Source organism: Labeo rohita, chromosome 3, assembly GCF_022985175.1.
Source record: "Labeo rohita strain BAU-BD-2019 chromosome 3, IGBB_LRoh.1.0, whole genome shotgun sequence".
Lineage (NCBI taxonomy): Eukaryota > Metazoa > Chordata > Actinopteri > Cypriniformes > Cyprinidae > Labeo > Labeo rohita.
In genome coordinates this window covers 19366221-19592286 of record NC_066871.1, presented here as the reverse complement: position 1 = coordinate 19592286, position 226066 = coordinate 19366221, and the positions used below count along the sequence as shown (strand labels likewise).

Below are 226066 nucleotides of genomic sequence, written 5' to 3'. Positions count from 1 at the left end.
TTGTGGAAAATGGGCATCCGATGACCCCTTTAATATAAGCCTGCTAATACTCTGTAGAGTAGAGTGAGTTGACATGTATTTGCAAAGTTGCTTATAGTCAACTATAGTCAGTAAACTAATGGGAGCATCAAAATAAAATGTAACCTAACCTAACATATAAACATTGCAATTTTTTCAGTTGAAATTATTAACTAGCTCACATCAAAATTAATATTAGCCTCACAGGGAACACTCAAATAACACTCCACACCTAACCATTTGAAAGATGTAGTAAGATACTGTGCAGATCTTAAACAATGTCAAGATATACAGCCCATTATAAATGTAAAATAAGATTTCATATGGTGTTCATTGTGTGTTATAAATCATAATCTTAAAAGTTATAACCACAAATGCGTAATCAGTATAATTGTATCATAATTGTTGTTGAAGCTGCATTGAAACTGCAATTTGGCCCGTTAACCCATTGATCCCCATTGAAGTCCACTATATGGACAAAAATCCTGGAATGTTTTTCTCAAAAACCTTAATTTCTTTTCAACTGAAGAAAGAAAGACATGAACATCTTGGATGACATGGGGGCATAGGCGGGGGGACAGGACCCCCTATCTGAGGGTTGTCCCCCCCTAAAAATATCATTACAAACGACTCTTTGTATTGTAAGGTAATGTAATGGACATATACTTAAAATATTTTGTAAGTAGTAAAACAATATAAACGCAAAGAAGCGTTTTAAGTTCAGAAATATTTTGAGTCCCCCCCTCCCTTGCCTCACAGTGCTTTGGTCCACCGCCTGCTTTCCCCCTTTACCGATACACACGAGAGTGTAGTGGGAGACAGCAAAGTTCTTCAGAAGTTGTAAGTAACTTAGGCTGTCAAGGCTATTTTATTCACTTTAAATGTCAGGCGAAGTGATTATTTCTCTTTAATACAGATGATGCTGGATCATTAATAAATTAGTCATGACAAAAAATTATGATATCCGATGTATTTTTTTCTATGAGCAATTATAAGGTCACCAAGTTTAGCTTGTTTAATAGCTTGTCACCCACTACAACTAACACAGCGATAAGCCTGCGTGTGAACTGCTATTAGGCTAATATTGTAGACTTACCGATGTGTTGGGTTTTGCTCAATATGTTAAGTGGCAGGTCAGTAGGCTTGCTGCGGTTGAATATCTAAATAAGAGATGTCCTCAGTCCCAGACGAAACCTACAATAGGCATGTGGAGGACGCAAAATAATTCAATAATTACAATATGACCGTGTGGTGAACCTATGCTTAAGTGAATGAACCACTTTATTTAAAGACGGTCTCTATGCTATGTACATATATCTATCCTTTCAAGTACAATTTTGGCTGTATTATTTGTGTCCCCTTCAAAAATTGCTAAGAAATTTTATGTTTATTGCCCCTCCCCCTACTGTTTATGCCCTTGCATGGGGGTGAGTAAATTATCAGGAAATTTTTATTCAGGAATTTAACTTATCCTAATGATTTTTCCTGTACCTTCATAGGGGAAGGGTTTTATTTAATGCAGGCCTTTGTATTGGGCTTTGTTTATCTACATTATTGCGAAAGTCAAAAATTTGATTCTAAATATAACAATGTCATTTTTGTACATCATATTTCTAGTACACTTTCTGTCTAGTTAGAGAGTTGTTTATAAAGCACTGTTTTTATGCACTGACCCACAACAAATCCATTTTGCTTAGGCTCGAATGAGATCAGATTTTGTTTTATTGAAAGAGTTGGTTTGACAACAGAATACATAGAGTTAAAACAATTGCACTAATGAAAATGAGGACGAGGTTAATAACAGTGTCACTAAAAATACAGTGAACAGTCCTCTTGGCACAATATGTACGATGTTTCAAATCTTGCTGGTTATTGCTACACTGTACATCCCATTCTGGAGGTGATGAAAAGTGACAGCATTCCCAAGTAGCCCTCTCCTATATTTGGTCACCAAATTATCTTTTGTTTTTGGTCTATAGCATTTGTAAATCCCAGCATTCCTCCTTTTCTCACCACATCAGTCCTCCACTGACCCTCCTCATGCACCTTTCTGTAGTCTCCAGATGATAAAGCCACCCACCAGTGCTCCACTGATAAAGAAGACTCCAGAGGAGAGAGAGATTGGGCTGGATGAGGAACCAAATTCTCGCTCAAAAGAGTAACGAGCCAAGGAAGAGATACTGTTGACCTGCAAGTATTTAAAAGGGTTAATCAGTGACTATTACTGATGTCTTTTTAATGCTATGCTGTGGTAATACAAGTGCTGTCATGTTTGTCCAATCTTACCCAACCTCCCCTACTGCAGATCCAGTTCTGTAGCTTATCCTTGAAGTAATTTAGTGTCCATAAGACAATGCTTGGGAGAGAATTACCAATAATCTATCCATGAACAACAAAAACCAAGCGCACATACATCAAAGTGCAACCTCAAATAAATAATTTTGGTTTGGGCACTGAAACACATGTATCCAGTACCTTCATAACTTTATACTGTGTTTTTGACTCAAAGAAAGTAAGTACTGCATACCTTTGCAACTGTTTTCCCAATAACACAGATCAGAGTAATAATTTTCCCCCAGGTGATGTCATCAACAAGCATTTTTTCTACAAGGCTCTGGAAATGCTGTGGATCCACCACACTTGCAAACCCATCAACCATGCTGAAATTACAACAAAACATTATCCTGACATCGCTTCCATTTAAGTATTTTTAAAAGTATTGCATCTTTGTCGCATTTTAACTTTTGTTTATTATATTTGCCAGGTTCGATTTTAACTTTACGTTATGTAATTTCCCCCTTAGTTCTCATAATCGCAAATGCATGTCTCACAACTTAAACTACTTCATATTCATAGGCCTATATTTGTCATTGTATATTGGTCGTAAAGGTATTTCCATAATTGCTACATACAGCAATACAGTCGGATAGGCTAACAAAAAGACCGTTACAAACTTTTTGAAATTCGAATCCTGATCGAGAATGTCGCCGATCTCTCTGGAGAAGTTAATCAGCTGTTCCAGAACCAGCTGCTCCCGCTCATCAATCTTTGTCTGCGGTTCAGGAAAAGACGGTGCACATATTCCCGCCCTCTCTATGTGGTCTTTCACTGACCTAAGAAAATAATCATGAAAGCATCCCCGATTTCATCTCTAAAGAAACAACACTATAATAGAATCCCAAACCTTTATTCAGTAATTTAAAATTTATGAATGTACATGAAATAGCACAACGAATAACACTTAAAATATGACAATCCAGGTAAATGGGCTTATCTGTTGTAAATTGATATTAGCTATTTCAGAATGAAAACATTTTGATTTTTAAACTTTATAAAAAATGTATTTTAGTCGTTTTAAGCACGACGTAGGCAAATATGTGAAACTTACCTAAGTACAACATTTTCTGAAAACTCGTAATCTTAAAAAAAAAAAAAAAAAAGACAGTGACTATACTAGATTTTATGAATAGCTTAAGTTGAGAAACAATTGCAAATGCCGGTTTCCTAATTAAAGTCTAAATACCTGATGTCTTGATTTCTTTTTTTCCTGTCTTCATTCTTGGTCCTACGCTAGGCTTTGACTATCACTAAATAAACCAAAAAAATGAAATATGCGCAACAGACTTCTGTAAAACCGTGTTATGTAAAACATGGACACGTTCAAGCTCAAACCTGTGCCCAACCTTTTGCAACGGTATCGGGTTGAACGACATGTTTCCTGGAAACGGTGTGTAACAGGGTTTGAGATACGTTCTCTCTTGTTTGGTGGGTGTGTCAAAAATGACAGCCCGATCAGCTGCAACATGTATACAAACCACGTGGTATTAAAGTGAGACCGCTCGCACAATGCATGCATTTATTGTAGAATTTTCGACATCCCCTATGGTGCTGTAAATAAGCTGACACAAATCTTTCTAAGGCTGTTGTTTACACACTGATGCACATACTGCTATATACAGTGGGAAATTGTAAGTAAATGTAATTAACATCAAAATAAATTCACAAGAGCAAGTATATTGTTTGCACATTATTTACATTAAAGGCAAAATAACTAAAATAATAAGAGCACAAGAATAGATCTGGGACTTCTTTACATCTGTCTAATATCAAAGTAATTGCAATGTCTTCTGGTCCATATCCTGTCCTTAGGAAGGTGTGCTAGACACTGATTAATGTAACATAAAAATATTTTACATCTTTATATATTTTGCTATTGTATTCATAAACTTTTTATACTCCTCTAATTGGGCTATATAATAGTAAATATTACAGTATCATAGCAGGACAACAGTGATCAGCAATAATGATAAGCCTAACACTCACTATAGAAATAATAAGGTCATATAGATCGTAACACAGTCTCGGGTATAAGAAGTTGATTATCCTTCACCTGAAATGTTTGTCTTTTCATCCTGAAATGCAAGGCAAATGTTGGCTAACAATAATTAGGAACCACAGTTTCCACAATTCCCTTCACTCGACTGGGAAGTTCTCTTTTATTCTGGACGGCAAGGGCAGTGCCTATAACATCGAGCGTATTTTGCAGTATTAAACACGTATTTATACCGATTTCATCAGGCTCCGAAAATTCTTCAGAAAACCCCCACAAAGAATGGCCTTCTCAGCTGTCATAGTTGCAATAGTCTTGCGTCATCAGAACAAGGTGTTCAACGCACCACCGTTTCCGTTTTAAAAACATTTTGCATCGTTTTGTCGGCCCAGGTCTTGTTGCTTCCGGTGTTCCAATGTTTTGTATGTGCTCCGTTAAGTATGGAGCTGTTTTACTCAATATACCTTCAAAGGAGATGCCAAAGATGATCAAAATCGATTTCCATCACATATGCAGTTTGATATCTAAAAGTTTATTTTTTATACTTTTCACTAACATTTGGATATTAAATCTGAATAAAACGCCAGCAATGTCTGTACTTTCTTCTGCACTGGAACCTCCTGTCGCCAAGTCAAATTCCTTGTGTGTAAACATACTTGGTAATAAAGCTCTTTCTATATCTTTTATATAGCAGATTTCATACGCAATGGTAATTCAAAGTGTTTTACATAAAATTAATTAAAACAATCATAAAAAAAATCATAATCTCAACAATAAAAACAAGGGATTTAAAAGAACAGACACAATAGATATGTATAGATATATATAGATATATATAAGATATGTATTATTATAACATTTATTATTAGTAGTTCATTCTCAGATTCTCTAAACTGTTAAGTAATGCTCTGTGTTTAACTGTTAACTAAATACAATTAAGGAAAACATGACATGCGTAGTTCATTCTCAGATTCTCTAAACTGTTAAGTAATGCTCTGTGTTTAACTGTTAACTAAATACAATTAAGGAAAACATGACATGCTTTTGTACGTCCATCTTAAAGGGACAGTTCGTTCAAAAATAAAAATGTACTCACTCTCATGTTGTTTCAAGTTCGTGTGACTCATTCTTCTGTAGAAGATGCTTTGAAAAATGTGCCAATGTTGCTTTGTTCACACTGGTTTCAAACACGTAAGTAAATGATAACAAGAGTTTTCATTTTTGGGTGGACTTATACCTTTATTATATTATAATCTATTAGTACTTGGAGGTCGGTGATTCCCAAAGGTGTGTGCATTTCGATGGGTTAAATGCAGAGGACAAATCTGAGTATGGGTTACCATACTTGGCCACATGTCATGTCACATCATTACTACATCTGATTCAACATCTGAGTGGTCATTAAGTAGGCTATAGAATCAATGTACTGTATATATTATTTAATTTTGAATTGGCATATTTTTAAGAAATGAATGCACTTAAATGTAAATATACCACTATTTTAAACATATTTCAAATTTCAACTCAGTTCTTATCTCTGCAATCTGCCTTTATTCTGAATAAACATGTCTTTTTTATTGACTCACTTGCCATGTGAAATGTTTACTTGCAAAATAATATAAGTACATAAAACAAGGCATATTACTATAAAAATGAGATTGCAAATCATGTTGCAGACAAAGTAATGTCATGTCCTTTATGAAAGATCAACTTTACGGACTATCTACATTTACCCCGCTATTGTAAAGTCGAGATGATGAAGCTAGCTAGCAGTAGACTATAGTTTAGTAGACTATAGGTTTTAAAAAACCAGGATACATCCCTATGGAGAAACAGGCCAGTGCAGGGATACTGCCATTCTGCATTAGGGGGTACAAACAAAGATGTTACAGATGTGATATTATGATCAGTACTGTTCGATACATATTTTAAGAACATGGTAAAAAAAAGAAGAAGCCCAAAGCCTCTTCATATTCCAGTTTTTGAGACAATGAAAAAAAATGTTTCTTACCCATCCTCCCATTTTGCAAATCCATTGTAACAGATGTTTCCTAAAGTAATCCAGACTTGTGTTCAGAATAGCTGAAACAATAGCTGAGTGTGTGTGTACTAGAACCATCTATTGAGAGGAAAGAGGGGCTTAGAAGTTACAAAAAAATGCACATCTATAAACAACAGACATATTAACATTAAAAAAAGGACTAGGCAACAAAAAAAATGCAGAAATCAGGATCTAACCAATACCTTTGCAGACAGTTTTCCAACCAAATAGAACAGCACTATAATTCTCCCCCAGGTGATCTGTCCGTTTGTGAAAACCTTTTCCACAAGTTTCAAAAAACTGCTCATGTCAGCCACCTTTGCTAAGTCATCAATCATGCTGTGAGATCGGAAGAACAGAAAGTAAAATGGTGTTTTAAAACCGCTATAGACAACAACACTGATGTTCAGTAAAAAAGGCAACGATTCAAATCTCAGACTGACTCATTAAATGCTTCATCCTGATCAATGTTGTCACCATACACTTTGATGATCTCCGTCAACTGCTGAACAAGCATCTGGTCCTGACTGTTGCTTATTAGCGGAGATTCAGGAAGGGCTGGAAGGGCTTGAAAGGCTGTCCTTACTTTGAATGTCACATTTTTCACCTTACCTGTTACCATGCTAAAAGACAGACAAATATTATGTTAACTACATAGGAGTCAAATGTTAAGAGGTACTGATGATATGAAAGATCTTTCAGATTATGACTAAAGCCATCATTACATTACAGTCTAGTCAGTGTGACATTTATATTTTCCAAAATGCCCTATGTACCATTCTTGTAGCATAAACTTGACTTGTTCAGATCATGTCTCAGTCAGGGAATCTTTTTAATATTCATATAAATATTTACATAATAAAGGTACACTAACTTCTAACAAATGCTTCGGCTCTGAGTGGGCAAGTCTTATGCTGTTGTTCTGATTAATTGGAGACCTTTTTGAAATGATAGAATTTTTTAAATTATATAATCACAAAAATTTACAGCTGGTGTCAGCGAGCCTCTTCGGATTAAACACACCAAAACACAGGCATAATAGCCAGTTTAGATGGAAAGGGTTGCAAGATGACTATTTACACATTAAGATGTTTTAAAAACAAGAAAACAGGACAATAATTGTTTATTTGGCAACTTGTTAGGTTACTTTACGAGCAAGTTTTCATTCAAACTTATATACATCTATATATAGATATACAATCCTTACATATTTTAAGTGTTTTGCTAACCCTCAGTTTTAAAAACTCTTAAACTGGAAAAACAAGAAATTACAAATATCTGAATGCAACTAAGGAAATGTGTAGCTTCACCCTTAAAATGATAGATGGTGGATCGCTTTTGTAAGGCTAGAAGAACTGCACTAAAACTGTTAAATGTGTCTGTCTGTGTGTGTATACACACAAACACACACGTTTGTTTTTGTGAATTGTGGGGAGTTTCCATAGACTTCTATAGTTTTTATCCTGACCAAACGATATTGTCTGTCCCTAACCCAACCCTAACCCTAAACCTACCCCTTACAGAAAACCTGTTTGCATTGTTACATTTTCAGATAAACATAATTTACTATTTTTATTAATTAAGCAGGCCGGTCCCCACAATGTCAAAAATTTCAGGTTTACTATCCTTGTGGGCACATTTGGTCCCCACAATGTAGCAAGAACAAGTACATACACACACACACACACACATTTAACAATTTATTAATTATATATTTGACAATTAAGTCCTGATAACTAAAAAAGCGACATCAAACTATAAATAAATAAATAAATAAATAAAGTCCTGTATCCGATAATAGGTTTAAGAAGTTCAACTCACTCGATTAAGAGTTTTTCTCCAATCAGTTCTTCTGCAAGAAGAGAAATATTATTAACAAACATCGAACACCGTTTGATGAGCACAAACAGAGACTGACACTTACCTCGGGAGCCTTTGCAAGCCATATTAAACACAATATATTTGTTTACTGTCACTAAAACGGGATGTATGAGGGAATTCCACTCCAGTTCAGTAATCTACTTGCAACTTTTGCTTGTACAGAGATGAGTACAAGATGCTTTTGATAAAATCACAAAACATCCGATCGGTGTATGACATCAAGGTCTGCTTCTCTCGCGGTACTTTGATGTCAAACACCTGTCGGTCTGCGCAGCACCGCTTCAAGTCGAGCACACCTAGACCCTGTTGTGTGGAGGAGTTTGCGCTTCACTGGTTTGGAGCGTAATCAGGCGTTTCATGTTACCAAGTTAGAACAACGAAATCTTATTTTTCATCCATGTTGTTGTTATGTTGTTCACAAGCCATGCAGTTAGTTTAAATTAGTAGTTTTGTGAATGATTAGTTCCTCAATTCAATAGTACGAAAGGAGCTGCGTTTATGTTATGTCGTAAAAACCGTGATTCTGAGACAACATGTAACGGAGAAGTTGTTGTTCCACTTGTAATCTGGTTATAGTTGCATTCACACTCTGTCGAGTTTGCCGTAGACTCAAGGTGACAACATGTGACGTTTTACTCAGAGATGTTCACGCTCTCGGACTCTGAATTATGCATTTCTGTGGCAACAGTAGGCTCGCCTGAGCGCCTGCCCAATGCGGATATCGCATTACTCACATTCATGCGCTGTGTGTTGCTGATAAATAAGATATAATTCCACTTCTGTTGCTTTAATATGAAAACAAATATGATTAAGAAGACAATCAAAGTACTTGCTATTTAATTAAATTCGAAAGACATATTTATCATTCATTTTTTTGCCATCTGGGTTAGTTTGCCCACACAAACTCTTTGCTAACAACTTCCTCACATGTATGGTTTTAGCTGAAAGATTTGGCAAAATCATATGCAGAACCCCCTTCTTCTCACTAGAGGGCTTTTCTTTAAGTAGGATCTGGCTCCATTCCTTTTGCAGACAGTGTATCACCTTTGTATGTTATCTCTGTGACTCCAAACTGACAGTTTTTCTTGTTTAAAGGTTTGCTGTTGAGAGGTGTAGACCCCTACACCACCAGATCGCCAACATAGACACAAACACCCTGTAAACCGTCAGCTGATAACACTTTCTCTGTGAATGCTTCCCATGAGAGCTTGTCTTAATGTGAATGAGACCACAACGATGGCTGACCGCTCAACATACCTCTACTTGAAACCCAAATGCAAAACATATCAGAGATGAGCAGAACAAAGCCAGAATCTTCACAGAGTCTTCACACTTTCTCAACTTCCTGTTTGCATCCTCTCCCCCTCTCATCTGTTCCCTCTCCTTTTCTGTTTTTGAGGAAGAAGCTTTTTTGCAACCCTTGTTCTTATGATTCTCTATATTATATATTTTTTTTAGTTGAATTATAATGTATGCATGGAATACTATGAGGATGCTTAATGGTGCAGGAATACACTAGTGCAGTTTTCAAGTTAACACACATTTATGTAAGCATAAACTCATCTCAAAGGGTTTGTAGGAGATCTATGTTACCAGAACTTGTTTTACATGTGGTACTCAGTTCCAAATTACATCTCACAGCTGACTGGTTAAGACGGTATGCACCTGTTCATTCATAAAGTCCAACTGGATGGTGTTTTGGAGCAATAATAATTGCAAAATTAAGTGTGCCTTTTTTAATACTTCTGTTTTTACTGTAAGACTTGAAGAACCTCAGACACTTTGATCTTCTGAGATACATTACAGAATCATTTTGTTTAAATGTAGAATAAATGTCATTCCTTTGCATGCTGCTTAAATATCTAAATTATTTTTAATAATGATATTCCTGTACATGTCCCTTACCTTCATGGGTTTGGGGAAAGGACTTTATTTATTGCAAGTCTTTTTCATTAACCTTTATTAATCTACATTATTGAGAATTAATTTAACAAATAACATAACATTTTACACCCTTTCTCACTGTGCATAAAACTCCCAAGCAGCCTTCTCTTCTCCTATATTTGGTCACCAAACTTGGTCCATAGCATTTGTAAATTCCAACATTCCTCGTTTTGTCACTTTATCAGTCCTCCACTGACCCTCCTCAGGAACCTCTGTTCAGTCTCCAGATGATGAGGCCACCCAGCAGTAATCCACTGATGAAGATGACTCCACAGGAGAGGGAAATCAGGCGTGATGAGGAACCAAAATTTTGCTCAATGGTATAATTAACCAAGAAACTGATACTGCTGATCTGCAGGTATTTAAAAGGGGTTAATTAGTCATCATTACTTATGTGTATTCTCAGTGCTAAACTGTTAATGCAAATGCTGGCATGTTTATCAAATCATACCCATCCTCCACTACTGCAGATCCATTTCAGTAGGTTATCCCTGAAGTAATCCTGTGTCCAAGACACAATGCTTGGGATTGAATTAGGATGAATCTATCCATGAACAACAAAAAACAAGCACAGATACATCAAAGTGCAACCCCAGAGCATTAACACATTGGTTTGGGCAGGACATTTATAATTTTGTAATTATATAACTAAAGTACTGCATACCTTTGCAATTCTCCCAGCTAAACAGATCACAGCCAAAATACGCCCCCAGTTGATGTTATCAGCAAACATATTGTCCAGAATCATCTGGAAATTCTGTCTATCTGCCACATGTGCAAACATATCAACCATTCTGAAATCAAACACATGATTGATAAAAACAAATCTCTTCTTTCATTGCCTTGTTACCCCTTCCATACAAGTATTTCCAAAATTATCGCAACTTGGTCACAATTTTATATTTATTTATCCAGAATTGTGATGTTCACTTTTGAATTTATATTATGAAATTGGCACTTTAGTTCTCACAATTGTGAAGTATTTCTCACAACTCACTAACTCGTTAAATTCCGGATTTTGATCGAGTGAGTTGTTTATGTCTCTGATGATGTCAGCCGCCTGTTCCAGGAGCTGTTCCTGCTCAGCACTTATTGGCTGCGGTTCAGGAAGAGACGGTATACGTATTCCCTCATTCTGGAGCTGGTCCTTCACTAATCTGAGAACATTATGAAAGCATTTGATTTTAATTACAGAGAAAAGAAAAATAATGGCAAGCTAAAACTTTATTCCGCTAATAGAAACCAGGTATGGTTGTAACATGGAGAAAGTTGTAACAACACCAATTCCACCATTTAGGGATAAGCTAGTTTTAATTATTCACCCACTTCCTCCCAGATAATATATGAATGGTTGTCAAGGCTATAAATACATTGACCAAAATTATAAACGCAACACTTTTGTTTTTGCCCCCATTTTTCATGAGCTGAACTCAAAGATCTATAACTTTTTCTATGTACACAAAAGGCCTATTTTGCTCAAATATTGTTCACAAATCTGTCTAAATCTGTGTTAGTGAGCACTTCTTCTTTGCTGAGATAATCCATCCACCTCACAGGTGTGACATATCAAGATGCTGATTAGACAGCATGATTATTGCACAGGTGTGCCTTAGGCTGGCCACAATAAAAGGCCACTCTGAAATGTGCAGTTTAACTGTATTGGGGGGTCTGGGGGGTCCGAAAACCAATCAGTATCTGGTGTGACCACCATTTGCCTCATGCAGTGCAACACATCTCCTTCGCATAGAGTTGATCAGGTTGTTGATTGTGGCCTGTGGAATGTTGGTCCACTCCTCTTCAATGGCTGTGCGAAGTTGCTGAATATTGGCAGGAACTGGAACACGCTGTCGTATACGCCGATCCAGAGCATCCCAAACATGCTCAATGGGTGACATGTGCAGTGAGTATGCTGGCCATGCAAGAACTGGGATGTTTTCAGCTTCCAGGAATTGTGTACAGATCCTTGCAACCTGAGGCCATGCATTATCATGCTGCAACATGAGGTGATGGTCATGGCTGAATGGCACAAAAATTGGCCTCGGGATCTCGTCACAGTATCTCTGTGCATTCAAAATGCCATCAATAAAATGCACCTGTGTTCGTTGTCCATAACATACGCCTGCCCATACCATAACCCCACCACCATCATGGGCCACTCGATCCACAACGTTGACATCAGCAAACCGCTCACCCACACGACGCCATACACGCTGTCTGCCATCTGCCCTGTACAGTGAAAACCGGGATTCATCCGTCAAGAGAACACCTCTCCAAAGTGCCAGACACCATCGAATGTGAGCATTTGCCCACTAAAGTCGGTTACGATGACGAACTGCAGTCAGGTCGAGACCCTGATGAGGATGACAAGCATGCAGATGAGCTTCCCTGAGACTGTTTCTGCAGAAATTCTTTGGTTATGCAAACCGATTGTTGCAGCAGCTGTCTGGGTGGCTGGTCTCAGATGATCTTGGAGGTGAAGATGCTGGATGTGGAGGTCCTGGGCTGGTGTGGTTACACGTGGTCTGCAGTTGTGAGGCTGGTTTGATGTACTGCCAAATTTTCTGAAACACCTTTGGAGACGGCTTATGGTAGAGAAATGAACATTCAATTCACGGGCAACAGCTCTGGTGGACATTCCTGCAGTCAGCATGCCAATTGCACGCTCCCTCAAAACTTGCGACATCTGTGGCATTGTGCTGTGTGATAAAACTGCACATTTCAGAGTGGCCTTTTATTGTGGCCAGCCTAAGGCACACCTGTGCAATAATCAGTGTTGGGAAGGTTACTTTGGAAATGTAATAGGTTACAGACTACAAGTTACCTGATTTAAAATGTAATAAGTAGTGTAACTTTTCGATTACTTTATAAATGTAACTTATTACTTTTAATTACTTTTTGATTACTTTTCTAAATTTCTAATATTTTCAACTGTTAATCATTTTGAAACATTTAAACCAGGCAGAGTTAACCTTACAGTAGCGTTCAACACTGATTACTGTCAGACTTTTAAAATCCTTTATCACTTGAATTAAGATTATAATAAGTAAGGGATAATATTCATCTTTATTTTGCAATAACAACTGGCTAAATGTACATTATCTCACTTATTACACAGCTGCTTGATAGATTATTTAGATGTTTTGTGTCAAAATACTTAATACGAAATACTGATCTGAGTTGAAATATTTGAACGCAAAGCTTCCATGAAGAAATCAGTTGCTAGCAAACGGCAAGTTCAAACTAGACATTTTAGGGATACAGTGCAGTCATACCAGTTTTCTTACACAACATTTCACCACATAAATAATTAAGTAGTAGTACTAGTTTGTTAGTTATCTTATAATCCATTACAATGTACAAAAAATGGCAGCAGCTGCGTTTATATGAAACAATAGAGCAAGTCCACGATACCAGGATGACAGAATTAAGAAATTGTACACATAATATTGAATTAAGCTTTAATATTTTATTAGCTAATCAAACGCAAAGCTTCTGCCAAGAAAAATTAGCAAGCATATAGCACTGACTTAAGTTGCCCCGAAAGAGTCTGAGCTGTGTAATAATTTAATTTAAAGCACAGCCACCACAAATTCAGACTTTTTTTTTTTTTTTTTTTTTTGTACTTATATTTTTGGGCTTTTTATGCCTTTTATTGTGATTTCGCAGTAGAGAGATGACAGGAAAGAGCTGGGAGGAGAGAGGGTAGCGGGATCGGCAAAGGACCTCAAGACGGGAATCGAACTCGGGTCACTGCACAATATGTCATAACAAGATCATAACATAAATAACATCATAACAAGAAACAGTTTAATAGCTATGATACCGGGTTTGAAATCAAATGTTTGCATAGTTAAGACAGAAAACACTAGCATCTAACAATGCCTTGGAAAAAACAATCTTAAAAAATAAAGTTTATGCATAAGCCCAAATAAGAAATAAAACAGTTATCGAATAAGCATGTGTCCTATTCTGTGTCCTAAACTCCTGAAACATTGGTGTCTCATTTTAGAGCAGTCAATGCAATTTAAGAAGTCAATTAAATTTGTAAGTGGGGGTGGGTGTGTGAAAAAATTCAGATGTAATCCCCTTTGTAATCACTGGCATTTTCAAAAGTAACTGTAATTTAATTACATATTTTTTCTCAGTAACTGTAACTAATTACAATTACATTTATTTTGTAATTAAATTACGTAATTCCGTTACATGTAACTAGTTACTCCCCAACTCTGGCAATAATCATGCTGTCCAATCAGCATCTTGATATGCCACACTTGTGAGGTGGATGGATTATCTCGGCAAAGGAGAAGTGCTCACTAACACAGATTTAGACAGATTTGTGAACAATATTTGAGAGAAATAGGCCTTTTGTGTACATAAAAAAAAAGTCTTAGATCTTTGAGTTCAGCTCATGAAAAATAGGGGCAAAAACAAAAGTGCTGGATTTATAATTTTGGTCAGTGTAGGTACATACAGATTTTATAAAGAAAAAAGAATGATTTTGATTGAAGAATGTAATTTTTTTTGACCAAAACTAGTGTTTAGTTGTGACACATCTTAGCATACCCTTACATACAACTGAGAACTTTTGGCAGCTCAAAGAGGAAGAGGAAGTGTGTGTAAAATGTGCCCTTTATGCAGTTTCTGGATTCACCAAGCTTGCACTTTAGGGTTAAAAACATTGATTTGTCACTATTGTGACTCCGTTTGAGAACATTTATACGTAAACACAATTTCACAAACAAATTTAAAGTTTTTTGTTAGATCTGTTACTTTGGTACACTGGAGCTAAGTGTTCATTAAGCATAAACACCATTAAGGAAGTTTGTTCTATTAGTTTACTTTGCACACACACAAACACACTCCTGTGTCAAACAGAAAGTGGCTTTCACAGAAAGTGAGACAATGTTTTGTATTGTTCTTTTAGATTGTTTTTTGAATTTTGAATTTTTTGAAGCATATTTCATGAGGTGGCTGCTGTTTTTGCTTATTCTGTCTAATTGTTACAACATACCCCAACAGTGGGGTTTATAACAATGGCACTCCATGTATTTTACATCAACTTATAAGGGCTGTGATATTCTTGCAGAGGTTTGAGTTGGTGCCTTTAGTAGTAAACAAATGTGGGTGCTTTGTATAAAAGTTTAAGCGCTCTAGCACAAAAATTCAGGAAGTTACAGATACTAAAACAAAAAGCATTACAAACATACCAGGTCAACCATACCCCTGCTTAAAATAAATGCACATGAAAATGGTACAACAAATAACACTGGAAAAATGACATTCAGGTAAATATCTATTAGTTGTAAAGTGACATTTTTGGTTATTTGGATAAATTATTTATTTTTAAACATTATAAAAACTATCTATTTATCATGTTTCAAGCACAACGTAGACAAATATATGAAACTTACCTAAGTACAAGATTGTTTAAAAATGGGTCGTCTAAAAGATACAAAAGCAAATGTCACTTTGCTGGATTTTATGATTACGTTAGGAAATAATGGTGTAGGCCAGTTTCCTAATGTCCGAGTACCTGATGCCATCAGCGCTTCTCTTTTTTCTGTCTTTGTCCTTGGTCCTACAATAAGTTTTGATGGCTATATAAACCAATGAAGCTGTGTAGGCTATGCCTTTAAGCTAATGTCACACAAACTGGTTTAGTAAGTTTTGCTGTCTAAATCAAAGAGGTACTGTAATAACATTCCCGTCAGTTCCGCATATTTACTGCTAGAGCCATGGTAGAGCACACACTCCCTCACACACACTCACACACACACAGTTCACCCCACTGATTTTTGACGGTTCTGGTCAGGGAACTGAGACAGCCATGACAGAAACTTCATTTTGTGCTGAGTGACACATCTTTGTGTTGATTTTGATGTTTGTTTTGGATCATTGTCCTAATGGAAGATCCAACCACAACCCATTATAAGATTTCTAATAGAGGCAGTCAGGTTTAGATTCTTCATCTGTTGGTATTTGATCATTTGGTAAAATTTTCAACATGTGTCCTGTGTGATTCTTCAGTTGTTTGTTGTGATTACTCCATGTTACTCTGGGATTCTAGATTTTTTTCTTCTATTTTTGCTTATTTTTTAGCATTTCATAACAAATGTGATTTCTGTACATGCTGCTTAAACATCTAAATATATTTTCTAAATAATTTTCCTGTACAGACCATCATAGGTTTGTGGGAAGGACTGTATTTAATGTAGGTGTTTGCATTGGTCTTTCATAATCTACATTTTTGGAAAAGTTTAAACAAATACATTTCAAATGCAACAATACAATTTTTGTACATCATATTTATAGCGCATATTCATTTAGTCTATAATTACAGGATTATTTATTTAAAAAATGTAATAAAAATTATAAAGATGAGGTAGAGGTTAGTTACAGTGGGCATAGAAATTACAGTGAACAGTTGTCTTGGCATAGCACCTATGACATTTCAAGTCTTGCTAGTTATTGCTATACTACCCGTTTCGGATTAATTTTATCCCTCCTCACTCACAAGAACAATAAAAAAAAAAAAAAAAAAAATCACAGTCTGCAATTCCTGTCTGATCATACACTGTACATTATGCGATTTTACACTTTCTTACGCTGCATGATATTGTCAATCAGTCTTTTCTCTTACTCCGTTGCATGTGTAAAGCATTCCTCCTTTTCTCATTTCATCAGTCCTCCACTGACCCTCCTCAGGCACTTCTGTTTAGCCTCCAGACGATGAGGCCACCCAGCAGTAATCCACTGATGAAGAAGACTCCACAGGAAAGAGAAGTCAAGCTGGATGACGTACCGAAATCTCGCTCAAAGGAGTAACGAGCCAAGGAAGAGATGCTGTTGATCTGCAGGTATTTAAAAGTGACTATTACTGATTTGTCCTATCAATGATATGCTATGTTAGTACAAGTGTTGTCATGTTTATCAAATCATACCCATCCTCCCCTATTGCAGATCCATCTCAGTAGGTTATTCCTGAAGTAATCCAGTGTCCAAGACACAAAGCCTGAGACAAAATCAGCAAGAATCTATCCATGCAAAACCAAAAAAACAAGCACAGAAATAAAGTCCAATCTTAGAGCATTAACACTTGGGTTTGGGCACTGAAACCTTACAAATGAATGCTGGCATTACAAATTTATTGTGAAATTGAGTTGGAATGATTGTGTACCTTCATTATTGAAATTTGCACTGTATTTTTGACTCTTATACCCTCTTAAAAATAATGGTGCAATGCCATAGAAGAAACATTTTGGGTTCCACAAAGAACCATTCAGTCAAAGGTTATTTAAAGAACCATCTCTTTCTTGCTTTTTTAAAATCTGAAAACCATCCTTTATGGAACCATTTTGACAAAAAAGGTTCTTCTATGGCATCGTGAAGCACCTTTATTTGTATAGTAACACACACACACACACACACAAACAAATGAAAGTAGGTAAAACAAAGAAAGCACTGCATACCTTTGCAATGGATTTCCCAACAACACAGATCAGAGTAACAATTTTTCCCCAGGTGATGTCATCAACAAACACTTTGTTTACCAGCATTTGGAAACTCTGTCTATCCGCCACACGTGCAAACCCATCAACCATGCTGAAATTAAACACATCTTTAATAAAACAGACTTGCTCTTTAATTTTACTGGTGGTATTTTAATTTTATTTCATTTCTCATAATTGCAACTTTCAGTTGTGACTTTAGGCCTATATCTCAAAATTGGCAAGTTCACTTCTAATAACTGTGACTTAAACATGGTGTACAGTTCACCCAAAAATGAAAATTGTCATCTACCATTATCATTTACCTATTCACTTGTTCCAAAACTATTTTTTCCCTGTTGAGCACAAAATTGGATATTTTGAAGAATGTTGGCTACCAAAAAATAGTGTTTTCACGACGTGTCATCAATTGGCCATAATGGCGGCACAGAATTTGCTGATTATTGCTGCTGAAAATGGTCAATTATTGTCATGTTTTGTGCTGTAGTACTATAGACTGCTAAAAGTTATAACAAATCAAGGAGAAGAGTGCAAAAAACTGTCTGAGGAAAGAACGCATTTGTGGTTTGCCAAACTGAACTAGGATTTCCAGGGCAAGAATCTTGACAACATTTGAGTTTGTTCTTATCATTTCCGATCAGGTAGGTGATATATTAGGCTAATATCTTAAAGGAGAAGTTCACTTCCAGAACAAAAATGTACAGATAATGTACTCACCCCCTCACCCCCAAGTTTTTACCAAAGGTTTTTACTATACTTGAGAGCACAGATGTCAATATTTGGTGGTTCAAAAACCCATGTGATGTCTCTCTTAAACTTTTTAAAACTTTTTTTTGCATAGTCTGGTAAGTGTTATTTTCAGGCTTGTCACATCCATAACAGTACATATTCCACATAAATAGACAAATCAAAATGAAAATAAAGTAACAATTACATGTTCTGTGAAGAGTCGTCCCTTCTCTATTTATTAGGTATTATTGCATCTGGTTTGTGCATTTTAATTTGCAGAAATCCTAAAGGTATGTTGTCTCTCAAAAACAGTGTCCTTTTTTGTCACATCCATAACACATGATTATGTCCCTTTTTAAACATAGAAAACTTGTGCATAGACAAATTTTTTTCTGATGTTTAGACTCTATCAACAAGGGTTTATTAAAATATAAACAGATGGTTCTGTATATTAGTAACACATACATTCTCTTTTATATGTCTTATTTATATATCACATCCATAATGCAAAATGTCACATTCATAATGCTAAGTTTGCCCTCATGTCTTTCTATCTTCAGTCGTAACAACGTTTCAGGATTTCTCTACATATAATGGACTTCTATGGTGCCCATGAGTTTGAACTTCTAAAATGCAGTTTAAATGCAGCTTCAAAGGGCTCTAAACGATCCCAGCCGAGGAAAGAAGGGTCTTATCTAGTGAAAAAAAAATTGACAATTTATATACTTTTTAACCTCAGATGCTTGTCTTGTCTAGCTCTGCGTGAATTCTGTGTATTCCGGTTCAAGACAGTTAGGGGTAGGTTGAAAAAGTCCCATCTCATTTTCTCCGACTTCAAAATCGTCCTACATCACTGAAGTACCATCCCAGTGTTTACAAAGTGAACATGCAAAGAAGATCAAATGCCTTTTACAAAAAAAAGGTAAAACAGCGACGTAAATACGAGAAGAAAATGAGATGGGAGTTTTTCGACATACCCTAACTGTACTGAACCGAAATACACAGAGTTCACACAGAGCTAGACAAGACAAGCATTTGAGGTGAAAATGTATATAAATAATATTTTTTAGAAAATGACCAATCGTTTCATTAGAAAAGACCCCTTTTCCTTGGCTGGGATCATTTAGAGCCCTTTGAAGCCGCATTTAAACTGCATTTTGGAAGTTCAAAATCGCAGGCACCATTGAAGTCCACTATATGGAGAGGAAATCCTGAAATGTTTCTTTACGACAGAAGAAAGAAAGACATGGACATCTTGGATGACAAGAGGGTGAGTACATTATCTGTACATTTTTGTTCTGGAAGTGACTTCTCCTTTAATTAATACTGCTTGTTTACCACCTATTAACTTTAGTTTGTCAAAATATTGTGCCCTTTCCTGCTTACTAAATCCTTCTCTATTTAATTCAGCAGCTTCCACACTTTTTTCTGTGGTTTAGACAGCATAAATTAGCAGAACAAAGCATTCAGTAACTGTGCAGTCAATGTTGTTTACATCCGAGTATCGCCAATATTGCCGTGCATCCAGGTAACTGACCAAATCGTGATGTGAGTGCAAACCCTCTACTGACGTTAGCCATTGACTTCCATAGTATGGAAAAAATTTATACTACCTAGTGAAAGGTAATAGGAAATTTTTATGTTCAGGTGAACTACCTTTAATTCTCACAATTTTATTTTTTAAGCTATCATACATTAACTTTAACATAATTATTTTTACTCAAAGGCAGAAGGTGACTTCCATAATTATTACATACAGTAATAGGCTACCCTCTCGCATACCATAAAGACATTTCGAAATCGATACTAACTCATTGAATTCCGGCTTTTGATCGAGAGAGTCACCGATGACTCTGATGACGTTAGCCACCTGGTCCAGGAGCTGCTCCCGCTCAGCACTCATTGGCTGCGGTTCAGGAAGTGACGGTACACATGTTCCCGCTCTCTGTACCTGGTCCTTCACTGATCTGAGAACATTATTTAAAAGATAAAGAAACGAAAAAAACGACATGTACTGATACGTTATGTAGTGCTACATAAAATGTATAGCAACGAAAATGCCACAACGAATAAGACGGAAAAAATGGCATCCAGGTAAACGGCCTCTGTCGGTTAAGTTACTTTATTGGATATCTTGGTATTCTTTGTTAAATATTATATTTATTAGTATTAATTAATTAATTTAAATATGTGAAACTCACCGAAGTACAAGATTCTCTGAAAACTGGTAATCTAAAAGATTGATACAGAAGTAAAATTACCACACTAGATTTCATGTCATTATACTAGAGCTCACTTTAAGAAATAAAGCCCTGTTTCGTAAAGTCATACCTAATTCCATGACCGCTTTTTCGGTTTTCTTCCTCCTTGGTCCTGCGATAGGATTTGATGACCACTTCACAAACCACAGTAAAAACCGTACCTATGTGGCCTGTGTCTTTACGTCGACGTCATAGTATAAACATTTCGCAAACATCTAAATAGTTTAATTAGCCTTGTTCTCCAAATCAGATACAATAAAACTGTTGTCAGTTCCGCATCTTCACTGCTAGCGTCACACAAGGCTAGTGAAAGTAAAAGCGAAACAAACGAGCGGTTTGTCTAATTTCCTTGTATTTCTCCATCCAAAACAATTCTATATTTAGCAGACATCCTCAAGCTATAATGTAGCTCATAAAAAACTCTCTCTGTACAACAGCCTATATATTTCTGTTTTTTTTTATTACAGAATCATCAGGCACACAAAACTGCCTATACACCTTAATATATATATATATATATATATGAAGAGTTCAGATGCGAAAGCCTCTAAATCCATCTGACCTATTTCTTTAAAATGAGCATTTCTTTCTGCCTACTTTGTATTGGTTTCTATGTAAGTACTGGTACTTCTGATTGGGCTGAGGCTGGAATTTAGCGAGTCTGAAGTAAAAGTATTTGATGGACTTATGCTATGTGTCAGGAGTATTCACTCAGTATCATCTCATTTTTGACCGAGATGGCTTTTAGCTGGTTTTGCATCTGAACTCTTCATATATATATATTAAAAAAACAAACAAAAAACAAACAAACATACAAATCATCAGGACTTTAAGCACATTCAATGCACAAAAGCACAATGCTTAAATGTACACTAGAGAGGACAAGCCACCTTCTACAAAACCATTATTGTATATCATGTGACTGTTTAAATAAAAAGCTTATAGGCTCAGTTTTATTCTTACAATTTGTCCTGATCCTGAATAAACATGTACCTTTTTAGTTCTTTAACATGACAATATTCAATATGTTTTCTACAAAAGTATAAATACATATAAAATACAGGTGTTTTACAATAAAAAGGGGGCAAATTACAAAAGGCAGATGTAAGATACATGGTTTCTCTCAAGTTCAACATTATGGACACTTCTGTTGCAACATCTTCATTTTCTTCCTCTTAGCTATTTCTTGGAAATTTTCGAGACGATAAAGCCACCTAGCAGTAGGCCACCGGTGAAGGCCAATGCAGCTCTAAAATAGGAAGAATTTTTACACAGTGCAGAGCCAGAAAATTGCTCAAAGGAGAAACAGGCCAGCGCAGGGATACTGTGCATCTGTATTAAGGGGTACAAACAAACGAAATGTCATATTCCAGTATTTGGGACAATAATATAAAAATGTGTCTTCATTGTTTCTTACCCATCCTCCCATTTTGCGAATCCATTCCAACAGAGTCCTCCTGAAGTAATCCAGACATAAGGTCAAAATGTCTGAAACAATTGTGGGTAAGCTTGCAAGGACCATCTGTTGACAGGAAAGAGATATATATGTACAGATATAAACACAAAGATGCATGTCAACAGATATACTAACATAAATTTTAAAAAGACAACAGAAACATGCAGAATCTAACTAATCCAATACCTTTGCAGACAGTTTTCCAACTGAATAGAACAGCACTATAATTCTCCCCCAGTTGATCTGGCCATCTGTGAAAACTTTTTCCACAAGTTCCCAGAAACTCTTTTTATCAGCCACTTTTACTAAGCCATCAATCATGCTGTGAGTTCAGAAGAACAGAAAGTGAAACCTGGTGTTTTAAAACCAGTATTGACAGCAACACTGATGTTTAGTAAAGATTCAAATCTCAAACTGACTCATTGAATGCTTTATCCTGATCGAGCCTATCGCCGATCACTTTGATGGTCTCCGCCAGCTGTTCAACAAGCTTCTGGTCCTGGCTGTTGCTTATTGGTCGAGCTTCGGGAAGAGCTGGTGGGGCAGCATGTACTTCAGCTGTTACGCTCATCACCTCATTTCTTACCACCCTGAAAGACATTTAATTTGTTAACTGCATGTGAGTCAAATGTTTATAGGTATACTATCACAGATTCACAATTACCTCCAATAAACATGATAATACTTAATTTAACACTAATAATTTCGTTATTACTTTCCTCAAATGACATTAACGATGGCATGAAATGACAATCTAGTCAGTATTTACATTTTCCAAATTTATGTAATTTATGTATTTTATTGCTATCAAGTATAGCATAGGTGTTTTCTTCTAATCATATCAAAGGATGATAGTTTTATATTTTTTAACAATATTCTTTAGGAAAATAAAATTTAATAGTAGGTATATTATAATCTCACACAAATCTCACAATAATTTTTTTTTTTTTCTGTGTTTTTACAATGAGTGGGTCTCAAGTTTAAAATAATGAATAAAAATGTTATAGTCAACATTATTTTTTATAATCAAAATACATTTTTTTAATTGAGTTAAAATTTTCTTTAAATTACAAAAAAATTACATTTTTCTTATGTTGTCAAAACTTCTATCAACAATTTTACTTGGACTTTTAACTGGACAACCCTAGCAACTAAAAATGGTTTATCACAACAACATGGGAAGAGCATCATATGTTATTTTCTTCTGGGGTGGTCATTTTTATCACATTATTGTAAGTGTCCTCTCTTTTTTTCCAAATAAACTAATGTCAAGGAGAACTGACTGTCAATCTGTTAAGGTTTGCAATCATTTTATGATTTCAGTTCAAATATATATTCAAAACTGACATCAAGCTGATGAAAAAATAACATGCATTTGGGCAGATAAGGCCTGCCACTGGAATTATGAGTCAAAATGGTGAATATTTTAATTATTGTATGGTACCTGCCAATTATTGGATAATAGTTGTCATGGTGTCATGGCCTGTGTGACTGTGGCCACTGATGAGAATTAATTGCTTACCACAAATTCTTTTCTCATCATTTAACCTTTTTTGTGCCAGAGGACATTGAGTATGTGTGCATGAGTATGTATCAACTTGTTACTTGTTTTTGTTTGTTTTTTTTAGATGCTATATAGCTGTTTTTTGTACATGTTGGAGTTTTGTATAACATCTCTTAAAATGTATTTGATTTGAAATGTACCCACAATTATGGAATGAGCAAGAGATATGCTAGATTTGACATTGTAATAGCATTCTAATTGCTCATTGTTAGCTTTGTTACTTACATGTGAGATATCTGAATCAACAATCATATTTAAAAAGTGGTAAAACAGTTACTGGACTTTTACTATTCAGTTTACTTGTTGACAACAACAACAACTTCGTTTTTGGTTTTTTTTTACAGTGGTCCTTATTATGTGGTTCTTTCTCTATATATCTTCTATGTAGGCCTTTATGTGTGTCATTTGTACGTGTATCTACTTTCCTCGTTTCCATATCCATGCAAATCTCTCAATTTGTTTTTGTTTCTAAAGCTGTAGGTTATATTTTTTAAAATACTAAATATTTAAACAGACTAGCAATTAGCGGAAACATTAACTTATAATAAAGTTAAAATACGACATACAACAACATAATAAGTATAAAAAGTGTAACATACCCAATCAAGAGTGCTTCTCCAATCTGGTCATCTGTAGAGCAAAGAGAAACATCAGTAACAAACATCTAACATCGCTTAAGAGCACAAACAAACACTTACCCTGCGAGACTTCGCAAGCCATTTCAGTAAAATATAGGCTATCTGTATATAATGTTGCTGCTGTTATTTAGTGTTTCAGGTAAGGTTTTCCGATGGGTGTAGCTTTGGGGAATACCACTCTATTTCAGTAGACTACCACAACTTTTGTGGAGATGAGTGACAATTTCTGAGCGTGTTTCATTTGGGAGGCTGCACCCTCAGGAGGTCGCCTATGTCGGCCGCCTACGTCACCGAAGCTGCCTCATTTCAGGAAAGTAACCAAAATTCCAAAATAATAAGTTACAGCAATTTATGCCTTACAATGAACAACAATTAATGTCATAATTGTTTACTTTTCTGAACTGGGACAACATCGAAGACGTATGCGGCTGAAGGGCGCATCTTTCGAAATGAGACACAGCCTAGATGGCAAGTATGGACGCCTTCCTTTGAGTCGTCCATCTGATATATATGACATATAACGACTATGGTCTACTTTAAAGTCCTGTGTCGTAAAGTTCTAACAAATTACTTATTAAAGTGACAGCTCAGTCTTATTTTGTGAATGATGTGTTTCTCTGCTTTCTTAGTCCAATAGTATGATCAGGAGGGGTTTAGTTTGACGTAGGCTACAATCAGTGTTGCCATGTCCACTCACTATAAGCGTCTCTGGGATTGTTTGTTCTAAAGTTTACTTATAAATACTGGTAATAGTGAGTTGTGTGTTTTCCATATGATGAGTATCTAATTTTTTGTAAGTATATTGCATTGTTTTAAAATTATATTGGAATTAAAAAGTATTACTGAAAACTATTTTGCAACTTGCAATCTTTATAAATCTATGTTTATGTAATCTTTAATTAAAAAAGATAAATACAATTTTAATTCGTTTTGTATGGTGTTCCATCCAGGCATTTTGTCAAATCAGAAAAAAACAAGGTTTGGTCATTTTCGCTTTTTTGGCGTTTTATTTTATACCACATTGCTTGATTATTTTGCGCGATCTGGCAACACGGTATAACCCAGGAAGAAATAACCAGCGTGGACGTGAGAGCCCAAGTTGAGTGCTCTTTTGAATTGTGTTTAATATTTACGTGTTTTCTTGCGATCGAGAATTCAGGTCCTGTTTTTTGTATTTAGTAGTGGACAGCTTTGCACATTTGATCGCTGTTATTAAGTGATAGATTCACTGCACACTCAGTATATTATTTTATTTTGAATTAGCATATTTTTCAGAAGTCTGCAACAATTATTATTTCTATAGGCTAAATTGTTATGGCAGGTATTTCTACAAAGACTGTGCACGACATTTTTCAAAATATGGAGTACGGACCATCCAGCACGAGCACTGCAACTGCACAGGTAATTCGCTGATTCCTCGGGGTAAATTAACTTTGTATCTTCAATGCATTTTAATACTTAGAATAATCAGTTTGATACTTATTTATCATTTAGAACGTAACAGAACACTGTCACTTTTTCCCCTAATGTGAAAATTGTTTACATGTGACCGTACAACAGGATGCATGAGAAAAGCATGTGACAATGCTGGTGGTCCTCTTGCTGTAAATTCGCATTAAAAACAATGAATGTTTCACGAGTTCACTTTAAAATGAAAATTCGGTCATTACACATCCTCATCGTACTAAATCCATATGATGTTTGTCTTCTCACGAGAAACACAAAATGACATCATGGGCAGGTTATGACCTTACAGCTTCAGTCACTAATCACATTATTTGCTTCTTTTTGCCATCACACTTTATAAAAAGTCAGTGGAATGTCATAGAGGTTGTAATATCATTAGTATGAAGAATGTAAATTAAGTTTTATTGTAAACTACCCCTGTGCTGTGAGCAAAGTTCAAACTTGTTAACTGTTTTATGTAATTTGTAAGAGAGCCATGTTCTATGAATGATCCACTGCAACCTTCACCCTGTATTCACAAAGCCACTCTATTGGTTCCCTAAGAGAGGTGGAACAACAGTGTGTTTACTCAAATCACACATGCTTGTTTGAACTATCAGTGAATTTTCAGCATAATTTGAACCTAATATTCAAGTGCGATGTGATCATTGCTGTCCACTTGTGTGAGATATTCATTTCCCTAAAATACAAACTCCCAAGAAAGTGTCATTCTGTCTCCTCAGTCATGGCTGGAGAAACACTCTCGCATTCTTGGCCTCTTCATTGATGGGAAATTTTCCAGCCCTGCAGACAGACAGACTCAGGATGTGACTGATTCCAAAGGTAAGCATTATTTGATCTCTTCCTTAAGTTTATATCTGTTATATAATCTTCCATGCAGTGATAAGATAACTTCTCCTGCCCTCCTCCTCCTCTTGTGTTTGTACAGCAGCGGTGGTCTGCAGCACTGTTTGTGCTAAAGATGAGGATGTTGCGTCTGCTGCTTCATCTGCAGCCCGAGGCTTTAAAACCTGGAGTGATCTGAGCTGTTACCAAAGAGCCAAAGTGTTACTCAAGTACTAGAGTTTTATTCAAAATAATTGACCTATCGCAGTAATAGTCATTTTTCATCATTGTTAATACATGCCTGTGCCCCAGGTTGGCAGGTGTGGTGCAGAGACACAGTCAGTGTGTGTCTGAGCTGTGTGAGCTCTCTCAGTCGTCCACCTCTCCTGCTGTGCTCGTTAGACTGGCCCAATACTATGCCAGCTGGGCTCAACTACGAGACACGCTCATGCCTGAGTGGATCCCGCAAGGTATGTGAGTCTGAGAGACAGAACTTGATAAAATGTGGAAGTAGGAGGCATGAATGTACGTGTCATATCATGTTTTTTCTGTCCACTAGGTGTCGTGGCAGTGGCTGTTTCAGATGACTGCTCTGTTTATTTTCTCATGCTTAAGGTTTTGCCAGCTCTAGCTATGGGTGAGTCTTTCTATTAAAACATGATGTGATACATAATATATGAATAATAATATGTGCAAAATTCACTTTTACATGGTGTTAGCATATAAATGGTGGACTCAACCACCCTACAATCTTAAAAATCCATTTCCTACTTTTTTTTTTAGTCCCCAAAAACCTTAAATGGTCTCAATTGTCAAGCCGTTTTGATTTTCTGAGCAGTATGACATCATACTGTTCAGGCCCCGCCCACAACCACCGACGGACCTCCATTATTAGCATATTTCTGCCCTCAGCCAGTTGTATGCTATCCACCATTTTCTCCACACTCGAGAAGCTGTAGCGACAACAGTGCCTTGTAAGCAATGCAGGTGTTTTGTAGTTGGATTTAGAAGTGGACATAAGGGCCTTCATTTTCTCCCAACATCAGAGCCACTGAGGACACAGTGGATTAGTTTTGTTTTTGATGGTAATGTGCCACCAAATACACAAAAAAAACAGAATAGAGGGGTGGAGTGAGCAGTAGCTCATTATAATTTAAAGAGACATGCACTGAAATGGGTCGCTATGAGCAGAGCTGTTTTTGACAAGGTAGAAAGGGTGTTTTACATGACCATTGAGGAATTTTAACCAAAGTATGTTGCAGACATTTCATGAAGACCCTAAAGAATCATACCAAATTGTGGAAAATGAGCATCCGATGTTCCTTTAACCATTAACATGTCTATTTATTTTCTAGGCAATGCTGTTATTGTGGTGCCTGGCAAGACGACCACTCTTCCTGCCCTTCTGTTGGCTCAGCTGTTTATGGAGGCTGGACTCCCTGCTGGAGTGCTGAATGTGGTCACAGGCAGTGAAGCATCGCTGGCTGCCAAAGTGGCTCAAAATTCACAAGTGAACCACCTGACCTACAGTGGAAGCCAACAGACTGGAGAAGCCCTGGCTAAAGCGGTGGCTGGTTGGGGAGTCCCCATGTCTTTCTCTCTGTCACTCAGTTCTGTGTGTCCTTTTATCATCTTTGACTCAGCAGACCTCGACAGTGCTGTGGATGGAGTGATAGAGCTGGCCTTCAAGAAGAAAAGAGATGTAAGAAGAAAAAATACAGCTATGTCACAATATTGCTGTTTGGAGAGCATAAGCAGTTCATATCAAGAATATTCCAGTGTGCACTACCAGTCAAGTTTTTGAAGAGTGATATTTTTATTGTTTTTAAAGAAGTCTCTTGTGCTCATTAAGTCTGCATTTATTTGATCCAAAGTACAGCAAAAAATGTACAATTGTGACATTTTTACTATTTAAAATAACTGTTTTCTAATAACTGTTTGAATACATGTTAAAATATAATTTATTTCTGTGATTTTAAAGCTGAATTTTTACCATCATTACTCCAGTCACATGATCCTTCAGAAATCATTCTAATATTCTGATTTGCTGCTCAAAAAAACATTTATGTTGAAAACAGCTGAGTAGATTTTTTTCAGGTTTCTTTGATAAATATAACATTCATAAGAACAGCATTTATCTGAAATAGAAATGTTATCACCTTTGATCAGTTTAAAGCATCCTTCCTTGCTTTGCTTTTTGTTAGATAAATGTTAGATAAATGCTGATCTTTGGATCTTTCTATTCTTCAAAGAACCCTAAAAATGTACTCAGCTGTTTAAATTATTGATAATAATAATAATAATGTTTTTTGAACAGCAAATCGGCATATTAGAATGATTTTTGACGGATCATGTGACACTGAAGACTGGAGTGATGATGCTAAAAATTTAACTTTGATCACAGGAATAAATTACATTTTAAAATGTATTCAAATAGAAAACAGTTATTTTAAATAGTAAAAAAAAAAATCTAAATTTCACAGTTTTTGCTGTAATTTGGATCAAATAAACACAGGCTTGGTGAGCAGAAGAGACTTTAAAAACATTAAAAAACTTTTGACTGGTAGTGTATACAGTAACTATTTTACTGTTTCCAATGTTTTCAGCAAAGAAAATAGGAAAATGTAGTATTTATGTATGTATTTAATATTTAGGCATCAAATATTTAATATATACCTGCTTATTTATTTCAGTGCTTATTTAAAAAAAACAAAACAAAAAAAACAGTTGACAGTGCTCCTGCAGTACCACCATAGTCTGCTGGGGTGCTCATTGATTGAAAGCTACTGCAGTAGTGTCATGTATAGAACAAATGTATCATTTTGCCTGCTTCTCTCTTTCTCTTGTCCAGTTCCAGTGGGTGCTCTGTGTGCAGGAATCAGTGCTGGACAGTGTTGTGGCCAGGCTGAAGTTAAGAATGACTGGGATGAAATGTGTTGCTCTTGCCACTGAGACTGACAGGAACCTTATAGATGCTGCAGTTCAGGAGACCCAGCAGCAGGGGGGGACGGTGTGTAGATATTTAAGTTGAGATGTCACTAAATATTTTAGAATGAAGCATTTAATGGATGAATGCTTTCATCTTTTTGTTTTCTTGTTGTTTTGTATCTTGTAGCTGATCCAGTCATGTTCACCTGTATCTACTGGTGGTCTCTATCCCCCTACCATACTGTGTGGACTGGCTCCTTCCTGCGAGGCTGTGATTTCTCCTCCTCCAGGCCCTGTGCTGCCTCTCATATCCTTCAGGAGCTCCGCTGAGGGAGTTACACTCGGTGAGGCTGAAACTAAAAGAACTGTTTTATATGAAGCTAAAAATCTTGCTATACTTAACTATTTCCAGTGGTAAGCGCTGTTGTCTGAGTGCAGTGAAAATCCTTTTATTTAGCAGTTTTTAATTGAATATCTTTACAAACGTACATATTATATTAATCTAAGTGAAAAGTTAAATGTTTTGTGCTCTGTGGTTGTGTTTAGGAAACCACAGTCCTCATGGTCAGGCGGCCTCCATCTGGACTGAAGATTTGACTCTGGCTTTGGAGTCTGCAAAGAGGTGCATCCATGTTTGGTCAAATGTTTGGGCAACCATCTATTGTCTTGTTTTATTTTTATCTTTATCTCTTCCCTTTTTCTGTTTTTGTCTCACACCCTCTCTTTTTCTTTCTCGATAGTCTGTGTGTAGGTTCGGTGTGGGTGAACTGTCATTCTGTAATGGATCCTGCATTGCCTTTCTGTGGACGAAGGGAGAGCGGGAACTGCACCGATGGAGGCAGAGAGGTATATTATAAAAACAGTCACACAGTCACATTGTTTCTGTTCCTTTGGGTTTTTGTACTGTATTTCTGAGTGGTTGTATGGTCTTGGTTGGTGACCGGTTCTGAATGTCTGGCTCAGCGCTTTCTGTTCCTTTGTAGGGTCTGTATCAGTTCCTTCGGCCGTCACATTCACCCTCCTTCCCTCGCTCCAGTCCCAGCTCTATCAACTATGCTGATTTTGGCTCTGCAGCTTCCAAATTCGTGATACCTGAAGGATTTGATCCTTCCAGGTGGGTGTGTTGTGGCTCATAGTTTATTTGTGAACTGCAAATTACATACACAGTTGAAGTCAAAAGTTTACATACACCTTACAGAATTTGAAAAAATGTTTATTATTTTACCAAAATAAGAGGGATCATACAAAATGCATGTTAATTTTTATTTAGCACTGACCTGAATAAGATATTGCACATAAAAGACAGAGAAATTGCACATCCAGAGAAAATAATAGTTGAATTTATTTAAAATTTTACATACACTTGATTCTTAATACTGTGTTGTTGAATGATCCACAGCTGTGTTTTTTTTTTTTTTTTTTTTTGTTTGTTTAGTGATAGTTGTTCATGAGTCCCTGCTGTTCTTCAGAAAAATCCTTCAGGTCTCACAAATTCTTTGTTTTTTCAGCATTTTTGTATATTTGAACCCTTTCCAACAATGACTGTATGATTTTGAGATCCACTTTTCACACTGAGGGACTCATAAGCAACTATTACAGAAGGTTCAAATACTCACTGATGTTTCAGAAGAAAATGCAATGCATTAGGAGCTGGGGGTGAAAACTTTTTGAATTTGAAGATCAGGGTAAATTTCATTTATTTTGTCTTTGGGGAAGCACAGAAGTATCTTCTGCAGCCTCTGAAGGGCAGTACTAAATGAAAAAAAAATATTATGTTTAGGCAAATGAAGAACAATCTACACATCTTCATTTTGTTCAAAAGTTTTCAGCCCTGGGTCTTAATGCATCGTGTTTCCTTCAGAAGCATCAGTTAGCGTTTTAGCTCAACCAGAGTTTTGATTGTAGTCTTTTCTTTTTTTTCCTGGTGAAATATTTAATGTCATGGATGAATATTTATTGATTATTCCACTATTTTGTAGAAAGTTTTTAGAACTGTAGAGGGGGTCAAAATTACAATTTATGTAAGATTCGAAGCCAAAGTAAGGGGGGGAAATGACTTTACAATGATGGCATAGAGCAAAATAGGTCTGTTAGTAAAATGTGTTGACTTTATCAGTCTTTGTTGCTTTGTATGGTGACAGTTCAAAAATAGGAAAATTTGCACTCACACTCACAGTCTGCTGAGTTCTGGGCACAGTGTCCACATGCAAGCCCCCACACTTTTTTTTTTTTTTTACTTTTTACAGACCTTTAATAAATGGTTAGCTCACCTAAAAATGAAAATTCTGTCATTAAACACTCAATTAACCTCTAACATTGTTCATCGTCAGAACACAAATTAGGATATTTTTTTGATGGAATCCGAGAGTTTTCTGACCTTGCATAGACAGAAACGCAACTACCAGGTTCAAGGCCCAGAAAGTATTCTCGTAGCTTCGTAAAATTACTGTTGAACCACTGATGCCACGTGGCATTGATGTCCTTACTACCTTTCTGCGCCTTAAACTTGTTAGTTGTGTTGCTGTCTGTGCAGATTCAGAAATCTCTAATTTGTGTTACAAAGATGAACGAATGTCTTATGGATTTGGAATGACATGAGGGTGAGTAATTAATAACAGAATTTTCATTTGGGTAAACTATCCCTTTAATAGTAAAAAACACACTTCTATAAAATCAGTTGTGTAACATCAGCTATATTATTTAATAGTATTAATATATCAATAGTTAATAACCTTTAGTGTATAAAATGTGGCTAAATGGCCACTACTGCTGTCTTCTAAACTCTCTCTCTCTCTCTCTCTCTCTCTCTCTCTCTCTCTCTCACTCACAGTGTCCCTCGCTTTTACTCCCAGTATTTGGGTGGTCAGCTGCGTAAAGCTGACTCGGGGTGCAGTAGGTCAGTGTTGGCCCCTGGGGGCGCTGTACTGGCTCACTGCCCTGACGGAGGCAGGAAGGATGTCCGGAATGCAGTAGAGGCTGCCATTAAGGTCCAACCAGGGTAGGAGCATATGTAAAAAAAAAAGTTACTGTGAGGATAAAACATATTGACCCAAATCCAGGTCGACCTTTTTTGACAAAATAGTGACCGAGCTACTGTGATGCTCCTTGTGTCGTTGCAGGTGGATGAAGAAAAGCCCTGCTGCACGCTCTCAGGCCCTTTATTCACTTGCTGACAGTCTAGATAAGAGGAGGCAGGACTTAGCTGTATCGATCCGGACTCAAACAGGCATCCCATTAGACGAGGCAGAGAAAGAGGTGGAGCTTAGCATCTCGAGGCTCTCTGATTGGGCTGCACGCTGTGATAAAGAGCAGGCTGGAACTCCAGTAAGAACCCATGTTATTTATTAACGAGTATCGGAATGTTTGCACAATTGACCCTTCACAGAGAGTTTGATTGACAGGCAATCTGACCAATCATAATTCTGAATCTGCCTTTTTGTCTAACAAACAAACCAGACAGGAGAGTAGATTAACGTTGGTAGACTTGGAACTTGAAACATTGTGTGTATTGACACTTGAAACTTGACAGTTGAAACGAGATAGCTTCTGATTCATGTTCACTTTGTATTACAACTAGTAAAAAGAAAGAGATGTTCGGTTCACGTGCTGATTGAACTGAGGCACTACAATGATCCATCACATTAAAGAGCCACAAAACGGAGGTCACTTAACCCAAGATTTTATTTGCCTGCTTTCTAATTGTGTGTCCATCTCATGAAAGTTCCCACCCCAGTCTGGTACCGCCCTGTCAACTCCTGAGGCGTTAGGGGTCCTGGGAGTGATTCTTCCCAACTCCAAACCGCTGCTCTCTCTGGTGTCCTTGCTAGGGGCAGCTATTGCCATGGGTAATGCTGTTGTCATGGTGCCAAGTGAAAAATACCCTCTTCCAGCTCTCGAATTTATACAGGTTTGTTACTTTTCAAATAAATACATGTCTGTATATGTGTATGTTTAAAGTGGTAGACACTTCACGCTCACACTGTAATCTTCAGACTGCATCCATTAACGTTCAGGTTTTACCATTAATCTTCATGTTGCTATTTTTATGTTTGTAATAAATTCACCTTCTGTTTTTTGCTCAAAGGTCCTGCAGGCCTCTGATATCCCTGGAGGTCTGGTCAGTATAATAACAGGGGGCAGGGATCAGCTGACCCATTCACTTGCCAACCACAGTGTGATTCAAAGCATTTGGTATTGGGGAAGTAAAGAGGTGAGGGAATTATTTTTTTAATTGTTAGAAGACAAATAGGCATTGAGATTTAGGGAATAGAAACACAATGTATTTGACCTTGACAGGGGCATTAATTTACAAAGATGCTGTTCTATGTACACTACCTGTCAAAAGTTTTTGAACAGTAAGATTTTTTTTTAAGGTGTTTTTTTTTTTTTTTTTTTTTTTTTTTTAAGAATTCTCTTCTGCTTACCAAGCCTACATTTATTTGATCCAAAATACAACAAAAGCAGTAATACTGTGAAATATTTTTACTGTTTAAAATAACTACTTCTTATGTAAATATAGTTTAAAATGTAATTTATTCATTTTTTCAGGATTATTTGATGAATAGAAGGCAAATGAGCAGCAAATCAGCATATTATATTCGTTTGACTGGAGTATTGATGCTAAAAATTCAGCTTTGAAATCACAGGAATAAATTACATTTTAAAATATATTCAAAGTTATTTTAAATAGTAAAAATATTTCTAAATGTTACTGTTTTTGCTGTACTTTGGGTCAAATTAATGCAGGATGGTGAGCAGAAAAGACATCTTTAAGAAACATAAAAAATCTTACTGTTCAAAAACTTTTGACTGGTAGTGTAACTGTATATGTAACTGAAAATGTTGTCAGCTCTGATCTTCTTGTATGTATGGAACTTCTTTTTATCAGGGCTGTCAGTTTCTTCAGTACTCCTGTGTCAGTCCCCTTAAACATCTGTGGCTACACTGTGAAGAGGAAGAGGAGAAGGAAGCAGGACAAAACTGGACCAGCTCAAATCCCTCTCTTCAAGAAGAGCTTTGGAGGAAGGCGGTGGTCTGGAAAAGTATTTGGATCCCTACTGCATAAAGCACTTATTATTAAAGTTTTCCACAAGCCATCTGGACATCAGAAATTGAGCAGGCGTATTAGGAGAACCTCTAACGTTTGTTTCACTTTCACAAAGTCGTGTGAAATAAGGAAGATTACTTTTAATATTGTTCCCCATGATAGACGGTTGTATTCTGACAAATAAAGAACTGGTAACAAGTCTTAACTTGTTTATTGCAATAATAGTTGTCAGATTATATTACAAATGTAAAAAATGAAAACTGTGATTAAAAAGATACTAAATGATCACCTGTCCCAAAATAAGGGGTACTCCGTTTTATTTAATAAAAAATAAAAAATAAATACACCCTTGATAGCACCATGCACATGACAGAAACCTCTATTTGAAGTTTTCATTTACATCTCCAAGATGTATTTAATTTTTGCTCCAATCAGAAGACACTTCCTATCTGATATTAAATAGACATTTAGACAATGTCTTGAAGATGTTTATGATTTAGTATGTATGTAAAACTGTCCTAATACATTTATCAGATGTTTTTACACAGCAGATGTTTCCCAGATCAAGCACTCTGCAGCAGATATCTATCTTAAAAACATACCTGTCCTATCTGGGAAGACTTAAAAATAGCATAGAGTATTACACAGATTATAAATTTACATAGGTCACGTCCAGTGTTGGGGAGTAACTTGCATGTAATGGTAATAGATAATTTAATTACAAAATAAATGTAACTGTACTCAGTTACAGTTACTGAGAAAAAATAAATGTAATTAAATTACAGTTATATTATTTTTTATAACCATATATGGTTTATTTTTTAAGGTTAGCTTTTTTCCCAGGATATTGTTAAATACCAATGTTTCCTGTCATAGCTATGCAACAGTTTGATTTCAAAAACAGTATCATAGCTATTAAATTATATCTAGTTATGGTTTTAAATCTATATTTTACCTAAGAATGATCTCAAAGTAAAAGGAGGTGCTAAAGTCTGATTTTGTGGTAGCAGTGCTTCAATACGTGTGGCATTCTACTTACTCTGATTACTACGAAGGTGAAATGGAGACTAGTACACACCCTAAGAGTTCATTCAAGTTTCAATCGTAAGCAATGCATAAGGAAGTGAAATGGCGAAATGCTGCTGAGTCACGGTGACACAGCACAATGCCGAGTCTTGTGAGTGTAGCCCACATGTTTTATTGCTGACAATAGTGAGGTTTCGTGTGCAAATTATGTCAAAATGCTTAGTCACTGTCACCTGATGGATAATCTTTACACCCGAAGGCAGGTGAAAAACAGTGCTACACACGGCTGTTATTGAAAGACTGTCCCATGATGTTTATATGGCTTCTGTTACAGTGCAACATAGGCAGCAAAGCAAATTATCATCGTGTTGATAAAAAATTACCTATTTTTAAGCCTTTAACTATTTATTTTCATTTCATTTCATTTTCATTTCATTCTTTCTGTAAATAGTTTAAGGTTCAACCTTAAATGTTTGCAGTGAAAATACAATGTGGCACAGGTTGATTAAAAACAAACATGCTGAATTATACCTTTTTTTTTTTTTTTTTTTTTTAAAAAAAAAAAAAAAAAAAACATTCGTTCTAATATCAGTTAATGCGAATCTTAGAATCAGGTTTACTGTTCTTTATCACTTGCATTACACCCCTGTAATTTAAATATGTCGTATGCTTGTTTAATAACAAAAACATCGAATTTACTGCTACATTGTCTACATATTACCCACACAAAATCTAGCATGTATCGATTTCTGTTGAATTTAGCTGGGCATTAATTATTAAAAAAGGTAAAATATCTTATCTCCTTTGTCTACTGACGGTCAGCTGACTGTTTACCACTTCCTCATTCAGTTCGTTTTTTGATTGGCTGGTTTCAGTTCCACTTACGCGTCATGTTGTGAGAGTATATAAGACGAGCGCGCACCTTCCGTTTCACAGCTTCAGGACGACTTGAAGAGGTTCTTGCTTCAACAGTGTTTGAACGGAACTTCGATCTCGCTGGACTCTCCCTTGGAAAACAACTCATTTCGTATTTATTATTTTTTACCAACATTTTGATAATAAAACGACAAAAAAATCCGCCGAAATGGATTCTCAGATTCGTCAGAACTACGACCGCGACTGCGAGGCTTTGATCAACAAGATGGTGAATTTGGAGCTTTATGCAGGCTACACTTACACTTCCATGGTAGGTATCCACTTCTTCCCCCAAATTCATATGCTAAACCATGTCTTTCGGTTTTTTTCTCTGGGACAATATTGGAATTGTTGATTATTCTTCGTCATTTACGTCATTTTCACGACGCTGCATAATGTTTTAATCGCTTTTGTTCCTTCCAGGCTCACTACTTCAAACGGGATGATGTCGCCCTTAATGGATTTGCCAAGTTCTTCAAGAAGAACAGTGAGGAGGAGCGAGAACATGCCGAGAAGTTCATGGAGTTCCAGAACAAGAGAGGAGGACGCATCGTCCTTCAGGACGTCAAGGTGATTGCATTAGAAATATACATATCAGTGTTGAACGATTTGATAAAACTGGATCTGGATCTATGCATGTTTGAAAGAGCCTGTTGAATTGAAGGGGGAGGGGGTATCACGTGCTCACTGACGTGTTTGTGTCTCTGTCTCCTCAGAAACCTGAGCGTGATGAGTGGGACAATGGACTGACTGCTATGCAGTGCGCTCTTCAGCTAGAGAAGAACGTCAACCAGGCTCTGCTGGACCTGCATAAGGTCGCCTCAGAGAAGGGAGACCCTCATGTGAGTTATGAAGTCAATTTTAATTTTTAATGTACATTTAATGCCCCTATCCCACCTTAATCTACTGAATTAAATGTCCTTACGTCTCTTCTATTGTCTTGTCCAACAGCTGTGTGACTTCCTGGAGACTCACTACCTGAATGAGCAGGTTGAGGCCATCAAGAAGCTTGGTGACCACATCACCAACCTTTCCAAGATGGATGCTGGCAAAAACAGGATGGCGGAGTACCTGTTTGACAAGCACACCCTGGATGGCGACAGCAGCTAAATATGAATGTGGCAAAGCCACCAGCTCTACTGCATGCACAAATCATCAAGCAATGTTGTCAAGCAGCTCTAGTGCAAATGTTTAGACGTTAAAAGGCTGAAAGGTTAACATTTAGAAGCTACATCTATAAGATAACGGCTCTTTTAATTTGTCATCTTGTGGTTTTTAGTCACCAAGCTGATGCTTTTGCGTTTAATGTACACTAATTGGTTTTAACCAAGTGAATTTGATGAATAAACATTTTTGGCTGGATTGACTGGTCTTGTTTGTTTTTTTTTTTTTTTTGCCAAACATGTGTTGGAGCTTATAGCAAATACAAAAGTGATGTTTGAACCAGTGTTTATCTTTCAGCAGTTAATGATCTACTTTCTCTGTCCTACAAAAAGGTAATAATTAAACTTTATGCAATTCATTTCAGTGAACTGATATTGACCGATAACAATGCTTCTACTTCTACAAGAGCATATGCAGGAAATAAAATGCAATCTGGTTAATCTAATTAACATTAGGTATATTAGGTAGATATATTAGATATGTTGCCAAGTGTTTAACAATCTATAATGGTATTAAACACTACTTTTCTAGTAGTCTGAAAGCAGTGAATGGGAAATCACCCTGTCCCTTCCTGGTCTTTTGAGTACATACCTGTATAGTTCATACAGGGATAAAAGTCAAGTACATTTTTTTTTTTTTATTACATTGTACACAAAGTCAAAGTCATATTGGCTTTAGTGTTATCATCACTATTCTGGAGCATTAAGATCTGCACTGACAACAGGATGAGCGCCTCCTGCTGGCTTCTAACACCAAGTTGAGTTTCCCCCAGGAATTCAGTTATACAGGTACTGACCAGACTCAACCAAGCTGAGATTCAGTCAGTGGGCAGCTGATAGCTGGTGTTGCTGAAGTTTTCCAAAAATACAGTATAGACTTCCGGTATAATTTAAGTATTTCAAATAATCAATATGGATACATTGGCTTTAAGTTGCTCATCTCAGCTATTCCTGAGTGAACTGGAATTCTATATACAGTATATATGAGAAGTCAAACACCTGGAGCCATTTGTTCAAAAGTACTCTGATCAGATTTTGGTTGTTGGATTGGATCAAATCTTGAAGATGGCTTGTTCAAAAAAAAAAAAAAAAAAAAAAAAAAAGGATTCTAAATTCAGATTAGTTCACAAAATCCAAACTTGGTTTTGATCTGGATTAAATCCTCACTTTGTGTTGTTTAAAACATTTTAGTAAGATTCAGATTCAGCAGAAATTTCAGGAAGGATTTCAGGAACAAAAACGTACTAAAACTTTAAAACTGGTCCAAAAATACAACATTTTAACATGTAATATATAATATATCCCCAAATCCCCAAAGAGCTGTCAATATCAAACTAAAATTTTATATTTAATTAATTAATTAATTAATTAAGATTTTTTTTTAAATCACTGATTGTAAACTACATTGGCACAATCATCAGAGATGGACCAGTCAGAAGTAGTTATTTGTCTAAATGCAGTGCAAAACTAGAATGCAAAACATTGGCTTTTTTTTTCCCCATCTCAGTTTTTTTTTTTTTTTTTTTTTTTTTTCATTACCATATCCCTTTAGGGGCTTCGTAGGGCACTAGTAATCCAGTTTTGGAAATCTGAAAATGTGTGTATGTGGATCAGGGTGATCCAATCCAATTTTGCTTTGAAAAAACCAGCACAAAAGTAAGATGGGTTACTTGATCCTGGATAGCAAAACATTGGATTTCCAATTCCAGATCTTTCTGATCCAGAATAAACAACTGGCTCCTGAAATTTCAGGGCACTAAAATAAAATAATGTTAAAGAGCCATATATTCTAAACAGCATAAGTTAACTAAAATATTTAAAATGAATAAACTTTTTTCACACACTTAAAGTTCATACTAGGACTTAAATAAGAACATTTCACCAATTTCAACCTTTACCCTCCCAATCCCACACAAAGCAAACTGGGAACTATAAATCCAGTTTAGTTATGTACCTTTTTTTTTTTTTTTTTTTTTTTTGAAATAAATTGTATGTGGTGTTTTGCTCAATTTTTTAATTGGTGGAATTGGTTAGTGTGCAATGCCTACTTATTCCTGTTAAACTGCCTGTGGTTTTGTGTTTCTTGATGTATCAGTTTCAGTGCCCTTAATGCTCCCAGTTCTGTGACGCTCTCACAGAATGACAATTACGTTTGACGTTGTTCTACAGCATCCACATTCTTGATGCCTTTGTTTCTGCCATCTGGGTTTATTATGTGTCATGTAATGTTCAGAGGGAGAAGTCTGTTGCTATATATTTCCTCTACAAAATCAACTTTCAAAGTTATTGGCAAAATGGATGGCTATTGGAAAGTCATACAAAATGTTGTTTTTTCATTGTTTGTAAATATGTAATGACATAATTTCCATTTTTTTTAGGTGAACTGTGTCTTTAAGATAAAACTGCACTGTAAATTTGTGTTCCATCATGTTTTGTAAAGCATTTAAGTATTCTTTATTTTAATGTTAAAAATAGTTATAATATATGGAAAGGAAAGGAAAGGAAAGGATGTGACGTGTGGCTAAGTATGGTGACCCATACTCGAAATTTGTGGTCTGCATTTCACCCATCCAAGTGCACACACACACACACAGTGTGAACACACACCCAGAGCAGGGGGCAACCATACTGTTGCAGCACCTGCAAGGGGAACAGTTGGGGGTTCGGTGCCTTCCTCAAGGGACCACGACTGCCCCTTAAATATTTAGTGTTTGTTGGTAATTTTTTTTAAGAACAAAATGTAATGAAAGATAATGGTGGATATTCGGTTTAAATGAGAGCAATAAAATGGAATTAGATGAAATTTTGGTTACCTGGTGTTACTAAACTAAAAAAGGTTATGGCAGATGTAAAAGTGAAGGTTACACACCTGGACTCTGGAGAGCTGATCAAATAACAAACACTCAAATGTTTCATTATATGACATAAATGAGAAATTGCTGAGTCACAGCTCAGTGTCATGTGTTTGTTCATTTACATCTGCTGCGGACAGACTGAGAGTTCATACTGGTATAAACATGCTTTGTCACTGTCACCCCATTGATTTCCTTTGTTATTTCAATGCAGTTACCAGGTGAAGTACAGTGATGACATCACTGTTACGTGATATTGCAGAACTGTCTCATGATATTTGCCACATCACACAGACTGTTGCTGTATATCACATACATCCTTGAAATCCAGATATTCTGTAATTCAAAAAATCAACAAATAAAAAATTGCTTAGTTCTTCCGTAAAATGTTTGAACCTATAAAATTCAAATGAATGTAAACTGTTTTAAAACTGTGCTGACAAGTGTTGCACAAAGATATTCATAATAAGTATTAAATGCACAACTTGGTTTTATTGATTTGTTTTTTCTTTATTGATGTTGATAAAAAATTACCTATTTTTAAGCCTTTTAACTATTTATTTTCACTGTTTGAAAACTTTGATCCTTTGACCAGAAGTCAAGTGTGCCAAGGAAGGCAAGGGTCATTTCATGCTTTCTGTAAATAGTTTACGGTTCAACCTTAAATGTTTGCAGTGAAAATACAATGTGGCACAGGTTGATTAAAAGCAAACATGCTGAATTATATCTTTTTTAAAAATCCATTCGTTGCAATATACTTCGAGCAGTTAATGCGAATCTTAGAATCAGGTTTACTGTTCTTTATCACTTGCATTACACCCCTGTAATTTAAACATGTCGTATGCTTGTTTAATAACAAAAACATCGAATTTACTGCTACATTGTCTACATATTACTTAATTATTAAAAATGGGAAAATATCTTACCGCCTTTGTCTACTGACTCTCAGCTGACTGTTTACCACTTCTTCTTCTTTGGAGTTTGATGTTCTCGTCCGATGTTTCTCCGCTCTATTTCCAGATTATTTTCTACACAGTTTATATTCTACACATCAAACCAGTATTAACTAAGAAATTAATTTTTTTTTTCTCGCCATCCCCCAATCACCCCACTATTCAGTACATCTTTTATCTCTGCCCCTACTAATCCATATTTTCTTAATTCTTCCATCATTTTTCTCCTTTGTTCTTCATATCTTCCGCAGTTTAGAAGTACGTGTTCTATGGTTTCTAATGTCTGACAAACCTCACAAAAACCAGTAGGATGCTTCCCTATAATGTATAATGTACTATTCAGGTTACTGTGTCCAATTCTTAATCTTGTCATCACTGTTTCCTCTCTTCTAGTCCCTCCCCAGTTCTTCTCAGTACCAACTTTGTTTTGAATACCATACAAATGTCTCCCTTTGATTTCCCTATCCCACTGCTGTTGCCATTCTCTCACAGCTTCTTTCCAAACTATACTTTTCCGTTCAGCCTTTGACATCTTCATATTTACTTCAATCTTTTTTAATTGCTTGTTTAGCTAACTTATCCACCCTCTCATTTCCCAAAATACCTTTGTGAGCTGGAGTCCAAATAAGTTGAATCTCTTTACCTTTTTCTTTTATTCTCATATATGTTTTCAATATGGTATACAACAGATCCTGACGGCTATTGGACACACCTGACCTGAGACTGTACAGTGCTGACAATGAATCACTTCTGCTTAAGATTTTACTAATTTTATCCTCCTTTCCAATCCATAATGGCATCATGATAGCATATAGTTCAACTGTATACACACTCAGATCATTCAAGGTTCGTTTGCTTTCCTCATTTCCTTGATTAACTATAAAAAATTGCTGATCCAGTCCTTCCAGTTTCAGGTTTCTTTGATCCGTCTGTATAAATCTGAATATAGTCTCTATATTCATCTTCCACGTATCTATAATATTTATTTACAAGGTCTATATTACTGTTTATTGATTTGATTTGATGCAATTTAAAATCAACTTCCATGGTTTCAATCTTCCATATTGGAAAGTCAGGCCATACCACAGTTGGGCAGAACTCTTTTCCACTCACCCCCAAATCTGTAGCTGACTCATCTCCTACCCACCCAAAACTATTCTTTTGTACCCTTTCCTTTTCTCAACAAGCTTGTAACACTGTCTTAGTAGGATGACTGTCTCTATGTCCCTTCAAATTGATCCAATAATTTACAAGCAATTGTTTACGTCGAATGTTCAATGGCATTTCTCCCACTTTCCACTTGTAGTGCACATACTGGTGATGTTTTTACTGCACCTAAGCATAGCCTCAATGCTTTAGCCTGTATTTTATCAAGTCTTGCAAGTACAGATACGGCTGCTGACCCATACACCACACTCCCATAATCTATCCTTGACCTTATTAAACTTCCATATATACAGTCATGTGAAAAAGTTAGGACACCCTATTGAATTTTTATTGTTTTCTGTATCAGGACATGATAAAAATTATCTGGTCCTTGGCAGGTCTTAAAATTTGGAAAATAAATCCTCAGATAAACATCATCACATGACATATCACACAGTGTAATTATTTATTTAAGAAAAATACAGCCAAGAGGGAAAGGCAATGTGTGACAAAGTTAGGACACCCTATGAGTCAGTTGCCTGTAGATCCACTTTTAGCAGCAATAACTTGAAGCATTCATTTTCTGTGACTTTATTAGTCTCTCACATCGTTCTGGAGGAATTTGGACCACTCTTCTTTTCAACGTTGCTTCAGTTTATTGAGGTTTGTGGGCATTTGCTTATGCACAGCTCTCACCACAGCATTTGAGTCAGGATGAGCTCTGGACTTTGACTGGGCTGTTGCAACACCTTGATTCTTTTCTTTTCAGCTACTCTGTTGTAGATTTGCTGGTGTGCTTGGGATCATTGTCCTGTTGCAAGACCCAGTTTTGGCCCAACTTTAGATGTCAGACAGATGCCCTCGACTCTAGAATATTTTGACATACAGAGGAGTTCATGGCCAACTAGTTCAAGCCCAAAATGATCAGCCCTCCTCCAGCATGTTTGTCTTTTGGTATGAGGTGTTTGTGCTGATATGCTCTTTAGGTTTTCACCAAACTTGGCGACATGCATTATGGCCAAACATCTCCACTTCAGTCTCGTCTGTTCAGAGGACATTATTCTAGAAGACTTGTGTTTTGTTCAGATGTAACTTTGCAGACCTAAACTGTGCTGAAATGTTTTTTTTTAAGATAGAAGAGGCTTTCTTCTGCCAAGCCTTCCAAACATGCCATTTTGTCCCATATTTTTCTAATGCCATCGTCATGAACTTTATCATTTAACATGTTAACTGAGGCCTGTAGAGTCTGAGGTGTAGTTCTTGGGTTGTCTGCCATTTCTCTGAGCTTTACACAGTCTGATCTTGGAGTGAATTTTCTGGAAGATCCACTCCTGGAAGGAGAGGTGTCTGTTTTAAACGTCTTCCACTTGTGAATAAACTTCAAATTGTTTGGAAATGGCCGTATTACTCTTTTCAGATTGATGGCAGCAACAGTTGCTTCTCTAAGATGATTGCTGATGTCTTACCTCCTTGGCATTGTGTTAACACACACCTAAAGTCTCCAGACCAGCAAACTGCCAAAGCTTATGCTTTTATAGAGGCGCTCAGACTTGCTGATGATCAGTTAATCAAAGGTATTTGATTAACAGTGTCTGACTATTATTACCCTCTTAATTCCAATGTTAACAGTAAAGGTGTCCTAACTTTGTCATACATGGATTTTCCATTCTGGCTTTATTTTTGTTCAGTAAATAATGACACGGTGCAATTTGTAATGTGTTGTTGTTCATGTGAGGTTTTATTTTTGAAATTTTAAAAAATTTATTTTATTTCATTTTATTTTAAATAATGTCCTGATACGGAAAACCATGGAATTCAATAGGGTGTCCTAACTTTTTCACATGACTGTATGTTTCAGTGACTGATAATCCGCTCCCCATTCCAGTCCTGTTAAACATCTCATTGTATTTATTACTTTTTTACAATTATCCTCCACCTTCCTTACATGTTCTACCCAGGTTAACCTTGGATCAAAATGTACTCGTAGAAAGCAAAATGTATTAACTTTCTCAAAATTATTTCCGTATAATTTTAAATTAATACCCTCATTAATTTTCTTCCTAGTAAAAAACATTACTTTAGATTTTTCAACAGAAAATGTATAGCCCCATTTTATTCCCCACTTCTCAACCTGCCGGATACTAACTTGCACTTTCGTAACTATATGCTCTATATTTCTTTCTCTTTTCCATATTGCGTTTACCACTTCCTCATTCAGTTCGTTTTTTGATTGGCTGGTTTCAGTTCCACTTACGCGTCATGTTGTGAGAGTATATAAGACGAGCGCGCACCTTCCGTTTCACAGCTTCAGGACGACTTGAAGAGGTTCTTGCTTCAACAGTGTTTGAACGGAACTTCGATCTCGCTGGACTCTCCCTTGGAAAACAACTCATTTCGTATTTATTATTTTTTACCAACATTTTGATAATAAAACGACCAGAAAACCCGCCGAAATGGATTCTCAGATTCGTCAGAACTACGACCGCGACTGCGAGGCTTTGATCAACAAGATGGTGAATTTGGAGCTTTATGCAGGCTACACTTACACTTCCATGGTAGGTATCCACTTCTTCCCCCAAATTCATATGCTAAACCATGTCTTTCGGTTTTTTTCTCTGGTGAGCAGTAGCTACAGTGCGACAATATTGGAATTGTTGATTATTCTTCGTCATTTACGTCATTTTCACGACGCCGCATAATGTTTTAATCGCTTTTGTTCCTTCCAGGCTCACTACTTCAAACGGGATGATGTCGCCCTTAATGGATTTGCCAAGTTCTTCAAGAAGAACAGTGAGGAGGAGCGAGAACATGCCGAGAAGTTCATGGAGTTCCAGAACAAGAGAGGAGGACGCATCGTCCTTCAGGACGTCAAGGTGATTGCATTAGAAATATACATATCAGTGTTGAACGATTTGATAAAACTGGATCTGGATCTATGCATGTTTGAAAGAGCCTGTTGAATTGAAGGGGGAGGGGGCTCACGTGCTCACTGACGTGTTTGTGTCTCTGTCTCCTCAGAAACCTGAGCGTGATGAGTGGGACAATGGACTGACTGCTATGCAGTGCGCTCTTCAGCTGGAGAAGAACGTCAACCAGGCTCTGCTGGACCTGCATAAGGTCGCCTCAGAGAAGGGAGACCCTCATGTGAGTTATGAAGTCAATTTTAATTTTTAATGTACATTTAATGCCCCTATCCCACCTTAATCTACTGAATTAAATGTCCTTACGTCTCTTCTATTGTCTTGTCCAACAGCTGTGTGACTTCCTGGAGACTCACTACCTGAATGAGCAGGTTGAGGCCATCAAGAAGATTGGTGACCACATCACCAACCTTTCCAAGATGGATGCTGGCAACAACAGGATGGCAGAGTACCTGTTTGACAAGCACACCCTGGATGGCGACAGCAGTTAAATGCAGCACTCCGATGATATGCATGTTGCAAAGCCTCCAGCTATACTGTATGCACAAATCATCAAGCAATGTTGTCAATCAGCTCTAGTGCAAATGTTTAGACGTTAAAAGGCTGAAAGGTTAACATTTAGAAGCTACATCTATAAGATAACGGCTCTTTTAATTTGTCATCTTGTGGTTTTTAGTCACCAAGCTGATGCTTTTGCGTTTAATGTACACTAATTGGTTTTAACCAAGTGAATTTGGTAAATAAACATTTTTGGCTGGATTGACTGGTCTATTTGTTTTCAGCAAACAGTGTTGGAGCTTATAGCAAATACAAAAGTGATGTTTGAACCAGTGTTTATCTTTTAGCAGTTAATGATCTACTTTCTCTGTCCTACAAAAAGGTAATAATTAAACTTTGTGCAATTCATTCCAGTGAACTGATATTGACTGATAACAATGCTTCTACTTCTACAAGAGCATATGCAGGAAATAAAATGCAATCTTTTAATCTAATTAACATTAGGTATATTAGGTAGATATATTAGATATGTTGCCAAGTGTTTAACAATCTATAATGGTATTAAACACTACTTTTCTAGTAGTCTGAAAGCAGTGAATGGGAAATCACCCTGTCCCTTCCTGGTCTTTTGAATACATACCTGTGTAGCTCATACAGGGATAAAAGTCAAGTACATTATTAGATTATTAAAACCCTAAAGTTTACATTGTACTCAAAGTCACATTGGCTTTAATGTTATCACTATTCTGGAGCATTAAGATCTGCACTGACAACAGGATGAGCGCCTCCTGCTGGCTTCTAACACCAAGTTGAGTTTCCCCACAGTTATACATAAGTTCTCAACCAAGCTGAGATTCAAATTGAAATGGTGTTGCTGAAGTTTTCAAAAATAAAATAGACTTCCGGTATAAGTATTTCAAATAATCAATATGGATACATTGGCAGTTGCTCATCTCAGCTATTCCTGAGTGAACTGGAATTCTATATACAGTATATATGAGAAGTCAAACACCTGGGGCCAGTTGTTCAAAAGTACTCTGATCAGATTTTGGTCGTCGAATTGGATCAAATCTTGAAGATGGCTTGTTTAAAAGAAAAGAAGGATTTTAAATTTGGATTAGTTCACAAAATCCAAATTTGGTTTTGATCTGGATTAAATCCTCATTTTGTGTTGTTCAAAACACTTTAGTAAGATTGGGATACTTTTGATCCAAAAAAAAAGATGGATTATTCTGATCTCAGCAGAAAGGTGAATTTCAGGGACAAAAATGTACTAAAACTTTAAAACTTGTCCAAAAAATACAACATTTTAACATGTAATATATAATATATCCCCAAATCCCCAAACAGCTGTCAATATCAAACAAAAATATTATATTTAATTAAAAGGTTTTTTTTAATCATATTTTTTAAATCTCTGATTGTAAACTACATTGACCCAATCATCAGAGATGGACCAGTCAGAAGTAGTTATTTGTCCAAAAAATGCAATTAAAACTAGAATGCAAAACACTGGCAGCTGTTTTTTTCCATCTCGGAATTTGTGGTCTGCATTTCATATTTTTATAAGTGACACACAAACACACTGTGATCACACACACCCAGAGCAGGGGCAACCATGCAAAACTGTTTTTCCATCTCATGAATTTGGGGAACAGTTGGGGGTTTGGTGTCCTTTTCTCAAGGGACCACGACTTTTTAAATATTTAGTGCTGGTAATTTTTTAAGAACAAAATGTAATGAAAGATAAATGGTGGATATTCGGTTTAAATGAGAACAATAAATCAGAATTAGATGAAATTTTGTGTTAAATTTTTTGTTACTAAACTGAAAAAGGTTATGGCAGATGTAAAAGTGAAGGTAATAAACCTGGACTCTGGAGAGCAATAAAATATGAATTACAAAAACACTCAAATGTTTACATTATATAAAAAGGTTATGGCAGATGTAAAAATTGTTACACAGACTCTGGAGAGCTCATCAAATAACAAAGTGTCATGTTTCATTTATGACATAAATGAGAATTTGAGAGTCACAACAGAGCTCAGTGTCATTTGTTCATACTGGACATAAACATGTTCATACTGGTATAAACATGTCACCCCAATGATTTCCTTTGTTATTACAATGCAGTTACCAGGTGAAGTACAGTGATGACATCACTGTTACGTGATATTGCAGAACTGTCTCATGATATTTGCCACATCACACAGTCTGTTGCTGTATATCACATACATCCTTGAAATCCAGATATTGTGTAATTCAAAAAATCAACAAATAAAAAATTGCTTAGTTCTCCCGTAAAATGTTTGAACCTATAAAATTCAAATGAATGTAAACTGTTTTAAAACTGTGCTGACAAGTGTTTTTTTTTTTTTTTTACAAATCATGGAAGCAGCCTTCTAGATTTCTGACACAGCACTGTTTAGATCAACCATACCATAAAAGCTGAGTTTGCAAAGTCTTATCGGTTTTGTAACTGCTGCCGACTGCATATTATGTGACATGAAAAGTATCATCATAAGGAGATTAAGTACTTATATCAAACATATTGCACAAAGATATCAATAATAAGTATTAAATGCACAACTTGGTTTATTGATTTGTTGTCTCTAAACAAAGAAAAAATTAAAAACAGATTATTAGCTGCCTACCAGATTAATTGTTTGCCTATATTTTTGATTGCTCCAGCATTCCCATGACCCAGAACAGGTGATTTGGAAAATGGATGTTTGTTTGTTTGTTTGTTTGTTTGTTTGTTTCTCTCTCTCCCATGTGACCTTGATGAAACAATGTAAATACACAATATACATTAGGCTAATTTTAGATTATATACATTGCTTAGATTTAGATCAAATTCATGCTTTCTTTTAAGTACCCAGGAGTACCATACCATCCACCAGTTCAATGTTTAAAATACCACATCAATTCAGTTGGGTATGAAGAAGAAAAAATGTAACTTGTGAACCTTGATCCTGTTCTTGTTATCAGAATGACACAGCAGTGTCTCGTCACTTATTCAGCAGGTTCATTGATTGGCTGGTTTCAGTTCCACTGACTCAGCGTCATCATGATCGTATATAAGATGAACGCACACCTTCGTTTACTCACAGCTTCAGGACGATCTGAAGAGGTTCTTGCTTCAACAGTGATTGAACGGAACTTCGATCTCGTCGAAATTTAATTTTTTGTACGTTTTTGATAATAAAACGATAAAAGCCGCCGAAATGGAGACTTCTCAGATTCGCCAGAACTACGACCGCGACTGCGAGGCTTTGATCAACAAGATGATCAATTTGGAGCTTTACGCTGGATACACCTACACCTCCATGGTAAGTGTTTCTTTCTTTCTTTTGTTTACCTCTCTTCCAAATCTCATATTTTCATTAATAATCAAATTGTCTATCTCTGGATTAGAGTTGATCGGAAACTTTATGGGGCACCAGTGTCCAGTGTTTATAGTCATTTTCATTAATAATGAAATGCTATCTCTGATTATTATCGGTGGGGCACCAGTGTTTACATAGTCAATAAAATATGCTATGCTTAGTGTCTCTCATGCTGCATATCTAGACTTGTATAAATATTGTATACTTATGTTTAACTCTTTTTCATAACTTGATTTTGTTGCCAACAGGCTCACTACTTCAAACGGGATGATGTCGCTCTTGCTGGTTTTGCCAAGTTCTTCAAGAAGAACAGTGAGGAGGAGCGAGAACATGCAGAGAAGTTCATGGAGTTCCAGAACAAGAGAGGAGGACGCATCGTCCTTCAGGATGTCAAGGTGTGTTGACAGTGTTTTAAAAAGTCTTTTGTTATGGAATGACCTTATGCCTATATGTAATTTGCTCATTGCTCTGATTGTGTCTCTCCTCAGAAACCTGAGCGTGATGAGTGGGACAATGGACTGACTGCTATGCAGTGCGCTCTTCAGCTGGAGAAGAACGTCAACCAGGCTCTGTTGGATCTGCATAAGGTCGCCTCTCAAAAAGGAGACCCCCATGTGAGTTCTGAAAATTTACCTTAAGACATACAAAAGACACATCTCTGAAATAGCATTAAGAAAAGTGCAAGTCATAGTTATATGTTACTAGTAAGGTAGTTGGTGTTGAAACTGTAATTTATTCTAGGCCTTCATATACATGGCTTTGTAAAGTAGTGTCATCCTTTTTTGGTAGTTTAATTTTTTTTCTTTCTTTTTTACTTAAATTCTGTTCTGATGTCTTGTCCAACAGCTGTGTGACTTCCTGGAGACTCACTACTTGAATGAGCAGGTTGAGGCCATCAAGAAGCTTTGGCGACCACATCACCAACCTTTCCAAGATGGATGCTGGCAACAACAGGATGGCGGAGTACCTGTTTGACAAGCACACCCTGGATGGCGACAGCAGCTAAATGCAGCCCTGAGATCATTTGCGTGCTCCAAAATGTTCCTCTGTAATAACTTTGTTTTAAATCAGGTTTTTTAAATCATGTTTTATCACACAGCTTATATGCAGAACTGCACATTTTAAACAGCTGAAAGGTTTAAATCAAGTAAAAGTTGATGCAAATCTGGTTACAGCAAAGCCATGATTTTCCCGTTAAATGTACTTTAATTGGTCTTAACCTGGTGAATTTGATGAATAAACATTTTGGACTGGATCGACTTGTCTTTTTATTCAAAATTGTGGGACTTGGTTTTAGACCATTTAACTATTTATTTACTTACATGTAAATTTAAATACGCATTAAATGGTTTTTATCAGATAATTTTATTGTAATTTTAGACTTATAGTAAACTAATTATTTGATTGATTGTTTAAAGCAAATGCATTAAACTTTTTTAAAAGCTAGGTTACAGGTTAAAACAGGCTTTTTAATATGTTAGCTTAAATGAACACTGATTGATGAGTTTTGTTGAGGTTTTGGTTTGTAACTTTCTTTTTATTTAAAATTGTGGGATTTCAAATGAAAAGTGAGTATTATCATCATGAATAGATTAAGTACTGATATCAAACATATTGCACAAATATATTTCACCTCAATATTAAGTATTAAAAGCACAGCTGGGTTTTATTAATTTGTTTAATCTAAAATGATTCATATTAAACTGTTATATTAGCTAACATAATATACTTGTAACCTGTAACATTTTATGTAATGAATGGAAGTAAAAAAAAATAGTAAAAAAAAAAAAAAAAACCTGCTAGTTGCTTTTATGTTTTTGTGGTTACCATAGTTTTTAAAAGTAGTGCTTGTGGTTAAATTGTGGGTGACTGTCTATAGGTAAACACATTGACTTTATGAGCAATGACTGTGTTAATGCCAGTAACAAATATCTTACTTGTTCATTACATTTACATGTTAAATAAGTTATATTTAACATCTATGATGCCAAATGTCTATTTCAACTGAAATATATAAAGTAACTGTTTCTAGGGCTATAACTCAATTATTTTTTTTTTTTTTTTTTTGAGTAATCAGTTAAAAAAATATTTATGCTACATCATTTAATTATGTGGTCATTACTCAAAATATTTTGATGTTTTCTTTCATTACTGTTTAAATACTACTGAAACAAAGTTCAGGTTTGAACTTTTTTTGTATGAATGCAGTAACCATAAATACATTTTATTCATTTTATTAAAACTGTTATAAGGTTAAATATTCAGTTACATCAAATTACAATTTAGAAGTAATTACAGCTACTGTCAGCAGAAGGCTACTGTACATAAACATACTGGGTGACTGTCTATAAGGTGCAACAACCACACTGAAAAATGAACAGTAACAACATTTTTACTTGTCTCTTTCATGTTTACAGCAAAAAAGTTAATTATATGCAAATAGGCTACACTGCATCTTTCTAGATACAATATATTTACACCACATTCCATATTTCTAAACCCACCTAGATTTTCCCACATGACAAATTGACAGTTGCTGAAACCTATATCAGTAAGTAACTCTTCATTATGTTATCTACACATCAGCAGTCTGTCACATAAAAAGACCACAAGATGATCTCCTGTGCTGGCCTCTTTAATACCTCTTCCAACAACAACCTGAGTTTATCCAGGTACTGATCAGACTCAACTCTGCTTTGCTTCAGTGTGTATGCAGGTGTACAGAGTACACAGCCTGGTACATTGTTTTTTAGTCTTAAACCTAAAAAATAAATAAATAAATAAAAACATTACAAAATCAGTATTACAGTACTTAAATGCTGTTAACCTCAGCTATGTTGTGCACAAAGGGATATCCAGCATTGTTTATCAGTTTGTGCAGCACTCAGCAATGTTACACTGAACAGTCACTGAAAAAACACTGTAAAATTAAGGTCACTTGATTACAAGCATTACATGATTCAGTAAAACTAACAACAGCGCAAGTTTTTCAGTGAGCAGAAAAACAACAGATTCTAAGAGCTCACAAATACAGGAGCATATAATAGTCTTGTTTCTTATATGTGACCCTGGACCACAAAACCAGTCTTAAGTAGCACAAGTATATTTTCCTAACAAACCATACATAGATGGAAAGCTTATTTATACAGCTTTCATTTCATGAATAAATCTTAATTTAAACAAATTGACCCATATTATATATTGCAATGGCAGTTTAAACTGGTAACCTAGCAAGCTGATCAGGTTACAAATACATGCATCTTCCATGAGAGGAAAATTTGAGTCACAGAGATGCAGCTCCATTTTGGCTCTTGGGAGTTTGAAGTTGTTGCTGACACAGAATGAGCTTTCATTGTCAATCTACAAGGTCACAAGAAAAAAACAGCTTTTTTTCAAATCAGTCTAAAGTATCTAAAGACAGTTACCAAGAGCAAAATGACATGATCTTCATAGTGGAATAGTATGTTATTGCAGCAGGATTGTCCCATGATATTTGCCATATTATACACAGGCTCCTATTATAGTGTTACCAGCTTCTCACACATCATAGATGCAACCTGGTACTTTTAAATGTAGTTTTCCATCCATGGAAAATTAGAAAATTGCTCCTGAAAAATGAATTGGCTTACTTGTTCTAGAAAAAAGTATTTACATTTCAGAGTACAAAACATGCTTGTAATTGTGACTAGTGAACCTTACTATGCTATTAATAATGAAAAAGAATAGTCTGCTCATCTTGTTACTCAGCTCGTTCTTTGATTGGCTGGTTTTTAGTTTCAATGACGCATCATTGTATATAAGATGAACGTGCACCTTCATTTCACTCACAGCTTCAGGAAGATCTGAAGAGGTTCTTGCTTCAACAGTGATTGAACGGAACTTCGATCTCACTGGAAATTATATAAAAATCTGTTAAAAATTCTTATTTATTTTGTACCAACATTTTGATAATAAAAGCCGAAATGGAGACTTCTCAGGTTCGCCAGAACTACGATCGCGACTGCGAGGCTTTGATCAACAAGATGATCAATTTGGAGCTTTACGCTGGATACACCTACACCTCCATGGTAAGTGTTTCTTATTGGCTTTATCACTTTGCTAAACTGATTGATTATATGTTTATTCTTGACAAAACGTATTCGCTTCTATCAAATGTTCAATAAAACAATGATTTAGAAAATAAAAAATACAATAAAATTGTATAAATGTAGTATAAAACAGTAGGCTATGAAATGCCATGAGCAGTAGCTACAGTGCGCACCAGTCTTATGGGACCATCCAAGGCTGTTTACAGTTGTTGTCTTGTTGATGTGTGAGTTAGTCTGACTTTAAAGCTTTGTTCCTTAAGACATAATTGCAGCCATTCTCATTCCCATCTTTGGTTTTGTTCAGGCTTTCTACTTCAAACGGGATGATGTCGCCCTTCCAGGATTTGCCAAGTTCTTCAAGAAGAACAGTGAGGAGGAGCGAGAACATGCCGAGAAGTTCATGGAGTTCCAGAACAAGAGAGGAGGACGCATCGTCCTTCAGGACGTCAAGGTGTTTTGATATTTTGAATTAAGTCTTTTGATTTTGAACATTGTAACAAGACCTCTAGACCTTTTTCTTATGGAATGACTGTATGCCATGCTCACTACTCACTGTTTGCATCTCTCTTCAGAAACCAGAGCGTGATGTGTGGGGCAATGGACTGATTGCTATGCAGTGCGCTCTTCAGCTGGAGAAGAACGTCAACCAGGCTCTGCTGGACCTGCATAAGGTTCGCTTCTGAGAAGGGAGACCCTCATGTGAGTGACTCTAAATTATCCTCCATATATTTGTCTCTTTAAAGCAATTTCAGTCAGCGCTGGGAATTTTGCATCCTAAATTCTGTCTCTTTAAAGCTGTGTGACTTTCACTCAGTGCTGAATGAGCATTTTTGCATCCTTACCACATTCTTTTCTGATTTCTTGTCCAACAGCTGTGTGACTTCCTGGAGACTCACTACCTGAATGAGCAGGTTGAGACCATCAAGAAGATTGGTGACCACATCACCAACCTTTCCAAGATGGATGCTGGCAACAACAGGATGGCAGAGTACCTGTTTGACAAGCACACCCTGGATTCTCTTAAATATGTTCCTATCACACAGCTCTTGTGCTAAATTTTGAAGTCTTATAGGTTGAAAGGTTAAGATCAAGAACAGGTTCTTTTAACTGGTAAAACACTGTTTTAAAAAGCCATTTTGCAACTGTCATCAAGCAATGCTTTCCTGGTGAATTAAATAAAACGTCTGAGCTGAACACATTGTCTTTTTTTATTTAAAATTGTGGGATGCATTGAGTGGGCTGTAATGACCATTGGACTATATATGGATTTGTCTGCCTGCAGAAAAAGGTGTAAATGCAGGACTGTTGGACTATGAAAAGTGGTCACAATAGCGTAACAGCGACAACAAACCTTAGAAAATAGAATAAAGTAAAACAGAAGAGGCATATCATTTTTCTCTCCATCCTCATGCCACTGACACATCTGCACATTAGTATTTAGTATAAAATGTGATGAACAACTTAATATTATATACAGAGATACTAACAATCTTTTCGTGGTCTGCTAAATGAATAAACCTAAATATTAACATGAATTTGCACTGCACTAATGTAGTATTTCATTTCACCACATGATGGTGGTGTTTCCCTTTGTAAACCTAATAATCGCACATCAATCATAAACACTGAAGGACCAAGGCCTGTTGTGGTTCAGATCATTTTTTCAGTAGGTAAATCTCATTAATCGTCAACAATGTGACGCCTTGTCCTCATTTCATATCCAATTCACAAAGTTTACAGCCTCATTATGCCCTTTCAAGCATGCCTATTAGCAGCAGTGAGCCACCGACTATAATCCGATTCTGAGGGGTCACTGAACGAAAATTATATTGGAAATTAGAATCGGATAAACAGCATGCAGGAGATTATATGGGATACTAGCAAACTGATAAACGGGCGTACGAGATGGATGAAGTAAAATTGTCACATGAGAAAACCCAGGGCACGTAACTGCGAACAGAAGGGAGGCACGATTAATCCAAGTGAAAGCGGGTTTGGCGCTTCAAATGCGCTTTGGGGAGAGAGAGGGACAGATGATAAGGTCCACGATAAGAGTAAGTTAAAGCAGTGTGTGAGAGGGCTGCTGCGTGACTGTCCTCTCTAAACAAAGCACAGGTTTCTATCTAGGCCTATATTAGAGATTTGGACCAGTAGCACACCATCAGGTAAGTTTGAAATGTTTGCTTATCGGCTCCACTTTACTCATGTAATTAGGCTGTACTATTTTGGTGTTGACTGACATGTCAAGTAGTGTCATTTAAAATGATTGTAAACAATATTTGTAGTTATTTCATGATTATTATACAATTAAGATACTACATGGAATTTGTGTAACTACTTAAAAATGTGTCACGATGTAGTTTGAGTGAGCGGCAAAAGGATGAATGCATTTCAAAATATTTAAAGAATAAATTGTCACCACCAGTTAAAATCATATGGAGACTATATAGGCTACAACACAACCCACAGACCATTCAATTTCACACTCATTAAATTTAACGTAAAAATAAGTGAAAACTATTTAGAAATATATAGCGCAGTGGCGTTAATAAATAACACGCGATGTGTTTTTCGTTTTCTTTTTTCTTTTTGACATTTTGTACAACAGCAAATCTTTTCTATAAGCTCTCGCAATAGGTTAGATTAGTTTTGCTCGACTAAATTGATGCTTAGCCATTGTGCGTAGATGCTCTTCAGTCTTGGACAACTGTGTCTAGTACTAAATACCCTTTTTTTTTTTTTTTTTTTTACTTTTTTTTTAACGGAAGAGGACTGGATGAGATTTAGGTAATCCGAAAATACAGCAGTTCTGCCCGCTGGTGGACAAAGTAGCGATGAAGGAAAAAAAAAAAAAAAAAAAAAAACACAAGGCCGTGTGACGCCTGATGGCCTGTGACGCAGTGAGAGACGGGCAGTCTTTAGCCAGATTAGTGCAGTCGCGTCTGTAAATGACACAAATGATGGTTTCTGAACTCTCAGATTACGCACTTTGAAGGTATCTGTTCTCTATGGAAAAGACGAGAAAAGAGAAGAAATCACTTCGTCGTCTCTGTTGCACACGTTATAAAATGTTATGTATGTAATATAATTATGTAATATAAATGTTAAAATAATACTAAATATGAAAAATAGCAAAAAAAAACAAAAAAAAAAAAACAGCAACATTAATCAAATATACGTGTGCCCTAGCTTTTTCTCTAAATTTAAATGAATGAATGAATATATAAATAAATAAATGAATAAATAAGCATATACCGTTGAGGCCAAAAGTTGACATACACCTTGCAAAATCTGCAAAATATTAATTATTTTACCAAAATAAGAGGGATCATACAAGCTGCATGTTATTTTTTGTTTAGTACTGACCTGAAAAAGACTAACGAGGGACTCCTTTCTGTCAGGTAACAACACAGTATTAAGAATCAACAGGGTCATTTTTATAAATTCAGCTATTATTTTCTCTTGTGTACTATATGTAAACGTCTTTTATGTGGAATATATTCAGCTCAGTACTAAGTAAAAAATAAATAATGCATTTTATATGATCCCTCTTATTTCAGTAAAATAATTAACATTTTGCATATTCTACAAGATGTATGTAATTCTTTTTTACCTCATCTATATTATATATCTAAATAAATATATCTAAATAAAAATAAAATATTTCAGATTTAATTTATATTTACAATTTTCTCTGAGTGGTTGAGGCACAGGTGAGCTATACTGTACATTAATTCAGCTGTATAAATGATGCTTCTAAACAACAAACACATTTACGCAATTCTTTATATACACCTAATAATTATATATACACATAATGTAACTGACTTTGCATGTTTAAAGAAGTTCACACATTAACACATTTAAATCATATTTTTAATGGATGAAAAACCAATTACAGTAAATGAAATTATATATATATAATATTATACATATTATATGTATGTATATATATATATATATATATATATATATATATATATAATATGTATAATATATTGTATTAAAGTTTTAACCATTTTATTGGTGTGGTATCATGTGCATAAAAATAGAAAAAAAATGGGTTAATTATGATAACCCAGCAAGGTCAATAAAATGAAGAATTTCTTTTTTTTTACTGTGACTAGCAAAAACATTTGTTTTTTTCACTGTGACTAGCAAAAAAACATGTTTATGTGGCAGATGGGTAAACAAGATTGGAAGGGAAATTCCTGCCCTCATAAATCCAACCATGACTTTTCTGCTCAATATATTCTTGCCTGCAGCTTTTAGTCTTACATGGCGTCTGGTGACAAGATGTCGTTGGCTGTGTAGGCTCAAGTGTGAAAGTGAGGTGGCTCAGGGAGGGCCCTGTTCCTAATTTACTTAAACCCAAGGATTTTTGGATTAGCTTTGGCAATTAATCTCGTTACGCACCTGCTGAGAGTGACGAGGTCAGTTCAGCAGAGTAGGGCAGATGGAAACATAACCATTGTGTGTCAATATCTATAACACATATCAGAGTTTATGAGCACATTATATTGTTTGAACACATGGGCATTACATGTGCACGGATGTTTTGACCTGCTACAATTCCAGGATTAATAATGGACATGCTGACAGTGTTGGGGAAACTTACTTTTGAAAGTAATGCATTACAATATTGAGTTACTCCCTAAAAACGTAACGAATTACGTTAGTTACTTTTAATGGAAAGTAATGCGTTACTTTACTTTTTGCGTTACTTTTTAAATCTGGGCGGGGCTTGCTTGTTTGTTTTTAATATAAAAAATTCTATTTTTGGCAAATGTAAAAGCCTTTTCACATCAAAAGCCTCAGGCTTTGAGAAAAGTAAATTCATGTCTGTACAGCAGACTGCAGAAGAAAAACATGTCAAATCTTCAGCAATAAAAAAAGGAAAACAAATGTTAGATTATCTTGAGTAATCTTTGCTCATTAGTATGGCTGAACTGGATCATCGAAGGTCGGTAGCAAAGACATCGGTTAATACAATGGGATTAAAAGCATAAAGGATATTTGTATTGTTTAACATGTTTAATTATTGCAGGTTTGCGTCATATTCTGAGTTGAATTTCACAGCTTTTATTCATTTTGAGGAATACTGAATCTGTTTTTTGTGAGTGAGATGAATTAATTCATGTTCACATTTATTCTAAAATTAACATCTTACTCCTGATTTCTCTCAACATGACTTTTAATCAATAAATGGGGGGAAAGTAACTGGCGTTACTTATTTGAAAAAAGTAACTCAGATATTTTCTTGTCAATTAAAAAGTAATGCGTTACTTTACTAGTTACTTGGAAAACGCAATAATATTACGTAACTTGTGTTACTTGTAGTGCGTTACCCCCAACACTGCATGCTGAGCTCTAGCATCAGAGATCATGCCATCAAAAGTTAAGCCAGACACAAACAGGACAGAGGTGGGGAGGGAAAGAAAGAGAGTGTGGGCTTGACAGAAGGAAAAGAAAGTAGCACATTATTTAAAAAAAAAAATAGGCACATTAAATTAATTTTTCAGAGGATTTATGGGAAATTTACTTTATGTAGGTCATGTTACGACAGTAACAGTCTGTTTTATGTTTCTAGCTGATCAGCCATGCGATTGGTCAGCATGCAGCATCGTGTGAGGAGGGCAGCAGAATCAGAGGAGGAGCCTAAAGCTGCTCCACCCCCTCCGCCCCCTCCCTCTCACCACTCCCACAACTTCATGAACATGAAGAACAAGTTTTTCAATGAGCTTAACCATCTACCTAGTAAGTACTAATTGTATGTCAATGCCCTAAACTTGACTAATCATATTCCAGCAGGCCACCATCTCTGTAAAACAGAAATATTAAATTGAAAGGTTCTGATGTCGGTGATGAAGTCAGGATGACATGGCAATGTCAGCGTGACGCAGAATACTGACACTGATATTTTGATGCTTTTAAGTTATGGTATCGTCTCATGCCAATATCATATTGATGTCCAACATTGACTTTTAGTCGTGAAGTATGATACCCAATCCAACATCTGTTAAATATGATAATCTTAAAGGTAATAGTTCACCCAAAAATGAAAATCCTGTCATCATCTACTCACCCTCAAACTAGTCTTGCATAGGCAGATCTTCAGACTGATGGCAAAAGGTCTGGGAACCTTGGCCACTTTGAATGGCCAAGGACTGCCCAACAGGCCATGCTACTGGCAGGTAAAGCAACCAATCACGTTATGTCTTGTGCCGCGTCATGTTGAGGCGCACTAAAAAATCTATTGTGTCCCTACAATAACAGACCAATACTTTTGAAAATCTAGTGTTTGGTTGAATTTGATAAGCGCTCATTGCCACAGTTGTAAACACAATAGCTTTTTGCATTCAATGATGGGGTTTGGCATCACGGCATCTTTGTTTCCATGCGGAACATTAAAGAATATGACACACACATCTCCTAGAAATTCTGTATGTTTCAACCAATTCCTGAAGTGTTTGTTATGTTGTGTGCCATATGCACGGTCCAATGGCGTAATGTCTGAGGCTGAGACTACCCTCAAACCTGTATGACTTCCTTTCTTCTGCTGAGAGGATATCAAAAGATATCTTGAAGAATGTGGGTTACCAAACAGTTGTTGGTCCACTTTTGTCCAGTATGGACAAAAAAACTATATAAGTCAATGGGGACCAGAAGCTGTTTGGTTACCCACATTCTTCAAAGTATCTTCTTTTGTGTTTAACAGAAGAAAGAAAGGTTTGGAACAACTTAGAAGTGAGTAAATCATGACAGAATTTTCATGTTTGGGTGCGCTGTCCCTTTAACATCCACAGCGTTAAAATATAACCTCGTTAGACATTGATATTTTGTTGGTTTGGTGGTATTAAGTAACCAAAATTCATCGGCTCTCCAATATTGTCTTTTCACATCAACCCAATTTTCATCTACAGCCAAAGTTTATGTCTACTGATATTTGGTGCCAGCTGGGATCATTCATATTTCATCATATTATCATTACAAAACACATTCCCATCATACTGTATATATCTGTGAATGTGATCAATTAATTCCTTTTTTTTTTTTTTCCATTTCCATCTACACCCTTCATGTTTTTATTTATTCCATCAACAGACCCCAAAATCAAATGTAAGTTCCTCCATCCACCTATCCATCATTTAGCAGAAAATCTGCGATTGGTTAATGTTTGTCTTTTTACTAACAGAAATGAAATGTTGATCATTGTTTCCTTTCTCAACTGTACAGTGCCCATGTGGGCCATTGGTGCCATAGTTGTGGTCGTGCTTGCCCTGGTTGGCTGCTTTGCTTTCTGTATCTATAAGAAGTGCTTGGGAGGGAAGAAAAAAACGAAGAAAGTCAGAGAGAGGAAGGGAGGACGAAGAAGGATGAAAAAGGAAGGAGATGAAGAAGGAGGCGAGGTAAAAGAGTGAAGGGCATAGTGAATGAAGCTCTTTCAGAGCTTGATCTGTCAAATGATTCATTTATTGAGAACAAATGAGTCAAGTTTGGCTTTAAGTTTTGCTGAAGTATACTTCCCATACTTAGGAACAAGCAAAAGAAGGAGAGGGCGAGGGAGAGAAAGAATTTTATGGCAAACTGGAGTACACTCTGGACTACAACTTCACTGACAATCAGGTTGGTCAACAGAAGATGTTCTTAACATGCATGCTGATTGTGATGACTAGCTACTTGATTTTGAACACCTGACCTACAACCTTTTCTTCAACAACCTTCAGCTTATTGTCGGTATCTTGCAAGCCCAAGACCTTCCTGCCATGGATATGGGAGGAACCTCTGACCCATATGTCAAAGTTTATATGCTACCAGACAAGAAGAAAAAGTTCGAAACCAAGGTCCAGCGCAAGAATCTGTGTCCTGTATTTAACGAGACATTCATATTTAAGGTATTGCAGCACTGTCCTTATACACATTGGGAATGTTTTTAGCCTAAAATCAATTTGTCGTACACGTTATCTGTCCTGTTTAATTTCACGGTAGAATAAGTGCAACATACCTTTTTTTCTAAAAACAGCAAATACATGCAACTCGACTTATTTCTGTTTCTAGATCCCCTTTAATGATCTAGCAGGACAAACCCTGGTCCTGCAGGTGTTTGACTTTGACCGCTTTGGTAAACATGATGTAATTGGAGAGATCAAAATCCCTATGAACAGCATTGACCTGGGCCAGCCCATACATGAATGGAAAGATCTGGTCGGAGGAGAGAAAGAGGAAGTAAGGCTTTCCTTCAGGCTGTTTTAACTTATTTTTGTTAGATGCCACAGCCTGTTTAAATTAAACGCTTTGCTCTTTTTCCCCAACAGCAAGAAAAACTGGGAGACATCTGTATCTCCCTGCGCTATGTGCCCACCTCTGGTAAGCTGACCGTGTGTATCATGGAGGCCAAGAACCTGAAGAAGATGGATGTGGGTGGTTTATCAGGTTAGTGTGGTAGTGTTATGATGTTAAAATTACATCTCCTTTGTGTGTTGTACTTGATATTAAAATGAAATCATTATCTACACATCAAATGTGACTTTAATTTAAGTTGATTTTTATATGGTGCTAAGCTGCATTTCTTGGCTTTTTCCATATAACAGTGCCTCTCTCTTATTTTTTTATTTCATTTTCTGTCTTAGATCCTTTTGTAAAAGTGGTTTTGCAACACAATGGAAAGCGCATCAAGAAGAAGAAGACGACAGTTAAGCAAAACACACTGAACCCCTACTTCAACGAAAGCTTCAGCTTTGAAATCCCCTTTGCTCAGATTCAGGTAAACATGTTTGAAACACATTTCCGTGACTACTTGCATATCTAATACACTGACAGATTTATATTTTGGGCCTTTTGACGCATTAAAATTTTCACTGTATAGTATGTTTAATGTGCTAATGTTACTGCACTGTAAAAATTATTTTTTAAAGTTGTAAATACACACAGATTATTGCAGTATATTTAAGTCTTTCTACTTGAGAATTTGACATATAATTCAATGTTACTTACTTTTCAATTATTTGCTAATTTTACTATCAAAATCGGAGTGAATTTTGAATATTTCTGATACCTGTTTCAGAGTATCACACTGAGTCTGAAAATTTTGTATGTGTTTTTCTATTTTTTTTGTATTTGCTTTCCTTTTCTATCAAAATGCTTAATATGGATGCGAAAACACAAAAAATCGAACCTGATCCAAACTTTTTTATGACGGACGAAAGTTTCGGAGACAGTGGGTAAACGTGATTGACACAACGCAAGGTCATATTTATTTTTTAACATGCAAAATTTTTGGACGGAAATTTCAGACTCAGTGCGCAATGACCTTAAATCCTAGCCAAACATTTTTCAGTCAAGTAGAATCATGTGTGTTTACAGGATTGATGAGAAAGAACAAAGCAGATTAAATGTGTGTTGACTTATATCTCTGTTCCTCTGTCTTCCTGTAGAAGATTCAGGTGCTGATCACTGTCTACGACTATGATAAACTGGGAAGCAATGATCCAATTGGGAAGTGCTGGATTGGGTTTGGTGCTAGTGGAGTGGGTTTGCGCCACTGGTCAGACATGCTGGCCAATCCCAGACGACCTGTGGCTCAGTGGCACACCCTTCTGCCTGAAGAGGAAGTGGATGCTGCCCTTAAAGCACCTATCCGCTAAATATCTCATCCACCTGTCAACACACATCTGGCAAAATATCATTTAAATTGAATCCATCCTTTCACTAAAGAGTTTCTGTCTGTTAAGTTATTAACATCATTATTTCCTGTACTCTTCTTTACTGTGAAACAAAGGGAGGAGTAACTTTTGTAAATGTTATTATGTACATTATGTTCATCTGGCTTGTGTTTCTTATTTATATGTGTCTGTATGTGGATGATAAGTGTGTGTGTGTTTTGTTTTTAAAAGTGTATGTATGTATCAGTCCATAACTCTATGAGAACTATCCTGATTTGCCTCATCTTTTTTCTGTGAACCAAGATGACGATAAAACACAACAACTGGATACCTTATTACAGATTTTAAGATGTGTTTTCATTTCATATGCAAATAGACACAATAATTGTAAAATATCAGGGGTAAAAATAATTACTTGTTATTGTCATTAATTGTTGATAAATATTCCATCATAATAGAAAAGGATTTAATAATATGGCAGCCATTATTATATGTAAACGTCTATCTAAAGCAATAGTCTGGTTGGGTTCAGTAGTATTTAGAGCTGTCCAGTTGTAGGTGGAATCCTGGATTAATCTTGTGCCGTTTTCGGCTGTGTTCCAAGTGCAGTGGTGGACTAAGCCATACATGTGAGCAGGGAATTAGAGCCAGTGTAGGGCGGGAGTGCGGAGAGGATGAAGGAGACCAGAAAGGACACAGACAAAGTCATACAGAGTAAATGGGAGAGATTGGGGAATGCTGGACAGATAGAGAGACTGCATTTTAAAGAAAAGTAAGTTAATTTGATTTAAGAGTACAAACTAGATTAACACAAACTGAGATGCTAGTCAGCCCTGATGAAGAAAAAAAAAAAAAAAACTCAGAATTTGTAATAATTTTACTGGTTATAATGAGAATTGTGTTGGGTCCTGTGGGTTTTACTGGTAATCTGCCACCTTCTATCGGTGGCTTGTTAAAACCACAAACTCAGTGGAAAATGTCCCAAAACACACTACAGAAAACAATTTCTAAATGTTTTTATTGGTTAATAGTTAAAATAGGTTTTTAATGTTTATAATAGTATCTGCAGTGGAAACCGTTAAAATCTCTGTATATATATATATATATATGTTTTTTTTTTTTTTTCAGCGAGGAGAGCTAGCTAAAATGATAGCAAACGACCATGACTGCATCCCATGTAGGCCTATAGGACATTCACCTAATAGTATATTTTTAGAATATTGTCATAAATTTTGCTTTTAGATTAATACTCTCCCGAAAAATCTTCTTAAAGGGGTCATCGGATGCTAAGTTCACTTTTACGTTGTTTGAACATTAATGTGTGTTTGCAGTGTATGTACAAATCTACCCTGTAATGATAAAAAATCCATGCAGTGGTAATTTGTAAAAATAATATCCATCGAGCCGTTCTCAGATGCCTGTCGTTGTTGCTTTACAACGACAGAGGCCGCTCCCACGATAGTTGATTGACATGAGCGTCTTACCTCAGATCAGTTGTAACAGTCCAGCCTCCATGTTTCGATGCCGGAGCAGGGATGTAAGTTAGACAAGAACTGAGCAATTGAGGTGTTGTGTTGCTGGATGTAACAATGAACATAGTGGTCGTCATTTACTCCAGACATCTGAGCCGCTCAAGATGCTGTGGATTACATTTGTTTGTGAAGGGAATGCGCCTCCCGATCTACATATATCCGTCTATGTTCGCGCAAATCATTTGTGATCCAGCTTCACTTACAGCAGAAGGAAGTATAAGGGTTTTTTTATGAATCTTTGTGATCGCCTTTCCTAATAATATGCTAGTTAGCAAGTTTAGCGGCTAAATGCGGCTAAAGTAAACAGGCTCGTCACTCCACAGAGAGAAGAGAGGGGTGGGGCGAACAGAGCTCATTTGCATTTAAAGCAGCCTCAACCAGAATAAGATGATTTTTGCAAAGCTGGTTTTGGCAAGGTAAAAAAAGGTGTTGTTTTACACTACCATTGGGAATTTTTAACCAAAGTATATTATAGACTTTTCATTAAGACCCTAAAGAATCATATCAACTTGAAATGGGCATCCGATGACCCCTTTAACAATGCTAATCTATATTAGCATGGCATCTGTGAGGAAGCGAATGTGTTAATGTGAAACGTGTATACAATAGTCAACATTTTAAGTGGATTAAAACCTTTCATCACAGTTGTCCTAAAACCAAAACAATACCCGTTCTTGTTTTAGGACAACTTTGATTAACTTTTTTGATCCACTTCAAATGTTGACCACTGTACATTAGCATACTTGTTAACACAGCAAGAACTTTGTAGATTAAGATTTAAGCCTCTACTTACCAGCAGTAGGCGTAGTGTTTACATTAAGTAACATGAACAAACACACGCTAATGGCCACCAGATGGTGATTGCAGATCAACGATAGGTTAAAAATGCCAGTAATTCTAATGGTATTTATTTTCTCCAAAAATACGTAAACATATATAAATTTGTCTTTACATAAATTTAATGGAACCATTTCATATTAAGTGTCTTTAACTATGTACTAATTTTTACAGCAGGGTAAACTGAGTACAGTGCAGTCACTTTCATTTTCATCACTACACTAGTGATACAAAACACTAGAAGCTGAAATAAAGTGATTTTTCACATGGTATTTCTTTTGCTTAAGTACTAAAATGTCATAAATTGATAATAGCCATAAGTAGTTTATGTTCCACAATTAGTCATAAACATAAGGTGCATTTTTGTCTCAACAAAAATGTATCCATATAGTGTACAGTTAAAACAATACCATGGTACTGTTGAGACACCCATTCTTAATGCTCTAAAGCTGGCTAACCATTTGTTGCAAATGTAATAAATTACAAAATTACAGTTGTGCATTTTTTTTTTTTAAATATTTATATATTTTCTTTATTTAATTCAGATTTAGTTAAAGTAGGAACAAATATTTAACACCAGAAAATATATGGCAAACAGTACAAATGTAAACATAACAGTAGAAATAACAATTTACATACCTGTGTATTATGTACCCTAACCCCTAACCTATGCATCACTCAAAACATTTGGGGACATTTGGTCCCATTTACCAGTACATAAACACAAACAGCCTCTAAATATGCATTTTATACTCAATGATTGAACTGTTATTGTATACACAGCAACCTATCCACAAGTTTTCTTACGGCCCATGAGGCCTTGCGTCAAAAGTAGCACCTAGACTTTCTTCTGACTGTTTTGGGAAAAGATTCAAAGCTTTGAGAGTGTCGAAAACAGTGCAATCTGGTGGTTAGTAAAAAATAAAGCAGCCAAAAGTCTGTGAAGCTCCATCGGAAGAAGCATTTACCACAATTTCCATAGATTGATCCATGTTATATACACAAATAAAAGCCTAACCTTGTGTGTGTTTGTTTGTTGAATTTCTGACTCTGATAAATTAATTTATCCATTGAACAGTGCCATTAAATGCCAGTACAAATATCAATATGATGTAATAGAAGAATAATGTACACATATAATAATTGCATATGGCATATATTTAATTTTCCTGAAATCATTTGTATTCTTTTTATTACTTGTATGACTGGGTATTAAAAATGTAATCATTAAATGGGTCCCAATGAAAATGTACTTGCAAATCTGGAGGTCAAACATTTAAACATCAAAAACATTTAGCCTCTTCGCTAATTAGCACACAAAATACCATTGGTATACTACGGCTGCCGCCTCACCGGAAGTTGTACCCACGTTCTTTTTTACAGTAGCGCCCTTCTTAAAATGCTATGCTATCTTATTAACATTCATGTTAGAAAATATGTCCATTAATAACAGACAGTTGAAATATCACAAATATCATTTTTTTTTTAACATAATTTGCGTAGCATGTGTGTAAATATGACTTCTAACCTATTGTCATAACACTTTACAATTAAGCATGTAACAGATAGGGCACCATTGCAGGTAAAGTTGCAAGTTGATACACTGTCTAAACCTATACTCGCACATTTATCTAGATTATGAAAAGTCCTTGCATGGCACAATGTTATAAAATGTCTATTTTTAGAGCACAGGGTAATGTTTGCAATGATATATGTTAAGTTTAACAATCATATAAGAATAATAAGTTATTCATTGTGGAAGGGACATGGTGAAATGAAAATCTCACCTTGCTGATATCTTCGGAACAGAAAGACACATTTCAAATTTCAGACAATCAAAGAGAACAACTAATACACGTGTGGAGCAAACATCGAGGCTAGGGGTTCCCGTGTATGCATGCAAGGTATTTAAGGTGTTTGAACTGTATACATGTCTCAAATGTACTCAGTCTGCTTTACATATTTCAAAATGCCTGCATGCAATTACATCTATAATTCATTTCTGTAGGATCTGTAATTTCACTGTTGACCCTGACCCTTTCCCTTAACCCATCCACCTAAAACTTTACCTTAACTCTCCTCAATGTAGCAGAAAAAGTGTTTTGCAATACAACATGAACACAATAAAAACATTGTGCTTTACTTAAACCTAATATGAAGTGGGACCAATTTCATTACATTTAGAAAAAATGTATTGCTATATAAATTCAGACCACTGGATGAAATAATGTAAAAAATGTGTTAACTCATAGCCTAGCCTTGTGTAAAGACGTAATGTAGTGTTAATAAGGGCGTGTCTATTGCCTTCAGCAAGTCTTAACAATTATAGTACACACCTTTTGACAGTTACACTTGTAATTTCAACACAGATATTTGCTGGGAGCTACAGCGTGATGGTATTTTGAATAAGAGAGGAAAACCCTCATCACTGAATCCTCCCTCATGCTGTAACGAATCTGGCCTCTGTGGTTCCCCCCAAACGCCACCAGAGGTCACCATCTCCTGAGTACTGACTCTACCATTCACGAACTCCGCCGAGTCCTCCCATTGCCAGCCCCCGCTTAGCCTATCCGGAGAAGTTTGACGGCACTCCAGCTAAATGTAAGGGGTTTTTGCTTCAATGCGCTTTGTTTGTCTCTCAACAACTGGCCTTATATCCCACGGAGGAGAGTTGCATCGTATTTGTTTGCTCTCTTTTGACTGGCAAGGCTTTGGATTGGGCCACTGCTATATGGAATTAAATCGACCAACCTTTCCCTCATTTGAAGTTTTTCTCCAATGCTTTAAAGAGGTGTTCGATTTCCCCAAGGGAGGTGAAAGCACGGGGGAGCAGATTCTCAGAAGGCGATGAGTGAAAAACCGCCTTTTCAACCACATCTTGTCACTACGAATACCAGGTTATGCCCTTCGGGCTAGTCAACAGTCCTTCCGTGTTTCAAGCCTTTATTAATGACGTGTTCCAGGACATGCTTGGAAGATGGGTCATCGTCTACATGGATGACATTCTTGTTTATTCAGATTCCTTAGAAACTCACGTTAAGCACGTCAGTGCAGTACTTCAACGTCTGATCTCCCACAGTCTGTACGCTAAGGCTGAAAAATGTGAGTTTCACCAGACTTCCACCTGAAGGGGTGGCTATGGATGATCACAAGGTTCATGCAGTTCTGAATTGGCCTCGACCTACTACCATCAAGGAATTGCAGAGGTTTTTAGGATTTGCCAATTTTTACAGACGTTTTATCAGAGACTTCAGCTCCATTGCAGCTCCTCTAACCTCGATGACCAAGGAAGGAGTGAACTGCCTAACCTGGTCACATGCAGCTAACAAAGCCTTCCACAGTCTTGAAGAATGGCTCCCATTCTTCATCATCCCAACCCAGAGCTAGAGTTTATTGTTGAGATCGATGCTTCTAGTACAGGCATAGGGGCAGTCCTTTCGCAACATCATGGCAACCCACCTACGCTTATTCCATGTGCATACTTTTTTCGCAAGCTCAATCAGGCTGAACGAATTACAATGTCGACAACAGTGAACTACTGGCCATGAAAGCAGCATTTGAAGAGTGGCGACACTGACTTGAGGGAGCCAAACTTCCCTTCACAGTTCTCACAGATCACCGCAACCTGGAATATCTTTGCTCAGCAAAGAGACTCAACCACAGGCAGGCCAGGTGGACTCTATTCTTTACACGATTTCAGTTTACAGTAACTTTGCTGTCCTGGGTCTAAGAATACCAAAGCAGAAGCTCTCTCTCGTTAGTTTGAGTCCTCCACCCAATTTCTCTCTCCCAACCCCATCCTGCAATCCACACTCATTGTCGAGCCAGTCCTGTGGGACATCATGACCAAAATCGCTGAATCACAAGGTACAGATCCAACACCCCCCGAATGTCCACCCAACAGGACCTTTGTTCCCCTTTCCATGAGGAAATCCTACTTCTCATCAACAACTTCTAGTGGCCGTCACTTCGTCCTGACACCATCGCCTACATTAAGAATTGTGTGATCTGTAACATTTCCAAACCCTCCAAACAGTTACCCGCAGGCTTGCTTCAACCTCTGCCCATTCCCCAAAGGCCCTGGTCCCACATTGCCATTGATTTCATCACGGATTTAGCCATCTCCAACAGCTTCACCACCATCCTAACAGTCATTGACCGCTTCTCTATGTCCTGCCGCTTGATTCTGCTGACTAAGTTACCCACTGCCCCAGAGACTGCTGAGGCATTGTGTGAATACGTATTCCGTTTCTATGGGCATCGTGTCCGACCGAGGGCCCCAGTTCACCTCCCATCTCTGGTCAGCTTTCTTCAAATCTCTCAACGTCAACATTAGCCTCACGTCTGGTTACCATCCAGAATCCAATGGACAGACAGAACGACCTTAACCAGGAGGTCACTCGTTTCCTACGGTCTTACTGTCACCACAACCAGGCAGACTGGAGTAGATTTCTTTTTTGGGCTGAATATGCACAGAACTCCCTACGCAAATGGTCCACTGGACTTACACCCTTCCAATGTGTACTCTGATTTCAGCCACCCCTCTTCCCTTGGTCTGGTGAACCATCTGCTCTGCCTGCTGTCAACGAGTGGCTAAGGAGGAGTGAAGCCACCTGGGATGTAGCCCATACTCACCTACAACATGCCATTTGCAGACAAAAGTAACAGGCCAATCGTCACCGTCGTTCCAACTCAGAATTCCCTCCTGGATCATGGGCCTGGCTCTCCACCAGAGATCTTCGGCTCAGACTACCCTGCCGCAAACTCAGTCCCAGGTACGTGGGTCCATTTAAAGTCATAAAACAAATAACTCCTGTTTCTTATCATTTGGCTCTACCTTCCGACTCCTTGTCCTCGTGGAAGATCTCGGTGCCATCAGCTCACTCACATCAGGAGCCGTTCGCAGGGAGGGGGCTCTGTAACGAATCCGGCCTCTGTGGTTGCCCCCAATCGCCACCAGAGGTCACCATCTCCTGAGTATTGACTCTACCATTCACAAACTCCATTTCCTACAACGCTGTACCTGGCACTGCCCTCATGGACAATCATTTCCTGTTCCCGTCCTATATATACATCCGGTTTTCATTCACACATTGCGAAGTCTTGTTTTGCCCTGGCTGACATTTCTGAGCGCTCTTTATTACTCTGTTGGATTACTGTGTATTGACCCCAGGACTGTTTCTCTCATTTACAATTCTGCTCTGCCTGCCTTTTCAACCCTTTGCTCTGTTTTTTGGAGTACTGTTTATTCAGGCTGCAGCCTGCCCCGACCACTCGCCTGTCTCATTACTCTGCCTTTGTCTCGCCTCTGATATACCTGTTCGCTGTTTATCGACCTTGCCTGTTTTACTGTGATTATTCTATTAAAACGCTGCAAATGGATCCCAACTCTGCCGAACCCTTCATTACACATGTGTAGCGTCTGGACCAATCAGACATACATTAATTGTTACATTTAACAAATAGTCTTTAAACACAACAGGCCAGCTACATGCTGGAGCTCTGGAGACAAACCCCCCCCAAAGCAACTAACACCCCAAAAGGGCTCAGTTGCCAGGACAACGATCTGATACCACAGGTTTTATTGCTTCAAGGAATGCACATCTGCCCATGCTACATTTGCCATAGGAAAGACACAGTGCCTATAGAGATAGACTCCTTCCTATTCATTCACAGACAAACCTTTCTTTGACCTTCCTATCACACATAGCCCAGGTTATTGTGTACAGTATTACTGCAATGTATTTTAATTTTGTCTGTTGTATTTGTATTTGTCTTTCTACTGTTTTATGCATGTATTATGATAGATGACTAGTAGTATAACCCACCTATGTCATGCTTGGACTCTTTGAGTTCGTATTTTAATGATCTAAAAGATGGTGTAAATTAGATGTTGATACCTTTGCAACATGTTAGTGTTTTAAGAAACCTTAGTAGTTTTTGCATCAACACCCAATCGAATTACATATGCAAATTACCATGCTCACAGACAAAGAGTCGTAAACTTTCTCTCCAAAGGTGAAAGTTACCATTGGTTCATGGACCTCCTGGAGGCACAGCCTCCAGAGAGTTTAAAGGCATCGACCCCTCTCTCTTCTCTCTCTCTTCACTTTCTCACTCGTCTGCAACATCTTCCGATTGCTGCCCGTGTGGAGGAACCCACGGGGAGCCGGAGCCGGCATAGGGCGTGCCCGGCGGGCCCGACAGGCCCAACATACAGAGCTGTGGCTCTCGATCACAAAGAGCCAGACAGTTCGACCTAACCCTGGAATTCATCTTCATGACTCGCCTCAGTCAGTCAGTGGTTCTTGGAGAACCTAAGAAGATGAGCTAGAACTCTTCAGGACTTCCCTAAGCATGCGCCAGGCCTTGCGGCCTTGTCTTTCCATTCCTCAAAGATCACAGGACTTCAGCTGGGCCCCTCTCAGCTCTTGGTTCTTCTTCACTTTTCACATGGGAAGAAACTCCCAGTCACCAACGAGTCAGGACATCTTTGGAATTCATCACTCTTCAGACCCGGAAGAACGTGATTGCAATTCCAAAACCACCACTGCTTCAAACCACCAAGACTTTCAGAGACTGCATTTGGACCCTTGTTCGACGACCAAGGCAATGCAAGTATCGTACACTTAACTAAACATACAGAGGTTTAGTATAAGCTGTAGACAGCACTGATGGTTTCACAGCAGGTGGTTAACTGACTTTTTTTTTCATAGCTTCATTTCCTTGTCTCTCTCTCTAACTGCTTCTCACTGACCATTCCCCCATGTATGAGTGATTTCATGTTTGTTCGTTTAGATTAGTTATGTGTTAGTCCTTCGTTAATAAACTATTGTGCACAAATTACATGAGTTTTGATTCTGATTCTGCCTTGCAAATTAATGTCCCTTTACGATTCCGATTCGAGCTACATGCTCTAATGCAATGGTACTTTAAGAAAGTTATTTTCTGTGGCCAAGAAAATATCATTTCTTAGAGTTGATATAAAGATTATACTGAATGTTCGCTGAGCGAACAGATTAGTTGATGGAAAATTGATTCTGCTACAGTTACTACTGGCAGCTGATATAAGTAATTGTAATTAATCATAATTAATTGTAATTATTTATATACATTTCCCTTTGAGCTAAAATTCGCTACACATGCAAGCTGTTCTTTACTATTATGTCACTACAGCACAAGAGTTTTCATGTTTAACCCTTTGAGCGGTAAGGTCCCACATATGGGATTCTATTTTCTGTGCCCCTGGGAGTACGGTCCCACATATGGGATTTCGAACGTTCGGTGACATCACGCAACTGCCAAATTCAAACTGTTTTCTTGCGCGTTGGCTGGCGCTGAGCCAGAGAGAGATGCGCGCTGCGCTTGTCATATAATCACAATTGAGCAGTGTTTTCAACGACTTAACGTTTATTTTAGGTTTCAGGAATTTAAATACACATAATTACTAGTAAAACAATACATTTACAGTTTGTAAAGTACACACGGATGTCTATGGAAGCAGCAATAACAATCCATTCAAGTATAATTTGCCGACGTGTTTGATTTATATCAGATACACATAACGTAAGTAATGATATAATTCACTCCATTCCTTTCCCACTTCACCAGCTACTTACTTGCATGTATTTCGGGAGAAACTGGTGAATTTACGTGCTGTAAATCCGGCTGACAGGACCCTCTGAACGGCAGCGCGAACAAACATGGCGGCGCCCATCACACGATCTCCCACAGATCACGATCCAGATCATTTATAAAGGTTTTAAAACGGCAAAATACACTCACTTACACGTATTCGTGAATCGGAATATCAGATAGTTGAAAACATGGTAAGCAAGTGTGTGAATATTTTGAATAAAAAAGGAAAAACTAAATAAAAGCGATACATCTGTCATACAGCGCTATAGTGGCTGCGGTCGCCATGGAAACAATAAAGTGAACGTTCTAAAATAAGGGTCGCCTAAAAAAAACTCACTCTGGGGGGTCAGATAGAATATTTTAAACTCACCAGTGAAAGGGTTAATGTACTGAACAGTTTCAACTTTTGGATTCCTTGATAACATCCCATTTTACTTAAGCAAACCTAATAAAAAAACTGACCAAAAGTCATGTAGGAAAGTACATTTAAGGAAATGACTTAAGCTATTAATAGAGGAAGCGGAGACCACATTTTTTGTGCAGCATAATGAAAATAGGATTCTCAGGCCAACATTATGAATGAAGACAAGCGTCTTGAAATGATGTCAAAGCCACTTCTCTCTGACACAACTTGTTTTCATTTCCTCAACATACATTCCTCTTCCCTTTGCAAGTGGATTAGTTTCTGTTGCATGACCAGTCTGCTTTGCAAAGAATAAATGATGATTCAGATGCATTTTTCATAAATGATGATTCAGATGCATTTTTCATTGACATTTATTAATTAAGCAGATACTTTTATTCAAAGTGCCTTACGATTGAAAATAATACAGAAGCGAGTAATCTAATCCAAGCACATAAGGTCAGAGAGGAGCTTCAAATCCATTCAGAAATGTTATTTCTTTTGCAGAGGCTGTGAAATTGTCAGAAGAGTCAAAAGCAAAAGCATCCATGGTGTCTTTTCATTATTTTCCCAGTTTCTTATTTCCAGCGACCTCCAACCTTTCCTTTACCATGGCCTTTTTTGCTGTGATAAAGAGAGGTAAAACATGAGCATAACTGAGACCAATTTTTAATGGATTTTTTATGCTTAAGACATATGGGTAGGTTCACCCAAAATGGAAAATTCTGTCATCATTAACTCATACTAACCTACATGTCTTTCTTTCTTCTGTGAAACACATAAGAAGATATGTTGGTAATGAAACAGTTTCCGTTCCCACTGACTTCCAATGAATGTACAAATACAATAGCAGTCAACAGGAACCAAAACTGTTTGGTTTTCAATAATCTTTGAAATATCATTTGTGTTCAGCAGAAAAAAAGAAATGCATCAAAGTTTACGGAACAAAATGAGGGTGAGTTAATGACAGATTTTTCATTTTTGCTGGGACTACCCCTTAAAGTCTGAAATACACCACACAACTTTTGCCTAGATTTTTGCACTGATTTGCATGAAAGCCTATTTCCACCACTGAGTCAAAAATAAAAAAGGTAATAGTTTTTATCTTTTTATCTCACAATTCTGACTTTTTTTTCCACGCAGTTTTGAGTTACATCTCTCAATTTGGACTTTTTTTCTCAGAACTGTGAGATATAAACGCACAATTGCGAGTTATAAATTCAGAATTGTGGGATTTCTTGGGAAATAATTTCTCGCAATTGCTAATTTGTATCTCGCAATTCTGACTTTTTTTCTCAGAGTTGTGAGTTATAAAGTCCAGTTATGAGGAGAAAAAAAAAAGACTGATAAGTTCACAGAATTACGAGTTTATATCTCAGAATTCTGACTTTATAACTTGCAATTGAGACTTTATTGCTATTGCGAAAAAAGTCAGAGTTGCGAGTTTGTATCACGCAATTCTGGGAAAAAAAAAAGTCAGAATTGTGAGATAAGTCGCAATAATCTTTTTTACATATTTTATTCAGTGGTGGAGACGGGCTTCCATAGATTTGCCATCTGGAGAGGTAGACAGTAGTTGCCGAAAGTCAGAGCTAGTCCGCAGAATTTGAGCAGTCAAATGTGACAGATTTCACAGAACACTGTGTAGTCTATAGCCCCTTTCACACGGCAATCTCTGTAAATGAACTAAAATTACCATTATGACTAAATACACAAATAAGCATTCTGGCTTTTTACCATTAAGAGACCATTCACACATCAGCACCAAAATGCTAGTAAATTCAGTGATGTCAGTCACCTGAGAATTGTTGCAGCCCTAAGTAGAAGAACATTAGTTTCACTGTTTCACTCTCAATTTGACAACATTTTTGAAGTCTGAGTGACATGCGTAAGGGGGTGAAAAAGAATGTGTTTTTGCTATTATAAACATGAGACATGAATAATAGTATCCAACTGCAGTGCTGCAGCGCTAATAAATGTAAGAGACGGCTGGGTCTCGAATGTGACATGTTGAAAAAGCTGCGAGAAGGGACACAATGGTTCAAGATGTCCATCTAGCGCATATTTACATAGAAAAACTAATAAAAAACCAGCAGAGCTTTGTAAATAGCTCAGACTAATCACATCATCTCTATAAGAACGCTACGGATGTCCAATCTGGACCAACGCAGACTTTATGCATCATCACGTTCTACACGCTCATACTGGTAATCTTCATTCTGCATTCACACAGAGCACATACCGGTAATCTACTGGTAATTTGCCAGAACGAATTTACAGGTATTTTTGAAAAGGTCCTATTCACACATGATCTCCTAATGGTAATTTACCAGTAAAGACTGTATATGTGAAAGGGGCTTATGATGACTCCGACTTTTTAGCTTCACACTATGATTTTTTTCCAGTCTGAGATTATCAAACATGTGTGATACGAGCTGATTTTAAAACTCATTTTGTTTTAATTTGTCTTCTAGCAATAAGGTGCATGCTTTCCTGTTTGCCGTGTTTCGGATGCGTTTCGAATGTCTGATCGCGTATGATTGATCCTTAGTCATTTAGTGTTTGTAAATGGTTCTCAAGAAAAACTGGAAATCAAAGTTGGCAAGTGAATGATATCTAGTGTGATAATCATGTAGGGTATTTCAACGTTCTGTTAATTAACTTAACGTCACTTACAACTTTTGAGCATGAGAAATCCTGTTCAGCAGAACAACAATCTGTTGAGAGGGAAGCAAAGTTCAGATAAGTGCACTGTTTTCCTTGTTCCTTTACATTCTATCTTACAGCTTGATCTGGTTTTCTCTAATCCAGCCAAACACATTAGTCTTTGGAAAAACAAACACAGAGATTTAATACCGTGTAATCCTTCATTGTTTGCCAACACCTAGATTTTTCAAACCTCAATTCTGTGTAAGTAAATTAAATCACCACACCTCATACTTCTGCCTCTTCATTTGATCCAAGAGGTCAAACTTTTCTGACTCCAGCTGGTAAATCCAGTTCCACATCTCCTGAGCTCGTTGCCTGTTTTGTGAAAGCAAGGCACAGACACCATGCAAAATGTTCACATTTGAATAGACATCCATTCATGGAGCATGGGGAAAAAACTGTCTAAAAAAAAAGGAACACACTCTTTATCCTTTGGACATCTTGCATAACGGTAAACAGATGTTTGTATCTGTCTATTTGGCTACATGATCTCATGACAAAAACATACCTGTGGGAATTTTTTTGCAAGACGGGAAGTACGTACCAATTAGTACATATCACTGCAGTTCCCTGGTGAAAAAAACAGCATATGCTGGTAGGTATGTTTTGATGCTGGTTTAAGCTGATCCTTTGCTGGTTTATGCTGGTCCTTTGCTGGTTTTTGCTAGTCCTTTACTGGTTTATGATGGTCATGCTGCTGGTCAAGGACCAGCATGAACCAGCAAAGGACCAGACGTAAAATGCAATTACAAGCATGCCGTTTTAGCTTGTTTTTGAATTCAAAACTTTTGTGAGTAAATTTCGAAACAGTGGTTCGGAGCATGTGTCAAACTGCCAAAGTCTCATGTAAACATGTGATTTACTTAAAAGGATGAGAAGCAGTTAATAGTCTCTTACTGGCCTCTATATACAAGCTCCCCATAAAACAAAACAAGCCATGCAAATTAATATTTTAAAAACCACATATTACACAGACACTTCATATTTAATGGTATTTTATTATTTTTATTGCATTTAATGTATTATCTTTCAATAAAACATTTGCAATGACAAAAGCTGTTTTTATGCATGTTTTAGCCTGAGCTAAAAGTTTTGAGTTTTTTTGCACTTACAGTTTTGACCAGAAGGCGTCACTAGCATGTGGTGTTTCAAGCGTTTCAAAACAGTGAATCCTTTTGCGAAGCTTGGTTTAGTTGATTCGAAGCTTCGAAAAGCTTTGTTTCTCCTATTAGTGCAGGTGGTATGTTATTTCAAAACATCACCATTAGAGTTATAGCGCCACTCAACGGACATTTCATGTCAGAACTGCAGTGACATATACGAAAACATCACATAAAACGTACCATATGTACGTTCATCTGTTCCGAAAAAAATATAAAAAACACTCTTTTAATGCCACTCAGTGGATATTTTGCATTGAATATGTCACAAAACATGTATGCCAGTATGCATTTCTTGCAAAAAGGTTCCCACAGAAATGTTTTCGTCATGAGATCAGATTGCTATTTTGGCACAGATGCAACATATTATATAAATTTATATTATAGGCTGTTTGTAATAACATGGATGTGCATGTGTGTGGTCACCTCAAACCATCCTCGCGCATATTTTCGATGCCAAGAGGTGAGCGCCTCTCTGAAAGAGTCTTTCTCTTGATCTCTCGTCCAGTCAGACGCTTCCCCCGTTTCTGCTCTGCCTAAAACACAAACACAAAAATACATGTATTGTTCATATTCAGAACACAAATTAAGATATTTATTACGAAATCCGAGAGCTTTCTGACCCTACATAGACAACAACACAACTATGTTCAAGGCCCAGAAAGGTAGTATGGACATTGTTAAAATAGTCCATGTTAAAACCAAAATAACGTCCATCTCAGAAAGCTCTCGGATTTCATCAAAAACATCTTAATTTGTGTTCCAAAGACGAACAGAGGGAACGACATGAGGTTGAGTATTTAATGATGGAATTTTCATTTTTGGGTAGACTAACCCTTTAAGACACATGCACACAAGCATAACTTACCTTGGCTAAGAAGCCACCAAAGTTTGCCCCCATATTGGACAAAACCTTCTTCTTCTTGGCCTCATCGTCTGCTCTCTTCTTAGCTTCCTCATCCTCTTTCCTCTGGCGCTCTTCCTGATGAGAGAGCATAGATAATACATCTCACATCGATTTTTATATAAGGATAGTATATCAAATTCCATTTGAGTATTTGCCAAGTTTTACATTTCATTTCTGAATTACCGCAATCCTTGTTTGTCTGTCTCTTTCTTTCTCTGCTCTAACACGCTGCTGCTCTGCTCTTTCAGCACGCCGTCGCTCCTGATGGACCGAATGGCCACCGTAGAGAAAATTAGTGCAAAGCAAAGAAAAAAGTGAGTACAGAATTTTTTTATGGCAAATAAAAGAGAGGAAAAAATTAAGTGATCAAGACTGGGAATTACAATTCTCTCCTTGAGACCGATCAGTTCTTCCTCCTCTTTCTTCCTCTGCTCAAAGTGGACGTCAATTAAAGTCTGTAACTCCAGAAGGTCCTTCTCCATCCTTTTTCGGTGAATATCCTGAGAGAGAAAATGATATAGATTTTAAATGGTAAACTAATTTTCATTTTCAAAAGTCCAAACAGCTTACAACACACCCAGCTGTAGTATATGTTTTCATGTCTTTGCTGAACAAACATTAACCCTGCATAGTCTCAGTTTGCAGTTTATTTTAAGCAGATGAACTGAAGTGGGTTGAAATACTGAACTGGATTGGTACTTACATCGAAATCAACTCGCTCACCCTCTGGAATCTTTGGAGGGGCAAGTTGTGGAACCATGGGCCTGTGTGAGAGAGGGGATTTAGCAAGAGATTTATGGAAATAAGTGCATGAAGGCATTAGGAAAATACAAAGCGTGCTGGTGGTTTGATGAAAGGAGTGTCTGAACACTTACTTGGGCCGGGGTCTTTCCTCCTCTGCAAAAAGGGAGGCAAAGAACAGATAAAAAAGAAACAAGAAAGTTCTTGTCAAATGTAACCACAATGCCCTTTCTATTCGCATACAACTGTACAATAACCCACTAGTCTTGCTGTCTTTTGTGGTGTGCCATACTGAATTACACTGGTTGTATGAACCTTGTTTTTCTGCCTCCTTTTGACATTTTCACAGTTTAAAAATATCTGGGATTTTTTTCAATTATTCGGGTCCCTCTGAAGCAACACAAGACTAAAGGGCACAGCTGCCAAAGGGTTCTTTCATGAACTCTTCAGTTCTCAGGCCAATTTTTTTTCAAGTCCACAATGTATTACAGTTAATATATCATTCTGTATTTGGGGAGAAAAAAAGCAAAAAGAGTCTGTTCCTACTTCCTACGTGGATAAAAAAAAAAACATTATTTATTCTCTATCTATCTATCTGTCTGTCTATCTAAACCTGTCATTGGAACCTGGCAGTTTTATAAGTTTTTATAGTTTAATACAAAAAATGTGTGAACTGACTGAAAACAAAAACAGTTCATAAAAATGTACAAAGAAAATGTTTACAAAAACATTGTAATAAAATAAAATTAAATCTTTTAACTAGTAATCCTGTAACATTAGTTCAGGGCATAAAAACTATTATTGATTAATTTCAGTTTCACACTTGTGACAAAAATTCCATAATCAGTGATAGTCAGCAGTTTTACAGTATATACCATGCATGTCACATGCAAGCCACAGATGTTTGAAAATGCAATTTCCAACACTGAACTCAGGGATCAGGATAAGGATAAGGAGTTAAAGGAAATATTTTCAACGAATATCCCTCACCTTCTTCCTGAGTCTCATCTATTGAATATAGCAGTGAAAAAATACAGGAACACATTAACAACAGAAAACAATGGGTGATGTGGAAATAAAATGGTGAAAAAATTAGTAGATAAGCAGACATTTGATAAATAGTGATGACGTGTGAAAAAAAATTACTGTTCAGGCATAATGCGCATCTCCAATCCAATTTCTGGTTATGTAACTAAAGATCTAGACCTAAATTGTACTCTTATACCTTTCATTTGGGGAAAAAAACACTGTCACAGTGTTTACAAAGAACCCACCATATTTACAAATACCCACAGGTGCAACACACCTGTCTAAAATCAAGAGTATTATTTCAAATGACTGACTACATGATTTATTAATTACACAGCCCGAACAAACTACTTAAACATACTAAAAATGCATGTTACATTACAAATCAGTCTTTCATAAGGTTTATATTTTACATGCCATTCTAATGGTGCATGTCTTTGATTTAAGAAGACCAACAAAGTACCTTGGTATTCTGTATACTCCTGCTGTTCTGTAAAATAGATTTAGCAAATAAACATGAAATTTAAACATGAAAACAAATCAGGCTTTTCAAAATCTTTAACAGATAGAGCATCTTGGCATTCAGTCCTCAGTAAGCTTTATCTGTCCTTATTTGTCTTTCTCCTGCTCTGGTGACGACATTTCTTTTAACAGGATAAAGTAGTATGAGTTTTGAATGACTGTGGTTTTTGACTTGTGAAGTAATAATGCCTTTTTTATTAACATTATTACATTACTCAAAAATATTGTGGAAAGTTTATTCAGTTTTTTCCAATCATTACTTACTTGCTTACTTCAGCAATCCACTTCTCTTCTATTTCTATTCCTATGCATTTTAGGTTTTAAGTGCTTTGTCTATCATGGACATCAAGCCACATATGTTTATGTTCATCTCACTCGAGAATTGCATGAAAATGTCAACTGGAGAACTGTTGCTTATTTTTCATGCCTTTTTGGACCATACATTTTCAGTGATGGGTACTGATACAGAGATGCAGCTTTAATTTTTCAGATTATTTCAAGCTCATTTTGATTCAGATGTGACTAACTGTCAGTGAGTTGTTTAACTTAGTGTTAATTTAGTTAAAAAAAAATTTTTATATATATTATGGAAATATATTTTATATTATGGAAATATATTTTTCCATATGGATTTTTTGTAATTCTTTGTTAAGACATTTTAAGCCAAGACCAAACCAAACAGTTATGAGGTGAATCAAAACATTACAACCTTTAGAACAAAAAACTAAGCTAAAACACTGCCCTAGTGAGGAAAAACTACTAAAATCTATTTGAAATATGTTTATTTGGTGCCAAGTATACTACATATTGTACATTTTACAAGTATACAATATAATATTTACATATTTATATGCTAAATAAAAATACTTAAAGTCTGCTAAATTTCATTTTGTACTTAATGCACTTCTTTGTGCAGAAATAGTGCAGAGTTTTAACTAAGGATATATTTGATTGTGTGAAGTGGAAATATTGCAAATATAGTTAAGGTACACTTGAAATATCTTGCATTTAAAGACTGATATTACACAGAGATCTTACAATCCTTATTAATAGTGATTTAAAAACACATTTTAGAAATAATATTAAAAATGTGCATTGTGTAAATAAAGATTACTTTTAATTTTAAATTCGTAAGTCTTATGTCAGTGATAAGTGATATGTCAATAAATATGTTCATGGATTTCAAGTATACTTAGTACGAAATAAATATATTTTAAATACATTTTGGCATAGGTTTTTTACTCGACAATTAAAAAAAATGGATAGACAAAAAATTATTGATTTAATTACTGAATTATTGCCAATTATTAATTTAACTGACCCTTCGCAGGAAGTTTATTGACAGGTGATCTGACCAATCATAACGCCAAAACCACCATTTTGTCTGACAAACAAATCAGACAGGAGAGTAGATTAACTTCGGTGGACAAAGGTAGTGTGGAAGGTGTGTGGGGGGGTCTACATTTTAATATTAAAAACAATATTAATATTATAGTTATTAGTTAAAAATGTTTTATTTAACTTTATAAATGAGTCCATTTATACAAGTTGCCGATCCCGACTCACCATCTCCTCTTTGGAGGCGCCTTTAGAGAAATGCATCTTTACAGATTACATATTGAAAGAATTTTTTGTTTTTGTGAAAGAGTATTTGTTTTATTTCGTTAAGTAATAATTTAAATCTTTCTATAGATATATGTATTATCCCAACAAACACGAGACGTCTACCCGACGTGCAGATCATGTCTATATTACGACAAAGACGTTGAAATGACGTCGTCTGGAGGTCGTTTGCTCAGTGGGATGTCTGTGACGTATGTATTCGCTGAGTTTACGTTAATTTTTGTGAAGCTCCTGTTGAGGCAACAGAAAGCGCATCATGTTTGTTTTCTTTATTTAATAAAAGCACCGTTTGCAACGTTTTGTTGATATTGTGAGTGCACACAAATAAAAGTAGACCCTTAACAGTTCCGAATGATGCATTACTCTTGCCTTTATGAGCAAAAATGACGGAACATTTTAAATTGTTTCCACTGAAAAAAATGCAAGTACGCCTCCATTTCCTGCAAGACTGTGCGTGTTTGATCAATGTGTCGGATCAGTCTTTCGCTGACCACTTGGTCGTTACTTTGAAAAACAAAAACGTATCCTATATTTAATGAACAAAAACGCTCCCAACGTTTTTCTAAATTAACTTAACAAAAGAATGAAACGAAATATAATCACTTTGCCATTAAAACTGAAACGTTGGGTAAAGGGGGGCTGTCTGACAAGAGCCGGGTTAGGGCATATATATGAGCGGTATGTATTGTTTGAATTTTTTTTTTAAAATGACAAAATTTGAAAGCTGACACTTTCATACCAGAAGTCACCTGCTTTGTCTTGTCTGTCAAGTTTCCTCTTTGCTTTGTGATGTCTTTCACCGCGTCCTTACAACATGCGATGCCGCGACACGATAAAAGGTATCTTTTCCATGTTAACCTAAGTTTTTGTCCTAACTAGCCAGGGCGGCAACAGGCGAAATTTCTATTTTAGAAACGGTTTAAATTTCCGCGACATAACGGCTGGAACAACAACATAAACTATATGACAGTGATAATCCCTGGTAATGATTATGTGCTTTATTAAAAGTTAAATGTGACTAATGTGAGTTTGCATATCATTTTGTGTGACCTAATAGCCATACTGAAAGCAACAACTGATAGTTTACCTCAAATCTTGAAAATGAATTAAAGGGGTCATCCGACACAAAACTCACTTTTACATGTTGTTTGAACATAAACGTGTGTTGGCAGTGTGTGTACACAACCACCCTATCATGATAAAATTATGATAAAAATCCACCCCTCAGATTGAGCAATTGGGCAATTGTTGTTGGATGTAATAATGAACACAGCAGTTGTCATTTACTCCGGACATCTGAGCTGCCGAAGATGCAGAGGATTATTGCTACTTTCATTTTTGAAGGAAATGCGCCCGGCGATCTACACAAATGCGTCTATGTCCGCGCGATCCACCTTCACCTGCAGCAGAAGTGAGTATAAGGTTTTTTTATGCATCTTTGCAAATCACCTTTCTTAATAATGTGCTGGTTAGCAAGTTTCGCTGCTAAATGCAGCTAAAGTAAACAGAACTGCTTGTTAGCTCACAGAACAGAGGGGCGGGGTGAGCAGAGCTCATTAGCATTTAAAGGAACATGCAACAAAACCGGCTGATGTCTGCAGAGCTGATTTTAACAAGGTAAAAAGGGTGTTTTTTACACTACCACTGAGAAATTTTAACCAAAGTATGTTACAGGCTTGTAAGACCCTAACGAATCATATCAACTTGTGGAAAATGGGCATCCGATGACCCCTTTAAAGCAAAGATGTGCGTTAAAACTGTGAACTCCAACAAGCCAACCAACAAGCATATATTATAACAAAGATGGTATCAGTCACTCAGTATGTACATTTAATAATCTTAAAATTATGTAATATTTGCAAATTAGTAATTATAAAAATACACATTTTGTTGCAAGTCCGTCCACACACGCTTTTGACTGGCTGTGATATTTGATTGATCGCATCACTGTGTTGCATCACATCTGGTGTGGACACCTAAATTGCTTGTCATGTTGTGTGTAGTTAGGACACTGTTTTTTTTTCTGTGTGGGAACATGATGTGTAGCATGAGCACGTCATGGCTTGTTGGACGTAGCAACAGTAACTAAGGTAGGCGGGTCTTTGTGAAGGATCAGTCAGAGCAACGGCTCTGGTGTCAATTAGGAGAATCACCAGGAAATCCACAGTTAAACAAGAATATGTAAAATTAAGTAATGCAGGTTCATAGCTTTTTTTTTCTTTTGTGATAGGACAGTTGAGATATGACAGGAAGCAAGTGGGAGAGAGGAAGAGAGAGAGAGAGAGGGGCGGCGGGGGGGCATGGGAAAGGTCCACGAGGTGGGATTTGGCACCGACCAATTTTTGAACTTTTAAGCATTTGTCTGTTTTTACCACCTCAGTGGATTCTTGGACTAGTTATGAACATAATTGGTGGAAATAATCCCAAAACAGTGTAATCAGTGAGTCAGCATGTGATTGAGGCCCTACTTCCTGCTATGTGACTATGTGCTGAATTTTACATTTATTGTTTTATTTTTATATGGCATATTATTTTCTTATCAACTTACGAACAGAGACATTGTGTCAAACTCTCCACTAAGTATAATATTTTACCTGCTTCTGCATCCTCTGCAGCCTCTTCCTCCTCTGCTTCACACAAGTTCACAAGCCACAATGATAAGATGATAAAGAAAAGGAAGACATGAGTGAATATCAACTCTGTGCCCAAGAGAGCACGTGAGGACAGTCAAGCAAAGAATATGAGTGTGTGTATATAAATAAGCGTGCGCAAAGGATTATGTAAGTGTACACCATTTGTTAGAGTTGTATGCTAACAGCAACATGAGCTCAGCCTGTAATAATAACCCTTCCAGGAAAAGGCACTGTGACAAGTCTAAGCACCCAATCATATTCATGCATAGCTTTGTGAAACCAAGTGAAGCTCACCAGGGCCTCCAGAGGCATCTATAACTGGCCTCTGGGTACACATTATGCCAAAGATAATCACTAAAGCTAAAGGTTAAGAGGCTAGAATAAAATAATACAGGGAAAAAAAAAAAAAAAAAGAAAGAAGAAGAAGAAGAAGAATTCTACTCACCCTCTGCTTGTTCTCTAATGGAAAGCAATTGAAAAGGAATGAAACATCAGATTAATTGCAATGGTTTAATAGCTCAATAATCAGTAATGATGGAAAAAAACATTACTCACTCATATTCCTCCTCTACATCAGACATGGTGAAACTGGAAGAGAGAAGGAGGAAGGGAAAGCAGAGGAGTCAGACAGCACAAGGAGAAATAGCAGACCCACATAGCTTAACATTTCGTAATAGCTTTAGAAAGAGGATGAGAGAGAAAAGGAAAGAGAGAGTGATAATGCCAAAGCAACATCAGCCCTAAATTGTTCCATTGTCCCAAAGTGCTGACATCCGACTGAATGCTTCATATGAAGACTGATGGGGTGCGAACAGGTGGGAATGTGCAGACAAAGACAGGCTCAGATACAATTTCTGACACTTTCTACATTTGCCTCTTCCATTTCTCACGCACTTTAGCATGGGTTTCTTTTCTCATTTTGTCCTCTGAGAACAAGTACCACCTAGTTCTGTTAAGTAACTGGACAAGGCAGCATGTAGACTGCTGTGTTCCCAGCCTTGCTTGTTTTCGCTAACAGGAACCTCTAGATTGGTTTGTAGGAATTGCAGTTAATGACTGTCATTTACATTCCGCCAACTGATTCCTCTCCCTCTGCCTCATCAGTCACATCAGTGTCATATCGTAACTGCTATCTGAAACAATTTTATAGCTACAGTGTCAGCGCCAGAGAGAATTTATGAGGCATGTAGCTGTCACCACCCCTCTTGTGCTTTACTGGCTCTTGACAAAGGCACATGCAGTGCCCATCTAAAACCAGCGTCCTTTCAACAGTTCGCCCTGCTGTTACATTGCTAATGAGATTCTCAGCATCTGAAGGGCATGAGTCTGGCAAATTCTGAACGAAACGATCAAATTCCGAACAGAAGATGCCCCTCGCTTTGGATCGACCCAAGTAGGGATAGAGGCAACAGGATGAAGTGGCAGACAAAGAGGGCGTTTGAGGGGCGTGTAAGGTCATGGGAGGTCATTGCGGCATTAACCACAGGATTCTGATGGGTTAATTTTAGCCAAGGACGTGGAGGAGATTATGAGAGTTAAGGCGAATCTTCATTGCTCTGAAAGTGAATTTTATTCATAGTCCCTTTAGTCAGTTTGGTCTAGGACACCATCAAAATCTGCATAAATCAGACTACTACAGGCAATTATGCCAGGGTTATGATGACCATCATTGGTAAATTACACACTGTTTTGCCCTTAGTTACTTAATTACATACATTTTTGAGTCCTGAATTAGCACACAAGTCTGGTCCAGGATGCTAAAACACAATAATGGATGAAACTAACATAATTGCACACGAGAACTTCAAAATCAACAGACTTTATGCTTACATAAAAAAAACAACAACTATCTAATAGTTCAATCACCTTTGTCCAGATGGAAAGAAATGACTGAAAATGAAGTAAATTTTTACCTTTTGGAGATGGTAGGATGAGTTCACAGTGGATGAAACACAGGCAGACAAAGGATGAGAGGAGAGTCCCCGTGAATTATGAGAGTTTAGTAATGCGGGACAATGGGTTGGTTTTATATGAGGACAGGGACAGATGGAGGGTGTTAGCAGCTACGGCATAGGACCATGGATGGATTAGAAATGAACGCTGGAACAGAAAGATGACCACCATGAGGGATTAGGGGGAGACAGCAGGAGTGACCTCACACAACAAACACAGGGATATAAAAAGAGATAGAAAAAACAAAGGGACAGTTGGGAGCAAAAATAGCACAGGGGATTTAGACACAATTCTTCCCAGAAGACATATTTTTCTATTTGACACGATGTAAAATAAGGTAATGGCTAAGACAACTTTAAGGTAAATGGATGGGCTCACATTTCTTATAGTTGAGGTCAAAAGTTTACATACACCTTGTAGAACCTGCAAAATAATTATTTTACCCAAATAATAGGGATCATGCAAAATGCATGTTATTTTGACCTGAATAAGACATTGTTTACATATGGTCCACAAGTGAAAATAATAGTTGAAATTATAAAAATGACCTTGTTCTTAATACTGTGTTGTTACCTGAATGATCCACAGCTGTTTTTTTTTTTTTGTTTGTTTAGTGATGGTTGCTCATGAGTCTCTTGTTTGTCCTGAACAGTTAAATCCTTCAGGTCCCACAAATTCTTTGGTTTTTCAGCAATTTTATGTATTTGAACGATTTCCAACAATGACTGTATGATTTTGAGATCCATCTTTTCACACTGAGGACAACTGAGGGACTCATATGTAACTATTACAGAAGGTTCAAACGCTCACTGATGCTTCAGAAGGAAAAACTATGAATTAAGAGTGGGTGAAAACTTTTGAACAGAATGTGTGTATTTTTCTTATTTTGCCTCAGTGAGCGTTTAAACGTTCTGTAATAGTTACATATGAGACCCTCAGTTGTCCTCAGTGTGAAAAGATGGATCTCAAAATCATACATTCACTTTTGTAATAGGTTCAAATACACAAAAATGCTGAAAAACCGAAGAACAGTGGGCAGTTTAACTGTTCAGGACAAACAAGGGACACATGAACAATCACTGAAAAAAAAAACAGTTGTGGATCATTCATGCATAACATGCATTTTGTATGATCCCTCTTATTTTGGTAAAATAATTAACATTTTGCAGATTCTGCAACATGTATGCAAAATTTTGACCTCAACTATAGGTATTGGACAGGAACATAAAAAAATCTTTATTCAGATAACTAGCCAAAATACTAACCTTGCAGACAGTTGATTAGAAAGTTGACTGAAATTGCAGTAGATGTGAAAGATACTGCTACAAGCGGCGAGGTCACAAGGCAACATGTTCAGCTTGCATCATTGTTGCTGTGTTTAAAAAAAAATTGTTGGCTGGATGGCAGTACAACAGACTAATATATTACGATTCAGTTATTTTGTTGTAAAAGGAAACCAAATCATCTTTTACCAGCAGATTACAATAGCTTTGAGTTTAAGTCACTTTATTTTCTTCATGTGGACATAAATCACTATGGTTATGTAATTTGTCTTCGTCAAACAGAGTTTTATTGAAGAACTTTTATTTATTTATTTAGAATGAGACACTTCTCCTTGAATCAATATTTGGTTTACAGTCTAACCGGAGACTGTTGGTCACTCACAGATTTGTACAAATACATAGTAAAACTTTATTACAATCAATGCCATTTAAGTGGTTCTCCAGTTCTTATTAAAAGTCGTTTCTATAGTTTATATGGCTTTTCAAGCCTTTTCTGTGGGTCTGCACCAAATATTGAGTGTTAATTTTTAATCAGAGCACAGATTGTCCTTCCAGAGATTTCAATCAGTTTTGCCACACGACTTTAACAAACTCTCAACATAATATTCTTTCTAAAAATGTCACTATTTGCTGTTTGAAGCACATAGTTCTAGAATATTTCCTAGCAGAAGATAGCAGGCAACATAGGACACATCTAAAAAGAATAACATCTATCTATCTATCTATCTATCTATCATTCACATAATTAGTTATCATAAACTATTTAAAAAGAACATATATATGAAGAGTTCAGATGCAAAACCAGCTAAAAGCCACCTCGGTCAAAAATGAGACTGAGTGAATGCTTTTGACACATAGTATACGTCCATCAAATACTTTTTTTTCAAACTCGCTAAATCCCAGCCTCAGCCCAATTAGAAGTGCCAGTACTTACATACAAACCCATTCATAGGAGCCTGATAAAAATGCTTATTTTAAAGAAAAATGTCAGATGGATTTAGAGGCTTTTGCATCCGAACTATTCATATATATTCATATATATATATATATACACTACCGTTCAGAAGTTTGGGGTCAGTAAGACTTGTAATAGTCTTTAAAGAAGTCTCTTATGCTCATCAAGGCTGCATTTATTTGATTAAAAATATAGAAAAAAAACAGTAATATTGCAAAATGTTTTTACAATATAAAATAATGTTTTTTATTTTAACATACTTTAAAATAGAATTTATTCCTGTGAGGAAAAGCTGAATTTTTATCAGCTGTTACTCCAGTCTTAAGTGTCACATGATCCTTCAGAAATCATTCTAATATGCAGATTTATTATTAGAATGATCAATGTTGGATAATATCAACAGTTGTGCTGCCAAATATTTTTTGGAACCTGTGATTTTTTTTTTTTTTTCAGGATTCTTTCATGAATAATAAGTTTAAAAAGTGCAGTGTTTATTCAAAATATAAATATTTTATAACAATGTAAATTATTTATTATTAACTTTTAATAAACTTTTAATTATTAACTTATTACATCCTTGGTGAATAAAAGTATTAATTTCTAAAAAAAAAAAAAAAAAAAAAATGTACTGACCCCAAACTTTTGAACGGTAGTGTATATATATATATATATATATATATATATATATTATATACATATATTATATACATTTATATAATTTGCCGAATACATCTTATTGAGCAACACGCATAACACTTTCTGTAAACAAAATGAAAAAGTTTATTATGAAATAACAGCCTTGCAATAGTTTTTATGAAGACACTACTGGCATGGTCACTGTAAGAGTCTGGAAAAAGAAAAACAGAAAAGACTTTTTAAGACACCAGCACAATCTGCACCAGCACAAATAATGGATCAAAGAGCAGTAGTTGAGTAGAGTTTAAAGGCTTCATGAACTGAGAAACCAAAATTCCTTTGATGATAAAAACTTCCTGTAAGTTTCAGAACTAAAAACTTCCTCAGTAATCTAAGAACAGCTTATAAAGAAGACAGTCTGCCAAAACAACAGCTTTTGGAATATTCCTGTCATATTATATAATAGAGTGGATAAGCACCCCCTCTGCAGAAGAAGAGACACATCGCTGCCTGGTTAGCCCCGCCCACCGATTCACGAATTACCAGAGAGGCAAAGATGCAAGTCTACACAGAAACCAAACGATAAAGATGGCTCTGAAAACAACAGGATGCTCTGCAGCAGTGTTGGGGGTAACGCATTACATGTAATGCGAGTTACATAGTATTATTATTTTTCAAGTAACTAGTAAAGTAACACATTACTTTTTAATTGACAAGAAAATATCTGAGTTACTTTTTTCAAATAAGTAATCCAGTTACTTTCCCCCCCATTAACTGACTAAAAGCTCTCCTGTCCCCATGTTGAGAGAAATCGGAAGTAAGATGTTCTAGAATAAATGTGAACATGCATCTCACTCACCAAAAACACATTAAGTATTCCTCAAAACAAGGAATACAAAACTGTGAAATTCAACTCAGAATATGATGCAAACCTGCAATAATTAAATGTTTAATAATACTAATATCCTTTATGCATTTAATACCATTTTATTAACCAGTGTCTTTGCTGCCGACCTTCGATGATCCAATTCAACCATACTAATAAGTACAAATTACTCAAGATAATCTAATAATTTTTCCTTTTTTTTTTATTGCTGAAGAGTTTACATTTTTTTTCTTCTGTGGTCTACTGTACAGACGTGAATTTACTTTTCTGAAAGCCTGAGGCTTTTGGTGTGAAAAGGCTTTTACATTTGCCAAAAATAGAACTTTTTATATTAAAAACAAACAAGCAAGCCCTGCCCAGATTTAAAAAGTAACGCAAAAGTAAAGTAACACATTACTTTCCATAAAAAGTAACTAAGTAACGTAATTAGTTACTTTTTTAGGGAGTTACTCAATATTGTAATGCATTACTTTTAAAAGTAACTTTCCCCAACACTGCTCTGCCGTGCCAATTTGTCGAAAAAACAGTCTTTGCATTGCCTTCCTTCTGATCCCAACATTAGAAAAGAGTGGATGACCTTAATTTTTAATGTTCCAGATGGCGTCAGTAAGAATTTCATGCTTTGTTTACTTTATTTTACAGAGGATTTGTTTACGATCTATCATGCCTACTCAAACAGAGTGTTCTGCTGAGGGGGGTTAAAAACAGGACACAAAATAGTCTTCTAAATTATGATGTTTTTTGATGTAAAAATTTTCATAACAATAATAATAATATAAGTGGACCTTATATTTAGTACAAAGACAACAGTACAAAATAAAAAAAACAAAAGGCAGTTCATGACCCCTTTAAAAAAGACAATACAAAAAAGCCTTAAATGGCCAAAGTATGCTATCCTGACAATAACTTACCTGTGTGTTTGTGTTGAATTGGGCAACACTGTTTTCTTGGTCGATAAGCAGGGGAAAGAAAATATCCAGGTGGAAAAGAGAAGGTCGAGCAATCAGCACTAGTCTGTCTTCTCCCAAATCCAGAAGAAGAGAGCGAGCAGATATCTAGTGAGGAAGACAGTAAAGCCTAGAATCCCATACTTTGTGTTAACATGTGATTGAACATAATCCATAAGCAGGCCTGTATTACTTACCACTCCAGGAAGCATGATCTCAGCGATCAGATGCTCTGCATTTCCACTTGGGGGCTCCACTAATAAACTAAACTCTGGACTGGAATCAATGAAGCACAATAAAGGCATAAATGATCAAACAATCAAATAATCAATGACATATCGCACTGAGCATAACAAATGGGGCAAAACTAAGTCTTCGCACACCAAATGCATTTAAAAAAAAAACTCCAAATAAACGTACCATTTGGTTGATGAAAGAACAGATGCAGATTCCCTGTCCACAGAGAACAAAGTGTTTAGAGGAATTCCAGTTATAGCTATAAAGCAAATCATTGGGATCAGGTGCAGAAAAGGGCAATGAGCCACAGACGCATATGTTAACAATGGACTGCACACACTGACAACTCAGTTACATGACACATATCCAGTAACAGAAAGGCAAAGTGCCAGTAATAACAAAGAACAGATCCAGACAGAATGAACAAAACATGAACATTAATTGAACAAAAATTTGCAGCATTTTGTGAAATGACTTCAGTAAAATGTGCTGAACAGTGAGTTTTAAAAGCATACTGGTAGCTGGCAGCATGATCATTAGACAATGATTATGCTTTCAGCTAATTATTATGTGTGACAATTATTATCTATAATGTGTTTGTGTGATTTTGTGGAATTCTTCAGTGGGTGAATATACTACTTAAATATAAATATACTAAATCTAAATATACCGCTTATGCATTCAAACTGTTGTTGTAGACAATGTTGATTATCTCATAAATTAATGAACCTCATAGTAAAGTACAGAAATCCCACCCATCCTTTAGTCACACCTAGCTGATGTCAAGTATGAACAACTATCCATTGTGTTACAATGCTGTATAATCCAACCTGTTTGAACACTGCCAGAGGGCCTTCTGTTGTAAGAAAGTTACAACTGAAAATGTGATTTTTCAGATGTCTTAAAGACACAAACACAAGCATTTAAAGAATGAATATATGAATAAATAAATGAATAAGAAACAGTTAAGGCTAGAAAGAATACAGCTCTAGCTACTGGGCATGCACACATCAATTTAACATTATTTTTGTCACACTGTACAACAATAAAACTCTTTTTGTATTATAGTAGGGGCTAAGTTTAGAGTTGGGGTAGGTGTAGACATTAAAAAAAAAACAACACAATAGGTAAAACACTTCATTGGCAATTTCCCTAAAGCATACACAGTCGGAGTAAATTGTTCTGTAGTCCTTATAATAAATAAAATGTGAATGACAATAGACAACAAAGGAAATTGCTATCACAGTGGATTCCATTTAAAACTTCTTTAAACATCCGTGACTTGTTATGGATTTCTGTGGAATCAGGCACAAGCAGATAACTATGCCTGAGAAAATTTGACCGCTGAACCCGATTGAAATAAGGAAAACAAAAGTGATTAGGCCCATTGTTTTATGTGACTCGGTGGTGTCTCTCGTTTAGAGAAATCATTTCACAGCTCATCACCGCATAACTGACATGCTGCGAGGATAAAAGATTAGGCTAGCTTACTCCTCATTGAAAATATTTTTTTAAAAAGTCTTTCAAAACAGGTTTATTATACAATGAATTATAGACCTATAATTAAAATGATTAACACTGCAGTCATCAATGAAAACGCTTATTTCAAGCACCGGCTTTCTAAAAAAGAAAAAAAAAAATCATGATTCAATCAAATCAGCAAACACCGTAGAACCAAATAAATAAGAAATGAATGTTCAAAAAAAATTGGTAGAAAAATGAACAATGAACTGGCAAAGTGGAAAAAAAGAAGTGCCCAATTAACACACTGGCGCTTTGACTCAGAGTACTGGCAACATGTCAGAATGTCAGCGCCAGCGAGTTGGAGTGTGGAAATCGGCACGTCTTTTTTTCCACTTTAATCACTGCAAACAAAGAACAATTCAACGCAGAATTTATTAAGAAAGACTGAAACTAAAAGACTATGCTGTGCCAACTATATTGAATCCGACAGTAATGTTGCACCACACAAGTGTGAGTAACTGTTATTCTTATGTAGTCACTATTGTTTTGTCTGTTATTACAGATCGTTTGATATGTAGTTATTATGCATCCATCTGTGAAGGATGTAGGCCATCAAACATACACAGCTGTTAGCCAATCATAGCAGTGGTGGGCGTTAACTTCCAAGTCTACAATCCTCTATGCCTATTCAAACTTCTAAATTATGTTTTTTGATGTAAAAATCTTGATTATATTATAAGTGGACCTCAGAGAACAGTACAAAATAATAAGAAAAGCAGTTCATGATCCCTTCAACTGTTAACTGTTTAAATAGCTGTTTTTACTGTCATTTTACAGTTTAGGATGTTAACATAGATATTGGCGTTATGTAGTTCTATTGTAACATCTGAATTTTCTGAAATAATTAAACTGCTTATAATAAATGAGTAGGCTTCTTTATGAGTATTACATGTATTATTAGAGTTTATCTCCCCCTGCTTTTCACAGCCTGGTTGAGCACCAACCCCCACTCACCCCAAAGAGATCAAGAACTCACTTTGAGTCGATTTCCTGTATAGTTGGCTTGCTCTTTGTACGAATGTTTTGTTCTCCTATACAGCCCATGAACTTCCTGTTCTTCAAAATCTTAATGTCTGAAAAATGGAAAAGATAGGATCAATGGACATGGCATGGAAGAGGCAGTTTCTGAACTAGGCACATGCAGAGTAGGGTAGGGAATTAATGGTGGCTTAGGGGGAAAATCCCACCAAAATTAAGAGCAGTATTAAACAGCCTGTGTAGATAAATGTCATGCCAGATGCAGCTTCTGCTCCAACTTTGCAGTGTAAAGACAGCTTTTGTTGATGTTGAAAATATGTCACTGATAACAGTTTACAGTACTGTGACAAGGAACTGGTTACATTTAAGTAGGTGACAACTTCAAGTGAACTGAGAATATTAGTTCATTTCTGACCCTCAGTGACACGTGCTGTATTTAGTCTGACCTCTGCTCAACTCAAGGTTGTATTTGTTTTCCAGTCCCTCCAAAGAAACTGCAATAAGAAACTGCTGGAACAGGGTATCTTTCTGTTGAATACAAACATACACAGTGATAGCCATGAAGGCAGCTGCATATTTCTGAGGGTTTTTTTAAGTGTGTATATTCACATACAAGACACACACCTGACATTTCTGGAAGAACTCGTCATTGATCACGACATCATACACAGTACAGCCTTGTGAGCCTGACAAACATAAGAAGATCTTGAATGCAAATCTACTTCCTTATCATATATGGAAGTTATTATCCACCCTTTTCTTCAATGTGGAAGTAAGCCTATGGGTGAGACTTCTGGTTCATTGTCCACTATAGGGAAATAACAAGAAGAACAACAGCGTGCAGTAAACGGTAAAACTGTTTGCACTACAAACCAGTGTGCTCATAATTCAGATAATACATTAAAATAATATGGTGACACAGACCGATTTGCAATGTCAAGCAGAAAAACTAGCTGTTTTGTACAGCTAAAAATAGATGTGACCAGAAGCCACACCCATAAAATTTACAATGTAAGGTGGCTGTTTTGCCATGGAATTATGAAAAATGATAATAAAAGGAGAATGGAGTAAATTTGAAAATGTGAATGTCTCTCACTGTTGTCCACTTCTGTATGCGGCTCGCCGAGACTCATGGGCACTCTGTAACTGGTCGGGTCCTCTGACTCCAGGAGTTCCACAAGTGCTTCCTGAGACAGATGAGGAGGGGGCGGTACCGCCTGAGACTGACAGATATTCAGAAAGACCTTCTTTTTGTCCGACATTGAGGAAGACTTCACACACATGCCTGGCATGAAGCAGAAAACAAATTCAGACATGTCTCCAAATATGACATGTCCTCACCAGTCCTGGAAAAAAGGTTTGTAAAATATCAGACTGACCTGATTGCGGACGGATGACTTTGGAAGGGGGACTTTCGCTTTGCACTTCTCCCATGGTCTGTAACGTTGACAAAACGAATCATGTTTTTGTCTCAGACTAGCTCTCCAATTGGGTTAACCACAACCACAGGACATGAAATTTAATTAACAGTTTTAGAGACATACATTTGCATTTGACACATACAGGGTGGGAAAAGAAAGAAAATAAAACAATAAATAATAAAGAAAAACAAATAATTAAAACAGAAGGTATAATATGTGAAGATAAAGCACTAAAATGTACAAATATAGATAAAGTGGATGCACCCAAAATTGCCTGCGAGTTTGAACGTCCAAAGTGCAGCTGAAATGCAGCTTCAAAAGGCTCAATGATCTCAGCCAAGAAATAAGGGTCTTATCTAGCGAAAATTGTCCTACATCGCTTTTTTTACTTTTTTTTGTAAAAGGCATTTGACTTTCTTTGCATGTTCACTTTGTAAACACTGGGTCGGTAATTCTGCAGCGATGTAGGACGATTTTAAAGTTGGAGGAGAAAATGAGATGGGAGTTTTTCAGCATACCCTAACTGTACTGACCCGGATTACGCAGAGTACACATGTGCATGGCAGAGCTACACAAGACGAGCATATGAGGTTAAAAAATATATCAATTTATATTTATTCTTTTTTAGAAAATGACTGATCATTTCACTAGATAAGACCCTTATTCCTCAGCTGGGATCATTTAGAGCCCTCTTAAGCTGCATTTAAATTAAATTTTGGACGTTCAAACTCACAGGCACCATTTAAGTCAATTATATGGAGATAATTCCTAAAATGTTCTCCTCAAAAACCTTTTTTCTTTACAGCTGAAGAAAGAAAGGCATGAACATCTTGGATGACAATGGGGTGAGTAGATTATCTGTACATTTTTGTTCTAGAAATAACCTTCTCCTTTAAGATACAAATATAATTCAGCTCACTCGCTGCTCTGCCCTAAATCCAAGTCTGATATAGGAGATTATATCATTGCATATGGAACTGTCACATGATCCAGGCTTACAGGTCCAGAGTTGTTGCTCAATTAAACTACATCTTCGGTCTGACCCTGGAGTTGAATCCTTGGTCACTCCGTTGTAACTAGTTTTGGGTTGTCCCTTTAAGCTTATCCTTAATAAATACAAAAGATGCCTTGTTAGCTTTTGCTGCCAGGAAGAATCTATTGATCCCATGGATTAGCGATAAGCCTCCCTCTATCAAAGGTTGGCATTCAGATATTAGAGAGATTGTTCCTCTGGAACTTTTGGCCTGTAGTGTACATTCTACAGCTGATGCTTGTAATCGTATATGGACACCATACACTGACTGCATAAATGCCTTTACCTGTGACATTCTGTGGTTTAGTATGACATAGTGTTCCTAAAGATGTATAGACAACTCTTGCATTTTCCCCAGTTTTTCACTGACTCAACTATCCATTTTAATCTGTGATACGGTTCTGTGTTTGTCATCGTATGTATATTTTTGTTTTGTATTTCCTTTTGTTGTATATCAGGAAGTGTGTCTCTGTCGCCGTTCTGTAATGTGTTGAAAGTTAATAAAAAAAAATTAACCATCTATTCAATATCCTTTGAATTTTATTAAAGGAGAATAATTAAGATCTTTCTTTTTGATATGTACATACAGCATCTTAATTAATAAATAAAAAATTTGATCTTTAATTAAAACATCATAAAATTCTGACAAGTTACTGAATTTTTCTTTTAATGCAAATAATCCACTTTTTTATATTTTTGTATAAATCTGATTATCTAATATCTCAGGAACATTTAATTATCAGTAAACTGAGTACCTTGAAATGGTTTGACTTTAACATGGAGATATTACCTGCATGACTAATAAAAATAACAACTGAGATATTGGATCTCATCGTTTGACACCTATGATACCTAAAATCTGCAAAAGTCATGTAGTATATTCCCGCCTTTATTCAGACTGCAGAATCTATAACTTTTTTTCTCTGGGATAATTCACAGCATTTTCTATTTACAATCTGGACCTCACACATCTATTGCATGATGCCAGAAGAGTACATATACAGTACTATATAAGTCATATGGACTACTGTTCTGGTAATGTTTGGGTGAAAATGGTTATTAGGCAGAAAGTCTTTCATTCAATGCACTTTCATTCATTTCCATACAACAAATGTGAGTCCGACAGTCCCTAACCTCTAACCTCTTAACCTCCTTTTGTGTTTTGCAGTAGACAGTCAATAATATAGGTTTGTAACAAAATAAGGATGAATAAATGACGACATCATTTTCATTTTAGCACGGACTATCCCTTTAAATGTGCATTTTTGTTGCCCTTGAAGAATGAAACGTTTACCGTGACATTGACTTTGAAAGTGTAACAATGTCTAGGAACTAGCTTCGAAATACAGTAGTAATATAACGTATATATACACGAATATATATGTTAGCTGAGTTGTGAAAGCAGTTACCTGAAGCAAAAGTTGTTGATACAGCTCTTCTTGCTGTTTCTCCTCTAATTCAACGCCAAGGAGAGACGCGTCTGTTTCCATGACTACACAGGCGGAGGTACAGGACAAATCAGCACATTTCATAAGAACACACGCATTTCACATATGTAATTTGAACAGCTAACGTTATCTATCCACAGACACAACCGCACTGCTAAACTGCTAACGTATGAGGATAAACTAAAAGCCCGCGTTGCACGAAGGCTTACGAATGCAGAACACGCGGATTTGAAACCAAACGCATGTTTACAGAATGATATACTCACCGAGCGACTTAGACTTGCATTTAAAAATATGTAATAATTATATCAGTGTGTGCTGTTTAGCATGAGGCTACACAGCCTTCCTTGTACATGTCAAAATAAAAGTACCTTGCTTAGACTGAAAGCTTTACTCCTCAGGAGGAAGAAAATTGCGTAAGCAAATGTGTGCCGCGCTGGATGCGACACTAATAAATTATATGAGCTTTTTTGATAACGGGTTTGTTTTCTGTTTGGGTTTATGTATGTTTATTTTTTAAGATTAAATGTTGTTTTTTCACTGAATGTTTTTTTTTCCCCAAGGCATGGATAGATTCCAGAGTTTTCTGTCATAGCTATGCAAAAACTTAATTTTAAAAAATGTCAAACTATATCTAGTTATGATCTTATATAGATCTTATATAGTTTTTTTTTTTAAACCTCAGAATGATATCAAAGTAAAAGTGCTAAAGTCTGATTTTGTGGTGACTGTGCTTTGAAATTATATTTTTAAAAGCCTAATTAAAGTAATGAAGGGTTTTGAAAGTTTGACAGAAATCAGTGTTGAGCAAAAACAAAAAAAAACAAACAAACAAAAAAACAGCTAAAACCAGGTCATAGCTGGTCGGCAGGCTGGTTTACAGGAATTTTGACCTCTTCCTTAGCTGGTCAGACCACCCTTTTTTTCAGCAGGGATGTTAAACCTGCCTGGCCTACAGTGCCTTGCGAAAGTATTCTTACTAATTAATTTTTTTTCACGTTTTATGTTGCAGCCTTATGTTAAACTGCTTTAAAATAATTTTTTCCACATCAGCACACTTACATCATCATAGCAAAGCAAAAAAAAAAAATTAAATGATTCCATTGCATAAGTATTTGGAACACTTGAAATTTAGCTCAGGAGCATTCGTATTGCTTGCAGATGTTAGTACGCTTCGGGTGGAGTTAACCATTGAACGGATATGATTTGGAAAAGCATACACATGTTAATAAGTGGTCTGACAGCTGAAAATGCATACCCGAGCCCTGAGGTCAAAATAACTGCATGTAGCGCTCAGGGACAGGACTGCACCAAGCCACACATTTGGGGAAGAGCTCTGAAAAATTTCTGCTGCACTGAAGGTTCACAGAAGCATGTACTCTTTATTACCCTTAATGGAAGAAGCTTGAAACAACCCGGACTTTTTCTAGAGCTGGCCTCCTAGCCAAACTGAGCAATTGATGGAGAAGGACTTTGGTTAGGGTGGTGACCAAGAACCTGATGGTCACTCTAGTTGAGCTCCACGATCATATGTAGAGACAAGACAAACATCATGGCAACACTCCACCGATCTGGGCCTTATGGTGGTGTGGCCAAACGCAATCCTCTCCTCAGTGAAGACACACTTGGAATTTGCAAAAAAGCACCTAAAGCACCCTCAGACTGTGAGAAACAACATTCTCTAGTATGAAAATCAATTCCAAGCATCACGTTTGAAGGAAACAAGGCACTGCTTTATCACCAGCAGAGTACTATCCCAAAAGTAAAATGTGGTGGTAGTAGCCTCGGCTGTTTTTCAGTGCTAGGGACTGAGAGACCAAAATATTGAGATAGCCTTAATGAAAACCCAGTACAGCAGAGCATTCAGAATCTCAGACTGGGCAGAAGGTTCACCTTCCACCCGTACAATGACCCTAAGCACACAGCATGAATACTTTCGCAAGGCACTATATTACATTTCCAAAGTAACCTTCTCAACACTAATGACAGGTGCCTGATTTGCATAAAATAAAGTAATACAAAAGAATCAGAAAAACTTTTCAACACAAGTGATTTTACATGAGAATATGGATATAACAGGGAACACAAATTACTTTTTGGTAATGAAGACAAAGATTATAATGAAAACGTCATTAATTTTTTTAATGAGAACTTTTTAGTGCCATTTAATGAGGTCTAATATACCCATGATGATGTCTCCTGTTTTATTGGGTGCGATATACAACAAACAATTGTCAATTTTACAAAAAAAGCACAAAGATCAATAACATAAACTTTACATTCTGAGATACCCAGAAATAAATTCTCCATGTTCTCTTATACACGCAAACATATTTAGCAAAATATAAACATAGTAAGATACTGTATAAAATAAACAATATAATAAAATACAAACTGCTGAAAACAACAGAATATATTACTTTTTTGCAGCGGTATATGTAAATACTTTTCGTTCCCCTTGTTCCTTTCAAAAGAATCTGGCACAACCATTCAGGACCTAAATGCTAAAGGGGACAGATTTTTTTCCCAATAATTTCCGTACTGGCTGTGATATTTTTGTGTAAACAAAAATAGGGTACTTGATAGATTAAGAATAACAGTTACAAAGCCACATTCAAGACAATCACAATTAGACACTGAAAAATACACAAACACATGTCTGAGGACATGTCGGAGTATATTAATATAAGCGTGCTGCATCTGTTAGGATGGTTGCCAGTCATAGATTCAAAGACAGCACTGTGCCATGCATGGAGAGTGTGGTAGCAGTAACAGATGACTGGTGAGTGATTATGTAGCGGCAATCATCCGCAAACGACCAACTTGAACAAGAAAAAGAAAACAAATTAGATATATACAGAAACTCTCTGATTAAAAATCAGATGAGTGACAAAAAGATCAGCTTACCGAAGTGCTAGAATTATTCTCCATGTCCTGCAAAGAAAAAAAAGGGGAAAAAACAAGAATTACGTGATTACTCTAACATGTAATCTAATGTCTAGAACAGCTGTAAAAACTTTTACAAGCTTAATATACAGGTGCATCTCAATAAATTAAAATGTCATGGAAAAGTTAATTTATTTCAGTAATTCAACTCAAATTGTGACTGAAGTAGTTTAAGTCTTTGGTTCTTTTAATTGTGATGGTCTTGGCTCACATTTAACAAAAACCCACCAATTCAGTCTCAACAAATTAGAATACTTCATAAGACCAAAAAAAAAAAAAAAAGCAGCTTTAGGGAATTGTTGGCCTTCTGGAATATATATGTTCTTTTACTGTATATGTGCTCAATACTTGGTAGGTGCTCCTTTTGCTTTAGTTAATTTGGCAGTGTAGGCAGGTGCCAAATCCTGCTGGAAAATGAAAAAAAAAAGCTGGTCAGCAGAAGGAAGCATGAAGTGCTCAAAAATGTCTTGGTAAACGGTGCAGTGACTTTGGTTTTCAAAAAACACAGTGGACCAACATCAGCAGATGACACTGCACCCCAAATCATCACAGACCGTGGAAACTTAACACTGGACTTCTAAAACTGGACATCTAAAAAGGACATCTAAAAGAGGACTTTGGATCACTGGACAACAGTCCATTTCTTCTTCTCCTTAGCCCGGGTAAGATGCCTCTGACGTTGTCTGTGGTTGAAGAGTGGCTTAACAAGAGGAATACGACAACTGTAGCCAAATTCCTTGACACGTCTGTGTGTGGTGGCTCTTGATGCCTTGACTCCAGCCTCAGTCCATTCCTTGTGAAGTTCACCCAAATTCTTGAATCGATTTTGCTTGAAAAGCCTCTCAAGGCTGCGGTTCTCTCGGTTGGTTGTGCATCGTTTTCCTCCACTCAACTTTCTGTTAACATGCTTGGATACAGCACTCTGTGAACAGTCAGCTTCTTTGACAATGAATGTTTGTGGTTTACCCTCCTTGTGAAGAGTGTCTTCTGGACAACTGTCAGATCAGCAGTCTTCCCCATGATTGTGTAGCCTAGTGAACCAAACTGAGAGACCATTTTGAAGGCTCAGGAAACCTTTGCAGGTGTTTTGAGTTGATTAGCTGACTGGCATGTAACCATATTCTAATTTATTGAGATGCACTTGTACATCCTGCTCATTTGAAGCCTTTTCTAAAATCTACAAAACGGGTGTTACCTAAATCATACCACTTGTAAGTGCATTTCCGCTCTGGGGGTATTGTCCTAAAAAAAATTAGAAATTTAAATTAAAAAAAAAAAAACGAGTATATACTGAAGGCCTTATGCTACCCATCACTAATATAGCTGCTCTCATAAGAGACAAATTAACTGGTTTCATTAACAAAGGTTCAAAATATTACATAAATAAAATATAACATACTGATGTAAGGTATTCTTAAACTTAAAATAATGCCATAAAAGATTGCCATGAGAGCAACTTAAGAATTTCAAGTTAATTTAATATCATTTATTGTTTAATTTGCCATAATCCATAATAACACTTCCTCCAGTGAAAAAGTCTGTTCCGTGTTAAAATCCAAGAATTGTCATATTTTACCCGGAAACACTGGTTTGAAGTTACGTCACACCCCCCCTTACAAAATAATGTGCTTTAATTTTATACAAATTCACAAACCAAATAATGTGTATACAATGTTACCTTGGACTTACTTTGCATGCGAGACACCTTTAAGGTTAAAACAACGTTCAGCACAAGCGACACAACCAGGAGTCCAGAACATGCTATAATGGTAGCTTGGGGGAAAAAATAAAATAAAATGTTGGTTTTCAAAGTGATTTGTAGACAGAGAGAAGACTGGAAAGCAAAACTGGTGGTTCAATTAGACAGAAAGGCCCACAGATCTGACACTTACCAAACAGATTCTGATTGTTGTCTTTTAATTCCTGAACTGTAATAAAAGGGAAGACCATACAAAAACATGAGCTATAGCAGCCATTGTCAACTTAAAAGTAGGGCTGGCAAACAATTAATCGCGATTAATCGCATACAAAATAAAAGTTTGTCTAATATATGTGCGTGTACTGTGTGTGATTGTTATGTATATATAAATACAAGCACATTCATGTACATATTTAAGAAATATTTACAAGTACATGTATTTGTTCTATTTGTATAGAATTTATATATAAATAAAAATATTTTGTACATAACATATTTCTCTTAAATATATACATTAATCTGTGTGTATTTATATATACATAATAATTACAGCACACACACATATATATTAGGCAAACGCAAACTTTTATTTTGTATGCGATTAATCGTGATTAATCGTTTGCTAGCCCTACTTAAAAGATAATATCCGCTTGTTAAGTCTAACGTCACACGTCACCACTTCCAGGTCCAAATGCTCTATCAGATGCCACAAGAAAGCCACAAACAGAGCTAATATACCCTCACAATGTGATATAATACTACAAAAAAATTATAATCCTAACCTCTACCTCTATACTGAAATCCCAGAGGGATAAACAATGATTCATCTTTTATAAACTGTTAAAGTATTTGTGTCTGGGACAACGCGATCACGTACACCATAGCGTTTTTAAATATTTAGCTTAAATGTCTATTATGAATAAACAGTGCTTGTAAATGGCTGCTGAGATAGTATTGCCAAGTGAAATAAGTACAGGCTTGGGAATGGAAACAGCTTTTCCCACGTCATGGCTTAAAAAGCAGATAGTAACATATATGACATTCATATTAAAATACAAAACAAGTAGTTTGTTGGCTTATTGGCTTAACAGAACTATTAGTAATTAAAAAGAAAGGAAAGGAATTTATGCTCTGCATTTCATCCGTCCAAATGCACACACAGCAGTGAGTAGTAAGCAAACACACACACAGCTGGAGCAGTGGTCAGCCATTTTTGGTATTAAGGGTGTAAGAGCGTGCAATTATTTAGTAAATGCTTATTTTAGTAAAATTAGCAATTAGTGGCAATGCACAAGCTGTGGTGACTTTATTAGGTGCACCTATGCATCTGGTATATCTAAGCCAATCATGAGCAAGTCAGTGCATATGAGTTTGTATACATGGACTTTTGACAAATAAATGTGGAGTTTAAATATTTAATGACTGTTTGTATTAGTGTTACAGAAACAGAGAATTGTGCAAATAGCAACAACAAAAAAAGGGAAAGTGCAGCATTTATGTAAGGGTCAGCGGAGACGGGTTCAAGCTGTTGGGAAGATGACTGAAATAAAGACACACTGTACTAGTGCTGAACTTTTCTGAATGCAAATATGTCAGAGAGCCACTGAGTCAAGGCACTGTGCTGCTCAGATGAAGCTGCTCTGACAAGAGACAAACTTACTGATGGTTTCTGTACGTGCCGATGAAACTTCTGTCAAATCTACAAAATATTGCAAATTATTTAAAAAAAAACAAACAAAAAAACAATTAAATAAGGCCATTTAAGACTGATTTACCCATATAATCAAAAATCAAGAACATTTCCAGATAAATTTCTGTTGGTTTCTTTATCAAATTTGTAGAACATTTTTTTTAAAAACAAAACTAGGATTAAATGCTGAAAGTATTACATGCAAATACTTAGCATGTACTTAATTTGAGAAAATGTATGGGATCCTTACTTTCAGAAGCAGTGATGTTTGGACTGACCAATGTTGTTAAAGATGTTGCGTCTATATGATTAGAAAATGTGGTTTGTCAAAAAACTCTGATTCACGTGACAGATAAAGTATATGTCACACCCCTGGACTGATTAGTTGGTTTCTCCCGTCATTTCCCCCTGCTGCCTTGAGTGTTTTGGTTTCGCCCTAATTGTCTGCACCTGTGTTTGTACCAGTCTGAGTGTATATATAGCATGTGTTTCCCATCCTTCCTTGTCGGACGTTGATGTTGCTACCCTGTGTTCCTGTGTCTCCTGTATTCCCTATTGGATTTATTAAATACCTTTCGTTTATGTTACGTCGTTGTTCGTGTGCTTCGTCTGAGCGTGACAGAACGTCCGACCGATACAGTTTTTTTTTGCGTATTCCTCCCCGTTTTGTTTGTCGTGTTTTTTCAGTCTTTTGTTTCCGTCGTGTTTTCACCAGTTACTCCATGAAAATCTCTTCCATCAACATCCCCCCAAGGAGGGGAGATGCCATCCTGGGAGGAAAAACCATCTTTATCTTCCAGGATGGCAGGGATCTTGAGGACTACGTGGAGGAGTTTATTAGCATTTGCCATCTTGCTAGCTGCGATGACGTCTGCCTTATGGAGGGATTTTGGTGTGGACTGGATGATGACCTCCGCTTCGTCATGCCTAAAGGTGAACCATGCTGGACCCTAACTCAATATATTAACATCTTACTGAGTGCTTGGGGTTCAGAACTCTGTCTGGACGAAGCGGAGGAGGATTACGACCCCATCCAGCCACACCTCGCAGACGTCTCGCAGCACGACCCGGAACCCAGCCAATCACCACCCCGATACGCGGAACACGAGCCCGAGCCCACCGCAGACGGATCCAACGCTACCAGCGCGACCCAGGAGCCATCGCCCATCGGAGCGACAGAGCGAGCGATCGCCACGGAGCTGGAGGAATTTGCGTCTGACCAGGTGCGAGTGCCGGCCACAGAGCCTGCGACGGTGGACGTTCCTGATGGGCGTGAGGGTGCTGAGGACAGCACCGCCCACTGCACCACCGCTGAGGGTGAGCAACGCCTGGATCTGGGATTAATTTTTCTGGAACAAAATTTGAGTAATTTCTCTGAAGATGTATATGAAGATATGCCCATTCTCCTTCCACCTGACTGCCTGGATTTCCCACCCACCCTCCCTCTGTCTATTGTTTCTGCTGCCTCCGTCCTGCCACCGCTGTCTCCTGGCAGCCCATCTGCTCACCCTCAGCCCACCATCTGCGCGGTGGGTTCGCCGCAGGTCTGCCAGTCACCATCGGTGTCAGGGCTGGAGGATCCCTCATCTTCGCCTCCAGCCTCTGAGTCCTGGACTCCACCTCGGCCCTCCGACCCTGCGGCTCCACCCCGTCTCTCAGCTCCCTCGTCTCCACCGTCGCCCGTCGGTCCACCAGCTCCACCGGGCTCCATCGTCCCTCTGGCTCCGCCCTGGTCAGTCGTCGCCCCACCTTCACCTCTGGACTCCACTCCTCCGGCTGTGCCTCGTCGCTCCGTCCCTCCGGCTCTGTGGACCTCCTCCCTCCCGCGGGCACAGCCTCGGGCCTCTGTCGCTCCGGCTCCGCCGTGGACCTCCGGATCTCCGCCTCCGCCTCGGTCGCCAGAGCCTTGGGCTCCGCCTCGGCCCTCCGGATCCTCGGTGTCGCCCAGGATCATCGGCTCTCCGTCTCCGCCTCGGGCTCTACCACCACCTGCTCCCCTCCGTCGGTCGGCCCCATGGTGTCGTCAGCCCTTCCTCCACCATGGCTCCTCCCTCCATCGGCTCCACCGTGGGGTTCCATCATGGCTGCGGTCTGGGTCTCACCTGACTCCTCCTGCTCCAGCCCTCTCCTGTCTCCTCCTTGGCTCCTCCCCCCATCATCACCTCCTTGGACTATTCCGTCACCACCCTGGACTCCATCTATTGCCCTCCTCCCGGGAGTCCGTCCTCCGCCGAAGCCCCCTCCAAAGACTGTACATTTCTTTTTCCTGTTTGTCGGCGCGAGGACGCGCCTTCCGGGAGGGGGAGGTAATGTCACACCCCTGGACTGATTAGTTGGTTTCTCCCGTCATTTCCCCCTGCTGCCTTGAGTGTTTTGGTTTCGCCCTAATTGTCTGCACCTGTGTTTGTACCAGTCTGAGTGTATATATAGCATGTGTTTCCCATCCTTCCTTGTCGGACGTTGATGTTGCTACCCTGTGTTCCTGTGTCTCCTGTATTCCCTATTGGATTTATTAAATACCTTTCGTTTATGTTACGTCGTTGTTCGTGTGCTTCGTCTGAGCGTGACAGTATAAATCAGGATATCTTCCGTTCATTAGTTTTTAAATTTAAAATTAAAAACAGAAAAATAAGAGTGTTTCCGTTTTGAAAAACGAAAAAAGGAACCGCTTTATTTTTCTGTTTTCAATATTAAATTAAAAAACGGAATGAACGAAAGATACCCTGATTGGAATCTGTGCTGTAATCTGTGTTGATGTGAATATGAAATACAATTTTGAATTTGCTTACTTTCAGGATCTGTGGTGAACAAATTGACCGTGGTTAAAAATGTTGTGCCTATGTGATTAATTGGAAAACAGATTATATTACACTTCGCTTCAAAAGACCAATGCTGCTATAATATCACGCATGTGCTCAAAAAGTGGAGATAGCCTACCAGACATTGTTGCTTGTCAAAACTAGAGATACTTTGTTTGTTGTCACTATTTAATTAAGTTTGTTAGTAGTGGATGTTTAGTTCATGTACTTTCAAATAGTTACATCTGACATGAAACTTTGATTTCAACATATATATATATATATATATATAAATATAAATATAAATATTTATATTAGAATGTACATAAACTAATGATTGGTTTTTAATTTAAATACTTGCGAATAGCAGTTAGACTATCTGTGTTTGAGATAAGAAATAAGAAACAGAGTTAACTTACTGAGTTTAACGGTTGGGCCAACTGTTGTTAAAGATGTGCCTGTGTGATTACAAAACATGATGTATTACAAGAGGTTTTATCTGATTAATGCAACAATTTCTGTATGATTACACTTAGAGACGTATGTGTAATACAATCAGAAATCAGTTTCTTTGCCATTGTTAAAATGATAGTAAGATCTAGAAACAAACATCATTACCCAACATTTTAAAGCAGAGTTTTTGTATGTGTGCGAAAAATAATCAGATACGCCTTAAATAAAGTTACCGTTTTCCTTTTTGTCAGCTTAAAAACTGATTCTTTTTTACAAAGAGTAGACAAAAAGATACATCATGGATATAAGTAAGATCATGCCAAATAACTTACTCTTTGATGGACATTTCAGGTCTAAGTAGAAAAAAAGAAAGAGAGAAAGTAGGCAAAAGGTGAATTTTCAAACATGTATCATTCATAACATCCTACATACCACTTTATGTAATTAAGCTTGTTTGTTTATTAAATATTCTGGATAATCACATGTCTTCGGCTACAAATGAAGTGTTGCATTGCTAAAGATTTATGGTGGTCATTGTTCATATTATGAATAAATTAAGGATTGGCAAGAATCAAGAAGAAGGACGAATGATGAAAGGTTGAATGTCTGTACCTGATACTGATCCACCACAAGAGTTTTTATACATTGCTCTAAAAGTGGTTGTGTTAATGTGGCGAACCATGTAAGAATCTGTGCAGTTCAGCTTTGCACAAAAGTTATCTATTTCCTTATTTTCGTCAAGCTATAGAGAGATGGGGAAACCATGCAGTCAGAACTGAATCTTTTTTATATTTGAAACAGAATGACAGAATATGGTATAGAGTAAGCAGCATACTCACATGAAGCAACATTATCCTAAAAGTCTTTAATACTGCCAATTCATCCTCGTTCTTTCCCTTATTATTAGTCCAGTATGAACAGACGGTGTTAATTACTGAGAGAAGCTCATTTTCCTGGAAAAACAGTCAGGAAAATTATGTAACATAATATTCAAAATAAATAAAGGTAAATAAAGTTATGTTGTTTGCTCTTACCTTCGTTTCAGGTGAGAATACTTTAACCTCAAACATGTGCTCCTCCAATAAAACGTCATCCTATGCAGATTTAAAGAAGATATAGTATGTACATATTTAAGAAATCATAAAAAGTCATCAAAATAAATGGTAGAACTTTATTTTACAGTCCTATTCAGCATGTACAGACTATGCACTTGCAGGTAATAATTAGGTTCTAACCCCGAACCCCTACCTAAACCTAACTCTAACCCATGTAGATACATTATCCAGCAGTTTCTCAGGTAAGTACACTGTAAGTACACATAAGTGCACGTACTGTAAAATGTAAACCAGGACGCATGCGGAGGAGAAGAATTGGTGAACGTGGTACTTGCTTTGCCATCTATGCAGGGACAGAAAGTTTTTGGATTTCATCAAATATATCTTAATTTGTGTTCTGAAAATGAACGAAGGACTTACGGGTTTGGAACGACATGACGATGAGGAATTAATGACAGAATTTTCATTTTTGGGTGAACTGTCCCTTTAATAAATACATCAAATATTGATATGAGGGTAATACATTACAATAAGGTCCTATTAGTTAACATTAACATCAAGTAACACATTTGTTACAGTATTAAACAGTAATACAAATACAACTGATTATTGTTCATTTATGTGAGCTCAGGTCCATTAAATAGTATTAAGAGAAACAACTTTTGAATGTAATAATGCATTAGTAAATGTTGAAATTTAACTAATGTTGTTTACTAAGGTAAATAAAGTGAGCTTAAGACCACATAGTGCTACGAGAGACACAAAGTGTAGAAAAAGACACAAGTGTAGAAAAGGGACAAAAGACTAATTGTGTTCTTAATGATGCACTTTACACTATGCACTCATACTAGGCACTATGTACTCTATTATCTAGTGTATTAATAGTCTAAGGTTAATATGTCATCCAGCATTAAAGCCCTTGCCCCTCAATAAGGAAAGTCCAACACTCCACACTTTTTTTTTTTAAGAGAGAGGCACTATCTCCTTTTTGGAATGTACACTCACTGCTCGCAAAATGGCAGGGATTTTTTTTTTTTTTTTGGTAAGTATGTTGCATCATTTTGTTGTAACAGATGGGCAACAGACAGATGTATCCCCTCATAAACATATGCACCAACTGCTGGTTAAACTAACCCTGCTGCCTTATCTGTGCCAGACTGGATCATCAACATGTCAACAATCTTTTTTTTTTTACTGTCATTACAGAAAACAAAAGGGAATCTTTCTATAAAAAAAAATAAATAAAAATATCCGGATTTCTAGCTATGCAGACATAAAAAACACTGGCAGGTTCATATACACTTTAAAAAATGCTTGGTTATTTAACCCAAATGCTGGGTTTAGCCCGTTGGGTCATTTTATTGTGTTATTTTTAATATTTTTACCCAGGTACTGGGTTATTTTTTTTAACACAAATGCTGGGTTCAACTTGTTCGATCATTTTATTGGGTTACCTTTAATATTTTGTCCCAGGTGTTGGGTAGTTTTCTGTAACTTAGCTGCTGGGTCATTTAACGCTGGTTTATTTTTTTTTTGCCCAACCGCTGGGTTAAGCCCGTCTCTGACAAAACAACCCAGCTGTTGAGTTACAGTCACAGGTTTGTATATTTTTTATTTTATTTATAAAGTCTTTACTGTGTTGTAAATTGTATCATTTTACGCAACGCAAAATATGGACGAGGTGTCATTCAGCTGCATCAGCAGGTTCATAGGATAGAAACCCCTTTTGCCTTGCATAAAATAAAACGTTTTTATTTGTTATTGTACCGTTATTTTATTCGTTATTCGAGTTTAATTTAGTTTGATATTATGTTCTCTAAACTCAGTACTGTTCATCTATGGGCAGCTTTTGGAGTCAGTCACGGCATCTTTCAGCCACGAGTGAAATGCCAGGCTGGGGTCTGAAGTTCGCAGTCACCCCGCTGAACAGCAGCTCTTCACCGGCTCGGATTTCGGCAACACACTGGCACGAGAATTAGCGCTATTTTGGTAAAAAGTGATTACAGACAATGGTTGAATGCACTACAGTAAAAAATGCTACTTTTAAATGTTACATTTTTCATGTCTTCAATGCTTGTTAAACAAGTTTAAATGTATGTAATATTGTAAGCTATGCTGTATTCACCCAAATAAATTCAGTTTGTCTTGTTTTTGTCCATGTGTTCTTGCTTGATAATACATTTTTATCTTTTAATTATTGCTGCTGCCTCTAGTAATTCTGTGTGTGTTTTTATAAGTTCCAGTTGTCAGACCGTTTGGACTGTTTTTGTGTATTTTTTCCCTGTGTTGCCCTTATTTGGTCTTCCTGTTCCGTTTCTTATTTATTTCATCACTGTTTGATTGTACCTGTCTCCCCCTGATTGGTTGTTTCTGTGTATTTAAGTTTGGTTGTGTCCTCTGTTAGATTGTCGGTTCTTAATTGTCATACCAGTCAGTTTGTATGCTTCTCCATCGAGTTACGTTGTGTTTGCTGGTTCCCTGCTGTTTCCTGTCTGTTCCTGTTTCCTTGTGGATAAACTCTATGCATTGGACCTCCTCGCTCCTCCTCGTCATTCCCCGCAAACAACGCCATGACACCAGTCCATTTTAAGCCAGCAATATAATAATTTCTAAACATTAGTTGACTAAATAACCCAGCATTGGTAAAAACATTTAACCCAACCAGCTGGGTCAAAATAACCCAGCATGTGTTCGGTCCAATATTTACCCAGAGCTGAGTTGCTAAATAACCCAAGTTGGTAAAATAAATGCCAAATGTTTTGATATATAATAAAGACATTTACACATTATTATTTTAACCAAGGCACTTTTAGACTGTACTGAATTCTGTGAAGTATTACCAACAGAACATTAAGTAAAACACTTAATTGTAAGAATGATGAAACAGCTACATATTGTGAGAGGCTAGTTATGGCGTAACATAACAGCAGCAACATTTTTTCGTTTAGACAACACCTGAACTTTGCACATTATGGCAGGATGCTCTTCGAAGTTAAAAATTGAGAAATGTGGGATATAAGGCAGTAAGCTCCAGATTCAGTCGGGAGTGGCATGGACAGAAAAATCACAAAAACAATGAAGGACAGACTCACCAGATGTGTTTTAAGATCTTGTGGCATACACTCGCACTGGACATCGTAAACATGGGTGATGAATAGAACAGACTATGAAGGAAATAACAAAAATCAAGTATCACTATCTGGACAACTGTCATCTGAAATAATTATCTTATGCATCTTACGGAAACACTGTGTGTAGTTCAGCTCTTCTCATAATACAGTTAGCATGGGCTATCCTTAACATGGTGCAATAAAAAAAAAAACTGCAGTCACACAACACCTCACTGAGAGGCTTAATTAACACATATTAACAAAGACTGATTATAACTCACTGTGATCAGTATCCAGAATTTCCCACTCATTACGGTGCCTTGTTAACCATCAGAGTTCAGCTCCATAAGCCACAATGCTTTGCCTTGCTGGATGTAACATAAGGAACACAACCAAAACCGAAACCAAAAGTGAAAGTGTTTAAGAAAGGAAAACACCAATGAGGAAGCAGCAATATTTCTCAAGTGCAGTCAAAAAAACACAGTAATAATTTGTCTACATTGTCCCTTGAGAATCTTAGCTCAACAAGACAAATGATCTGTAATAGAATCAGCCGGGGAAAAAAAAGTCACTTCACTGCATCTAGACAAATGGACTGTCTATTATGTCATCCTAGCTAATGGATCCACCTAAATCCATCAGTACAAAGAACAACAAAACAGTTAGTGGCCTTTAGAGTTACTACAGTAGATTTTTACTTTAACGACACAGGGCATTTAAAAAAATAGCAATGGGTAAGTAAACTTTAATGGTATTAAGAATACTAATATTACTTAAACAAGAGACTGATGAAAAAAAACTTTTTATACCCAAATATAGGGTAAGTGTACCCATTAAGCCCACCAAATTCTAAGTTCATGTGTTTTTCATAGATATTGACATTGTTTATAAGAAATATCAACTGTAAAATGCTAGATTTATCTCTCATTTGAAAATGGTGGTTTACAAACCAGTACTGTGAGCACCCCCAACATTACACATTTTCTGTGTGTCCCTCATCTATCACACCTGATTTAAATTATCAGCTCATAAGTACAGACAGCAAGACCTGAAATAGATGTGTCAGATATGAGACACCTACAAAATGTGCAGTGCTAGGGGTGCTCGCAGGCCTGGTTTAAAAACCACTGCTTTAGAATATAAAATCAGTCAAATGTCACATGTGTTCCAAATAAGCCCACATTGTGATTTATTAACAAAATATATATATATAAAAAAAAAAAGATTTTAAATAAAGGAAAACATCAATATATTTATTCAGTGACACCGAAGTGTTTTAAAAATTCCTTTTATTAATGTTTGCTAACGCTCATCACCTGTACTAATAACATTTAATCCCAGCTGTACAAAGGCACACTAGTCTAAACCATGTTTAGATCACCTCACCTCACATTTTTCCTTCTTTCACTTTACATTTAGCCTATATAACATAATCTAGCTTCTTGTTTATCGTCTACTTTAAAACACTCGGAAATCTTGCTCTTTACCACTGAACTGAGGAAGGTCTCCCATGCCTGATAAGCATCAACATTTTTTTTTCGGTCCACTCCAAACTGTGTTGCTGGAACAGACATTTTTATTACTGTGCCCTCATGGTAAAGGGAACGTGCCTCTACGATTTTTGTATTATCAAACATCAGCAGACACTCATTAAATAATGTAAGCGGTTGTCTAACCGTGTCAAGAATTCCGGCCTGGAAACGGTTTGTAATCGTGCCGTACCGTATCAGGCTCAGGAGGAAACACAACTGGAACTGTACCTGACCGTTCTAAGAACCGTTCGGCCCGATAGTGGAAAAGCGGCTTATCAGTTGTAAATGAAGGTGTTAAGTAAGGTATGGTGCCCCGATTTTGAACTTCCACAATGCGGTTTAAACGCGGCTTCAAGTGATCCCAAATGCGGTTTTAAACGATCCCAGCCGAGGAAGAAGGGTCTTATCTAGCGAAACGATCGGTTACTTTCATTTGAAAAATACAATTTAAATACTTTTTAATCTCAAATGCTCGTCTTGCCTTGCTCTCCATGAACTCCATGTGTATTCTGGTTCAAGACAGTTAAGGTGTGTCGAAAAACTCCAATCGTATTTTCTCCCTCAGCTTCAAAAATCATTTCAAAATCATCCTACATCGCTGCAGAAGTACTGACACAGTCTTTGCAAAGTGACCATGCAAAGAAAATCAAACACCCTTAACAAAAAAGGTAGAACAGCGATATAGGGCGATTTTGAAGTTGATATATCACCATATCAGTCCATTATATGGAGAAAAATCCTGAAATGTTTTCCTCAAAAAACAATTTCTTTACGACTGAAGAAAGAAAGACATAAACATCTTGGATGTCAAAGGGGTGAGTACATTATATGTGAATCTTTGTTTCGGAAGTGGACTTCTCCTTTAATGGGTACACTTATCCTAGGTCTTCTGAAGATACCAGCCAAGAATGAAAATCGATCTAAATATTTTTAAGGAGAATTAAAATCTGTGTGGACAAATGCATGTGTGTTTAGTCGTGTAACACAAATCCTATAAGCAGGATCAGTTACACCAAAATACACCTGATTTAGATAAGCAGCTCATTAGAAGAGATACTACATGCATGGACTGTGTTCTGAGTGACATGATCCCTATAAGTGTTCATTGCTCCCTACTCCCTGAGCCATCTCATCCACTTTAATCCCCTTTGGAACACTCGTTTCAAAGTGGAATCACAGCAAAATATCTGGTGATGTCCACATCACAGGGCACTTACGGTCGAATAGAACAAACGTCGTACGTGATAAGAGATGCATGCAAAGTATGCAGTGCGGGGAAGTTATCGTTTTTCATGCACTAAATATTATTTTAGTTTGTTATGGCTAATTTGGTTTCTTCACTTTTTTGCTTTAACAAAAATCTGTCATACTGTGTCTTCTGTAAAAAAGTGACCAAACTTCATTCTGTGCTCCAAAGAAATTAAGACTTACAGCAGTTTAAGTTTGAAATTTCATTTTCAGGTCTACGCTCAAAACGTGGTTAATATATGCCGCATAATTATAATTCAGTACCATAAAATCCCCTAAAAATATAAAAATAGTAAATAAAAAACATTATCAGACTAAAACACAACACATTCATTTCATCCAAAAAAATCAGCAAGATCTGAGGTGGGGTGTCAAGAACTGAAATATAATTACAGCCTACCTGTAATTAATGCAAGCCATTCTATAAACTACATGTATGTTACAGGTGTTGTCTTGTGTGGGGCGTTTATGTTGTAGTGTTTTCTGTGTCTTTTGTAGTCAGTTTGTTCATTGGTTCCCCTTAATTCATCTCCCCAGGTATGTCTTGTGAGCCCCCTGTGTATATAACCCTGGGTTTCTTTTGTTTTGGTTCTCTTTGTCTTTGATATATACGAAAAATGTAATATAATAAGCTATATCTCTGCCTGCTTGCTTTACCTTCCACATATTACAATATAAACTTAAACACAGATAGATATGAAGCTGTTTGTGAAATTTGTTTTAATTAAGGAAATTTTTTTGACAATTTACAAACTATTTGCTAATGTTGTATAGTATATCCTAGACCTAATAGACTACCTGACATTATTTGAAATGTTTAATATTGTATTTTACTAATACAACAGATGAGCTAGCTAACGTTTCACGACCCTGCTTGTTGTTCCTACTTTTGTACACACACGCACACGAATAGCCTAAGCCTCTATACTGCAACCTGTTCTACAGATTCTGTGATAGCATTATCTGTCAGTTCAACTGTCTGCCAAATCTCGGATGGAAAGGTCAGCACTGGACCCGCTCCTTCACTCAAAACTCTCAAGCCCCATTGACTTGACACGAATCGATCTCACTAATTATCAAACAACGGGCCTTCTGTTAAACAGGCAATAGTCGAAATACACATTTAGTAATGAATTGTCTGAATCATCATGTGCGATTGCAGGGATACTTTCAACAAGCGAAGCCTACTGGACATGCCTCCTGCATAAACAGGACAGGATTAAAAATCTCGCTTCGCTTGTTAAAAGTATCCCTGCAATCGCACATGATGATTCAGACAATTCATTACTAAATGTGTATTTCGACTATTGCCTGTTCAACAAAATGCATCAGTTTTTCATATTAAGTTCTCTGAATGAAAAATCACCCTTGTACAGTTCCACTTTTGAGTGTCTTATATAGTCCTCTTAAACTGCTTATTCAATGCCCGCTTGTATGACGCTCGCAAGTGGATACGCCAGTAAATCCGTGAACAGCTTTTTAGAAGCATGAGCCAAAGGCACCAAAAACTCGGATGCCACTTTAATACCAATACCGCCAACACAAGACAAACTATTTCGAAATAGTAGGCAGACTACCCAAAATGGCTATCTACTTGTATTGACATTGTTAAAAACTAAATCAACAAAAGACATGACATTCTTATGATATTTTATAATAATAAAATCCCATTGGCGATCTTGGTTTGAAAGCCATATGCATCTCATTGCACACTCTCAAACACACGCCTTACCTTTCAGCCGATCTGTCTTGGTCTGCAGCATACTTTCGTTTTCAGATTCAAGCAACGAGCCCCCCTTGTGTTGCAGGGAGTTTAAAATCCCCCTAAGATACCAGACAGGAAGCAGGAGAAAGTGACCAAGTGGAATTTCACGGTGTTTATAGATAGTAAGCGACGTTCTCGATTGTGCGTGGGTTTACCGTGCGAAGAGTAGCGCAGTTTAGAAACTAACCGCAAGTTTATGTGCAGTCGCTCATGGACATGTGGAGAAAGTCCCCACCCTCTTTCAAGTCTGCACCTTTTTTTTTTTTTTTTTTTTTTGTGGTAGGACACATTGCAACTAATAAAACTGAAGGTGTTTTATTTAAGCAATAAGGCAGTGCTAGTGTTAATGTCGGCAAGTTTGAATTCTTATTACGCACGACGCGCTGCGGAGGGTTACACACTAATGAATTTTTTATAGCCTGTTAAGGTTTTGGCAGCTTGCAGAGCTGAGTAGATTACTTATAAATCGTAGTCCGTTGCTGACTCCTAATCACATGACAACAATTGTAGTTAGTAACATAATCTATTACATTACACATTTTAGGTAATCAGAGTACTTTTAGATTACCTTTGGATTACTTTTGACCGATGTCGTTTATCAAACTGATTTATATAGTATATCTTGTACCATATAAAAATACAAAGATTAAGAAAATATATTCAATTCATTGTTATTAACAACGTGAAGTCTATTAAATATTCCATTACTTCAGGGTTTCCAAAGAAAGAGAAAGGTGCACATGCAAATGTGATACTTAATTATTAAAATAGGTTAAAGAGGATCAGATGAGAAAAAGTTCTCATGAATTCAGGAATTTTAATGTTTGAAAAACAAAACCCTTCTAAAGACAAAAACGCATAATTAACCTACAGAGTGATCATTCAAATACAAATGAGATTCTTCCACTTCTGATACTTTCATAAAAGGAGAAACGATATTGACGATGTTCTTGTGTTGTTATATTCAGTTAGACTAATATCAGTAGTTCATCAGTAGCTGACGCAATGCTGAAACACTTCCTAAACCATGCAACTATTGACTGGTTTTGTGTGAATGTCCACAAAACTTGAAGACTTTCTGAATGTATATAAGTGGTAGGCTATTTTAGAAAGGAAAATTTAAAAGGTAAAAGAGGAATTTGGTAGAATCAATAAATGTCGAATAATTATTGCTATTGTGTGAATAATATGTGATCATGTAATCCATAAAAAGTAACTGTAGTCTGATTACAAGTATTTTAAAATGTAATTCAATCTAATTACAAGTACTTAATTGTTGGAATCTGATAACGTAATCCATAATCAGTTACTAAAAAGTAACAAAGAAAGTACTTGGAAGGATGTCACAGGAATATCTAATATTTCAAAGCAATAAAAAGAGTTTTATTTTATCCTATTTACCTGCAAGTAAAAACATATTATGACTTACAGAAGTAAAAGAAAGTCATACTGTGCTTTGAACATGTATTTATGCATTCCTGAGATGTTTGCATACATGAGACCTTTTGAAAAGCAAATGATATTAGTGTAACTGAATATAACAACACAAGAACATTGTCAATATTGTTTCAATATCGTTTCTAAGTATCAGACATGGAAGAATCTCATAATTTATTTATATTGCATTAAAAAACATAAGAACATCTAATGCATGACTTGTGCTGCATCATCAGTTAATCAAGCAGATCCACTGATACTTATTTATAACCACAGCTTTAACAGAAGTAATCAGGCAAGTTTATCCATTTAACATCTGAAAAGAGATTCATGGACCATCCTGAACCAGTGAACTTGATAGATTCATGCCTGTACAGATAACATCACCACACAGATTTCTTCTTTCTTTCAAGGTTTGGCAGGTTAACTCAGCCCCACGCAATTTCAAGGGACCCCATGTCAGCCAAGCAATGTACACTGATATGAATAGAAATGCGAAAGGGTAACTTTTTTCCAAGTATTGCAGACCTCTTTGGTAACAGTCAATTAAATGTCATTTCACTGACAGCTTTTAATCATCCATTTCTTGAACCATCTTAAATAATGAAGGAAGAATCCTCCTTGCCTGCAAATTAATCTTCTTTATTTAATTCATCTTTTTCAAATTCATTTACAAAATAAAGGGCGAAACTCAACACACATTAAAAACTACACTTCTTAGAAAAGAACAGCTTGTTAACAGTACTCTTAAAGGAACAACTTTCTAATTCGTTTACCCCTAAAAGGTTGATAGTATTTCCTTAAGGCTACATATTACAACTCCAAGGTACTAATATGCACCTTTTAGATAAGAAAGATCTCCCTCATCCTAACGGTACAATTTTTGCATTTTGCTTTTCTGGTAGTGACCGCAATAAAACAAAATCACTCATCATAACTGTTTTTAATAGGCGCAATATAGGTTTTATGGGGGAAAGAGCTGTCGTTAATGTTTCCACCAGACTAATGCTGTAGTTTCAACCACACATCCTCTCTTCATAACCATACCCTGGTAAAGACACAACCACAGATTTCAGAAAACTTAAACACACACAGTATAGGTGACTGGCCTGACACCTTTTTGCTGTTTACAGAGCTGTCAATCAGACAGACAGACGTAATTCCTCAGGACAGCCGTTTTAGGTGCACAGTAAAACTGCAGCAGCTGCAATTAGCAAAACCTTTACCTTTGACATTGGGATAGATCCAGTATATCACAAACTCAAACCCAACAAACATAAGAGAATTAAATAAGAAGCTTACACAAATAATGAGATAAATATGAACCCATCTTTAAACAAATGTGCAGCAGGATTTATGACTGTTTGTCAGGGCTGGCTTTGGTGGTTTCCTTAAAGTCTGGGTTCAGCAGAGTCATAAGATCCATCATGGCTTGACTGATCTGAGAGCCAAACTTATGAGAGTTCTATAGACAAGAAAAATGAACACTGCACTTTAGTTTAATATGGTATATAATCATAAAATAAAGTAACTTATCTGTCAAAACAGTACACCAAATGCCTGTTAAATATAAGAATAATAAACCAAGTAACTGTAGTGATTTGGGGTTGTTTTGCTCTTACAGTCTCTGTGCAGGAGTGCTTGCAAGACACATGGAAGTTGATCATTTCTTCACCCATTATAATGTAAGATACACCATAGCCATCATCAGCCACCTTACACAGGAACAAAACATGAGCACAGTGAATGCATGAGCTCTTCTACCAGTTTATGCATGTTGATCAGTTACTCACCGGTCCAAAGCCTCCTCCCAGCGAGATAAATTCAGGATGGTTGACCAAATCAAACAACTCCGTCTGCTGCACAGGAGTCTGAGAGGTGGAGAGGCGCCAGGGTTCTGACAGGACCTGGAAGTCACATACAGCCACACACACAAATGAACCAACTGCTTCACACACACGCATCCATTTAGCGATGACTGGCCTTTGTATCACATATTTAAACAAACTATAAGCTAACAAACCAATGTTTATCCACTAGTTTAGTTATAAAGTGAATCATTTAACTCCCTAAAGCTATTATGACTGTTTGATGACTTATCGGTGGTTTTAGAGTGGTCGGAGATAAGACGTTTTTGGATGATCTCATCCAGGAATGCAAGAAATGAATCAGTCTCCCCAATACAAACAAACACTAACCTCTTTAAGGAAAGGAGACTCTACTCCCAGGTATTTTGAGACCACATATAGGCAGAAGAGGTGCCTGTCAATGCCAGATCCTGTCATGGCCAGGCGGTAGAGGTTCTGATGCTTCTCAGCAGCCTTTCGTAACAGCTTTTGGCAATGTTCTCTGTCCTATGAATAAAAGTCAGGCTTAATAAAATAACTGCCTTGCGAGAAGTTACATAATAGTGCAAAGTAAACTTTGTGTGCCTTATATTTCCAGCCTTGTTTCTTAAAGAGATAGTGGCCTAAAAATAAAACTTACCCTATGATTTACTCACCCTCAAGCCATCCTAGGTGTTTATGACTTTTTTTTTTTTTTTTTCAAATGAATACAGTTATATAAAAAAATGTCCTAACTCTTTCAGCTTTATAATGGCAGTGAATGGGCATTGAGATTTTGAAGTCCAATGAAGTGCATCCATCCATCATATTAACCAGGGGGTTAACAGAGGCCTTCTGAAGCGAATCAATGCATTTGTGTAAGAAAAATCTTTATAAACCATAATCTCTAGCTTCCGCTAACTGTTGTTTGCGTGTTCAGAGAGCAGTGTTTCAGCAGATGACGTAGGTAAACACGAAGAGCGTGAATGCGAGAGAGCATAATAAAACAGCGTTCACAAATTGGAAGTACAAAATGGGAATTTGTAAAGAAAAATGTTGGAGGATTTTGATATAAGCCAAGAGGAGACTAGTTTTCCTTTGCTGTAAACAAAACTTGGTTCTCGCGAGACTAGCATATTCTCACGTTACTCTTATGCTACACCTATGTCCTATGTCATGTGCTATGCACATACGACAGTAAGCCGAAGCTAGAGATTACAGTTTATAAAGTTTTCAATATGGATTTTTCTTACACAAACACATGAAATTGCTTCAGAAGGCTTTTATTAATCCCCCCGAGCTGTGTGGGGCACTTTTGTGATGGATGGATGCACTTTATTGGACTTCAAAATCTCAACACCCATTTGCTGTCATTATAAAGCTTGGAAGAGTCAAGACCTTTTGTACTAGTACTCTGATTGTATCTGTCTGAAAGAATAAAGTCATATACAACTTGGATGGCTTGAGGGTGAGTACATCATAGGGTAATTTTCATTTCTGGGTGAACTATCCCTTTAAGTAAATATACCAATTTTTGAAAAATCGATCTCACTCATAAAGGATTAATTATGGAGGTCTGTGGCACAACTAAAAACCAAGTCAGGAATCTTAGTGTGATTCTGGAGTCAGACCTTAGTTTCAGTAGTCATGTCTAAGCAGTAACTAAATCAGCATACTATCATCTCAAAAACATTGCAAGAATTAGATGTTTTGTTTCCAGTCAAGACTTGGAGAAACTTGTTCATGCTTTTTATCACAAGCAGGGTGGATTACTGTAATGGTCTCCTCACTGGCCTTCCCAAGAAAACCATTAATTACATTTAAATCTAGACTCAAAACTCATCTGTTTAGCTGTGCATTTACTGAATGAACACTGTGCTAAGTCCAAACTGATTGCACTATGTATAATCCTTTTCCATTTTTAACTGTCTTAAATTTATTTTAAATCAATTTTAAATCATTTTAAAAGTTTTTAAATTTTTTTTGTTTGTTTTATTGTTGTGATTATTGTTTTTATAATTATTCTACTGCCCTTTTTTTGTGAATTATTGTTTTTATTATTGTTTTTATGATTATTCTACTTTATTTTATGTAAAGCACTTTGAATTACCTTTGTGTATAAAATGTGCTATATAAATAAACTTGCCTTGCCTTGCCTATCAATGTATTCAAATTAAGCTTATAAATTAGGGCTGCACGATTAATTGAAGGTGATTGTCACGTGCATTTTTTCAGTGAAGCCTGTTGTGTAATCAGTAGCAAATCTCCAGCAGGTGCTTTCAGATGGAGCAGCATTTAGTACACAGAGCCTAAAGCGTTCATTATTGCAGACGATTTAATCACGCGATTATAAAATCGACAGAAATCGTTCACGATAATGACACCTTTTTGCGTAGCTTTTAGTGAAGTACGGCTCTGTGTAGAAATGCAGCTACATCTGAAAATACCACATTTAATAACGTTTTTACTCCAAACTCACTTCATAACATCAGTCCAGTGTTTGAAATAAATCCTTTTGTGAGATGATGTGGCTTTTTACACAGAATAAGGCATGCACAGTATTTATAGTATTCTAAGCAGTGATAAACGCATTGCATTATTATTATACTGTTATACTGTATAATAAGGAAAATTATAATAAGAAGAACTCAGACAAACCATACATTGTCATAGTCGTGTGTTGAATCAATGAAAGCAGTTCAATCTTCTGTTTATTTAGCTGCAGCGATCGTGATTTCCTGGGTGTCTTTTTTGGGCATATTTGGAGTTTCCGCGCGAGAACAGAACAGAACTACTGATCACAAAACCGTGCTTTATTTATTTTGATTAATCATGATTACGATTTAATTCCGATTTATTGTGCAGCCCTAATATAAATAGACTGTTTATTGAATTATTAAAATAATTAAATATTTTAAAAGAAAATTATATGATAAATAATACAAGAATAAATCATTTTTGCATGCAAACTTTAAATAGCATTTTAATAAAGTATTTACAAATAGCTAAATAGCTTTTCTTTATTATTTTGCCACATGATTTTCTTTATCAATTAGCCAATTAAGTTATAGTTCATATTATTATATTATTAAGTTATAACCCGTAAAAGCTTTGTTCGTCTTCGGACCACAGTTTAAGATATTTTGGATGAAAACTGCTACATTTCACATTGATTTTTATCAGAATGCCTCAGCTGACTGGAGCTAGCTGTAAATACAAAGATTCTTCTAATTCCGTCTGTTACTGATGGCACCGCACAGAGGAAGTCAGGAATGCTACCTAAAAATAAAATGAAAGAATCGTTTGTCTATTTATAGGTTCAAAATGTTTCATGTTTAAAAATTTAGTTAAAGGGTTACTCCACCCCAAAATGAAAATTTTGTCATTAACCACTTACCCCCATGTCGTTCCAAACCCGTAAAAGCTTTGTGTGTCTTTGGAACACAATTTAAGATATTCTGGATGAAAAACACGAGGTTTGTGACTGTCCCATTGACTGCCAAGTAAATACCACTGTCAAGACCCAGAAATGTACGAAAGACATTGTCAAAATAGTCCATCTGCCATCAGTGGTTCAGTCTGAATTTTATGAAATGACAAGAATACTTTTTGTACGTAAAGAAAAAAAACATGGATACATTTTCTACGAATATTTACGCTTTGATTTGAACAAAGACAGCATATCCGTGTGGTGCAGCTGACACAGAATGGCGTACGCAGTTTGTGTCTAGCGGATACTCTCCAAAATGACGTTACGCTGACGCGGAGGAGACGAATTGTTAAATAAAATCTTTTTTTTTTTTAAGAGTACAAAAGTATTCTCATCGCTTCATAAAATTCAGATTGAACCACTGATGGCAGATGGACTATTTTGACGATGAATTTCATACTTTTCTGGGCCATGACTGTTACTTACTTGGCAGTCAATGGACAGTCACAAACCTCCTGTTTTTCATCTAAAATATCTTAAATTGTGTTCCAAAGACAGACAAAGCTTTTACGGGTTTGGAACAACATGGGGGTAAGTGATTAATAACAAAATTTTCATTTTGGGATGGAGTAACACTTTAACTAAATTTTTAAAGGGGTCATCGGATGCCCATTTTCCACAAGTTGATATGATTCTTAATGTAAAATCTCTAATATACTTTGATTAAAAATTCTCAATGGTTTTGTAAAACAACACCCTTTTTACCTTGTCAAAATGAGCTCTTCAAAAATCATCTCATTCTAAGGGGTTGTTCCTTTAAATGCAAATGAGCTCTGCTCACCCCGCCCCTCTCTTCTCTCTGTGGAGAGAAGAGATCTTGTTTACTTTAGCCGCATTTAGCCGCATTTAGCCGCATTTTGCTGCTAAACTTCCTAACTACCATGTTATAAGGAAAGGTGATCGCAAAGATTCATAAACAAACCCTTATACTCACTTCTGCTGCAAGTTAAGCTGGATCACGAATGATTCGCGCAAACATAGACAGATATACGTAGATCGGGAGGCGCATTCCCTTCACAAATGTAATCTACTGCATCTTCAGTGGCTCAGATGTCGGGAGTAAATGACGACCACTATGTTCATTATTACATCCAGCAACACAACACCTCAATCGCTCAATCTGAGATATTCTTGTATAACTTGCATCCCTGCTCTGGCATCAAAACATGGAAAGTTACTAGACTGTGACAGCTAGTCTAAGGTAAGAGCTCATGTCAATCAACTATCATGGGAGTGGCCTCTGGCATCTGAGAATGGCTCGATTTGAAAAAGGGGATATTATTTTTACAGATTAATTAAAAACCCCTCATAGATTTGTACATACACTGCCAACACACATTAATGTTCAAACGACATGAAAAAGTGAACTTAGCATCCGATGACCCCTTTAAACATGAAACATTTTGAACCTATAAACAGATAAACGATTCTTTCATTTTATTTTTAGGTAGCATTCCTGACTTCCTCTGTGCGGTGCCATCAGTAACAGACGGAATTAGAAGAATCTTTGTATTTACAGCTAGCTCCAGTCAGCTGAGGAATTCTGATAAAAATCAATGTGAAATGTACTTTGCTGATAGGGTTTCAACAGTTCCTTCTTTAAAAAGTCCCCGAAAAAGTAGAAGGAAGAACTCATAAAAATTCAAAGCATTGACTTAATCTCTTCTGCTTCCAATGCAAGGACGAAGGCACAGCTTTACAAAAAAGTGCAAAGTAAACTTTGTGTGCATTATTTTTCCAGCCTATGGCTTGCTGTTTGTTTCTTAAAGGGAATTAAATGAAAAATGAAAATTACCCCATGATTTACTCGCCCTTAAGCCACCCTAGGTGTATATGACTTTCTTTTTTCAGATGAATACAAACAGTTATATTAAAAAATGGCTTTGTCAAGCTTTTTTATGGGCGTTCAGATTTTAAAGTCCAATAAGGTGCATCCATCCATCATTAAAAGTACTCCACACAGTTTCAGGGGTTAAGAATTAAGAAGAAGAATTGGCAAAAAATTGACCTCTCCTGCTTCCAGTGCAAGGACAAAGGCACAGCTTTCATTGGAGCAGGATCGCACGGTCTCAGTGCGACCCTCACGAAACAAACGAGTCATGGAGGCTTCATATGTCAGACAAAAAGTCCCTCTGTCCTAAAGGTCAAAAAACAAAAAAAGATAGTGGTCTAGAAAACTTCCTTTGTGAATCACATAGTATTATTAGAGCTGTACTGCAAGCAAAACGAGAGTATGGACACATTACGAAAGACAAATTAGAGGAAGTCCCTTCCCAGGGCCAAATAATGGCCTATTAGGAATGTTGACCTTCAATATGTGACACTTTTCTCATGCACATTTATTATTATCAATGCTTTCGCCTTGCCAAGAGGATGAAGATGTGAATTACCCTGTAGTATGCCAGCTGCAGGGCCATCTGTACAAATGAATCTGGGCTCATTTTCATTTTCTTGATGCGCCCTTTGCCAAATTCTCTGAAGGGGAACACATGACAGTCCACATCATCAGCCAGTGCTCGCGCAACAGCAAGCGACTCGGACACCTGCGTCTGAACCTACAGAAAGACAGCAGAGAAAGGAGATTAATATGCCTGTTATTTGTTTTTAATTTATTTGGCTTCTCGAAGAACACTGCTGAATGTTGCATAACTAATAACAACACACTTATGTGAAATCAAAAATATGTTTGGCAACGTGTCATGCACTGGGATCATGGTTTATCATGGAAGAACACAAAAATGCTACTTTCTATAGTTACCCATTTGCTTGTTCGGGAAAATTAAGAGAAATATCCTAGATCTGAGAAAGAAAGAAAAATACTCCTAAATGTTTTATGCACTTTTCTGAAACTATTCTGCCAATCAGAGTAAAAGAACACCATGATAGATGATAAACATGATGATATAAGACACACTTTGAATATTACCACGTGTTTGACAGCAGAAGACTTTATTAGCCTACTAATATTAATACTAATAATTTTTCAATCTGATCGGATTGCATTCCCCTACACTAAAGCAACAAAGTGTTTTTATTTCGGTGTAAAGTATCCTTTTAGGAATACTTGCACGCATCACTTCCTTTCCTTTTCCTTTCCTTACAAAGACTTAAATTAAATTGTTATATGTTTTTCATTGTTTAAAAGAACTTGTGTGCTAGCCACTGGGCATGTCCATAATATCACGTAAACTACAATTTCTGCTTCCACTGTCACGAATACGCACAAGGAAGTTGTCGAAAAATAAATAATCCCCTCATTTGCAAGTTACCTACCAGCCCTGAGAAGAGGCTCCAGGGAAAACCCCTAAATAACTGGACACATTTTCAGACCTTCAAAACATCACAGTGAAGAGACTAAGTGCCATACAGAGTTTTGTTAAATATTGCTATAGCAATCATAAGACATTCTTATAGTAATTATTAAACAAATTATAGAAAGGTTAATTATTAAGTTTCTAAATAAAAAGCCAAACTGCATACTTGCACGAGCCAGTGCAACATTACTGAACCTTAAAGATATGAAACTCAAGGTTTCCCTTAAATACGGGATCATCAGATTACACTCAGATAAGATTGACTGGCTGTTAAATAACAGCATACAATGATTGTGTAACTCTTACGTGCTGCCCTGCTTTACACAAATTTTATAAAGGCTTTATGGAGCACTAGAGTACCATTTAATAATAAAATTAAGAAACAAATTAAATGCATTAAGTAAAATAAAATGACACTAATAAATAAATATTAAACAGTAAATAAATGAATTCATAGTTAACTAGATAAAAAAGTTTGTCAAGACAAACTTTAAGTTGGCTTGAGAAAGCCGTACCAGAAAGTTTGAAAAAGTTTGAAAAGTTTAAGAAGTTTTAAAAAGTTTTAAGTTTGGATAGCTTTCAGTCTGAAATAGTTAGAAGTTTAAAGTAGTTTTAAAAGGTTAACGTTTGAATACAGTCTGTCAGATAGATAGATAATTAACATGTTAGTATGACTCTAACATTAACAAGTTACTAGCATGTTGCTAGCACGTTTTTTGGCTGTTCAGGCAGCAGGCAGTTCACCTGTTCCGGTCAAACAAGGGACCCATGAATAACTATCACAAAAAAACAAACAAACAAAAAAAAATACACACACACAGCTGTGGATCATTCAGTAAAACAACACTGTATTAAGAATCATGAGGATGTAAACTTTTGAACAAGGTCATTTTATAAATTCAACTATTATTTTCTCTTGTGGACTATATGTACACATATTTTATGTGAAATATCTTATTCAGGTCAGTAATACATAAACAATATCATGCATTTTGTATGATTCCTCTTATTTTGGTAAAATAATTACCATTTTTAATAATTCTGAAGTGGGGATGTAAACTTTTGACCTCAACTGCAACATTTAAACATGAATAAAGACTTTGTACATTTGTACATTCGTTTGTTGACATATTTACATTATTATTTGTTAATTAACAAAAAAACTGATAATTCATTCAGTAATTTTTAATTCTTTTGATTCCTTCCAGGATTTCAAAATTGCCTAAAATAACCATGAGTTGACTTTGTTATCCTATTGTTTTCATTTTTACTAAAGGTAATGACTGAAAAGAAGTTTGATCATTAGCGTGCAGTCATTACCACCTAATCAACCAGCTCTAATGTGCAAGACATAATGCTCTACAGAGAATGGATAAAGCAATGCAAAAACACATAATATTAAATCAATAAGCCCCAAGAAGCCATGGTTTTCAGTGAATTTATAACAGCTAAGGGTCGTTGTTAGGCACGTTAGGTTGTTAGGGCGTTGTTATAAATTCACTGTAACCCACGTCTTCAGGGGGCTTATTGATTTTATAAAATGGTTATTCCATATACGTAGCAAGGTTTCACAAAATAAAACAGAGCAAACAAAGTATATAAATGATATAAATAAAAACATTATTCTTCCACCAAACAATGTAGTTCCTCAGAAACAGTTGTGGTTGCAACAATAGGTGAAATTCAGATATTTCAGACACTTTAGAAATCCTGACCAAGACATGTCTGGGAGAAAGAGGAAGTATGGTCACATCACAGTCCTCCATACTACTCAGCCTATACTGAAACAGTCTAATGTGTCAATGTTCTAGAAACTTTATAAAATAAACATGTCTTGCATGTCCTTTCACAAGCAGATTCATAACCTGCTCCGACGGTAAAAATGGGAATGGTAAAACTTTATTTTGATAGTCCACTTTAGACATTCTACTAACAGCAAGTAACTTTGCAACTGCATGTCAACTAGTCATTAGAGTATTAGTAGACTGTCTGCTTAATATTTTCTAACACTCTTGTAAATTTTGCAATTATATGTCAACTTATTCTACTAACCCTAAACCTAACCTAACAGTCTGCTCTGAGAGTTAGTAGACATGTAGTTGCAAATTAATGAGAATTAGTTGACATGTAGTTGCAAAGTTACTTATAGTTAGTAAAATGTCTAAAGTGGACTATCAAAATAAAGTGTAACCATGGGAATTTTCAGTGCTTTCACTATTTTCCTACAGCCACTTTCTATTTTGTGAAGTTCAGCAATGTTTCACTGCACATCAGAACTATATTCTATGGTATTTCTCATTGTGATCAAAGATTAAGGAAATTTTGGCCTGTGTGTTCCTCATATTTATAGTCCTGTGAAACATGAAGTTACGGCTGGACAATTGTATGCTCTTAGTCATCCTGTTATGCTAAAAAGTTTAAATATGAAAGGGCGTATACTTCACATATGTTTTGCTCATAATCATTTCTAGGGGTGCCAATAATTGCAGCCAAGGTTTTTAGGGAAAAACGTTCATTTCATAAGGTTAGATTTTTGTCTTTTTTTAAATTAAAGATTAAATTAGCCAAATTTGCAATAACATTCTCAACTAATGGTCATTTCAGGAAAAAACACTGCTTTTATGGTCTAAAATAAGCTTGCTTTCTGTTTTGCAGTATCTAAACCAAATCTAGAACTGATAAGGTTAAGAAACTCAATTTGCTGTGGAATGGCACCAAATCTGTCAATGAATCTCTCTTCAAAATATCATAAAGAGGAGGGAGGAGAAGGAAGAAGGAAGAAGACATTATTTGTCTGTTTATGTGCATACGTGCATGTCTTGCGAGTATTTTTTACAGATATCATAAAAAACCTGATGTTTCACATGATATCAAGGACATGCCAAGATTTGATGATGAACACAGAAAACGTAAACTGAGAAAAGAGAAAGTTTTTCATCTTGCCTCTGCCGGTATGTCCCAGTTCAAGCGTTGAGGAGGTGGTAAGGAGCGCTCAATCTCTCCCCTGCAGTTTCCATCTGCGGTGTAACCCAAATGAAATGTGTCTGTGGCCAGAGTGAACTAAGAGAGTGAAATATACAATCACACAGCTGCTTGCAGTTTTACCAATCGTAACATTCGTTAATTAAAGAACACCACACATTTGATGTAAAGGTTTAGTGTGTTTGGAGGCGTGAATGGAATGTCTCTTGTAGACGGCTGCCGCGGAGGACGTCAAAGTGGTCTTTTGTCCCAAACAGAACCCCCACAGACTCATTAACGGTGTATACTAAAATCATTGTCGTAAATGATTTAAAGGAAATGGGCAGTGGGTTGGTGACTAATATTGAAACTTGAACCTTGACATTTGATGCTGACGAACGCTAAGTTCGTTACTGCTCTCCTACTCCTACACTTACCTCCCACAGGTGGGCCACCACAGGTGCATCGGCCCAAGAATGTTCTGCATTCAGGCCATTCTTTCCATTCTTATACACCACGACTGAAAACGACTTATCGAACCACCTGAGGGAAGGAGGACAGAAGTGAATCCAGTACTGGACGCACAAAGTTTCTCAATACAAACCAGTTATGCAGCTCTTCTACCTGTCATAGCATTTTCCGTGAAGGAGGGATTTGGCATAGCGGTCCAAGTTCACTGCGGGATCCTCCCCCATCATGCCTTCTTCCTGATCATCTAGCGTGACGAAGAAGGCCGCTTTCTCAATGCAGTCCAGTGAGCGCTTGTTAACTCCAGAGCTGAAGAACTGCTTCCTCACCTGGGCCCAGGGTTTCCTGAGATTAAGAAAAACAGTTCAAGACACACACACAACAAATGTCTTATTGAAGAACTTTTACTGATCCACATGCACTTCTAACTGATAAGGTAAACTTCCTTGTAGATGTCTAAATGAGATCTTCATAGGTGGGGAAATCTTAAGAATGTTAGTAAGGTTATATTTGGTTTTGAATCAGGAAGAACATGCATGCTTCCCATGCTTCTAATCTATTGTTGATTTACTGTAAATGTCCTAAAATATGTATTAAAAAAACCAAAAGAACTTTTGCTGACTCTGTCTGACCATTTGGAAAACATTGCTATGTATCAGTTTGAAGTAAACTTCGGATATACCACCATATTTCATATAATAACATTATCAAGAAAAAGTTAAGCTCACTGTTCTCCCAATTAATAAAAAGTTAATTAACAAAAAATCATTGTAAATTAAATGTATATACAGTGACGATCAAAATTAGGGAACATCCTACAATTTCCTAAATTTCAAGGTCATTGCTTGGGTCAGTATCACTGCAGGATGCCTTTTGGTGTCTTGTACATAAATAACTCATTTGCCATGATAACAAAAAATTACTATGAAAGGGTGTGTTGTATTAGGCTGTTTGTATATTCATAACAGAAGCATTCCTTGGCTCTTTGGATACATTTTCTAGAGTTCTCTGTAGGAGGATGCGTGTTATTTTGTATTTATTTATTTTTTCAAAGTTGAATAAATATCTTATTGTAATATTTTGCCATGCTTTGTGTGTCCACACAGTCATGTGCTGGTCCACCCTGTCATCTTGTATAACACATGTTTTTACATTAAATCTTTTATATATTTTTATGTATTTTAAGTTGAAAGCAAACAAACAAACAACACTGTTTAGGAAAGGGGTGCTCTAAGGTTCCCTTTGTGATGAAAACAAGTTTAATTTATTTGGTTCTGATAGGAAACATTTTGTTTGGCATCAGACTTAGGTGACAATGAATCCTGAGTGCATAAATAAAACAGCCAAAGGTGGAGGAGGAAGTGTCATGGTTTGGGGTTTTTTTTTTTTTTTGCATCTGGAGTTGAGCCTCTTAATCAGCTACATTGGCAGAGTGAATGCAAAGGCTTATCAGAACCTCCTGCAGCAACATGCAGTTCCTTCCCTGTAGATATCTCAAGATCAGCCTACAATTGTCATGTGAAAGAAAGTGGAAGGAGAGTGGACCAAGATCACACCAGCACAGTGTGAGAAACTATGAGCTGATGAGCTGAAGTTATTCAAAGCAAGAGACTCTACACTTCCTACTCATTTCTCACAGCTGTAACCGCCAAAATTTTAACTGTTATCTTCTTTCATGCTACAATGGTTACTCTTCTCTAATTATGATCACTTTATTTTCCAAAGATTTTTGCTGAAATGCCTTAGATATTTTGTCAAACATCTTAGTAGAACAGTGGTATACCCAGCTTTTTTTCTCAAATGAATTTCATTTTTTAAAATAGCAAATTTAACATAGCATTTATCTTCATCATGAAATTTGTCAGATTTCTACTTGTCATGGTTCCTATTACGTTTAATATAGCAGCGACTATGACCACTGGGCATGTTAGCCAATATTGAAAATTCGATTCGAAACCCACTTGTGAGCATCAGTTTGTTAGTAAATGCCATCACAACTGTAGAATGACTCACATTTTATCTAGATCACAATTCACCAAGGAATTAGTAATGTATTAAAGTAATCATTACGAGATTAAACAGCTAATATATCTTAACTTAATAATAGATATTGTGCCTTTTCAAATACAATTAGAGACAGATAAGAAAGGGATATATAGTCACAGTAAACACATAGACAAGCACTTGACTGCTTTATGTTTACAACATTTATCTCTAGGCTGAGATACATAGAGGCCATGTGTACGACTGCTCTCCATTCATTTCTCAAAGAATATGTATTTTGAATAGCTTCAGAGCGTGAAAATGCAGAGTATAAAATTGCTTTTTATTGCAAGTATTGCTTCTTGCATTCAAGCAAAAGTCATTTCATCTATAATATAGTGCACAACATCTTCGCATTTCCTATCTGAGCATGATGCACAGTAGCTTGCCCAGGCTTTTGCCATCTTATAACTTCACAACACACATACTTTTAGAGACAAAAGCAGCGACAGTAAACGGACATAAGTGATTGATTATTGCATTATCTTGCTGCTAAAAAGCACTGATGTTCTGTATCCTGCATCCTCCTACCAACACTCTTTGATGTACATCTGTATAACAGAATTTAGCGGGTCTGTGTACCAGTGTTTTGTGCTCTCATCACAAAGATGCACAAAACCTTCTTTCAGCACATTTCGACACTTTCTCTTGATGGTGTATTGAGCTTTCCCACGCAGTGAATTCCGTGCTATATTCAAAAGATCCCTGAAGACCCAAGCACTTGATCTTCAACCATTTAGGTCAACATGAAGTGGCAGTCTTCTTTCTTGTCAACAGAATTTAATGAGAAAAAAAGGACATGACTTTTTATCCACTAAAATTTAATTGGGGGGTGATGGTAAATGCTCCAGTTTGCAAAGAAGTTTAGCTGACGCCCACACATTTGTTTTGTGTCCTGGTGAAAATTCACTCATGTATGTGTGAATCTGGTACAAGGCGTCAGCCTCACGCTTTCACGTTGTACTTTGCAGCCATTAGCAATCAAGAAAGGAGCAAAGTGTGAACTGTGAGTGTAATTTTCATTTTCAGTTCAAATTCTAACGAAACTATGTACCTATATACAGCGCTTAACAAGTGTATCAGAATACCCAGCAACAACTTGTTTAAAACTAAAAATTGTGTTGTCATTTATTAGGCAAATAACAAATTGAAACAACTAAATAACTAACTTTATTCACACATAATAACCAAAAAACTGATAAACCAAAAATACACTATATTGCCAAAAGTATTCGCTCACCTGCCTTGACTCGCATATGAACTTAAGTGACATCCCATTCCTAATCCATTGGGTTCAATATGACGTCGGTCCACCCTTTGCAGCTATAATAGCTTCAGCTCTTCTGTGAAGGCTGTCCACAAAATTTTTATGAGTGTGTTTATGGGAATTTTTGACCATTCTTCCAGAAGCGCATTTGTGAGGTCACACACTGATGTTGGACGAGAAGGCCTGGCTCTCAGTCTCTGCTCTTATTCATCCCAAAGGTGTTCTGTCGGGTTGATGTCAGGACTCTGTGCAGGCCAGTCAAGTTCATCCACACCAGACTCTGTCATTGATGTCTGTATGGACCTTGCTTTGTGCACTGGTGCACAGTCATGTTGGAAGAGGAAGGGGCCAGCTCCAAATTGTTCCCACAAAGTTGGGAGCATGGAATTGTCCAAAATGTCTTGGTATGCTGAAGCATTCAGAGTTCCTTTCACTGGAACTAAGGGGCCAAGCCCAGCTCCTAAAAAACAACCCCACACCATAATCCCCCACCAAACTTTACACGTGGCACAATGCAGTCAGACAGATGTTCTCCTGGCAACCGGCAAACCCAGACTCGTCCATCAGATTGCCAGATGGAGAAGCGTGATTCGTCACTCCAGAGAACGCGTCTCCACTGCTCTAGAGTCCAGTGGCGGCGTGCTTTACACCACCGCATCCGACGCTTTGCATTGCACTTGGTGATGTATGGCCTGGATGCAGCTGCTCGGCCACGGAAACCCATTCCATAAAGCTCTGTGCGCACTGTTCTTGAGCTAATCAGAAGCCATGACATGAAGTTTGGGGGTCTGTAGCGGTTGACTCCGCAGAAAGTTGGCGACTTCTTCACACTATGCGCCTCAGCATCCACTGACCCCGCTCTGTCAGTTTACATGGCCTACCACTTCGTGGCTGAGTTGGTGTCGTTCCCAAACGCTTCCACGTTCTTACGACACAGCTGACAGTTGACTGTGGAATATTTAGGAGCAAGGAAATTTCATGACTGGACTTGTTGCACAGGTGGCATCCTATCACAGTTCCACGCTGGAACTCACTGAGCTCCTAAGAGTGACCCATTCTTTCACAAATGTTTGTAAAAACAAGTCTGCATGCCTAGGTGCTTGATTTTATACACCTGTGGCCATGGAAGTGATTGGAAGACCTGATTCCAATTATTCGGGTGGCTGAGCGGATAATTTTGGCAATATAGTGTATATATATTTTATTTTTATTTTGTATGGCCTCCTTTGGCCTTGATAAAACTTTGCATTCTTGCTGGCATAATTTTGTATGCACTTTTCCACAGTCTCTGTTGTTACTGAGTTCCAATTAGTTTCTAGTTGTTCCCAAAGACTTGCTTTTGATTAAACTTTTGGGCAATCTATCTTTGAATCCATTCAATCCCAACAATAATTTATTTTAGCATTAGAAACACTACTGTGACTAAAGATCTTATACTTGCTGGTGGATTAAGCATTACATTAACATAAAAAAAATTATCATCAATACTTAGTTTAGGGCAGCTGTGGCACAAACCTTACAATGGGTGGTGGGCTAATAAATGTGTTAAGCGCTGTATATGTAATTGCAAATGAGACCATGCACTCATTGTCACATTTGTGAAAACACCCTTTTCTTTGAAGGGAGTAAAACATTCAAAAAATATTTTGTAAATTAAATATAAGTGAATGAAAAATGAGCTGAGGACAGCAATGTCTCTATAAAGACTATCCACACTTTCTTTGTTGGCCATAGAGTCTGAGGTTATAAATCGATTGCATAATTATAATACTAACAGTTGGCTTCACCAGCTATAAAATGTTAGAGTACACTGTAAAAAGTTGCAACCTGATTTTGTAAGGATTTTTACTTAAGCTTAAAATAACTTCTGTTTATGTAGCCTTTTGTTATCACATAAGGTTATTAATATGAAATTTAGCAAACGAAAGAACAGTTAATGTAAATTATCACATGAATAACTCTTCATTTATTCATTCATTTATAAATGTATTTGTGAACATATTTTCTTTTTATTGTAGGGTGGCGGTTTGCAAAGGGGCACTCTACGTGTCGTTGCCCAAGGGCACCAAAGAATCTTTATCCATTACTGTCAATTAGGCATTAATGGAAGCTTTTTTTCTTCAAGTTATATAACTTGACACTTTGTGTGGTAAACAAGTGCACATTTGGGGTATAACAGAGACGTTGGCAATGTTGCGAAGCAAACGGAGCCAAGATGAACAAAAAAAAAGGGTCTGCTAGTCACACAAAGCTATAAGATGACGTCAGAATTTTAAAGGAGACCTATTATGCCCAAAATGTGTCTGTGAAGTTTCAGCTCAACATACCCTACAGATCATTTATTATATCATTTTGAAAATGTCTATTTTGAGTAGAAGCAGAAACACACTGTTTTCGTGCATGTCTCTTTAAATGCAAATGAGCTGCTGCTCCCCCCCCCCAATTTCTTTATATCAATAAACATTGTCAATACCACCTCCTTGTACCTTTCTAATGTCTGTTTCCAGATAAACTACAGGATCCATAGTACTTCTCCCTCTTCTAAATCCACTCTGATACATTGAAATAATACCTATACTTTCTACATAATGGGTTAGCCTTTCTGTTATCATTCTTTTCATCACCTTTCCAATATGAGAGGTAAGTGCTATCGGTCTGTAATTACTAGGGTCTACTGCATCCTTTCCCGGTTTCCTAATAGAGATGATGATTGCCTCTTTCCAGCTGATAGGAAGTTTCCCCTCTTTCCATACCTTATTATACAATCCCAACAACTTTCCCAAAGCTAAGACATCTAGATGCTTTAACATCTCATAACAGATATTATCCTTTCCTGGAGCTGTTGCCCCAAACGTTCATAAAGCCCTCTTCAACTCTCCTATACTAAATGGAACATCCATTGGACTATCCGTACTCTCTCTTTCCTCAGTTATACCAGGATATTTCCCTTTTGTTCTTTCTGTGCCTCTCGCTCCATTTTCCGCTAAATTATTTGAACTATGAACTTTAATAAGCTCTCTGCTTTCTCCTTTTCTGTAGTTGCTAATTCTTCCCCTGCTTTTAATACTGGACATTGCCATTCTTTTTTAATCCCTCTCATACCCTTTATCATACCCCATACTTCTCCAACCGGAGTTTCTCTTCCTATTTTACTACAGTATTCTCTCCAACTCTGTTTCTTTGCCTCCTTAATAGTCTTCCTCACTATTGCATGCGCCTTTTTATATTTTATTACATTTTGAATATTACGAGTTTTCCTTAACAGCTTAAACATTCTATTCCTCTCTCTAACAGCCTCACCACAACCATCTGTCCACCAGGGTACTGCTCTTCTCTTCATTTTACCCCTACTTTTAGGAATAACCTGTCCAGCAACAGTTATAACTTCTCTAAATGTCTTATCTATCTCTTCTACTTCTTCATTTAAATCAATTTCCATACTTCCCACACTACATAAATACATAAACTTTTCCCATTGAGCAACAATGGTAAGGCCTTGGCTTATATAGTCCAAACCCGGCCTCTTTCTGGACCATACCCTTCACAGGTAAGTATAACATTTAACACACACAAATACCACATCTACTTGACATCTGATATAATTAATCAATAATAATTCATTTTAGCTCTCTCTATATAATAATAAACAAAACAACCATTAACACATAATAATTTTAACACATAATTTCCACACTTAAATACAAATAAAAACACCTATTCAAACTACACAATGGTTTGGCCAGCTTCCGGTTGCACTGCACTGGCGAAGGTATATGTCATAATCAGCTGCCACTTATTCTTTCGGTTTGGCCGGCGCGATTTTTGAATGTCCATGTGCTATCAGGATTGTGTGTGCACCCGCTAATCTGATAGCGGCAACAGCAAGGAGGAACGGTGCGGAGAATGAATGAGGTAAGTAAGCAGGTGTGTATGTATATATGTGCGTGTGTGTGTGCCAGTGCTGCTTCCCCAGCGGCAGCAACTAACGTGCAAATTGTGCTGAAATCATGTGTTTTAACCCATATTAGTTTAAACTTCATATATACGGTTTTCTAAATGCACACATACGAAGCACGCACACAGAGGGCCCTATCATACAGATGGTGCAATGTGACACCAGGCGCGATGCAAGTGGTTTTTACTAGTTTCAGCCCTACGCAGTTATCATTTTCATGTCCAGCGCAATGTTGTTTAATTAGCAAATGCACTTGCGCCCATCTGTTCACCCATGGGTGTGTTCAGGCACATTGTTGGCGCGTTGCTATTTTGAGGCAACTAAAACCTGTCCTAAAGTCAATACCGCAGTATTTCTTTTTAAATTTATTTAAAGGTTGCATTTGTAATACGCGCTTATAGGCAGGTAGTGTACACTCGTATGAGCGTGGTACTACTTCTCTTTCAATGCAACCTTGTCGCATCCATGTTCCTGTAGCATGGTTCAGGATACAAACTCTATCACCAGGCTTGAGATTTCGCAGGGTCTTTGCTTTCTTGCCGTGGTTCTCTTTTTGTTTATTTTTAAGTTCTTGTTTTGCTTCTTTGCCTTTGTTCACCCCGGCAGTTGTCAAGTCCTGGTGAATGGGTAAGTTAGTGCGTATCCTTCGACCCATCAGTATTTGGGCTAGAGACAAGACATTTTGAAGTGGGGAACTCCTGTAAATCATTAGACTCTTATGGAAGTATATCTTTCCATCGTGACTCTTCTTCATGAGAGCTTTCACAACCTTTACAGGACTCTCTGCCAGCCTGTTGGACCTAAGGTAGTATGGGCTTGATGTGGTGTGTTGAAATCCCCACTCTTTAGCAAAGGCATCACACTCGCTACTGCAAAATTGCAGGCCATTATCAGAAAATACTTTACAAGGAACTCCATGTCTTGCAAAGACGTCTTCAGAAAAGCAGTGACAGCTTGGCTGTCACCTGAAGTGTTGCAACTTCTGGATATTTGGAGAAATGATCACTAACTACAATGTGGCTCTTATTGCTGCAGTCAAACAGGTCTACCCCAACATTTTGCTGTGGATAATTGGACACTGGATGAGGCATGAGCGGCTCTGCATGTGAGGTATATTTCGCATGAAGCTGACTGATATCATGGTTTATGCTTGGCTACTACATTACCTCATGCCCCCTGCCCTTACATTTGTTCTCTCCTAGAATGTGTCTCTTGAACCTTTTGCACCATTTCCTTTCCATTCCATTCACCACTAAAAGCTCTGATCTGCATGACCAGTAATGTTGAATTTGCTTTGGACAGCCACTTTTTTTTCTAGCCAGCCTTTTAGTATGGTCACCTTGAGTTCCTATCAGTTGCATTTCTAATTTGTTCATTTTTCTCTGGGGACACAGGAAGAGAAGTTTCACCTTTCTCACTGATAAGGTTTTCATGCTTGACAACAGTCCGAGAGAGTGTATTAGCTGTCAACATGAATTTTCTTGGTGTATATTTTGATAAGCATTCGTTGGATTCTCATGGGACAGGAGTCCTCTTCCAAAACAAAGATTCACATATAATTTACTCACCCCCTTGTCATCCAGAACGTTCATGTCTTTCTTTCTTCAGTCGTAAAGAAATTATGTTTTCTGAGGAAAACATTTCAGCATTTGAGATGGGATGGGAGTTTTTCGACGTACCCTAACAATCATGAACCGGAAAAAAACAGTCCAGGCAGAGCAAAATAAGATGAGCGTTTGAGATTAAAAAGTATTTAAATTGTAAATAAAAATAACCGATCATTTCGCTAGATAAGACCCTTCTTCCTCGGCTGGACTCACTTGGGATCGTTTGAAGCCGCATTTAAACTACATTTTGGAAGTTCAAACTTGGGGCACCATATCAGTCCATTATATGGAGAAAAATCCTGAAATGTTTTCCTCAGAAAACATAATTTCTTTACGACTGAAGAAAGAAAGACATTAACATCTTGGCTGACACGGGGGTGAGTAAATTATATGTGAATCTTTGTTTTGGAAGAGGACTTCTCCTTTAAGGCCTTGGACATTATAGACACCAATGGCTTATGGTCCGTATCCTCTTCAAAGGACTGTCCATAGACAAACTGATTGAACCTTTCACAGACATACATACAAGCCAAAAGTTCCTTTTCGATTTATGCATAGTTGATTTCCACACCCATCAAGGACCTTAATGCGTAAATTACCATGTGCCAGCTCTCACTATGTTGCTGGCAAAAGCACAGCACTTAGGCCATATTGTGTAGTATCTGCTGAGATTTGTGTGCTTTTTTGCCTGTTTATAATATCTGGGTACTGGCTCTTCTGTAATAATACCCTTTAGTTTTTGAAAGCACATCTGCTCGTGAGATGTGTTCAAGGAGACATCTGAGTGGAGCTGAATGCATTGACAGCTGGAAAATGAATTTGGCCAAATAAATGGCCATTCCAAGGAACCTCCTCCAGTTTCATGTTGATGATTGCTGAAGTTTTTCTTGGGTGTTGCCTGACCCCTTCCTCAGACAAAACATTGCCAACGAAGGTTAGGCTCTTGGCTAACATGTTTCTTGGCTTGTGCACAAGTTATTTCAGCAGCTCTGCACATTTTGACAGCTTTCTCTAATGTCAAAGCTTGCTAACGTAGCAGTCTTTCCCTGAGACCATTATCGGAAATCCTGCAGGCTATTCTGTCTCTCACTATTGAATCTCTTAAAGTCACAAGTCTTACTCAGTGTGTGCAGTTCTGCAAGGTATTGGTCAAAAGTCATTCCTTGTTTCTGATCAGCAGAGGAAGTGCTCCTATTATGCCATTTTAAAGGTTGCTAATATTGTTTTATGAGTCTCCTCAACAGGTTTACATGTATGCAAGGTCAAAAACACTTTAGTTTTCTCCAAAAATAGATTTAATTTGACCTCATTTCTAAATGATGCGTAAGCGACTCGTGCAAAGCAGTTCGAAGAATCAGTCTCTCTAAAGCCCTCCTTTCTGTGAGCCCTCACCGCTGTGATTGGTCAGATGGCGCAGTCCTTTATGATTGGTCTACCGCATACAGCGCGTGTCAGAAAATTAAATGCCCATTGCCGTAACTGAATGACAGCCCTGGAGACTTGAAAAGATGGCACTGATTTTACCTTACTAATTTCGAGCCGGAGTTTGACGATGAAACATGGAGTTGCTTGTGGTGCGCTCCACTATGCGTGCGCTTTAGTCGACGCAGAAACAAGCTGTCCTAGTGCGGCGCAAGCAATTGAAACAAATGGGTTTCATAAGGCAGCGCTTTCTGCATTCATGTGAAAGTGAGCCATCCTTTATCATTACTCAAACTAATGAGACAGACAGACAGTCAAGCTGCATCAATCACAAATTGTCAGACTACAGTGGGTCCACAGCTGAACAACAAGTCTACAGAAGCGTGATTTAGCCGGTTAGCAAGACATGTGCAGGGTTGTTACACAACATAACATACACAACTACATATTTTGAACGATCGCTAGAAAATACAGTCTTTGTAGATTCATCTTTTGGAAGTGAATATAAAACAAATTTGCTCTCACAGCGTAGGATACAGCGTCTTCTCGACATGACAAACCACATGGAAATTTTACTGTTTGTGGGCGGGCAACTTGTTTGCAATGTACAACGTGGGTGGACATTATGCAAATGTGTTACTTTGATACGTATGGCCGTAACAGAAAAAGATTCGAAATTCCTAACGACTCGTTCAGGTGATTGTGAGCCGACTGTTTTTTTTTGATAGACAATAACTTTATTTATCGTGCACTGTTGGCTTCACAACTTTGCAGATAGTTTATGTTCACATACAGCTACATGACACACTACATGAAAGGTCATATTTGAAAAGGCATAAAGGATTTAGTAGAGGATTTTAACTTCTCCATGACAGGAAAACACTCATTTGAGCGCCACTTTCCTGTGTGTTTCAAGGGCTGTTTGTCTTCATAAATACATTTTTCTCTCTCTCTATCCTCCATCTCCTTTTTTCTCTCTCTCTCTCTCTCTCCCCCTCCTCTGTTGACTTTTTGTTGTTTTTTTTTTTTTTTTATGTTAGATTTTTTTTATAATTATTATTATTATTATTATTATTATTATTATTATTTTTTTTTTGTTGTTTTTTGTTTTTTCTCTCTTGTTTTCTCTGTCCCCCGGTCTTGTCTGTCATAGTATGGTTAAATAAAAAGGTATATAAAATTAAATTAATTAATTAATTAATTAATTAAATTAAAAAAAAAAAAAAAAAGGCTGTGAATGATGATAGCATAGCTACACATACACACTGTCATGTGTTATCTGTGTTACTGACAGGCCGGGAGATAAAAATAAATAAATAAATAAATAAATAAATAAATAAGAGATACATGGGAATGTTTATAGAAACTCAAAGTTTATGGGATGTTGTTGTGAATCAGTTTGGTATAACACTACTTGTTGAATTTGTGTTCTTCAGACAAAGTCTGAGCATTGAGAAATACGCAACTAAGACTAATCAGTAAACTCTGCTCGATTTTACCTGCTTCTGCTCTTCACTTTAACTGGCTTTTTACTCAGTCAATTTCTTGGCTGACAGAAGACTGTTAGTGTTTTGGGTATTTTATGTACCAGACAAAATCTCCTGTTAACAGGGTTTAATATTCTGCTGACAAGTTGTTCTGATACCGGACAAACTGATATCAGGATCTGGCATCTGGGGCTGGATCTTAATTGCTTAGGCATGGAGACAGTGTTCTAACACCAGTGTTCGCCAGTTCCTATTTCTGACACCATGTTACATTATTAATGTCCCAGCAATGTCCCAGACTTGCTGCAAATTCTGATTATTTATTAAGTGCACACACACATAGCACTCAACTCTACAGCATGGTGCACTACCCAGAACTGTCCAGTCCACAACACCTTACAGGAACTAAAGTTCAGAACTGTGTTCAGGCATAGGCGTGAGCTTAGAGGCTAGCCAAAGCCAGCAAACACCAATCTCGAAAGTAAGTAAAATAGGCATTGTTGCATTGTTTTGTTTTTAATCGACATACAGGGCCGGTGCCAAGGGAGGGCATTCGCAGGCTGTGCCCCCCCCTTTCCATTTTCCAAGTTAAACCGATAAAACAGCATGCATAAAATTAAGACTGCATGCTTTCGTGACCGCCAGCAACTGCACGCAATCACAGGACGCACGCTTTCCCACCCGAATCATACAACCCGGTGAGTGTATGCTCTTCTTTTGTTTCCTTTTTAACAACCGCCTATAACGCGAAGCAAGCAGAATTCACTGAGGGATTTGACATAGTTATTTCAAATGTAGGCTATTATATACAGGTCCTTCTCAAAAAATTAGCATATTGTGATAAAGTTCATTATTTTCTGTAATGTACTGATAAACATTAGACTTTCATATACAGGGGTTGGACAGTGAAACTGAAACACCTTTTGCAGCCAATACAGCATTATTTCATCTTGGGAATGACAAATACAAGTCCTGCATGGTAGCCAGAAGGATTTTGAGCCATTCCTTTCGCAGAACAGTGGCCAGGTCACTATGTGATGTTGGTGTATGAAAACATTTCCTGACTCGCTCCTCCAAAACACCCCAAAGTGGCTCAATAATATTCAGATCTGGTGACTGTGCAGGCCATGGGAGATGTTTAACTTTACTTTCATGTTCATCAAATCACTCTTGTCACCAGTCTTGCTGTGTGTATTGGTGCATTATCATCCTAATACACGGCACCACCTTCAGGGTACAATGTTTGAGCTATTGGGTGCACACAGTCAACCTTCACACTCTGCTCTTATTGGTGGAATGTGCGATCAGTAAAGACTGGCCACCAGGCTGCATAAATATAGCCATGAAACCTCCAACACTATATTGGCCAGTGTTTCAGTTTCATTGTCCAACCCCTGTATTTTAGATTCATTACACACAACTGAAGTAGTTCAAGCCTTTTATTGTTTTAATATTGATGATTTTGGCATACAGCTCATGAAAACCCAAAATTCCTATCTCAAAAAATTAGCATATCATGAAAAGGTTCTCTAAACGAGCTATTAACCTAATCATCTGAATCAACTAATTAACTCTAAACACCTGCAAAAGATTCCTGAGGCTTTTAAAAACTCCCAGCCTGGTTCATTACTCAAAACCGCAATCATGGGTAAGACTGCCGGCCATCATTGACACCCTCAAGCAAGAGGGTAAGACACAGAAAGAAATTTCTGAACGAACAGGCTGTTCCCAGAGTGCTGTATCAAGGCACCTCAGTGGGAAGTCTGTGGGAAGGATAAAGTGCGGCAGAAAACGCTGCACAACGAGAAGAGGTGAACGGACCCTGAGGAAGATTGTGGAGAAGGACCGATTCCAGACCTTGGGGGACCTGCGGAAGCAGTGGACTGAGTCTGGAGTAGAAACATCCAGAGCCACCGTGTACAGGCGTGTGCAGGAAATGGGCTACAGGTGCCGCATTCCCCAGGTCAAGCCACTTTTGAACCAGAAACAGCGGCAGAAGCGCCTGACCTGGGCTACAGAGAAGCAGCACTGGACTGTTGCTCAGTGGTCCAAAGTACTTTTTTCGGATGAAAGCAAATTTTGCATGTCATTCGGAAATCAAGGTGCCAGAGTCTGGAGGAAGACTGGGGAGAGGGAAATGCCAAAATGCCTGAAGTCCAGTGTCAAGTACCCACAGTCAGTGATGGTCTGGGGTGCCATGTCAGCTGCTGGTGTTGGTCCACTGTGTTTTATCAAGGGCAGGGTCAATGCAGCTAGCTATCAGGAGATTTTGGAGCACTTCATGCTTCCATCTGCTGAAAAGCTTTATGGAGATGAAGATTTCATTTTTCAGCATGACCTGGCACCTGCTCACAGTGCCAAAACCACTGGTAAATGGTTTACTGACCATGGTATTACTGTGCTCACTTGGCCTGCCAACTCTCCTGACCTGAACCCCATAGAGAATCTGTGGGATATTGTGAAGAGAAAGTTGAGAGACGCAAGACCCAACACTCTGGATGAGCTTAAGGCCGCTATCGAAGCATCCTGGGCCTCCATAACACCTCAGCAGTGCCACAGGCTGATTGCCTCCATGCCACGCCGCATTGAAGCAGTCATTTCTGCAAAAGGATTCCCGACCAAGTATTGAGTGCATAACTGAACATAATTATTTGAAGGTTGACTTTTTTTGTATTAAAAACACTTTTCTTTTATTGGTCGGATGAAATATGCTAATTTTTTGAGATAGGAATTTTGGGTTTTCATGAGCTGTATGCCAAAATCATCAATATTAAAACAATAAAAGGCTTGAACTACTTCAGTTGTGTGGAATGAATCTAAAATATATGAAAGTCTAATGTTTATCAGTACATTACAGAAAATAATGAACTTTATCACAATATGCAAATTTTTTGAGAAGGACCTGTACATGCACATTACCATCTTACCATATTTTGGGGGTATTTTGCTTGTGATTTTAACATCATAAATTAGAAGTAATAGGCAGGGCACATTCAAGACTTGCAATTAAAAACCCACTGCCATGACTGGATAACAGTTTCGCTTACATGGGTCATTTGGGTTACAAACATGTGGTAAAAACATGTTTACGTTCACTTATGTGTTGCAACACTACTTTTGGATCCACTTTAGTCAGACTCAGAACTGCATCCTTTACTTTCAGTCTCTCTATATAGCCTACATTATAATGTTGTTTAAAAACAAATCCATGTGAAAGTAAAGCAAACAAACAAACAGGGTTTCACTGATGTGAACCGAAGCTCCTAATTTTACAGAGCACACGAGCAGTGCAACACACCTATAGACAACAGGGAACCCATTACAATCGGCTACTCTGTCTATATGGATGCTGACACAAATCCCTGACAGTAAACTGATGTCCATGGGTCAGTTGCATAAACTTAGCCTCTGTGTTAAGACTGTCTTAAAGGGGTCATCGGATGCCCATTTTCCACAAGTTGATATGATTCTTTAGGGGAAAGGAAAGGACGTGACGTCCAAGTATGGTGACCCATACTCGGAATTTGTGCACACACACAGTAGTGAGAAGTGATCAAACACGCACACACACACCATGAACACACACCCGGAGCAGTGGGCAGCCATATTGCTATGGCTGTAGGCTTGCCACGATAGACGGTGTTGACGGTGTTACCGGTTTTAAGACGCAACACCGGTGACATCACTTTTCCACCGTGACACCGTCCCCACATTTGTTTTTTTTTGTTTGTTTTTTTTTTTTTTAAGTATTCGTTTTTTTATTAAATATTTATCTGAATTAAATGGAAAATATAATTCTAAATAATTTACTTAAGACGAGAGCATGCACTTTAATTAAAAACTGAACATGGCTACAATGCGTCATATTTCATTTATCACGTGAGGAGTCGAATTTACAGAAAGAGAATGGCGTTTTTTTTTTTTCGTTATGTTAATAAAAGTTCTGTGTTTAATATCAGTGATTTTTTTTTTTTTTGTACTTTCGTTGTCGTCCATTCAAACAATTGACGCCGAATTGCCAATTCCCGCAAAACTGAAAGTGAAAGTATAATATGCACGCATTTATAAGCTATTTAAAAGCAGAAAAAAAGAGGAAACCCCCACCCCCAGGGATTGTTCCTTTGTAAATGAGCTCTGCTCGCCCCACCCCTCTCTTCTCTCTGTGGAGTGACGAGCTGTGCTCTGAGAGATTGTTTACTTTAGCACATTTACCATGTTTAGCTGCAACACTTGCTAACTAGCACATTATTAGGAAAGGTGATTGCAGAGATTCATAAAAAAAACGTTACATTCACTTCTGCTGTAAGTAAAGCTGGATCACAAATGATTTGCGCATAGACGGATATATGTAGATGTAAAAGAGAAGTTTGCATCCAATGACCCCTTTAAGAACTAGTTTGACCAACTGTTAGTTAGCTAAGAGGTAATCAGTTTTACTTTCTGGATTCAACATAGACTAATCAATATTTCCATGTAACTGAATTTTAAAATTTATGACCAGAAAAAATTTGATGACTAACTTTTAAGACTAGTCTAAACCTTTTATGCAACCAGCCCCTGCTGTTCTATTTCTGATGTACTTTGTTTTTTTAAACAAGAAATTTAGGTCAGAAACAGAAAAATGAGCAGATATGGTCTAGATATCTAGATATGGTGTTAGGATCACAAGGAAGACAATTCAAAGACTATATTTAAAAACTTACACTACACAGTGTCTTGTAATCTTGTAATGACATCCGTATGGTTCTTTTGATGGAGTAATCCTGTGTTTGCGTCACTCTAGTATTTTCTGTTCTCCTGCTACAAGCACATATCATTGGGCAGGTCTAAACAGGCATTGACATTGGCGTTGATCTTCTCCTGCAGAAGTGGGCTTTCACTGCACCATTATGTCATAATATTATGGCACATTCCAAAATGAGTCATTTTCTCAAGTTTGGTTTCAATAAAAGCTGGTTTTAAACTAACGAGAAAGTTTTGAGTTTTGAAACAGGATGTTTTTATAGTACACTGACCGGTTATATGTCAAAAGATCAAGGGACATTTGATTTCTCAGTTTATGACCCCTTTAAAATGTTCAAATGAAATTGTTAAAATTATTGCAAATATGCTGAGAGAATTTTACTGAATGGAAAGACAAAAGTTTAGAGGCAGTTCACACAGTTTCAAGAAATTACTGCAGTTAATGGATCAACTGACGGATGCACTTTTGAACACAATATAAAAATAATAAATTAACTTAAGTAAACCTTTCAAAGTTCAAAGTTCAAAACTCCCACTGACTGGTGCTGTGTCAGCACAGCTGTTATATCAGGCTAGGGATGCACCGATACCACTTTTTTCAGTACTCGCCCGATACCGATACTTTTATTTTTGGTACTTGGCGATTCCGAGTACCGATACCGATACTTTAAAATTTACAGGTAGATTTGTAAAATATAGGGTACAGAAACTAAAAGAATATGTATAATGTTAGTTGGTCAACTTTGTTTATCAAATAGATACAGTCAAACCAAAATGTATTTAGAATCCATTCTCATAAACTGTGTCCTGCACCCACTAGTAAAAAAAATAAATAAATAAATAATAAAAATAAATATATATCAAAAATTGTCAAAAGATGGTGTATATCTGCTGTCTAAATAATTTTTGGGTTGACTATATATCCCTTAATTATTTTTACACTTAATTATGCCCATTAAAATGTGTTTTGTTGCTTTAACTGTTTTTTTTTTTTTTCTCTTGCTCTATGGTTCATCATCTTCAATTTAATAGCATTAAAATACTCCACTGCAGCGGCTCAGTACTGTAATCACGTGAACCACTCATTATGAATCTCCTAACTCTGATATTTTCAGAATTATAAGTCACGTTTTTTTATCTGAAATATGCTGCTATTTGGGCTACAATCCAAAGCGACTCAAATAATGGAGAATCACTCGTGAAGCAAAACATCGCATCGCATTTCACAGGCTGCTATAGTTTCACTTTCGCCGGACATTCGTGTCTGCTTAAGGCTGAAAAAAAAACGATGTTTATAGCGAATGCCATACATATATATATATATATATATATATATATATATATATATATATTCTTATATCTACGATTTTGTTTTAATCCAAAAGATGCGTGTGCTAAATATGCGAACATCAATGAAGATCACGCAACAGCGCGCGCTTTCTCTCTCGCTCCCTCTCTCTCTATACCGTTAAATAACTTGTGCATTGATTTACTTAAATTGTTTTTGACATATCATACCGAACTACAAACTTTCCAGTGATGTCAAGGCGGGATATTAACTCGACAAGCCCGCACATCTTGGCCGCCGCGCGCTCAATCCAATCTGCGTGCTTTGCCTATCAGCTGACGCGCACAAGTTATACAAGCTTAATACTGAATGTTTAACATTATTTTACTTACATACACATACTTCGTAGACATCTTTATACTCTAATGACTTCATTCTGCTGTCTGTCGTTTTGTTGTCGGTGTTTCTTTGCCTACATATGCACTTGTCACATGATGTGGTATCGGCGTTTGGTATCGGGGCATTTTAACGAGTACGAGTACGAGTACAGGAGCTCAGTATCGGCCCGATACCCGATACCAGTATCGGTATCGGTGCATCCCTATATCAGGCTGTTATAATATACTGCATTATTGAACCACTCATTCTTCATAGCTTTTCTTACGGAGTCATATTATTAGTCAATGATAAACATAAATGGAAGTACTGGAATTATGACCAAAAATCATAAACAAAACTCCCTTATATTTTTACCATGTAGAGTATACTGCACACTTGATGATGCTTATATATATACAGTTTATATTTTTATCAGCATTTATTAATCTTTGTAAATATTAGTTAATAAAAATACAAATCGCCACTGTTTGTTCATATTAGTTCACACTGCATTAACTAATGTTAGTGTTACTTTGGTTTTTTAAAAATGTATTTAAATGTATTAGCAAATGTAGAAATTAACATTAAGATTAATACATGCTGTAGAAATATTGTTCATTGTTTGTTCATGCTTACTAGTGCAAGTGATGTTAACAAATGAAACCATCTTGTGAACTGCTACCATAACATATAAAATACTTTGTTACTTCCTAATCAATATTTTATTAAATACTTTTCTAATGTTATTGTCTCTTGAAAATACATCAGTGTGTTTGTAGCATTCTTCATTTGTTGTCCTGTAGGGAGTTTTCACTATTGGTTGACCTATATATCCACAATGCTGACATATGGGCAGATTTTTGCCATTTTTTAAATTCAGCTAAAATCAGCATTCAGTGTCTTTGAAAGATACTGTTGATAACAGTATTAAAACATATGATATCATGTGCTATCATGTAAACCATGTGTTAAAGATCCACGTAGGCTCAAAAGCTCTCTCAGTTTTGTTGTCTAGTAGTCAGTCACATAACAAAGAATGTGAAAATTTATGTAAATATATTTTGTGGGTACCCAAAATCCCGTAACACCCTCTGCTGGAAAGTAAACACACAGACAAAGACTTTCTAAGAATCTGACCTGTTTCCTGCTGTGAGTGCCCCTAGTTTGTCCTCTCCTGGAGACGGAGATGAGGGGTCATCCAAGATCCTTTGAATCTGGTACTGGATCTCTCTGGGTGACAGCAGGCGTCCTGCTCGGTAAACCCACAACCTGAAATACCGGCCTCTGTGGTACACTGCGACAAACTCGCTGTCCTGCCAATGCTGCAGCACATCTGAGAGATCAAAAGACTATGTCAATGACAAAAGATCACTTTTATGTGTATTTGTGTCTGTATGAGGGTGTGTGTTTGCGTGTGTACCGGTCTCCTCTCCAGGCGTACGTGTGGTGTTGAACATCCGTTCACACTGAGCTGCACAAAGCGGTATGACTGTACCAGGAATACGACTCTAGGTGAACCAGAGTACAGGATCTCAAAGACTTACAGCAAAACTGTTCAAAACATTCTCAGTTGAACAATACAGAAGTATGACAATGTTGATGTGTTTACAACTAATTTATAATTCACGTTTTGTATACGGGTAATTATGTAAGTGTTTTATTAGCTATAGATGTTACAGACAAAATCAAGACAAAAACATAACCTAAAAACAAAGTTTTGTCACGTACAGGATTGAGCTCCTCTCGATTGACTTTGCGGCGATACAAGAACAGGGCTGTGATAGTATTACCAGCACGAGCTGCCTGACTAGCTGTAGGTGTCACGTACAGGAAGTCCTGTGCATAGATCATAGAAAATAGAACAAAACATAGGCAAAGGGGTTAAAAGTATCCACCCAAAATATTTTCCATTCTTTGTTTTTATAGCACTAGACTAGACTACTGAAAGACCGATAACAAGGAGCGTTCATACTTATCACATACCATGCCATAATAATTACTGTTGACCATAATAGGACTCCGGCTCCGGAGATAAACATACTCTTCCCACCAGTCACTAACCTGGATGAAACAAAAAGTAATTAACATTCAGACACACCAAATTAATCAAATGTCTATGAAAAACAAAATAAATTACAAATTAAAGATCTCCAAAGGTTCATAATATTGCTGTGCTGATCTGATAAATACACACACACACACACATTTACATGATCATACACTTGCCTATTGAAGCATTCAAACATTGCTTTCAAAAAATGTTTCAAAACTTCTATTAAAGAGTTGTTATTTAATAGAAAGCTGGAACATCCACTTGCAACCAATTTAAATGTCAAGTCAATTTAAGATGAGCTCTTCAGATCACATTAGCAAATTACTGCCGATCTGAAGTTCAGTGGTTTAAGGAAAAATTACATTTGCTGAAAATGTACTCGCTCTCAGACCATTCAAGCTGCAGATGAGTTTGTTTTCTAATTGGAAAAATGCTCACCAATGGACCTTCTGCAGTGAATGGGTGCCGTCAGAATTAGAGTCCAAACAACAGATGAAAACATCACAATAATCCACGAACAATCCACACATCTCTAGTTAAAAGCTGCATGTTTATAATCGCTTCAAAAGACGTTAATTGACGGACTGGAGTTGTGTGGATTGCTTGTGGATTACTGTGATATTTTTATCAACTGTTAGTACTCTCATTCTGAGTAGAGATAAATTGAGAATCACAATTTTTTGGTTTCAAATAAAGCTCATGATTCTCCTACAATTCTGAACTAAACAAAATAATAAAAACTAGAGGCTGTGACAAAATATTACTTGTCTCATTCTATTAAAATGTTTAATTAATTTAAATGAATTATTTATTTATTTTAAATGTTTGAAAAAATGATTCAGTGACTCACTTCACTATGAATGAATCGTTTTTGAATTAATGATTCAATGACATTGAAGTCATTTGTCACCACCTAGTGGTGAAACAACTTGATCAACATTGTAATCACCAAACGTTATTTGAAGCTTCAATTTCAAGTGAAAATTACATTCAAAAGATGATTTGCTCTATTTTGATCGCTGTAGGCATCAGTGTTTATATCCGAACTATAAACTTTTATCCCAGTACTTCTGTAATAATATGAATAGGCCTAATTGTAAGACAGAAATAATAATGTGTGGTTGAAAAGACCGTTTGTGAAGTAGTTTCATATACCTAAATGTGATAACTGCTCTCTCTCTGTCAGCGGCAGTGCAAATCAGATTTGAATGTTCCGATGTGACTTTGTCAAAGGTTTAATAGACACAGATGAATCACTGGCATTTAGAAATGAGATTGTGTGGGTGTTTGAATCAAGATTGCGATCTTTTAACGATTAATCGTGCAGCACCCATTCACCAGAGGATCCATTGGTGAGCAAATTAAGTCTAAGTTTCTTCAAATTTGTTCTGATGACAAAACAAACTCATCTACATCTTGAATGGCCTGAAGGTAAAGAGCAGATTTTCATTTTTGAGTGAATCTAAGATTCAAAACTAATACATTTTTATTAATGATTCATTACCAGTTGTCACATACAACTTGATTTTAATCAGCTATAGTATTGTCTGTAACCACATGTTCATGATAAATAAGTCCAAAATAGTGTTCAGAACGTACATAGTTTGTGGCCCACAGTGCTTTGAGTTTTAGGTATCTTTGCAGGCGATTACCCAGACTTTTCTCAAACTCGGCTGCTAGTCTCATCATTCGCTGAAAACCAGCCATATCTTGCAGTGGCTTCACTGACTCAAGGTACTAAAACAAACAGAACAGTTGAGATAGCATTAATGGGTACTTTGATAAAGCCTGTGCAAGAACCCCACCAGTTTTTATTAGTCATCACTTCCCAGCAATCACAGACTCTTGCACATAATTTAATTTACATTGCATTTACTCACTCTTTCCAATGTGTCTTTAATAGGAGGTACAGGAAGGTGTGGTAAAGATGTCTGATAGCTGTACAGTAATGGCTTTCTACTGGACAGCAACCTAACTAGGGTCTGACATGGAAAACAAGAGACAAAAACAGCCAAAAATAAAAATATACAGGGTAAATATACAGAGTTGAATGGTAAGGATGACCTGTCTAGTGTGAGAGTTTTTGGCCAGTTGACTGTAACGTCAGATTAAATTAAAATAATTTATTTCAGACTTTCTAGCACTCATTACTCCAGTGTCACATGATCCTTCTGAAATCATTGTAATATGCTGATCTGGTGTTTAAAGAAACATTTCAGTGTTGAAAGCAGTGTACTAATACCCCCTAGCAATGACTGTATGATTTTGAGATCCATCTTTTCACACTGAGGACAACTGAGGGACTCATACGCAACTATTACAGACAGTGGTGGGCAGTAACGAAGTAGTTGTACTTCATTACTGTACTTAAGCACATTTTTCAAGTATCTGTACTTTACTGGAGTAGTTTTATTTTGAGTAACTTTCACTTTTACTTCACTACATTCCAAAGCGTAAGATTTTACGTTTTACTTAACTAAATTTTATAAAACATATCGTTACTCTTTATAATATATCACGTGATCCGAGACGCAGAAGCGGTGTCTGATTCATGAACAAACTGATTCTTTTCGATGAGCATGTTAAATCGATTCCCGGATCGCACCAAACGATTCATTCACGAATTGGAGTGATCCGATTGCAGCTGTTCTCGAACCGACAACTCACTGATTCAAATTATCAGTTTAGAGCAGTGAGTCTCAACCTTTTTTGGGCCAGCGCCCCCCTACCCATTATCCAGGCCCCTCACCGCCCCCCGTCAAATAAATCATAGTCTAACTGTCCTTACTGAATATTAAAGTTGATTATTATTATTTTATGTTTATAATGAGGACTGATATTGTATTTACAGTAATTCAAATGTATGGAGTCATTATGATTTTTAGGAAATTATTTCAAGGATACATTGAATTGATCAAAAAAGACAGTGAAGTACTTTTTTACAGTAAATTATTTTAAAATAAGTGTAATAACATTAATTTACAGAGTTTTTGAGCATGTTGGTGGTTTTCATTGCTACAGCTTCAGTGTTGTTGAGATGCGGATATATTTTGTTGCCCCAAATTTAAAAAGACTAAATAAAAATGACATAGTGGACACTGTTATTTTGGTGAGTAAATCCCACATTTACACATAAACCCTACTTTACTATATTTCATAGATTTGGTGAGAATATTTCAATGTTTACTTAAGAAAAACTAAGTACAACCCTAATTCTAGAAAAGTTGGGACATTTTGTAAAATTATAAAATCTATGATTTGTTCATTCTATTTTACGTTTATTTAATTGACAAAAGTACAAAGAAAAGATTTCCAAAGTTTTCACTGACCAACTTAAATGTATTTTGTAAATATAAACATTTATTTATAAAATATTTATTGATTGATTGATTTGAAGTATGCATCCCACTCCAAAAGTTGGGACAGAGGCAAAATAAAAGTTAAAAGGTTATAGAATAACCACATAAACTGCTTTGAAACGCAGCAAGCAGGTGAACTGGTAATAGGTGAGGGTATCATGTTTGGCTATAAATGGAGCTTCTCAGTCTTCGCAAGCAAACCTGGATCATGGCTCAAAATTTGTTTATATTAACAAAATAAAACTAAGTTGGCCAGTGAAAACACTGGATTTTTTCTTTGTACTTAAGTCAATTAAATAAAGGCTAAAGAGAACAAATGACATATTCTTAATTTTATGGCATTTCACAAAATGCCCCAACTTTTAATTGGGGTTGCAGAAAGTTGCTATTTTAGTGCTGTCCTGATTTATATATTTGTTATAGTCAATTCAATTTCAAATCTTGTTTTGTTTTGGGTTTTTTTGTCAGTGTGTTGTGCCAGCTATAATAAGAAATGTTTCTTAAGCAACAATCAGCATAATTTCTGAAAGATCATGTGACACTGAAAGCTGTAGTAATGTACTGTAGCTTAGCACGAGAAGAATACCTAATTTTATTTATTTATTTTTTAATGTCATTGAATAGCATATGACATTCATCATATTTTTGATTTATCATTTTAAGTATCATTATCATTAGAAGCAAAAAAGGAGCAAAAAAGCCACGTGGATATAAATTAGGCTATAATTGTGAGCTTTGAATAAACTCTTTAGAAATTTGGTATTCAAACCAACCGCAGCCAATCAGCAAACAAAAAGTATTAATATTAATTTTTCTAAACAAGAAAAAACATCTCTTGCTTCATCGTGTCTAAATGCTTGCTATTGTTTTGACGCAGCAGCTGCGCTACAGAAAGTCAAGCAAACACTGAAGTACTGAAGTCGTTGCTAAGGAAATGATACACCGTCAAGTCTAGGAGCGGGAGATTTGGTGTAAACTAGCAGTGACACGTTGTGTTAAAGCACATAGATCCCATTACAATCTGTCGTTCAGTAACAACTGAGCGCGAGCGCTACAATAAACAGATGCCGCGTTCTATTTCTGCCTGCGGGATTCCACACGCCGGCGCTACCGACAAGTTGAACAATAGATATAGAAAGTGCGTTTTTACGTATCCAGTAAAGACAGCATTAGGATGTGGTACACCATTTTCTTTTGCAAGTTTCAGCTCATACATCTTTGGTGTAAACAGGGGCGGATCTAGAAATCAATTTTTAGGGTGGCAAAGGGGTGGCATGGGGTCTATGAGGGGTGGCAGCACCAAAGCAAGCCCCCATGCATAGTTTTAGGGGATTTATAGTCTGAGATACACAGCTGTGTTCACAAATATTGCATTACCATTAGGTAATCATCTATACTGTTTAAAATGAAAAATAAATAACATTTCAATATCCATCATGGAACCAAGTCAGTACACAACATAAAAAGCTTCAACAGGTTATAAATATTTCTGAGCTTGTATCACTAAAAAAGACATTAAGTTCTATTAAAAGTACATAGGCTACTTAGATGGTATAAATCATGTTTTAGTGCAAGTTTAAGAGCAAAAAAAAACGTTTGAATATCCTAACATTAGAAAGAAATACAATAATATCAAAGCACTGAAACTGGATCAGTTTTTAAAACAATGTTTGATTTTCTATTATTAACAGAGGTGGAAATGTCTGTAATCACCCACAACACACTATCAACCATGTACCCCAGCAACTGGATAGCAAGAGCCTTGCAACCACCCAGAATATTCTAGCAACCCTTTAGCAAACCTAGAACATCTGACCAAACTAGTTATGTTTTTAAACAAGACTTTAAGACAAGCCAGCATACATTTGTCTTTTAAACTTTTTAATCTAGTTATCACAGGTGTTCTTAAATGCTTACATACAATTTAAATGCACTGATAACTTTCCTGCCTGTGAACACTCACGAGATCAATAACCATATAAAACAGATACAGAACAGATGTATAAATCAGCAATTAACTTTTTGGGAAAAAAAAAAAAAAAAAAAAAAAAAAAAAAAAAAGATTTTACTACCGTAAAGTAATCTTGCAGTAAATAATAATCACTAGAAAAGTTCAAACAACAAAAAATTGTATATGAACTTAATAATAATAACCACAATAATAATAATGCACATTTTTCTGCACAAATTTCATTACAGTATGAAGTACTACAGTAGTTTCTTGGTCTTCTGACACAATACTATATCTCTAGGCAGCCATTTCTCAGTTCTGCAAAACGCAGTACACATACTGTGAAAAAATGGTTACAGATCAAAATTTGACAGTCACACATTTATAGCTGTATAACAAGTGCTACAGTTTACAGTACAATTTCCATAATCTGATGTACTCGTGTAACTTATTTTAGTTGGCACATTTTCCCGAACCATTCATTCAGTTCTCAAAACGAAGACGCATTTCTCAAAAAGTTTAACAATGAGTTAAACTATGTTAAACATTAGCAAAACTGATGACACACCAATCAGAATCTCTGCATCCTAACAACGGAGAGAGCTGAGAGACCTAACAACTGAACGAATCAACACGGGAATTTATACTTGTTAACAATCGAGAAAACTGCAATACGACTAGATTCTTACCTAACGCTGCTATCAGTTTACGTGATCGGCATCTTCTTATTGATTTCACGTTATTGTTTCGTCAGATTTGGCAAAAAGGCCTATATCCATGATGAAAGTGGAGTGAGCGGTCGGAGAATCAGATCACAAACAATGAATCTCAGACATATCCGGACTAGATTAGATTTCTCAGAGGACAAGTTAGCCCAGAAGCAGTAATTATTATTTGATTCACGAACAAATGTAAAAACAATTCGTTAATGAACTGGGCTGCGCTTTGTGTTTTGACTCAAAAAGAACCGGTTCATGAGAATCATTTGTTAATTAATGAAGCGGACTACACTGGGCGCGCTGCGTGCGCATCTAACTATCATGAACTGTTTATTGAAAGATGTGTCTTTGCCATTATTTTGCCTTAAACCGTCATCACCGCTGCCGAAAAGTAGCACATGAAACACTGATTTCATTTATATTTTATTCTGTGATAATTCTGGGGTGGCACAGCTTTTTCTTAGGGTGGCAGTTGCCACCCCGTGCCACCCCGGTAGATCCGACGGGTGTAAACTCGTCTTGACCAAACACCCCCCAGAAACAGCTCAACGCCCCCCTTTCAAAAATATTGCTTCCAGCGCCCCCTGATGCAGTCCGAACTGTCGCCCTGGGGGGCAGTACCGCCCCCGTTGAGAAACACTAGTTTAGAGCGAGTTTCCAGTGAACTGAATTCAAAAGCAAGAACCTGCAGATCTTGTGAGCGCGCACACGACTGATGCTGCGAAAAGTACGTTACTAATGTCGAATTTTAGGATTAATTATTGTAACTGAAAATCATATTTAGTTCAAAACTGTCCGTTGTTTGTGAATGAAATCTGTTGTAAAGGGTGATCTGTTTAAGCAGTGTCTCTATGTTTTAGGTCATAAAACGAAAAATGAAAATAACCCCGCTGCTGTAACGTTAGCAGTTTTATTAAAATGCTACACATTTAGCCCTATGTGACGTCTGTTTTTATATTGTTTATAAACAGCATACATTTTTATATAACTAGCGAAGTAGACAGATATGAATGTTTATTCATAACCATACTGAAAACAAGTAAATATTGTTAGCTGATGCTAACTGTCTAGCTAACAAGCTTGTTGGTGCAAAGTTGAGGTAATTTTTAGATATAAAGTCCAAATATTTTTATTCAGCCACCTAGATAGATTACATCTGAGGAAAAAAGAAAGGATGTGATGTTCAGAACATAACTACAGTAATAATCAAAGTGAGAAGTGATGGCCTCTGTCTGGGGGCATTTGGCCAGGGGTGTCAGACAAGGTTTGAGAGGGGGAAAAAATCATTATGAAAATATAACTTAAGGCCTTATCGTGTCATATATAACTGTGACGTTATGCAAAACAACAAGCTTTAAAACACTATTTCTTTGTGAAAATTAGATGGTCGAATCTGTTTTCCCTCAGGTACACTCTTAAAAATAAAGGTGCTTCACAATGCCATAGAAAAACCCTTTTTTTGGCTAAATGGTTCCATAAAGAACCTTTAACATCTGAAGAATCTTTCTGTCTCACAAAAGGTTCTTTGTGGCGAAAGTTGGTTCTTCAGATTACAAAAAGGTAAGAAAGAGATGGTTCTTTAAAGAACCTTTGACTGAATGGTTCTTTGAGGAACCAAAAATGGTTCTTCTATGGCATTGCTGTGAAAAACCTTTTGAAGCACCTTTATTTTAAGAGTGTACATCACAGTGTAAGCTTCACAGTGAACATTACTACATCACTCTCATCAACATAGCCCATATCAACAACAAAAATGTATTTTTACTCTATTTAGTGGATATTTTGGGAAAATCCCAGGTATTTTGTGCAGTAGGATTATAAAAAAATATGTGCTAATATAAAATTAAATTAATTACTCTATATAAAATTGCTAAATAAATCTATCAGTACTTTTTTACTTAAGTACATAAAAAATCAGGTACTTTTATACTTTCACTCGAGTAAAATTGAAAAAGGAGCACTTTTACTTTTACTGGAATAATATTTTATTATATGTATCTGTACTTTTACTCAAGTACCTGACTTGTGTACTTTGTCCACCACTGATTACATTAGTTTCAAACACTCACTGATGCTCCAGAATGAAAAACAACGCATGAAGAGCCTGGGGGTGAAAACTTTTGAACGTAATGAGGATGTGTATATTTTTCTTTTTGCCTAAATAACTTTTTTGTTTTTTTCATTTAGTACTGCCCTTCAGAAGCTACAGAAGATATGCAGGCGGTTACCCAGACTTTTCTCAAACTCGGCTGCAAGTCTCGTCATTCGCTGAAAACCAGCCAAGCTACAGAAGATACTTTAATGTACCCTGATCTTCAAATTCAAAAGGTTTTCAACCCCCCGGCTCTTAATGCATTGTGTTTTCTTCTGAAGCATCAGTGAGTGTTTGAACCTTCTGTAATAGTTGCATATGAGTTCCTCAGTTGTCCTGAGTGTAGAAAGATGGATCTCAAAATCATACAGTCATTGTATGATTTTGTTTAACTTTTCAGGACAAACAACTATCACTAAACAAGAAAACACAGCTGTGGATCATCCAGGTAACAACACAGTATTAAGAATCAAGTGTATGTAAACTTCTGAACAGTCATTTTTATAAATTCAGCTATTATTTTCTCTTGTGGACAATATGTAAACAGTTTATGTGAAATATCTTATTCAGGGTCAGTAGCAGTGTTGGAGAAAGTTCGTTTTAAAAGTAATGCATTACAATTTTGCGTTACTCCCTGAAAAAGTAACTTATTACATTACTTAGTTACTTTTAATGGAAAGTAATGTGTTACGTTACTTTTGCATTACTTTTTAAATCTGGGCAGGGCTTGCTTCTTTGTTTTTAATATGAAACAATTCAAATGTAAAAGCACTTTTACACCAAAAGTGAAATGAATTCACCTCGGGTTAAAAAAAAAACATTTTTGCAGGAGATCATTCTTCAGCTATTAAAAAAAAAAGAAGCACATATGTTAGTTTATCTAAAGTAATTTGTGCTTATTAGTATGGTTGAATTGCTTAATCGAAGGTCAACAGCAAAGACACTAGTTAATAAATTGGGATTAAATACATAAAGGATATTTATTTTATTTAACATATTTAATTATTGCAGGGTTGCGTCATATTCTGAGTTTGCATTTCGCTGTTTTTATTCATTTTGAGGAACACTGAATCTGTTTTTTGTGAGTGAGATGAATTAATGCATGTTCACATTTAGTCTAGAATACAGTAACATCATGTTTACTCCCAATTGCCCGACAGGAGACTTGTCAATCAATAAAGGGGGGAAAAAGTAACTGGCGTTACTTATTTGAAAAAGTAAATCAGATATTTTCTTAGAAATTCAAAAGTAATGCGCTACTTTACTAGTTACTCATAATGCGTTACCCCCAACACTGGTCAGTACTAAAAAAATATTATGCATTTTGTATGGTCCCTCTTGTTTTGGTAAAATAATTAACATTTAGCAGATTCTGCAAGGTGTATGTAAACTTTTGACTTCAACTGTATATCAAATGTCTAAATACTAATATGTAACTAAAATAGCTGTTTTATAGCTTGTGGCAGGACAAGTGAAAATGCTGGCAGGGAAAGAAAAAAATCTGAACAACTGGCCAGAAGACAAATTACTATATTGCTTTTGTTTAAAGAGCATATCTTCATAGAAATGATTGAAACATTTCTTCAAGGCACTAACCGCCCAGACTTTGGTCTTGGTAGACATGCGTCCATGTAGCTCGAACATCCATCGGTGGTATGATAGGAGAAGCTTTAGGCAGAACCTCAGTGCCAGAATGAGAGACAACCACAGCAGAGTACTGAACAGCAGCGCCGACAGCACAGTCTGACCTTGAGCACTCAACGACAGACTGACAGGAGAGAAACAAAGAGGGGAAATCTGCATACACTCACATGTTATCAATTCACACAGACTTCAAAGTTGTTACAATCCTGCAGGTTAATCTTTCGGAACAGAGAACTAAACGCTCTCTTGGCATGTCTTCCAGACAGTTTTAGTAAACATCAGCAAGTAATTCAGAATGCAGCTGCAAGATAAGTCTTCAAAATAAGTGCCCTCCAGAAGTCTTCCACTGTGCAAATAAAAGGCGTATTATAGTGTCAACCCAGAGGCACAAAACCACATTCACATACTTTTACCTTAACTGCACTCTTAAAAATAAAGGTTCCAAAAGGGTGTTTATGCAGTGATGAACCATTTAACCATTTAACTTTGAACACAGACATAAAAATGCACTATCCAGACTTGAATTTTTATAATTCATGAATGAAAACATTTTGTAATTTTAATGTACATTTTCTGTGGTAATGCAATGTTTGATTTTAAAATGCCTTTCAAAGGATGAATTTTAAGATTTTAAGTTTTTAACTGATATATAGTTTCTTATGATATCTAAAGCATGATAGGGAAAAAGGCAACATAATTTGTAACACAAAAATATGGTAAAATATCTATTTAGGAGTCTTAGATCTTTCCAACGATGTATAGTTTGTCATGATTAGATTAGGATTTATTTGTAATATGGTGAAGTAAACAGGCGTCCCACAGGGGAGGATGGGGACAGTTAAAGGGTTACTACAACCATTTAATAAACAAGAAGTTAATACTGACTATAACAATATTGTCCGATTTTGGCAACGACAATAGTCTCAAAGTCCCAGTTGAGCCACTGCGCATCTCCAAGTAAACACAAGTTTTGTTTATGAATGAACGTGCGCTTTTAAACAAATCTGAGTCAATGATTGAATTACTCATTTATAAAGACACCCTGTGTCTCATTTATAAAGACGCTCCTGATCCTGAATGAATCAGCTGTTCGAATGAATCATCTGATAAACTCAGTGACTACTGGCAGTTTTAGTTTCATTTTTAAATATCATTTCAAACCATCAATTAATTCTGTTTTTCAAAATTGTTAAATTAGTACATTATTCTTACATTGTTATGGATTGTTATAAATAGAAACATATATGAATATGAACATTGTTACGGATATAAAACATCCACATCACTTCTAAGCCTCAACAAACGTATGTAAATATACCCACAGGTCACTTTTATGTTTTTCTGTGCCACCTCTGTACTGCAAATTAATTTTGTTACTATTGATTTCTTTTGAATGTTAACTTCTAATTCTACCTGCTCTTATTTGATTGTTAAAATTAGAAATTAAAAAAAAAAAAAAAAAACATATACATATACATTTTTGAATTTGAAATAAAATATGACATACTTTTAGTAAAATAAGGGCATTACAAAAGTTAAAGAAATTAAAAATTTATTTCTCCCTCGTGTTTGATCATTTGATTCACATGTCTCTCATCTCCCTCATTTAGTTCCTCTTTAGTTGAGTATTTGAGCATTCTGTTCAGTTTCCCGGTGCTGAATGTCTATATCCTGTAGTCTCTGTGTTTTTTTCTGCTTAATTTCCTGCCTGCCTTTGTATTCCCTTGGTTTGTTTATTAAAAGACCGCTTTTGAGTGTTCGCTTACATTTCCTCACTCCTTTCCTCTGAAATTGTGACAATAACACTAGCTACCTCTACCTCTATTTCTATTAGCCATCTATCTATTTTTCCTCCTAAAGAACAATGAGTTTAAATAGAGAAATACTTGAGAAATTTGCATCTTATAGAGTTTAATATAAGACGTCTAACGTGTCACAAACTGTGCACAGATTTACCAAGACAACACACTATAAGCGAATACATTAAATATTTTTTCTATGCTATTACCATTTATTTTACAGTTCCATACTCTTGCTGTAACAATGGTCTTATATGTTAGTTCTCCTAAAAAAATAAAATAGGAAATAATCATTAATTAGCTAGGAGAAACCGTTAACAATTAAACAATGAATAAGCACTGCAATAATTGTGAATAAAGACTTTTGTATTATCGTAGCTTACAAAGGGAGTTGTTTATTATGAATACTTTATCCATTTGGCAAGTGTTCATCATAGGAAAAAGTGCTTAATTTCTCCAGCTTAAATTTTACCATGCAACCATTTAGAAGAAGTCCACAAGAAGTCTGTTGAAGGGTAAAAGGAAATGTTACCTGAGGGGCAGATGATCCCGAATCTTAGCAATGAGGCCCATAGATGGATCGGACTGCATGTACATAGTGGCCAGGATTGCTATGACAACAAAAAGCCAAGAGGAGGGACTAGCTGGGTATACACCTTTAATGATTCTGTTCTGTCCGATGAGAAAGTAAAAAGAATTAATGCAACCTTTGTACAAACACATGCATCACACAATTGGGCTACATCACAGAAAGGCTATTGAACAAAACATTTTAATCCAAAATGCTAAAGCAGAAGTTACCAAAGATTTTATGGATTTTAACACTTAAAAATAATGCAAACTGCAGTAAGTGAAGAATGCATCATTTAAGCAACTTGATTTCACTTCAGAACAAACGTTCTATATTTATTTTTCAGTGTTTTTATGCATACTTCTAACATTCCTACATTATTTTAACCCATTTATATAAAAAAAGGAAAAACAAAAACTCACAAGTGCACAGAATTACATGATTTATGTTTTTTTTCACACTCAATTGAGTCACTGACCTTAATCCTGCTGATCCGTTTCTTCCAGGATCGCAGGCCGGAGAGGTAGATTTGATTGAGGGCTTGGTAGGACAGATGCAGGTCGATCCCCTCAGGAGAGATGGTGAACTGAAACGCTACTGCCTGATGAGCCTCTGCCATCACTACAGACAGAAACAACAGCATTAGTCTCAGCATTAAACAACTCAGTGGATCACTGAAATGTAGAAAGCAGTGTATGTTATGTCACATACTAATGGGATATGGTTTCGATATACACAAAACAAATATGTGACACTGGACCACAAAACTAGGCATAAAGTAGCATGGGTATATTTGTAGCAATAGCCAAAAATACATTGTATGGATCAAAATGATCGATTTTTCTTTTGTGCCAAAAATCATTTGGATTTTAAGATATGTTCCATGAAGATATTATGTCAATTTCCTACCGCAAATATATCAAAACATAATTTTTGATTAGTAATATGCATTGCTAAAAACTTCATTTGGACAACTTTAAAGGCGATTTTCTCAATATTTTTATTTTTTTTTTTTTTTGCACCCTCAGATGCCAACAATTATGCCAGAACTGTTTCACCTAAAGCTAATGTTGCAAACCCAAGAGGGACCGAATGAAATCTGACAATATTAGGAAACTGCAGTCAGTATACCAGTGACATCTAGTAAACAAATGTAAAAGTGCTAGTTGTGGCAGTTCGAGGGAAACTTCATGAACTTATAAGTCTACAACTAAGACATCAATGCCCTCTAGTGGTGTATTCTATATAACACAACCCTTGACATTTGCTATATAGCTATTTACCGAATAAATACTATCATTATGAAAGTCTTTTGGTCACATGTGTGTCTATGTATATAAATGCCATAACATTAAAAAAAAAAAAAAAGAGAGAGAATCATGGTAAACCTGATCAACAGGACCGAACTGAACATGCAACTCAGTTTAACATGAAAATGATGTGGTCACACCAAGCTGGAGTGAGCAGGTTATACAAAGTAAGCAGTTAAGCTGCGTGTAAATAAAGGTTTATTGCATTGCCTTCTCTCACTCATAATTAACAAATGATGAAGTAAAACATTAATAAAAACTTTTCCTCCAAAATGGAGCATTTTTCAGTTTTCAAACACATAGTGTTTATTGAGAATGTTTCTTATGAGTATAAAAAGCACAACAGCATTTATTCTGATATTTAATAAGAATAGAGGAGAAAACACAAAGCCACCCACACAAACATACGCCCACTTTTATGAAGCACTGAACTTACCTGGAAGAGTTTCATTGTTATACATTACAATGAACCTTAACCCAAATATGCCAACCACAAAAAGTCTGCAGTATTTTTTAATTGCCAGCTGTGAAAAAGTCTTGGCAAAAGGCAAGACATTTTATTCTATTCCACAAATGTTTACATTTATACAATAATTTCAGAATTTATGGACATGACAGTAAAAAAATGACTCCTCTGTGAAAATGTATGTGTTGGGAAGGTTACTTTGAAAATGTGATAGGATTACAAGTAATAAGTAGTGTAACTGTATCAATTACTTTATTAAAGTAACTGATTTGATTACATTTTAGTTACTTTTCTAAATGTCCAACAAATGTTTTCAACTGTTATTGATTTAAAAACTTTTAAAGCACAGCTACCACAAAATGAGATTTTACCACTTTTTACTGCAAGATCGTTCTGAGGTTAAATACAGATTTAAAATCATAACACGATATAGTTTAACAGCTACGATGTTTCTGAAGTCAATAGCTTTGCATAGCTATAACAGGAAACACTGGCATCTTGGGAAAAGAAAAACAGTTAATTTAAAAAAATAAAGCATATACACAAAACCAAATAGCTAGGAAATAAAAGAGTTATCAAATACGCATGTGTCCTCTTCTGTGTCCTAAACTCCTGAAACATTGGGGTCTCATATTTTAAAGCAGTCAATGCAATTTGGGAAAGAAATCAATAAAATCTGTATGTATGTGACAATGTTCAGATGTAACCCCCCCTTTGAAATTGTTATTATTTTCATCACTAAACTGTAATTTAATTGCACATTTTTCTCAGTAACTGTAACAGATTACAGATACATCTGTTATGCAAATAAATTAGGTTTCTATGTAACTAGTTACTCCCCAACAATCCAAACAAATACTAGTAAGAGGTTATTTCTAAAAGTACACATAGTTGAAAAAAACGACAAACTGAGCGGGAAAAGAGAAGCAGAGACAGACACATTTGTCCACCATTATTGCATAGGCTGGCAATGGAGATAAAGACTCGGGTTTTGTTAATCGTTAAACATGAATTTCATGAGAAACGTGATAAAAGATTATGAGAAAGAGGTGAATGCTGTTAAACTGGTAAAACGTGGTAGTAAAACGAAACTCGAATAGTCTACGCCTAATCTTTAACCGCGACTAAGCGCGACTGGCAGCAGCTAAATGGACTGTCCGACTTTGCCCTCTAAGGGAAACACGAGACCACTCGGGGATGCCGTGACGCAATGTTTGGCTGTGCCGTCATTTTTTAAATTATGATGTGAACCTGAAATGTCCTGAAGAAAAAGGTATTAAGAAAATAAGTTTCTTAATTTGTGTTCGTTTGGGCTACTGTTATTTAGTGGCTACAGTTTAAATTTCGCAAAATAAGTTTTTAAACAACGAAAACAAGGAAACAACACAGCAGTCATTAAAGTTGCTTCATACTGTTACACCTTCCCACCCCCTTCAACAATCCAGAATATTCCTGAACGCTGTAGTCACAGTGACACGACACAACATGCTTGATAATTATCGGTTTTAAATAAACGAGCCCTTCAAACCAAAATACACTTGTATTTTCGTTCTTATGCAAAATAGCTATGATATATCTGAAAATCATACCTGTACGTTTGAACGGTACTTCGGGAACAAGCAAAACTGAATGCAGTTTTTGACAGATGTAAACTTTAGGTTCTCCACCCCTTCACTTCCAAACAGCAAAACACAAGCTACCTGAGTTAACCCGCCTCTGCCTCTCTCATTTACATACGTGATGGCGTCACGCGGCACGCACGATGAGCAGTATTCTCGAGTATAAAAGATTTATGACTTAATTTATGACATAATTTCCTCTGCCAGCGAGGATTTTTAACTCTGTCATAGGCTTTGTCTCTAAGTTAAAGCACACATTTGTTTTAATAAGAGAAAACAATTATGCTACTTTTATTAAATTGAGATTGCTTACTTCAAAAATACAAAATCAATAGCTACATAATATACCCGTTCTTGTCTTAGGACATCTTTGATAAACATTTTTGATCCACTAAATGTAAGTATTACTTGAATTTGTGGACAGTATTTACTGCTACACATTTATTTTCTCAATGCAGTCATTCACATTCAGAATTTGTTAGCGTACATCTTGAAGAATCTGCAAAATGTTAATTATTTAACCAAATCATCGTACAAAATACATGTTATTTTTATTTAGTACTTACCTGAATAAGATATTTCACATAAAAGATGTTTATAGCTCAAATAATAGTTAAATTTATAAAAATGACCCTGTTCAAAAGTTTACACACACTTGATTCTTAATACTGTGTTGTTACCTGAATGATCTACAGTTCTTGTTGTTGTTTTTTTTGTTTAGTGGTAGTTGTTCATGAGTCCCTTGTTTGTCCTGAACAGTTAAACTGCCTGCTGTTCTTCAGAAAAATCCTTCAGGTCCCACAAATTCTTTTCAGAAATTTTGTGTATTTGAACCCTTTCCAGCAATGACTGTATGATGCTGAGATCGATCGTTTCACACTGAGGACAACTGAGGGACTCATATGCAACTATTACAGAAGATTCAAATGCTCACTGATGCTCCAGAAGGAAAAACAATGCATTAAGAGCCAGGGATGTAAACTTTTGAACAGAATGAGGATGTGTACACTTTTCTTATTTTACCTAAATGTCATATTTTTTTCATTTATTACTGCCCTTCAGAAGCTACAGAAGATACTTACATTTTCCCCAGAAGACAAAATAAGTCAAATGTACCTTGATTTTCAAATTCTGAATGTTTTCAGCCCCCGGCTCTTCTGGAGCATCAGTGAGCATTTGAACCTTCTGTAATAGTTGCATATGAGTCCCTCAGTTGTCCTCAGTGTGAAAAGATGGATCTCAAAATCATACAGTCATTGTTGGAAAGGGCTCAAATACACAAAAAATACTGAAAAACTAAATAATTTGTGGGACCTGAAGGATTTTTCTCCTGAAGGAACAGGTTACAACAGTATTAAGAATCAAGCATAAACTTTCGAACAGGGTCATTTTTATAAATTCAGCTATTTTCTCTTGTGGACTATATGTAAACATCTTTTATGTTAAATATCTTATTCAGGTCGGTACTAAATAAAAAATAACATATAAACATATTTACATAAACATAAAATATATATAATTTTAACAAATTATGTTACAACAGAAATGAAATGAGGAGCAAGACAATTTTTTGTTTTTGTTTATTGTTCTTTATCACAGGCAATAATAATAGTGCACTTTCATTTTTTTAATTATAACACAGACATTTATTTTCTCGTCATTATTTTTTTCCCTCCAATTTAATGACTTGCATTTCTTATGAAAAAAAGTTCCTACTGTGCGCGATGGGGAAGAAAGAGTACAGCTTTACAATCTTAAGAGGAGTAATCAGTAATGACGACAAAGATAATCAATAATCATCAGGTGAATATAGAATGGATAAAGAATGAAGATATGAGTAATATTTTCTGTTTACAATGAACAGAGATGGGGGGAGGGGGTGAGCATACATTGGGGGCAGGCAGGGCGTATGTATATGATGAGAGAGGAGGGAAAGAGGGCGGTCTAAAGTATAACTCTATGATTGGGAGGCAGGAGCAGGACGAGGTATATAATGTATGGTAAATAAGTGAAGACTAACGATACATATGAAATGTGATACGTGTGCTGTATGTGTGAGGCGAATAACAAAAACAGAATATCATTCAGTGCATAATGTGAAAGGGAAGAGGAGGAGAGGACGGACACATAGAGCAGGACAGTGTCATGAACACAGAGAAAGTATGTGGAGTGTATTTCACATTCACTCAGAGCTGGTGTCCTGACAGTCTGTATTTGCACACTCCCAGACTTACCCTGCCTGAGAACTAACAGAATTGAACATAGAACATCTTCAGGGTTTTGCTCTGGCGTTTCCTCTGCCTCTGCAAATGTGACCGGGCATGTTGGAGAGCGCACATGCTGACCGTTGTATACATGTAGATTTAAGGCATTTGGAGTGTACTAAAACAACAACGTATTATATCTAACGAACGATGCTCCTAAACATTCAACAGTAGTGAAGTATGTGCTATTTAAAATCAATTCAGGAAGATGCAGGAGCTGCTTGATGACTGCTATTTTTGGGCAGGAGTGCATGTGATGGCTGCGGGATGGTGGCAGAGGGAGGACCAGAGCAAAACCTTGCTTTGCATTTAGTGCTCCTTGCATCAGAAAAAGAGTGGACTGGAGGGAGAGAGAGAGATGGAGAGAGAGAGAGAGAGAGAGGAGCATTATGGTCAGATTCTGGGCTTCAGGGCAGAGGCTCATTGGAGAAAGAGCTTCTAAGTGGATATTCAGGATCAGGTTCCCCCCATTCACAAATGTAATGAGCTAAAAAGCCCCGCTGATCCTGAGTCTGCACTTAAGAGAGCACTTCACCGATTCCCGTGGGTGGGCGAGGAAAGGGACAACTATTTGTTTGAATACAATTCTCTTTTTAGGACAGTGCATTCCAAAGTCCAGTTATCATTCATTTTGTTTCATATTGTCAGTTTTGAGAAGGACAGTCTTTTTGTGTCTGTGTGTGTGTGTGTGTTTGTGTGTGCATGTGTGAAAAAGACAGAATACTGCTCGCGTTTCGTACGGAGGGCTGGCCCGGTACGCACGAGTCCGAAACTTTGGGCTCTTGTTTGGGTAACATTCTCAAAGATGAAGAGTGAACACAGCGGGCCTTCTTCTCATTCCCCCGTTTTGTTCCTCTGCTTCCATAAGGTTCACTTCAGTCTTTACGTCGTACATCCTGGAGGGTTTCGAAGTCTTTTCCTCGTGGGAGACGTCCAAGACGTGGAGACATTGCTTGGATGATTTTTCAAAGCTGTTCTCCAGCTTTCTCCTTTGCTTTTTTATTTCAAATGAAATGAAAATGAGATGAACTTAGGCTACTGAAATGTTTTTAAAAGGACATTTGCAGCATTGCTTTTAAATATTTGGGAATAGACAAATCTCGCAAATTTTTTCACCCTTGTCATTTTGATTCAGCCTCAACACTAATTCAATAAATAAATAAATACATAAATAAATATGAAATAAATATCTTTAAATAAAGCAACATTTAAAATATTTCTATTTTTGTTTTTTTTGACATTCACTTTGTTTTTTTGATGGAGATATTTCACATCTCAGCTCGAAAATATAATATAAATATTGAAATGGAAACCAAAACAACCTTTTTTTGGACTTCTACCAGGAGTCACGTGAGAAAACAGTGGAGGCTTTTATATTTTTTCTCACACTGTCTCTTTGTGTGACACAAGGGAGTGATTGGCTATTTCGTTCCTCTTGTTCGGTCTCTGTGTGAACATGTCATAGGAAATCTAGATGCCTACTCATCCCTCTGTGCCCTGCTAAGTGAGTGGGGTGGATCTGAATGACTTAAAACCGCCCAACCGTAGCTTCTAGTGGGCAGCTCTCCAATGCATACCTGACGCTGACTGATTTTGGATCTACAACATATCACAGAGTTCAGGATCTACAACACAAGCTTGAACAATCAGTGTTTAACATAGCCTATATCTTCAACACTTAACATCTCGCTACAGGCGTCATCCATCCTCAGCTCATGAAGGTATAGTCACGTAGGACTACAGTAGCATCTTGGGTTGGAAAATTAGATTCCTGTTCTAAAAAAACGTTATTTTCATTACATAATGTTCTAGAAATCCCTTTTTGTGCTCCAAGTGATGTTAAGAAGGAAGAACTTCTCACTTTTTCCTGGTATGTTTGCTTTTCTCTATCTCAGAGAGCTCATTGTGATTGCTTATGATGATAATGAGGATGACGATGAGGATGATGGTTTTAGAAGTTTTAGAGACATTCTTTCCTGTCCCACTTGGTGTTTGTTCCTCCTTGTATAGTTTGTTGCCATTAGATCACTGGATTTGTACTCCATGTTTGTACTGTATGAAATAATTTATAGCTGGGGGGTTTATATTAAGCAATACATCTTGCTTCCACTTTTCAAGTCCTTTGTTCCTAAAAAGGATAAGTGATATTGTATTTTTTTCCCGTTAGATGATTATTTGCATGTAAGAACACTTCCATGTGGATTGACTCCTGACTCTCCTATTGTTGCAGCTGGATCCCAGTGTTTCCGCTAGTAGTGTGAAAATCAAGGCTGAGTATACCTGTTGTTGTGTACTGTGCAGATGGACTATGAGGGAGTCGTGTCTGGGGGGGATTCAAGAGCAAGTTTTGTCCCCACCCGCTCAAGAGCTTGTCTGATTAGTTCACTTAAGGTTGAGACTGGGTCCCGTTTGAGGAAAGGAGGCGAGTTTTATCCTTGCCAGACCCCTTCCTTTGTAGTACACTCGCACTACCGCCAATACTGCTCCCTTCTCCTCGATCGCTGCGCTCTGCTCGTTCGCCGCGATCACTTCCGCCCTCCGAGCGCCGAGAGTTCTGACGGGTCGGTGTGCTGGGTGGGCGGGACGAAAGCCCATTTTTCTCATCTGGGAGAAGGAAAACAGAAAACTTAAGGGTGGGGATTGAAAACATTTTTGTTAGCTGAAATAAAAATAAAAGTACAATAAAATCAAAGATGGAAGTGAATTTAAAGCTTTAAAAATTTAAAGCACACCTATTATGTCGCTTTTTACAAGATGTCTCAGGTGTCTCCATAATGTGTCTCTGAAGTTTTAGCTCAAAATACCCCACAAATGTCTATTTTGAGTGGAAGCAGAAACATGCTGTTTATGTGCATGTCTCTTTAAATGCAAATGAGCTGCTGATCCCCGCCCCCTTTTCCAGAATAGGGCTGTGCCTTTACAGCTTGTAGCTCAGATGTTCTTCTAAAAACATCTCTTTGGTTTTGATTCATGTCACTGTGGGAGCAAAATCTGACGTACTTCTTTTTTCACACGCTTGTAGAAAAAGGCTTACCAAAACTAAGTTACTGGGTTGTTCTTTTTCACGTTTTCTGTGTTGGTAGATGCACTGGGAACCCGATTATAGCACTTAAACACGGGAAAAGTTAGATTTTCGTTATATGTCACCTTTGAATAAGATAAAAAGGTCTAAAAACCAAACTACAAATGGCCACAAATTCATTTTAGTTTTAGATTTTGCCTGGATATTTATTTAAAGGGGACATCGGATGCCCATTTTCCATAAGTTTGTATGATTCTTTAAGGTCTTCATGAAATGTCCAATACTTTGGTTAAACTTTCTCAATGGTCATGTAAAAAGAGCTCTTGGCCTTGTCAAAAAGAGCTCTGTTTACAGCGACCCGTTTCGGGGCACATCCCTTTAAATGATAATGAGCTACTGCTCACCCCGCCCCTCTCTTCCTTTTTTAGTGTATTTGGTGCCACGTTACTATCAAAAACAAAACATTCAACGTACATCCAATTACAAAACACATGCTTTGCTTACAAGACATTGTTGTCTCTACAGCTGCTCTAGCAGTTCTATTCAAATTAGAATATAATAGTAATGATAATTTTACATTATTATTCATATGACAGTAATAGCCATATACTGTAAAACAATTGCATAGTGAAATAAATGAAAATGAGTATTTCACATGTATATTATTTTACCTTATTCTACGGTAGGGAAATTACAATACTTTTGTCCTAATTTCTACACTTGTTAGCAATGCCTAAAACTTTTTGTCACATCTGGTGACTTGAGAAAATTTACCAGCCATAAATATAAAAAACTCTTTTTGCAGTTGCTGCTACTACAACAACTACTTAAAAAAAATTTAATTTAATTAAAAAAAGCCATTTGAAATTAGAACCAACCCTACATAGATGTAGCATGAACAGTTTTTATTTATTTATTTTTATATCAGAATGGTCTGACTTTAGTTTCGTGAAATTATGTAATAATGCTCAGTTTCATTATCTGACAGCAGGTGGGGCTTTTGGAACAACAGTGATAAGACGAGAAAATGTCATCAGAACTTCTCAAGTCAGTTCCCTTCAGAAATACATTCATATAAACCCCCACCCCAGTATTTATATTTTTATTCCAAAAAAACAATGATCTTGCTCTGCCTGTACATTGTTTACTTTGTGCGTGTCTGTTAATTTCAGTCCTCGCATGCAAGAGATAAACCTATGAGCTTTTATTTTGCCAGAAACTGCAGTTGAGCTTTTATTTTGAGCTTTTAAACTCCAGCTTAAATGAAAACAGGTTTCCAATCCGTCTCATTACAACTTTAGTGATTCATTTTGTTGATTTTTTTAAAAAATCTGTTGATTTTGATTGCTTCCATTGTCCTTTTGGATAAAAGCATCTGCTGAATGTCTAAATGCAAATGTAGTGTAATACTGTAAAAATTCACCCATTAAAATGTTGAAAATTATGCTAATGTGAAAACAAAGCGTAAATGGTGCTTGTTGCATTCCCAAACGCGCGCTAAACACACAGCACATTCAAAAACAATGTTCACCGCATTCACTGTCAGTCAAAGGAGCCACTCTGACTCTGAGACATGGCAAACAGCAGATCACAAGCTGATCACCTGAATGAAGTGCGCACTTCACTTTAAAACAGTCAAGCAGCGCAAACAGACTTGATGGGATAAAGCCACATTACGCTTTCGGTTTTAGTTCAATAGATACTTTGCAGAAGCAATTAGGGATGCAACAGTACAGTTAGTCCACAGTTCAACACATACCACGGTTTTTAACCATGGTTTTCGTTTCGGTTCGGTTCTAACAGCTTGCCACATCAGTGTTTTTTTTTTAATTAACAACAAAATACTCCTGTAAACCTCTGTACACGGAAAAAGCGTGGATTATTATATGTCTGCTTAATATTACTTTTGCGAGAGGTATTATTTTTCCGATTTTTACGCTAAATAGGATGGCTTTCATTCATACTGAAAAAAAGTTCATGTAAAAATAAGTTATAATGTTCTCTTTTGTTGGACAACAGGTTTAGAAAGGCTTATCATTGCATTTCATTAGAAGAGAAGATGCTCTGCAACTGTTGCTTTTTCAAATATGAACGCAGAGGCGTTTCCTCATCTCAGCACATGAAATCACAGGCACACACACAGCAAGTTTCGAGAGAAATAAAACAAGGAACTTATTTAATGGCAAAACCCGAAAAACCGCAATTCACAAGCGCGTTTTGAACTGTGGAGTATTGTGTATTGTGACATCCCTAGAAGCAATGGCACGAAACACAACGTTAAAGACCTTTCACAAATATATTTTCAGTTTATTATAAAACTGTGGCGGGCCACATGTTTATAATAGATATTTTGGGGTGGAAGTGTAGGCGTGGGACATATACCTGCAAGCGCCTGCACAGAGGGCTGGTCGTGTGTACTGAGAAGCTGAGCTTGAATGGTCTCTACCACTCTTTTAAACCTGCGACTAGGACCTGAAAAACATTTCACATTTGTAGAAATGACAGCACGTACAGACTCGTGACTCATGACACTAGCTCTCTCGTCTTTTTAAATACCTGATAATAGGGTAAAGGTGACGCTGTAGATACCGGTCTCCCTTCTTCCCTCCCTTTCTCTCTCTTTCTCCCTCTCTCGTTCTCTCTCTCCCTCAGAGAAGGCGATGTCAACCTGAAATTTGACAGGCTTCTGGAAGACAGACGGACCTCCGGAGGACTTGTACTCCGCCCGGAAACTTGTCTGAGAGATGACACTGTGACTCAGGGAGGGAATCTAGAGGAGAACAGAGATGTACATCAAAGTTCGAATCTTCAAAAGAGGATGAACAAAGCTTATTTCAAGTGCAGAGGAAGCTGAAGAGGAAGAGGAAAGGAAACAGCGAACATATTAAAATGACACTAACTGATAGAAAGGCATGGACAATGTCAGCCTTGATTGAGCTTAGTGGTTTGTCTCTGATCACCACAAAAATTTGCTCTTCCCTCTCCAGACTGATGAAATTTCCAAACCACGACTTCTTTGCCAGCCTATAGAAAAAGATGAAAATATATGCAGATAAATACACAAAACATACAGTACACATTATTGTTACTGTTTCATGGCTCTCATTCTACACATAATACACATTAGGAATGTTATTTAACATCATGAATGGATCTAGTTATTTGATTACATAAGAATGTTATCTTTGAAAATACAGAGTCTTCACATCTGCCTTAAAGGATTAGTTCACTTTCAGAACAAAAATTTATATACTTTCTAACCTTAAATGCTCATCTTGTCTAGCTCTGCCATTTGCATGTGTACAGTAATCTGGCTCAGTATAGTTAGAGTATGTGAAAAAACTCCCGTCTCATTTTCTCCTCCAACTTCAAAATCACTGCAGAAGCACTGACTAAGTGTTTACAAACTGAACATGCAAAAAAAGGTCAAATGCCCTTGACGAATAAAGGTAAAACAAAGATGTAGGATGCTTTTGAAGTTGGAATAGAACATGAGATGGGAGCTTTTCGACCTACCCTAACTGCATTGACCCGGATTACACAGAGTACGCATGTGCATCGCAGAGACAGATAAGACGAGCATCTGAGGTTAAAAAGTATATGCTTTTTTTTTTAAAGAAAATGACCAATTGTTTTGCTAGACAAGAACCTTATTCCTCGGCTGGGATAATTTGAAACTGCATTTAAGCTGCATTTTTGGATGACAAGTGGATGAGTACATTATCTTTTTATTTTTGTTCCGGAAGTGAACTACTCCTTTAATTCCTAGAATTGTACCCATTCAGAGAAAATAGCTAAATATGCTGAAAAAGCTTCAGAACAAACACACTGAATCATAGGAGCAGGTTTTTGCTGTCACAACATTAAACGCGACACATAGCACAAGTAAAATGCACCGATGTTAAAATTCAGTAATTGTTTTCATGTTATGGCTGATAACCAAAAAATGACTATTATTAAAATTCTATTCTTGTGTAAATAAATAAAAAAATAAACACTACAAAAATTAAAACCAGTGGATTAAAACCAAGCAGATTTAAGCATCACAACATTATAATCTACTTTAGTGTTAAATACTATTATAGTATATAATTTCACATAATAGCATTATAGTATTTTTTTTTATTTTATTTTAATTAGGAAAATATATAAAATACAGAAAATATTGACAAAGATCAAAATCAAAGTCCAAGAGAGCAGTCCAAAGTGACAAATAAACAAGGCTATGAAACTAGGCAAAACTATGGCAAAAACAAGGCAAAACTATGACTAAGAAACGAAACCGTGGAAAATAACAAAAACAAGGCAAGGAAATCAGGGAAAACGCTTGGTAGAGTCCGCACAGGGAAAACAATACTTCGCAAGGTCCTGTTTGGCATGGCCCTCCTTATATGTCTGCCAAACAGGAAGTAACCATAGAAGCAGCAGAAGGAGCGGTAACAGTCAGTCAGTGGGTGAGGGCTCCCTCTGCTGGCGTGGCATTACATTTGTTTAGGTTTTTACATTTTACATTTAACTTTTTCATGTAATATATATTTGTAATTTTATTTTATCTTTGTTTTGATTAATGAAAATGATTATTAGTTTTAGTTCAATACCAAAACAGAATGTACAGTGTGAAAAATGAATATTTTGAAATTTGTTACATTACATTTTTGTTTTAAAGAATGGTAAAGGTAATATAAAGGTAAAAATGATATAAAATGAATATATCTATATCTATCTATCTATATATATATATATATATATATGTATATGTTTTTTTAATTTATCATTTATATACTAGTGCTTTAAGTATTTTACATTTATTCCAAAATAATAACGCAAGGCAATAACAATTTAAACAATATATCTTATTTGTTGCTCTTATGTTCACCTTTTCTTTTTAATAGTTAACTAGTTTTTAATTTTTCAGATCATCAGTCAGTAAATATTGGTCACAGACAGAGATTTACGGTAACACTTTATTTTAAGGTGTCGTTGTTACATGTTACAAGTACTTACTATTATAATAACAATTAATTATGCATAATTACATGCAAGTAACCCTAAGCCAAACCATAACCCTAACCCTAGAGTAAGTACATGTAGTTACTTAATATTACACAGTACTTAAATGTATAATTACACTGTAACAAGGACACCTTAAAATAAAGTATAAATTTCAGCTGATTACTCCCTAAAACCTAATGTTTTCATGCCCTTCTAAGTCTTATTTTGATGTAACAATAGTGTATGAGTTGTTTTCTTAGCTTTTTTAACGTAGTCTTCCGATTAACGCCATTATATTGTTCGTTCAGACTGATTTGCGAACACGCACAAACACAAGAGGCGGGATTTATTGTATGAACCAATCACAGCCGATCATATCCAGTCACATCCAATCATATCGTGATGAAGGCACTGTCTCCTCTAACATGACTTTCCTCCATTCATTCCCAATTACCCCCCACCAAACTCATCACACGCTTTAGGGGTCTGTTAAAACTCAATGGGCTCATGGGAGGTGAGAGAGACACTTTCATTGTGTTTGTTTGTTTGTTGTTAATTTGTTCCTTTAAATACTTACTCTGGGCTGGACTCTGGAGTTAAACTGGACATATCTTCTGACGTAGGAACTATTGAAATAAACAAACAAACGTTACAATGACGTTTAACTCGATGACAGCAAGAATAAGGCGATGCTCCTCTCACCCTGTAGCCTTCGGCGGTGGAAGCGTGGCGAACCCAGCAGGTTGTTCTTGAAGGAGTTGAGGCGAGTCCTCCAGTGGGCTGAACTACTGGCAGCCATTCCACCACTTCCCCCAGGACTTGAGGGCGGGGTTAGGGACATGGAACCACCACCCACACCACCACCACCTCCTTCAGCTCGTGAGGAGGAAGAAGAAGAGGAGGAGGAGGGCGGGGTGGGAGGGGGGTGCTGGGGATGGTGCACAGGGGTCCCCAGAGGGGTGGGGAGTGGGGAGCCCTGCGGGGTGACCTGCGACACATGGGCAGAGTTAGGATAGATGGTCTTAGTGACAGACTTCAGGACAGAAGGAGCAGGGAAGAAGAAGCGAGGGATGGGGGACAGGAGCGGAGAGGGGGAGGGCGAAGGAGACGGAGGAGTCTGCAGGGGGAGGGACTTCATAGACTGAAGGTGGGGGCGGTCAGAGGCTGCTTTTGAGGGCAGGGTCTGGGTTTTTTGGTCAGGCGCGCGCTGGGACGCCCGGGCTGTGGTGGAACTTCCTGCTTTGGGGTCTTTGGACTGGGTGGTGGAAGCAGAGGTGACTTCAGTTTGGCTGAAAGTGAAAACTGGGCTCTGACAGGTAGGAAGAGAAAGGACAGAAGGATGGAGAGGGAAAGAGGAATGGAGAGATGGACACAGCAATGGTCATGAGCGTTAATGAAAGATATGGTAAATGATTATTAACATTAGAATTAAACTGAGAAGAGTTAGGAAAATGATGCATAGCACTTTGAGAAGCACATGAAGTCTAGTATCAATTAGTAAACGATTGTTAGGTCATTCATTAAGCTGCAAAATGCAAGTTAAAACAAGCTTAACATCTGTGTGTGTGTTTGGTGTGGATAATGACTCCAGTATGAGGACAGTATGAGATAGATGAACATAAAAAGAGCGACTGAATCCAATTCAGCTTTGCTATTCATACCACAACAACAAAAACAAGCACGATATCTTTCACCATCGTAAACTGAGCTCTACATTACAGTAGTATTTTACCTCTAATCCAATATCAGTTAAAGGTGTGAAGCAACTTACTCGAGGGCTGCTGAGGGGACTGGATGAGAGGCCGGTTGAAGCTCCGCTAACTGACCGAGACCTGTCAGAACACCAGGACATGTCAGTCAAACATCCCTTTATGTTCACAGATATGTTCGTTATCTTTGATAAACACACCTCTAGTGTAAGAGAATTCACTAGGAATGAATTGCACCAACTTATAATGCTATTTATTTGCATGCTCTACAATGTGCTTCTGGATATATTTTTTGATCATTTGGTCATCGTTTGATGAATTAGGAACATTTTACATGGTACACAGCAATCAATCGCAAGTTCATTTTGAAAATGAAAGACTGAGCCAGTGTTGGCTTGCATTCACAAGAGTCCAGGCGCTTTGTCATGCTAGCAGTGCACTCTGTGGATTAAAGATTAAAATGTTTTTTTGCAACTGCTGTATGTCATTGACCAGTCATAATTTAGTTTAATCACAACCATCATTTACTTTTACATGGTCAAAAAACAACACAAAAGAAGATATAATACTCACTATTGCTGATTTTTCTAAACTCCTATATGTCACACATACATGTCATTTTAATTTCTATAATGTAGTTTTATTAGCTTCACTTACATACTACAAGAATACAATATATACAGCGAAGACGAAGATGAACTTTCTGTTTGCACACATAAGAAAAATCTGCAGTGTACCATGTAAAATGCGCTTCACTGTTGGTATCATTAAAGGGATAGTTCACCTAAAAATGAAAATTCAGTCATTAATTAGTCATCACCCTCATGTCATGCCAAACCCATTAGACCTTCGTTCATCTTCAGAACACAAATTAAGATATTTTTGCTGAAATTCAACAGCTTTCTGACCCTGCATAAACAGCAATGTAATAACCACGTTCAAGGTCCAGGGTCGAAAAAAGGTGGAAAATTTCCAGTAAATTTTAGAAACTTTCCAGAATTTTTAGAAACTGTCCAGGATTTCTGGAAAGTTTCCGGAAATCTTCCACCCCTTTGCAACCCTAGTAAGGACCAGTGTTGGGAAAAGTTACTTTTAAAAGTAATGCATTATAGTAATGCATTAAATATTGCGTTACTCCCTAAAAAAATAATTACTAAAGTAAAAACTAATTGCATTACTTAGTTACTTTTTATGGAAAGTAATGTGTTACGTACTTTTTGCTTATTTATAAGGTTGAATTGGATCATCAAAAGTCAGCAGCAAAGACACTGATTAATAAAATGGGATTAAATACTTAAAGGAGATTTGTATTATTTAACATATTTAATTATTGCAGGTTCTCATCATATTCTGAGTTGCATTTCACTGTTTTTAGTCATTTTGATGAATACATTTTAGAACTAAAGTAACATCTTACTCCCGATTTCTCTCAACATGGGGACAGGAGAACTTTCAATCAATAAAACGGAAAAAAAGTAACTGGAGTTGCTTATTTGGAAAAAGTAAATCAGATATTTTCTTGTAAATTAAAAAGTAATGCACAACTTTACTAGTTACTTAAAAAAAGTAATCTGATTACATAACTTGCGTTACTTGTAATGTCTTACCCCAACACTGGTAAGGACATCATTAAAACAGTCCATGTGACATCAGTTGTTCAACTGTAATGTTATGAAGCTACAAGAATACATTTTGTGCACGAAGAACACAAAAATAATGACTTTATGACTGACAAATGACTGACTTTATCAATGTCCTTGCTACCTTTCTGGTTCTTGTGCATGGTAGTTGTGTTGCTGTCTATGCAGGGTTAGAAAGCGCTCCGATTTAATCAAAAATATCTTAATTTGTGTCTGAAGATGAACGAAGGTCTTAAGAGAGTATATGAGTAATTAATGACAGAATTTTCATTTTTGGGTGAACTATCCCTTTTGATGATCAATAAACACGCACACAAACATCTCTTTTCAATTAAATTATTGGAGTCAAACAGCTTTTTGTGAATAAGGTGCATCTATAATAAGTTTAGCTTACGTAGAAGAAAAAATAAATGCACAAGAGTGCATGATTAAATGCACAATATTGCATGGTAAAAAAAATTGGCCTATCACACAAAAGTTGTGCAACTCATCAATGAATTTACCCACTTTTTTATCAGCACTTTTTGAACAGAGGACACATGTGGTACATCAAGCTTGACTTTCAGATGAAGGTTAATACAAAGTTATCTGAAACAGTTTGCATGTACCTCTGGCTATGTGCAGAGGTATCCAGTGCTCTGCGGGGAGGTGTCGGAGAGCCCTGCTCTGTCACACTCAGGACCTCCAGGCTCTTTCTCTCTGGCCGACAGCGCCCATGACGGGTCAACATGGGCGAGTCCACCCGCTTACGGGGAGGATCTGATCACACAACCACAATAACACACATACACCCACTGTAACACAAACATCCACTGTGTACTCTTTATGAGCAAGTCACATTACAAACCTTACTATATCCATAACGGAATCTAAGGTTTGTTTTATATATATAACTATATATAAAATATACAACTGCAATGCAACAGAGATTATCTGTATTACAGTGTTAGAAGGGAAATTAGCATAGAAGCTGAAAAAGAAGTCCTTTTCAGTGTGTTGATGAGAGACGGAAAGCTTCTAAGCAACAGGGTAAATTGTACCTGGATACAACAAGTGCTATACGAGAGACGAGACATGACTGTGAAATGATGGACAGTAATGTATCAGTCTGCACGATTTGGACAAACTGGACTGCAATCATTAGGGCTGCCTCCTAACAGTCGGCTAACCGTTAGCTGACGAGAAGAGGCTTGGTCGACCAAAATTTTATTAAGTGCTTAGTTGCAGAAAAACAAATTCTACAGGAAGTGGCGAAATCACGCTGTCCGTGACGGACAGATTGTTAATGGCTGGTTTATGTGGTAATATAGTACATCGGGCATGATATCCAAATGCTCACCTATCATTCATCAACCTCAAATATGCTTTTCATCTGTAAGTAGTAGCAACTTTACATGGCCGTTTAATCTAATGTTAACCTAGAAGTGTCTGTGCAGAGTGTGGAAGCTAAACAGTAGCGCGTTCACTGCATGACAGACGGAGGCACCGGTGCGGTCACTTGCTCTTAAAATACTAATTTTTGGTCATACAGATAAAAGTAATACATTTTTTGAATCTGTAAAGACACTATGTTTATTTGTGTGCACTCACAATAACAACGAAATGTTGCGCTTTTCAAAGAAAGTACTAGTTAATCAACAAATTATTAAAACATTAATGCAGTCTACTTGAAGTCGACCAGAAAAATCTTTAGTTGAGCAATTATTTCCTCATATTTCGGCAAGATTCTGTCAGATTTGCACTATGATATGAAAAACATTTAATATTTTACAATGTGTTGCATCTTAGATTTTGGGGCAAAAGCATTTTTTTTTTATTTAAAAATTACATTGAAATACAGTGTACAAAAACTACCAAATTATAAGCTATGCCTCTTTTTCCACAAATTAACGTTTGCCCAACACTCATCTAAAGAACCATCAAAAGAACCAACTCAAAAAAATAAAAAAAACAATAAAAATTCACTTCAGCGTTATTAGCTTTTTTTTAGATTACAACAGTAATGTATTTCAATGATAATATATTTCCATCCCAGTTTCTTAACTTTCACATGTTAAAGCCTCAAGTTTTCATTTTGGTGGAAAACTGCTTGTAATGTTTACATTTGCATGAACGTAAAAAAGTGTTGCTGTTCTCAGTTGACATTGTCAGTGATTTTTTTAATAAACAAATGTATTTTTATTTAACTTTTTATTTTGATTAAATGTGCAGCCCTATCCAGGAGAGACCTGCCTTTCAAATAATAAGACTCTTAATAAACTAAATATATGCAAGTAAATGGAAAATGTCATGACTCATTTGTTTTGTATACATTAGGAAGTCCCGCTCTAATCCAACCTGCAGCACCTGCTCTCGCTACGCTGCCCTAACAGCCGCATGCTACGGCTTCCCTGTCAACCTCTTAATGATGATGATTCTCCACCTTGAAGTCTCTTTTTAGTGCTGGTCTGGTCTTGAACTGTTTATTTTGGGGAACAAGCCCTCAATATGTTACATTTACAAATCACTGACGTTGCCTTAGAGCCCTTAAATGAAACTGGCTTACTTTTAGGCCTAAAGCACAAGCGTGCTTTCTAGGTTACCAACTATTCTCATGGTGTTCAATGACTAGCTTTGAACATGACAGCAACGCACACAGGCCTAAAATGCACAAGCTCACTCACCAATATCATTTCTGGGTGGAAGATGCTCATCTTCATAACTAGGGTAGCGCTCCTTTCTGTCCAACAGAAGATAGTAGATCAACTTCTCCTGGTTTTCTCTGGGAAGGGAAAGATGCAAGTCATCGTACTGACAAAAGCATTCTTTGATATCTTCTTTTGGATTTCACAGAAAAACCACTGCAAGTCACACGTGATTGGAATGAGTAAACTTGTTTTTTGAGTGAACTGTTCCTTTCAGGTCAGTTGTAATCTTGTGTTTGTGCACTATTCTTTTATGAATCACATGCTGAGATGTGTTGAGCACACAGACTGAAGTTCAGACTCACTCTTCACACTGCAGGTCTCTGGTGAGCTTGACACGGTCTCTGAAGCAGCCCAGGGAGTGCATGCTCTCCAGAACATCAGGGTCCAGATCTGTAAGAGACAGAATCCTCTTCACACACACACGCCTCGGGGGTGGCTGCTCTGGACACGGCTCGTTCCTGCCCCCTCTGAGACAGAAAGACACACAGACACACGAGCAAATCAATGTGAAGTGCACATGTGGGCATTAGATACAACAACATAAAATAAAATCCACTTTCAATGGCATAGTTCTGTGGAATTTCTGCACTGCATAGTGACCATGACTGTCAAGTTCCAAAGAAAACAATGAAAAGGCTATACATTCCAGATCTGCAGGTGACATACAATAGCTTTGTGTAAAGAGCAGACCCAAGTTTAAGGCTGCGTTTACACTAGTGCGTTTTCGTTTTAAAATGCATAACTTTTGCTACGGTTATGGCTATCGTTTACACTACTCCTGCATTTTCGACCCTCGAAAACGGAGACTTTTGCAAATGCTGCAAATCCCGTTTTAGGTTAAAAACTCAGGGGTTGCGTTTCAGTGTAAACAAACCAAAATGGATACTTCTGAAAAGGATGGCGTGGCTGCCCACATTCTCTCTGCGTATCCTTGATGACCATGTAAACATACATGTTGCACCCATAGACATGTATAGGTAGATGAATCTTTTGACGGCTCCTCCATCTAAAAATTGGGCATCTACCTGTACTTATCTATGGTTGTACCTGCATGAATGGACATGTGACATGTGTTTTCAGTTGTGTAGTGTAGATGGAGATTGTGAAAACGCCAGTGTAGACGAGGATCGTTTTCATTTTAAAATGCCATTTTAACATGAAAACACACTAGTGTAAACAGGGCCTAAGGTCGTTTAATGATGTCATCAGCATGCAACCTGACACAATATTTGGCTGAACGCTACATTGGATGTCAAGATTTTCATTTAAAAGCAACATTCAGTCAGACATGCTATAAACTGTTGACGTATGAAAAAGTGCCACTCAAAAATTTTTCAAATTCTTCTTTTGTGTTCCATGAAAACAAAAAAATAACAGCATACAGGTTTGAAATGGCATGAAAGTCAGTAAATAATTTTCTTTTTTGAACTATTCAAGGTACCTCACACGATACTTACTGATACCAGGGGTGCTTTTGTATGTCTTCCAACTGGGAAAAAAAAACAAGAATTATCATAATCATTCCTTGACATTAAATTAAGAAATGAATACTTTTATTCAGCAAGGATGCATTAAATTGATTAAAAGTGACAGTAAATATATTTCTTATGTTTATAATGTTTTTTTTAAATGATGTTGTTTTGAATGTATCATGGTTTCCACAAAAATATTAACCAGCACAACTGTAACTGTTTTTAACATTTTAAGAAACGTTTCTTTAAACACCAAATCAGCATATTAAAATGATTTCTGAAAGATCATGTGACACTGAATACTGGAGCGATGACATTTTAATAAATGTTTTTACTATACTATGGATCAAATAAGTGCAGCTTCTTACTGACCCCAACACTTTGAACAGAAGTGTAGACGCAGTTTCTATTAGGGATTTAACGGTATGATCAATATTGTGGTATCGCGATAGCACAACTCGATATCATCGTGGTAACATGACGATATGAAATGGCAAAAAAAATGTTTTTAAAATATATTTAAACCTTCTTATTCTAACATAATAAGATTTATAACTTAAATCCCTTCATCGAGTCTGTTTTCGCTTAAAGCTTAAAGTGCAGTATGAATTGCTGACAGCTAGTGGTTTAAATGGGTAGCGTTACTGCAGTCTAAATTCAAAATATCTCTTTCAAGTGTAGAAATTAGGAAAGAAGTACTGTAATTTCCCTACTGTAGTGTAAAGTAAAAATAATATATGAAATTTTCATTTATTTTACAGTGCAGTTGTTTCAGAATATATGGCTAGTACTGTCATAGAAATAACAATAATATAAAATTGTTGTTTTTATTATTATTATAGTCTAATTTGTTTGACATCAGTGTGAATGTAACTTAGACTGAGACAGTATACCATGACTAAATAAGGGTTGAGTCCCCTTTAAAGTTCAGGTACAAGTCAATTTACTGACTTTTTCTGACTTAAGTTTTCTTAGAAACATGGGTTGGAGCTCTTAATTTTGAACTGCATAAGATAGAATAATTTAACTTTAAAATGAACTAAATTTTCATTTTTTTCCAATTCATCATTTGTCTTTTTTTTTTAAATATCACAATAAATATTGTACCGTGGACTTCATATCGAGATACTATCATATCGTGAGATTTTGATATCATTAGATCCCTAATTTCTATATGAAAAGAGGTGCACTGTGTGTGCGTTGCATACCGTGAGGCGTTTCTCAGGGTTGACCTCAATCATGCCACGGAGGAGAGCCTGGCAGTCTGGAGGAATGAAGTGAGGCATGTGAAATACTCCACTCTTCACCTTCTCTAACAGCTGACGCAGGTTATCATGGTCAAAGGGCAACGCTCCCTGTGAGGTGAGATGTTACAATTCACACACATTTCTGAGTGCAACCTGAGTGCAATATCCCTACAATCAATGGCAAATTTGAGACATAAAACACTTATTTTCCAGCCACTGACACAATAAGGCATGTAAGGAAGGTATTAAAAGTGGGGAAAATGTCAGAAATGACAAATATAAGATGCAGCAGGCTTCTTACCACCAACAGAGCAAAAAGAATAACCCCACAGCTCCATACATCTGCCCGACGTCCATCATATTTCTCTCCCTGTGAATAAAAATAAAACACTAAGTACTGATAAGCACCAGTTGTTTTGTAAAACCTGAATCTATGATACATTGAAGCATATGGTGTTTTTGCTCCAACAGCTTCGTCCTTACCCTGATGACCTCAGGACATGCATAATGGGGTGATCTGCAGATACATAATATACAGTATTAATACTTCATCTTCATTAATAAAGTATTAAAAGCACACAAACACAAACTACTGACCCGCAGCTGGTCTCCAGCAGACTGTCCCCAACCTGTAGGGAGGCCATGCCAAAGTCAGCAATCCTGATATTATTCTTCTCATCCAGCAGGAGGTTTTCAGGCTTAAGATCTCTGTGACTGAAAAAAAAAATTAATGACAACGTAATATATTTTTGTATATTGCAATATTTCCCTGAATTATTTAAAACCATAATTATTTTAAAGAGTGAGAATGACCTATTTTTGTATCCTAATATGCTCACCATGGCTGCATTTATTTGATCAAAAATACAGTAAAAACTGTAATATTGAAAAAAAATCATTGCAATTTAAAACAAATGTTTTCCATTTTAATCAATTCTAATCTAACCTAATTTATTTCTGTGATGGCAAAGCTGAATTTTCAGCATCATTACTCCAGTCTTTCAGAAATCATTCTAATATGCTGATTTAGTGCTCAAGAAACAACTGTGCTGCTTAATATTTTTGTGCAAACCATGACATATTTTTCCAGATTATTTTTATAAATGGAAAGGTTAAAAGAACATTGCATAACATTATAAATGTCTTTTGATCAATCTAATGCACCCTTACTGAAGCATTCATTTCTTTAAAAAGCAATCTTACTGACTCAAAATTTTGTAACGGTAGTGTATCTGGATGCATATAGAGTGACCCATATATTGAAATAGTGTAAGTCAGCTCGGCTTCTTAACTTGACCGCAGGTTTTCATCTCAACTGACGCCCATGTAATCTTAAAGTTGCAATACTTGCAACAGATTGCTGATTGTGCAGAAATATGAAAAAAAATATGCCTGTGAAGGAATCTGTGTGTGCAGCACATTAAATAAAAAGCAAAAAGAGGCATTTACCATATAGAGTGACTGTGACAGAAGTCCAGAGCAGATATGATTTGTCTGAAGAACTTTCTAGCCTCTTTAGGGGTCAATCTGCCTTTCTTTACCAGGTAGTCAAAAAGCTCCCCACCAGATACATGTTCCAGCACTAGATACCTGAGTGAATGAAAAACACATTTATGAAACACATGCACAGAGATAAGATGCACATGAAATGGTAAAGAGAGAGATTGCAGGATGTAAGTCTAGACAAGACAAGACAAGGCCAGACATGCTTCAGATGTGTGGAGAAACAGAGCAGTACTTACAGATATTTGTTATTCTCGTACACATCATACAGTTTTAGGACATGAGGGTGCTCTATTAGTTTAAGAATAGCTATCTCTCTCTCGACCTGCAGAAATGGGGAGAGCGAGGAACATTGAATAAGAGTTGAATAGGGAAAAGAAGGAGCAACTCTGATGTAGGAAATAACCAAGTTTCTGAATTAGAAGTGAACTAATATAGTTAAAATATTAATATAGTTTGATGATCAACAGTAGACATGGACAAAAATGACTTGGCAGGGAGATTCTTGCATTTCTTTAGCAATGAACATTAGGGTAGATGCAGCATATACTGTGGTTAATAAAGCAGTTGGAGCTATGCAGCTGCTGTGTTATTGAAAGTTACTGTAAATAAGAAAATGCTGCGTAGGCAGGAGGTGACGGAGAAAAACTAGAACTTTTAGACATTTCAGTTGTAAATCCGTCATTTGCAAAACTTACTTTCATAAGAACAGACTCCGATAGCTTTTCTCTGTTAACTATTTTTATGGCCACCTTCTGTCCCGTGATACAATGAACTCCTAACTTCACCAGACCTGTGAGAGGAACACAGATGGTCAGTCTTCACAAAGGCATTTTAAAAGTGGACAACATTAAAATCCAGATGAGAGGGGCTTGTAAAACCTGAAAAGTAGGCAACGTATGTCTGCAACATCCAGACGGCACAATTTCAAGTAATCAATTCCCATTTAGAAACTATTACAGCTGAAATAACGGCACGACCAAAAACACTATTGACTTATGCACAGTCCAAAGAAAATATCCTAAAAACACAAGTACATACTGCTCATATAAGACAGTCACATAAATCGTTAATGGACACCCTCTTTCACTTGCCAAAAAACAATCTGCTTCTTAACGTATGTAGATCTATATTACTCTTGTGCACATTCATATGCTATTTTGCAACGTACTGACAAACAGGATCTTTGTGGCCTTTGCGTTCAGAACAGATCGGTGGCAAGCCATTGTTATACCTTAAAAGGTTTACATGACTAGTACCTTTTTTAATTACTAGTAATCTAATAGAGATCTGAAGTATTTTAAATGTTACTTTTTACACTAGTATACTACATAGTCCTTTACTAGTTGCTTTCATTGTTACTGGTAACAAACTGCATTTTGTTGCAAATTCATTTGAAGTTTTTAGCATTAAGTCAAGTTTTCCTAGTACTAACTGAACTAACTAGTACCTATCTCATATGTACTGAAGTTGTTAACTACTTAAGTAGTAGCTAAATAGTCATTACCTACAACACGGTAAAAAAAATTAACTGTATTGAGAGAGAAAAGAAATGTTACAATAGTTGTGGTAGTTACTACTTTTCCATAAATATGCACTAATGTCAAATATTAAAACTACTAGAAGAGATATACTAACTATTGGAATAGTAACTAGTAAGACTAGAACCTATTGAACAGTTACTAGTAATAATAAGTTTCAGATAGAATGAAAAGTGAAATGTTGAAAAACAGATTCTTTTAGAATTCAAAGTCAAAAATGTGAAACAAAAAACAATGGAATATTTACACTACCGGTCCAAATACTTTTTATGTTTTTTTTAAGATGTCTCTTCTGCTCACCACGCCTGCATTTTTTAATCTAAAAAGAGTCAAATTTTGAAATATTTTTACTATTTAAAATAACAGTTTTTATATTAAAATATATATTTAAATGTAATTTATTCCTGTGATTTCAAAGCTGAATTTTTAGCATCATTACTCCAGTCACATGATCCTTCAGAAATCATTCTAATATTCTGATTTGCAAAAAAAACATTTGTTTTTGTTATTATGTTGAAAACAGCTGAGTAGTTTGGTTTCTTTGATGAACAGAAAGTTCAGAAGAATAGCATATATCTGAAATAGAAATTATAAAAGTGTTCATCATCACTTCTGATCAATTTAAAGCATCCTTGCTAAATAAAAGTATTATTTCTATAACTTCTTTCCCCAAAAAGACACAGACTCGGAGCTTTTAAATGGTATTGTGCATAACATTATTAAAGCTTTTTATTTCAGATAAACGCTGATATATTCATCAAAGAATCCTGAAAAAAAAAATGCACTTAACTGTTATAAATATTGATAATCATAAAAAATGTTTCTTGAACAGCAAATCAGCATATTTCTATGAATCATATAACACTGACGACTGGAGTAATGATGCTGAAAATTTAGCTTTGATCACAGGAATAAATTACATTTTAAGATATACTTAAACAGAAAAGTTATTTTAAATAGTCAAAATATTTCAAAATTGTACTGTTTTGCTTTGCTTTATTTTTGCTGATAAAATAAATGCAGGCTTGGTGAGCAGAAGAGATTTTTAACTTTTCACTGGTAGTGCATCTGTCTCTAATGGGATAGCAAAAGAGTAAATACCGGTACCTATCAACTTTGAATAATTGAAGAAAACGAAAAAAAAAAAAACACACAGCTTGCAATCACATTCAGTCTTTGAAACAGCACATATGAATCACTGCCACTCATGACTTCGAAACAAAACGCCAGAAAGATGAACTGATCTTCCTCCCTCAAACGCTGCCCTTACACTGTCACTTGCCTCCGTGCCTCATTACATTTCATCAGCTGAAACACCCCTGCACACACATTAACCGCTTTGCTTATTGCCGAATCAACCTTTCAATAGATTAATTCTTTAATGAGACGCGCGAAGTAGAGCAGAATTTATTCCAACGCATTAAGTGAGTGCTAATATCCCAAAGAGGAAATGCTCTTACCTGTCTGGCCCTTCCCCAGCGTCTTTTCCAGTCGGTAGGGCCCGACATACTGAGCTGCCTGACTCCCCGACAACTCCTTACTGGACATTTCGTTCGACAGCGATTTTGTGTCACAATATTACGGGGGTTAATCAGTGTATTTTCACAATGTATCCACTGGTGTCTGTCCTGCTCACGCAATAGCTCCGTCGTACAGACATCACAGACGGTGAGCGATGACACAGGGATGCTGAGGCGTGATGTCAGTGCCGTGGCCTACTCCCAAACATCTGCCGTCTCCTTAAAGTTCGTGGAAACGGATCGGTAACATCTTCCGTTCGAAAATATCAAAAATAAACAGGGAGTTGCGTGTCCAGCCGAGCCTATACGACAAACTACAGCTGTTATTGCGATTGAAACGGCCTGTGGTTTGCTCTTGGAAGAATGATGAGGGGACACGATTAAATCTGTCAGGATATGGGCCGATACTATTTGACTACATCAGATAATAGCTGTGGACGACAGTTAAATGATTATGAATATTGATAACAGGACTGTTAGGTAGCCTGCTCCAGTCATCAGGTTTTTGTTAAAATATAGCCTATTCATACAGCGTCCCGTTATTTTCAAACTCCAACTGACCTATTTATTAAAAACTTGGCCACGTCTATTTTGCGAAAGAACCGCACATCCGGTTTGTGACACCTTATACGTATTATTCTGTCTGAGATTAAGTGTCTCTTTCGTTTGTCACTGACTCTCCAAAGTGTTTCGTTTTATTTTAGCAGATGTTTGGATGTGAAGGATGAGCGTCCCGTGCCTGATATAAACTACGGTATCTTCCAGGCCTCACATCCGGAAATACGGGAGAATCGTACGGGAGAAAACAGCCACCCTTTCGCGAAAGAAAGCCTCGGTGCACGTCTTCCGTCACATGAATCCGTCAATTAATCCACCGAGCGTGCACTGCGCTATTGTAAGCTATAGCGTTGGCGCAGAAATCCCTTCGCTTTATTCGTACGGAACACATTCCTGGTCAAAAAACAAGCATCTTTAACTAGCGTAGGAGCCTCATCTCCCCCTCCCTCCCGCTCGCACTGGCTATGTGCATATCACAGCATCTTCTCTCGCTCTCCTCCCGTCGCCTCGGCTACCGCGCCTGGAGTCATTCTCTCGGGTTTGCGTTACAGTCGCTTGAAACCGCCTGGCTTTAATCCGTCCGCTTCGGTTGCCTTGTGGCCGCAGGGATAGCAGTCCCTCTGTCAGCGGGGCCTTTCTCTGTTTTCTAGCTCTCACTCTCCCTGTATTCCTTCTCCCCATCCGACACGAGCAGCATCAGCATCCGGGTTCTGCGCTGCTAGCGTCCCCTCCCTTACGCGATTCCCATCGAACATGCTCGTCATAGCCCCCCCACCCCATTTCCGCCCGGGAGCACGTCCCTCACATCACTGAACTCATTCCGCGCATTATTGTCACTGGGCAGCATCTGTCAGTTTTTTTGATAAATAAATATTTTCTGATCATTTGTTATCATAACATTCATGGATTAGCTATCCCATGTCATTTTTAGAAAAGTGCAATCACATGCTTGCAGGAATATCCATCTTTGATAGTTGTGTTTTTGCATAGTAGGCTAGTTTTCATCAATCTTTTTACATTTGCATGTGCGTTTAGCTGACTCTTGTCCAAAGCGACTTACAGGAACAGAATCAGAGATCCAGCTATTTTTCGTTGTACGATGCTAGATTTATTAGAAAGTTAGGTTAGAGGACAATCTAGAGCACATTTGGAAAAAAGCAATGAAAATGTAAAGAAATGCACTTTTTGCCTAATTTGAAAGCTGAAATCAAAGCAGGTAAATGTGTGAACACAAGGTGGCAGTAGAGACAAAGACATTGGGTGTGTTCTGCAGGCAAGAAGTTATCGAGAAATCTCACAACGCATTTATTTTGGGGGGTTTTATTTGACAAGCAAAATGTTGAGAGCATCTTGTAGCTTAATCTGTATCCGGCAGTCTTAGTCTTAGTCTCTATCTTTTTGAGCTGTTTTTATATTTTCCAAATGAGGCAGTGATTATGTGAAAGTACCTATATTATGTACTTTGAGTGATTACAAGGTTTAAAAACATGTTTAAAAGGTTTCATCTGCTGATAAAATACAGGGTTTCTAATTGTGTGTTATGTGATAGAGATCAGCCGAGAGAGGTGATTCCTGCAGATTCACCTGTGCATTCAAATCAGCACTTTCATATTTTCCCCTCACATGATGCTTGTCAAGGTTAAACACACATTAAGTGACCTTCCTACATGGCATGAGGTTTTGGAAAGTTATTCCGTATTCCTACCTGTTTGCCAGACCTCCAGACAAAAGCACGCACTCATCCCTTTTTTACTGAGTCTTACATATGACAACCGAAATCTGTTCTTAGCATGGAGGAGGCAGGTGGATGTCGGCTTTAACGTGGAAACGCACGTGGGAGATTCCTGGAACCGTGTTAGAAGTGTAAGTGTAAGAAGTCACGAATGAAAGACGTAAAAATAAGGTCTACGTTGTATTTATTTTTCAGATTTCACATTTTACGCTTTATAATCATTTAAATTTTTTTACTCACTGTATGAATGGGAACAAACAATAAAATTGAGGGTTTGCACATGTCTCGATTTGGTCAGTTACGTGGATGCGCAGCCATTTTGGTGATACTCGGATGTAAACAACAGCATGGATTGCATGATTAATGCACTACTGAATATGTTGTTTTGCTCATTTATACTGTGTAAACCACGGAAAAAATGCGTGGAAGCTGCTAAATCATGTAGAGAAGGACTTAGTAAACAGGAAAGGGCGCAATATTTTGACAAACTAAAGTTAACAGGTGGTAAAAATATGTACGAGCAGTGTTAATTAAGATATTAGCCTAATATTTCACCTACCTGACTGGAAATAATACGAACAAACACAAATGTTGTCAAGATTCTTGCCCTGAATATCCTAGTTCAGTTTGGCAAACCACAAACACATTTTGTTCCTCAGATGTTTTTTTTTTTTTTTTTTTTTTTTTTTTTGGAACTCTTCTCCTTGATTTTTTTATAACTTTCGGCAGTCTACAGTACTCCAAATGTTTTTCCCCATCCAACCGATTAGTACAGCCCAACTTATGACAATAACTGACCATTTTCAATTTTTACATTCGGTTCAGTGGCATTGTTTATATACAGTACCACCATGGCCGATCGATTGCGCATAGTGAAAACACTCTACAAAGCAAACTAATTAAAATGATTTGCATTTGTCTGTAAGCTATTCAGTAAATAGTGCCTTAAAAGCATTGAACTAAAACTGAAGTAAAACCAATCATCACCTTTCACAACAGACTTGTTTGCTGCCATTTTTCCCATTGACGCACTTCTTCCATTGTCATCTCGATTAGGGATTTCCAACCTAATATTTCAATAATTTAATAAAATATATGATCATGGTTATGATAAACAAAGAAAATGTTTAATTCTAAAATATTCTTTATTTTATTCAAAAACAGTTGATTCATTTTAATTTGATATTTTTAGGATTTAATTAATGACTAGCTTTTCATCAACTCATGAACGTCCCAGTTCCCTTATGAACCCCCAGTGGTTCGCCAACCTCAATTTGGGAAATCCTGATCCAATATTTCTCACTCCAATCCTCTGAACAGTTTAAAAAATAGCTATAATGAGATTGTTGGGTGAATATCTGATCACATTTGGGCAGTGATTCATGGAAACATCATCCAAAATTTTCTCTGCTTATGCAAGCGGTAAAATTGGTGTGACAAGGCTTTTGCATTGATAATTAGCTTGATTTTCCTGTTTTGTACTGTTTAAATAATACCAAATCAGCATGTGTGAGCATAGTCCAAACCCTGAGGATTTTTATTCTTGGTTATAGAACAAGTCTTCACACTTCCAGCTTGTTTGCTAATAGATCAGCTCATGAAAGAGCCAAAGATCTGATTGATTGACTGATGAGATAAGTGCATTTGGGGATTTGAGTGGGTGTATTTGTATGCCTCTTAATGAGTCAAAGTGAGGAGTTTAGGGAATTAGTGACATTGGAAAGCATAATCTCCTACTTTAGTTCACCTAAACCCATTACAGAAGCCTATAATCCATGCCTACACTTCACTTCACTGCATCCACCTTAAGGTTTTGGACTTGCATTGACAAATAAAACCACAGTGACTCATTAGATGTCACTGTTGGCCAGACAGGATCTGCTAAGCAAGTTAATGAAAGCTTTTTTAATGAGTTTTACGTAAAAACTACAACAATCATTGTGAAACAAATTCACAATGTTGAACCATTTTTAAAATCTTTATTCCATTTTGAAAGCATCTGAGACACATCATTTACATCAACTCTCAAACTGTCTACAGATCGGATCAATACAATCAGCCACAAAAGGGGAGGGGAGGTTGGTGGTTGGAGGAATCCATTTAAGCTTCACAGGGGGGGTAGAGAAGGGAAGAGACACAAATATGGTCTCTGCTGCCAAACCCCAAACCCCATCATTTAGTCCAGTGCCATGAGCTGCAGGGAATGCTGGGAAGGTGGAGGACTCAGTGCAGTAAATCCCTGAAATCAAACAGAAAAACAGAGAATCAAAAATCATAAATATGTCTTATTCATGAAGCTGACACAAGACAATCTTAAAACGAAGGGAGCACAACAAGTGTGCTTAAGTTTAAACAGTTAAATTAACAGCTAATGACTAATATTAAGAATATTACAAATACTTTTTTACTTGCTACTTGAATTGGTTTTACTTGATACAACAACAAACATTTGGATGTGGATTAGATTAGTTAATAATACTTTAATAAAATGAAGTAAATTCATTACATTTACTTTTTAAAACGTTTACTACACTTTAAGATTAATTCAACAAGAAATTAATTAAGTTAACAAAATATTTGGGCAGTAAAGCGGCAAAGTGAAGTTGACTCAAATTTTCATTTACTCATTCACTTATTACAACACTAATAATTTAATAAAAAAAGAGTTCACTTTAATCTTCTGCAAATATCAAAATGAACAACCATTTTATGCTGTACATTATGTTTCATCACCTAAATTTAAATCTTGATACATTTAAAACAATTTATGAATTTTTTAGATAAAAATTTGTAGATAAAATAGTATAGAATTTTAATAAATATCAACCATTTATCAGCTCTGACCCATTACACACAAATAAAGTTTTTTTTTACCAACCTTTTTTATATCAGTGCATCCTAAATTATGTGAAATACTGACCAGTTGGCCATATTCACATTTAGAAAAGAAAACAATGCATGAACTGAAATACTTGTCTGACCAAGTAAAAGGAAATGAAGCAAGTAAATGTGCATTACTTTTCCTGCATGTTGAGCTCCTCATGACGCCTCAGCATTGCTCTTCACACAGGCAGCGAACGCCTCCATTAGCTCCTTACACGCTCCCTCGCCATTCTCCTTTACACTGTAGCACACAGAAAACACGCTCATTACTCCAGCGCACACGCACATGCTGATTCACATATACAACACAAATATGCAGATTTGTCCCTCTAAAGATGTTACATAACTTTGGTTGTGTCTTTAGTCATATAAAATGTGTACTCATGACAGGCCGGATTCTGCTGGGACTGAATGAGACAGTATGTATGCGTTTGTGCAAGTGAGATTATTTGAGCCTCTCCACACCAAACAACGGCAGACACTGACACACTACATTAGAGTGATGGAGCGAAAACGAGGGTTGGAATGACAGAGCAAAGGGGGGGAAGAGATGCAATGCGAGGGAGGTGGATAATCCAGCTGAACGAGCAAAAGATAGAGCCCTAGAATCACGTGACAAAGCAAGCAGGTAGACTACTGCTAAAAGACAGAGATGTCGTGACTTATGAGGCAAAGAGCCCCTCCCCTGGAGAGAAAAATGATTTTAGTCTCTCCCTCCCCCACAGATCATCTGCTGCATCTCGCGTGGTGACATAAGCGTGCTCTTCCTCGCTTTCTCTCTTTTCTCAGAGAGCGGTGATGTAACACACAGCTGGTCAATTTAAATATAAAGCGCCTTATGCAGACTGGTTCTGATGAGCCACGTGACGTAGGTGTAAGGATGTATGGGGGGATTTCACTAGCCAAGGGCATTTCCTCTTCATAGGCAGCCATTTTAATACGAATGCTAGATTCAGAGAGAAGACATGCAAACGGAGAATGAACCATTGTGAAGCACAAGACTAATCAACAGTGTGAGACAAGCTGCCTTCTATTGGACAAACCCAATTAGGGTCAGATTATATCCTTATCCTCAATAACAAACAAAACAGTTTTAAGTCAACTGGAAAACCAACAATGAAGAATGGTCGATTTTAAAGCTAGTTCTACAAATTGATTTTTAAAATGTGTTAAATTCCTAGCAAACTGCAAAAACTGAATCAGAACACGACTGTGTTTAAGGCATTTTGATTTGGGATTCAAATATTAAAACTCTAGTCTGTTATATAAAATTGGCGGCAAAAGCACTTTTACTTTCAATAAACTTGTGTTAAAGGGATAATTCATCCAAAAATGAAAATTCATTAATTATTAATTACTCACCTTCATTTCATTACAAACCTTCGTTCATCTTCGGAACACAAATTAAGATATTTTTGATGAAATCCCAGAGGACGTCATTAAAATGGTCAATGTAACATTAGGGGTTCAACCGTAATTTTCTGAAGCTACAATAATATTTTATTTATGCACAAAGAAAACAAAAATAACAACACTGTACTCTTTATAATGACAGCAGACTATCCAAGAAGAGATTAGAGAAGAAATCATTGAATAAAGTCGACTGTAAAAAAAAAGACAGTGATTTTAACGGTAAAAGACCGTAAAAATGCTACAGTAAAAACCTATTAATTGGTTAACAGTAAGTTCCCCCACCACATACGGTGAAAACTGTATTGGTAATTTTATGGTAGTATACAATTTTTGGAAGTGAAAAAGAATGTATATTATAAAGCGAATAATTCCGGTCCTTGATTCTGATTGGTTAAGCCACATTCTAAGCTGTTATAAATTACTCTACAAACATACACCTTTGTTTATGTTTGTGTGTTGCTCGGCAACCACTTTGTAGCAACAACAACTGTTTCTGAGGAACTACACTGTTTGGCGGATCAATACATTAACATTATATCACTTAATAAAATTACGGTATTCAAATGTAAGTTAAAACTCTAAAACTTAAAATGTTGGTACTGTATTTTTTATTGTCAAAATCTGGCAACCACAGCTGCGTTTTGTTTGTTTGGGTTTTTTTACCGTAAATTTTACTTTTTATTTATTTATTTATTTTTTTTGCAGTGAGTCATTATTTTTGTTTTCTTTGCACACAAAAATTATTTTTATATCTTCATAAAATGTCGTTACTATCTTTCTGTGCTTTGACCATGGTTGGACCCTTGCTGTCTATGCAGGATCAGAAAGCTCTCAGATGTCATAAAAAATATCTTAATTTGTGTTTTGAAGATGAACGATGGTTCTACGGGTTTGGGACGACATGAGGGCGAGTAATTAATGACAGAATTTTATTTTGTATGACATTCCTTTAATGACAGACAAACTTATTTTAAAATGTGTTGAAGCCCTTTAAACATGCACTAAATGAACTAAACCTTGGTTATTTGCCAGTCAAATATTGAAATCTGTCAGTCTTAGAGGTGTAAAATTAAACCAATTTCAGAAAGTATGAAACAAATGGTTAGGGGATGATCACCTTCCCCAAATAAAGACTGAATAATTCACATGATGGCCAGTTCTCCACATATATAATGCAAAAGGAAAGAGGGCACGGCTTAGGAGTGCTCTGATCTTAAACATAACAAATAGGAAATAATTTTACTTGACCTAAAGAAAATTTCAGTTGGAATCTAAAAAACACATAAGGAATTGACTACTTACCACATGGAGCTTCTATAACAAAGCTGTCCTATGTTGATTAAGCAGATGCTTTTATTTATTGATAGATCGAGTTACACTGTTTACCCTGAGGGGGGCTTCTCAAAACTAGAACAATGCATTCCAACCGCTACAAGAGTAGGCATGCTAACTTAAATGAGAGGAAAAAAACTGCTTAAAGTGTAAAAGATTAACTTGTGATTTGCATTAACATTCTTGAAAAGACACCCGTAGGACAAAATGGCTGTGTGTTAACTGTGGCTGATATTTAGAGACTGTAAGAAATGGAAAACATCTCAAGGTCATAAGGTCACATATTCACAAATTTCCACAAAAAGCAGCCACATGCATTCTCCCTGTGAATATAACTGCTAGCTTCTGGGGTTAAACCTGTAACATTATTCCTCTTCTGGTTTTAAAGTCCATGATGAATCCCCTTTGTGGAGCAGCATGACAAAAAACTGACAAGATGGCTACCATGACATGCTTAGACCAGGTGTAAAGTGAACCTGTGAATAGTACATGTCACACAGTATAATGGATGACAGACACACACATCTACACATTACCATGTATGAGGGCACTATAAATACCAGTATGGTGTATGTTACTTAAAGCCGGCCTTCTCTAAGGTTAAACATTCAGCTAGTCAGCAACACATGCAAGTTGCTGGTCAAAATGATCACAGAAAGGTCAAACTGATCTGCTAAAAGCGTTTTAACTGTTGACAGTTCTGCCATTCTTTGTCTGTCCATGCAGCCTTCCTGTCAGTTTTGAGTGGTGACTGCTTATGTGAGAGGAAATTACTTATGTTTACAGATGCACCGTTTCTCCGTTTTCCCTGCCCTCACAGCAATCCTTTTTGGATTAGTGGATTTCGTTGGATTTTATATCCTGTAAAGCAGTGTTTCCTAACTCCAGACCTAGAGACCTTACTAATGTCTCACTCATTAAAACACCCGATTCACCTCATCAGCTTCTTGGTGTGTTAAATAGAAAGGCACCTGAAATATCCTGGGAGGTGGGTCTCAAAGTACTCCAGTGCTTCAGATGAAACACTGACACTATTTATTCAACCAAATTCTTAACCCCACACCCTTCCCCTATCTGGTCCTTGCACACCAAAGGTCAGGGTATGTGCAATCTTATCTGCTTTCTCATGCTGCCCAGGCCTGTCGACACTACAAACACCAAAAGCAGCCAATATATGTTTTGGGTGGGTAAGTAGGTCTGGGGATTAGGGTCAAAATACAATTTGAGCAATGGCCGGTGTCAATGGTCCAAAGACAAAAGACACAATGAAACGCTATAGAGGAGGGAAGGCAGTATATTGCATGAATGTTCATAGCTGTTCCGCTGGTCACAATCTCCTTCATTTTCTGGATATAAAACCCATTAGTGGGAGTGCAAGGACAAACGGAGAAAAGGTTAATCCGCAAATTTCCATAATTCTCTATCACTTAATTAGTCAAAACTCAAACATGACAAAGCGAGGCCAGGGAGGCTTCAGAGACAGAAACAACGAAGACTCAGGGATGGCGGGACATGCGAGAGGAAAAGCATGACGTTGACACATTCCCAACAGCCAATCAGCCATGAGGAAGAACTGAAGTTGAAGAAAAACCCCAGAATGCTCCTAATGAGCAGCCCCACCGCTGCTGCCAACTCGGATCAAACTGACACCAATCAAACCATTTAAAAACTCATTAAACTTAATCAAGTTTAATCTTATTAAAAATACCAGGATTCCTCTGCGCGAACCTTCCACCTCATATTCGGCTGAAGGTCCTTCCTTCCCTCCATTTTGGATCGCCATCATGATGCAGAATTTACACTGCGTATCATAATTCTAAACATCATCAATCCCGGCATGATTCTAACTAATCAAAAGCGACAATATATCTATGTGGGAATAATTCGACATGTTGGAGCATGAGAATTTAACAATTTTTTAAATTTTTGGTCCATGCAGAGTATGGACCGGTATTATGGACCATACATGACTGCTCCTCCAGTCACTTACCATTTGTCTAAATCTGCCTTGATGGCCACACAGGGTGCTGGGACAGGGGTCTCGGCAGGAGCTGCGGTCTCTGAGTCCGACATGGTTCTGTGGCGTTGGTGTGTATGCGTGCCTGCTCTGTGCGCTCCTGTGGTTGCATGTGCAAGAGAAAAAGAGAGAATGGAGAGTTAGAGTTGCCAAGAGGGAGGGGGAGTGTACATAGTACACGGGGGGAGGAAGGAGGGAGGAATGTGAGAGGGCACATATGAACATGAGCAAGAGATCAGACAGTGATCGGGTTCAAGCTTACTCAGCAAAAAATAAATAAATAAATAACATTTTAAAAGTATGCTGTGTAAAATGCAAAAAGCAATGAGTGTGCTTCTTTCTGCACCTAAACCAATAGTGTTTAATAAAGTGCGCTGAGACAATGGAAAGTATGCAGAGAAACTTACATTCAGACACAGAAAAGCTGCACTACTTGTTGTGTTATATTATGGGCTGTGCATGGACACCCCCTAATGGCAACATGTTTTCATGACATGCAACGCTTCACAGCTTCTCCTGCACCTCTCCTTTTTTAAAAAAAAATTAAATAAAAAAAAAAACTACAATTTTAAAATCCATTTTAATGATTTTATTTACCTTTTTTTAAAGATTTAATTAAGTACAGTCTGGGTGTAGATTAAGATAAATAAAATTAAAAGATATAGTTAAACATAAGGTTAAATAAAAACATAAAAACTAACAATGTTACAGCTTTCTTGTTTTTCATACTTAAAACTGTGGTAACACTTTACAATAAGTTGTCATTTGTTAACATTAATGTATTAACATGAACGAACAATGAATAATACATTTATTACACTATTTATTAATCTTTGTTTTATTTTAGTTAATGAAAATACAGCTGTTCACTGTTATTTTTCATGTTAGTTCACAGTGCGTTAACTAATGTTAACAAACAGAGATTGTGATTTTAATAATGCATTAGTTAATGCTGAAATGAACATTAACTAAGATTAATAAATGCTGTAGAAGTATTTAGCATTCTTAGTTCATGTTAACCAATGTTTAACTACCAATGTTAACTAATGAATCTTATTGTAAAGTGTTATCAGAATTGTTTTAGGTATTGTTAAACTTCTGCCTTTAAAAATAAAGGCTTACTTCCACATATTTGCATTTATGTATATTGAATTTCGCTAATATAAGTAGCAGATTAATTAATATTCCTTTTAAGACATGTTATAATTGAGTTAAAAGTTAATAAAACTTTTTCAAACAGTTAAAAGCATCACCAGCCACTTTAGAACTCATCACGTGAGTTGAGAACTACATTCAACAAACCCAAATGATTCTGAATGGGTGTTATTTAGGTAATTAATATACAATGAGTTATTTCTATGTAAATATGTTTTAAATTTGAATACCATCCCTGCTTGGAAAAAGTGCTGAATCTGTTTTTTTTTTTTTTTTTTTACCAATAAGTTGGTAATTCAGGTAAAACTAGTTGTCAACAGGTTTAGTTGGTCAACATAACTGGTGTTAAGACCAGCCTGGCTATAAGCTAAATCAAGCAGACCAATTTCTCTTTTGAAATTTTTGCAACCAGAGAGGTTAGATAGGGGAGGTCGGAGTAAGTTGAGCCAGTTTTCACTTATGGTGTGTTTAATGCAAGCATGTGACAATAATGGGTTAAATCTGTGCATAAATACAATATGTACATAAATTACAAGTTCTTGTTTACCTTGGGAATAATCACTTGGGATCTAAAATGAACTGCTTTCAAAATATAGCTTTCCAAAAAAGTGGTCTCTCGGCTCAGCTTGCCCCCAGTGAAGGGTAAATTGAGTCTAGGAAGAGGGTAAGTTGAGTGAGTTGAGTTGCCATTGATTATGCTGAAGTAAAAATTTACATGTTCACCTCATGCTATATCAAAGGAAAATCAATAAAAATGACTTCTTAAAATGTGAGCCTTATGATGGTCTCACCATCCATTCAGGGAGTTTTCCCACCTGTGGCTCAAGATGCTGGGTTAAACCCAACCTCTCCGCAACTCTAATAAGGACAAAGAGGTTTGTATAATAGAATAGATAGATGGTTGACTTCTTGAAAGTTTTATTTAAAGGTACAGTTCACAGTTTGAAGTGTTTTTTTTTTTTTTTTAATTATTAAGAAATTACAAAGAAAAAATACAGTTCAAATTGAAGAATTAAAAAAATGGACTGCAGCTGACCTTTTAGAACTAAGCAAATAGTATTCAACATCTCACCTATAAATGTTGCAGGGAAATACAATTTCCTAAAATCTTCAATGGTCAATTTTCATAAACATCCTATTTTAATAATAAAATCAAGTTCAAAACAAATAAATGTTTGGCGAAAAAATTATGAACTATAATGTAGAATTACAGTAAAATCATACTTTATAATCTTAAGAATTGGGTGAACCACTGGCTCAACTTACCCCAGACTGGCTCAACTTACCCCAGACTTTTGTCTGAAATGACCCCAACTCCCACCATTTTAACAAATGTTTATCATCCAGCAGTTTAGAGCTAACATTATAGCCTCATATTATAATTTTAACTTTAAGCACAAACACTTCTGTGATGTTTTTTCAGATTTGTCTGTAATTGTTCACAAGAACACAAGAACCCACAAGAACAATGAGTTCTTAAACACAAAAAAAAAATCACTCTGAACAGCAAAAAACTTTTTTTTTTTGTACTTAAATGTAGTTTCCAATTAACTCATTGGTCTTTCTCCATCACAGGATGAATAAAATAAATAACTCTTAATATATTTGTGGTCAGATCACCAATTTTGTTTAAAGGTTGCCTAGAAACAAGGGGTGGCTCAACTTCCCCACAGGCTCAAATCACCCTGTGAAGGGGGCACATCTACACTGTTATTAACAAAAATGGTGACTTATTATAGGTTTTAGTCACATAAGTTCATTCATTGTTCACTCCACCCCTCTCACCTTTTCAAAAAGTTTTACCCCTTCACAGAGTCAATAAGTGCCTTTTGGACTAGTCGTGGACGTTGACTACAAAAGTTAACTACAAAAAAAGCAATCTGACTAATCCTTTCAAAAACGGTTAAACTAAATTCAGAAAATCTAAATTACGTTTATGCCCGTTTGGGTTAGATGTGCAAAAATAAATAAAAATTCCAAGGGAGAAAAAAAAATACACAGTATGTGTAAGTTTTACAAAATATTTCTTATAATTTTTGTAACCTCTTTTTATTGTTATTGTTTTTTAATTGTTTATCTAGTTTTATAGTGTATGTTGTGCATTTTATATTCTGTATTGTATTATATTGTATATTGTTTGTTTGTTTGCTAATTGCATTTTTTTTCTCTGTCTGTCTGCCTAAATCAAGATGTTACGCGATAAAACCTGTAGGAAGAAATGACTGGCATCTGGAAATGACGGGGCTATTTAACGGCGACCGTCCTACTGAAACGTCATGTTCTCTAAACAGTCAACCCACATCCGTATGCATTTACACGGCTGTCAACGAGCTAAAGTGCAGCTAATTAAATTAGCATAAAATGTCACCCAATTACTTTACCTGGTTATGCAGTCCGGAAGGAACTGGCGAGATTTACCTGGAAAACAAAATGAATATTGTTGAACTGGGACGCGCAATTAAGTGCTGGATCCACGCCTCTTTTTCCAGGAGGTTTTGAGGGAGGAGAGAAAAACTCCCCAATGCAGCGGACACATGGGAGTACTATTCTATTCTCGCTTTAATGAGATTATAGTTACTAGATTAGTCGTCCTTAAATTGCCTACATTTATGTTATAACAGTGGGGCTCTATTGTTACCAGAGGTTTTAGGAGTTGGTCAAACGAAATTATAAAATACTGAAATATGAATTAATTAATGAACAACAGTTTAACCATGGTTAAAGGATTAGTTCACTTCCAGAATAAAATGTTGCTGATATTTACTCATCCCTGTGTCATCCAAGATGTTCATGTCTTGCTTTCTTCTGTCAAAAAGAAATTAAGGTTTTTGAGGAAAACAGTATTTTCCCCATACAGTGGACTTAAATAGTGGCCAGAGGGTTGAGGGTCCAAACTGCAGTTTCAATGCAGATTTAAAGGGCTCTACATGACCCCAGTCGAGGAATAAGGGCCATATCTAGTGAAAAAAAATAGCATTTAAATTTAAGTAAATTGCTATACTTTTTTAACCACAAATGCTCATCTTGCACTGTAGGCACATTGTTTACAAAGCAAATGTGCAAAGAAAGCTAAAAGAAAAAAAAAAAAAGGTTAAACAACAATGTTGGATGATCTTGAGTTTTTAACCCCCTACATTTTTTAAACCGAAGAACTAATCATGTGTGACTTTTCCAACAGAGCTAGTGCAAGATGAGCATTTGTGTTTAAAAAGTATATAAATTGTAATATTTTTGAAAATGACAGATTGTTTTGCTAGATAAGACCCTTATTCCTGGGATCGTGTTAAGCCCTTTGAAGCCGCACTGAAATTGCAGTTTCAGCCTGTTTGCTCTCATTGAAGTCCACTATATGGAGAAAAATGCTGGAATGTTTTCCTCAAAAATCTTAATTTAATATAAATTAATGAAAGATAGACATGAACATCTTGGATGACAAAGGGGTGAGTAAATTATCAGGAAACTCTTATTCTGGAAGTTTTCATAAGGGAATTAATTAATGATAATATTACACAAAATGTTACAAAAGGCCTGTTATTTCAAGGTGCTGCAAGGTCACACACTGTAAGTATCAAATCAGAAACATGAAGGGAACAGAAATCTTACATATAGACTTGGACTCAACCAGTACATTCAGACATAAATAAAATGAGGAAAGAAAAGAAAATAAACAAAAATGGTGAAAAAGCTCTCAGTTCACAGCAGGAAATGACAAATGAGTGTTTCCTCATTGCTGGGGGAAGGGTCTCTCATGTATAGACCTTCTTTAAATGGCATGTGGCTGTAGAATGGATACACAACCCCCAGTGGTGCAGTCTGTTAGAATCAACTTGTTTTTCCATTCATAAACTATAAAGATCCTAAAATAATCAGCCCTTTTTTTGATAAACTCTAAAAGATAAAATGTTTTCCATTTCTATACCTGGAACAGCATCTAAGTTTTGCACTCGTGTCCTGTATTGACTCAAATAGTTCATAAATATTTATCAGTCAATACCTCATGTCAATGTTTATCATTACCGTCAGGATTTAAATAATACACCTAGAGTGCCAGACTCGTTAATATCCTAATTAAATCCATATCCAAATGAGAGGACCAAGAAGAGCAGGCCTATATAATGGGAAGAAAATGACAGAGAGCTCAAGAGAGGAAATCAGACTGCAAAGGATCAAGCGAGAGAATAAAGAAACCAGTAAAAATGACTCAAGGATCTAGACTATACTTTGCAGGTAAGCAAACCTTACATATTCTCAGACTGACCTTTCCCTGACACATTTTACACCTCACTTCTCCCTCGCTCATTAGATGACCATACTGTTATTTCTGAAAAGTTCCTTTTTCTTATTGCTTTTCAGTGACACTTCTGATGTGTGCGTTTGCCACCATCCATTGTGTCGGTCTGAATGAGTTACTGGAGCGAGCCTCTCAACTTTCAGACAAACTTCACTCCATCAGCACTTCTCTCACCAATGACCTGGTCAGTACCAAACACCCTTGTTAACATGTGCTTATGTGTTGTTATATGCTCACTCACTGGGTTATTTGCAATGTTTGACATTACTTTTATCCAAACAGGTATTTATTTCAGTGATTTAAAGTTTGTTTTTAAATCACTTTGTGTTTGTTTGATATTAACCATGCTTTTATGCACAGGATTCTCACTTTCCTCCTGTTGGAAGGGGAATGATGCCCCGTCCGTCAATGTGCCATACATCCTCCCTTCAGATTCCCAATGACAAAGACCAAGCCCTGAAAGTACCGGTAAGAGCACTTTTTACTGGATCTGTCTTCATCTCTATCTATTGTAAAAAAAAAAATCTTTCTCCTACACTCTCAGAAATAAAAGGTATGAAAACTGTCACTTGGGCGGTGTCTTTTCAACGAGTACACTTTTGTATATTTTTTAAGCACTAATGTGTACACTTTAGGTACTATTATGTATCTTTAGGTACAGATATGGACCCTTTAGGTACAAGGGTGTACCTTTTAAAGAGGTATCGTCCCAGTGACAGCTTTCAGATCTTTCTGAGAGTGTATTCCAGATTATTTTTTATCATTCTATTATTAGATTTACATACTAAATTATAATTATTATTACTAAATTGTTGTAATTATTATACTTTATATAAAATAAAATTCACAAAAACACATAATTACAAAAACGTTTGATACTATATGATGTAAATGTTTCTATATATACTATAAATACTTGCAAAAATTTGAAGTACTAGTAGTTTTTTCATTTCTCAATCAATTCCAACCTATCTTCAACATATTTCACCCAAAATGGAAAATTCTGTCATTTATTCACCCTTGATCAAACCCATAAGACTTTCATCTATCTTAAAAACAAAAAAGATATTGTAATGATAAAAAGAAATCCATATGAATCAAGCTGTTTAATCCAAGTCCTCTGAAGTGACCTTATCACTTTACATGATGAACAGATTTAATTTAGACTTTTATTCGCATATGAACATTAATCGATGTCTTAAACACGATTAATATATACATATACACATATATACATAAACATATACATGTGCGCTCAGCTACTTGCCTCCTTGGGGTAGTTCACCCCAAAATGAAATTCTGTCATTAGTTACTCACCCTCATGTCAGTCCAAACCCGTAAGACATTCATTCATCCATCTTTGAACAAAAATTAAGGTATTTTTGATGAAATCAGAGAGCTTTCTGACCCTGCATACACTCTTAAAAATAAAGGTTTCGTTAATGGCATTAATAGTTCCATGAAGAACCTTAAATGCAGAAAAGGTTCCTTATAGTCGAAAACAGTTCTTTAGATTTTTAAAAATGGTTCTTTTAAGAACTGTTCACTGAGAGGTTCTTTGGGGAACCAAAAATGGTTCTTCTATGGCATCATTGTAAAAACACCCTTTTGGAACCTTTGCCTTTTAAGAGTGTAGACTTTTTTGGCGATGTTCTTAGTACCTTTCTGGGCTTTGAATGTGGTAGGACCCTTGCTGTCTATGAAGGGGGAGAAAGCTCTCGGATTTCATCAAAAAAATCTGAATTTGTGTTCTGAAGATGAACGAAGGTCTTACAGGTTTGGAAAGACATGAAGGTGAGTAAATAATGACAGAACCTTCCGTTTTGGGTGAACTATCAATTTAATGTGCAGGGACAATTTTGACTAAACATCTCCCACTTGTGGTCACATCTGTAGTTACAAGTGAAACAGACCAGTAGTGAATGATGTTTTATCTGATCATTTGTGCAGGAGGATGAGTTGCTGTCCCTGGCTCGGTCTCTGCTGCTGGCGTGGTCCGATCCTCTCGCCCTTCTCTCCTCTGAGGCATCCAGCCTGGCACATCCAGAACGCAACACCATTAACACCAAGACCAAAGAGCTGCAGGACAACATCAACAGTCTGGGAGCAGGTCTGGAGCACGTCTTTAACAAGGTGACTGCACTTGAAAGAACAGCTCAATTGTGTAGCTCATTGTGAATGATGTGGAGTAAAACTGAATGACGTATGGATAAAAACATCGAAAAAAATGTTTTTAAGCAGGGTTGGTTTATACATTGTCTCTATCTGTTTTCTTTTCCACAGATGGGCTCATCTTCAGACAACCTGTCCTCTCTCCCTTTTTACATCGACAGCCTTGGCCAGGATAAAACCTCTCGACTTGTCAATTTCCATTTCCTGCTGTCCTGTTTCCGCAGGGACTCCCACAAAATTGATAGTTTCCTCAAAGTTCTTCGCTGTCGGGCAGCCAAGAAGAGACCTGAGATGTGTTAGAGTGGAAATGCTGTGCTCTGCTTCTCTTAGTGTGGATGTTAAGTTAGAATGGCAGAGAAGAGAGTGATTTGAAGAAAAAAAACTTCTTTATAATATTATATAAAAAAAAAAACATGTCCTTTATTGTTTCTAAGATGTAGATTTTTGACTTTCTTATATACTTAAATTAAATTGGACCCACACAAAGATAAAATAAATTAAACAAAGGCATTTAAGTTGAACATTTGTATGAAGAACACATGCACAGAGTTTATTTGAATGTTTGGCCAGCTTGATGACATTTGTATGCTAGGTAACCTAATTTTATTTATTAAGGAAATTATGTTGTATCTTTAACCACTTTTCTGTAATGCAATATTTAAAGCCTTGCAGCAATGTCAATATATTTCTATCATGCAGATTCATATTGACTCTGACACTGAATACTTTACTTTACACACGTGTATAAGACTTGCAGCAAATCGGAATTAGGGGCTCAAGCACCGAAAGTTCTGTTAGTTCTGATCATCTACTTCTTTTTCTGCTGATTGTCCATCTATGAATGTAGGTTGTCAAACACAACTGTTAGCCAGTCATACCAGTGGGTGTTTACTTCCAAGTCTACAATCCAACATGCATGTTCAAACAGAGTGTTAATATGAGGGGGGTCAAAACAAGAACAGAAAATAGCTCATTACTTCTAAAGTATGAAAAAAAAAACCCTCAGAGATCAGTACAAAATAATTAAAAAGGCAGTTCATGACCAAGTTAATGGCAGTTCAGTTCATGATAAGGACTAAAATTGGACATTTAGCATGTCTAAACATTCCAAACATACAAGCCAAAGAAAATGAACCTGCTTTTAGACTTATATCTTCTGAATGCAAAATCCTAATGCAACAAAAGTACACAAAGATTCACATAGACCAGAGTATATTCATAGGATGCATGTCAGGACATGTCAGATTCTGCCCATAAGAGGGTGCTACTACTTTTCAGAATAGCATGTATTTCTGTAAACTGGTTTATCAAAACTTTTCTTGTCAGTGGAGTTTCAAAACTGTTGAATTTGCAGTAAAGCACGTATATTTTAAAAGATACATGGCAATTGTATCACCTAATGCACATAAGCCATTGGTGCTTGGACCTTGATGATTGTCATTTGCAGCTACATTTTTGTTGTTGTTGTTTTACAAACTAGTTTGTAGTCATTACATTTATTGCAGCAGTTGTGGTTGCATATGCAGATCATAATGAGATCAATATTCTGTTTCATAATGAGAAACATGAAACTTCATGTGACACACCAACATAGGGGAAATACATTGTGTCATTAAAACAGTGAAATATAAAACACAAAACAAAGACCTGCTGAGTCAATTGAGTTCCAGTGGATGGGGCTCTTGATAAACCTGTGCAGAGTCTCTGACGGAGGTGGAGGTGGAGCATCTACTTAGAGTATAAATGTGCTGTTCATGAAACACTTTCATTGTAGCAGAAACAACAGACCACAGAGACTAATAGGTACTGTATTTTTTATAGAAAGAGGTATAATGGAATAATGTTGTAAAGATGAATTACTTTTTACTTAAAGGATACTTCAGCAACAGGCTACATATTAATTTTGACTTGCAATGCATTTGTTCCTTTTCTTTGTCAATGACAGGCTAAAATGGAGGAGCTGACAATCGTTCTGTTGGGTAAGCAAGGAGCAGGGAAGAGCGCATCAGGAAACACTCTTCTAGGTTTCCATCCATTTCACACAGTGCCCAGCTCAGAGCGGGTCACTCGAGCCTGTTCAATGAGCATGTCCACTGTGGACAAGCAAAAAATCACAGTGATTGACACACCTGGATGGTGTGATTCTTCTCAGATTGAGACTAAAATGAAGCAGCATATCACTGATTTTGTCATCGCGTGCAAGCCAAACGTGTTTCTCTTACTGCTGCCTATTGGCAGATTTACCAAAGAAGAGATAAACACAGTCATGAATATCCTGCAGGAGTTCGGGGATGAAGTCACCAAATACATGATTGTGCTGTTCACCAAAGGAGATGCGCTGGAGGAAAGACCTATTGAAGACTACCTGAAAGAACTTCACTCAAATCTGCAGGAAATCATTAAGATTTGTGGAGGAAGATATCATGTCTTTAACAACAGAAACAAAGAAGATCGCCAACAAGTCTCTTTACTTCTGAAAAAGATGAACGAGATGGTGAAAAAAAATGAAGAAAAACGCTACACTGAAGCTATGTATAACAAGAACAAGACACAGCATAGAAATGAAGGAGAGAATTCAGTGCTAAAAAATAGAAACCAAGTGAGCAGCTGTGATGCTGATAGAAAAGAGAAAGGAGAGAAAGGAGAAAAAGAAGAAGAAGAAGAAAAGGGAAAAGGAGAAACATTGGATGACACAATAGACCTTGAAACGTTAAACCGGAAGATAGATAAGATGACTAAAACCATCCAAGCGACTGAAATAAAGCTCCTGAAAGAGATAAACCAGCTGAGGGAAGGGTTACAGCAACTGCAAAGAGAGTTGAAAACAACACAAGAAGAACTTGCCATTAAAAAACATACACTGCATCAGAATGAACAATCACAATAACTCAAAAAATCCAGTAAATGATCATTTGAAGTATCTCAAATGCGCAAGTAAATTTTGTGAAATAAAATTTTGAATCTTTGATCATATACACATTTTAAAAAATAATGCAACATTTAATAAAAAATAAATAAATAAATACAAATCTGGTCCACTGATCCCAGATGATGATAATCATGAGCCATCAAAAATTTGATTCAAGCTTTGTTTAAGGTTTTTTTTCAGTGATTTTGTTTTATTTGTTTAATCTTGGCTATTACACTATTCTTGTAATAATCAAATAAATAAATGATTTTATAAATAAAGTTTATGCATTGCAGATTTTTTTTAATGTGGAATTTAAATTAATGTTTTAACAAGTAATCTCACAACAGATTATTTCAAATGCACATTTTATCTTATTACCAGCTCAGTGCAAGACACAAAATCATGTAATCATTTAAGCTGATCTTAATGTTTAATCAGTGAATCCTTTACATCTACAGATTTTTACAGATACAAATTCTATAGAACTGTTTTGCCATTTCAAGGAGACAACAGAAAAATAAAAATATTTTTTGTTAAGTGATAACCACTCACAAAGTTCAAAGTGTGCATGTGTGTGTGTGTGTGTGAGTGAGAGAGAGAAAGAGAAATCAAGAGTCCAGGAAATAGTACAAGAAAGATACAATGACTTTGTGTCCTTCAGATTGACACATAAAAAAAAAGCCAAAAAAAAAAAAAAGTCATCTTGCAGTACAGCATGCCAAGTTATACTATTAACAATCATCTTACTATGTTACAGAATGGCAAATTATTGTAACTCACCCTTCACAGTCAACTACAGTATAAATTCAGTCATGTGGTAAAGTGAAAACATTTAATGTATTGAAACAGAAATCCTTTTTTTTGTGCCAAGCGCTTACAGTGTTATAGTGCTATATGGAGGTATATGGCGTATACCCACTTCTTTATCAGAAAACATTGCGTGTACCTACTTCTAAATCCCTTCTGAGGTGCATCATTCAGTAGTGTCCTGCATTAGCCAAAATCTTGACAATCGCATTTGAATATTCCCTAAAAACAACCAGTAGAGACAGTGATGTGGTCAGGACAGAGGCGCTGGCTTCTTTTGAAATTTGATGGCACCCGCTGTCTCTTAAACTACAACTTCGAATGAAGAGGTCAACCAGGATGAGCACTTTTTAATAATAGGACCTTGATAATTATGTTAAAGGGATAGTACATCCAGTAATGAAAACTGTCCCATGATTTCCTCACCCTCAAGCCATCCTAGATGAATGTGACTTTCTTCTTTCAGACAAATGTAGGCCTAAACTTTATAAACCGGAATCTCTAGCTTCCGCTAACTGACATAGGCGTATAGCATAAGCTCTGATGAGAAGTGACGACTGCGGAAGTTCAAAAGAGAGAGCAACACAAAACACTGGTCACAAAATATAAAAACAAGGATTTGTAAAGAAAACGTCAGAGCATTTCAATATAAGCCAAGAGGAAAGTGGTTTTCCTTAAATAAACAAAGGAAACTTTGCTTCCTTTGCACCTGTAAACAAACATTTGTTCTCACAAGACGACCATATTCTATATTCATATTCATCGGAGTCATTCTATGGAAATGTCCATTTTTCTGTCCCTGAACTTTACAGAAATATTACACTTGAAAAACACTTTAGGGTTGCAATTTCTTTATATTTTAAAATGAAACAATATGTTATTTGAACACTTTTTTGAGCCATCATTGTGGCAATATTTGTTTTTTAATTCATCATATCGAATTCCAAGCACCTCAAAACTTCTCATCCCCACAGCCATGTACTGAGAGAAAGTGCTTTGTCACGGTTGGTTGTGGCAAGGAAATGAACGACGACGAGAGTAACATGAACAGGAATCTTTAATCAAAGCCAAACTGGTAATTCCAACAAGGGCAGGAGAACACACAACCAAAATAACCTTGAGATCGGACAACAGAAACAGAACTGAGAACAACTTATAAAGGGTGGTGATTAAGACACAGACAGGTGGAGCAAATTAACTAATCAGGACAAAATGAGGACAGGAAGAACCAAATATGGGCACAACGGGAAAAACAAACATAAACAGTCCAAATGGCACACAGATCTCGCATTTAAAGCAGCCTTGACCAGAATTAGATGATTTTTGCAGAGCTGATTTTGGCAAGATTAAAAGGGTGTTGTTTTACACTACCATTGAGAATTTTTAACCAAAGGGGGGGGAATAATCAGCTTTTATAATAAATCTCTGAAAATGAAAATCTGGATTTATTTTTTTTTAAATAAAAAACCTACAGATGTTATGTGAAAGTTTGAAACAGAAAATAGTGGTTTTCATCTAGCCATTTTCTTGGTAAAGAAAACACATTTTTACTCAAATTAATCACAATGGATTTCTAGTGTTTTGGAACCAAACTTTTCATATATATATATAGTCAACATTTGAAGTGGATCAAAAAGTTCATCAAAGTTGTCCTAAGACAAGAACTTTGATGAAAGGTTTTGATCCACTTCAAATGTTGACTACTGTATATATGCTAACAGCTATTATTATTACCAAACTAATGTTTTATGTTGATGTAATGGTTAACCCATCAGTATTTGGAAGCTTTTTAGTCACAATAGTGTTTTTCTAATGCTAAAATATAATTATTGTTGGGATTAATGGATTCAAAGATTGTGAATCTTCATGCTGACAATGTCATATAGTGAGCTTTGCAACCAAGCGCAAGATCATTACATTGAGGGCACATAAGGGCAGATATTTCACATTGCACAAACATCTAAAAACTATACGAACTTCACATGTTAAAGGGGTCATCGGATGCCCATTTTTCACAAGTTGATATGATTCTTTAGGGTCTTAATGAAAAGTCTATAATATACTTTAGTTAAAAATTCTCAATGGTAGTGTAAAACAACACCCTTTTTACCTTGCCAAAATCAGCTCTGCAAAAATCATCTCATTCTGGTCGAGGCTGCTTTAAATGCAAATGAGCTCTGCTCGCCCCGCCCCTCTCTTCTCTCTGTGGAGTGACAAACATGTTTACTTTAGCGCATTTAGCTGCGTTTAGCCGCTAAATTTGCTAACTAGCACATTATTAGGAAAGGCGATCGCAAAGATACATAAAAAAAAAATCTTATACTCACTTCTGCTGTAAGTGAAGCTGGATGATTCATGCGAACAGACGTATTTATGTAGATCGGGAGACACATTCCCTTCTCAATCGTTCATCAAAACGTGGAGGTTGAACTGTTACAGCTGATCTGAGGTAAGACGCTCATGTCAATCAACTATCGTGGGAGTGGCCTCTGTCGGTGTGACGCCACAATGACAGGCATCTGAGAATGGCTCGATTTGAAAAAGGGGATATTATTTTTACAGATTAATTAAAAACCACTGCATGGATTTTTATCATTATAGGGCAGATTTGTACGTACACTGACAACACACATTAATGTTCAAACAACATGAAAAAGTGAACTTAGCATCCAATGACCCCTTTAAAATCTATCTCTTACTTGATGTCTTGTGCAGAAGTTTGCTAAAACACATTGGTTTGGATTTTGTTGACTTTCAGTTTCTAGCTGAAACAATAATTTGTCAAACTGCCAAGATCTAAAAGGGGCTGGAACAAGGAAGACCTTATAAATTCTCTTGTAGTGTCTTTCTTAAAGATTTCTCTTACAGTGTCTCTTTTATTCTAGGTCTCTGTTAAACTGAGCCAAAATGAGTGCACAGCTCTCAGGTCTGTAGCAGATTTACTAACTAACTAACTAACTAACTAACTAACTAACTATTTATATATTTACAATTTTTCTTTTTCTTTTTAATTGAGCTTTATCGGAATTTTCCAGTTTGATCATTTTGGATCTTATTTGTTAATGTCTTGCATTAATAATCTGATATTTTTATTATATATTATGTTATGTTATGTTATGCTATATTATATAATATTATATTTTATTATTTTTAATAAGTATTTAGCTCCTTTAAGGCTGGAAAACACTACATGATTTTTGCCGTTATTTTCCGCTGATTTACAGTCTGGAGAAGTTAATGCTAGTTGCGAAAGTCAGAGCCAGTCTGCAGATGAGTTGACAAATTCCACAGAAAATCGTGTAGTGTATGATGGTCACAGACTCCAATTTCTCAATAGGTAGATTAGATTAAACATGTTTGAAATTTTGAGATGATTTTAGAACACATATTGTTTTAATTTGCGTCTCCTAGCAATAAGGCACATGTTTCTGTGTGCGTTTGTTGTGATCAGAACAAATTTAAAGTCTGTAAAGTCCTCAGTTAAGTATATCAAACATGTTTGATATTTCAGCCGATTTTAGAATCTTCACACTAGAACATTTAAATGTAGTATTCAAGCAAGAAATATCTTCTTATTTAAGCTATAGACGTTATTCTGTCCAGAGCAGTAAGTAATTTTCTGCTTTTATTTTATTGTTTGGATCATATTAACAGTGCAGACAGCAGTATAGGTACTGTGTATTACGCTGCTGTCACTTAATACACAGATCTAATATAAACATGCGATTTGTTTCCCAGTTATCTTCATAGACATTACCAGTTGTGTTTTTGTGCTGTCAACACAAACTTGTGTGTGAAAAAGAACTTAGTTAAATACTCACATGCTGTGTGACAGCCACTTTCTTTTCGCGTGCTTCAGATGTGTGTGCCCAGAAAAACGTATATCAGAAGTTTAAACTGATACACTGTAGCTTTAAAATGCATGATTTCAGCGTGATTGACATGATAATCAAAACCAAACAGATGTTTTATAGCAGAGCATCTGAGATACAAGCTGTAAAGGCACAGCTCTATAGAGGGTATAGCCGCCTTTCCAGAAAGTCATTCATTTCCAGTGGAGAGTAGTGCGGGAGCTGCGTGGAGTTCCGTTCATATGCGTATGCGGAGATTTCGGATCCGATTTGAGCTGCGCATGCGTTAAAATTAGAGCCGTCAGTTTAACGCGTTAACTTAATTAATTAGTTATGAAAAAAATAACGCGATTAAAATATTTTAATGCAGTTAACGCACTGGCTCCGCCCCCAGACCTGTACGTCATCTTATATCTCATATAGTTGACTGTTGACAAATATGATGCAGGCCAACAACTCCACAAATGCAGTCATGCCCTAAAATTGAAAATATTGGTGCAAAAAATGCCCCTATATGTGTTTTGTCTTACATATTTATCACTATCACAGGATTTTTTTTTTATTATAAACTACAGCAAAACATATACATTTATAACAAGACATCCAAATAAACAAAATAATTAACACAATTTAAACAAAGAAAACAAAAACAAAAATCGGGTTTACAATTTGCATTTTAAATACTATCACAGGATATCACACAGGCAGCAAGAGCCATATGACACGAGTGCTGATTTTGTCCGATTTATTAGAAGTTTAAATGTGAATGAATACGCGTTTTGAACGAACCATGTGAACCAATTATTCAGAGAGCCATTTACTCCATTCCTGAATGAATCAGCCGTTTGAACGAATCGAATACATTTACCGCCACCTGATGGTAGATTTCGTTTATTTAATTTATTTTTTATAGCTTATTTAGTGTATCATTTCATTAAAAACATAATAACAATAATAATAAATAAGAAGAAGAAGAATGGATAGTTAACCAAAAATATTTAAATTCTGTGATCATTTACTCACTTACACACTTACTCGTTTCAAACCTTTCTTTTGTGGAACATAAAAAAGGTATTTGATGTGTGATTAATTTGCAATTAATTAGATTAATTAATCGAAACATCATGTAATTAATTAGATTAAAAGTTTTAATCGACTGGCAGCCCTAGTTAAAATATTTGAACTTCTATGGCTAGACCGTATGCGACAGCACGACCGGATGTGATGTATTCTATTAAAAACCATGAGCGTAAGGTTTGAATTACGAATATTTTGTTCACTTTAACATTATTCTTTAAACACTATTTCTGTAAAACTGTGCTTTAGAATAATTATGGCAGAATAATATCATTATTTCATTATCATTAAATCATTATTTACGTTGATTAGCCCCATAAAACCTTCTATGTTTTTATTTTGGGGGTCATTTGTTCTGTGACGATACATTCATACATTGTTTATATTCATTCAAATCATTAATTTTACCAAGGTGAATATGACCAGTTTGAAAGTTCAGTGCGACTGCCACTAGGGGGAGAAATGCAACAACCTTGTCCGAATGTCGTGTGCAGTGGAAAGGCGTCACTTTCCCACGGAACACGCCCCCTCAGCTAGTCTGAGTGGCAAAAGAGCTGCTGAGTGAATGAATTTAATAGGATAACTGCAAAAATGGAACAAACGATAATCTGCTTTACCTAAAGGTTGCTGAACTATAATGTTCCTTACAACTTACCAAATATCCAATAGTCCATGAATATTGATATGCAGCCAGGAGTCGTGTTTCCTGACAATTGTGCCTGATTTTGACGGCAGGGAAATAAATAAAGCAAATTTGCCTGTGAACGCATTTTAAAAATACAAAATACGTTGGTCTAAATCCGGGTGGTCACTTATATCAATGTTACATATATATTGTTATATTGTCAAGTCCAAAAACGACATAGTTTTTGTCAGTGTCAGTGTTTAAAAACATCCAGTTTTGCAGAATGCAGAATTTTAGATGGTAAATATTTAATTGTTGAGTTGTCAATACACTATAATTACATTACATTATAATTACAATATATAGGGCATGATTTTACTGAAAAATTCAAAATACTAACATTAAATGATAACTACAAATCCGTGTTTTGCAGCTTTCACACTGAAAACCAATGCTGCCACTCAGGCTTTTTGCCACTTAATAGGCGGAGCCACACTCACTCCTGCTGACGGTGATGTCAAGTGCATACCCTCAATTCTGGAAAAGGGGGTGGGGAGCTCATTTGCATTTTAAGAGCCATGTACCAAAACAGCGTGTTTCTGCTTCCACTCAAAATAGCCATTTTCAAAATGATTAAATAAATGATCTGTAGGGTATTTTGAGCTGAAACTTTACAGACACATTCTGGGGACACCTGAGACTTATATCTTGTAAAAGGGGGCATAAAAGGTGCACTTTAAAGGGTTACTTGACACCAAAATTAAAATGTTACTTAATCACTTACCCCCATGTCATTCCAAACCCGTAAAAGCTTTGTTCGTCTTCGGAACACAATTTAAGATATTCTGGATGAAAACCGGGAGGGTTGTGACTGTCCCACTGACTGCCAAGTAAATACTACTGTCAAGACCCAGAAATGTATGAAAAGCATCATCAAAATAGTCCATCTGCCATCAGTGGTTCAATCTAAATTTTATGAAGCGACGGGGATACGTTTTGTACGTGAAGAAAATAAAAATAATGACTTTATTCAACAATTCATCTCATCTGCATCACCGTTGTGCCATTGTAAAGAATAGCTGCTGCCCGCAAACTGCATACGCTGTTCTCTGACAGCTGCACCACACGTGTTGAGGTAACGCATTACAAGTAACGTGAGTTACATAACCAGATTACTTTAATCAAGTAATTACTAAAGTAACGCATTACTTTTTTAATTTACAAAAATAACGGAGTTACTTTTTCAACTAAGTTACGCCTGTTACTTTTTTTCCCCATTTCTTGATTGAAAGCTATCCTGTCTACATGCTGAGAGAAATCAGGAGTAAGATGTTACTTTCATTCTAGAATAAATGTGAACATGCAATAATTCATCTCACTCACAAAAAAAACAGATTCAGTATTCCTCAAAATGAAAAAAAGGTAAACGCAAACTCAGAATATGATGCAAACCTGCAATAACTAAATGTCAAATAACACAAATATAGTTTATGTATTTAATCCCATTTTATTAACCAATGTCTTTGCTTATACTAATAAGCAAAAATGAATTATAAACATTTGTGCTTCTTTTTTATTGCTGAAGAATGTTACATTTTTTTCTCCTGCATTCCACTGTACAGATGGGAATTTACTTTTCCTTCAGCCTATTGTAATGCATTACTTTTAAAAGTAACTTTCCATAACACTGCCTTTAAAGTCTAGTAGTGTGTGATCCTTGGTCATAGTGTATGATGGCCACTTTCCTCTTTCATTATTTACAAAGTCAGTAAGTCTATGATGCCTAGTGTTTCAAAAATCTGTTCAGATTTTAAAAGTTGTGTAGTGCATTCCAGCCTTAAAATGTTTAGGAACGTTAATTTTCCTGTCACTGCCGTTAAGATCTATCATTTTATCTAATACAAATACATTTCAAAAAAGCTGGTACATTATTAGTATTTTATTATATACAAATTATTTTATTTTTGTTAAACAGTTTTCTTTCTTGATCTATATAGTACAAGAAATTAGGATTGTCCTTATTGGCAAAACAGGCGTTGGGAAAAGTGCCACCGGTAACACCATCCTTGGAAAAGATCATTTTCACAAAGCAGCAAGCTCTAAGTCTGTGACTAAGCAATGCAGTCTGGGTACCACTGTTATTGATGGCAAAACAATCAAGGTTGTGGACACTCCTGGCTGGTGTGACACAGAGCTCTCTGAGGCCGAGCTCACGCAGGCCACAGTGAAATGCATCGACACGTCATTCCCTGGTCCGCATGTCTTTCTTCTCATCTTGGCAATTGGCAATCGCTTCACATCCGAAGAGAAGCAAACAGTCCAGCAGATACAGGAGATCTTTGGGGAAGGAGCTACAAGATACACAATGATTTTGTTCACAAAGGGGGATGACCTGGAGGACACAACTTTTGAGGACTATCTGAGGGGGGCTACAGCAGATCTCAAAGCCTTAATTGACAAATGTGATGACAGATGCCATGTTTTCAACAACAAAGACAGAAACCGTTCACAAGTGACCGAACTCCTGCAAAAGATCCAAAAGATGGTACGACGCAATGGTGGTGGATGCTACACAAACTCAACATACCAGCTACTGGAGCAATATAAGGAAAGAGAGGCTGAGCTACAACGGAAAGCTGAAGCTGCTAGGAGGGAGATGAAAGCCAGAGATGCTGAACTTCAAAGATTGATCAGATATGTGGAACAGGAACAGCAGCGTCAAAGTTTGAGAGAAAAACAGCTGCAAGAACAACTTATGGAAAACAGCCACATTATGAGTACTACGCTAGAACGCATTCAAATTGAAAAAAACAAGAGGAAACAAGAAGAAGAAAGGACACAGAAAGCATTACGTGCCCAGGCTGCAGAACATCAAAGGCTGATGAAGCTAGAGAGGCAAAAACAGAGAGAAGAGCAGTTAAAACATCAGCGTTACATGGATAACAAGGAGTTAAAGAGAAAAAATGAAGAGTTCCAGCATAAACAGAGAATGGAGATGGAGAGGCAGAGGTTTGAACAAGAGAAGCTAGAAATATCAAAAAGATATGAAGAAACAATGTTTCAGCTGGAACAACAGAAACAGAAGAAAGAGGCAGAAATGCAACAATTCTTAATGGAAAAAATTCGAAAGAAGAAAAACTGTATTATTTCATAAAAAAAGCTCTATTTAGACAATACTTCAAGGTGTCTAAAGTTTCAAATACTACTGAAATTATTTAATTTTTTAAGTTTAAAATGTGATTGTAAATATTCTTCTGCAGTAAAACTGCACAGTTCAGCCATCAAATGTTTTTCAAGATTTGTCACCTAATGGATACATTTTTAGAGGAGAAATTCCTCAAAAAAAAAAAAAAAAAATCACTTGTTCTTTGAAACCACAATAATGGTGAAGACTGCTGACTTGGCAATGGTCCAGAAGACAAGCATTGACACCCTCCACAGAAGGTTATTACTGAATGGGGTGGCTGTTTACAGAGTGCTGTATCAAAGCATGTTAAATGTAAAGTTGACTGGAAGGAAGAAAATGGGTAGGCAAAGGTGCACAAGCTACAGGGATGACTGCACGCTTGAGAAAACTATCAAGCAAAGCCAATTCAAACACTTGGGAGAGCTTCACAAGGAGTGGACTGAAGCTGGAGTCAGCACATCAAGAGTCACCACGCTCAGACGTCTTCAGGAAAAGGGCTACCAAGCCACTTCTGAAATAGAAACAATGTCAGAAGCATCTTACCCGAGTTAAGGAGAAAATTAACTGAACTGTTTCTCAGTTGTCCAAAGTCCTCCTTTCAGGAAAAAAGTACATGGATTTCATGTTTAAATAACGGTCCCATAGTCTGGAGGAAGACCGGAGAGGCACAGAATCCAAGCTGCTTGAAGTCCAGTGTGAAGTTTCTGAAGTCAGTGATGATTTGGGGTGTGGTGACGTCTGCTGGTGTTGGTCTACTGTGTTTTATCAAGTCCAAAGTCAATGCAGCTGTCTACCAGGAGATTTTGGAGCACTTTATGCTTCCATCTGCTGACAAGCTTTATGGAGATGCTGATTTCCTTTTCCAGCAGGACTTTAGCACCTGCCCACAGTGCAAAAACCACTTCCAAGTGGTTTGCTGACCATGATATTACTGTGCTTTATTGGTCAGCCAACATGCCTGACCCGAACCCCATTGAGAATCTATGGGATATTTTCAAGAGAAAGATGAGAAACAGTCGATCCAACAATATACAGATGGCTTAGAGCTGAAGGCTTAATAATGCCTCAGCAGTGCCACAGGCTGATCGCTTACATGCCACACTTTACTGATGCTGTCATTTGTGCTAGGAGCAAGTCATTTGCTGTAATTTGTGCTGCTAACCAAGTATTGAGTGCATAATTGAACATACTTGTCCACTGTGGACAAGCAAATAATCACAGTGATTGACACACCTGGATGGTGTGATTCTTCTCGATCTGAGATCATCGAATTCATCAACAAGTACAAGCCACACATGTTTCTCTTAGTGCTGCCTATTGGCAGATTTACCAGAGATAAACACAGTCATGAATATCCTGAAGGAGTTTAGGGATGAAGTCACCAAATACATGATTGTGCTGTTCACCAAAGGAGATGCGCTGGAGGAAAGACCTATTGAAAACTACCTGAAAGAACTTCACTCACATCTGAAGAAAATCATTCAGATTTATGGAGAAAGATATCATGTCTTTAACAAGATAGAAAAAAACAAGCAGCATGAAGTTTCTTCTCTTCTGAAGATGATGAATAAGATGGTGAAGAGGAATGAAGAAAAATGTTACACCGAAACTATGTATAACAAAAACAAGAAACAGCTTAGAAATGAAGTAGAAAATTCAGTGGCAGAAAATGAAAATGAAAACAGCTGTGATGCTGATGGAAAACAGAAAGGTGAAAAAGAAAAAACACTGGATGACAGAAAGGATCTTGAAAAGTTCAAGCAGAAAATGGATGAGCTAGCTAAAACAACCCAAAATAATGAACTAAAGTTGGACAAGCTGAAGAAAGACATACAGCAACTGCAGAGTGAAAACGAAAAACACAAAGAACGTATTTTTAAAATTTAATTTAAAGTAATTTGTTGTCTTACATACACAGAAGCAAATATTGTGCAATGAAATTTTGCGTCTTTAATCATGTACACATTTTAAAAAATAATACTATATTTAATTTAAAAAGTCTGCTATCCCAGATGATCATGAGCCACCAAAGATTATGGGCTTTGATTTAAGTTTTGCTTATTTTAGTTGAAAATGAAAATATTCTTTTGGGTATTACACTGTGCTTATAAAACACAAATAAATGAATGAATTGCACTGTTCTTGTAAAACTTGTATTACACTGTAAAACTTGTATTACACTGTTCTTGTAAAACACAAATAAATGAATGAATATTAGATTCTACTGAATTCACAGTTTTTAATTGCCCTTAAAAGTATTTAATGCAAAAATGTCTAAAATTGAATAATGGTTGATTTCTGTGAGTTGTTCTGTAAAGGAATATGTCACTCATTAGGTTTTCAGATATATATATATTTTTTTATTAAAAAACACTTTTAAAAATTACAAATCCTGTCCTTGTCCTCAGCCAAATTGGACCTACAGCTTTCATAGTTTTGTTATGCTAAAACTGTTATTAAAAAAAACCTCCATCAATAACAAGTTGTTATCACTCACATCAATTGATTAAAAACATGAAATTATACATACATTTTACAAATAAATACTATTTTGTCTATTATTAACTGTCCCCATGTTTTTGGTCAGTCCATAAAATGTGTGCAATATGCCTTTAATGGCGACCCTTCGGCCCTGTCACATCAGGCTCTGTCACATCCCTCTGTACCTTACAAATGAATGGCATTGTTGTTTTTTATTACCTTTATTGCATATAATATGTATTTCACGTATGCCATAGTAAAATATTATTTGAATAAATAGACATTACTGTAAATTCTATGCTTTTTATGTTCATCCACCAATTTTTATTTTAATTTTGTCCCTCTTTTACCTAGGCCTATGTAGCACTGCTTTTGGGGTTGCACTTTGTATATTAATGATATTTCAATGCATATATAGATATAATTGTCATTTATATTAACTTTGAGTAATGATGACTGTAATTATTCCAATTCATACAGGTTGCAGTTAGATGACTCCATTTAGTGCAGCTGAGAGACAAAGGCAATGTGGGGCACAACTGAGAGAAAAAGACCCTGAGAGAAAGGAGAAACATTTTCAGAAAGATAGGCAGAGATGGAAGCAGAAAAAAGGAAAGAAGGAAAAGTATTCACAAGTCACAAAGACATAGGCGCAAATTATGGCGAGAGCATAAGAAAAAAAAATTAGGCTTAAGAGAAAGGCCGCAGTTCCAGGGACTGGGCCTGGGCCTTCGAGGTTAGAAAGGGCTACCATCACATATTACAACAGGGTGATAGCATGGTAATATCTACATTATTACCCAGGAATTGCATGCAATTTCCGGTATTACTATGTAGTAATAATGTAGATATTACCATAGTATTACCCTGTTATTACTGAGTCGTAAGATGATGTGGTACCACAGTTACTTTACATTGTGCTAGTCAGTTAAATGTCTGTTGATTACATTTAAATGAAATATGTTTTTATATTGAAATAAAATGAAATTAGTTTATTGAATTAAAAAGATGTTTGGACTACAGTAGTCAACATCTAAAGTGGATCAGAAAAGTTAATCAAAGTTGTCCTAAGACAAGAACGGGTATTGTTTTGGTTTTAGGACAACTTTGATGAAAGGTTTTAATCCACTTCAAATGTTGACTACTGTGTATCAGTTGCCAGTTATATTCTAATGAATTAGGTCCTTATTATATGTTCTTGGCTGAACTTTACCATAGTCTAATATTACATTAACATTAAAATTATAATAATAATTTAAAATAAAAATTTAAAACATAACTTTTTCTGCATCAACGAAATCCACAAAGTCACAGCAACATCAGTCCCGTCATGCCACGGTCAGTCCTGTCACACAGGAGATTATGATATAAAAATACCTATTTGTCTCTATACATATTTGAGGAAATCTTGATGAATTAATCTCTTTAACTGTGTACATGAAGGTCGGGGTATATCCACTACTATGTTTTTGTAAAAATCTCCTATGTAAAGGTAGTTTTTTTTTAACAACAGAGTGCCTGGTGGGTATTCGGTGATTTTTTTGTACTGCAGTTGACCAAAAAGTTGCTTATGTCTCTTACAGGAATTACAAAACCATGTTAGATACAATCAGGGACATGTGACCAATAAGAAAATGCTAACATATACAACTTTGTCTGTGACAGGGCCTGACATTTTAGGGGTGAAATGCGTATAAAAATGTATTTTATAGACCAAGGCAAAGTTGAATCATTGTTTTTTAAGGGATTTATCTCTGAAAGGTACAGTTTTGTTATTTGACGCAGAGGGACTATCAAGTTCAGTCTATGCAGCTACTTCACTCAGTGTTTCTAAGGAGAACAATTTACAGATAATGTACTCACAGTTTAAATGTGGCTTCAAACGATCCCAAATGCGGTTTTAAACAATCCCAGCTGAGGAAGAAGGGTCTTATCTAGCGAAACGATTGGTTATTTTAATTTTTTTTAAAAATACAATTTACAGTATCTCACAAAAGTGAGTACATCCTTCACATTTCAGCAATCATTTTAGTATATCTTCTCAAGGGACAATACTATAGAAATGAAACTTGGATATATTTTTGAGTAGTCAATGTGCAGCTTGTATAGCAGTGTATATTTACTGTCTCCTGAAAATAACTCAACATACAGCCATTATTGTCAAAACAGCTGGCAACAAAAGTGAGTACACCCTAAGTGAACTTGTCAAAACTATGTCCAAGGTGTCAATATTTTGTGTTAGCACCATTAAGCACTACCTTAATCATTCTGGGCATGGAATTCACCAGAGCTGCACAGGCTGTTGCTCAGATCCTCTTCAAATCCTCTATAATGACATCATGGAGCTGCTGGATGTTAGACAAATGGTGCTTCTCCACCTTCCGCTTGAGGATGCCCCTTAGGTGCTCAATAAAGTTCAGGTGAGATCACCTTCACCTGCACCTTCCTCAGCAAGGCAATTGTCATCCTGGTGGTGTGTTTGGGGTCATTATCATGTTGGAAAACTGCCGTTTGGCCCAGTTTCTGAAAGGAAGTCTTCATGTTCTGCTTCAGAAATGTACAGTACATAATGGAATCCATGTTTCACTCAATGGAGAGACACAATTTTCTTGGTACTCTTCACCAGGGCATCACCATACATGCTGGACACCATCTGAGCCAAACAAGTTTATCTTAGTCTCATCAGACCATAGGACATGGTTCCAGTAATTCATGCTCTTGGACATGATGAATAGGACATGTGTCTTTGCATGGTTAAATGACATGCTGTTATCACTTATGGTGTACTCACTTTTGTTGCCAGCTATTTTGACAATAATGGCTGTATGTTGAGTTATTTTCAGGGCAGTAAATATACACTGCTATCCACCTTATTTTTCAATGCGGAAGTAAGCTGTTTTCTCGTAATGTGTTAGACGTCCAGATCATAATCCACCATAGGGAAATAACGAGAAGAATATCGAAGTGCAGTAAACGGTAAAACAGTTTGCACTACAAATCATTGTGTTCATAATTAAGATAATACATTAAAATAATATGGTAAGACACACCAGTTTGCAATATCAAGCAGCAAAACGAGCTTTTGTGCAGCTAAAAATAGCTGGACGTGGATGAGACCAGAAGCCAGACACAAAAAATGTACAAATGGCTGCACCCACTCTTATGGGAAAAATAAGGTCGATACAAGCTGCACATTGACTACTCTAAAAATATATCCAAGTTTCATTTCTATAGTATTGTTTAGAGTTGGGGTACTCGGACTCGTACTCGGACTCGAGTCCGGTCTCGAGTACAATTTCTAGGCGACTCGGACTTGTCACGGACTCGGATGCATTTTTACTCGGACTTGACTCGGACTCCAGCTTTTCGGACTTGGAAAATATCCCGAGTCCGTCCGTGTCCAGAGACAGTTGACGGAAATGTCACTGACTCTATACATTATCACGAAAGTGATATTCAGTATTTGCATGTGTTTTTATGTCTTGTCCAGTAGCTACTTGAAAGCCGACGGGTTTATGCGCGCACACACTCAAAGCGCGCTCACAGAACGCGTCTCTCAGTCAGCGTGCGAATACCGAGTTCTCTTTCGCTTTTAATAGGTTCTGTTATTGCTACACACATGCTCGTATTGGAGACTATTCATGTAAATGAAGTCGGTTTTGTCTTAAGTAAACCTGAACAGCTGGGAGAAACACTGACGCGTCAAAATATTTGAAATGTGCGTCAGATCTTAAAGCGACAGCAGCGTAAACCTGCAGCAGCCGACCACGTCATAAATATTAATCAAACAACGAAAGAAAAAGAGAGAAAAATCACTCACTGTTCTTGACTGAATCACTTATTAATTGTAATAAGAATTATCTTTAATGTATACAGTGAAGTGTTTTATTTTAACATTTATTACTTCATGAAATGTCTGTAGTCTATTTCTGTAATAGCCTTTCTATAGACCTACATAAAAAAAAAAAAAACTTACAAAACACCCCCCTACAATTCTATTTTTAAAAAAGATTCTATTTTTGTATTTTTGATTAATATATGTATTAATACTTTTACTTTTGTAAGTAATACTTGGAGTGTTTACTTGCCTTGAGCTCAAGAATGTTTTACTTACATTAGTTGATCAG

At 36.6% G+C, this 226066-nt stretch overlaps 17 protein-coding genes, 2 long non-coding RNA genes and 2 pseudogenes across 38 annotated transcripts; 9 read left to right on the top strand and 12 right to left on the bottom strand.

The window, feature by feature from the left end:
* Positions 1-1722: 1722 nt before the first annotated feature.
* On the bottom strand, positions 1723-3689 carry LOC127156869 (apoptosis regulator BAX-like). The gene is made up of 6 exons (XM_051099992.1): positions 3542-3689; positions 3407-3437; positions 2973-3131; positions 2546-2678; positions 2305-2397; positions 1723-2206 (listed from the first exon to the last, which is right to left on the bottom strand). The coding sequence occupies exons 1-6, from the start codon at positions 3573-3575 to the stop codon at positions 2057-2059; spliced, it is 600 nt and encodes a 199-aa protein (XP_050955949.1). The 5' UTR covers positions 3576-3689; the 3' UTR covers positions 1723-2056.
* Positions 3690-6132: 2443 nt separating this feature from the next.
* On the bottom strand, positions 6133-8406 carry LOC127158852 (apoptosis regulator BAX-like). The gene is made up of 6 exons (XM_051101823.1): positions 8314-8406; positions 8211-8241; positions 6833-7012; positions 6593-6728; positions 6360-6467; positions 6133-6207 (listed from the first exon to the last, which is right to left on the bottom strand). The coding sequence occupies exons 1-6, from the start codon at positions 8333-8335 to the stop codon at positions 6133-6135; spliced, it is 552 nt and encodes a 183-aa protein (XP_050957780.1). The 5' UTR covers positions 8336-8406.
* A 1597-nt stretch (positions 8407-10003) lies between these two features.
* LOC127156882 (bcl-2-like protein 1) lies at positions 10004-16062 on the bottom strand. Of its 3 annotated transcripts, XM_051100019.1 has the most exons (6): positions 15748-16062; positions 15626-15656; positions 11216-11371; positions 10879-11008; positions 10666-10758; positions 10004-10566 (listed from the first exon to the last, which is right to left on the bottom strand). In XM_051100019.1, exons 1-6 carry the CDS (start codon positions 15755-15757, stop codon positions 10417-10419), a joined length of 570 nt encoding a protein of 189 aa, XP_050955976.1. In that variant the 5' UTR covers positions 15758-16062; the 3' UTR covers positions 10004-10416. The 3 variants fall into 3 exon arrangements, 2 of the variants coding, with proteins under 2 accessions (XP_050955976.1, XP_050955982.1); XR_007825796.1 differs by having other exon boundaries at positions 11212-11371; positions 15626-16062; XM_051100025.1 differs by lacking the exon at positions 11216-11371.
* A 348-nt stretch (positions 16063-16410) lies between these two features.
* On the bottom strand, positions 16411-21008 carry LOC127156875 (apoptosis regulator BAX-like). Its single transcript, XM_051100005.1, has 6 exons — positions 20783-21008; positions 20653-20683; positions 20263-20418; positions 17684-17816; positions 17156-17248; positions 16411-17065 (listed from the first exon to the last, which is right to left on the bottom strand). Exons 1-6 carry the CDS (start codon positions 20790-20792, stop codon positions 16916-16918), a joined length of 573 nt encoding a protein of 190 aa, XP_050955962.1. The 5' UTR covers positions 20793-21008; the 3' UTR covers positions 16411-16915.
* A 152-nt stretch (positions 21009-21160) lies between these two features.
* Positions 21161-24976, bottom strand: baxb (BCL2 associated X, apoptosis regulator b). 2 transcript variants are annotated; one of them, XM_051099959.1, is made up of 6 exons: positions 24431-24971; positions 24332-24362; positions 22588-22758; positions 22355-22490; positions 22130-22234; positions 21161-22044 (listed from the first exon to the last, which is right to left on the bottom strand). In XM_051099959.1, exons 1-6 carry the CDS (start codon positions 24450-24452, stop codon positions 21892-21894), a joined length of 618 nt encoding a protein of 205 aa, XP_050955916.1. In that variant the 5' UTR covers positions 24453-24971; the 3' UTR covers positions 21161-21891. The 2 variants fall into 2 exon arrangements, with proteins under 2 accessions (XP_050955916.1, XP_050955908.1); XM_051099951.1 differs by having other exon boundaries at positions 24332-24976.
* Positions 24977-25421: 445 nt separating this feature from the next.
* On the top strand, positions 25422-36825 carry aldh16a1 (aldehyde dehydrogenase 16 family, member A1). 2 transcript variants are annotated; one of them, XM_051099407.1, is made up of 16 exons: positions 25422-25771; positions 26560-26659; positions 26769-26892; positions 26975-27132; positions 27222-27299; positions 28018-28364; positions 29514-29672; positions 29778-29934; positions 30137-30212; positions 30331-30436; positions 30574-30704; positions 32421-32588; positions 32710-32914; positions 33312-33497; positions 33675-33800; positions 34479-36825. In XM_051099407.1, the coding sequence occupies exons 1-16, from the start codon at positions 25685-25687 to the stop codon at positions 34653-34655; spliced, it is 2385 nt and encodes a 794-aa protein (XP_050955364.1). In that variant the 5' UTR covers positions 25422-25684; the 3' UTR covers positions 34656-36825. The 2 variants fall into 2 exon arrangements, with proteins under 2 accessions (XP_050955364.1, XP_050955360.1); XM_051099403.1 differs by having other exon boundaries at positions 26766-26892.
* Positions 36706-37940, top strand: LOC127156919 (ferritin, middle subunit-like). Its single transcript, XM_051100079.1, has 4 exons — positions 36706-36849; positions 37002-37148; positions 37295-37420; positions 37530-37940. The coding sequence occupies exons 1-4, from the start codon at positions 36748-36750 to the stop codon at positions 37686-37688; spliced, it is 534 nt and encodes a 177-aa protein (XP_050956036.1). The 5' UTR covers positions 36706-36747; the 3' UTR covers positions 37689-37940.
* Positions 37533-50553, bottom strand: LOC127156970 (uncharacterized). Its single transcript, XR_007825810.1, has 2 exons — positions 50426-50553; positions 37533-37607 (listed from the first exon to the last, which is right to left on the bottom strand). It is a non-coding gene; the product is annotated as an uncharacterized LOC127156970 (long non-coding RNA).
* Positions 44981-46372, top strand: LOC127156929 (ferritin, middle subunit-like). The gene is made up of 4 exons (XM_051100090.1): positions 44981-45247; positions 45419-45565; positions 45711-45836; positions 45946-46372. The coding sequence occupies exons 1-4, from the start codon at positions 45146-45148 to the stop codon at positions 46102-46104; spliced, it is 534 nt and encodes a 177-aa protein (XP_050956047.1). The 5' UTR covers positions 44981-45145; the 3' UTR covers positions 46105-46372.
* Positions 49204-50553, top strand: LOC127156902 (ferritin, middle subunit-like; annotated as a pseudogene).
* Positions 50554-53411: 2858 nt separating this feature from the next.
* On the top strand, positions 53412-54643 carry LOC127158842 (ferritin, middle subunit-like; annotated as a pseudogene).
* Positions 54644-55495: 852 nt separating this feature from the next.
* On the top strand, positions 55496-63585 carry syt5a (synaptotagmin Va). Its single transcript, XM_051099733.1, has 9 exons — positions 55496-55753; positions 59179-59345; positions 60825-60997; positions 61125-61214; positions 61316-61483; positions 61647-61814; positions 61904-62021; positions 62219-62352; positions 63023-63585. The coding sequence occupies exons 2-9, from the start codon at positions 59189-59191 to the stop codon at positions 63230-63232; spliced, it is 1218 nt and encodes a 405-aa protein (XP_050955690.1). The 5' UTR covers positions 55496-55753; positions 59179-59188; the 3' UTR covers positions 63233-63585.
* A 10433-nt stretch (positions 63586-74018) lies between these two features.
* On the bottom strand, positions 74019-87085 carry tnnt1 (troponin T type 1 (skeletal, slow)). 3 transcript variants are annotated; one of them, XM_051099800.1, is made up of 15 exons: positions 86898-87083; positions 85540-85572; positions 85430-85443; positions 84946-84978; positions 80670-80696; positions 80168-80185; positions 79312-79333; positions 79140-79200; positions 78820-78936; positions 78620-78697; positions 78398-78511; positions 77956-78065; positions 76594-76684; positions 76337-76377; positions 74019-74284 (listed from the first exon to the last, which is right to left on the bottom strand). In XM_051099800.1, the coding sequence occupies exons 2-15, from the start codon at positions 85563-85565 to the stop codon at positions 74239-74241; spliced, it is 798 nt and encodes a 265-aa protein (XP_050955757.1). In that variant the 5' UTR covers positions 85566-85572; positions 86898-87083; the 3' UTR covers positions 74019-74238. The 3 variants fall into 3 exon arrangements, with proteins under 3 accessions (XP_050955757.1, XP_050955765.1, XP_050955771.1); XM_051099808.1 differs by lacking the exon at positions 80168-80185 and having other exon boundaries at positions 86898-87085; XM_051099814.1 differs by lacking the exons at positions 80168-80185; positions 80670-80696 and having other exon boundaries at positions 86898-87081.
* Positions 87086-89936: 2851 nt separating this feature from the next.
* On the bottom strand, positions 89937-98670 carry pih1d1 (PIH1 domain containing 1). Its single transcript, XM_051099771.1, has 11 exons — positions 98552-98670; positions 98247-98329; positions 95763-95820; positions 95480-95668; positions 95008-95069; positions 94830-94911; positions 94382-94478; positions 92065-92097; positions 91842-91920; positions 91609-91752; positions 89937-90022 (listed from the first exon to the last, which is right to left on the bottom strand). Exons 2-11 carry the CDS (start codon positions 98325-98327, stop codon positions 89987-89989), a joined length of 861 nt encoding a protein of 286 aa, XP_050955728.1. The 5' UTR covers positions 98328-98329; positions 98552-98670; the 3' UTR covers positions 89937-89986.
* Positions 98671-100415: 1745 nt separating this feature from the next.
* On the bottom strand, positions 100416-116810 carry LOC127156774 (uncharacterized). 10 transcript variants are annotated; one of them, XM_051099836.1, is made up of 17 exons: positions 116737-116810; positions 116549-116640; positions 112318-112404; positions 112019-112090; positions 108906-108965; positions 108711-108824; positions 108484-108613; positions 108204-108224; positions 107838-107876; positions 107410-107457; positions 104871-104921; positions 104591-104629; positions 103124-103159; positions 102910-103004; positions 102427-102473; positions 101193-101219; positions 100416-101107 (listed from the first exon to the last, which is right to left on the bottom strand). In XM_051099836.1, the coding sequence occupies exons 3-15, from the start codon at positions 112345-112347 to the stop codon at positions 102432-102434; spliced, it is 777 nt and encodes a 258-aa protein (XP_050955793.1). In that variant the 5' UTR covers positions 112348-112404; positions 116549-116640; positions 116737-116810; the 3' UTR covers positions 100416-101107; positions 101193-101219; positions 102427-102431. The 10 variants fall into 10 exon arrangements, with proteins under 10 accessions (XP_050955793.1, XP_050955820.1, XP_050955801.1 ...); XM_051099863.1 differs by having other exon boundaries at positions 112318-112400; XM_051099844.1 differs by having other exon boundaries at positions 116769-116787.
* Positions 116811-117378: 568 nt separating this feature from the next.
* Positions 117379-165936, bottom strand: cpt1a2b (carnitine palmitoyltransferase 1A2b). Of its 2 annotated transcripts, XM_051099420.1 has the most exons (19): positions 165821-165936; positions 162934-163076; positions 162417-162556; positions 160038-160209; positions 152201-152302; positions 151920-152057; positions 150251-150328; positions 149996-150103; positions 149688-149775; positions 149405-149600; positions 130234-130422; positions 130047-130152; positions 129592-129708; positions 125725-125889; positions 125343-125471; positions 120217-120372; positions 119812-119925; positions 119641-119733; positions 117379-119483 (listed from the first exon to the last, which is right to left on the bottom strand). In XM_051099420.1, exons 2-19 carry the CDS (start codon positions 163072-163074, stop codon positions 119373-119375), a joined length of 2343 nt encoding a protein of 780 aa, XP_050955377.1. In that variant the 5' UTR covers positions 163075-163076; positions 165821-165936; the 3' UTR covers positions 117379-119372. The 2 variants fall into 2 exon arrangements, with proteins under 2 accessions (XP_050955377.1, XP_050955386.1); XM_051099429.1 differs by lacking the exon at positions 165821-165936 and having other exon boundaries at positions 162417-162551; positions 162934-163069.
* Positions 165937-167428: 1492 nt separating this feature from the next.
* Positions 167429-190720, bottom strand: brsk1b (BR serine/threonine kinase 1b). Of its 4 annotated transcripts, none has more exons than XM_051105993.1 (19): positions 189388-190720; positions 187085-187179; positions 186626-186711; positions 186333-186473; positions 185481-185597; positions 185367-185400; positions 185185-185253; positions 184845-184991; positions 183622-183653; positions 182467-182631; positions 182141-182238; positions 180086-180236; positions 177900-177960; positions 176831-177437; positions 176706-176754; positions 174037-174160; positions 173693-173906; positions 173519-173608; positions 167429-170718 (listed from the first exon to the last, which is right to left on the bottom strand). In XM_051105993.1, exons 1-19 carry the CDS (start codon positions 189473-189475, stop codon positions 170501-170503), a joined length of 2586 nt encoding a protein of 861 aa, XP_050961950.1. In that variant the 5' UTR covers positions 189476-190720; the 3' UTR covers positions 167429-170500. The 4 variants fall into 4 exon arrangements, with proteins under 4 accessions (XP_050961950.1, XP_050961951.1, XP_050961952.1 ...); XM_051105994.1 differs by having other exon boundaries at positions 176831-177383; XM_051105995.1 differs by having other exon boundaries at positions 176831-177116.
* Positions 190721-193701: 2981 nt separating this feature from the next.
* LOC127156166 (uncharacterized) lies at positions 193702-199526 on the bottom strand. The gene is made up of 3 exons (XR_007825685.1): positions 199356-199526; positions 194756-194861; positions 193702-193976 (listed from the first exon to the last, which is right to left on the bottom strand). It is a non-coding gene; the product is annotated as an uncharacterized LOC127156166 (long non-coding RNA).
* Positions 199527-204614: 5088 nt separating this feature from the next.
* prl (prolactin) lies at positions 204615-207704 on the top strand. Its single transcript, XM_051106563.1, has 5 exons — positions 204615-204764; positions 204891-205012; positions 205189-205296; positions 206779-206961; positions 207112-207704. The coding sequence occupies exons 1-5, from the start codon at positions 204734-204736 to the stop codon at positions 207298-207300; spliced, it is 633 nt and encodes a 210-aa protein (XP_050962520.1). The 5' UTR covers positions 204615-204733; the 3' UTR covers positions 207301-207704.
* An 87-nt stretch (positions 207705-207791) lies between these two features.
* On the top strand, positions 207792-210123 carry LOC127163363 (GTPase IMAP family member 4-like). The gene is made up of 2 exons (XM_051106562.1): positions 207792-208803; positions 208946-210123. Exon 2 carries the CDS (start codon positions 208952-208954, stop codon positions 209885-209887), a length of 936 nt encoding a protein of 311 aa, XP_050962519.1. The 5' UTR covers positions 207792-208803; positions 208946-208951; the 3' UTR covers positions 209888-210123.
* A 3502-nt stretch (positions 210124-213625) lies between these two features.
* LOC127158834 (GTPase IMAP family member 4) lies at positions 213626-219425 on the top strand. Its single transcript, XM_051101820.1, has 2 exons — positions 213626-213644; positions 218269-219425. Exons 1-2 carry the CDS (start codon positions 213626-213628, stop codon positions 219423-219425), a joined length of 1176 nt encoding a protein of 391 aa, XP_050957777.1.
* The last annotated feature ends 6641 nt before the right edge of the window (positions 219426-226066 follow it).

What these genes read in the sequence shown, in the direction of transcription:
- LOC127156869 (XM_051099992.1), bottom strand. Translation starts at nt 3,575, where the DNA reads ATGAAGACAGGAAAAAAAGAAATCAAGACATCAG. An exon ending in AAAAGAAATCAAGACATCAG is followed by an intron (nt 3,438 to 3,541) that starts GTATTTAGACTT and finishes TTTTTTTTTAAG; the next exon opens with ATTACGAGTTTTCAGAAAAT. An exon ending in TCAGAAAATGTTGTACTTAG is followed by an intron (nt 3,132 to 3,406) that starts GTAAGTTTCACA and finishes TTATTTTCTTAG; the next exon opens with GTCAGTGAAAGACCACATAG.
- LOC127158852 (XM_051101823.1), bottom strand. Translation starts at nt 8,335, where the DNA reads ATGGCTTGCAAAGGCTCCCGAG. An exon ending in GGCTTGCAAAGGCTCCCGAG is followed by an intron (nt 8,242 to 8,313) that starts GTAAGTGTCAGT and finishes CTCTTCTTGCAG; the next exon opens with AAGAACTGATTGGAGAAAAA. An exon ending in TTTGCAAAATGGGAGGATGG is followed by an intron (nt 6,208 to 6,359) that starts GTAAGAAACATT and finishes CCCCTAATGCAG; the next exon opens with AATGGCAGTATCCCTGCACT.
- LOC127156882 (XM_051100019.1), bottom strand. An exon ending in TTAAACAATCTTGTACTTAG is followed by an intron (nt 11,372 to 15,625) that starts GTAAGTTTCATA and finishes TAATGTTCTCAG; the next exon opens with ATTAGTGAAGGACCAGCTCC. An exon ending in TCTGCAGTAGTGGAGGATGG is followed by an intron (nt 10,567 to 10,665) that starts GTATGATTTGAT and finishes AAATACCTGCAG; the next exon opens with ATCAGCAGTATCAGTTTCTT.
- LOC127156875 (XM_051100005.1), bottom strand. An exon ending in CAAAAGCCGGAATTCAATGA is followed by an intron (nt 17,817 to 20,262) that starts GTTAGTATCGAT and finishes GTTTAATTTCAG; the next exon opens with CATGGTTGATGGGTTTGCAC. An exon ending in TTGGGAAATCCATTGCAAAG is followed by an intron (nt 17,249 to 17,683) that starts GTATGCAGTGCT and finishes TTGCATGGATAG; the next exon opens with ATTCTTGCTGATTTTGTCTC.
- baxb (XM_051099951.1), bottom strand. Translation starts at nt 24,396, where the DNA reads ATGTTTGTTACTGATGTTTCTCTTTGCTCTACAGATGACCAGATTGGA. An exon ending in GGAGAAGCACTCTTGATTGG is followed by an intron (nt 22,759 to 24,331) that starts GTATGTTACACT and finishes AATGTCTTTCAG; the next exon opens with GGTGGTAAGAAATGAGGTGA. An exon ending in TTCGCAAAATGGGAGGATGG is followed by an intron (nt 22,045 to 22,129) that starts GTAAGAAACAAT and finishes CCCTTAATACAG; the next exon opens with ATGCACAGTATCCCTGCGCT.
- aldh16a1 (XM_051099403.1), top strand. Translation starts at nt 25,685, where the DNA reads ATGGCAGGTATTTCTACAAAGACTGTGCACGACATTTTTCAAAATATG. An exon ending in GAAGGATTTGATCCTTCCAG is followed by an intron (nt 30,705 to 32,420) that starts GTGGGTGTGTTG and finishes TCTCACTCACAG; the next exon opens with TGTCCCTCGCTTTTACTCCC. An exon ending in GCCATTAAGGTCCAACCAGG is followed by an intron (nt 32,589 to 32,709) that starts GTAGGAGCATAT and finishes GTGTCGTTGCAG; the next exon opens with GTGGATGAAGAAAAGCCCTG.
- LOC127156919 (XM_051100079.1), top strand. Translation starts at nt 36,748, where the DNA reads ATGGATTCTCAGATTCGTCAGAACTACGACCGCGACTGCGAGGCTTTG. An exon ending in GCTACACTTACACTTCCATG is followed by an intron (nt 36,850 to 37,001) that starts GTAGGTATCCAC and finishes TGTTCCTTCCAG; the next exon opens with GCTCACTACTTCAAACGGGA. An exon ending in CAGAGAAGGGAGACCCTCAT is followed by an intron (nt 37,421 to 37,529) that starts GTGAGTTATGAA and finishes CTTGTCCAACAG; the next exon opens with CTGTGTGACTTCCTGGAGAC.
- LOC127156929 (XM_051100090.1), top strand. Translation starts at nt 45,146, where the DNA reads ATGGATTCTCAGATTCGTCAGAACTACGACCGCGACTGCGAGGCTTTG. An exon ending in GCTACACTTACACTTCCATG is followed by an intron (nt 45,248 to 45,418) that starts GTAGGTATCCAC and finishes TGTTCCTTCCAG; the next exon opens with GCTCACTACTTCAAACGGGA. An exon ending in CAGAGAAGGGAGACCCTCAT is followed by an intron (nt 45,837 to 45,945) that starts GTGAGTTATGAA and finishes CTTGTCCAACAG; the next exon opens with CTGTGTGACTTCCTGGAGAC.
- syt5a (XM_051099733.1), top strand. Translation starts at nt 59,189, where the DNA reads ATGCGATTGGTCAGCATGCAGCATCGTGTGAGGAGGGCAGCAGAATCA. An exon ending in TCGGAGGAGAGAAAGAGGAA is followed by an intron (nt 61,815 to 61,903) that starts GTAAGGCTTTCC and finishes TTTCCCCAACAG; the next exon opens with CAAGAAAAACTGGGAGACAT. An exon ending in TCCCCTTTGCTCAGATTCAG is followed by an intron (nt 62,353 to 63,022) that starts GTAAACATGTTT and finishes GTCTTCCTGTAG; the next exon opens with AAGATTCAGGTGCTGATCAC.
- tnnt1 (XM_051099800.1), bottom strand. Translation starts at nt 85,565, where the DNA reads ATGTCTGATGTAGAGGAGGAATATGA. An exon ending in GAGGAAAGACCCCGGCCCAA is followed by an intron (nt 79,201 to 79,311) that starts GTAAGTGTTCAG and finishes TCTCTCACACAG; the next exon opens with GCCCATGGTTCCACAACTTG. An exon ending in TGAAGAGGCAGAAGTATGAG is followed by an intron (nt 76,378 to 76,593) that starts GTGTGGTGATTT and finishes CCCTCTCAACAG; the next exon opens with ATTGTTGTTCTGCTGAACAG.
- pih1d1 (XM_051099771.1), bottom strand. Translation starts at nt 98,327, where the DNA reads ATGGAAACAGACGCGTCTCTCCTTGGCGTTGAATTAGAGGAGAAACAG. An exon ending in GCATACAGAAGTGGACAACA is followed by an intron (nt 95,070 to 95,479) that starts GTGAGAGACATT and finishes TATGTTTGTCAG; the next exon opens with GCTCACAAGGCTGTACTGTG. An exon ending in AGTTCTTCCAGAAATGTCAG is followed by an intron (nt 94,912 to 95,007) that starts GTGTGTGTCTTG and finishes TGTATTCAACAG; the next exon opens with AAAGATACCCTGTTCCAGCA.
- LOC127156774 (XM_051099836.1), bottom strand. Translation starts at nt 112,347, where the DNA reads ATGAGTGGGAAATTCTGGATACTGATCACA. An exon ending in CAACAATCAGAATCTGTTTG is followed by an intron (nt 103,005 to 103,123) that starts GTAAGTGTCAGA and finishes TTTTCCCCCAAG; the next exon opens with CTACCATTATAGCATGTTCT. An exon ending in GCATGCAAAGTAAGTCCAAG is followed by an intron (nt 102,474 to 102,909) that starts GTAACATTGTAT and finishes AATTTTTTTTAG; the next exon opens with GACAATACCCCCAGAGCGGA.
- cpt1a2b (XM_051099420.1), bottom strand. Translation starts at nt 163,074, where the DNA reads ATGGCAGAGGCTCATCAGGCAGTAGCGTTTCAGTTCACCATCTCTCCT. An exon ending in ACTGGGACATACCGGCAGAG is followed by an intron (nt 125,890 to 129,591) that starts GCAAGATGAAAA and finishes GTCTTTCTGTAG; the next exon opens with GTTCAGACGCAGGTGTCCGA. An exon ending in AGCACTCCTGCACAGAGACT is followed by an intron (nt 119,484 to 119,640) that starts GTAAGAGCAAAA and finishes TCTTGTCTATAG; the next exon opens with AACTCTCATAAGTTTGGCTC.
- brsk1b (XM_051105993.1), bottom strand. Translation starts at nt 189,475, where the DNA reads ATGTCCAGTAAGGAGTTGTCGGGGAGTCAGGCAGCTCAGTATGTCGGG. An exon ending in CCACCGCCGAAGGCTACAGG is followed by an intron (nt 176,755 to 176,830) that starts GTGAGAGGAGCA and finishes TTATTTCAATAG; the next exon opens with TTCCTACGTCAGAAGATATG. An exon ending in ACTCCAGAGTCCAGCCCAGA is followed by an intron (nt 174,161 to 176,705) that starts GTAAGTATTTAA and finishes CTTTTTCTATAG; the next exon opens with GCTGGCAAAGAAGTCGTGGT.
- prl (XM_051106563.1), top strand. Translation starts at nt 204,734, where the DNA reads ATGACTCAAGGATCTAGACTATACTTTGCAG. An exon ending in ATCTAGACTATACTTTGCAG is followed by an intron (nt 204,765 to 204,890) that starts GTAAGCAAACCT and finishes ATTGCTTTTCAG; the next exon opens with TGACACTTCTGATGTGTGCG. An exon ending in ACCAAGCCCTGAAAGTACCG is followed by an intron (nt 205,297 to 206,778) that starts GTAAGAGCACTT and finishes TCATTTGTGCAG; the next exon opens with GAGGATGAGTTGCTGTCCCT.
- LOC127163363 (XM_051106562.1), top strand. Translation starts at nt 208,952, where the DNA reads ATGGAGGAGCTGACAATCGTTCTGTTGGGTAAGCAAGGAGCAGGGAAG.